General features: G+C 48.2%; 31 protein-coding genes and 7 pseudogenes across 33 annotated transcripts; 21 read left to right on the top strand and 17 right to left on the bottom strand.

Annotated features, from left to right (window-relative positions):
* The first annotated feature begins 5708 nt into the window (after window positions 1-5708).
* Window positions 5709-7208, top strand: LOC125684387 (feather keratin Cos1-2-like). The gene is made up of 3 exons (XM_048926516.1): window positions 5709-5754; window positions 6343-6443; window positions 6888-7208. Exons 1-3 carry the CDS (start codon window positions 5709-5711, stop codon window positions 7206-7208), a joined length of 468 nt encoding a protein of 155 aa, XP_048782473.1.
* Window positions 7209-32792: 25584 nt separating this feature from the next.
* On the top strand, window positions 32793-33537 carry LOC125684543 (feather beta keratin-like). The gene is made up of 2 exons (XM_048926743.1): window positions 32793-32871; window positions 33233-33537. Exons 1-2 carry the CDS (start codon window positions 32793-32795, stop codon window positions 33535-33537), a joined length of 384 nt encoding a protein of 127 aa, XP_048782700.1.
* Window positions 33538-61783: 28246 nt separating this feature from the next.
* Window positions 61784-63160, top strand: LOC125684386 (feather keratin 1-like; annotated as a pseudogene).
* An 8102-nt stretch (window positions 63161-71262) lies between these two features.
* On the top strand, window positions 71263-72461 carry LOC125684385 (feather keratin 3-like). The gene is made up of 3 exons (XM_048926515.1): window positions 71263-71338; window positions 71671-71768; window positions 72126-72461. The coding sequence occupies exons 1-3, from the start codon at window positions 71263-71265 to the stop codon at window positions 72459-72461; spliced, it is 510 nt and encodes a 169-aa protein (XP_048782472.1).
* A 3962-nt stretch (window positions 72462-76423) lies between these two features.
* On the bottom strand, window positions 76424-76738 carry LOC125684618 (feather keratin 3-like). Its single transcript, XM_048926889.1, has one exon. The coding sequence runs from the start codon at window positions 76736-76738 to the stop codon at window positions 76424-76426; it is 315 nt and encodes a 104-aa protein (XP_048782846.1).
* Window positions 76739-77103: 365 nt separating this feature from the next.
* Window positions 77104-80192, top strand: LOC125684384 (feather keratin 3-like). The gene is made up of 3 exons (XM_048926514.1): window positions 77104-77155; window positions 79402-79499; window positions 79857-80192. Exons 1-3 carry the CDS (start codon window positions 77104-77106, stop codon window positions 80190-80192), a joined length of 486 nt encoding a protein of 161 aa, XP_048782471.1.
* A 3756-nt stretch (window positions 80193-83948) lies between these two features.
* LOC125684600 (feather keratin 3-like) lies at window positions 83949-84263 on the bottom strand. The gene has a single exon (XM_048926853.1). It carries the CDS (start codon window positions 84261-84263, stop codon window positions 83949-83951), a length of 315 nt encoding a protein of 104 aa, XP_048782810.1.
* Window positions 84264-86098: 1835 nt separating this feature from the next.
* On the top strand, window positions 86099-87717 carry LOC125684383 (feather keratin 3-like). The gene is made up of 3 exons (XM_048926513.1): window positions 86099-86189; window positions 86927-87024; window positions 87382-87717. Exons 1-3 carry the CDS (start codon window positions 86099-86101, stop codon window positions 87715-87717), a joined length of 525 nt encoding a protein of 174 aa, XP_048782470.1.
* Window positions 87718-91472: 3755 nt separating this feature from the next.
* On the bottom strand, window positions 91473-91787 carry LOC125684630 (feather keratin 3-like). The gene has a single exon (XM_048926903.1). The coding sequence runs from the start codon at window positions 91785-91787 to the stop codon at window positions 91473-91475; it is 315 nt and encodes a 104-aa protein (XP_048782860.1).
* A 365-nt stretch (window positions 91788-92152) lies between these two features.
* Window positions 92153-95241, top strand: LOC125684382 (feather keratin 3-like). The gene is made up of 3 exons (XM_048926512.1): window positions 92153-92204; window positions 94451-94548; window positions 94906-95241. The coding sequence occupies exons 1-3, from the start codon at window positions 92153-92155 to the stop codon at window positions 95239-95241; spliced, it is 486 nt and encodes a 161-aa protein (XP_048782469.1).
* A 3756-nt stretch (window positions 95242-98997) lies between these two features.
* LOC125684631 (feather keratin 3-like) lies at window positions 98998-99312 on the bottom strand. The gene has a single exon (XM_048926904.1). It carries the CDS (start codon window positions 99310-99312, stop codon window positions 98998-99000), a length of 315 nt encoding a protein of 104 aa, XP_048782861.1.
* A 365-nt stretch (window positions 99313-99677) lies between these two features.
* LOC125684381 (feather keratin 3-like) lies at window positions 99678-102766 on the top strand. The gene is made up of 3 exons (XM_048926510.1): window positions 99678-99729; window positions 101976-102073; window positions 102431-102766. Exons 1-3 carry the CDS (start codon window positions 99678-99680, stop codon window positions 102764-102766), a joined length of 486 nt encoding a protein of 161 aa, XP_048782467.1.
* Window positions 102767-106522: 3756 nt separating this feature from the next.
* LOC125684632 (feather keratin 3-like) lies at window positions 106523-106837 on the bottom strand. The gene has a single exon (XM_048926905.1). It carries the CDS (start codon window positions 106835-106837, stop codon window positions 106523-106525), a length of 315 nt encoding a protein of 104 aa, XP_048782862.1.
* A 365-nt stretch (window positions 106838-107202) lies between these two features.
* Window positions 107203-110291, top strand: LOC125684380 (feather keratin 3-like). The gene is made up of 3 exons (XM_048926509.1): window positions 107203-107254; window positions 109501-109598; window positions 109956-110291. Exons 1-3 carry the CDS (start codon window positions 107203-107205, stop codon window positions 110289-110291), a joined length of 486 nt encoding a protein of 161 aa, XP_048782466.1.
* A 3758-nt stretch (window positions 110292-114049) lies between these two features.
* On the bottom strand, window positions 114050-114364 carry LOC125684633 (feather keratin 3-like). The gene has a single exon (XM_048926906.1). The coding sequence runs from the start codon at window positions 114362-114364 to the stop codon at window positions 114050-114052; it is 315 nt and encodes a 104-aa protein (XP_048782863.1).
* A 365-nt stretch (window positions 114365-114729) lies between these two features.
* Window positions 114730-117818, top strand: LOC125684379 (feather keratin 3-like). The gene is made up of 3 exons (XM_048926508.1): window positions 114730-114781; window positions 117028-117125; window positions 117483-117818. The coding sequence occupies exons 1-3, from the start codon at window positions 114730-114732 to the stop codon at window positions 117816-117818; spliced, it is 486 nt and encodes a 161-aa protein (XP_048782465.1).
* A 3759-nt stretch (window positions 117819-121577) lies between these two features.
* LOC125684622 (feather keratin 3-like) lies at window positions 121578-121892 on the bottom strand. The gene has a single exon (XM_048926896.1). The coding sequence runs from the start codon at window positions 121890-121892 to the stop codon at window positions 121578-121580; it is 315 nt and encodes a 104-aa protein (XP_048782853.1).
* Window positions 121893-122257: 365 nt separating this feature from the next.
* LOC125684378 (feather keratin 3-like) lies at window positions 122258-125346 on the top strand. Its single transcript, XM_048926507.1, has 3 exons — window positions 122258-122309; window positions 124556-124653; window positions 125011-125346. The coding sequence occupies exons 1-3, from the start codon at window positions 122258-122260 to the stop codon at window positions 125344-125346; spliced, it is 486 nt and encodes a 161-aa protein (XP_048782464.1).
* A 3756-nt stretch (window positions 125347-129102) lies between these two features.
* LOC125684621 (feather keratin 3-like) lies at window positions 129103-129417 on the bottom strand. Its single transcript, XM_048926895.1, has one exon. It carries the CDS (start codon window positions 129415-129417, stop codon window positions 129103-129105), a length of 315 nt encoding a protein of 104 aa, XP_048782852.1.
* Window positions 129418-129782: 365 nt separating this feature from the next.
* Window positions 129783-132871, top strand: LOC125684377 (feather keratin 3-like). Its single transcript, XM_048926506.1, has 3 exons — window positions 129783-129834; window positions 132081-132178; window positions 132536-132871. The coding sequence occupies exons 1-3, from the start codon at window positions 129783-129785 to the stop codon at window positions 132869-132871; spliced, it is 486 nt and encodes a 161-aa protein (XP_048782463.1).
* Window positions 132872-137311: 4440 nt separating this feature from the next.
* LOC125684376 (feather keratin 3-like) lies at window positions 137312-140400 on the top strand. The gene is made up of 3 exons (XM_048926505.1): window positions 137312-137363; window positions 139610-139707; window positions 140065-140400. The coding sequence occupies exons 1-3, from the start codon at window positions 137312-137314 to the stop codon at window positions 140398-140400; spliced, it is 486 nt and encodes a 161-aa protein (XP_048782462.1).
* Window positions 140401-145673: 5273 nt separating this feature from the next.
* LOC125684374 (uncharacterized) lies at window positions 145674-148865 on the bottom strand. Its single transcript, XM_048926504.1, has 3 exons — window positions 148608-148865; window positions 146374-146526; window positions 145674-146009 (listed from the first exon to the last, which is right to left on the bottom strand). The coding sequence occupies exons 1-3, from the start codon at window positions 148863-148865 to the stop codon at window positions 145674-145676; spliced, it is 747 nt and encodes a 248-aa protein (XP_048782461.1).
* A 106-nt stretch (window positions 148866-148971) lies between these two features.
* On the top strand, window positions 148972-150742 carry LOC125684373 (feather keratin 1-like; annotated as a pseudogene).
* A 3866-nt stretch (window positions 150743-154608) lies between these two features.
* On the bottom strand, window positions 154609-157800 carry LOC125684372 (uncharacterized). Its single transcript, XM_048926502.1, has 3 exons — window positions 157543-157800; window positions 155309-155461; window positions 154609-154944 (listed from the first exon to the last, which is right to left on the bottom strand). Exons 1-3 carry the CDS (start codon window positions 157798-157800, stop codon window positions 154609-154611), a joined length of 747 nt encoding a protein of 248 aa, XP_048782459.1.
* A 106-nt stretch (window positions 157801-157906) lies between these two features.
* LOC125684371 (feather keratin 1-like) lies at window positions 157907-159676 on the top strand (annotated as a pseudogene).
* Window positions 159677-163542: 3866 nt separating this feature from the next.
* Window positions 163543-166734, bottom strand: LOC125684370 (uncharacterized). The gene is made up of 3 exons (XM_048926501.1): window positions 166477-166734; window positions 164243-164395; window positions 163543-163878 (listed from the first exon to the last, which is right to left on the bottom strand). The coding sequence occupies exons 1-3, from the start codon at window positions 166732-166734 to the stop codon at window positions 163543-163545; spliced, it is 747 nt and encodes a 248-aa protein (XP_048782458.1).
* Window positions 166735-166840: 106 nt separating this feature from the next.
* Window positions 166841-168610, top strand: LOC125684369 (feather keratin 1-like; annotated as a pseudogene).
* Window positions 168611-172481: 3871 nt separating this feature from the next.
* On the bottom strand, window positions 172482-175673 carry LOC125684368 (uncharacterized). The gene is made up of 3 exons (XM_048926500.1): window positions 175416-175673; window positions 173182-173334; window positions 172482-172817 (listed from the first exon to the last, which is right to left on the bottom strand). The coding sequence occupies exons 1-3, from the start codon at window positions 175671-175673 to the stop codon at window positions 172482-172484; spliced, it is 747 nt and encodes a 248-aa protein (XP_048782457.1).
* A 106-nt stretch (window positions 175674-175779) lies between these two features.
* On the top strand, window positions 175780-177978 carry LOC125684367 (feather keratin 1-like; annotated as a pseudogene).
* A 3442-nt stretch (window positions 177979-181420) lies between these two features.
* Window positions 181421-183858, bottom strand: LOC125684366 (feather keratin 1-like; annotated as a pseudogene).
* A 165-nt stretch (window positions 183859-184023) lies between these two features.
* LOC125684365 (feather keratin 1-like) lies at window positions 184024-185773 on the top strand. The gene is made up of 3 exons (XM_048926498.1): window positions 184024-184056; window positions 184507-184659; window positions 185009-185773. The coding sequence occupies exons 1-3, from the start codon at window positions 184024-184026 to the stop codon at window positions 185342-185344; spliced, it is 522 nt and encodes a 173-aa protein (XP_048782455.1). The 3' UTR covers window positions 185345-185773.
* A 3178-nt stretch (window positions 185774-188951) lies between these two features.
* LOC125684364 (uncharacterized) lies at window positions 188952-195717 on the bottom strand. Its single transcript, XM_048926497.1, is given in 5 exon segments — window positions 188952-189551; window positions 189901-189957; window positions 189959-190054; window positions 194625-194795; window positions 195670-195717. Coding segments are annotated over 5 exon segments (708 nt in total). The 3' UTR covers window positions 188952-189215.
* A 1043-nt stretch (window positions 195718-196760) lies between these two features.
* LOC125684363 (feather keratin 1-like) lies at window positions 196761-199450 on the bottom strand (annotated as a pseudogene).
* Window positions 199451-199615: 165 nt separating this feature from the next.
* LOC125684362 (uncharacterized) lies at window positions 199616-200936 on the top strand. The gene is made up of 4 exons (XM_048926496.1): window positions 199616-199680; window positions 199975-200035; window positions 200099-200251; window positions 200601-200936. The coding sequence occupies exons 1-4, from the start codon at window positions 199616-199618 to the stop codon at window positions 200934-200936; spliced, it is 615 nt and encodes a 204-aa protein (XP_048782453.1).
* Window positions 200937-204807: 3871 nt separating this feature from the next.
* On the bottom strand, window positions 204808-206459 carry LOC125684361 (uncharacterized). The gene is made up of 3 exons (XM_048926495.1): window positions 206265-206459; window positions 205493-205645; window positions 204808-205143 (listed from the first exon to the last, which is right to left on the bottom strand). Exons 1-3 carry the CDS (start codon window positions 206457-206459, stop codon window positions 204808-204810), a joined length of 684 nt encoding a protein of 227 aa, XP_048782452.1.
* An 836-nt stretch (window positions 206460-207295) lies between these two features.
* On the top strand, window positions 207296-207610 carry LOC125684735 (feather keratin 1-like). The gene has a single exon (XM_048927155.1). The coding sequence runs from the start codon at window positions 207296-207298 to the stop codon at window positions 207608-207610; it is 315 nt and encodes a 104-aa protein (XP_048783112.1).
* Window positions 207611-212860: 5250 nt separating this feature from the next.
* On the top strand, window positions 212861-223930 carry GTSF1 (gametocyte specific factor 1). 2 transcript variants are annotated; one of them, XM_048926666.1, is made up of 7 exons: window positions 212887-213067; window positions 217988-218079; window positions 219445-219571; window positions 220498-220584; window positions 221009-221069; window positions 221961-222049; window positions 223324-223930. In XM_048926666.1, coding segments are annotated over exons 1-7 (480 nt in total). In that variant the 5' UTR covers window positions 212887-213045; the 3' UTR covers window positions 223326-223930. The 2 variants fall into 2 exon arrangements, with proteins under 2 accessions (XP_048782622.1, XP_048782623.1); XM_048926665.1 differs by lacking the exon at window positions 217988-218079 and having other exon boundaries at window positions 212861-213067.
* Window positions 223931-229657: 5727 nt separating this feature from the next.
* Window positions 229658-243969, bottom strand: GOSR2 (golgi SNAP receptor complex member 2). 2 transcript variants are annotated; one of them, XM_048926876.1, is made up of 6 exons: window positions 243874-243969; window positions 241351-241415; window positions 238237-238345; window positions 237028-237160; window positions 234836-234976; window positions 229658-232844 (listed from the first exon to the last, which is right to left on the bottom strand). In XM_048926876.1, the coding sequence occupies exons 1-6, from the start codon at window positions 243900-243902 to the stop codon at window positions 232683-232685; spliced, it is 639 nt and encodes a 212-aa protein (XP_048782833.1). In that variant the 5' UTR covers window positions 243903-243969; the 3' UTR covers window positions 229658-232682. The 2 variants fall into 2 exon arrangements, with proteins under 2 accessions (XP_048782833.1, XP_048782834.1); XM_048926877.1 differs by lacking the exon at window positions 234836-234976 and having other exon boundaries at window positions 243874-243942.
* Window positions 243970-267740: the final 23771 nt, after the last annotated feature.

The raw sequence follows: 267740 nt of genomic DNA, 5'->3' as shown, positions 1-267740 counted from the left end.
ACAGGGCCGGCATGGCACACACGGGTTGCAGCAGGACATGACTTGGGTCTGGATGTGCACCTGTTGGGAGAGAGGGTTGGGCAGAGAACCTGGAGAGTGTAAAGCAATCTGCTATCCCACAGTGAGAGAACCAAGGCACATGCAATGCAGGGAGCTGGAGCCATTCTGGAGAGGGCCAAGGCTATCTTGGCCTCCTTCTGTCACGATCCAGATAGAGCCTCTCCACTGCCTATTCAGCTACTCGGTTGGACTGGATGATCTTATAGGTCGTTTCCAACCTTGTGATTCTATGATTCTATGATTCTACTCCTGAGACCCTAGCCCAGAAAGCCCGTGAGTGCAGGCCCAGGCACCCTCCCAGAAAAACTTTCTCCCCTCTTCCCTCTTCATTGACAAGCAGCTCCAAGATTCAGCATGGAAGAGAGTTGACAGCAGATGAGAGGTTCACGGGGCTCAGGCTGCCTTCTGGAGAGTGAGAGAGACAAGAAGGGGACTCGCACTCACCTGGTTCTGAAGAAGAAGGTGGCTGGAGTAATGGATGAGGGAGCAAGGACCTGGGCTGCCTTTTATAATGGTCCTACACTGCCCCATATCCAGAGGCAGTGCTTATAATAGTGATTATTTTCTGACAAGTTCTTCTTTAATGCAGATCATCTTGCCTAATGATATGGGCCGTGTGTTTTCTTCCTGCGCTGCTGTGTTTCATTACCAGCTTTAGATCATGCCCATCCCACACTGAAGGCATCCACTGAGTAGCAAGAAGGGAGGCCCAAGCATTTCCGCTCAACACAAGTCTATGTGGTTAACAGCCTCAGTGAACATGCTGGTAGAGTCCAGCAAAGGCAAATGATGTCAGCCTGGGCCACTCCTTAGGGATTCTTAGTTTCCTTTCTGGTAAGACATGTGCCTCCTCCTGAGGGTGACTCTATCCCACCCGCTCTATGGAATATTCTGCTTTCCTCTTTTTGTCTCCTCTCTTTTTGCCTCTGTGCTCTTGCTATGAGGCAAGAGGACTTGCAGTATCCTTTGCATTTTTCTAGAAATGCCCAACAAGAAATGGTGTAACACATGGCCCCCTTCAATGTGAAAGAGTTAGAGGAGCCACACATCCACTGAGTGAATCTTCTGTCCTTTCTGAGGATGGGAACGCTGATTTTGTGTCATTGTATAGAACAAAATCGATTTTTCTGAAATTACACTGCGTAGATCCTCTCCTTGAAGAGCTCTTTCTTTCTTTCCACATCATAGTGCCTTTTGTTTTTTCTACAAGTATATATTATATATATTTTCCTTAAGTGTTAAATGCATATTTCTGTGATTATTCCCAGCAGTTCTCAGCACAGGTTAGTACAGCTCAACTAATGATGTTTGCTCTGTTGGTTGCCCAACAGAGCAAACATCAACATCAGTGTATTCTTCAGGTCAGTCAGTGTGCCCTTCCTCTCTGTGCTGTCTCTCTGAGTATTATGCAATCTCATTAACAGATAGAGGGCCATTAGCATACACTTGTGCCTTCTCTGTGTTGGATTTGTGCAGATGTCTGTGAATGCCGAAATGTGCATGATTCCCTTCTTGTAGGCATGAGCAAGTGCCCTGTGTCCCAGGCTGCAGCCCATGACCTATTGCCACAGCTGATTTTCCAGTTTTTCAGTAGTGCCGAGTGACCTGCATGGCAGCTCATCATATTCTCACCCACATCAGGCACAGCCGAGGGACCAGGGTTCAGCAACACCACCTCATCCCATCTTATCCTGTTTCTCTGCTGTCCTTCCAATCCCTCTTGATGGGGATGCTGCAGGTGCTCAGCTGCTTTCTCCTCTTCCAAAGGTGTTTTGCAACAGTTCCCCATCCACGCCCAAAATATGCTGCATGGTGGGAAGAGCACAGGTCACAGCAAAGCACTGGATGTGTAGATTTGCCCAGCAGTCACATTTCAATCCAACTTCATTAAGAAATTGAGTAAAAATGGCAGGAGATCTGCATAGATGAGAAAGAAGTTCATGGAGAAACACCAGGAGAACGTGCAAGTTTATGCAGTGTGGAAAAAGAGTCTGGCAACCTGGGAGGAATGTATGAATGGTGTCAGGGACTGCAAGGATACAATGATGAAGGTTAAGGTCCACTTAGAATTAAATCTGGTGAGGGAGATGAAACACAATATGAAAGGCTTATTTAAGACTGCTAACAGCAAAAGAAAGATGAGAGAAAATGCGGGTTTTCTGCTTAACAGGGAGAGTGCCCTGGTAACAGGGGATGCTGAGAAGGGGGAGATGATGAATATTGACCTTGCTTCAGTCTTCACTTCTAAAACTGCCTCTTGGACATTCCAGACCATGGAGGTAAGAGAGAGAGTCTGGAGAAAGGATGCTTTCCCCATGGTTGAGGAAGGCTCAGAAATCATCTAGGCAAAATCAATGCACACAGATCCATGGGCCCCAATAGGACTCACCTTTGAGGGATTAGAGGAATAGCAGGAGTGATTGCCAAACTGCTCTTTATCACCTTCAAAAGATCTTGGAGAATGGGATAGGTGCCTAAACTTTGGAGGATAGCCAATATCACTCTAGTCACACAGGCACATTAACATTTGTAGGGTCATCAGCATGCACTCGCATCTTCTGTGCGTTGGATTTGTGTAAATGTCTGTGGGTGCCGGTTTATGAATTCCCTTCATGAGTGCGTGAGAAGGTGCACAGTGTCATGGGCCACAACATAGAACTTATTCCTGTGACTGAGTTTTTGTAGTTACAGTAGTGCTGGGCAACCTATATCATCCTACATCATCCTGCTCTGACCCATGTCAGGTGCACCCAGGGGTACAGAGCACTACACCACTGCTCGTTATTACCTAAGAAAGGGTGTTAGAAGGAAGCAGGGCAGATGGTTATGTGTAGAGCAGCCTGGAAATTCTTTCCTAAGGGAGCCATGGCATCTCCTAAAGAAGGAGACATTAAGTCATACCCTTTTGTTGTGCTAGGACCTTACAAGGAACATTCATTTCTTCTCAGCAGTGGCTGTGAGCAAAGACCAAGTGCAGCGGGAGCTGTGAGTCAAGACCAGTCAGGGCAGTGGCATCAGTATCACCTACTCACTTCCCAACAGACAGGCCAGTGATTGCATCCACTGGTACTGTCATCTCTGGGGCCAAGGCCTTGCATTCCTCATGAGCAACCCTAAAGGCCCCAAGGAGGTGACAGTTCCAGTAGAGTGGCTGTCAGTGGCAGAACAGTCCTGTCTGAGCCTGCAGAAGAGTGCTACATCCAACGCAGCCAAACTCCATCCTGACTAGGGTGCACCTCCCTGAATTCTCTAGCAAAAAGTCTGCAGTACTCATAGCAACCATTGACTTAGGCCAATGTAAGTAAAACCGTTAGGTCTGAGGTAGGCAAGATGGTATGCAACACGATATCCGAGTCCTGAAAAATCCTTGGAAAATGGGAACTGTGGAAAATGGAAGCAACAGTCAGAGAATGCCTTCTGGTGAGTGAAAAAAGAGACAGAACAAGGAGAATTTTGGAAATGATACATGTGTAGGAAACTACATGAAAGAATACTCAGATGATGAGAACAGAAACCATAAGGTCAAGGATTTCAGTGGATAATTTGCCCCAGCATGCCAGGCTCAGAAGAGGCTCAGTATCACAATAGAAATGGACAATGATGTACATGGTTCGCAATAAATACTTTGAGATAATTTGGTGCTGGTACCTTCCCACAGTTACGAAGGTGAGGAGGTTTCCATCAAGATTAGGAGAAACCTGGGGAAAGGAATGACGAACAGGACCATGTGCCACCTGGAATGGTCTATTAAGACCAAGAGTATGAATTCAATCACAAATATCTTGTTCATCTTTGCCATGGCTCTAAGATTTCAGAAAGAAATGATATCAGAGCAAGGATTCATGCTGCAGTGAGGGCACCAGTAAACTTTAAAATTGAAGCCTTTGTCTGTCCTGTATCGCTCTTCTCATGGCCTCTGTTGACAACTGCCCACCTCATTTTCCATCTATCTCCTCTCATTCTCTCTCTCTTCTTTCATACAGACAGGAATGCAAATATTCATCCTTCCTTCTCCAAGTATCCATTCACCCACTCTTAATTTCATGACTGTCCCTGGAGGTGAGATATGAATTAATTGATCAAGTCTGGAGAACAGGGTGTTCACACTAACACACAAGAAAGAACTTCTTTACAGTTAGAGTGACAGAGGACTAGAACAGGCTGTTAATCTTTGTGGGTTTTTTTGTCTGTTAGATTTTCCAACATAAATTGCAGTATTCTGCTCCTCAAAAGGAAATGTTAATGTACCCTGATTAGGCCCAGCCATGTTCCTAGTTCTCTCACTCAGCATCTCCATGCTTTACTATGCCTGTGTCATGGTTTTATGATTTTTGGTCATCAGTATTCCACACCATAACATCATGTAATGCATTGGGGGTGGGGTTTGATATCTGCCGAATGTTCGTCCGTCGGAGAAGAACTACTTTTCCCCAGGAGACTTTGCGGTCAGCAAGGGGATATAACTCCAAGCAAGGTCACCTGATCTTTCTTCTTCGCCTGCTCTTCGCTGTCTGCGCTTCGCTATCTGCGCTTCGCCGCCTGCGCTTCGCCGCCTGCGCTTCGCCGTCTGTACTTCAGTCACTCAACTGGACTGCACTTCTCACCCCAGCATTGTGGTGAGGTCTATACAATTCAAACAGACTCTCTCTCTCTCTCTCTCTCATTGTATTTTACTAATACTATATTTAGTAAAATCATTTGTTTCACCTCAGATCAGTGCTGTTGTTTTCAAGTATTTTGGGGTCCCCTGCTTCCCCTTTCCCAGAGGCGCGGATCCGCAGATCCCTCCGCCCTGCTGGTCACGGAACTGGGCCGGACCAGCCCATAAACCGTTGACAGCCTGTATTACTAAAAGGGCAAAATACTGTCTTGCCTAGAATAGCTTGGTAATGTCTAGAAGGAATCAAGCATTGAAGAGCTTAGGAAAGTAAATCCTGCTGAGAACACAATCCACAAAACTGAGTGAGCAGATTGCTTCAAGAGGGAAAGGAAGAAAATAAGAGCTGCTGGGATAGTGGCATGGGTGGCCCCACAAAGTTGAGCCAAAACTTTGCATGTCCAGGACATCAAGTGCTTGACAGCAGAGCAGGGGTAGAAGGACAGCAGATGAGAGATTCACACACAATGCTCCCAAGCAATACCAATAATGTTAGAGTCTGCCCACAGAACACCAGCTCAGACTTTCCTGTGCAAGGATGTTGTGGGAAACACTATCAGTTGCTTTGCTGAAATCAATATCCACTGATCTCCTTTCATCTTGACAGCTAGCTATCAGGTTAATCAAACATGATTTCCACTTGTGAATCCATGCTGACAACACCTGATAGCCTTCTTTTCTTTCAATTGCTCAGATATGGCATCCAGAACAAGTTGCTCCATCACATGGATGGAGCATCTCAAGGATGGAGATGAGACTAATTGATCCATAGTATACTGAATTGTCCTTCTTGACTTGATGTCTGGAGTACCACTGGCTATTTTCCTGTTCTCAGTCACCTCTTCCATTCTCCAAAACCTTTCAAGGATGATAGAGAGTAGTTTTGCAATCTACCAGCTCTCTAATCAATCATGGATGAATTCCATTGGGACCCATGGACTTGTGCACAATAATTTTGCCTAGATGATCTCTGACCAGCTCTTCCTCAAACATGAGGAAATCATCTTTCCACCTGACTCTCTCTTACCCACAGGAATGTAAGACACGATGGTTGTCTATGAGGATATTCTTGCTCTTTCTCAATCAGAAATGATCAACCTTGAATGAAACAGTGCTGACAGGCACAGATCAGCTTTCTTATTAAAACAACCCTTTTGTTACACAATTTATTTGTTGGGCATTTCTTTTAAGATGTGGAAAGCACTCTCCAAAACTTCTTGCCTCATATTAAGAACATTGAAGCAAAATGAGTAGAAACAAAGTAGGGCAGCAAAATATTCCACAGAGCAGTGTCAAGTAGGAGAGGGTCAGACTCAATAGCTGCTACAACTCTTGCCAGAAAGGAAACTAAGAATCCCTAAGGAGTGGCCCAGGCTGACATCATTTGCCTTTGCTGGACTCTACCAGCATGTTCACTGAGGCTGTTAACCACACAGACTTGTGTTGAGCGGAAATGCTTGGGCCTCCCTTCTTGCTACTCAGTGGATGCCTTCAGTGTGGGATGGGCATGATCTAAAGCTGGTAATGAAACACAGCAGCGCAGGAAGAAAACACATGGCCCATATCATTAGGCAAGATGATCTGCATTAAAGAAGAACTTGTCAGAAAATAATCACTATTATAAGCACTGCCTCTGGATATGGGGCAGTGTAGGACCATTATAAAAGGCAGCCCAGGTCCTTGCTCCCTCATCCATTACTCCAGCCACCTTCTTCTTCGGAACCAGGTGAGTGCGAGTCCCCTTCTTGTCTCTCTCACTCTCCAGAAGGCAGCCTGAGCCCCGTGAACCTCTCATCTGCTGTCAACTCTCTTCCATGCCGAATCTTGGAGCTGCTTGTCAATGAAGAGGGAAGAGGGGAGAAAGTTTTTCTGGGAGGGTGCCTGGGCCTACACTCGCGGGCTTTCTGGGCTAGGGTCTCAGGAGTAGAATCATAGAATCATAGAATCACAAGGTTGGAAACGACCTATAAGATCATCCAGTCCAACCGAGTAGCTGAATAGGCAGTGGAGAGGCTCTATCTGGATCGTGACAGAAGGAGGCCAAGATAGCCTTGGCCCTCTCCAGAATGGCTCCAGCTCCCTGCATTGCATGTGCCTTGGTTCTCTCACTGTGGGATAGCAGATTGCTTTACACTCTCCAGGTTCTCTGCCCAACCCTCTCTCCCAACAGGTGCACATCCAGACCCAAGTCATGTCCTGCTGCAACCCGTGTGTGCCATGCCGGCCCTGCGGCCCCACTCCTCTGGCCAGCAGCTGCAATGAGCCCTGTGTCAGGCAGTGCCAGGACTCCATCATTGCCATTGAGCCCTCTCCTGTGGTGGTAATCCTGCCCGGACCCATCCTCAGCTCCTTCCCTCAGAACACCGTTGTGGGCTCCTCCACCTCCGCTGCTGTTGGCAGCATCCTCAGCTGTGAGGGCGTGCCCATCACCTCGGGGGGCTTTGACCTCTCCTGCATTTCCAACCGCTACTGTGGCAGAAGGTGCAACTAAAGATGCTGGGCATGGCCCCACACAAGGAACCCCACGATCTCAGGACACGGTGCTGGACAGGAGAACTGACTTTGTGCTGCTGTTTTCAGTGTAGATGACCATGTCTGGCTTGCTCTGTCAGGACAGACAGCAGGGGCCTGGCTGGCTTCTCTGACAGCACGGCCAATGTCTACCAATATTCCCTTCCACTCATTCTTTCTCGCTCTCCTCTTTGTTGTCTTCTGCTCTCCCTAAAACTGTCTGTGATGGTCCCAGAAACCAACCGAGTGAACTGCCAGCCTCTCTCATTCATGAGCACTTAGATAGCTGTCCCGTGGCGACTCTGGCATAGGAAAAGGGGATCAGATTCTTGTCTGCTCCTGCTGCTCCCCACACTCGGGGCCTCCACTTGGAGTGACGTCATTTCCCTCCTTAGACTCAATAAACTTTTTCTGCATCCTTCGTTGTGTCCCTCTGTGATTTTTTTCTACTTCTGCTTACTATGGTCAGATGCGAGAACTCTTGCTCTGATGGGAATTAGCACAAATCCATCACTCCCTTGAGCACTGGAGGGTGGGGCACACTGTAGACATTCATCCTTCATTCACGTCTAGAACTACGTCTAGGGCAGCCTTGCCTATTGTTCACAAGGTCTCGTCAGGCTCTTTGTTAGTCTAGGACAGATGCTGAATGGAGCATCTAGCTGGGTTACTTCCGAGTTTGCCCTTGGTTTGAGCCCCATTCAACCTGGGCCTGAGAGCAGCAGATCACAGGTTTGTGTAAAAGAGATTTTCTGCAACTCTGCTCATTTATACCTTTCAAAGAGAATCTGAAATTCTTCTAAGCACTCCTAGGGATCCTGATTGATGTTTGTAGAATTCTGTGGTATACAGGATATTCTATGGTGGATGGCAATTTTGCAACTCTGGCAAAAGCTCACTGGATTTAGTAGTGGTTCACACTGGATACAGTACGTGCAATGTTTCCAAAGGAAATCTTAAATCTGGCAAATGCCAAACCTTTTTTTTTTTTTTTTTTTTTTTTTTTTTTTTTTTTTTTTTAATTTTTTTTAATGAAAACTTTTCAAAGCATAGCATACGTATGTTTTTCCCTGCAGGGTGATGCAAATTGATACTGAAATTCCTCTGTTTTCCCTTGGGCAAAGGGAAGCTGCAGTCAAACTTCTTGCTCTTCACCCAAGCCAGAACAGTGGGGAAAGCCTTCTCCTGGGGAGTCTCTTTTGAGGTTGCATTTGAGGGATGGTGGTAGTACTGGGTTTGGATGGTTTTCAGATAGGGGTGTCTAGGGACATTTACAGTGTCACTGCTATTATGTTGAAGCCATCGATCCCAGATGCAGTGTCACCAGCTCCCTCCTGTTGGTCTCTCTAGGTATTCCTTCCTCTCCTAATTGCTGCATCCCCTGACAAAGAGCCTCTGAAACTCAAAGTTACTGCACCCCAAGGAGTCAGCAGTCTCATAGAAAAATCCTTTTAGATGTGCCAGGAATTGGGGTTGCCTCATGGAAACAGATTAGCTTTTGAAAACTGCTGGAATGCACCGGAGAAAGGATAGATGAAATCCAAACACTCCAACTTTTCTTCCATCCCATCAAACTAAGAGTGGCTAAGCTTGCACCAGCACCTGACACCAACACAGAGAGGTGACACTGCATGTTCTGGGTCTTGCTGGAACTGGGCATAGGATCAAGATAATTCTGTGCACATGTGCATTAGCATCATGTGTGCACACACACTGCACACTCAGATACATAGGCAGGACAAAATATACCTGCTCCTGCATGTAGGTGTAGTTACATCAATGCACTCACAAATGCATATGCAAACAGTGCGTGCACAGAAACATGACCTCGTGCATGCACACCTACACATATAAGGTACACATGTGCACTCACTCACTGGAATGGACAGAGGTCATGGGGAGCTGGCTGAGTAGACACAGGGGACCTTTCTGGTAGGGCAAATCTGCAATGCTCTGAGAAGGACAAGCCTCCAGATGAGTTGACAGTATAGTTTGTGAAAGTGTAGGGACTGCTCAGAGGAGTGCAGGGATGTCAAGCAATTTCTCCAGAGAGCAGATGGGTGAGGAAGAGAAATGAATGCCACTGGGAAGCCAACCACAGGTCCACAGGTGACTCCTAGAGCAAGTTGGGAGGGAGGTGAAAACAAAGATATGGCACAATGTCATGCAGGGAAGCTCTTGTGTGTTCAGTCAAGGATTGCAGGGCTGGGAGCTGCTGGGCCCTTGCTGTCATTGTGGCCAGAAACAATGCCTTCAGAGTGCCCCAGGCAAACATTATTTGTTTTTGCTCGAACCATCTGACACTGCTCAGTTCTCTGCCATCACTGACTCATTCCTTGACCAGAATTCCTGGGGCTTCTCAATCCCAGCACTCAGAAGAAGCTTCCATGAGGGAATGAGTGCAGCATAAGCCAGGAAATGAAGCAGCAGTGTAAGGGAAAAGAACCACATATTCTATGTAATTAGCTGAGATATTTTCCATTCATCATGAGCTGCCTGGAAAATTGTCACTTCTGTAGAGGTACCTCTGGGCTGGGGCAGATCACAGTCACTATAAAATCCACAATCTCTCTGGGCAGCCCATTCCACTGCTCCGTTCACCCTCACCGTGAAGAAGTTCTTATACATATTGGTGTCGAACTTCTTATGTTCGAGTTTATGGTCTTTTCCCCTTACCCTGTCCCCACAGACTACTGAGAAGAGGTTGACCATGTCCCTTTGATATTTATAAACATTAATAAGATCCCCTCTGAGTCTTCTTTTCTCAAGGCTGAACAGATCCAGGTCATCCAGCTTTTTCTCATAGGAGAGATGCTCCATGCCCTTTCTCACCTTTGTCATCCTCCACTGGACTGTTTCCAGGAGATCCTGTCTGTTTTGTACTGGGGAGCCCAGAACTGGATGCAGTACTCCAGGTGAGGCCTGATCAGGGCAGAGTAGGGGGGGGGAATGTTGACTTCTCTTGACCTGCTGGCCGCGTTCCTTGTAATGCACCCCATTCACCTTCTTGGCCACAAGGGCACACTGCTGGCTCATGGCCAACTTGTCATCCACCAGATCCCCCTGTTCTTTTCCACAGAGCTCCTCTCCGGTAGGTCATCCCCAACCTGTACTGATACATGTGCTTAGGAAGGTCTTTCTTACACTAACACTACAAGTGATAGTCCAGATAAGGAACCCCAGGAACTGAGAAGCTCATGCTGGACTGAGGACTGAGCTCCTGGTCATTGATATCAGAAAGACAGAGCTTCCAGTGTTCCCCTTCCAAAGGAGGGAAGAATGGATTCCCTGTAATCTTGGCCTAAGCTTGTCTTTATATCTGCTACTAGCTCCAGTCTCTTCTATGCCTTCTGTTCTTCCAGACTGTAAGGTACCCAAATGGCAAACTGGGAGATCTGCTGGCCCCTCTCTTTCTGTTGAGCAGGAAGATGGATGCTTTGTGGCATCTCCATTGTGTGTGGTTGGTGCAGTTTTGTCATCTCTAAGTGCTACATGGACAGACAGACACCCATAAGCGAGCTCATTTCCTTTCTCATAGTCAGTAAAATTTTCTATGTCCCAGCCTCAGCCTTCATGTAATTCCTTTAATCTCAAGTTGCTAGGAATGGAAGATTCTTTCTGGCAGGGGGTGAGGACACAAGGGGGCCTTTTGTGCTGTGCAAAGTATTTGTGTCTCACACATCATCCTCATCTCTAAATTGAAGGGATTTGTATTTAACAGAAGAGCCACTCAGTGGATAAAGAACTGGCTAGATGGTTGCACTCAAAATGTTATGGTAAACAACTTGATGTCCAGGTAGAGAGAAGTGACAAGTAGTGTTCCATTCTGGGATTGGCATTATTTAACAACTTGTCAGTGGGATTGGATCATGGGATTGAAGGCAGCCTCAGCAGGTTTGCTGACAACACCAAGCTGTGTAGTATTACTGACATGCTGGAGAGAAAGGATGCCACTCAGAAGAACCTTGACTGGCTTAAAAGAGCAGCTTGATCTAGTGAAAGGCATCCCTACCCATGGTAGTGTGCTTTCTTTCCAACACAAACTATTCTATAGTTGTATCATTCCTGGAGGTATACAGTAGTAGGACACAGGCTGTAAAACCCTTTCAGTTACTGCCCTTTGGAGCTCAGGAAGAGTTCTCCAACTCCACCAGAGCCAGCACATCAAAGCTTGTGCAGAAGGGAATTCTGCTCTAAACAGCAGTGTCCTGGGGAAAGAGACTCGGGCATAAGATAGCACCAAATGATCCAGGAGTGTAGAAGGCATGTTAAACACTCTCTACAACAGCCCCTAACTCCTCCTCATCCTCCCATATCTATGCAGAATCTGAAGGCATGGTTTGAGAGCAAAGAAGGAAGGGACAGTGTCAGAGGGTAGTGAAACACTGCAACAGATTTCCCAGAGAAACTGTGGTTGTTCCATCTTTAGCAGTGCTCAAGACCAAGTTCACTGGGGTCCTGGGCAATCTTATCTAGTGGGTAGTGACCCTGCCCATGGCAGGAGGATTAGAACTAGATAATATTTAAGGTTTATTCCAACTCAAGCTATTCTATGGTTCTACATGATTTTATAATTCTATGTACCCTCCAAACTCCAGAGTACCCTGCACAGCCCAGAATTCAAACAGTGTTGTAAAGCTGAAAGGACTCACAGATAATTAATTGAAATTAGCCAGATCACACACAAGAGCCTTCACTCCCCTTGCACACACCCAGCTCCTATCAGACAGGGCCGTCCAAGACAGTATCCAAGGCTATAGCCACACAAGGAAGAATTTCCTTACTATGAGAGTGACAGAGCACTGGAACAGGCTGCCCAGAGAGGCTGCAGAGTCTCCTTTTCTGGAGACATCCAAAACTTGTCTGGACACTTTCCCATGTGACCTACTGTAGGGAACATGCTTTGTCAGTAGGGTTGGACCTGATGATCTCTAGAGGACTTTTCCAATCCCTACAATTTTGTTATTCTGTGATTCTCGGAACTCCACCACGGATGCTCTGTGGTGCCTATTGCTTTTCCCAGGCATAAAGCATTTTCCCTGAATCCAGCTCTTTTCTTGTGTGGACCTTTGGCCAATCTCTGCCAGGTGATCTGATCCCCCACTGAGATCTTTGATAGAGTCATACAGATTGGTGTCACTGCAGAAGAAGTGAGGCAGAGCTGGGGGAACCCCAGAAGGCAGCGCTGGAGGAAAACTCCAGAGTTGGACAGAGTGCACTGAGGATAGTGCACTCTCCCAGCACATAGCCATGCAGTGACAGTCCACATGTTGATACAGAGAATTAACCCAAGTTTTGGTAATCAGGTAATTTCAGGGAAGAATATTGCAAGTTATTTATGATTTTTATCTTCCTGTTAAGTGTCACCTCTGAGTGGCATCATGGAGCAGATACTCCAGCAGACACACCAGTAGGAACAGGTGCAAAAACACTGCATCAGGGAAAGTCAGAAAGTTACAAGAAGCATAAAGTAATCATTGCATATATGACCCCTAACTCCTGCATTGCCCATTGCCTCCCAGAGCTACTGAGCTGAAGTTAGCCACATAATCCATGGTGTTAACAAAGGCCCTTGAGGCAAGAGAAGGGTGAAAATGGGGGCTTCAGTGGGAGAAGAGCTAAGCCCCTCTGCAGACAGTACATGGGAGCAGTTCCTTCCTGGGGATATTCGAGGGTCAGATAGCAAGTTCCCTGGCAGCTTGAAGGACCAGCATGGGAGTAAGTGAAGGAAGGTGCCTTCCTGGAAACTTGCCTCCATGCACAGAATACTCTACAATCCTCTTTTGCTCCTCATCCAGACATGCTGTCCTCCACATCTCTTCTGAGCTGTCAGCAAAATTTCCATGGTAACAAAAGCCCTGCTCAACTAAGATCTGTCCCTGAGAGAAGAGGTGCTCCCCAAACACTTCAGTCAAGTCTGGTGTGCTCACACACAGTCAGGATTAAAATACCAATGTATGACAAGCATTTGTCCTTTGCACACCTGCAAATATCCCAAAGTAGGTTATTACAAACTGTTCATTCAAATTGCAGGATATATTGGAGGCCTTTAGAGCAAACCATTGAAGTTAGAAAGCTGGAAGGTACAGACGCTATGAAAGGTCCCTCTCCTCTATTATAATTTGTCCTTCTTGATGGGCGGTGATGTTCTCCTCCTTGGCACCTTGAAAAAAAAGCAAAGTTCAACACCTGTGCAGGGAAATCAAGAGGACATACAAGGTGGTGGAAGGGAAAGATCCTGGACCTTTGGTTTACAACAAGAGTCCCAGGAATGAAAACAGCAAAGCAGTGGGACTCTTTAGACAGGAAGTCTGAGTCTACAGATTAGCATGGATCCATGATAAAATGATGTCCATTACCTCCCACAGGAATACTTCCCAAGGAGTGCTGTCTTCAGTTCCTGTTCTCCTGCTGCCCGAAGCAGCTGTCAACATTACATTAAGATGAAAGGTACCCATACCCAAAGGAAATCATGTCTCTTAAGTCAGGCCTTCAGAGGATAACACTGTGTTGAGCAGCTTCCCACTTTCTTCAAAACCATATGTTGACAGGAATTCTAGCCATTGACCTCTGGTCAGCAATTTTCGCTGTTAAACTGTCAAAATAATCCATTCATGGCAACAGGCTGTGGCAGAAGTCACATTCATGGGCACATAAAGAACTCATCTTTGAGTTTCCTTCAGCCACAAGATTCTTCCAGCTCTCCAGCCCCATCTGTGGCAAAGAAAACAGAAACAATGAGCATGTTAACTGAGCAGGTTCTTTCAATATCTTTTTCCCACAGTACTTCATTACTGAAAAGCTATTGAATAGTCTCCCACTAAAATCTGCAGGAGGACTAAGGCATTCATTTTTTTAGGAAGTTATAAGGGTCAATGAATAGGGAAAGATGAATATCTTCCACAATTATCTTATCACAGGTACTCTCAGTACAAGAAGCATTGGAACTATATAAAGTATCGTTATGCTGAGGATTAGTACTGCCCACATATTCCAGTCTATTTACTGTTGAAGTGGCTTTTCTTGGAGAACTCCAAATGTCAAATGTCTTGCTGTCTCCTTGTGTTTCCCAAGCACAAGAAGAGAATCAAAATTAACCTCCCACTAAGATACAAATGTTCACTTTCTTAATTTGCCCACCTTCCCATCCCCCATAGGCACAGACCCTCTTTCTTCTTCTCATGCTTTGCCTGCTTCTGTATCTGAATGTCTCATCTCTCCTGACATTTTTTCTCCAATACCCACCACCATCTTCAGCACAAAGAGATGTACCTCAACTCAGAATGTCTCACTGAAAATGCCTTCATGTTTATTCCCTCAGAGAAAAAAAAATTTCAGGGACCATATTTGGATTTCTCAGCTTCCATCACAGCTGCTCCCCAGGGCTAGATCTTATGTTCCCAAAGCAGGCACTACAACACGGGAGCTGAGTGGAGAGAGAAAAAAAATGGCCCCCTGGGCAGCCAGCTGTTTTCTCTTGAGCAGAAAGCAAGAACACAGGGAATCTTCCCACAAAGAAATGGTGCTCAGAGCTGGAGAAGAGATATGAAAAGCCACAGAATAGCTCCAGGGTTTGAACAGGGAATCTTCTCAACTGTTTGGCTCATAGGTCTTACTCATCTGCTGAGGATTTAGTTCATCCTCACATGCAGGTCCAGGAAGCCATTTCCCCTCCGTGGGTTGTGTTGAGCAGGATGGAATATACAGGATGGAAAGTGCAAACACCATCTCCTACCAAGCATCCCATTCTCCAGTACTAATCATCAGTTTCTCCAAATTCAGCCTCCTTTTGAGCCATGACAGTTTTTCTGGACCATTTTGCTCATTTCCCCAGACTTCAAGTCTGATTTCAACTGTAAAAGTCACATGGGGTATTCTTAATGATCTCTCTGCTGCATAGAATGGGGAGGCAGAGACCCAGATTCACCAGAGATCTAACCAGTCAAGCAGAGACATAATCACCCCCAAGGCACCCTTGCGTTACATGCTACAGGCAATTACGTGGGCTCAGCTTACAGAAATGGACTGTTAACTTGGAGCCTGGCATCCTCCACATAGAAAAGTAACAGGGTGTTCTCTGCAGACAGTGCAAAGAAGAACTTCACCAAGTCTGCCCTAGATTTGAATCTGGATTGGTGGCTATCCACCAGCAATAGCACTTAAGGGGCCCAGGTACCTGTGGGACTCATCGTGTATAAGAACATGTGCCATTAGAACAGGGATTGGAGCTGTTGCTGGAGAAGTTTAATTGCATCATCATGCAGTCTCACACCAAGGTGTGGGGAATGGGACCACCATGATATGAGAACTCACATTTATACTGCCTGACCATACATCCCTCTATCTGTCACTTTATCAACTCTTTCCTTTCCCTACCATCAGTCTCCCTTTTTATAAACTAAAAAAATTTAATAAATCTCATCTATGCCATGTATTGTAGGCTTGTGTCAAAACTCATACAACAGTCTGCCAGTTTATACTGCTTTCAGCAGTATCTCATGAAGCACTGAAGACTCCATCAGTTGTCCCTATATCTGCTACTGACCTGTAGTAGCAGCCAGTTTTTCACTTGAAGGAGAGGTAAGTTTTCCTGCTTCTCCTTCTTTTTATACTTCTTAGCAAATATTTTCTCCATAATTCCTTCCTGAGTCTCTGCAGTATTTCATCTATCTTTGCGTTGACCTAGACTTTCTTGTGTGGCTTAGAAGGCCTCCTCCTACCTATCTAAACCTCATTTAATTATTTTGGGAGATAAGGTCTGAATGCAGTATGCTCTCTTCCATAGAAGCTGTGTCTTTCTCTAAAGACTGGTGTAAAAATCATGCATGAAAGAAGTATTTGAAACCATAAAAAGTAATGCACAAAATGTTATTTCTCCTTTTATGCTCTATGATTCTGATTTGGACCCAGTGTCATTTCTCATGTGACCAAATGAGCATTGCAGGGCTGGGAACATCTGGTCCTCTTACTGTGAACTGCATAGCAAATCGCCCTACCAGAGACCAGATATCTGTGGACCCCTTTGGTGTTTAATCCATGTCTTCTGACTATGCTGACGCATCCATATCCTGGAAATCCTGGTGCCTCTCATTGCAGCATTCAAAAAAAGCGTGCGTGAAGGAATGGGCATGACATAAACCAGGAAATGCAAAAGCAGCATAGAGGGAAACAGCAGCACATTCCATGTCATTAACTGAGAAGTTTTCCGTTCATTATGAGTATATTACAAAATTGTCACTTAGCAAAGGTTGCCTTTAGGCCTGAGGCAGTGAGGACCAGTATAAAAGCCAGCCCAACTCTTTGTTCCCTCAACCACTTCTCTCACCTCCTTCTCCTTCAAACCAGGTGAGTTGGAATCTCCTTTGTCCTTCACCTTCTTCTGTAGCCTTCAAGGACATCTTAGGCAATAGCTGAACCTTGGACTTCTGTTTGTGCTCTGAGATCCTTGTCAGGGGAGAGGAAACACAAGGGATCATCTGTATAGTAAAAAGGCAGATTCTGGGCAGAAACATTCCTGGGGCTCATTGCTATTTGAAGGGCTGTGGTGGGCTCAAAGTAACCCTCATGCCATGCTGCAGTCTTCACTTTTCCTCTCTGACTGGCGTAGGTTGCAATCTGTTCCTCAAGTAATCCTGTGCTCTGTTTCTTCCCTTCCCTTGTTCCCAGGTGTACCTCTGGTCCAAGGACATGTCCTGCTCTGACAAGTGCATGCCGTGTGAGCCCTGTCAGCCATGTCTGTGCTGTGGCCCAACCTCTCTTGCCAGCAGCTGCAATGAGCCCTGTGTCAGGCAGTGCCAATCTTCTACTGTTGTTCTCGAGCCCCCTACTGTGGTGGTGATTTTCCCTGGCCCCATTCTCACCTCCTTCCCACAGAACACCGCTGTGGGATCCTCCACCTCTGCTGCTGTAGGCAGCATCCTCAGCTGTGATGGAGTCCCCATCAACTCTGGGTGCTGTGACCTTTCCTGTATTACCAGCTGCTACTGTGGTAGAAGGTGCCCTCCCTGCTAGAGCTGTAAGTGACAGCTCGGAGAAGGATGCCTACATACAAGGAACTCAGAAGATGATGCTGGATTGATGACTGAGATCTTGCTCATTGCTTTCAAGAGAGGCTGATCATCCCCCGCTCCTTCTACAAATGGTGGTTGCTCATTAAGAACGAGCCTGGACTCTCTGAAAATACGTCCAATGCCTGTCTTTCCCTTACTCTACTCTCTCTTTTCCCTCCTTTTTCTTTATTGTTCACTGCTCCTCAGGGCCATGAGGTTCCCCACAGTCAGCATAAGGGGGCATTTCCTAGTTCCTCTCTTTCTGCAGGGAAGCCAGTTGGCTATCCTCTGGGAACTCCCTTTTCATTATGGAGCACTGACTCTCTCAACTGCCTATGGTGATCTTTGCCCTGAGGCCGCCCCTTGCAGCTATCTCTTTTCCCACTAGACTAATTAAACTCTGCTGCATCACAGCCTGTGGCTCTGTGTGGTCCTTGCATCTGTGGGCACTCTCTGAAGGTGTCCAAGTAGAAAGGAATTACTTTGGGAGAGGTGAAAAAAGGGGCAAAAGGGCACTCCTTCATCATTCCTAGAGGAGAATGGTGGGACTCAGTGCATTTGATCCCTTTAACGCACTGTTTCTTACAGCTGAGGATGACACTTAAGGCTACTTATTGCCAGTGACAATCACCTATCCCTTGCTGCACTTGGGCCCAGAAATATTTCCCCGAACTCAGAGCATGATGTGTAGATGAGGAGCCCAAGGACTGGAAAATAATCTTATTGCTATCAGAGAAACAGGGTTGAATGACTCACATAACTGGAATACCATTGTTCAGGGCTATAAGGTTTAGAAGGGATAGGCAAGATAGGAGAGATGAAGGAGTTGCCCTCTTTGTTAAGGTGACAAATAGCAGTCTCTGAAAAATAGTCGTGAATAAGTTGAGAGCTTATAGGTTAAAATTAGGGCCTGGACCAATAAAGAACATCTGATGGACGGGGGCTTTGCTACAGGTTGCCTGATCAAGGGAAGCCTGTTGATGCTTGAGATTCAACAGTTCTCATGCTCACAGGCTCTCATCCTGATGGGAAATTTCAGACACCTAGATATTTGTTGGGAAAACAACATGGTGAGCTACAAGCAATTCAGAAGACTCCTGGAACCCACTGATGACAACATTCTGGTCCACATACTGGACAGAATGACAAGAGGTGAATTGTTGCAGGACCTGGTACTCATCAGTGTGGAAGAGATCATTAAAGAAGTTAAGATCTGAGGCATTCTGGGTGCAGCGACCATGCCCTGATCGAGTTTGTGATCTTGAGGAACACAGGCCTGGCCCTGAACTTCAAGATTTGCAGGGAGTCTTGTCCTCCAAATCTGACAGGGTTACCCAGCCCTTTTTATAGGCATGTGAGAATAGGCCAGGACAAATGGATCAGGTGGAAATCACTGCAAGAATTCCCCCAGTATATCTGAGGATGCTTTCTTCATGAGCTAGATTATATTCATTGTGTACAATTTGGCTGACAAGCCTGAAGGCCGTGCTGCCATTCAGCAAGACCTGGACAGGCTGAAGAAAAAAAAACGAATGAGGTTTAACAAAAGCAAGTGTAGAGTCTTGCATTTGGGGAGGAATAATTGCATGTACCAGTACAGGTTGGGGGATGAGCTGCTGGAGGGGAGCTCTGCTTAGAGGGACCTGGGTGTCCTGGTGGACGACAGGTTGGCCATGAGCCAGCAGTGTGCCCTTGTGGCCAAAAGGCCAATGGCATCCTGGGGTGCATTAAAAAGAGCGTGGCCAGCAGGTCGAGGGAGGTGACCCTCCCCCTCTACTCTGCCCTGGTAAGGCCTCATCTGGAGTACTGCGTCCAGTTCTGGGCTCCCCAGTACAAAACAGACAGGGATCTCTTGGAAAGAGTCCAGCGGAGGGCCACAAAGATGGTGAGGGGCCTGGAGCATCTCTCCTATGAAGAAAGGCTGAGTGAACTGGGTCTGTTCAGCCTTGAGAAAGAAGACTGAGAGGGGACCTGATCCAGGTCTATAAATATCTAAGGTGTGGGAAGCTGAATGGCGAGGCCAGACTCTTTTCAGTGGTGAGTGGAGACAGGACAAGGGGAAATGGCCGGAAACTACAGCATAGGAAGTTCTGCACCAATGTGCGCAAGAACTTCTTTACAGTGAGGTGACGGAGCACTGGAACAGGCTGCCCAGGGAGGTGGTGGAGTCTCCTTCTCTGGAGATGTTCCAGACCTGCCTGGATGCCTACCTGTGCGACCTGGTGTAGGGAACCTGCTTTGGCAGGGGGGTTGGACTCGATGATCTCTGGAGGTCCCTTCCAACCCCTACAATTCTGTGATTCTGTGATTCTCTTTCTAGAAATTCCAGAGTCCTTGTCTGTCTTCTTTTTCTGTTCTGATCAGGTGATTGTAGAAGCCAAGATTTGCCCTCAGCCTTCTCTTTCTCAGGGTAAGCAGGCCTCATCAACCTGCCTGCATTTCATGTTCTTCAGCCCTGAACCACTCACAATGGCCACTGCTAGATTCGCTGCAATATGTCAAAAATATTCTTGTACGGGAAAGCCCTCAAATTAATGCAGTACTCCAGACGCAGTGCCATAAGTCCCAGACAAAAGGACAAGATTGTTTCTCTCAGCATTCTGGCTACACTCTGACTAATATAACTCATGACATAGTATGTCTTCTGTGCTGCAAGGGCACATTCCTTACTCCAGTTCAGCTTGTCCACTAGGACTCCACATATTTTTCTGTTGACCTGCTTCCTAGTTGGTCCTCAACCAGCACTGGTGCACAGATTTGTTCCTCCCAAGCTCCAAGATCTCAACACTGCATTTGTTGAACTTCTTGAGGTTCTGATCAGCCCATTTCTTCAGTTTATTTAGGTCCCTCTGACTAACAGACCTGTCCCAAAACATATTGACTCCTCCCCTCAATTTGGTATTCTCCACTAATTTGCCAGAAGTGCATTGCATTCCATTTTTCTGAGTGTTAATATAAATGTTAAACAGCAGTAATCCCATTATTGATCACTGAAGTGCCACACTAATTATTATCTACCAGGTAAAATTTGCGTCACTTGTGATGACTCTTTGAGCATGGCAGTCTCCAGCATATCATTCACTTAGCCAGCCATATCTTGATAATTTGGCAATAAAAAGGTCCGGGAGATGGTATTGAAGATCTTGCTAAAATTAAGGTACACGACACTCACTGTCTTCCCACTGCTCACAGTGATAGTCAATTCATCACAGGAGGCAATGAAGTTGATCAGGAATGATTTGACCTCATTAAACCCTTGCTGACTGCTCCTAATTACTTTCTTGTCCTTTATGCATTCTTGGAGTCGTTTACCCCTTAGCATTTCCAGGAAATGAGGGGTGGATGACTGGCCAACACTTAGCCTCTTCTCTGCCCTTACAAAAATGGATGCAATTTTACAATCTTCAGAAACTTATTCCTTTTATTTTTCAAAGAGAATAGAGTAGCCATGCAATGACAGGATGCCATCTGCCTGGTTCTATGGACTCATGTGTCTCTACAGTTTGTTAAGGTTTCCTTAGTTCTTTCTTTCTCTCTTGTGAGCGCGGCTTTATTTCCACACACTCTGTTGGCAGGCTCAGGGACTGTGGAGGTTTGAGAACAAGCTTTTGCTAATGAAAACCAAGAAAAAAGATAAGCTTTGAATATGCCAGCCTTTTCTCAATCCCTTGCTACTTGGTGCCCTGCACCATGGAGCAATGTGTCCACGCTCTCCTTAGCTTTCTTACTGCTGCCAAAGACATCTCTGTTTCTGTCTCTCAATTCTCTTGATAGCTTCAATGCCAACAGATCACTGGCATTTCTTATTCAATTCCCATACATGCACGTAGTGTCACTGTATTACTCCCAGACAACCTGCTCCTTATTCCGCCTCCCTTGTTCTTTCTTTTGTTCTTCATGATCAGCTGGGAGCTCCATATTCACGTATTCCAGTCCTATGCTGTGTTTGCTCAACTGAGTCACTTGGGGAAGCTGGCAACATCTCTGACACAATCAGAGTTTGTGGAGACACTGAGAAAAGATATTTGTGAAAGAATCATAAATAGAGAGAAGAAACAACAAAGACAGAGTTATCAGTAGAGAGAGATTGATAGTGTAGCTGGTGACAGTCCCCAGAGGACTGTGGGCCACAAGTAACCAATCACTGGAGGATGTACTTCCTTGAAAGGACTGCATTCTGTGCAGGACTCATGCTAGAGAAACAAGAAGGAAGGAACTGAAGAATAAAAGAGTAAGGAACAAACAGAGTAAAATATAATCTGTAATGGCTGGAACCCAGCCTCTTGTATTGTCTGTTCCCTCACCAAAGGGATTGAGTATAACCTGTTGTGATAACAAGGGCAATGGAGACTAGCCAGGTGGAAGTGAAGTTGTTTCTGGCAAGAATGCAAGATGTTTTTTTCTTGAGTGTATAAATGTTTGTCATCATTGTTTCCCAATGCCCAAATCAGTATTTAAATATTTAATATTAAATCTCCCAAGTCAAGTCTATTCTGCCTGCAGCAATAACTGCTGATTTCCCCGACTTTGAGCCTACAAGTTTTCTTGCTCTTGTGCTAATTTTTTTCTCTCCTATCCCACTGAGTGAGTAAGGGGCTGTGTGGGCGCGTAGCTGCTAGCCAGGGCCAGCCCAACACAAGAACTGAAGCAGCCCTGGAAGAACAAACTTGGCCCCAGAGCTGTAACTCCAGTACGTATACTTTGAGTCTTCTGAGCAGATGCCACAGATGTTATCTGATGTTATCTGAAGTCTTTCGATCACTTCTCTGAAGCCAGTAGAGTTATACTTGCAACAAATTTTCTTTCCAGACCAATACAAAATCTGAATATCCTGTGGTGTGGTGGCTAATATCAACTTCACAAACTATGTGTCCTACATATTTCAGGGACCAATCACAATTGGTTTCACACAAACAGAAGAAGGAAGGAGTGATTTCATGGAGTAAGAAGAAAGAAAAGGATTTTTGGTCAAGAAAAGATGATGAATTGACATGATGGAGAAGCATACGTTGCAGATGTGAACAGAGATCCAGTCCGTCAGTCAAGTCACTCCTGGTGATTGCAAAACACTGTATGCAAGTATTCCATGTAAGAATGGAGGGAGCTTCAACTGCACAGCATCATGTCTATTTTCTCAGTCTCAGTGACTGCAGCAATTGGGAGTCTACTTTTTGCAGAAGCTTCCTGTGTAGCCATGGGTGTAAGTCACTGAGGTACTGACAAGGTCACAAGGGAGTTGTAAGGATTCACATAATTATTACTCACCAATTAGAGTACATCCACAGCAATTAAAAAGTTGTCAAATGCATTCTAAAGATGGACATGTGGCTCCTGAATAAGAAGGGGCTGTTCATACCACTGTGGCTGCAGACATGATATTTTGGCTACACTTTATCCAAGTTCCCTTCCTTACAGCTGAGGTGGAGAGTAAAGAAAATATTAAGGTGGACTTACAGAAAAAAAAAAAATAAAAAAAAAATAAAAATTGGAGAAAGAGCAATGGGAGGTTCTCTTTGCCACCAAGGGAGATCAAATCTAAGAAATATCAGGATAAGGACAATGGGAAGTTCCTAGGAAATGAACAAAAATAAAAATCACCTTCAACAAAAAGGGGACAAGCGTGTTGTCAGTACACATGGGTATGCTCAAAGCTCATGTTCCAAATCTTCTAACAGCAGTGGGGACCAGCTCAGCAGTGACAGCAACATGGATACTCAGTAGCCTCCTGCCATTCCACATCCTTTTTCTGCTCCTCATTCAGTCCCACTCTCAGGGTGCAGATCACAGGTCTTCTGAGCTAGCAACAAAGTCTCCTTGGCTGTACACACCTGTCTGTGACCTGTTTCTGAGGACAGAGGAAACGGGAAGTATCAAGAAATTCAGTGGAATAAAGTCTGTGCAATTTATTGTGAACTTGGCAAAAAAAACCCACAACTGTTCTCAAGTTTAGTGAGCTTGAGTAACCCATGTCTATTCTGTTAGACTATATGATTAAAGGCTGAGAAGCTCCTACAGATTGCATGAGTATCACTGTAAGGGAATTGATGGAATACTGGAGCAGCCTTTACTGGCTTATGCTGCATGTCAGTGGATGTTATTACAGAGATAACATTCCAGCTAGGCTGGAATAGAGTTAATTTTCTTCATAGTGGCTGGTATGGTGTTATTTTAGATTTTCAAGGAAAATAATGTTGATAATTGTCATGTTACAAGTATAGTTTGTCTTTACCTGACAGAGCTCCCCAAACACAAGGGCTTTCACTGGACAGATTAAAAAATGGCTGTCAGAGTCCCTCCAGGATTTTCACTGGACAGTTTCATAAACATTCAAAAAGAAAGACGATTTACTGAAGCAATAGACATGATTGGTTTGGGATTGTTGCTGATAAATGCACTAGATGCAGTAGTGCTAATATATGACAATAGCACCAGCACTATGGTTGGTTTTTCCCCTACAAGTGTTAAAACATGACACTGTGCTAATATAAAGTGAAAAGGGGTGTCTATGGCATACAGTATTACATGAGCTAGGCAGGATAGAGATTGGGCAGTTTACTTTAAAAATCCTGTGTTTTAGGCTTGCAAAGGCTGAAAACAGCCAGTATTTTCTTTGGCAATTTACCAGTGAAGCTCTGGGGATTGTCAGAATATGAAAGAGATCTAAGGTTATCCTTGCTTATTTGAGGCTATGGCAGAAGTTTGGGCTGTGCTCTGCCCATGGCTATAAGTGCGCTACTAGTTCCCAGGTAAAAAAGCTCTGAAGGGAACAGCTTTGAGAGAAAGAGGCTTAGTCCTGATAGCACAGATACAAAACAGAGTAAAGCATTTAAGTCAAGATTACCCATGGAATTTTTATTTATCATAGTCATTGCGAAAACAAAGAGAAACAGAGATGTCACTGTGGTGATCTGACCTTGTGTGACTGCCATATGTCCACCCAGCTACTTTCTCACTAAACCCCTTCAACAGGACAGAAAGGGAAAATAAGGCAACCAAGGATTCAGGAGTTCAGGTAATTTTCTACTCAGTCCTGCCAGTAAGTGGGAAAGATGGGAGGAGGAGAAGTATTTTCCAAGTTAACCAATGGTTGTTGGTATTTGTTTTATGTTGGCAACAAAAGGTGTTGGCAAACAGGATTTTGGTTTCTATGAGAAGAGGGCCCTGTTGGAAGATTGACACCTGATGGAGAGAGATGAGATCTACCTTTCTAAGCAGAGCACATGTGTCTTAACGAACAGGTTGGCCAGCCTGTAAAGAAAAGCTGTACTAGGAAAGGTGGGGGAAGTGAATATAGAGTAGTCAGCAAAATACAGCTTAAATTGGGATGCTTCCAGCAGGTGCAAGCAGACAAAGAAGTGCATACAGGACACAGCTGTAGAGGATCTCCTTGCATTTCTACAGGCAAACTTGCATGTTCAGTTACATCTGTGAAATGCCTGCACGTCAACACACGCAGCATGGGGAATAAACAGGAAGAATTAGAGATCTTTGTGCAGTCACAGGTCTATGATCTCATTTGCAATTACAGAGACATGATGGGATAGCTTACATGACTGGAATGCTGTCAGGGATGGCTATGTGCTTTTCAGGAAAGACAAGCCTGGAAGGCAAGGGGATTAAGTTGTTTTCATGAGACAGAGCAACTGTAATATATTGAAATCTGCCTAGGGGTGGATGAAGAGTGAATCAAAAGCTTGTGGGTAAGGATTTAGGACAGGCTGACATAGGTGACAGTGTTACAGGTGTTTACTATAGGCCACCTAATCAAGAAGGGGGAGTCAATGATGCCTTCTGTAGACAGATGAAAATAGCCTCATGATCACAGTCTGTGGTTCCCAGGAGGGACTTCAGATACCCCAGTATCTGCCAGATACCAGCAGTGTGTCTGTTTGAAATTGGTTGGAACTAGTTTTGTCTGAAATGGGAGCAAGCCTCTGGACTCTTCTCACAGAGGCCACCCTTGCAGCTGCCACTGAAAACTTACAATATGAACCCAGTATAGCTGTTCAGTGGATTAGGAAGCAAAACTAGATAGATTTTAAAAACAAACAAACAAACAAACAAACAAAAACAGACATAAAAGAAACAGTTCAGGCTTCAGTAAGGAATTCCAAAAGAAAATTCTGAATGACATTAGAAGAAATAGCATAATTATTGACAATTAAAAATGTAGAAAAAGTGCTCCAAACATGCAGTCATCTAATGCTCCCTGCTGAATTTTTTACAGTAAATTTAGCAATTTAGCATTGAGAGGATGGAGCTGGCCACTATCTCTGTAATTTTGTTATCATCAGCACTTGAGCTGCCTGCACTGATGTGCTTCTCTGCCAGAAGTCCTTAGGACTTTTCTCTTTCATTTAAAAAAGTCTTCTTATGTGAAAGCATTTGGCATAAGCTAGAAAATGAAAAGGTAACAATGCTGGAAACCAAAACTCAACCCATATCATTAGCATACTTGGCATTTGACATGAGACTCAGAAAATAATTACCTCTACAAAGAGTGACTCTGCCTAGGGCAGTGCAGGACTACTATAAAAGCTGGCTCCTCTCTACTCTCATCCACTTCTCTTGCCTCCTTCTCATTGGAGATGAGGCTTGTGTGATGCTATTTCTCCTCCTCCTTCAAGATCACCACTCTGCTAATAAACGTCTGAGCTAATACCAGCTGTCCTACCTGGGGAATGGCAGCTTCCTCACATGGAACAAGGAGGAGGAGAGAAGGTATTCTACAGAATGAGGCTAGGGCTTACTGAGGTGGATCCTGGGCTTTGAGCTAGGCAGTGTATGCTAAACCAGTAGGTGCCATCTCTTCTTCCATGGCTTGGCACAGTGCTGCTTCTCATACACTTCCCCCTTCTTTTTTCCAGGTGCACCTCCAGCACCCAGACATGTCCTGCTCAAACAACTGGCAGCTACACTATGAGCTTTGCTACTGTCTCTCCTGCTTTGGTAGCTGCTACTGTAGCAGAAAATGCCTCCCCTGCTAAAACTGCTGGAGGAGATCCCAGAGAACATCAGGAACCCAGAAAGTGATCATTGACAGAAGATAGAGCTTTAGTCCATTGTATTTAGAACAGACATTCATTCTTGGATTCACCTGCAAAGGACTGCAGAAACTGACCATTCTGGGCTCTCTGAAAACACGGGCAGCATCAAGTTTTTTTCTGCTTGTTTCTCTCTCTTTCCTCTGCCATTTCCACCTCCCAACACCACCCTAGAAGGGGAACTGATGGCCTCCCTCCCTGTGTGAGGCAGACAGATGGACACCATGCAGGGATACCACCACATTAGCAGCTGCCCACCAGTGCATCTTCTTTCCATATGTAGACTCATTAAAGTTGTCTTTCTTCAGACTCCTCTCCCCTCTGTCCTAATCTCCTATGTGGCAAATCTGCTCAGAAAAATAATGCAACTTTTTAGAGAATAATAGTTTTGGTGGATAGGGGGACTCTTCATTATTCCCAAAGTAAGGAACTTGCTGCAGTGGACTGTCTTTTGTGCCCTGTTCTTTTAAGCCCAGAAGAACATCCCTGGCTACTCCCCAGTCAATAGTCAATAGACAAAATGGTCTTTGCCTTTGCTGAGCTGTTTCTCTGCCTGCATAAACCCCCTCTGTGTCCTGGAGCATGCTTTGTGAATGTAAGTCTAGGCACAGCTGCTTTTAAATGAGGAAAGAGTACATGGCTGTAGGAAATCATGGATTTGATTATCAGCCCCATAGGTAATGGGGTTCTTGATGCAGGAATCCAGCCCATGGCAAGGAGGACAGAACTAGATGATCTTCAACTCCTTTCCAACCTAAGTCATTCTGACTCTGAATTGTCTCTTGGTCTGGGTAGAGCTGCTCAAGGATAGGAGGCTTAGACAGAGGATGGCACCGAAGGATAGCAAGAGTGAGTGAGGATAGGGAGATCATAGTCCTGCGGACAGTCCAGGGGACAGCCCATAGCCTTATCTTCTTCCCCTCCATCACCCAATATAAGATTAATGGCTAGAACACATGGGCACAGACAGGTGGAATAGGTATTTCATACAGTGTAACAGTACTGTCATGGCCCAACTGCTGCCCAGACATGCAGAGTTGGGGGGTAATTCACAAGTTGGTACTGATAACAGCCACACCCAGGCTACAAAATGGACTTGTCACTTCCTGTGAACCCAACAGCTCCATGAGGCCTAGGAAAGCCACCAGTGCCCAAAGACCCACAGCTGCTGTACAGCACTTTGTCTCCCTAAGACTGTAACAGCTTTCTTGGTCCCCTGAGGTCCCCTGAGGGCACCCCATTGACAAATTCAGTCTCTAAAGAGTTTCTGTGCAGGAGTAGTTATTAGCTTGAGTCTCGCTGTGCCATTTGGATGATAGTGGAACAAGCTTTTGCCCTCAGCCCCTGCCCTATGCTGGGTCATTTTTGCAATGGGCATCATCTGGGCCAAATCCTGGGCACATCAGAGGCTTTGGCTAGGAGCAACCACTGAGGCAGATACACGCATTGAGATCTCTGGGACTGCATTCACTAGAGGAAAAGACAAAAACCATTTTTATGAGTTGATTGCACAGCTTGAGCATGGACTGCACATGCAACAACAGAATGCAGTCTGGAGAAGTGCAGTGCAGAATTAATTCCTTTTGCACTCACCACAAACACTCAGTCAAATCAAAATCAATGTGTATTATATGTTATGTGCTTTTGTGCCACTTAGTGAGTAAAATACAGTGATAATAATATTTCAACATACCTACAAGCGCCTGTGAAGACACGTTTTTGTTATTAAGCAGATGTGCAGGTTTTCTCATTTTATTATTAAACATGAGCTGTGTTATTTCATGAAATAATTGAATAAGTTAACATATTCACTGCCAAAGAAATATCCAGAATACTCACACAATGCTGACAAATTCATAAATTTTCAATATTTGTAGCGTATTCTCATTAGTTTTACAATTAGTACTTCATTAGTGTTTCTGCTATTCCGAACACATGGGGGCAATTTACAAGTAATAATTGCATAACTTTCCACTTTGGTAAAGGAATTTGTGAATAGGTTTCAAGACAGCCAAAAAAATAATCATTTTTTCTTATGTATTTGCAACTCCATCTTCAGATGACATAAATATGCAAATTTTCAAATGGAGTGTTCAGAGTTACAATCAGATATTCAACTCAAAAATTTGATTATGTCTCTTCACTAGACTTTTATAAGCCCTATCTTAAGAGAGAGAAATATCCCTTGCTTCACAATCACGCCTTTTAATGTCATCACTTTTTGGCAGTGCATATATTTGTGAACAACTATTGTCAAGGATGGAGGACAGGAAGAGTAAAATTAGATAAAAAATCTCTGATGAGCAGCTTGAGAACTCACTAAGAACTGCAACCATCTCCATAGAACCAGATATTTATGCAACAGTTTCACAAGAACAAGATCAAGTTCCCACTGGTTTTATGCTTTTATTGCCTTCATTTTTGTTTTAATAAAGACTATGTAAAAATAAAAATTGTGTTAATTATATACATTAACTCTATTATGTCTTCTATATGTGGCCCAAGACAATTCCTCTTCACTCAGTGTAGCCCAGGCAAGTTAAAAGGTTGGACACCCATGATCTACACCTCGACCTTGCTAAACCTGCCTTGTGAACTGCGGGTGACCTCAGATTGCACAGTGGTGAAGCAGGGTAATGAAGAAGTCAAGGCACTGAACCCATATTCCCTAGAGTACCACAATTTCAGGATCTATTACAGCTCTGCACATCCTAGGTTGCACAAAGCACCTGTTCCTTATACATTCCTGCGGGAAATCCCCACTTATTGGTCAGTTTACATGTTGTTGTTCACTGGGAGAATGGTACCCCAAAACAACTCACTGCTTTCTGCAGCCTCATGACCTCTGTGTTCTCAGTTTCATCTTCCCTGAATTTGTATGAAAGACATGCAGCTTCATTATTATCAGCAACATTTAAGTACTCTCTTCAATCATACTACAATTTTCTTTCAAGGTAGTGATTAAAACGTTTGTCATCCTGAGGAAACCACCATTTCCTGTGCAGAGAAAGAACTCCTGAAGGCACTGCTGAATTTGAAATAAGAGCTCTTGCATGCAAGATCCCATGCACTAGGCAATGCTCTCCTCACAGTCCTCCTGCTATGGTTCAGATCAGAGCCACTATTTCTACTCAACTTTCTAGGCCCTCAGCACCTTTTTTCTGTTCTCAGAGACCAAGACTTGACTGAGACCTGCAGAAATGTTACTAGGGAATTTGCCAGTGTGAGAAAATCTCTATCTCCTCACTTTTTCTGGGACACTAGAGCTTTGTTCCATGGGGAATTTGTCCTCCAGTGGAACTCACGCTCACGGGATCTGTGTTAAGATAATAGAGAGTAAATCTGTGCCACTAATGGAGGAAACATCTCCCCACAATAAGCTTTGCTGGTGAAAACACTAGGCTATACAAAAGGTAGTAAGAGCCCCAAAGCGTGCATTCAGGGACAAAGGAACTATCTGGGATGACAGAGAAGTGAATGTGGATTGTTACTTTCTTATAGAGTCCCTCATGCCTCTGGACCTGTCTTGATTCCAGCTTGTGAGGTCCAAACACTACAAGCTGTTTTGGGGGGCTTTGAGCAGTGGTAAAATACAGAATTGGGATTGAGTCCATAGCACAGTTCCCTTCTAACATGATGGATGGACTCAACAATGATCTGAGGTGAAGGCTGAGACCAATTCAGCTGTTGGTATATGAGAATCAGAAATCCACCTTCCTCAAGAGCAGAGTTGCTCGAAATGAATTAGCAAAGAGGGTAAAGAAAGTGGGAAAGATAAAAGGAATGTTCTCATACCTCAGACACTCCCTCTCTGGTTCTGCCTGCTCTGGCAGTGACTCATTTTGGTTGCTCAGTCAACAACACTATGGACTTCTTTATGGAAGATGCCCTGGAATTCTGGGAACCTGCAGATGGCTGTGTGGAAAAACCATCTCCTGACTTCTTTGCAGACACTATGTATATCCAACTTCCCAATTGTGAGAGTAGACATGGAAGCACAGAAGATGTGAGACTGTTAACAGAGAATGATAATGTAGACCCTCTGTCTGCACCCTTAGTGACAACTAAGCCTTCAATGGGTCTCCCAGTCTTTGGCAACCTAAGTAATGGCATTTGTTCTTCAGGACACCTGGGAAGTAACAAATGTGAAGGAAATGGTAAAGATTAATCTCCTAGACAGTCATTATCAGTATGTAGCAGCTAAGTTAGACTCTCATTTTGGAATGACTTAGTAGTGTACCCACAAACCAACAAATCTATTTTTTTGTCTACTAGATTTCCTGCTTTTCTCAAATCTTTGAACCTTCTCTCACCCATCTGGTACTTTCCAAGCATGAGGACAGAACTAAAATCCTCCTCCCAGTGGCCTTCAAAACAGCTTGATCCTTTCTTGAAGCTACTTTTCTACCTCCCCATTCCTCTCAGGAACAGGAAATCTCCTTTCTTCAATCTCTTTTCCTTCTGATTTTCCCTTGTTCTGTCCCTTTTTCTGACACATCTTCACTATGATAGAATCATAGAATCATAGAATCATAGGATGGCCTGGGTTGAAAAGGACCACAATGATCATCCAGTTTCAACCCCCCTGGTATGTGCAGGATTGCCAACCACCAGATCAGGCTGCTCAGAGTCACATCCAGCCTGGCCTTGAATGCCTCCAGGGATGGGGCATCAACAGCCTCCTTGGGCAACCTGTTCCAGTGCCTCACCACCCTCTATGTGAAGAACTTCCTTCTAATATCCAATCTAAACCTCCCCTGTTTCTGTTTAAGACCATTCCCCCTTGTCCTATCACTATCCACCCTCGTAAACAGCCATCCCTCTCCTTTTTATATGCTCCCTTCAAATATTGGAAGGCCACAAAGAGATCTCCCTGGAGCCTTCCCTTCTCTAAGCTAAATAATCCCACCAGTTCCCTCAACCGTTCCTCATAAGAGAGGTGCTCCAGCCCTCTGACCATCTTAGTGGCCCTCCTCTGGATTCATTTCAAGAGCTATGCATCTTTCCTGTGCTGGGAGCCCCAGGTATGGACACAGTACTCCAGATGGGGCTTCACAACAGCTGAGACGAGGGAGACAATCACCTCCCTCTTCCCTGCTGGCCATTGAAGAGCACCAGTTGCAAGACTGACCCCTGAGGGACACCGCTTGTGACAGAACTCCACCCTGACACAGAACCATTAATCACAACACTTTGGCTGCATCCAGTCAATCAATTCTTAATCCTCAGAACATTCCATCCTTCAAATCCATACCTCTCCAATAAATGTTTGTTCCAACAGAAAGAAAAACTCAGCTAAAATTTCTTAGAAGCCATCATGGCTAACATAGTCAGCTTCCAGAACAGCTGTTTCCAGAGCCAACTCTTTGCTGCACCAGTAAGATTCAGTATGACAAGAGCACTGTTCACAGAGTATGTGTGTGGATGTATGTGTGTGGATGTATGTGTGTGTTTAACCCTACCCTCTATGTAGTAAATAAATGTGTGTCCAGCCATCTCGAATCTCATTAACTTGAGCCTTAGTTACAATAAAGATTTGTTAAATCTATATATATATAAAACTATATATTATCTACATTATATCAATAAATATATTCTAGCCTCTCTCCTACAAGTGCAGTATAGTCATTTTCTGTCTAAACAACTCTTTATCAGTGAGTGTAATGATAGGAGAAGGTATAATGTCTTTAAAGTGAAAAAGAGTAGATTCAGGTTAGATACTAGGAATACATTCTTCAATTACACAGGTTGCCCAGAGTAGTTGTGTATGCCCCATCCCTGGCAACATTCAGAGTCATGCTGGACAGGACTCTGAACCACCCGATTTAGTGGAAAGTATCCCTGCTTATAGAGGTGGATGGAACTAGAGATCTTTCAGATCCCTTCCAATCAAAACTATGCTATGATTCTATGACATTTTCTGTGAACTCACAGATAGCATGGAGAGGAGACAAGTCAAAGAATCAAGAACTTTTTTCCAGAGTGTTACATGGGATGTGGGGTTAAAAACCAGCAGGGAACCTGCACCTACGGGAAGGCCAAAAAAAAAAATGGCCATCAAAGCAAGATGAGGAGACAGGGGAAAAAAAGGACATGGCACATTCTCACGCACAGGAAGACTTGGGTATTCAGATGATACTTGCTGGAAATTACCCTGAGGATGGCACTTCAAAGAGCCCCACTGTAGTGAACCAAGCTGATGACATTTACCTGCTCAGGACCGGTCCAACACTTGAGCTGAGTTTTCTGTCTCATCAGTGCAATCCTGCCCTAAAAATCCTTGGGCCTTTCATCTCAGCACTCAAAAAAAGCCTTCATTAGAGGATGGGCATGGCATAAATCTGGAAATGAAAAGGCAACACTGCAGGAAACTAAAGCACAGCTCATATCATTAGCAAGGATGGCTTGCATTTAAGGTGAGCTTGTCAGAAAATTATTACCTCTGCTAAGAGTACCTCGGGGTCTGCAGCAATGAAGGACCAGTATAAAAGGCAGCCCAATTCCCAGCTCTCCTATCCACTTCTCTTGCCTCTTTCTCCTTGGGAACCAGGTAAGTGTAAAGCCCTCTGTCCTCTTGCAAAGCGAGATTTTGCCTCAGTGACCTTCTTATCAAATAGTTATTCTGCCCTATGCTGGGGATTGGACCCTCTTGCTGTGGGAGAAGGATAAGTCTGCTGAGAGTGACTGGGACACTGCTTATATGGCTTGTGATTTATGCACTCTGTGAGCCTCCCTGGGCCAGGCTACTCTTTGTAGGGCTCTGGCATGATAAAGGGATGTGACATGATGTCTTCATCTCCATTCATAGTAGCTGCCTGGGCTCCTTTGTGAGAGGGTATCCACTTGCTCTTCACATAGTCATGTACTGTGCTTCCTCATAATTCTCTCCTAGGTTTACTTCCAATCCCAAGACATGTCCTGCTACACCCAGTGTGTGCCATGCCGGCCCTGCGGCCCGACCCCTCTGGCCAGCAGCTGCAATGAGCCCTGTGTCAGGCAGTGCCAGAACTCCAACGTTGTCATTGAGCCCTCTCCCGTGGTGGTGACCCTGCCCGGACCCATCCTCAGCTCCTTCCCACAGAACACCGTTGTGGGATCCTCCACCTCTGCTGCTGTTGGCAGCATCCTCAGCTCTGAGGGTGTGCCCATCACCTCAGGGGGCTTTGACCTCTCTGGTTTTGGAAGCCGCATCTGTGGCAGAAGGTGCTACCCCTGACAAAGCTGCTGACCATGATTCTGGGGAAGTTCTTCCAAAAACTACCAGATAAAGGAGGAATCTTCAGGCCACTGCTTTCAGAATACCTGACCATCCTCAATTATTCTAGAAAATGCTGACAGGAAGAAGGAAGACTGGCCTTTCTAAAAGCCTGGCTCATGTCTCTTCTTCTATTCCACCACCTACCTCTTTCCATTTTCATTTTTTTCTCCTGTCTGTGCTTCTCTGTGTGTTGGGACTACCCTGAGCCAGCCTATCCTCTGCTGGAAAGCCAGGCACATGCCCTGCATGAAGTCTACCACAGGATCAGGTGAATCCTGCACTGCAGAACCTCTGTTCAGATTGACCTCATTTTCTTCTTTAAACATTCATTAAAGATTTCTGCATATCACTTTGGGCTTTTGGTGTTTCTTTCCACTGTATGTAGCCTCCAGAGCTGTCCAGGGAGAATGTCTTTGCTCTTGGTGGGTGTCAGATGAGTGTTTAAATAGACCCTTTTCTATTCCCAGAATAGGTCTTCTGCAACCAACAGCCATCCTGTTGATGTAGTTTCAACCAGTTTTGTGTCTTGGACAACTGGTGCTGTCAACTGGGGTGGTCAGACCAGGGATGGATGGTACAAATGGATAGTAAACAAAGTAATGTTGGGATGTGAGCAGGTGGTGTTAATGCTGGGCGTCCTCACTGATCTCTGCCAACAGCTTCTGCTGCACCTGGGCTCTGCTCACAGCCATTGTCTAGTATACAAAAACTTCTTTTTACCCACCTCTGCCTATTGTTTATGATGACAAATCTTGGAGAAATGGTGAGGAGCATACAAAGATTGTAAGAGATTTCAAAGGATGACAGCAACACATGCACTAAATGATGTGTGTATTAATGGTGAAGAGATTAGTGCATATATCACAGATAGAAAGGTGAAATTGTTGAAGAAGAGCTTGAAAGAAGCAAAATGTAAGGAATGATTGCATGAATTACAGAGTTACAGAAAGGAATGAAAAAAAAAAAAACAAAAAAAAAAAAACCAGGAAGAGTTGGATGAAGATTGGATTGATGAATTCAAGGTGGGGTAGGAGCAAAGGGAGGGATGGTGCAAGGAACCTGGAGTACGGAGTGATCAGGAGCCACCACTCAACCATGGGCCTGAAGACACACCTGTGGGAGTCAGCAATGGGAGCAGAACCATCTGCAGTGATATTGGGAGCAGGGGAGTGTGAGAGGGGCTGTCTCCAACATGGACAACTTGGTCACAGGGCACTGGTGAAGGAAGGGAGGCTGAGGCTGTGAGAGCAGGGAACAGGTAAAGGAAGAGAAGCTGAACATGCAGTATGCAATGGCAGATGGAGAAGAGGGCCTTGGAGAAATATGTGCCCAACTAAGAAAAGATGACAATGTCTTTTCCTGGCTTGCTTTTTCTTCTTAGAGGCTAACAGAATGGTTGGAGACACTACATGTAGGAGCTTAAGTAAAATGTTGACTTTCTCTTTATCAGAGAAATTAGCAAAGCAATTTGTGTTGGAATGTGAGCTTGTCCTTAAGGCAAGTATGACACAGTTTTCCTGACTATGATATCCTTGACTGGGTGTTGTATTCCTTTAATCATACACATTACCACTGAGAAAATCACTCAGACCTTAACACTGGTTTCACTTTTATTCAGTGGAGATCCCTGGCTGAACACAGCTTCCTGCATGACTGGGAGTGCATCATTTATTTTGAGATGACATTGACTATCCCAGACATCCAGATGTTCCTGGCAGTTAGATCTGGGAATATGTGCTGCGGTCTACAAGGGTAGGGAGTAAATGTATGCAGAAATAGTAAAGAGTAAGTGGATGCAGAAAGAAAGATGGTGGTGAAGTGAACTGCATAGAATCAACAGCAATATTAGACACAAGGGAAGAATGAGTAAACAGATTAGTAGCAAATTCCATTGATTTTTTACTTTTATTTGGGATCAGTTTCTACTCACACTCATTTTAGCCAAGACCTGGCTTTATCCCAACTGGAGAGATGCATTTAGATGAAGCAATAACTTTCGGACTGTAATTTGCCTTCTACAAACTGTTCAATCTGGGCGAATCATCAAGGGTTGATGAAGTCAGATGAGCTGAATCAACTTTTTTAGCTTCTCACATTCCCTTTATTTTTTCTACAGGTTTTCAATGGTTTGATCCATATCCAGGGTCCTATAGCATTTGCTCCAACAGTATTCACACATTTCCATCCACATTCAACCTACGGAAAGAAAGAAGGGTGCACTGAATCCCCACAGACATTATAAATAAAGATACTAAACAAGTCTGACTCCAGTCATAACCCCTGGGGAACACCACTTCTGACAAGTCATCAGATAGATTTAACTTAATTCACCACCACACCTAGATGCAACCAGTAGCTAGGCTAGGGATATATTCCTAGTAATTACACACATATATTAGAAGCACATGTGTTTACTATACATATAGCATACATATACATATATATGTAGCACACCAATTAAATCAACACAGGCAGATATACTTAGCATTCCTGTAAAAATAGAATAGCACTAAGATCATCATCCTGTTCCTCCCTTAGGCTGATCAGAAGGTAATGTGGGAGGAAACACGTGTATAATGTGAATCACTGGAGAAGCTTAGCTAAAAATGTAGTCTACCCTGGAGCTGGCCCTTGCATCCACCTAAAAGCACCAAGTGCTGCTCACAAGGTATAAGGCACCTCTCACACAAGGTCACACACCAGTTGCTGGTACTTATTTACGTATTTACATGGAGTGTAGATTTCCTCATATTTGGGAACAAATGGGAATGAAATAAGATAGGACATAGATAGGACATGGTCAGGCAAGTTTTTTGATCATCCATTTACATGAGACCAGTCCTTTTTTCCCCTTACGTCTGTATTTTTCTCCATTTTTTTCCTCCCCTAAATACCTCATAGTAAGTCCTGAGAAATCCCAGAATGCTTTTACTCGGCATCCTATAATGTGCCCAGTACTGCTAAAATATAATCCCTCTCAATCTGAGCCAACTCATCTTGATGGGTCTCATATCCAAACCACATAAAACTGCACTGAGGACAAGGGTGTCCATTCCACCCACTACTTATTTCAGTTTCCCTTGACTGCTTTTTATGTGTGAAAATGTGCCTTTGGTGGGTTGACCAGTCTCCTGTGATGTCTGGGATTAGCTGGCTGAGGGCATTATTTGGGTTCCCCACCTGCCATTGTTTCTCTGTATTTCTTTGTATGTGTGCAGCCTGGGATTTTACCATGTAATATAATACCTCCCATTTTTCACACCATATCCTAACCCCCAGTCCTTCAACAGCTGATGGAAGAAAAGGCAAGGGAAGAGAACAAAATTGCAGAAGAAGAATCCAGGATATGCTAATGAACTGAGAACAGGCATTCCAGCCATTGCTTTCAGAGGGGTTGAGCATACACAACTCCATCTGTAAAGGAAGGCAAGGGGAGGTCAACCTCCTCCTTCAAAGAGGAGCTCTCTGAAAACAAGGCCCATGCCTAATTCCCTCTTCTCTCTCTCTCTTCTCCCTTTTTTTCTGCTCTCCTGGACTGTGAGCTCCTGCTAAGCCAGTCTTAGAAGGACCAGCTTCCTTTCTCCCTCCAGGGTGTGGGCTGTTAGATGCCCAATGCAAAGCCCCCTCTGATCAATGATTCCTACCTACCCCTGATGTTCCCCATATCACGGCACCCTCTCAGAAGTCCTTGTTCCCCTTGTTCAAATCCTTAAAGTTCTTCTGCATCCTAGTCTGGATCTCTGTGGTACTTTCCTCTCTGGACACTCTCCCAGGCTGCCAGAAATCTATTGCTTCGAGAAGATCATGTAGGGTCAGAGGAGACCCATGTCCATTGCCAGACAGTGAGACACAGGCAGTGAGCTTGTTTCAAACACTGTTCTTGAAACTAAGAAAAATTTCCCTGGCTCCCACATCCAGGGCCTGCCTTGCTGGGTCTCTGCACAGAATGCTCTCCCCAGCCTTCGAGCACATCCAGCAGATTGAGAACTCAACCAATATCCTACAGAGGAGATGATCTTCCCAGCCACAGTGAGAGGTAGAATGGCACTGGGACATGCTTCTGTATCTGGAAGCTTCTGCATGTCCTCCATGGCAAGTGACTTCCAAGTGGCTCATCTAGGCAGAAAGGAAAGGCATCATGGCCTTTTAAAATCCTCTTGGTCACTGAGGGCTCTGATCTGCTCCTCACAGGCACTCATACCCTTGTGTGAAACAGTCATCTCTAAAAGCATTGTGGGAGATGTGGTAGTATGTGGCTGTCTTGTGTTGGCAGAATTGACAGTGATCATGACTTTTCTGGTGTCAAAATTTCCTGTTGCAGTGAGAGAAAAATGTCGGCACTGATTGATGCTTTTTCTTTTCCTCTTTTAGTTGTTTCTACTCCACCTTGAATGTTCCTTTTCATAGACGGGGCAGGTGGCTCAAGGATTTATGGGACAGCTCACCAGTGCCACTGGGAGATGAGTCCTCCAGCTGGAGGGGTCGAATGCAGACTGAGGACATCGGTCTGGTGCTGTGGTGTGCAGATTTTTTGCAGGCCCAGTGTTCTCTATCAGCAGGGATCACTTGACCTTTTTCATATTCCACACTTCTGAAAGGTATGAGTGCTTGTGAGAATGTTCAGAGCTCTTATGAGTTTTGAAGGGCTTTGACCATTATACAGACCTGGATGAACTTGGGATATTGCAAAGGCTCATCTTTATACTATTGCTTTGGATAAGCAAATATATTTAACCTCTACTGGTCTTTCTAGAGAGCCTCATGGCTAAAGGCCTGGGATCATAGAATTAGAGAATATACTGAGTTGGAAGAGGCTCACAAGAAATATCAATTCCAACTCCTGGTTCCATTCAGAATCACACTAAAATCAAACCAAATATCTCTGACTGCTGTGCAAACATAGCATTCTTGCCACTGTGACCACTTCCCTGGGGAGCCAGTGCCTGAAAACCTTTTCAGTGAAGAACCTTTTCCTAATATCCAGCCTGAATCTCCCCAGTACAGGTTTACATTGTTCTCTTAGATCCTATTGCTGGTCACAGGAGAAAAGAGACCAGAAACTCCATGATAATTTGCCCTCATGAGGAAGCTGTAGACTGAAATGAAGTCATGTCTCAGCTTTCTCATCTAATCTGGATAAGCCAAGTGACCTCAGTCACTCCTCATACATCTTCTCCTGTAGACCTTTCACTACCTTGCCCAAAATTGCACACAGCATTTGAGGTGAGGTTGCATCAGCACAGAGTAGAATGGTCCTAGGAGCTCTGCCTGAGTAGCAGGAAGATGGTTTTGTTCTACCTTTTAGATTGAGGTTTGGAAGTTGACTGGTAGAAGTGATGGAAGATGGAAACATGCAGGCTTTACTTCCTCTTTTTGGAAGATTGCTTGGCACCCTCTAGAGGCAAAATTGGAATGTGGCTCTTCTGGGCAACACCTGTGGGACTGGAAAACTTTGATGAGTCATGGGCAGGCAGACTAGATGATCCCAGTCTGAATATTTTTTTTCTCTGTTTTAACTTTAATTTTCTCTTTTAACTGTATAAGTTTCAATAGATCCAAGTATTGGGTCCTGCATTTTGGTCACAACAACCCCAGGCGACCATACAGGCCTGGGGGAGAGTGGCTGGAAAGCTGCCTGTTGGAAAGGGACTTTGATGTACTGATGCACAGCCAACTGAATATGAACCAACAGTGTGCCCAGGTGGCCAAGAAGGCTAATGACATCCTGGCTTGTATCAGGAATGGTGTGGTGAGCAGGACTAAGGAAGTTATCCTGCCCCTGTACTCAGCATTGGTGAGGCCTCACCTCAGGTACTGTGTTCAGATTTTTCAGTTCAGCACCTCAGTACAAAAGGGACATTGAGATGCTGGGGCAGGTCCAAAGAAGGGACCTTCACAAGAAGGCTTGTGAAGGACTTGGAGAATATGGCATACGAGGAGAGACTGAAGGAACTGAGGAAAAGGAGGCTAAGGGGAGACCTTACTGCTCTCTTCAAATACCTGAAAGGTGCTTACAGCAGGAGTAGGGTTGGTCTTTTCTCACTGGTGACAGGACAAGGGGAAATGGCCTCAAGTTGCACCGGGGGAGGTTTAGGTTGGATATCAGGAAACACTTCTTTATAGAAAGGGTTGTTAAGCACTGGAATGGGCTCCCCAGGGAGGTGGTTGAGTCACCATCTGTGGATGTGTTTAAAAACACATTTGGATGTGGTGCTCAGGGACATGATTTAGCAGAGGGTTGTTAGGGTTGTTTGATTAGGTCGTAGTTGGACTTGATGATTTTTAACGTCTTTTCCAATCTGAACAATTCTACGATTCTATGATTCTATGATTGATGTCTGAAATAGCCTTATCTGAGAAGCAAGTATTATATCAGTATAAAGAAGGTTAGGCAGAATTTTGGAGAATATTGCCTCTTAGTTTTGACCTTTGCCACACAACATCAGGCTCCCATTGCATCTAGAAATCTAGAAATCCCTGAATTCATTCTTTTCCAAGTTCCCTACCTGTCTACATCCTTGAAGAGGCACACTTTCAATAAATAATGCATACATTTCATGCCTTAAAGCTGTAATGCAAAGTCTTGGATGGAGATCTCTGAATGTCTGGTTTAGAAGATGAGGGAACACTAGATAATAGCTGCCAATGTGTTCACAATTCACAGAGGAGCTAAGCTGCAATGAGACATCTGCTAAACTGAGCATTACTCAGGAGTATAAATAGTCAGTTCATCAGAGGCACCAGAGACCTTTTATCAGCTTGATGTGGGCTGGCTTATAGCTCTTGAGGAACAAAGATACTACTAGAAAGCTTCCCTTAGTGATACAAGAAGTACCTCACTGTTTGAGGAGCTGTTTGGGATTTAACATCTATCTGCCAAGCGGTGTCTGTGAAATACTTCTCTCTTTCAAAGCCCAGTCACCTCTTCACAAACATACAAGGCTTTCTCTCAAATTCTGTCCTGGATATTTTCCTCCTCACTCCCCTCCCTTTTCCACTCTCACTGGAAAGGCAAAATAACTGATCTTCCTGAATTTTTCCTCTGTTATGAAAACCAGAATGGGAGTATCCTATGACTCTCCCCTCCCAGCTCAGGAGGTCATCTGGAAAGCAAGCGTAAGCCAGCTCTGCAGTGAGATCTAAGGACAGAACTTCTTTGCTTGGCCAAAGTTTACCTCACCTCATCTGATGTGCGTAGCAATTGCATAGCTTCAAGTTGTGATGGCAAGCAAAACACCACCACACTGTTCTCTCACTCTCCCTTCCAATTCCCCCCTTATTGAGATAAAGACATTTTAATTAAATGAAAATAAAAACAAGCAAGCAGAACAAAATAGAATAAGTAAAAGAAGAAAGAAGTTATTTTTTACTTCCTTTTAAAGGAGCAACTCTCCTACAAATAAAGGCTGAAATAGCTGTGGTTGTTCAGTATGGAGAAGTCTCCAGAAAGATGTCATTGCAACTATCCAACACTTCAAGAGAGCTTATAAATAGGAAAGACATTGATTTCTTTCATGGTCTGAAAGTAATGAGACAACAGAATTTTTAAATAGAAGAGGGAAGATTTAGATCAGATATCAGGAGGAAATTCTTTAGTCACAGGGTGATGAAACACTGGAATAGGTTGCTCAGAGAAGATGTGAATGACCCATCCCTTGGAGATGTTCAAGACCAAGTTAGCTGGTGTTCTGAGAAACATGTTCTAGTCGTTAGCAACTGTGCCCATGGCAGGCAGATTAGAACTGCATGATCTTTAAGGTACCTTGCAACTCAAATCATGTGATTCTATGTGAGGAAAGTATCTATGAGTTCTGTACTGTCAGTGGACTTTGGTCCCAGTTTTGCTGCCTCTCTGTCCTGATACTGCTTTTAGACATCACTGCACAGCAGAAGGTTGCCACTGCTGCCCCTGAATGAGGAGCCAGAACTTCCCTGAGAGGGCAGCAGGCACATAAGATCACGGAAGAGGATAGAAGTGGAGAAGGAGAGTGGGGAAAACAGAGGTGAGAATTCCTCCTCCTGAACTGGGAGGCCCATGTAGAAAATGGAGGGAGAGTGGGTGAGCTGGGTCTCACTTCAGTTTGCTTCACATGGAGGGTGGGAAGTAAGGAAGGAACTGATGGATACCAAGGTCCTTCAGTGGTCAACACACTACACAAATTCACAGGCAGTACATATTCCTTCCCTTTTCCTTCTGTTTCTATCCAAGTTTCCTGAGGAAAAGAATTTCGGCAGAAAATGGCAGGGAGAGACTGAAGGCAGGAGGAGATGCATCACATGCTCCACAATCACAAGCAGAAAAGGCTGGAGAGGTGCCTGTGAAGACACAGCTGGGCATGGTGAAACAGGTTCACAGAGCCCTGATTGGCAGCAGGATTGCAGCCACCCATGTCTGCATAAAGATAGTTAGCAAATAAAACAACAACAAAAACAACAACAACAACAACAAAAAAAAGAATGAATTGCCCACATGGCTCAGTGGTGTTTTGACTAAAAAGAAAACCCACATGAGCACCCACAAGTTGCATGCTCACTCACAATCATCAGGGGAGATAAAAGTAAAAACAAAGGTAAGAAAAACAATACGTCTGCATAAAGATAGCTTTAAAAAAAAACAAAAAAACAAAAAAACAAACAAAAAAAAAAACTGGAAGGGTAAACAAAAAGAAAAAACAGTGATGTCAAATCAGGGTTTCCCTACCACCTACCAGAAGGAAGATTAGTGCCCAATCAGACTCTAAAGAACCGTTACTTGGGAATGACTGCTCCCTGTTTTATAGACGAACATGATGTGATGTGGCACACAATATTCCCGTGGTCAATTTGGGTCACCCTCCACACTGTATGTCCTTTTAGTCTCTTTCTGACTCCTAGTCAGTTCTGTGCAGGTGCAGAATGGGAAACTGAAAAGACCTTGATGTTGTGCTAAAATCTTGTTGCACTACCTCTGCTGTTTAGCAACACCTTCAGAACACAACATCATATGGGCTGTGGTGAAGAAAAATGTCTCCGTCTTAGCCAGTCCCAATACTGTTTTCTGCTCAGTACCACTGTGTCAAGAGCAGAAGGAATTGCTGCTCCTGCTCTGCCCTCTCTCTCTTCAACAAGCTTGTGGAGCTCATGCCCTCGCAGGGCTTCCTGAAGCTCTGGCTCTGCAGTCAAGACCAAGAGTGAACATCTTCTGCATGGTGTACATCGAGGCCAAGGAGGCACGTCAGGACAGAGAAGCAAAAGGGTAGGTCTGAACGCCAGGGACACTGCAGGACTCAGGGGCGCCCCCCTCATGCATGAGTGACAGTGATTTCTAAGAGAGCCAACAGCGGTGTCACCACCTTTAGGAAAGGTGTAGTGTTCCAATGTGCAAAGACACCTATTGAAATCCATAGAGCAGCACATTTCCTCCTGGCAGGTGTTGTCTGGAGTGTCCCCTGGGGAAGGACAAAGCAGAGGCACAAGCTGGAATGCAATAAAACTTTAATGTGGGAGAAAAAGGAAATGAGGTCACTCTGAGGGGAGGTCCTGGTGCAGGAGGCAGCAGGGGCAGATGACAGTCTGCACTGTGTGGCATGCTGAACACGCTGACTGCTATCCATCTACCTGTTCCACACAGACAGAAGGACCAGCAGGTCCTTTTCGAAACACTACTCGGCCCTTTTTTACAAGATCCCAATGCTCGGTTCCCAGGATGTTACCATCTCAGTCTCTGGGAATCTTCCTCCAGGACCATCACCAGCAGCTTTAGCACACACGCCTGCCACAGATGCGGCTGCCAATGCCAGAGAGGCCAAAGCCTCCAGAGGTGATGGGCACGCCCTCAGAGCTGAGGATGCTGCCAACGGCAGCGGAGGTGGAGGATCCCACGGCGGTGTTCTGCGGGAAGGAGCTGAGGATGGGTCCGGGCAGGGTCACCACCACGGGAGAGGGCTGGATGACCACGTTGGAGTCCTGGCACTGCCTGACGCAGGGCTCGTTGCAGCTGCTGCCCAGCGGGGTGGGGCCGCAGGGCTGGCAGGGCAGGCGTGGCAGGCACTGGTTGTAGCAGGACATGACTTGTGTCTGGAGGGGCACCTGTTGGCACAGAGGGGTTCGGGGGAAGAATCGAGCTGAATGAGGAGCAGTCTGCCAGCCCTCACTGAGAGAGTTAAGGCACATGCTACCTGTGGAGCTGGAGGCCATGTAAGGATGCCAGCAGGTCTTCTCCTACACTTTGGTCCTCAAGGGCCTGGCCACTACCTGTCACTTTCAGTTAGGTCTCCTTCCAGACCATAGGTCAGGAAACACCCCAGCTAAGATCCAGCATCTCTCTGTTACACACCTGCTGCCCCACTCCTTCCCCTGTATTTAGCTGTCACCCCAATACCCAAAGTAAGATCGAGGCACAAGCACGTGCTGAGAAATCCCCAAGGATGGTGGTGAGTAGAATGAGGAGGAGTGTGGCCTTCAGACTCACCTTGTTCCCAGATCAGTGGAGGCAAGAGGAGTGGATGTGAGAGGGAGAAGAAGGGCCTGCTTTTATACTGTTCTGATGCAGCCTCAGGCCTAAAGTCACTTTAACGTGGGTAGTAATTTGCCAACAGACTCACCTCAAATGCAAATTCGCCTTCCTAATGGCATAATCTTTGCTTTGTTTTTTTTCTCAGTCTGCTAAGGCATTTCATTTCCTCATTTCTGACCTACTCATTTGCACACAGAGAGTCCTTTAAGTTCTGGGATGAAAAGTGCATAGATTTACCAGGCAGCAACACTACAGTCCTGGCAGATATCATAACCCAAGCCCTTTGATGGCAAGCAGGTATGAGAGGTCAGTGGAAGTATCTTGTTCTTCTTTGCAACTTTGTTGCAAAAGTGTACATATCCTCTGATCTGTTTTGGATATTCCAGGGCTCCTTTTCCAGTGAATGCATTCTGTCCTTCTCCCTCCATGCCTACCTTCATACCCGCTCCATCTGCCATTGTTGTTTCCCTTCATAGGCAGCTGGAGTGTTCTGCTGCTTGCAAATGCCCTCCCCAAAATTTTCTCCTTCTGGTTAGATATTTGCTTATTTTTTCACCTTTTTGAACTCCTGGTACAGTCTCTGCTAGTTACTCCAGTTTCCAGGCACATCTTCCAACTCCTGCAGTTGAATAAAGGTTATTAATAGTTGTCTTGCAATTACATCTGTCAGTTCCCTCAGCATTTACTGATCCATCCCATCAAGATCCATGGACTTACAAATGTCCATTTTGCTCAAATATTCCATGACCTAATCCTCTTCCACCAAATGTACATTTTGCTACATCCAACCATTCACCCTGGTCTCTGGGCCCTGGGATTCCTTAAGGTCAGTCTTTCTGGATAAGAGACAAAGAAGGCATTCAGTAATTAACCTTTTTTACTGTCCCAAGTAACCAGGTCTGCTGTTTCATTCAAGAGAGCATCTGTATATTCTCTAGCTTTTCTTTTGCCACTGAATTACTTGTAGAAGCCCTTCTAGTTGCCCTTGATGGCCTTTCTCTATCAGAAGAGAAGTCTATCAGGCTTTTCTCTTTCCTTACTTGATCCCTATCTGCCTGGACATTGTGGCTGTACTCTTCCCAGGTTACCTGACACTACTTCCATCCTTTGGAATCTTCATACTTCTGTGTTTGAGTTTGACTGACAGTTGTAAGACTGTGAGGCAGTCCAGGCCTGGCTTCCTCTTCCTAAATCCATGTTGACCACTCACTATTACCTGCTTGTATACTCTTTGCTTTTCATGACTTTGAAAGTCAGTTAAGAGCAGCCTTGCAGTGACATCTGCCAATCACTTGTGTGCGTGCTATTAGGTGTAATAGATTCATTAAACTCCAGTTAAACTCCAGTCTGTTGATCCTCTACTAAAAGAAAGTCAAACTTTGCCTAGATCAAATCTTCACATTAAAACCATGGCCAAGAATCTTTTGAGCACCTCCACTTCTTCCTTGTGCCTTGTCCCTTAGTAAGACACCCCTTCAGTACTGCAGCTCCCTTTGCCTTAACCTTGATTTTATTACTTATCTGCCAAGAAGTTCTTCTATGCTTTTCTTGTCTTTTGCCTGACTCAACTCCAGTAGGGCACTGGCTTTCCGAACACCAAGACTGCATTCTCAGACAGACTGGCAAGCTTTCTCCCTAGAGCTAACAAGACCAAGAGTAGGACATCCATTGGGAGAGCCTGGATGCCAGTGAAGGCAATGGCCAGTGAATGTCAGAGTGAGCCAAGAGAGAGGCAAAAGGAAGATCCAAGTGGTATGTCTGTGGGAATGAAGTGCAGTGTTTTTTTCTGGTTCAGACTCTGTGACAACACTATACAGAATGTAACACTATGAATTCTTGCTGATTGGTTAAGAGATGGACTTGCATCTAACTGTTGTCTAGAGACAAAAGTAACAATCTTGTGGAGGCCTCAGAATGAAAACTATACTGTAACACTCTTGCGAGAGGAAACCAAGAGTTAGTTGTTTTGCTTAAGGTGGTCTTGGGTTGTTTGTTGCCCCCATACACAACCAAGGCCCTCCACAACCACCATGCAAAGTGAGAAGCAGCATGTGCATGGCACATGATACTGGATACTCTCTGCCTGGCAATAACTCCTGGCCCAATTGTAAGGGATCTTCATATGACATCAAAAGCATTGACAACCCCACTGCCTGTGGTGCTCATCCTACCAAATCCTCAACCACCTCTAGAAGAACAAGAAGGAGGATGGATCTTCAGGACTTCAAGGGATCTGCAGCGATGACTTGCTTTTCTCTCATTTCCATTTTTTTTCTCTATTTCCTCTCTATAGTTTTTTTCTCTCTTTCTCACCCATATTTTAATAAATAAAAACAAAGCCTTGCTCAGCCAACACCTCAACTGTGTCCCAAATCTTAATACAGAGAGATGGAGACCAATATAATGAACCACAAGCCTCTTTGGCTTACCACACATGTCCTTAAGGAATAGAAACTTGAAGTGTTCTTTTGAGTACAGTAACACTTAAGAATGATGGACATCATCAATGATTAACATTGTTAATCATTCCCCCATGGTGTCACAAGCCATGCCCTGTCCCCAGAGAGGGGGGAATGACCATTCCAACACATGGGGCTCCTTTTCTGCCTATGCAAATGTGACTTTACTTGCTTAATTGTTGAGTCTCTCAGAACAACACCTGAAAAAAGTCAACATGACAGTATAGGCATGTCAGAAATGAGGAATGTAATTACAGAGTTCACAGCAAGCAAAACAAAACCTGTGTGATTAGGAAGGTGAATTTGAGAAAAAAAACGAGATCAGAGGATATGTACACTTTTGCAACAAAGTTGCAAAGAAGAACAAGATACTTCCACTGACCTCTCATACCTGCTTGCCATCAAAGGGCTTGGGTTATGATATCTGCCAGGACTGTAGTGTTGCTGCCTGGTAAATCTATGCACTTTTCATCCCAGAACTTAAAGGACTCTCTGTGTGCAAATGAGTAGGTCAGAAATGAGGAAATGAAATGCCTTAGCAGACTGAGAAAAAAAACAAAGCAAAGATTATGCCATTAGGAAGGCGAATTTGCATTTGAGGTGAGTCTGTTGGCAAATTACTACCCACGTTAAAGTGACTTTAGGCCTGAGGCTGCATCAGAACAGTATAAAAGCAGGCCCTTCTTCTCCCTCTCACATCCACTCCTCTTGCCTCCACTGATCTGGGAACAAGGTGAGTCTGAAGGCCACACTCCTCCTCATTCTACTCACCACCATCCTTGGGGATTTCTCAGCACGTGCTTGTGCCTCGATCTTACTTTGGGTATTGGGGTGACAGCTAAATACAGGGGAAGGAGTGGGGCAGCAGGTGTGTAACAGAGAGATGCTGGATCTTAGCTGGGGTGTTTCCTGACCTATGGTCTGGAAGGAGACCTAACTGAAAGTGACAGGTAGTGGCCAGGCCCTTGAGGACCAAAGTGTAGGAGAAGACCTGCTGGCATCCTTACATGGCCTCCAGCTCCACAGGTAGCATGTGCCTTAACTCTCTCAGTGAGGGCTGGCAGACTGCTCCTCATTCAGCTCGATTCTTCCCCCGAACCCCTCTGTGCCAACAGGTGCCCCTCCAGACACAAGTCATGTCCTGCTACAACCAGTGCCTGCCACGCCTGCCCTGCCAGCCCTGCGGCCCCACCCCGCTGGGCAGCAGCTGCAACGAGCCCTGCGTCAGGCAGTGCCAGGACTCCAACGTGGTCATCCAGCCCTCTCCCGTGGTGGTGACCCTGCCCGGACCCATCCTCAGCTCCTTCCCGCAGAACACCGCCGTGGGATCCTCCACCTCCGCTGCCGTTGGCAGCATCCTCAGCTCTGAGGGTGTGCCCATCACCTCTGGAGGCTTTGGCCTCTCTGGCATTGGCAGCCGCATCTGTGGCAGGCGTGTGTGCTAAAGCTGCTGGTGATGGTCCTGGAGGAAGATTCCCAGAGACCGAGATGGTAACATCCTGGGAACCGAGCATTGGGATCTTGTAAAAAAGGGCCGAGTAGTGTTTCGAAAAGGACCTGCTGGTCCTTCTGTCTGTGTGGAACAGGTAGATGGATAGCAGTCAGCGTGTTCAGCATGCCACACAGTGCAGACTGTCATCTGCCCCTGCTGCCTCCTGCACCAGGACCTCCCCTCAGAGTGACCTCATTTCCTTTTTCTCCCACATTAAAGTTTTATTGCATTCCAGCTTGTGCCTCTGCTTTGTCCTTCCCCAGGGGACACTCCAGACAACACCTGCCAGGAGGAAATGTGCTGCTCTATGGATTTCAATAGGTGTCTTTGCACATTGGAACACTACACCTTTCCTAAAGGTGGTGACACCGCTGTTGGCTCTCTTAGAAATCACTGTCACTCATGCATGAGGGGGGCGCCCCTGAGTCCTGCAGTGTCCCTGGCGTTCAGACCTACCCTTTTGCTTCTCTGTCCTGACGTGCCTCCTTGGCCTCGATGCACTACACAAATTCACAGGCAGTACATATTCCTTCCCTTTTCCTTCTGTTTCTATCCAAGTTTCCTGAGGAAAAGAATTTCAGCAGAAAATGGCAGGGAGAGACTGAAGGCAGGAGGAGATGCATCACATGCTCCACAATCACAAGCAGAAAAGGCTGGAGAGGTGCCTGTGAAGACACAGCTGGGCATGGTGAAACAGGTTCACAGAGCCCTGATTGGCAGCAGGATTGCAGCCACCCATGTCTGCATAAAGATAGTTAGCAAATAAAACAACAACAAAAACAACAACAACAACAACAAAAAAAAGAATGAATTGCCCACATGGCTCAGTGGTGTTTTGACTAAAAAGAAAACCCACATGAGCACCCACAAGTTGCATGCTCACTCACAATCATCAGGGGAGATAAAAGTAAAAACAAAGGTAAGAAAAACAATACGTCTGCATAAAGATAGCTTTAAAAAAAAAACAAAAACAAAAAAAAACAAAAAAAAATGGAAGGGTAAACAAAAAGAAAAAACAGTGATGTCAAATCAGGGTTTCCCTACCACCTGCCAGAAGGAAGATGAATGCCCAATCAGACTCTAAAGAACCATTACTTGGGAATGACTGCTCCCTGTTTTATGGACGAACATGATGTGATGTGGCACACAATATTCCCGTGGTCAATTTGGGTCACCCTCCACACTGTATGTCCTTTTAGTCTCTTTCTGACTCCTAGTCAGTTCTGTGCAGGTGCAGAATGGGAAACTGAAAAGACCTTGATGTTGTGCTAAAACCTTTTTGCGCTACCTCTGCTGTTTAGCAACACCTTCAGAACACAACATCATATGGGCTGTGGTGAAGAAAAATGTCTCCGTCTTAGCCAGTCCCAATACTGTTTTCTGCTCAGTACCACTGTGTCAAGAGCAGAAGGAATTGCTGCTCCTGCTCTGCCCTCTCTCTCTTCAACAAGCTTGTGGAGCTCATGCCCTCGCAGGGCTTCCTGAAGCTCTGGCTCTGCAGTCAAGACCAAGAGTGAACATCTTCTGCATGGTGTACATCGAGGCCAAGGAGGCACGTCAGGACAGAGAAGCAAAAGGGTAGGTCTGAACGCCAGGGACACTGCAGGACTCAGGGGCGCCCCCCTCATGCATGAGTGACAGTGATTTCTAAGAGAGCCAACAGCGGTGTCACCACCTTTAGGAAAGGTGTAGTGTTCCAATGTGCAAAGACACCTATTGAAATCCATAGAGCAGCACATTTCCTCCTGGCAGGTGTTGTCTGGAGTGTCCCCTGGGGAAGGACAAAGCAGAGGCACAAGCTGGAATGCAATAAAACTTTAATGTGGGAGAAAAAGGAAATGAGGTCACTCTGAGGGGAGGTCCTGGTGCAGGAGGCAGCAGGGGCAGATGACAGTCTGCACTGTGTGGCATGCTGAACACGCTGACTGCTATCCATCTACCTGTTCCACACAGACAGAAGGACCAGCAGGTCCTTTTCGAAACACTACTCGGCCCTTTTTTACAAGATCCCAATGCTCGGTTCCCAGGATGTTACCATCTCGGTCTCTGGGAATCTTCCTCCAGGACCATCACCAGCAGCTTTAGCACACACGCCTGCCACAGATGCGGCTGCCAATGCCAGAGAGGCCAAAGCCTCCAGAGGTGATGGGCACACCCTCAGAGCTGAGGATGCTGCCAACGGCAGCGGAGGTGGAGGATCCCACGGCGGTGTTCTGCGGGAAGGAGCTGAGGATGGGTCCGGGCAGGGTCACCACCACGGGAGAGGGCTGGATGACCACGTTGGAGTCCTGGCACTGCCTGACGCAGGGCTCGTTGCAGCTGCTGCCCAGCGGGGTGGGGCCGCAGGGCTGGCAGGGCAGGCGTGGCAGGCACTGGTTGTAGCAGGACATGACTTGTGTCTGGAGGGGCACCTGTTGGCACAGAGGGGTTCGGGGGAAGAATCGAGCTGAATGAGGAGCAGTCTGCCAGCCCTCACTGAGAGAGTTAAGGCACATGCTACCTGTGGAGCTGGAGGCCATGTAAGGATGCCAGCAGGTCTTCTCCTACACTTTGGTCCTCAAGGGCCTGGCCACTACCTGTCACTTTCAGTTAGGTCTCCTTCCAGACCATAGGTCAGGAAACACCCCAGCTAAGATCCAGCATCTCTCTGTTACACACCTGCTGCCCCACTCCTTCCCCTGTATTTAGCTGTCACCCCAATACCCAAAGTAAGATCGAGGCACAAGCACGTGCTGAGAAATCCCCAAGGATGGTGGTGAGTAGAATGAGGAGGAGTGTGGCCTTCAGACTCACCTTGTTCCCAGATCAGTGGAGGCAAGAGGAGTGGATGTGAGAGGGAGAAGAAGGGCCTGCTTTTATACTGTTCTGATGCAGCCTCAGGCCTAAAGTCACTTTAACGTGGGTAGTAATTTGCCAACAGACTCACCTCAAATGCAAATTCGCCTTCCTAATGGCATAATCTTTGCTTTGTTTTTTTTCTCAGTCTGCTAAGGCATTTCATTTCCTCATTTCTGACCTACTCATTTGCACACAGAGAGTCCTTTAAGTTCTGGGATGAAAAGTGCATAGATTTACCAGGCAGCAACACTACAGTCCTGGCAGATATCATAACCCAAGCCCTTTGATGGCAAGCAGGTATGAGAGGTCAGTGGAAGTATCTTGTTCTTCTTTGCAACTTTGTTGCAAAAGTGTACATATCCTCTGATCTGTTTTGGATATTCCAGGGCTCCTTTTCCAGTGAATGCATTCTGTCCTTCTCCCTCCATGCCTACCTTCATACCCGCTCCATCTGCCATTGTTGTTTCCCTTCATAGGCAGCTGGAGTGTTCTGCTGCTTGCAAATGCCCTCCCCAAAATTTTCTCCTTCTGGTTAGATATTTGCTTATTTTTTCACCTTTTTGAACTCCTGGTACAGTCTCTGCTAGTTACTCCAGTTTCCAGGCACATCTTCCAACTCCTGCAGTTGAATAAAGGTTATTAATAGTTGTCTTGCAATTACATCTGTCAGTTCCCTCAGCATTTACTGATCCATCCCATCAAGATCCATGGACTTACAAATGTCCATTTTGCTCAAATATTCCATGACCTAATCCTCTTCCACCAAATGTACATTTTGCTACATCCAACCATTCACCCTGGTCTCTGGGCCCTGGGATTCCTTAAGGTCAGTCTTTCTGGATAAGAGACAAAGAAGGCATTCAGTAATTAACCTTTTTTACTGTCCCAAGTAACCAGGTCTGCTGTTTCATTCAAGAGAGCATCTGTATATTCTCTAGCTTTTCTTTTGCCACTGAATTACTTGTAGAAGCCCTTCTAGTTGCCCTTGATGGCCTTTCTCTATCAGAAGAGAAGTCTATCAGGCTTTTCTCTTTCCTTACTTGATCCCTATCTGCCTGGACATTGTGGCTGTACTCTTCCCAGGTTACCTGACACTACTTCCATCCTTTGGAATCTTCATACTTCTGTGTTTGAGTTTGACTGACAGTTGTAAGACTGTGAGGCAGTCCAGGCCTGGCTTCCTCTTCCTAAATCCATGTTGACCACTCACTATTACCTGCTTGTATACTCTTTGCTTTTCATGACTTTGAAAGTCAGTTAAGAGCAGCCTTGCAGTGACATCTGCCAATCACTTGTGTGCGTGCTATTAGGTGTAATAGATTCATTAAACTCCAGTTAAACTCCAGTCTGTTGATCCTCTACTAAAAGAAAGTCAAACTTTGCCTAGATCAAATCTTCACATTAAAACCATGGCCAAGAATCTTTTGAGCACCTCCACTTCTTCCTTGTGCCTTGTCCCTTAGTAAGACACCCCTTCAGTACTGCAGCTCCCTTTGCCTTAACCTTGATTTTATTACTTATCTGCCAAGAAGTTCTTCTATGCTTTTCTTGTCTTTTGCCTGACTCAACTCCAGTAGGGCACTGGCTTTCCGAACACCAAGACTGCATTCTCAGACAGACTGGCAAGCTTTCTCCCTAGAGCTAACAAGACCAAGAGTAGGACATCCATTGGGAGAGCCTGGATGCCAGTGAAGGCAATGGCCAGTGAATGTCAGAGTGAGCCAAGAGAGAGGCAAAAGGAAGATCCAAGTGGTATGTCTGTGGGAATGAAGTGCAGTGTTTTTTTCTGGTTCAGACTCTGTGACAACACTATACAGAATGTAACACTATGAATTCTTGCTGATTGGTTAAGAGATGGACTTGCATCTAACTGTTGTCTAGAGACAAAAGTAACAATCTTGTGGAGGCCTCAGAATGAAAACTATACTGTAACACTCTTGCGAGAGGAAACCAAGAGTTAGTTGTTTTGCTTAAGGTGGTCTTGGGTTGTTTGTTGCCCCCATACACAACCAAGGCCCTCCACAACCACCATGCAAAGTGAGAAGCAGCATGTGCATGGCACATGATACTGGATACTCTCTGCCTGGCAATAACTCCTGGCCCAATTGTAAGGGATCTTCATATGACATCAAAAGCATTGACAACCCCACTGCCTGTGGTGCTCATCCTACCAAATCCTCAACCACCTCTAGAAGAACAAGAAGGAGGATGGATCTTCAGGACTTCAAGGGATCTGCAGCGATGACTTGCTTTTCTCTCATTTCCATTTTTTTTCTCTATTTCCTCTCTATAGTTTTTTTCTCTCTTTCTCACCCATATTTTAATAAATAAAAACAAAGCCTTGCTCAGCCAACACCTCAACTGTGTCCCAAATCTTAATACAGAGAGATGGAGACCAATATAATGAACCACAAGCCTCTTTGGCTTACCACACATGTCCTTAAGGAATAGAAACTTGAAGTGTTCTTTTGAGTACAGTAACACTTAAGAATGATGGACATCATCAATGATTAACATTGTTAATCATTCCCCCATGGTGTCACAAGCCATGCCCTGTCCCCAGAGAGGGGGGAATGACCATTCCAACACATGGGGCTCCTTTTCTGCCTATGCAAATGTGACTTTACTTGCTTAATTGTTGAGTCTCTCAAAACAACACCTGAAAAAAGTCAACATGACAGTATAGGCATGTCAGAAATGAGGAATGTAATTACAGAGTTCACAGCAAGCAAAACAAAACCTGTGTGATTAGGAAGGTGAATTTGAGAAAAAAAACGAGATCAGAGGATATGTACACTTTTGCAACAAAGTTGCAAAGAAGAACAAGATACTTCCACTGACCTCTCATACCTGCTTGCCATCAAAGGGCTTGGGTTATGATATCTGCCAGGACTGTAGTGTTGCTGCCTGGTAAATCTATGCACTTTTCATCCCAGAACTTAAAGGACTCTCTGTGTGCAAATGAGTAGGTCAGAAATGAGGAAATGAAATGCCTTAGCAGACTGAGAAAAAAAACAAAGCAAAGATTATGCCATTAGGAAGGCGAATTTGCATTTGAGGTGAGTCTGTTGGCAAATTACTACCCACGTTAAAGTGACTTTAGGCCTGAGGCTGCATCAGAACAGTATAAAAGCAGGCCCTTCTTCTCCCTCTCACATCCACTCCTCTTGCCTCCACTGATCTGGGAACAAGGTGAGTCTGAAGGCCACACTCCTCCTCATTCTACTCACCACCATCCTTGGGGATTTCTCAGCACGTGCTTGTGCCTCGATCTTACTTTGGGTATTGGGGTGACAGCTAAATACAGGGGAAGGAGTGGGGCAGCAGGTGTGTAACAGAGAGATGCTGGATCTTAGCTGGGGTGTTTCCTGACCTATGGTCTGGAAGGAGACCTAACTGAAAGTGACAGGTAGTGGCCAGGCCCTTGAGGACCAAAGTGTAGGAGAAGACCTGCTGGCATCCTTACATGGCCTCCAGCTCCACAGGTAGCATGTGCCTTAACTCTCTCAGTGAGGGCTGGCAGACTGCTCCTCATTCAGCTCGATTCTTCCCCCGAACCCCTCTGTGCCAACAGGTGCCCCTCCAGACACAAGTCATGTCCTGCTACAACCAGTGCCTGCCACGCCTGCCCTGCCAGCCCTGCGGCCCCACCCCGCTGGGCAGCAGCTGCAACGAGCCCTGCGTCAGGCAGTGCCAGGACTCCAACGTGGTCATCCAGCCCTCTCCCGTGGTGGTGACCCTGCCCGGACCCATCCTCAGCTCCTTCCCGCAGAACACCGCCGTGGGATCCTCCACCTCCGCTGCCGTTGGCAGCATCCTCAGCTCTGAGGGTGTGCCCATCACCTCTGGAGGCTTTGGCCTCTCTGGCATTGGCAGCCGCATCTGTGGCAGGCGTGTGTGCTAAAGCTGCTGGTGATGGTCCTGGAGGAAGATTCCCAGAGACCGAGATGGTAACATCCTGGGAACCGAGCATTGGGATCTTGTAAAAAAGGGCCGAGTAGTGTTTCGAAAAGGACCTGCTGGTCCTTCTGTCTGTGTGGAACAGGTAGATGGATAGCAGTCAGCGTGTTCAGCATGCCACACAGTGCAGACTGTCATCTGCCCCTGCTGCCTCCTGCACCAGGACCTCCCCTCAGAGTGACCTCATTTCCTTTTTCTCCCACATTAAAGTTTTATTGCATTCCAGCTTGTGCCTCTGCTTTGTCCTTCCCCAGGGGACACTCCAGACAACACCTGCCAGGAGGAAATGTGCTGCTCTATGGATTTCAATAGGTGTCTTTGCACATTGGAACACTACACCTTTCCTAAAGGTGGTGACACCGCTGTTGGCTCTCTTAGAAATCACTGTCACTCATGCATGAGGGGGGCGCCCCTGAGTCCTGCAGTGTCCCTGGCGTTCAGACCTACCCTTTTGCTTCTCTGTCCTGACGTGCCTCCTTGGCCTCGATGTACACCATGCAGAAGATGTTCACTCTTGGTCTTGACTGCAGAGCCAGAGCTTCAGGAAGCCCTGCGAGGGCATGAGCTCCACAAGCTTGTTGAAGAGAGAGAGGGCAGAGCAGGAGCAGCAATTCCTTCTGCTCTTGACACAGTGGTACTGAGCAGAAAACAGTATTGGGACTGGCTAAGACGGAGACATTTTTCTTCACCACAGCCCATATGATGTTGTGTTCTGAAGGTGTTGCTAAACAGCAGAGGTAGCGCAAAAAGGTTTTAGCACAACATCAAGGTCTTTTCAGTTTCCCATTCTGCACCTGCACAGAACTGACTAGGAGTCAGAAAGAGACTAAAAGGACATACAGTGTGGAGGGTGACCCAAATTGACCACGGGAATATTGTGTGCCACATCACATCATGTTCGTCCATAAAACAGGGAGCAGTCATTCCCAAGTAATGGTTCTTTAGAGTCTGATTGGGCATTCATCTTCCTTCTGGCAGGTGGTAGGGAAACCCTGATTTGACATCACTGTTTTTTCTTTTTGTTTACCCTTCCATTTTTTTTTGTTTTTTTTTTGTTTTTGTTTTTTTTTAAAGCTATCTTTATGCAGACGTATTGTTTTTCTTACCTTTGTTTTTACTTTTATCTCCCCTGATGATTGTGAGTGAGCATGCAACTTGTGGGTGCTCATGTGGGTTTTCTTTTTAGTCAAAACACCACTGAGCCATGTGGGCAATTCATTCTTTTTTTTTGTTGTTGTTGTTGTTGTTTTTGTTGTTGTTTTATTTGCTAACTATCTTTATGCAGACATGGGTGGCTGCAATCCTGCTGCCAATCAGGGCTCTGTGAACCTGTTTCACCATGCCCAGCTGTGTCTTCACAGGCACCTCTCCAGCCTTTTCTGCTTGTGATTGTGGAGCATGTGATGCATCTCCTCCTGCCTTCAGTCTCTCCCTGCCATTTTCTGCTGAAATTCTTTTCCTCAGGAAACTTGGATAGAAACAGAAGGAAAAGGGAAGGAATATGTACTGCCTGTGAATTTGTGTAGTGCATCGAGGCCAAGGAGGCACGTCAGGACAGAGAAGCAAAAGGGTAGGTCTGAACGCCAGGGACACTGCAGGACTCAGGGGCGCCCCCCTCATGCATGAGTGACAGTGATTTCTAAGAGAGCCAACAGCGGTGTCACCACCTTTAGGAAAGGTGTAGTGTTCCAATGTGCAAAGACACCTATTGAAATCCATAGAGCAGCACATTTCCTCCTGGCAGGTGTTGTCTGGAGTGTCCCCTGGGGAAGGACAAAGCAGAGGCACAAGCTGGAATGCAATAAAACTTTAATGTGGGAGAAAAAGGAAATGAGGTCACTCATGCATGAGGGGGGCGCCCCTGAGTCCTGCAGTGTCCCTGGCGTTCAGACCTACCCTTTTGCTTCTCTGTCCTGACGTGCCTCCTTGGCCTCGATGTACACCATGCAGAAGATGTTCACTCTTGGTCTTGACTGCAGAGCCAGAGCTTCAGGAAGCCCTGCGAGGGCATGAGCTCCACAAGCTTGTTGAAGAGAGAGAGGGCAGAGCAGGAGCAGCAATTCCTTCTGCTCTTGACACAGTGGTACTGAGCAGAAAACAGTATTGGGACTGGCTAAGACGGAGACATTTTTCTTCACCACAGCCCATATGATGTTGTGTTCTGAAGGTGTTGCTAAACAGCAGAGGTAGCGCAAAAAGGTTTTAGCACAACATCAAGGTCTTTTCAGTTTCCCATTCTGCACCTGCACAGAACTGACTAGGAGTCAGAAAGAGACTAAAAGGACATACAGTGTGGAGGGTGACCCAAATTGACCACGGGAATATTGTGTGCCACATCACATCATGTTCGTCTATAAAACAGGGAGCAGTCATTCCCAAGTAACGGTTCTTTAGAGTCTGATTGGGCACTAATCTTCCTTCTGGCAGGTGGTAGGGAAACCCTGATTTGACATCACTGTTTTTTCTTTTTGTTTACCCTTCCAGTTTTTTTTTTTTTTTTTTTTTTTTTTTTTTTTTTTTTTTAAAGCTATCTTTATGCAGACGTATTGTTTTTCTTACCTTTGTTTTTACTTTTATCTCCCCTGATGATTGTGAGTGAGCATGCAACTTGTGGGTGCTCATGTGGGTTTTCTTTTTAGTCAAAACACCACTGAGCCATGTGGGCAATTCATTCTTTTTTTTGTTGTTGTTGTTGTTGTTTTTGTTGTTGTTTTATTTGCTAACTATCTTTATGCAGACATGGGTGGCTGCAATCCTGCTGCCAATCAGGGCTCTGTGAACCTGTTTCACCATGCCCAGCTGTGTCTTCACAGGCACCTCTCCAGCCTTTTCTGCTTGTGATTGTGGAGCATGTGATGCATCTCCTCCTGCCTTCAGTCTCTCCCTGCCATTTTCTGCCGAAATTCTTTTCCTCAGGAAACTTGGATAGAAACAGAAGGAAAAGGGAAGGAATATGTACTGCCTGTGAATTTGTGTAGTGCATCGAGGCCAAGGAGGCACGTCAGGACAGAGAAGCAAAAGGGTAGGTCTGAACGCCAGGACTCAGGGGCGCCCCCCTCATGCATGAGTGACAGTGATTTCTAAGAGAGCCAACAGCGGTGTCACCACCTTTAGGAAAGGTGTAGTGTTCCAATGTGCAAAGACACCTATTGAAATCCATAGAGCAGCACATTTCCTCCTGGCAGGTGTTGTCTGGAGTGTCCCCTGGGGAAGGACAAAGCAGAGGCACAAGCTGGAATGCAATAAAACTTTAATGTGGGAGAAAAAGGAAATGAGGTCACTCTGAGGGGAGGTCCTGGTGCAGGAGGCAGCAGGGGCAGATGACAGTCTGCACTGTGTGGCATGCTGAACACGCTGACTGCTATCCATCTACCTGTTCCACACAGACAGAAGGACCAGCAGGTCCTTTTCGAAACACTACTCGGCCCTTTTTTACAAGATCCCAATGCTCGGTTCCCAGGATGTTACCATCTCGGTCTCTGGGAATCTTCCTCCAGGACCATCACCAGCAGCTTTAGCACACACGCCTGCCACAGATGCGGCTGCCAATGCCAGAGAGGCCAAAGCCTCCAGAGGTGATGGGCACACCCTCAGAGCTGAGGATGCTGCCAACGGCAGCGGAGGTGGAGGATCCCACGGCGGTGTTCTGCGGGAAGGAGCTGAGGATGGGTCCGGGCAGGGTCACCACCACGGGAGAGGGCTGGATGACCACGTTGGAGTCCTGGCACTGCCTGACGCAGGGCTCGTTGCAGCTGCTGCCCAGCGGGGTGGGGCCGCAGGGCTGGCAGGGCAGGCGTGGCAGGCACTGGTTGTAGCAGGACATGACTTGTGTCTGGAGGGGCACCTGTTGGCACAGAGGGGTTCGGGGGAAGAATCGAGCTGAATGAGGAGCAGTCTGCCAGCCCTCACTGAGAGAGTTAAGGCACATGCTACCTGTGGAGCTGGAGGCCATGTAAGGATGCCAGCAGGTCTTCTCCTACACTTTGGTCCTCAAGGGCCTGGCCACTACCTGTCACTTTCAGTTAGGTCTCCTTCCAGACCATAGGTCAGGAAACACCCCAGCTAAGATCCAGCATCTCTCTGTTACACACCTGCTGCCCCACTCCTTCCCCTGTATTTAGCTGTCACCCCAATACCCAAAGTAAGATCGAGGCACAAGCACGTGCTGAGAAATCCCCAAGGATGGTGGTGAGTAGAATGAGGAGGAGTGTGGCCTTCAGACTCACCTTGTTCCCAGATCAGTGGAGGCAAGAGGAGTGGATGTGAGAGGGAGAAGAAGGGCCTGCTTTTATACTGTTCTGATGCAGCCTCAGGCCTAAAGTCACTTTAACGTGGGTAGTAATTTGCCAACAGACTCACCTCAAATGCAAATTCGCCTTCCTAATGGCATAATCTTTGCTTTGTTTTTTTTCTCAGTCTGCTAAGGCATTTCATTTCCTCATTTCTGACCTACTCATTTGCACACAGAGAGTCCTTTAAGTTCTGGGATGAAAAGTGCATAGATTTACCAGGCAGCAACACTACAGTCCTGGCAGATATCATAACCCAAGCCCTTTGATGGCAAGCAGGTATGAGAGGTCAGTGGAAGTATCTTGTTCTTCTTTGCAACTTTGTTGCAAAAGTGTACATATCCTCTGATCTCGTTTTTTTTCTCAAATTCACCTTCCTAATCACACAGGTTTTGTTTTGCTTGCTGTGAACTCTGTAATTACATTCCTCATTTCTGACATGCCTATACTGTCATGTTGACTTTTTTCAGGTGTTGTTCTGAGAGACTCAACAATTAAGCAAGTAAAGTCACATTTGCATAGGCAGAAAAGGAGCCCCATGTGTTGGAATGGTCATTCCCCCCTCTCTGGGGACAGGGCATGGCTTGTGACACCATGGGGGAATGATTAACAATGTTAATCATTGATGATGTCCATCATTCTTAAGTGTTACTGTACTCAAAAGAACACTTCAAGTTTCTATTCCTTAAGGACATGTGTGGTAAGCCAAAGAGGCTTGTGGTTCATTATATTGGTCTCCATCTCTCTGTATTAAGATTTGGGACACAGTTGAGGTGTTGGCTGAGCAAGGCTTTGTTTTTATTTATTAAAATATGGGTGAGAAAGAGAGAAAAAAACTACAGAGAGGAAATAGAGAAAAAAAATGGAAATGAGAGAAAAGCAAGTCATCGCTGCAGATCCCTTGAAGTCCTGAAGATCCATCCTCCTTCTTGTTCTTCTAGAGGTGGTTGAGGATTTGGTAGGATGAGCACCACAGGCAGTGGGGTTGTCAATGCTTTTGATGTCATATGAAGATCCCTTACAATTGGGCCAGGAGTTATTGCCAGGCAGAGAGTATCCAGTATCATGTGCCATGCACATGCTGCTTCTCACTTTGCATGGTGGTTGTGGAGGGCCTTGGTTGTGTATGGGGGCAACAAACAACCCAAGACCACCTTAAGCAAAACAACTAACTCTTGGTTTCCTCTCGCAAGAGTGTTACAGTATAGTTTTCATTCTGAGGCCTCCACAAGATTGTTACTTTTGTCTCTAGACAACAGTTAGATGCAAGTCCATCTCTTAACCAATCAGCAAGAATTCATAGTGTTACATTCTGTATAGTGTTGTCACAGAGTCTGAACCAGAAAAAAACACTGCACTTCATTCCCACAGACATACCACTTGGATCTTCCTTTTGCCTCTCTCTTGGCTCACTCTGACATTCACTGGCCATTGCCTTCACTGGCATCCAGGCTCTCCCAATGGATGTCCTACTCTTGGTCTTGTTAGCTCTAGGGAGAAAGCTTGCCAGTCTGTCTGAGAATGCAGTCTTGGTGTTCGGAAAGCCAGTGCCCTACTGGAGTTGAGTCAGGCAAAAGACAAGAAAAGCATAGAAGAACTTCTTGGCAGATAAGTAATAAAATCAAGGTTAAGGCAAAGGGAGCTGCAGTACTGAAGGGGTGTCTTACTAAGGGACAAGGCACAAGGAAGAAGTGGAGGTGCTCAAAAGATTCTTGGCCATGGTTTTAATGTGAAGATTTGATCTAGGCAAAGTTTGACTTTCTTTTAGTAGAGGATCAACAGACTGGAGTTTAACTGGAGTTTAATGAATCTATTACACCTAATAGCACGCACACAAGTGATTGGCAGATGTCACTGCAAGGCTGCTCTTAACTGACTTTCAAAGTCATGAAAAGCAAAGAGTATACAAGCAGGTAATAGTGAGTGGTCAACATGGATTTAGGAAGAGGAAGCCAGGCCTGGACTGCCTCACAGTCTTACAACTGTCAGTCAAACTCAAACACAGAAGTATGAAGATTCCAAAGGATGGAAGTAGTGTCAGGTAACCTGGGAAGAGTACAGCCACAATGTCCAGGCAGATAGGGATCAAGTAAGGAAAGAGAAAAGCCTGATAGACTTCTCTTCTGATAGAGAAAGGCCATCAAGGGCAACTAGAAGGGCTTCTACAAGTAATTCAGTGGCAAAAGAAAAGCTAGAGAATATACAGATGCTCTCTTGAATGAAACAGCAGACCTGGTTACTTGGGACAGTAAAAAAGGTTAATTACTGAATGCCTTCTTTGTCTCTTATCCAGAAAGACTGACCTTAAGGAATCCCAGGGCCCAGAGACCAGGGTGAATGGTTGGATGTAGCAAAATGTACATTTGGTGGAAGAGGATTAGGTCATGGAATATTTGAGCAAAATGGACATTTGTAAGTCCATGGATCTTGATGGGATGGATCAGTAAATGCTGAGGGAACTGACAGATGTAATTGCAAGACAACTATTAATAACCTTTATTCAACTGCAGGAGTTGGAAGATGTGCCTGGAAACTGGAGTAACTAGCAGAGACTGTACCAGGAGTTCAAAAAGGTGAAAAAATAAGCAAATATCTAACCAGAAGGAGAAAATTTTGGGGAGGGCATTTGCAAGCAGCAGAACACTCCAGCTGCCTATGAAGGGAAACAACAATGGCAGATGGAGCGGGTATGAAGGTAGGCATGGAGGGAGAAGGACAGAATGCATTCACTGGAAAAGGAGCCCTGGAATATCCAAAACAGATCAGAGGATATGTACACTTTTGCAACAAAGTTGCAAAGAAGAACAAGATACTTCCACTGACCTCTCATACCTGCTTGCCATCAAAGGGCTTGGGTTATGATATCTGCCAGGACTGTAGTGTTGCTGCCTGGTAAATCTATGCACTTTTCATCCCAGAACTTAAAGGACTCTCTGTGTGCAAATGAGTAGGTCAGAAATGAGGAAATGAAATGCCTTAGCAGACTGAGAAAAAAAACAAAGCAAAGATTATGCCATTAGGAAGGCGAATTTGCATTTGAGGTGAGTCTGTTGGCAAATTACTACCCACGTTAAAGTGACTTTAGGCCTGAGGCTGCATCAGAACAGTATAAAAGCAGGCCCTTCTTCTCCCTCTCACATCCACTCCTCTTGCCTCCACTGATCTGGGAACAAGGTGAGTCTGAAGGCCACACTCCTCCTCATTCTACTCACCACCATCCTTGGGGATTTCTCAGCACGTGCTTGTGCCTCGATCTTACTTTGGGTATTGGGGTGACAGCTAAATACAGGGGAAGGAGTGGGGCAGCAGGTGTGTAACAGAGAGATGCTGGATCTTAGCTGGGGTGTTTCCTGACCTATGGTCTGGAAGGAGACCTAACTGAAAGTGACAGGTAGTGGCCAGGCCCTTGAGGACCAAAGTGTAGGAGAAGACCTGCTGGCATCCTTACATGGCCTCCAGCTCCACAGGTAGCATGTGCCTTAACTCTCTCAGTGAGGGCTGGCAGACTGCTCCTCATTCAGCTCGATTCTTCCCCCGAACCCCTCTGTGCCAACAGGTGCCCCTCCAGACACAAGTCATGTCCTGCTACAACCAGTGCCTGCCACGCCTGCCCTGCCAGCCCTGCGGCCCCACCCCGCTGGGCAGCAGCTGCAACGAGCCCTGCGTCAGGCAGTGCCAGGACTCCAACGTGGTCATCCAGCCCTCTCCCGTGGTGGTGACCCTGCCCGGACCCATCCTCAGCTCCTTCCCGCAGAACACCGCCGTGGGATCCTCCACCTCCGCTGCCGTTGGCAGCATCCTCAGCTCTGAGGGTGTGCCCATCACCTCTGGAGGCTTTGGCCTCTCTGGCATTGGCAGCCGCATCTGTGGCAGGCGTGTGTGCTAAAGCTGCTGGTGATGGTCCTGGAGGAAGATTCCCAGAGACCGAGATGGTAACATCCTGGGAACCGAGCATTGGGATCTTGTAAAAAAGGGCCGAGTAGTGTTTCGAAAAGGACCTGCTGGTCCTTCTGTCTGTGTGGAACAGGTAGATGGATAGCAGTCAGCGTGTTCAGCATGCCACACAGTGCAGACTGTCATCTGCCCCTGCTGCCTCCTGCACCAGGACCTCCCCTCAGAGTGACCTCATTTCCTTTTTCTCCCACATTAAAGTTTTATTGCATTCCAGCTTGTGCCTCTGCTTTGTCCTTCCCCAGGGGACACTCCAGACAACACCTGCCAGGAGGAAATGTGCTGCTCTATGGATTTCAATAGGTGTCTTTGCACATTGGAACACTACACCTTTCCTAAAGGTGGTGACACCGCTGTTGGCTCTCTTAGAAATCACTGTCACTCATGCATGAGGGGGGCGCCCCTGAGTCCTGCAGTGTCCCTGGCGTTCAGACCTACCCTTTTGCTTCTCTGTCCTGACGTGCCTCCTTGGCCTCGATGTACACCATGCAGAAGATGTTCACTCTTGGTCTTGACTGCAGAGCCAGAGCTTCAGGAAGCCCTGCGAGGGCATGAGCTCCACAAGCTTGTTGAAGAGAGAGAGGGCAGAGCAGGAGCAGCAATTCCTTCTGCTCTTGACACAGTGGTACTGAGCAGAAAACAGTATTGGGACTGGCTAAGACGGAGACATTTTTCTTCACCACAACCCATATGATGTTGTGTTCTGAAGGTGTTGCTAAACAGCAGAGGTAGCGCAAAAAGGTTTTAGCACAACATCAAGGTCTTTTCAGTTTCCCATTCTGCACCTGCACAGAACTGACTAGGAGTCAGAAAGAGACTAAAAGGACATACAGTGTGGAGGGTGACCCAAATTGACCACGGGAATATTGTGTGCCACATCACATCATGTTCGTCCATAAAACAGGGAGCAGTCATTCCCAAGTAATGGTTCTTTAGAGTCTGATTGGGCATTCATCTTCCTTCTGGTAGGTGGTAGGGAAACACTGATTTGACATCACTGTTTTTTCTTTTTGTTTACCCTTCCAGTTTTTTTTCTTTCTTTTCTGTTTTTTTTTTTTTTTTTTTTTTTTAAGCTATCTTTATGCAGACATAAAGTCATAGTGTTTTTCTTACCTTTGCTTTTACTTTTATCTCCCCTGCTGATTGTGAGTGAGCATGCAACTTGTGGATGCTCATATGTTTTTTATTTCAGTCAGAACAGCACTGAGCCATGTGGGCAATTCATGTCCTGCTACTTCCACCTCTGCCTTGGGCATCCTCGTAAAATCTATGGGCAGGGGAGGTCAGGAAGAGAATATGGGCAGGCGGAGATGCAGGGAAGCATTCTGAATGCTTCAAAGGGGCATCCAGATGGTCTCCCAATTTGTTCAGTTGCCAGCAACAAAGGTTACAGAGAGGTTTGCATCTATGGATTTGGAGCTACTGAATTGCTCACCCCTGTGTGTCCTTACTGGCAGTTTTCCTGCTGTACCCCAGCCTTCACGTCTCTTTGTGAAGCATTGGAACAAGTTGAAGTTATTTGAAAGATGTGTAGATGTGGTGCTTCTGGTCATGATCTAGTGGTAGATTTGGCAATACTAGGTTAATACTAGGTTAGTCATGGTCATCTTAGAGGTCTTTTCCAGCCTTAACGATTCAGCAATTCTACATATTTCAAGCCCTCTATAACAGCAGATCAAAGGAAAGGCCAGAAAGAACTGCTTTTGTGGCAACTCACCAAAAAAGATGTGATTCCCAACAGTTTCTCCAGACACCAACATCAAGAGAATCTTGGGCTACATGACCTCATGCATAACCACAAACTTTTAGGAAGTGATAAACCCAGTATATTCAGCTCTTATCTGACATCATCTTGAATACTAAGCCCAGCTTGGGGCTGTGCTGAAAGAAAGACATTCACTAGGCAGAGCAAGTTCTACTCAGCTTAGGCAGAGTAGTCAAGGGCCTCAAGCACTTAACCAGTGAGAAGTGGCTGTGGGATTGCTCTGCATGGGAAAGAGCAGGCTTTGATGGCAGATCTAAGAGCACATTTGGAGTAGATGCAGTGAGGACTTCCAGAAGACAGAACAAGGCTCAGTGCTGTGACAGTACTGGAAGACAAGACACAGTAGACTTAAGGTTTGCACAGAATAGGAGGAAAAGGGACACAAGAACTGTCAAGCAATGGCACACTTGGAGCAAGCGGTTGGACATATAGACTTCCAGGCGTTCTTTCTACCCTGATTTATGCTATGACCTTATGGCTATTGGACCTTCTTTGTGTGACTGTCAGCTAGGGACAGGACTAGACAAATGGCTCAGCTTCACAGCCAAGGAACTAGGCACTTCTCTGGATAAGTCTTGGAAGCTCTGTAGAAGGGCAGAAGAGGTCACAAAATGCAAGATAACAAGATCTGTGATCCTTATTGTTATCAAGCTTTTGTTTTGGAGCTGGTCTTCTCATTGCCCTGCATATCTGATCTGCTTAGTTCTTAGAATGAGTTTTCCTGTGTTCTCCTAGCAATTTCTGGACTCCTGCCTTCTCTATGACACAATCTTCCCCCTTGCCTTACTTCTTGCTTCACAATGTTGAGCTTATTAGAGTAAAAGAAGCAACATGTACAGCAAAGTGAATAGTAGTGGTGGAGTTACATTGGATAGTTCTGTCCAGTCCTAAAAAGAATAATAGAATCCAGCATAGTTTGGACTGGGAGGGACCTTAAAAATCATATAGTTCCAAACCCCTTCCGAGAGCACAGACACCTCCTACTAGATCCAGTTGTCCAAAATCCCATCCAATCTGAACACTCATAAAGTGGGAGCATCCATAACTTCTCTTTGCAGTCTGTTCCAGCACCTCAACAACTTCTTCTTTGTGAAAAAAAAAACATGTTTCTTATATATTATTTAAACTCTTTTTCTTTTTTTTTTTTTTTTTTTTTTTTTTTTTTAGTTTAAGACCATTACCCCTCATCCTGTCCTCCTGTCCTGTCATTACAGCATTACAGTCCCTGATAGAGTCTCTCATCTGTCCTGTGGTCCTCCTTTAAGTATTGAAAGTCTGATATAAGGTCTCTTCAGGGTCTTCTATAATCAAAGTAACCCCAAATTTCTCAACCTGATCCAGTCCTCTGACCATCCTCATGCCCCTCCTCTGGACACTCCAAAAGCTCCAAAACTTCCTTGTGCTGCTGGCCCCAGGCCTGAACACAATATTCCAAGATGGAGCCTCACAAGAACAAAGTAGAGGGGGACAATCACCCTCTTCACCCTGGTGGCCATCCCTCTTTTGGTGTAGCCAATACTGTTGGCTTTCTGGGCTGCAAATACATATTTATGGCTCATCTCAAGTATTCTATCCACAAGTAGTCCCTAGTACTTCTCGGCAGAGCTACTTTTCATACACTCATCACTCAGCCTGTATTGATGTTTGGAGTTGCCATGATCCGGGTGTTGACCTTGAAGTTGGTCTTGTTGAACTGCATGAGATCCACATATGACACCTCTTGAGCTTTGCAAAATCTTTCTGGATGGCATTCCCATTCCTTCCCTCCAACAAGTTGACAGCACCATGTAGCTTGGTGTCATCTGCAAAATTCAGAAATGCATGCTCAATCCAACTATGTCACTGACAAAGGTGATAAAATTTAGTGATCTTAGTACTGACACCCAAGATATCTGCATTGAAAGTCATTTCTTAGGGAAAAAAAAAAAAAAGGAGAGAGAAGAGAGAGAGTAAAATGTACATGCAACTAAACATAATGCAAGTCTGTGTTAACTATTGCTCATCAAAACCAGTGCCATCAACACACTTCCGGAACTACTGAAGAATAATGTGTTTCTCTCCAGGCTTAAGTAGGAGAGTGTCTTTAAAGGGAAAAATAAGTATATAGAGGCCCGGGATAGTATGAAGCAGAACTTTAATTAACTTAAAGAAGTAAAAATTTTCCTGTGACTGGAGGCCACAGTGGAAGAGGCACCACAGAAAGATGAGAGTCTCTGCTATACAGCCAGCTATTCACCTGCTCACTCCACAAAAGGAGAAGGGCTAGTAGCTTGTTCCTAGCCAAGGCTAGACCTACCCTTTTCCTATTGCAAGGGGTGCTAATATATCATCAAACCCATGGAAAACAAGATCCCAAAACTTTGTCTCCAGTTCTCTACCAACTTCAGGGTCCATTGGGAAACATTATTGAGAGCAGTGGCCAACAGCTTTAGCAGGGGAGGCACCTCCTGCCACAGTTGAGGCTGATGAACCTAGAGAAGCCAAAGCCAGAGAGGCCAAAGCCTCCAGAAGAAATAGGTACACCCTCAGAACTGAGGATGCTGCCAACAGCAGCAGAGGTGGAGGATCCCATGGTGGTGTTCCTTTTAAAAGAGCTGAAGATGGGTCCGGGCAGGGTCACCACCACGGGAGAGGGCTGGATGAAGATGTTGGAGTCCTGGCAATGCCTGACGCAAGGCTTGTTGCAGCTGTTGGCCAGCGGAGTCAAGCCACAGGACACATGGAAGGCATGGTGGGCACTGGTTGTAGCAAGACATGTCTTGTGTCTGGTGGGGCACCTGTTGGGACAGAAGGCCATGCAAAGGAAGGAGAGAGAGGGGAGCATCCTGCCATCCCAGCAGGAGAGAGCCAAGGCTCAGTGCTGACTGAGGATATGGAGGCTTTCTAAGGAAGCCCACGGTCTTCTCCTTCCCTTTGGCCCCATTGACCCTGCCAAGAGCAATCAGGCACAGACAGGTTGCTGCCTATCTTGTGGCAGAGGAAACAGCTCATGCAAGACCCAGCATCACTTGATGCCACACAACAGCTGCCCCCTTCCCTCTAACAAGGCAGCTGTCATTCCAAGACTATTTGTAGGGTTTCATATGTGCAGAGAAATCTTATAGGAAGAGGAGTTGTTGAAAGGGCTTCACTCACCTTGTTCCCAGGGAGATGAAGGCAAAAGCAGTGGGTGAAAGAATAAGGAGATATACCCATGTTCATACCACTCCAGCACCACCCCAGGCCTACAGTGACTTCTCACAAGAAGCAATTTTCCGGAAGAATTATCTCAAATGCAAGCTGTCCTTCCTAATGGCACAAGTTCATTTTTTAGTTTCTGTCAATTCTGCCATTTCATTTCCTTATTTCTGACCTTCCCAGTTTGGCCATGATGACTCATTTCAAGTTTCAGAATGAGAGGTGCAAGGAATTTCCTTGCAGAAACACGTCAGTATGGGTAGAAGACATTTTCAAAGTGCTGGAGGGGTTCTGTGTTGCAGGCAGGAGACATTTGCCTGGGGAAATGTCATGACCTTATTCTTAACCACCTCTGTCATCTTTACCACTCTGGCACCACCCCAGGCCCAGAGTCACTCTACATTGGCATTAGTTTTCCAGCATACCTCAGCTCCAATTATTTTTTTTTTCTGTTTTTCATCACTCCTGCCATTTCATTTCCTCATTTCTAACATGCCTATCTGACTATGCTATTTTCTTTCAAGTGCTGTTATGAGAAACCTAGGAAGTAAAGATCACAGTGAGCTCAAAAAGGATCATCAGGTACTGGGATGGTTGCATTAAAGCAGGGAACAGGGAAAGACTCAATGGGCTGTAGGGTAATAACTGGTGACTTCTTTTGTAGGAAGAAGCCAAGCTCCTCACAACATTGCAAGTCTGTAGCAAGGAAAGCTGTTCTAGGTAGAGCAGGATCAGGCATGGAAATGGTTAAACAAACTAAGCTGATACAAGTCCGTGGGACCTGATGGAATGAACATGAGGTAGGTGAGTAATGTCAGTGCAAGGCTGCTCTTAACTGCTTTTCAAAGTCATGGAATCCAGGAAGCTTATCCTGTACTATCCATAGTCCTCTTAGTCTTTGACTACAAGGTCTCATCAGACTCTGTGCCCTGTGAAACAGTTCAAGAAGGAAATGAACTCTAGAATTACGGGGAACAGATGAAAGACAGTCAAAGAAATAACAATCCAGATGAATACATGGTGCAGCAGCCAAGGGAGTGGAAGGAGATGCCCAACATCCTTGCAAGGCCTCTCTCTATCTCCTTTACAAGTCTGTGGGAGAAAGGTAGATGTCTCAACCGTCTTCAGAACAGAGCCAGAGGACTTCCTAGGTAAGAACAAGCTGGTCAGCACCTCTTCAGTTTTTCAGTGCTGTCTCTTGCAAGAGTCTCATATCCAACTGCAGATATGATGGTGTAAATAGCTGTATTACTGGATGAGTAGAATGACTTGGGGGTGGTGGCAGAATCGGCTTCCATCAAGTTGGTAGAGGGCAGCAATAGGAAACCAGCTCTGGGGCAATGCTGCCAAACAGAGAGACCTTAACATGCTGGAGGAATGAAGAAAACTCATGGCATTTTAGCAGATGGCGGATGACAGATAGAAGGCAGATGACAGTTCCTACAACTAGGAAGGAACAATCTCTTGAATCACCACAGTCTAGGGACTGAACTACGCTACGGTCCTAAACTCACTGGACTTCCTCTGAGAAGGTCTACATACAGGGTAGACATCAAGAATAGAAGTTTATGGATACACAGGCCTCACTTTGTGGCCAAAGAGATGGAGCTGTGTTTAGAAAGTTACATGAATGCTTTGTGAAAGGAAAGAAATGGGTTGAAGAAAATATCTCCACACTGCCTTATCACCTGGAAAACAGAGAAGGGTCTAAGTTGTCTCCCAGCATTAGAGTGCCTGCACATCTCCCCTGTCATATTCCAAAGCCCTCCTTAGCCCAGAGAAAAATCCAACACTACTGGGGAAGCAAGGAAACTCCTGACCAAGGAGCAAGGGCTGACAGGACCTCACACTTGCACATATCTGAAGCGTTCATGAAGCTAGTGTGCTCAGGAGGACCCTTGGCATAAAAGCATCTCCCAGACTCCATCGGGGAGGCTGCATGAACAATGCACTTCCATGCCCTGAAGACATGGAAGGAGCAGGGATATGCTCCAAGAGTGCAAGTTTCCTGAAGATACTCTCCCTGTATATGGCAAGTCACAGTCTAATTTTGGAGTGGCCATGACCAGCCTTTTGACATTGAGCAGTCAAACCAGAGTTTGTGCTGTCTGCAAGCCTGAGTATATTATAGGGGGAATTCCTCCACCAACCAGGACAACTTCATCTTTTCCCAGGGAAAACCAGTACTGAGAACCACGTCGTGCCTTGACACATAGCACCAGGCAGCCCCAGTGGCTATCCCCTTCCACCGTGACCTTCTTGCCAACACTCCAGCAGTTCAGGCAGCTCAGAGAATGGTCAGCATGTTTTTCACAAGTGGTCAGGACTTTGGATTTGCTGCTTGTCAATATAGCACTCTTTAACTGTATGGAAGGATCAGACTCCATATAACTTTCTGAGTAATGCTTGAGAGCAGCCCTGAGGAGAAGGATTTGGAGGGTGCCAGTTGATGAAAGATTCAACATGAGCCAGCAGTGTTTTTCCAGTCCAGAAAGCCAAATGTGTTCTGGGTTGCACCACGAGAAGCGTGATTAGGAGGTCAAGGGAGGTGATTCTGCTGCTCTACTCCACTCCTGTGAGACCCTGCCTGGACTACTGCATCCTGTTCTCGGATCCCCAACACAAGAAGGACATGGATTTGTTGGAGCAGGTCCAGAAAAGGGCCACAAAGATGATCAGAGGGCTGGAGAATCTCCCCTATGAGGCAAGATGAGAGAGTCGGAGCTCTTCAGGCTGGAGAAGAGAATTTTCTGGGAGAACTTTATAGCAACCCTTCAGTACCTGAAGCATTCCTACAGGAAATCTGTGGAGGGACTTCTTATGGGGGAAAATAGAGACAGGATGAGAGGAAATGGTTGTAAACTGGAAGAGGGTTGATTTAGACTAAATATTAGGAAGAATTTCTTTCCTGTGAGGGTGATGAGACACTGGAACAACCCCTGTGAGGTTGTGGATGCCCCATCCCTGGAGGCATTCAAGGCCAGGCTATATGGGGCTTTGAGTGACTTTGTCTACAGGGAGGAATCCTTGTCTATAGCAGGGGGTTGGAACTAGATGATCTAAAAGATGCCTTCCAACACAGACCTTTCTATGATTCTATGATTCTATGATTAATCACTGGAACTGGAATGGCAATGTTATCCTTTTGAAAAACAGCTCACAGTATGGATTCTCATATGAAATCAGGGCTGCAACAAAATGGGATGAGGTCAAACAAACAAGCAAATTTCCCCTAAAAGGGAAAGCCCTGAGTGAACATGTATGAACACAGCTGCAAATCTGCCAACACAGGCAATAAGCAGTGTCTGGTGAAGCAGGTTGAAGACAATCGGGGCAAGAAAGTGTACTGTTCAGAGCAAAGGAGCTCTTAAGCATATAGATTGGAAGTACAGAAGCAGAAAGCTATGCATTCCATCGTTCATGGAAGCTGCAAAGGAAGTTTACATACCATGACCAACCCGAATCAACAGAAACTTCCGGGACCAAGCAGAACTTGCTTGTTTGTGTGAGTTCTTCAACTGAGCATCTTCATGTTCACTAACACCTGAAAGAGGTCAGCCTGGAAGAATGGGCATTTCAGAAATGAGGAATGGAAATGAGGGAAACAAACCACAACCTGCACCACTGGCAAGCATAATTTGCATGTGAGGTGAGTCTCCTGTGAGTGACTGTAGGCCTGGGGCGGTGCCTGTGCAGTATAAAAGCGGGTCCATCTTCTCTCTCTCTCATCCGCTCCTCTTGCCTCCATCACCCCAGGAACAAGGTGAGTCTGAAGCCCTTTCCTCACTCTGTCCTCCTCCGGAATTTCTCTGCACATGCAAGTGCCTTCATCCTCTGTTGGGTCTTGGGAAGGCAACTAGTGCAGGGAGACAGAAAAGGGCAGCTGGTGACGTGTCAAAAGACGCTAGGTCTTGCCGGAGGTGTCTCCTGAGCTATGGGTCAGGCAGCAGCCTGAATGTGCCCGGTCACTCTTGGCAGGGCCAAATGTAAGGAGAAGGCCACGGGTTTCCTTGCACAGACTCCATATCTCCAGTCAGCACTGAGCCTTGGAACACGTGTGCTGGGAAGGCAGGCTGCTTCTTACTCTCCCCTGCTTTTGCTCCGCCCTTTCTGCCAACAGGTGTCCCTCCAGACGCAAGACATGTCCTGCTACAACCAGTGCCTGCCACGCCTGCAGTGTCGGCCCTGCGGCCCCACCCCGCTGGCCGACAGCTGCACCGAGTCCTGCGTCAGGCAGTGCCAGGACTCCAACGTGGTCATCCAGCCCTCTCCCGTGGTGGTGACCCTGCCCGGACCCATCCTCAGCTCCTTCCCGCAGAGTACCGCCGTGGGCTCCTCCACCTCCGCTGCCGTTGGCAGCATCCTCAGCTCTGAGGGTGTGCCCATCTCCTCTGGAGGCTTTGGCCTCTCTGGCATTGGCAGCGGCATCTGTGGCAGGCGGTGCTTCCCCTGCTAAAGCTGCTGGTGATGGTCCTGGAGGATTACCTCTTGGGACGCAGAATTCATAGCGGCCCTGAGAGAGAGCACTGAGATCTTCCTTTCCAAGGGACCACGCAACACCTCTTGCAAAACGTCGGGGCAAGCATGAACTCTCAGAATGCGCTGCCTGTGTCTGCCTTTCCCCTCTTCCACTCCCGCCTTTACCTCCTGACTTCATAATTGTCACCTCTGCTCCTTTCGTCTGTCAAACCCAGAAGACCAGACAAGGGGGGAGCTGTTGGTACTTCTCGCACTATTGAAGAATGGGAGACGGACGCCTGGCGGGGTATCCACCATGTCCATTAGTGCAGACTCTGTCCCTGCTGCTTCCTGCTTGATGTCCTCCCCTTGACGCAACTTTCTTTCCCTCTTCTGACTCAATAAAGTTGTGGTGCATCTCAGTCTGTGCCTCTGCATCACTCACTCTACTCTGCAAACACTCCATGTGTCTGCAGGATGTCTGCCGCTCTGAAGACTTCAGCAAATGTGGGTGACGGCTGGGGACCCGTCACCTCTTCCCCATCAGGCCCAGCCTGGAAAAGCGTGCTGTTGGCTTTGACAGTCACTGCTGTGGCAAAAGGGTCCTTCCTGCTAAATCTGCTGGCAATGGCCCCGTAGAAAGACCTCCAAAGGCTGTGAAGTTTGTAGCAGTCCTGAGAGAGAGCACTGGGGCCCGCTTGGTCGTTCAGAAAATATGACCCATTTCTACCATTCCCCTCTCTTACTCTCTCTTTTCCATCCCCAGTCCTCACTGATCAGCATGTCTCCCCTGGACTGCGTGCCCCACCCAGTCAGCCTAGGGAGGACCCACTGGCCCTATGCTGTCTGTGGATAAGGCAGAAGGACAGCTGGAGGCATGGCTGCCGTGGTCACGCAGCGCAGGCTCCCTGGTCCTTTGGGCAGCAGGGCCTCCCCTTGCAATGAGCTTGTCTCCAAATATTCACCCACCAAACATCTCCTGCATCCCAATCAGCATGTCTGTCTTACTCCTTCCCTTCCAATGAAGGCTGGGAAGAGAGATGTTTCTCAGCAGTGATCCTGGCAGGTGCTTCTCAAAGGGTTTCTGAACAAATGGGAAGAAATCTCAGCGGTCTCTATTCTCAACACTGCTTTTTAGCAAGTTTCTCGGAGCCATGAACAGCGAGATTGGCTGTACCCTCATGAGTCAAATTAGGGCTGCATAAAAGGATCCAGTACAGTTCAGTGGGTGCTATCCACTTTCCTGTTCACACTACTTCTTTTTTATCAATAAGCTCAGCAATGTGAAGCAAGTAGTAAGGAAGGTGGAGGAAAAGCCCTACTACCAATAGCACCACACAGCTCACCCCACTCACCCTGTGTCTTCCTTGCAACAGAGTCCAGTTGGGGGCTGCATGGTAGCGTAGAAAGAGAAAGGAAGCACTCTCTACTTCCCATCAACTAGTGATATTCTATCACGCTATGGGATGCAGGGAGTCCATAAGCACAGGAGTTGTTAGAAAAGACAGAAGTTTTCATAACGAGACACTCCCTTCCTCCTTCCCCTTCTCCACCTTCATTGTTGGTGTGATGTCACATGGTGTGTAGTACCCCTCATGTGGGAAACACTCTCAGTCAATAATTTCGACTCCAGAAAGGAACACAGGGAAGCAGTGTATTTCCTTCCCAATTGCAGTGGTAGACACACACTCTCGAGACAAAGGAGAAACTGCACGCCGTCTCAGCAAAACACACCCCGCAATTTACCTTTCTAAAAATGCATGCTACCATTTCTCCTAGTTCCTCACTGCTTGAGTATCCCAGGCTCACAATCTTCTCCACGCAGTCACTAAGGAATATTTCAATCAATAGATTGAATAATAATTCAATAGATTGAATAATAATTCAATTTGAATAATACTTGAATAATAATTTAATAATTATTTTTTAATAATTTATAATTATATTTAATAATTATTAATTGAATTATTTATAAAATTAATTGAATTAATTGAATTAATTATTAATTGAATAATTGAATAATAATTCAATAGATTGAATAATTCAATCAATAGATCCGCTTCCAATCTGTTGTTTTTACGTATATGTTGTATTTCTCCATAGAGGTAGAAGGACAATAATTCTTAAGGTTACTGCGTTCATTTGACAGGTTAAGTTTATATAATCTTTGTTCTGCCCTGTGCTAAGGATTAAAATAATCCTTGTCATTCGGCCCTCTCCTACGTCTACCCTGCAGATTTGCCTTCTCTTGGGTTACTCAGAACACTCCAGTTTCTGCTTTTGAGCATGCAATTTGACATAGCTTCTGCTAGTCTATGCCGCAGACGCTTTCTGGAAAAGCATCCTATGCTGCATTTCATAAGAAGGCTTAGGAAAGGGCAAACTTTGCTCTTAGAAGCTTCTAGTCCAAAACCACAATCCACCTCTCAGCCTTGAGTCTCTTGAGGTCAGCTGCCCCCCTGAGGCCTCCTCCCCACAGCTTGCCTTCCCCAAGCATACAGCCTTTTGTTGGAGAGAGTTTGGAGAAAGCCTCGATGCTGTGCCTGCACTGCTCTGCAAGGGACAAAAAAATGGTATGATATCAATCCCAGAATGACAGAGCACAGGGGTTGGAAGGGACCACTGGAGATCATCCACTCCACTCGGAGTCCAAGTCCCTTGCTGAAGAAGGTTTCCTACACTAGGCTGCAGAGGAAAGAATCCAAGAGACTTCTGCATATCTCCAGAAAAGGAGACTTCACCACCTCTCTGGGCAGCCTGTTCCAATGCTCCATCAGTCAGTGCTGCACTAGTTTCTCCTGGGCTTTCTTCCAGAGGCTCCAGGTGAGGCCATTCTCCACAGTGGTGCTAGAAAGCTCACTTTGCAGAGCTGGTGCTGCACGGACAGGCCCAACAACAACTGCACAAATGTTTCCTCATGTTTAATCTGTTCAAAGGCTTGATGATGCTCAGGACCCCGGTCAAAGGAGGCCCTCTTTGAACTCCCTCCATACGGAGGGCACTCAAGCTGACTACGGGCTGAAAGGTGCATTGTCCAGGACCCCACAGGAAATACCATGGGAAGGCTTGCCTTTCTTTCCTAAAAGCTGCTGGGGACATAGTTGCTACCTTCTTGCTCTCATCCACAGCGATGTGGACAGTGCTACCTCAAGTTCTCTTCTGAAGAAACGGACCTCTTCCTTGGAACCACTGACTTCCCCTCGCTTTACGTCAAAACTGACCATTAGAAGAATTTGCACTGTTTTCTTACCTTTCTCAAAAACTTCCTCTGCTGTGTTACCCCAGACAAACACATCTCTGAAAAGTTGTTAGAGAGTGCTGGTCCAAGTAAAGACCCTTGAGACCGCTACATGAGCCAGAATGCTTAGAAACCGGAGGGTAAAGTGATTACACCCCAGCCGTGCCTACGATAATAGAAGCCAGCCTGTAGTACCAGTTGTTCAAAGGAGAAGGAAGAACCCTTTCCCAGAACCAGCACTTGCAAACATCTCTCCCCTACCCTCCACTGGGCAGCCTTTGCAAGGGAAAGGATAACACACAGGTGCAGATTCAAATGCATTAAAGCTTTAATGAGTGAAAATTTGAAAACTAGGTGCATGCAAGGGGAGGCCCTGCTGCCAGAAGCACCGGGGGCAGAGGAGAGTCTGAACGGCATGGCCATGGCAGCCATGCCTCCAGCTGTGCATCTGCCCTTTGTGTGGATGGCACAGGGCCCGTCAGACATTCCGCGGCTGATTCAATGGCAGTCACAGTCCAGGAAAGTTGACAGTGAGCACAGAGGACACAGGAAAAAAAAAAAAAAAAAAAGAAGAAGAAAAACAAAAACAAGGATGGACGAAGGGAAAAGAACTCGTGGAGCATGTTTTCTGAGAGATGAGATTTGCCCCGGTGCTCTCTCTCAGGTCTTCTCCAAACTTCATGGGCTATGGAGGTCTTTCTCCAGGGCCATGGCCAGCAGCTTTAGCAGGGGAAGCACCGCCTGCCACAGATGCCGCTGCCAATGCCAGAGAGGCCAAAGCCTCCAGAGGAGATGGGCACACCCTCAGAGCTGAGGATGCTGCCAACGGCAGCGGAGGTGGAGGAGCCCACGGCGGTGCTCTGCGGGAAGGAGCTGAGGATGGGTCCGGGCAGGGTCACCACCACGGGAGAGGGCTGGATGACCACGTTGGAGTCCTGGCACTGCCTGACGCAGGACTCGGTGCAGCTGTCGGCCAGCGGGGTGGGGCCGCAGGGCCGACACTGCAGGCGTGGCAGGCACTGGTTGTAGCAGGACATGTCTTGCGTCTGGAGGGGCACCTGTTGGCACAGAGGGTCAGGAGGAGCTCAGAAGTGAGTGAGAAGCTGCCTGCCATCTCAGGAAGGGAGAGAGCCAAGGCACAGTGCTGCCTAGGGATACGGTGGATGTGTCACGAAGCCCATGGGCTTCTCCTTCCCTTTTGACCTCAGTGTTCTGGCCAAGAGCAGACAGGCACAGCTTGGTCCTTGACTAGCTCATAGCTAAGGAGACATCTCAGGTAATGCCCAACATCTTGCCACACTGGCTGCCCCCTTCCCTCTCTCAGGGCAACCTGCTTCCCCAAGATCCAACCTTGGGGGATAAAGGCACTTATACGCGCAAACAAATCCCTGAGAAGCAGACGATGGTAAAAGGGATTCAGACTCACCTCGTTCCCAGGGAGATGAAGGCGAGAGGTATGGATGACTGAGAGAGAGGAGATGGGCCTTCTTTTATACAGCTCGTGCCCTGCCGCAGGGCCAAAGTCACTGTACTCTGGCAGTAATTGTTCAAGAGACTCTCCTCAAATGCAAATTATCCTTTCTAATGGCACAGGTTGTGGGTTTGGTTTTGTCAACCCTGTCATTTCATTCTCTTGTTTCTGACCTTCCCAATTGGTCCACGGAGCCACCTTTCAAGTTCCAGGATGAAAGGCACAAGGAGTTTCCTTGTAGAAACACGTCAATGCGGGTAGAAGACGTATTCTGTGCTTCAGGCACAGAATGGCATGTGTGTCTTGGGAAATGTCAGGACCTCATTTGTAACCACCTTTGTAGCAAGGCAGGCACATCCTCATGTCAATGCGGCCCACTTCTGAATACCCTGGACCTGCTTTGCCCGAGGACTCATTTTGCTGTCTCTCAGACTACTCCACAAGCCTCTGTTCGTTCCCTCAGAAGCCAGCTGGGATGTTCTGCTGCTTGCAAATGTCTTCTCCCACAGCTTACTCTTCTCAAGAGACATTTCTGTGTTTATTTCGCATCGTACACTCTCATCGCAGTCTCCAGGCACAGAAACGATATCACACCATCAGTTCTTCTGTGGAAGGGGACTATTGCCTTCCAGAGCCCTGCTGTTACCTAAAAAGCACCACGGAATAAGGTCCGTCCTTTTGAGTTGACGGCTGTGCTGGTTTCCTTTGCAGTTCCTTGCTCCTCCTCCTCTCGGGGGAGGGATTGCCTGGTGCGAGTGATGCTCAGGCCTGCAGACAGCGTGCACGGATAGGGAGGACCCATACCAAAAGGGTCACCCGTGGCCAATGCAAAAGTAGATTGTAAATTGCCTTGCACAGGGATAGTCTCTTCAGAAAGTGTTCCATAGGAACAAAAACATTAGCTGGCACTTCTGCACCAGAACACATCTCCTCTATGTCAGCAGGGCAGAGATGTGTTTTGCTCATGCAGCAACAATGCATTCCTTCTTTGATTGAGTCTAGGAGAGACTTGTGAACATATGCTCATCACTTCCGTTCCACGACCATCCCCAGCCACCTGACGCTTCTGGGATCCAGCAGCCCTGGCTCATTTGTGCAAACTTGCTTGCCTCTTCAACTGAGCTGTTTTTTTCTCCGTGCTCAGGAGCACTCATTTAGTCCATTCTTCCACAGCTTCACTAGGACCATCTCATGGAGGACAATGTCAAAAGCCTTTCTGAGCTCCAGCAAGAAAGTACACAGTCCTCTTCCCACATCCTTCAGGCTTGTTGTTTCTTTCTGATGAATCACCTCCATCAATCCATGACTTCTCCATCGTGAATCCACGCTGTGTGTGACACTGCAGGTATTTTCATCCTGCATGAGCACGGAAATGGCTTCCAAGCTCCAAGTTTTTCCAGAATGCACTGTTCCGCCTCCTACCAAGAGACTGACCTGACGGCCCTGGGCCCCTATCTCCGTGCTTCCACCCTCTTGGTCTTCTTTAACAGGAGTAACACATACTTTTGCCCAGGATTTGGGACACTTCTCCCAGTCACCAGCCTACATTGATCAAGTGGTGGGGACAGCTCCCTCAGCACTCATGGGTACATTCTACTATGGAGCAAATAAGCCTAATGTGTTCCACAGATCCAGATTCTTCGAGGTTTGCCTGACCCAAAGCCACATCTCGATTGCTCCAGCTTTTCAGCGTGGCCTCTGAGCCATGGAATTCCTGAAAGCCACGCTTGCTGGATAAGAAAGAAACAAAGACGACAATCAGGACCCCAGCATTTTTGCTGTCCACACTAAACAGGTCCCCTGCTCCCATGAGGACAACACCCACCTTATTTTCCTTTCACCACTGAGATCGGTGTAGGAACCCTCTTTGTTGCCCTTCACGTCCCTTGACAGACTGAATTCTATCAGGTCTATGGCTTTCCTCACTTGATTCCTGACTGCACACACTATGGCTGCATTCCTCTCACATTACTGAACTGTGCTTTCTTCCCCACGAAGCTTCGCATTGCTGCGTTTGTGTTTGGCAAGCAGCATTTTCTTCATCCAGTTCTGCTCATTTTGGTGTTGTTGTTGTCCTGGCGTAATCCTTAGGTCTCTCACACCAACACCTGAAAGAGGTCAGCCTGGAAGAATGGGCATTTCAGAAATGAGGAATGGAAATGAGGGAAACAAACCACAACCTGCACCACTGGCAAGCATAATTTGCATGTGAGGTGAGTCTTCTGTGAGTGACTGTAGGCCTGGGGCGGTGCCTGTGCAGTATAAAAGCGGGTCCATCTTCTCTCTCTCTCATCCGCTCCTCTTGCCTCCATCACCCCAGGAACAAGGTGAGTCTGAAGCCCTTTCCTCACTCTGTCCTCCTCCGGAATTTCTCTGCACATGCAAGTGCCTTCATCCTCTGTTGGGTCTTGGGAAGGCAACTAGTGCAGGGAGACAGAAAAGGGCAGCTGGTGACGTGTCAAAAGACGCTAGGTCTTGCCGGAGGTGTCTCCTGAGCTATGGGTCAGGCAGCAGCCTGAATGTGCCCGGTCACTCTTGGCAGGGCCAAATGTAAGGAGAAGGCCACGGGTTTCCTTGCACAGACTCCATATCTCCAGTCAGCACTGAGCCTTGGAACACGTGTGCTGGGAAGGCAGGCTGCTTCTTACTCTCCCCTGCTTTTGCTCCGCCCTTTCTGCCAACAGGTGTCCCTCCAGACGCAAGACATGTCCTGCTACAACCAGTGCCTGCCACGCCTGCAGTGTCGGCCCTGCGGCCCCACCCCGCTGGCCGACAGCTGCACCGAGTCCTGCGTCAGGCAGTGCCAGGACTCCAACGTGGTCATCCAGCCCTCTCCCGTGGTGGTGACCCTGCCCGGACCCATCCTCAGCTCCTTCCCGCAGAGTACCGCCGTGGGCTCCTCCACCTCCGCTGCCGTTGGCAGCATCCTCAGCTCTGAGGGTGTGCCCATCTCCTCTGGAGGCTTTGGCCTCTCTGGCATTGGCAGCCGCATCTGTGGCAGGCGGTGCTTCCCCTGCTAAAGCTGCTGGTGATGGTCCTGGAGGATTACCTCTTGGGACGCAGAATTCATAGCGGCCCTGAGAGAGAGCACTGAGATCTTCCTTTCCAAGGGACCACGCAACACCTCTTGCAAAACGTCGGGGCAAGCATGAACTCTCAGAATGCGCTGCCTGTGTCTGCCTTTCCCCTCTTCCACTCCCGCCTTTACCTCCTGACTTCATAATTGTCACCTCTGCTCCTTTCGTCTGTCAAACCCAGAAGACCAGACAAGGGGGGAGCTGTTGGTACTTCTCGCACTATTGAAGAATGGGAGACGGACGCCTGGCAGGGTATCCACCATGTCCATTAGTGCAGACTCTGTCCCTGCTGCTTCCTGCTTGATGTCCTCCCCTTGACGCAACTTTCTTTCCCTCTTCTGACTCAATAAAGTTGTGGTGCATCTCAGTCTGTGCCTCTGCATCACTCACTCTACTCTGCAAACACTCCATGTGTCTGCAGGATGTCTGCCGCTCTGAAGACTTCAGCAAATGTGGGTGACGGCTGGGGACCCGTCACCTTTTCCCCATCAGGCCCAGCCTGGAAAAGCGTGCTGTTGGCTTTGACAGTCACCGCTGTGGCAAAAGGGTCCTTCCTGCTAAATCTGCTGGCAATGGCCCCGTAGAAAGACCTCCAAAGGCTGTGAAGTTTGTAGCAGTCCTGAGAGAGAGCACTGGGGCCCGCTTGGTCGTTCAGAAAATATGACCCATTTCTACCATTCCCCTCTCTTACTCTCTCTTTTCCATCCCCAGTCCTCACTGATCAGCATGTCTCCCCTGGACTGCGTGCCCCACCCAGTCAGCCTAGGGAGGACCCACTGGCCCTATGCTGTCTGTGGATAAGGCAGAAGGACAGCTGGAGGCATGGCTGCCGTGGTCACGCAGCGCAGGCTCCCTGGTCCTTTGGGCAGCAGGGCCTCCCCTTGCAATGAGCTTGTCTCCAAATATTCACCCACCAAACATCTCCTGCATCCCAATCAGCATGTCTGTCTTACTCCTTCCCTTCCAATGAAGGCTGGGAAGAGAGATGTTTCTCAGCAGTGATCCTGGCAGGTGCTTCTCAAAGGGTTTCTGAACAAATGGGAAGAAATCTCAGCGGTCTCTATTCTCAACACTGCTTTTTAGCAAGTTTCTCGGAGCCATGAACAGCGAGATTGGCTGTACCCTCATGAGTCAAATTAGGGCTGCATAAAAGGATCCAGTACAGTTCAGTGGGTGCTATCCACTTTCCTGTTCACACTACTTCTTTTTTATCAATAAGCTCAGCAATGTGAAGCAAGTAGTAAGGAAGGTGGAGGAAAAGCCCTACTACCAATAGCACCACACAGCTCACCCCACTCGCCCTGTGTCTTCCTTGCAACAGAGTCCAGTTGGGGGCTGCATGGTAGCGTAGAAAGAGAAAGGAAGCACTCTCTACTTCCCATCAACTAGTGATATTCTATCACGCTATGGGATGCAGGGAGTCCATAAGCACAGGAGTTGTTAGAAAAGACAGAAGTTTTCATAACGAGACACTCCCTTCCTCCTTCCCCTTCTCCACCTTCATTGTTGGTGTGATGTCACATGGTGTGTAGTACCCCTCATGTGGGAAACACTCTCAGTCAATAATTTTGACTCCAGAAAGGAACACAGGGAAGCAGTGTATTTCCTTCCCAATTGCAGTGGTAGACACACACTCTCGAGACAAAAGAGAAACTGCACGCCTTCTCAGCAAAACACACCCCGCAATTTACCTTTCTAAAAATGCATGCTACCATTTCTCCTAGTTCCTCACTGCTTGAGTATCCCAGGCTCACAATCTTCTCCACGCAGTCACTAAGGAATATTTCAATATTAGATCCGCTTCCAATCTGTTGTTTTTACGTATATGTTGTATTTCTCCATAGAGGTAGAAGGACAATAATTCTTAAGGTTACTGCGTTCATTTGACAGGTTAAGTTTATATAATCTTTGTTCTGCCCTGTGCTAAGGATTAAAATAATCCTTGTCATTCGGCCCTCTCCTACGTCTACCCTGCAGATTTGCCTTCTCTTGGGTTACTCAGAACACTCCAGTTTCTGCTTTTGAGCATGCAATTTGACATAGCTTCTGCTAGTCTATGCCGCAGACGCTTTCTGGAAAAGCATCCTATGCTGCATTTCATAAGAAGGCTTAGGAAAGGGCAAACTTTGCTCTTAGAAGCTTCTAGTCCAAAACCACAATCCACCTCTCAGCCTTGAGTCTCTTGAGGTCAGCTGCCCCCTTCAGGCCTCCTCCCCACAGCTTGCCTTCCCCAAGCATACAGCCTTTTGTTGGAGAGAGTTTGGAGAAAGCCTCAATGCTGTGCCTGCACTGCTCTGCAAGGGACAAAAAAATGGTATGATATCAATCCCAGAATGACAGAGCACAGGGGTTGGAAGGGACCACTGGAGATCATCCACTCCACTCGGAGTCCAAGTCCCTTGCTGAAGAAGGTTTCCTACACTAGGCTGCAGAGGAAAGAATCCAAGAGACTTCTGCATATCTCCAGAAAAGGAGACTTCACCACCTCTCTGGGCAGCCTGTTCCAATGCTCCATCAGTCAGTGCTGCACTAGTTTCTCCTGGGCTTTCTTCCAGAGGCTCCAGGTGAGGCCATTCTCCACAGTGGTGCTAGAAAGCTCACTTTGCAGAGCTGGTGCTGCACGGACAGGCCCAACAACAACTGCACAAATGTTTCCTCATGTTTAATCTGTTCAAAGGCTTGATGATGCTCAGGACCCCGGTCAAAGGAGGCCCTCTTTGAACTCCCTCCATACGGAGGGCACTCAAGCTGACTACGGGCTGAAAGGTGCATTGTCCAGGACCCCACAGGAAATACCATGGGAAGGCTTGCCTTTCTTTCCTAAAAGCTGCTGGGGACATAGTTGCTACCTTCTTGCTCTCATCCACAGCGATGTGGACAGTGCTACCTCAAGTTCTCTTCTGAAGAAACGGACCTCTTCCTTGGAACCACTGACTTCCCCTCGCTTTACGTCAAAACTGACCATTAGAAGAATTTGCACTGTTTTCTTACCTTTCTCAAAAACTTCCTCTGCTGTGTTACCCCAGACAAACACATCTCTGAAAAGTTGTTAGAGAGTGCTGGTCCAAGTAAAGACCCTTGAGACCGCTACATGAGCCAGAATGCTTAGAAACCGGAGGGTAAAGTGATTACACCCCAGCCGTGCCTACGATAATAGAAGCCAGCCTGTAGTACCAGTTGTTCAAAGGAGAAGGAAGAACCCTTTCCCAGAACCAGCACTTGCAAACATCTCTCCCCTACCCTCCACTGGGCAGCCTTTGCAAGGGAAAGGATAACACACAGGTGCAGATTCAAATGCATTAAAGCTTTAATGAGTGAAAATTTGAAAACTAGGTGCATGCAAGGGGAGGCCCTGCTGCCAGAAGCACCGGGGGCAGAGGAGAGTCTGAACGGCATGGCCATGGCAGCCATGCCTCCAGCTGTGCATCTGCCTTTTGTGTGGATGGCACAGGGCCCGTCAGACATTCCGAGGCTGATTCAATGGCAGTCACAGTCCAGGAAAGTTGACAGTGAGCACAGAGGACACAGGAAAAAAAAAAAAAAAAAGAAGAAGAAAAACAAAAAAAAGGATGGACGAAGGGAAAAGAACTCATGGAGCATGTTTTCTGAGAGATGAGATTTGCCCCGGTGCTCTCTCTCAGGTCTTCTCCAAACTTCATGGGCTATGGAGGTCTTTCTCCAGGGCCATGGCCAGCAGCTTTAGCAGGGGAAGCACCGCCTGCCACAGATGCCGCTGCCAATGCCAGAGAGGCCAAAGCCTCCAGAGGAGATGGGCACACCCTCAGAGCTGAGGATGCTGCCAACGGCAGCGGAGGTGGAGGAGCCCACGGCGGTGCTCTGCGGGAAGGAGCTGAGGATGGGTCCGGGCAGGGTCACCACCACGGGAGAGGGCTGGATGACCACGTTGGAGTCCTGGCACTGCCTGACACAGGACTCGGTGCAGCTGTCGGCCAGCGGGGTGGGGCCGCAGGGCCGACACTGCAGGCGTGGCAGGCACTGGTTGTAGCAGGACATGTCTTGTGTCTGGAGGGGCACCTGTTGGCACAGAGGGTCAGGAGGAGCTCAGAAGTGAGTGAGAAGCTGCCTGCCATCTCAGGAAGGGAGAGAGCCAAGGCACAGTGCTGCCTAGGGATACGGTGGATGTGTCACGAAGCCCATGGGCTTCTCCTTCCCTTTTGACCTCAGTGTTCTGGCCAAGAGCAGACAGGCACAGCTTGGTCCTTGACTAGCTCATAGCTAAGGAGACATCTCAGGTAATGCCCAACATCTTGCCACACTGGCTGCCCCCTTCCCTCTCTCAGGGCAACCTGCTTCCCCAAGATCCAACCTTGGGGGATAAAGGCACTTATACGCGCAAACAAATCCCTGAGAAGCAGACGATGGTAAAAGGGATTCAGACTCACCTCGTTCCCAGGGAGATGAAGGCGAGAGGTGTGGATGACTGAGAGAGAGGAGATGGGCCTTCTTTTATACAGCTCGTGCCCTGCCGCAGGGCCAAAGTCACTGTACTCTGGCAGTAATTGTTCAAGAGACTCTCCTCAAATGCAAATTATCCTTTCTAATGGCACAGGTTGTGGGTTTGGTTTTGTCAACCCTGTCATTTCATTCTCTTGTTTCTGACCTTCCCAATTGGTCCACGGAGCCACCTTTCAAGTTCCAGGATGAAAGGCACAAGGAGTTTCCTTGTAGAAACACGTCAATGCGGGTAGAAGACGTATTCTGTGCTTCAGGCACAGAATGGCATGTGTGTCTTGGGAAATGTCAGGACCTCATTTGTAACCGCCTTTGTAGCAAGGCAGGCACATCCTCATGTCAATGCGGCCCACTTCTGAATACCCTGGACCTGCTTTGCCCGAGGACTCATTTTGCTGTCTCTCAGACTACTCCACAAGCCTCTGTTCGTTCCCTCAGAAGCCAGCTGGGATGTTCTGCTGCTTGCAAATGTCTTCTCCCACAGCTTACTCTTCTCAAGAGACATTTCTGTGTTTATTTCGCATCGTACACTCTCATCGCAGTCTCCAGGCACAGAAACGATATCACACCATCAGTTCTTCTGTGGAAGGGGACTATTGCCTTCCAGAGCCCTGCTGTTACCTAAAAAGCACCACGGAATAAGGTCCGTCCTTTTGAGTTGACGGCTGTGCTGGTTTCCTTTGCAGTTCCTTGCTCCTCCTCCTCTCGGGGGAGGGATTGCCTGGTGCGAGTGATGCTCAGGCCTGCAGACAGCGTGCACGGATAGGGAGGACCCATGCCAAAAGGGTCACCCGTGGCCAATGCAAAAGTAGATTGTAAATTGCCTTGCACAGGGATAGTCTCTTCAGAAAGTGTTCCATAGGAACAAAAACATTAGCTGGCACTTCTGCACCAGAACACATCTCCTCTATGTCAGCAGGGCAGAGATGTGTTTTGCTCATGCAGCAACAATGCATTCCTTCTTTGATTGAGTCTAGGAGAGACTTGTGAACATATGCTCATCACTTCCGTTCCACGACCATCCCCAGCCACCTGACGCTTCTGGGATCCAGCAGCCCTGGCTCATTTGTGCAAACTTGCTTGCCTCTTCAACTGAGCTGTTTTTTTCTCCGTGCTCAGGAGCACTCATTTAGTCCATTCTTCCACAGCTTCACTAGGACCATCTCATGGAGGACAATGTCAAAAGCCTTTCTGAGCTCCAGCAAGAAAGTACACAGTCCTCTTCCCACATCCTTCAGGCTTGTTGTTTCTTTCTGATGAATCACCTCCATCAATCCATGACTTCTCCATCGTGAATCCACGCTGTGTGTGACACTGCAGGTATTTTCATCCTGCATGAGCACGGAAATGGCTTCCAAGCTCCAAGTTTTTCCAGAATGCACTGTTCCGCCTCCTACCAAGAGACTGACCTGACGGCCCTGGGCCCCTATCTCCGTGCTTCCACCCTCTTGGTCTTCTTTAACAGGAGTAACACATACTTTTGCCCAGGATTTGGGACACTTCTCCCAGTCACCAGCCTACATTGATCAAGTGGTGGGGACAGCTCCCTCAGCACTCATGGGTACATTCTACTATGGAGCAAATAAGCCTAATGTGTTCCACAGATCCAGATTCTTCGAGGTTTGCCTGACCCAAAGCCACATCTCGATTGCTCCAGCTTTTCAGCGTGGCCTCTGAGCCATGGAATTCCTGAAAGCCACGCTTGCTGGATAAGAAAGAAACAAAGACGACAATCAGGACCCCAGCATTTTTGCTGTCCACACTAAACAGGTCCCCTGCTCCCATGAGGACAACACCCACCTTATTTTCCTTTCACCACTGAGATCGGTGTAGGAACCCTCTTTGTTGCCCTTCACGTCCCTTGACAGACTGAATTCTATCAGGTCTATGGCTTTCCTCACTTGATTCCTGACTGCACACACTATGGCTGCATTCCTCTCACATTACTGAACTGTGCTTTCTTCCCCACGAAGCTTCGCATTGCTGCGTTTGTGTTTGGCAAGCAGCATTTTCTTCATCCAGTTCTGCTCATTTTGGTGTTGTTGTTGTCCTGGCGTAATCCTTAGGTCTCTCACACCAACACCTGAAAGAGGTCAGCCTGGAAGAATGGGCATTTCAGAAATGAGGAATGGAAATGAGGGAAACAAACCACAACCTGCACCACTGGCAAGCATAATTTGCATGTGAGGTGAGTCTCCTGTGAGTGACTGTAGGCCTGGGGCGGTGCCTGTGCAGTATAAAAGCGGGTCCATCTTCTCTCTCTCTCATCCACTCCTCTTGCCTCCATCACCCCAGGAACAAGGTGAGTCTGAAGCCCTTTCCTCACTCTGTCCTCCTCCGGAATTTCTCTGCACATGCAAGTGCCTTCATCCTCTGTTGGGTCTTGGGAAGGCAACTAGTGCAGGGAGACAGAAAAGGGCAGCTGGTGACGTGTCAAAAGACGCTAGGTCTTGCCGGAGGTGTCTCCTGAGCTATGGGTCAGGCAGCAGCCTGAATGTGCCCGGTCACTCTTGGCAGGGCCAAATGTAAGGAGAAGGCCACGGGTTTCCTTGCACAGACTCCATATCTCCAGTCAGCACTGAGCCTTGGAACACGTGTGCTGGGAAGGCAGGCTGCTTCTTACTCTCCCCTGCTTTTGCTCCGCCCTTTCTGCCAACAGGTGTCCCTCCAGACGCAAGACATGTCCTGCTACAACCAGTGCCTGCCACGCCTGCAGTGTCGGCCCTGCGGCCCCACCCCACTGGCCGACAGCTGCACCGAGTCCTGCGTCAGGCAGTGCCAGGACTCCAACGTGGTCATCCAGCCCTCTCCCGTGGTGGTGACCCTGCCTGGACCCATCCTCAGCTCCTTCCCGCAGAGCACCGCCGTGGGCTCCTCCACCTCCGCTGCCGTTGGCAGCATCCTCAGCTCTGAGGGTGTGCCCATCTCCTCTGGAGGCTTTGGCCTCTCTGGCATTGGCAGCGGCATCTGTGGCAGGCGGTGCTTCCCCTGCTAAAGCTGCTGGTGTTGGTCCTGGAGGATTACCTCTTGGGACGCAGAATTCATAGCGGCCCTGAGAGAGAGCACTGAGATCTTCCTTTCCAAGGGACCACGCAACACCTCTTGCAAAACGTCGGGGCAAGCATGAACTCTCAGAATGCGCTGCCTGTGTCTGCCTTTCCCCTCTTCCACTCCCGCCTTTACCTCCTGACTTTATAATTGTCACCTCTGCTCCTTTCGTCTGTCAAACCCAGAAGACCAGACGAGGGGGGAGCTGTTGGTACTTCTCGCACTATTGAAGAATGGGAGACGGACGCCTGGCGGGGTATCCACCATGTCCATTAGTGCAGACTCTGTCCCTGCTGCTTCCTGCTTGATGTCCTCCCCTTGACGCAACTTTCTTTCCCTCTTCTGACTCAATAAAGTTGTGGTGCATCTCAGTCTGTGCCTCTGCATCACTCACTCTACTCTGCAAACACTCCATGTGTCTGCAGGATGTCTGCCGCTCTGAAGACTTCAGCAAATGTGGGTGACGGCTGGGGACCCGTCACCTTTTCCCCATCAGGCCCAGCCTGGAAAAGCGTGCTGTTGGCTTTGACAGTCACCGCTGTGGCAAAAGGGTCCTTCCTGCTAAATCTGCTGGCAATGGCCCCGTAGAAAGACCTCCAAAGGCTGTGAAGTTTGTAGCAGTCCTGAGAGAGAGCACTGGGGCCCGCTTGGTCGTTCAGAAAATATGACCCATTTCTACCATTCCCCTCTCTTACTCTCTCTTTTCCATCCCCAGTCCTCACTGATCAGCATGTCTCCCCTGGACTGCGTGCCCCACCCAGTCAGCCTAGGGAGGACCCACTGGCCCTATGCTGTCTGTGGATAAGGCAGAAGGACAGCTGGAGGCATGGCTGCCGTGGTCACGCAGCGCAGGCTCCCTGGTCCTTTGGGCAGCAGGGCCTCCCCTTGCAATGAGCTTGTCTCCAAATATTCACCCACCAAACATCTCCTGCATCCCAATCAGCATGTCTGTCTTACTCCTTCCCTTCCAATGAAGGCTGGGAAGAGAGATGTTTCTCAGCAGTGATCCTGGCAGGTGCTTCTCAAAGGGTTTCTGAACAAATGGGAAGAAATCTCAGCGGTCTCTATTCTCAACACTGCTTTTTAGCAAGTTTCTCGGAGCCATGAACAGCGGGATTGGCTGTACCCTCATGAGTCAAATTAGGGCTGCATAAAAGGATCCAGTACAGTTCAGTGGGTGCTATCCACTTTCCTGTTCACACTACTTCTTTTTTATCAATAAGCTCAGCAATGTGAAGCAAGTAGTAAGGAAGGTGGAGGAAAAGCCCTACTACCAATAGCACCACACAGCTCACCCCACTCGCCCTGTGTCTTCCTTGCAACAGAGTCCAGTTGGGGGCTGCATGGTAGCGTAGAAAGAGAAAGGAAGCACTCTCTACTTCCCATCAACTAGTGATATTCTATCACGCTATGGGATGCAGGGAGTCCATAAGCACAGGAGTTGTTAGAAAAGACAGAAGTTTTCATAACGAGACACTCCCTTCCTCCTTCCCCTTCTCCACCTTCATTGTTGGTGTGATGTCACATGGTGTGTAGTACCCCTCATGTGGGAAACACTCTCAGTCAATAATTTCGACTCCAGAAAGGAACACAGGGAAGCAGTGTATTTCCTTCCCAGTTGCAGTGGTAGACACACACTCTCGAGACAAAAGAGAAACTGCACGCCTTCTCAGCAAAACACACCCCGCAATTTACCTTTCTAAAAATGCATGCTACCATTTCTCCTAGTTCCTCACTGCTTGAGTATCCCAGGCTCACAATCTTCTCCACGCAGTCACTAAGGAATATTTCAATATTAGATCCGCTTCCAATCTGTTGTTTTTACGTATATGTTGTATTTCTCCATAGAGGTAGAAGGACAATAATTCTTAAGGTTACTGCGTTCATTTGACAGGTTAAGTTTATATAATCTTTGTTCTGCCCTGTGCTAAGGATTAAAATAATCCTTGTCATTCGGCCCTCTCCTACGTCTACCCTGCAGATTTGCCTTCTCTTGGGTTACTCAGAACACTCCAGTTTCTGCTTTTGAGCATGCAATTTGACATAGCTTCTGCTAGTCTATGCCGCAGACGCTTTCTGGAAAAGCATCCTATGCTGCATTTCATAAGAAGGCTTAGGAAAGGGCAAACTTTGCTCTTAGAAGCTTCTAGTCCAAAACCACAATCCACCTCTCAGCCTTGAGTCTCTTGAGGTCAGCTGCCCCCCTGAGGCCTCCTCCCCACAGCTTGCCTTCCCCAAGCATACAGCCTTTTGTTGGAGAGAGTTTGGAGAAAGCCTCGATGCTGTGCCTGCACTGCTCTGCAAGGGACAAAAAAATGGTATGATATCAATCCCAGAATGACAGAGCACAGGGGTTGGAAGGGACCACTGGAGATCATCCACTCCACTCGGAGTCCAAGTCCCTTGCTGAAGAAGGTTTCCTACACTAGGCTGCAGAGGAAAGAATCCAAGAGACTTCTGCATATCTCCAGAAAAGGAGACTTCACCACCTCTCTGGGCAGCCTGTTCCAATGCTCCATCAGTCAGTGCTGCACTAGTTTCTCCTGGGCTTTCTTCCAGAGGCTCCAGGTGAGGCCATTCTCCGCAGTGGTGCTAGAAAGCTCACTTTGCAGAGCTGGTGCTGCACGGACAGGCCCAACAACAACTGCACAAATGTTTCCTCATGTTTAATCTGTTCAAAGGCTTGATGATGCTCAGGACCCCGGTCAAAGGAGGCCCTCTTTGAACTCCCTCCATACGGAGGGCACTCAAGCTGACTACGGGCTGAAAGGTGCATTGTCCAGGACCCCACAGGAAATACCATGGGAAGGCTTGCCTTTCTTTCCTAAAAGCTGCTGGGGACAGAGTTGCTACCTTCTTGCTCTCATCCACAGCGATGTGGACAGTGCTACCTCAAGTTCTCTTCTGAAGAAACGGACCTCTTCCTTGGAACCACTGACTTCCCCTCGCTTTACGTCAAAACTGACCATTAGAAGAATTTGCACTGTTTTCTTACCTTTCTCAAAAACTTCCTCTGCTGTGTTACCCCAGACAAACACATCTCTGAAAAGTTGTTAGAGAGTGCTGGTCCAAGTAAAGACCCTTGAGACCGCTACATGAGCCAGAATGCTTAGAAACTGGAGGGTAAAGTGATTACACCCCAGCCGTGCCTACGATAATAGAAGCCAGCCTGTAGTACCAGTTGTTCAAAGGAGAAGGAAGAACCCTTTCCCAGAACCAGCACTTGCAAACATCTCTCCCCTACCCTCCACTGGGCAGCCTTTGCAAGGGAAAGGATAACACACAGGTGCAGATTCAAATGCATTAAAGCTTTAATGAGTGAAAATTTGAAAACTAGGTGCATGCAAGGGGAGGCCCTGCTGCCAGAAGCACCGGGGGCAGAGGAGAGTCTGAACGGCATGGCCATGGCAGCCATGCCTCCAGCTGTGCATCTGCCCTTTGTGTGGATGGCACAGGGCCCGTCAGACGTTCCGCGGCTGATTCAATGGCAGTCACAGTCCAGGAAAGTTGACAGTGAGCACAGAGGACACAGGAAAAAAAAAAAAAAAAGAAGAAGAAAAACAAAAACAAGGATGGACGAAGGGAAAAGAACTCGTGGAGCATGTTTTCTGAGAGATGAGATTTGCCCCGGTGCTCTCTCTCAGGTCTTCTCCAAACTTCATGGGCTATGGAGGTCTTTCTCCAGGGCCATGGCCAGCAGCTTTAGCAGGGGAAGCACCGCCTGCCACAGATGCCGCTGCCAATGCCAGAGAGGCCAAAGCCTCCAGAGGAGATGGGCACACCCTCAGAGCTGAGGATGCTGCCAACGGCAGCGGAGGTGGAGGAGCCCACGGCGGTGCTCTGCGGGAAGGAGCTGAGGATGGGTCCGGGCAGGGTCACCACCACGGGAGAGGGCTGGATGACCACGTTGGAGTCCTGGCACTGCCTGACGCAGGACTCGGTGCAGCTGTCGGCCAGCGGGGTGGGGCCGCAGGGCCGACACTGCAGGCGTGGCAGGCACTGGTTGTAGCAGGACATGTCTTGTGTCTGGAGGGGCACCTGTTGGCACAGAGGGTCAGGAGGAGCTCAGAAGTGAGTGAGAAGCTGCCTGCCATCTCAGGAAGGGAGAGAGCCAAGGCACGGTGCTGCCTAGGGATACGGTGGATGTGTCACGAAGCCCATGGGCTTCTCCTTCCCTTTTGACCTCAGTGTTCTGGCCAAGAGCAGACAGGCACAGCTTGGTCCTTGACTAGCTCATAGCTAAGGAGACATCTCAGGTAATGCCCAACATCTTGCCACACTGGCTGCCCCCTTCCCTCTCTCAGGGCAACCTGCTTCCCCAAGATCCAACCTTGGGGGATAAAGGCACTTATACGCGCAAACAAATCCCTGAGAAGCAGACGATGGTAAAAGGGATTCAGACTCACCTCGTTCCCAGGGAGATGAAGGCGAGAGGTATGGATGACTGAGAGAGAGGAGATGGGCCTTCTTTTATACAGCTCGTGCCCTGCCGCAGGGCCAAAGTCACTGTACTCTGGCAGTAATTGTTCAAGAGACTCTCCTCAAATGCAAATTATCCTTTCTAATGGCACAGGTTGTGGGTTTGGTTTTGTCAACCCTGTCATTTCATTCTCTTGTTTCTGACCTTCCCAATTGGTCCACGGAGCCACCTTTCAAGTTCCAGGATGAAAGGCACAAGGAGCTTCCTTGCAGAAACACGTCAATGCGGGTAGAAGACGTATTCTGTGCTTCAGGCACAGAATGGCATGTGTGTCTTGGGAAATGTCAGGACCTCATTTGTAACCGCCTTTGTAGCAAGGCAGGCACATCCTCATGTCAATGCGGCCCACTTCTGAATACCCTGGACCTGCTTTGCCCGAGGACTCATTTTGCTGTCTCTCAGACTACTCCACAAGCCTCTGTTCGTTCCCTCAGAAGCCAGCTGGGATGTTCTGCTGCTTGCAAATGTCTTCTCCCACAGCTTACTCTTCTCAAGAGACATTTCTGTGTTTATTTCGCATCGTACACTCTCATCGCAGTCTCCAGGCACAGAAACGATATCACACCATCAGTTCTTCTGTGGAAGGGGACTATTGCCTTCCAGAGCCCTGCTGTTACCTAAAAAGCACCACGGAATAAGGTCCGTCCTTTTGAGTTGACGGCTGTGCTGGTTTCCTTTGCAGTTCCTTGCTCCTCCTCCTCTCGGGGGAGGGATTGCCTGGTGCGAGTGATGCTCAGGCCTGCAGACAGCGTGCACAGATAGGGAGGACCCATGCCAAAAGGGTCACCCGTGGCCAATGCAAAAGTAGATTGTAAATTGCCTTGCACAGGGATAGTCTCTTCAGAAAGTGTTCCATAGGAACAAAAACATTAGCTGGCACTTCTGCACCAGAACACATCTCCTCTATGTCAGCAGGGCAGAGATGTGTTTTGCTCATGCAGCAACAATGCATTCCTTCTTTGATTGAGTCTAGGAGAGACTTGTGAACATATGCTCATCACTTCCGTTCCACGACCATCCCCAGCCACCTGACGCTTCTGGGATCCAGCAGCCCTGGCTCATTTGTGCAAACTTGCTTGCCTCTTCAACTGAGCTGTTTTTTTCTCCGTGCTCAGGAGCACTCATTTAGTCCATTCTTCCACAGCTTCACTAGGACCATCTCATGGAGGACAATGTCAAAAGCCTTTCTGAGCTCCAGCAAGAAAGTACACAGTCCTCTTCCCACATCCTTCAGGCTTGTTGTTTCTTTCTGATGAATCACCTCCATCAATCCATGACTTCTCCATCGTGAATCCACGCTGTGTGTGACACTGCAGGTATTTTCATCCTGCATGAGCACGGAAATGGCTTCCAAGCTCCAAGTTTTTCCAGAATGCACTGTTCCGCCTCCTACCAAGAGACTGACCTGACGGCCCTGGGCCCCTATCTCCCTGCTTCCACCCTCTTGGTCTTCTTTAACAGGAGTAACACATACTTTTGCCCAGGATTTGGGACACTTCTCCCAGTCACCAGCCTACATTGATCAAGTGGTGGGGACAGCTCCCTCAGCACTCATGGGTACATTCTACTATGGAGCAAATAAGCCTAATGTGTTCCACAGATCCAGATTCTTCGAGGTTTGCCTGACCCAAAGCCACATCTCGATTGCTCCAGCTTTTCAGCGTGGCCTCTGAGCCATGGAATTCCTGAAAGCCACGCTTGCTGGATAAGAAAGAAACAAAGACGACAATCAGGACCCCAGCATTTTTGCTGTCCACACTAAACAGGTCCCCTGCTCCCATGAGGACAACACCCACCTTATTTTCCTTTCACCACTGAGATCGGTGTAGGAACCCTCTTTGTTGCCCTTCACGTCCCTTGACAGACTGAATTCTATCAGGTCTATGGCTTTCCTCACTTGATTCCTGACTGCACACACTATGGCTGCATTCCTCTCACATTACTGAACTGTGCTTTCTTCCCCACGAAGCTTCGCATTGCTGCGTTTGTGTTTGGCAAGCAGCATTTTCTTCATCCAGTTCTGCTCATTTTGGTGTTGTTGTTGTCCTGGCGTAATCCTTAGGTCTCTCACACCAACACCTGAAAGAGGTCAGCCTGGAAGAATGGGCATTTCAGAAATGAGGAATGGAAATGAGGGAAACAAACCACAACCTGCACCACTGGCAAGCATAATTTGCATGTGAGGTGAGTCTCCTGTGAGTGACTGTAGGCCTGGGGCGGTGCCTGTGCAGTATAAAAGCGGGTCCATCTTCTCTCTCTCTCATCCGCTCCTCTTGCCTCCATCACCCCAGGAACAAGGTGAGTCTGAAGCCCTTTCCTCACCCTGTCCTCCTCCGGAATTTCTCTGCACATGCAAGTGCCTTCATCCTCTGTTGGGTCTTGGGAAGGCAACTAGTGCAGGGAGACAGAAAAGGGCAGCTGGTGACGTGTCAAAAGACGCTAGGTCTTGCCGGAGGTGTCTCCTGAGCTATGGGTCAGGCAGCAGCCTGAATGTGCCCGGTCACTCTTGGCAGGGCCAAATGTAAGGAGAAGGCCACGGGTTTCCTTGCACAGACTCCATATCACCAGTCAGCACTGAGCCTTGGAACACGTGTGCTGGGAAGGCAGGCTGCTTCTTACTCTCCCCTGCTTTTGCTCCGCCCTTTCTGCCAACAGGTGTCCCTCCAGACGCAAGACATGTCCTGCTACAACCAGTGCCTGCCACGCCTGCAGTGTCGGCCCTGCGGCCCCACCCCGCTGGCCGACAGCTGCACCGAGTCCTGCGTCAGGCAGTGCCAGGACTCCAACGTGGTCATCCAGCCCTCTCCCGTGGTGGTGACCCTGCCCGGACCCATCCTCAGCTCCTTCCCGCAGAGTACCGCCGTGGGCTCCTCCACCTCCGCTGCCGTTGGCAGCATCCTCAGCTCTGAGGGTGTGCCCATCTCCTCTGGAGGCTTTGGCCTCTCTGGCATTGGCAGCGGCATCTGTGGCAGGCGGTGCTTCCCCTGCTAAAGCTGCTGGTGTTGGTCCTGGAGGATTACCTCTTGGGACGCAGAATTCATAGCGGCCCTGAGAGAGAGCACTGAGATCTTCCTTTCCAAGGGACCACGCAACACCTCTTGCAAAACGTCGGGGCAAGCATGAACTCTCAGAATGCGCTGCCCGTGTCTGCCTTTCCCCTCTTCCACTCCCGCCTTTACCTCCTGACTTCATAATTGTCACCTCTGCTCCTTTCGTCTGTCAAACCCAGAAGACCAGACGAGGGGGGAGCTGTTGGTACTTCTCGCACTATTGAAGAATGGGAGACGGACGCCTGGCGGGGTATCCACCATGTCCATTAGTGCAGACTCTGTCCCTGCTGCTTCCTGCTTGATGTCCTCCCCTTGACGCAACTTTCTTTCCCCCTTCTGACTCAATAAAGTTGTGGTGCATCTCAGTCTGTGCCTCTGCATCACTCACTCTACTCTGCAAACACTCCATGTGTCTGCAGGATGTCTGCCGCTCTGAAGACTTCAGCAAATGTGGGTGACGGCTGGGGACCCGTCACCTTTTCCCCATCAGGCCCAGCCTGGAAAAGCGTGCTGTTGGCTTTGACAGTCACCGCTGTGGCAAAAGGGTCCTTCCTGCTAAATCTGCTGGCAATGGCCCCGTAGAAAGACCTCCAAAGGCTGTGAAGTTTGTAGCAGTCCTGAGAGAGAGCACTGGGGCCCGCTTGGTCGTTCAGAAAATATGACCCATTTCTACCATTCCCCTCTCTTACTCTCTCTTTTCCATCCCCAGTCCTCACTGATCAGCATGTCTCCCCTGGACTGCGTGCCCCACCCAGTCAGCCTAGGGAGGACCCACTGGCCCTATGCTGTCTGTGGATAAGGCAGAAGGACAGCTGGAGGCATGGCTGCCGTGGTCACGCAGCGCAGGCTCCCTGGTCCTTTGGGCAGCAGGGCCTCCCCTTGCAATGAGCTTGTCTCCAAATATTCACCCACCAAACATCTCCTGCATCCCAATCAGCATGTCTGTCTTACTCCTTCCCTTCCAATGAAGGCTGGGAAGAGAGATGTTTCTCAGCAGTGATCCTGGCAGGTGCTTCTCAAAGGGTTTCTGAACAAATGGGAAGAAATCTCAGCGGTCTCTATTCTCAACACTGCTTTTTAGCAAGTTTCTCGGAGCCATGAACAGCGGGATTGGCTGTACCCTCATGAGTCAAATTAGGGCTGCATAAAAGGATCCAGTACAGTTCAGTGGGTGCTATCCACTTTCCTGTTCACACTACTTCTTTTTTATCAATAAGCTCAGCAATGTGAAGCAAGTAGTAAGGAAGGTGGAGGAAAAGCCCTACTACCAATAGCACCACACAGCTCACCCCACTCGCCCTGTGTCTTCCTTGCAACAGAGTCCAGTTGGGGGCTGCATGGTAGCGTAAAAAGAGAAAGGAAGCACTCTCTACTTCCCATCAACTAGTGATATTCTATCACGCTATGGGATGCAGGGAGTCCATAAGCACAGGAGTTGTTAGAAAAGACAGAAGTTTTCATAACGAGACACTCCCTTCCTCCTTCCCCTTCTCCACCTTCATTGTTGGTGTGATGTCACATGGTGTGTAGTACCCCTCATGTGGGAAACACTCTCAGTCAATAATTTTGACTCCAGAAAGGAACACAGGGAAGCAGTGTATTTCCTTCCCAATTGCAGTGGTAGACACACACTCTCGAGACAAATGAGAAACTGCACGCCTTCTCAGCAAAACACACCCCGCAATTTACCTTTCTAAAAATGCATGCTACCATTTCTCCTAGTTCCTCACTGCTTGAGTATCCCAGGCTCACAATCTTCTCCACGCAGTCACTAAGGAATATTTCAATATTAGATCCGCTTCCAATCTGTTGTTTTTACGTATATGTTGTATTTCTCCATAGAGGTAGAAGGACAATAATTCTTAAGGTTACTGCGTTCATTTGACAGGTTAAGTTTATATAATCTTTGTTCTGCCCTGTGCTAAGGATTAAAATAATCCTTGTCATTCGGCCCTCTCCTACGTCTACCCTGCAGATTTGCCTTCTCTTGGGTTACTCAGAACACTCCAGTTTCTGCTTTTGAGCATGCAATTTGACATAGCTTCTGCTAGTCTATGCCGCAGACGCTTTCTGGAAAAGCATCCTATGCTGCATTTCATAAGAAGGCTTAGGAAAGGGCAAACTTTGCTCTTAGAAGCTTCTAGTCCAAAACCACAATCCACCTCTCAGCCTTGAGTCTCTTGAGGTCAGCTGCCCCCCTGAGGCCTCCTCCCCACAGCTTGCCTTCCCCAAGCATACAGCCTTTTGTTGGAGAGAGTTTGGAGAAAGCCTCGATGCTGTGCCTGCACTGCTCTGCAAGGGACAAAAAAATGGTATGATATCAATCCCAGAATGACAGAGCACAGGGGTTGGAAGGGACCACTGGAGATCATCCACTCCACTCGGAGTCCAAGTCCCTTGCTGAAGAAGGTTTCCTACACTAGGCTGCAGAGGAAAGAATCCAAGAGACTTCTGCATATCTCCAGAAAAGGAGACTTCACCACCTCTCTGGGCAGCCTGTTCCAATGCTCCATCAGTCAGTGCTGCACTAGTTTCTCCTGGGCTTTCTTCCAGAGGCTCCAGGTGAGGCCATTCTCCACAGTGGTGCTAGAAAGCTCACTTTGCAGAGCTGGTGCTGCACGGACAGGCCCAACAACAACTGCACGAATGTTTCCTCATGTTTAATCTGTTCAAAGGCTTGATGATGCTCAGGACCCCGGTCAAAGGAGGCCCTCTTTGAACTCCCTCCATACGGAGGGCACTCAAGCTGACTACGGGCTGAAAGGTGCATTGTCCAGGACCCCACAGGAAATACCATGGGAAGGCTTGCCTTTCTTTCCTAAAAGCTGCTGGGGACAGAGTTGCTACCTTCTTGCTCTCATCCACAGCGATGTGGACAGTGCTACCTCAAGTTCTCTTCTGAAGAAACGGACCTCTTCCTTGGAACCACTGACTTCCCCTCGCTTTACGTCAAAACTGACCATTAGAAGAATTTGCACTGTTTTCTTACCTTTCTCAAAAACTTCCTCTGCTGTGTTACCCCAGACAAACACATCTCTGAAAAGTTGTTAGAGAGTGCTGGTCCAAGTAAAGACCCTTGAGACCGCTACATGAGCCAGAATGCTTAGAAACCGGAGGGTAAAGTGATTACACCCCAGCCGTGCCTACGATAATAGAAGCCAGCCTGTAGTACCAGTTGTTCAAAGGAGAAGGAAGAACCCTTTCCCAGAACCAGCACTTGCAAACATCTCTCCCCTACCCTCCACTGGGCAGCCTTTGCAAGGGAAAGGATAACACACAGGTGCAGATTCAAATGCATTAAAGCTTTAATGAGTGAAAATTTGAAAACTAGGTGCATGCAAGGGGAGGCCCTGCTGCCAGAAGCACCGGGGGCAGAGGAGAGTCTGAACGGCATGGCCATGGCAGCCATGCCTCCAGCTGTGCATCTGCCCTTTGTGTGGATGGCACAGGGCCCGTCAGACGTTCCGCGGCTGATTCAATGGCAGTCACAGTCCAGGAAAGTTGACAGTGAGCACAGAGGACACAGGAAAAAAAAAAAAAAAAAGAAGAAGAAAAACAAAAACAAGGATGGACGAAGGGAAAAGAACTCGTGGAGCATGTTTTCTGAGAGATGAGATTTGCCCCGGTGCTCTCTCTCAGGTCTTCTCCAAACTTCATGGGCTATGGAGGTCTTTCTCCAGGGCCATGGCCAGCAGCTTTAGCAGGGGAAGCACCGCCTGCCACAGATGCCGCTGCCAATGCCAGAGAGGCCAAAGCCTCCAGAGGAGATGGGCACACCCTCAGAGCTGAGGATGCTGCCAACGGCAGCGGAGGTGGAGGAGCCCACGGCGGTGCTCTGCGGGAAGGAGCTGAGGATGGGTCCGGGCAGGGTCACCACCACGGGAGAGGGCTGGATGACCACGTTGGAGTCCTGGCACTGCCTGACGCAGGACTCGGTGCAGCTGTCGGCCAGCGGGGTGGGGCCGCAGGGCCGACACTGCAGGCGTGGCAGGCACTGGTTGTAGCAGGACATGTCTTGTGTCTGGAGGGGCACCTGTTGGCACAGAGGGTCAGGAGGAGCTCAGAAGTGAGTGAGAAGCTGCCTGCCATCTCAGGAAGGGAGAGAGCCAAGGCACGGTGCTGCCTAGGGATACGGTGGATGTGTCACGAAGCCCATGGGCTTCTCCTTCCCTTTTGACCTCAGTGTTCTGGCCAAGAGCAGACAGGCACAGCTTGGTCCTTGACTAGCTCATAGCTAAGGAGACATCTCAGGTAATGCCCAACATCTTGCCACACTGGCTGCCCCCTTCCCTCTCTCAGGGCAACCTGCTTCCCCAAGATCCAACCTTGGGGGATAAAGGCACTTATACGCGCAAACAAATCCCTGAGAAGCAGACGATGGTAAAAGGGATTCAGACTCACCTCGTTCCCAGGGAGATGAAGGCGAGAGGTATGGATGACTGAGAGAGAGGAGATGGGCCTTCTTTTATACAGCTCGTGCCCTGCCGCAGGGCCAAAGTCACTGTACTCTGGCAGTAATTGTTCAAGAGACTCTCCTCAAATGCAAATTATCCTTTCTAATGGCACAGGTTGTGGGTTTGGTTTTGTCAACCCTGTCATTTCATTCTCTTGTTTCTGACCTTCCCAATTGGTCCACGGAGCCACCTTTCAAGTTCCAGGATGAAAGGCACAAGGAGCTTCCTTGCAGAAACACGTCAATGCGGGTAGAAGACGTATTCTGTGCTTCAGGCACAGAATGGCATGTGTGTCTTGGGAAATGTCAGGACCTCATTTGTAACCGCCTTTGTAGCAAGGCAGGCACATCCTCATGTCAATGCGGCCCACTTCTGAATACCCTGGACCTGCTTTGCCCGAGGACTCATTTTGCTGTCTCTCAGACTACTCCACAAGCCTCTGTTCGTTCCCTCAGAAGCCAGCTGGGATGTTCTGCTGCTTGCAAATGTCTTCTCCCACAGCTTACTCTTCTCAAGAGACATTTCTGTGTTTATTTCGCATCGTACACTCTCATCGCAGTCTCCAGGCACAGAAACGATATCACACCATCAGTTCTTCTGTGGAAGGGGACTATTGCCTTCCAGAGCCCTGCTGTTACCTAAAAAGCACCACGGAATAAGGTCCGTCCTTTTGAGTTGACGGCTGTGCTGGCTTCCTTTGCAGTTCCTTGCTCCTCCTCCTCTCGGGGGAGGGATTGCCTGGTGCGAGTGATGCTCAGGCCTGCAGACAGCGTGCACGGATAGGGAGGACCCATGCCAAAAGGGTCACCCGTGGCCAATGCAAAAGTAGATTGTAAATTGCCTTGCACAGGGATAGTCTCTTCAGAAAGTGTTCCATAGGAACAAAAACATTAGCTGGCACTTCTGCACCAGAACACATCTCCTCTATGTCAGCAGGGCAGAGATGTGTTTTGCTCATGCAGCAACAATGCATTCCTTCTTTGATTGAGTCTAGGAGAGACTTGTGAACATATGCTCATCACTTCCGTTCCACGACCATCCCCAGCCACCTGACGCTTCTGGGATCCAGCAGCCCTGGCTCATTTGTGCAAACTTGCTTGCCTCTTCAACTGAGCTGTTTTTTTCTCCGTGCTCAGGAGCACTCATTTAGTCCATTCTTCCACAGCTTCACTAGGACCATCTCATGGAGGACAATGTCAAAAGCCTTTCTGAGCTCCAGCAAGAAAGTACACAGTCCTCTTCCCACATCCTTCAGGCTTGTTGTTTCTTTCTGATGAATCACCTCCATCAATCCATGACTTCTCCATCGTGAATCCACGCTGTGTGTGACACTGCAGGTATTTTCATCCTGCATGAGCACGGAAATGGCTTCCAAGCTCCAAGTTTTTCCAGAATGCACTGTTCCGCCTCCTACCAAGAGACTGACCTGACGGCCCTGGGCCCCTATCTCCCTGCTTCCACCCTCTTGGTCTTCTTTAACAGGAGTAACACATACTTTTGCCCAGGATTTGGGACACTTCTCCCAGTCACCAGCCTACATTGATCAAGTGGTGGGGACAGCTCCCTCAGCACTCATGGGTACATTCTACTATGGAGCAAATAAGCCTAATGTGTTCCACAGATCCAGATTCTTCGAGGTTTGCCTGACCCAAAGCCACATCTCGATTGCTCCAGCTTTTCAGCGTGGCCTCTGAGCCATGGAATTCCTGAAAGCCACGCTTGCTGGATAAGAAAGAAACAAAGACGACAATCAGGACCCCAGCATTTTTGCTGTCCACACTAAACAGGTCCCCTGCTCCCATGAGGACAACACCCACCTTATTTTCCTTTCACCACTGAGATCGGTGTAGGAACCCTCTTTGTTGCCCTTCACGTCCCTTGACAGACTGAATTCTATCAGGTCTATGGCTTTCCTCACTTGATTCCTGACTGCACACACTATGGCTGCATTCCTCTCACATTACTGAACTGTGCTTTCTTCCCCACGAAGCTTCGCATTGCTGCGTTTGTGTTTGGCAAGCAGCATTTTCTTCATCCAGTTCTGCTCATTTTGGTGTTGTTGTTGTCCTGGCGTAATCCTTAGGTCTCTCACACCAACACCTGAAAGAGGTCAGCCTGGAAGAATGGGCATTTCAGAAATGAGGAATGGAAATGAGGGAAACAAACCACAACCTGCACCACTGGCAAGCATAATTTGCATGTGAGGTGAGTCTCCTGTGAGTGACTGTAGGCCTGGGGCGGTGCCTGTGCAGTATAAAAGCGGGTCCATCTTCTCTCTCTCTCATCCGCTCCTCTTGCCTCCATCACCCCAGGAACAAGGTGAGTCTGAAGCCCTTTCCTCACCCTGTCCTCCTCCGGAATTTCTCTGCACATGCAAGTGCCTTCATCCTCTGTTGGGTCTTGGGAAGGCAACTAGTGCAGGGAGACAGAAAAGGGCAGCTGGTGACGTGTCAAAAGACGCTAGGTCTTGCCGGAGGTGTCTCCTGAGCTATGGGCCAGGCAGCAGCCTGAATGTGCCCGGTCACTCTTGGCAGGGCCAAATGTAAGGAGAAGGCCACGGGTTTCCTTGCACAGACTCCATATCACCAGTCAGCACTGAGCCTTGGAACACGTGTGCTGGGAAGGCAGGCTGCTTCTTACTCTCCCCTGCTTTTGCTCCGCCCTTTCTGCCAACAGGTGTCCCTCCAGACGCAAGACATGTCCTGCTACAACCAGTGCCTGCCACGCCTGCAGTGTCGGCCCTGCGGCCCCACCCCGCTGGCCGACAGCTGCACCGAGTCCTGCGTCAGGCAGTGCCAGGACTCCAACGTGGTCATCCAGCCCTCTCCCGTGGTGGTGACCCTGCCCGGACCCATCCTCAGCTCCTTCCCGCAGAGTACCGCCGTGGGCTCCTCCACCTCCGCTGCCGTTGGCAGCATCCTCAGCTCTGAGGGTGTGCCCATCTCCTCTGGAGGCTTTGGCCTCTCTGGCATTGGCAGCGGCATCTGTGGCAGGCGGTGCTTCCCCTGCTAAAGCTGCTGGTGTTGGTCCTGGAGGATTACCTCTTGGGACGCAGAATTCATAGCGGCCCTGAGAGAGAGCACTGAGATCTTCCTTTCCAAGGGACCACGCAACACCTCTTGCAAAACGTCGGGGCAAGCATGAACTCTCAGAATGCGCTGCCCGTGTCTGCCTTTCCCCTCTTCCACTCCCGCCTTTACCTCCTGACTTCATAATTGTCACCTCTGCTCCTTTCGTCTGTCAAACCCAGAAGACCAGACGAGGGGGGAGCTGTTGGTACTTCTCGCACTATTGAAGAATGGGAGACGGACGCCTGGCGGGGTATCCACCATGTCCATTAGTGCAGACTCTGTCCCTGCTGCTTCCTGCTTGATGTCCTCCCCTTGACGCAACTTTCTTTCCCTCTTCTGACTCAATAAAGTTGTGGTGCATCTCAGTCTGTGCCTCTGCATCACTCACTCTACTCTGCAAACACTCCATGTGTCTGCAGGATGTCTGCCGCTCTGAAGACTTCAGCAAATGTGGGTGACGGCTGGGGACCCGTCACCTTTTCCCCATCAGGCCCAGCCTGGAAAAGCGTGCTGTTGGCTTTGACAGTCACCGCTGTGGCAAAAGGGTCCTTCCTGCTAAATCTGCTGGCAATGGCCCCGTAGAAAGACCTCCAAAGGCTGTGAAGTTTGTAGCAGTCCTGAGAGAGAGCACTGGGGCCCGCTTGGTCGTTCAGAAAATATGACCCATTTCTACCATTCCCCTCTCTTACTCTCTCTTTTCCATCCCCAGTCCTCACTGATCAGCATGTCTCCCCTGGACTGCGTGCCCCACCCAGTCAGCCTAGGGAGGACCCACTGGCCCTATGCTGTCTGTGGATAAGGCAGAAGGACAGCTGGAGGCATGGCTGCCGTGGTCACGCAGCGCAGGCTCCCTGGTCCTTTGGGCAGCAGGGCCTCCCCTTGCAATGAGCTTGTCTCCAAATATTCACCCACCAAACATCTCCTGCATCCCAATCAGCATGTCTGTCTTACTCCTTCCCTTCCAATGAAGGCTGGGAAGAGAGATGTTTCTCAGCAGTGATCCTGGCAGGTGCTTCTCAAAGGGTTTCTGAACAAATGGGAAGAAATCTCAGCGGTCTCTATTCTCAACACTGCTTTTTAGCAAGTTTCTCGGAGCCATGAACAGCGGGATTGGCTGTACCCTCATGAGTCAAATTAGGGCTGCATAAAAGGATCCAGTACAGTTCAGTGGGTGCTATCCACTTTCCTGTTCACACTACTTCTTTTTTATCAATAAGCTCAGCAATGTGAAGCAAGTAGTAAGGAAGGTGGAGGAAAAGCCCTACTACCAATAGCACCACACAGCTCACCCCACTCGCCCTGTGTCTTCCTTGCAACAGAGTCCAGTTGGGGGCTGCATGGTAGCGTAAAAAGAGAAAGGAAGCACTCTCTACTTCCCATCAACTAGTGATATTCTATCACGCTATGGGATGCAGGGAGTCCATAAGCACAGGAGTTGTTAGAAAAGACAGAAGTTTTCATAACGAGACACTCCCTTCCTCCTTCCCCTTCTCCACCTTCATTGTTGGTGTGATGTCACATGGTGTGTAGTACCCCTCATGTGGGAAACACTCTCAGTCAATAATTTTGACTCCAGAAAGGAACACAGGGAAGCAGTGTATTTCCTTCCCAATTGCAGTGGTAGACACACACTCTCGAGACAAATGAGAAACTGCACGCCTTCTCAGCAAAACACACCCCGCAATTTACCTTTCTAAAAATGCATGCTACCATTTCTCCTAGTTCCTCACTGCTTGAGTATCCCAGGCTCACAATCTTCTCCACGCAGTCACTAAGGAATATTTCAATATTAGATCCGCTTCCAATCTGTTGTTTTTACGTATATGTTGTATTTCTCCATAGAGGTAGAAGGACAATAATTCTTAAGGTTACTGCGTTCATTTGACAGGTTAAGTTTATATAATCTTTGTTCTGCCCTGTGCTAAGGATTAAAATAATCCTTGTCATTCGGCCCTCTCCTACGTCTACCCTGCAGATTTGCCTTCTCTTGGGTTACTCAGAACACTCCAGTTTCTGCTTTTGAGCATGCAATTTGACATAGCTTCTGCTAGTCTATGCCGCAGACGCTTTCTGGAAAAGCATCCTATGCTGCATTTCATAAGAAGGCTTAGGAAAGGGCAAACTTTGCTCTTAGAAGCTTCTAGTCCAAAACCACAATCCACCTCTCAGCCTTGAGTCTCTTGAGGTCAGCTGCCCCCCTGAGGCCTCCTCCCCACAGCTTGCCTTCCCCAAGCATACAGCCTTTTGTTGGAGAGAGTTTGGAGAAAGCCTCGATGCTGTGCCTGCACTGCTCTGCAAGGGACAAAAAAATGGTATGATATCAATCCCAGAATGACAGAGCACAGGGGTTGGAAGGGACCACTGGAGATCATCCACTCCACTCGGAGTCCAAGTCCCTTGCTGAAGAAGGTTTCCTACACTAGGCTGCAGAGGAAAGAATCCAAGAGACTTCTGCATATCTCCAGAAAAGGAGACTTCACCACCTCTCTGGGCAGCCTGTTCCAATGCTCCATCAGTCAGTGCTGCACTAGTTTCTCCTGGGCTTTCTTCCAGAGGCTCCAGGTGAGGCCATTCTCCACAGTGGTGCTAGAAAGCTCACTTTGCAGAGCTGGTGCTGCACGGACAGGCCCAACAACAACTGCACAAATGTTTCCTCATGTTTAATCTGTTCAAAGGCTTGATGATGCTCAGGACCCCGGTCAAAGGAGGCCCTCTTTGAACTCCCTCCATACGGAGGGCACTCAAGCTGACTACGGGCTGAAAGGTGCATTGTCCAGGACCCCACAGGAAATACCATGGGAAGGCTTGCCTTTCTTTCCTAAAAGCTGCTGGGGACAGAGTTGCTACCTTCTTGCTCTCATCCACAGCGATGTGGACAGTGCTACCTCAAGTTCTCTTCTGAAGAAACGGACCTCTTCCTTGGAACCACTGACTTCCCCTCGCTTTACGTCAAAACTGACCATTAGAAGAATTTGCACTGTTTTCTTACCTTTCTCAAAAACTTCCTCTGCTGTGTTACCCCAGACAAACACATCTCTGAAAAGTTGTTAGAGAGTGCTGGTCCAAGTAAAGACCCTTGAGACCGCTACATGAGCCAGAATGCTTAGAAACCGGAGGGTAAAGTGATTACACCCCAGCCGTGCCTACGATAATAGAAGCCAGCCTGTAGTACCAGTTGTTCAAAGGAGAAGGAAGAACCCTTTCCCAGAACCAGCACTTGCAAACATCTCTCCCCTACCCTCCACTGGGCAGCCTTTGCAAGGGAAAGGATAACACACAGGTGCAGATTCAAATGCATTAAAGCTTTAATGAGTGAAAATTTGAAAACTAGGTGCATGCAAGGGGAGGCCCTGCTGCCAGAAGCACCGGGGGCAGAGGAGAGTCTGAACGGCATGGCCATGGCAGCCATGCCTCCAGCTGTGCATCTGCCCTTTGTGTGGATGGCACAGGGCCCGTCAGACGTTCCGCGGCTGATTCAATGGCAGTCACAGTCCAGGAAAGTTGACAGTGAGCACAGAGGACACAGGAAAAAAAAAAAAAAAAAGAAGAAGAAAAACAAAAACAAGGATGGACGAAGGGAAAAGAACTCGTGGAGCATGTTTTCTGAGAGATGAGATTTGCCCCGGTGCTCTCTCTCAGGTCTTCTCCAAACTTCATGGGCTATGGAGGTCTTTCTCCAGGGCCATGGCCAGCAGCTTTAGCAGGGGAAGCACCGCCTGCCACAGATGCCGCTGCCAATGCCAGAGAGGCCAAAGCCTCCAGAGGAGATGGGCACACCCTCAGAGCTGAGGATGCTGCCAACGGCAGCGGAGGTGGAGGAGCCCACGGCGGTGCTCTGCGGGAAGGAGCTGAGGATGGGTCCGGGCAGGGTCACCACCACGGGAGAGGGCTGGATGACCACGTTGGAGTCCTGGCACTGCCTGACGCAGGACTCGGTGCAGCTGTCGGCCAGCGGGGTGGGGCCGCAGGGCCGACACTGCAGGCGTGGCAGGCACTGGTTGTAGCAGGACATGTCTTGTGTCTGGAGGGGCACCTGTTGGCACAGAGGGTCAGGAGGAGCTCAGAAGTGAGTGAGAAGCTGCCTGCCATCTCAGGAAGGGAGAGAGCCAAGGCACGGTGCTGCCTAGGGATACGGTGGATGTGTCACGAAGCCCATGGGCTTCTCCTTCCCTTTTGACCTCAGTGTTCTGGCCAAGAGCAGACAGGCACAGCTTGGTCCTTGACTAGCTCATAGCTAAGGAGACATCTCAGGTAATGCCCAACATCTTGCCACACTGGCTGCCCCCTTCCCTCTCTCAGGGCAACCTGCTTCCCCAAGATCCAACCTTGGGGGATAAAGGCACTTATACGCGCAAACAAATCCCTGAGAAGCAGACGATGGTAAAAGGGATTCAGACTCACCTCGTTCCCAGGGAGATGAAGGCGAGAGGTGTGGATGACTGAGAGAGAGGAGATGGGCCTTCTTTTATACAGCTCGTGCCCTGCCGCAGGGCCAAAGTCACTGTACTCTGGCAGTAATTGTTCAAGAGACTCTCCTCAAATGCAAATTATCCTTTCTAATGGCACAGGTTGTGGGTTTGGTTTTGTCAACCCTGTCATTTCATTCTCTTGTTTCTGACCTTCCCAATTGGTCCACGGAGCCACCTTTCAAGTTCCAGGATGAAAGGCACAAGGAGCTTCCTTGCAGAAACACGTCAATGCGGGTAGAAGACGTATTCTGTGCTTCAGGCACAGAATGGCATGTGTGTCTTGGGAAATGTCAGGACCTCATTTGTAACCGCCTTTGTAGCAAGGCAGGCACATCCTCATGTCAATGCGGCCCACTTCTGAATACCCTGGACCTGCTTTGCCCGAGGACTCATTTTGCTGTCTCTCAGACTACTCCACAAGCCTCTGTTCGTTCCCTCAGAAGCCAGCTGGGATGTTCTGCTGCTTGCAAATGTCTTCTCCCACAGCTTACTCTTCTCAAGAGACATTTCTGTGTTTATTTCGCATCGTACACTCTCATCGCAGTCTCCAGGCACAGAAACGATATCACACCATCAGTTCTTCTGTGGAAGGGGACTATTGCCTTCCAGAGCCCTGCTGTTACCTAAAAAGCACCACGGAATAAGGTCCGTCCTTTTGAGTTGACGGCTGTGCTGGTTTCCTTTGCAGTTCCTTGCTCCTCCTCCTCTCGGGGGAGGGATTGCCTGGTGCGAGTGATGCTCAGGCCTGCAGACAGCGTGCACGGATAGGGAGGACCCATACCAAAAGGGTCACCCGTGGCCAATGCAAAAGTAGATTGTAAATTGCCTTGCACAGGGATAGTCTCTTCAGAAAGTGTTCCATAGGAACAAAAACATTAGCTGGCACTTCTGCACCAGAACACATCTCCTCTATGTCAGCAGGGCAGAGATGTGTTTTGCTCATGCAGCAACAATGCATTCCTTCTTTGATTGAGTCTAGGAGAGACTTGTGAACATATGCTCATCACTTCCGTTCCACGACCATCCCCAGCCACCTGACGCTTCTGGGATCCAGCAGCCCTGGCTCATTTGTGCAAACTTGCTTGCCTCTTCAACTGAGCTGTTTTTTTCTCCGTGCTCAGGAGCACTCATTTAGTCCATTCTTCCACAGCTTCACTAGGACCATCTCATGGAGGACAATGTCAAAAGCCTTTCTGAGCTCCAGCAAGAAAGTACACAGTCCTCTTCCCACATCCTTCAGGCTTGTTGTTTCTTTCTGATGAATCACCTCCATCAATCCATGACTTCTCCATCGTGAATCCACGCTGTGTGTGACACTGCAGGTATTTTCATCCTGCATGAGCACGGAAATGGCTTCCAAGCTCCAAGTTTTTCCAGAATGCACTGTTCCGCCTCCTACCAAGAGACTGACCTGACGGCCCTGGGCCCCTATCTCCCTGCTTCCACCCTCTTGGTCTTCTTTAACAGGAGTAACACATACTTTTGCCCAGGATTTGGGACACTTCTCCCAGTCACCAGCCTACATTGATCAAGTGGTGGGGACAGCTCCCTCAGCACTCATGGGTACATTCTACTATGGAGCAAATAAGCCTAATGTGTTCCACAGATCCAGATTCTTCGAGGTTTGCCTGACCCAAAGCCACATCTCGATTGCTCCAGCTTTTCAGCGTGGCCTCTGAGCCATGGAATTCCTGAAAGCCACGCTTGCTGGATAAGAAAGAAACAAAGACGACAATCAGGACCCCAGCATTTTTGCTGTCCACACTAAACAGGTCCCCTGCTCCCATGAGGACAACACCCACCTTATTTTCCTTTCACCACTGAGATCGGTGTAGGAACCCTCTTTGTTGCCCTTCACGTCCCTTGACAGACTGAATTCTATCAGGTCTATGGCTTTCCTCACTTGATTCCTGACTGCACACACTATGGCTGCATTCCTCTCACATTACTGAACTGTGCTTTCTTCCCCACGAAGCTTCGCATTGCTGCGTTTGTGTTTGGCAAGCAGCATTTTCTTCATCCAGTTCTGCTCATTTTGGTGTTGTTGTTGTCCTGGCGTAATCCTTAGGTCTCTCACACCAACACCTGAAAGAGGTCAGCCTGGAAGAATGGGCATTTCAGAAATGAGGAATGGAAATGAGGGAAACAAACCACAACCTGCACCACTGGCAAGCATAATTTGCATGTGAGGTGAGTCTCCTGTGAGTGACTGTAGGCCTGGGGCGGTGCCTGTGCAGTATAAAAGCGGGTCCATCTTCTCTCTCTCTCATCCGCTCCTCTTGCCTCCATCACCCCAGGAACAAGGTGAGTCTGAAGCCCTTTCCTCACCCTGTCCTCCTCCGGAATTTCTCTGCACATGCAAGTGCCTTCATCCTCTGTTGGGTCTTGGGAAGGCAACTAGTGCAGGGAGACAGAAAAGGGCAGCTGGTGACGTGTCAAAAGACGCTAGGTCTTGCCGGAGGTGTCTCCTGAGCTATGGGCCAGGCAGCAGCCTGAATGTGCCCGGTCACTCTTGGCAGGGCCAAATGTAAGGAGAAGGCCACGGGTTTCCTTGCACAGACTCCATATCACCAGTCAGCACTGAGCCTTGGAACACATGTGCTGGGAAGGCAGGCTGCTTCTTACTCTCCCCTGCTTTTGCTCCGCCCTTTCTGCCAACAGGTGTCCCTCCAGACGCAAGACATGTCCTGCTACAACCAGTGCCTGCCACGCCTGCAGTGTCGGCCCTGCGGCCCCACCCCGCTGGCCGACAGCTGCACCGAGTCCTGCGTCAGGCAGTGCCAGGACTCCAACGTGGTCATCCAGCCCTCTCCCGTGGTGGTGACCCTGCCCGGACCCATCCTCAGCTCCTTCCCGCAGAGCACCGCCGTGGGCTCCTCCACCTCCGCTGCCGTTGGCAGCATCCTCAGCTCTGAGGGTGTGCCCATCTCCTCTGGAGGCTTTGGCCTCTCTGGCATTGGCAGCGGCATCTGTGGCAGGCGGTGCTTCCCCTGCTAAAGCTGCTGGTGTTGGTCCTGGAGGATTACCTCTTGGGACGCAGAATTCATAGCGGCCCTGAGAGAGAGCACTGAGATCTTCCTTTCCAAGGGACCACGCAACACCTCTTGCAAAACGTCGGGGCAAGCATGAACTCTCAGAATGCGCTGCCCGTGTCTGCCTTTCCCCTCTTCCACTCCCGCCTTTACCTCCTGACTTCATAATTGTCACCTCTGCTCCTTTCGTCTGTCAAACCCAGAAGACCAGACGAGGGGGGAGCTGTTGGTACTTCTCGCACTATTGAAGAATGGGAGACGGACGCCTGGCGGGGTATCCACCATGTCCATTAGTGCAGACTCTGTCCCTGCTGCTTCCTGCTTGATGTCCTCCCCTTGACGCAACTTTCTTTCCCTCTTCTGACTCAATAAAGTTGTGGTGCATCTCAGTCTGTGCCTCTGCATCACTCACTCTACTCTGCAAACACTCCATGTGTCTGCAGGATGTCTGCCGCTCTGAAGACTTCAGCAAATGTGGGTGACGGCTGGGGACCCGTCACCTTTTCCCCATCAGGCCCAGCCTGGAAAAGCGTGCTGTTGGCTTTGACAGTCACCGCTGTGGCAAAAGGGTCCTTCCTGCTAAATCTGCTGGCAATGGCCCCGTAGAAAGACCTCCAAAGGCTGTGAAGTTTGTAGCAGTCCTGAGAGAGAGCACTGGGGCCCGCTTGGTCGTTCAGAAAATATGACCCATTTCTACCATTCCCTTCTCTTACTCTCTCTTTTCCATCCCCAGTCCTCACTGATCAGCATGTCTCCCCTGGACTGCGTGCCCCACCCAGTCAGCCTAGGGAGGACCCACTGGCCCTATGCTGTCTGTGGATAAGGCAGAAGGACAGCTGGAGGCATGGCTGCCGTGGTCACGCAGCGCAGGCTCCCTGGTCCTTTGGGCAGCAGGGCCTCCCCTTGCAATGAGCTTGTCTCCAAATATTCACCCACCAAACATCTCCTGCATCCCAATCAGCATGTCTGTCTTACTCCTTCCCTTCCAATGAAGGCTGGGAAGAGAGATGTTTCTCAGCAGTGATCCTGGCAGGTGCTTCTCAAAGGGTTTCTGAACAAATGGGAAGAAATCTCAGCGGTCTCTATTCTCAACACTGCTTTTTAGCAAGTTTCTCGGAGCCATGAACAGCGAGATTGGCTGTACCCTCATGAGTCAAATTAGGGCTGCATAAAAGGATCCAGTACAGTTCAGTGGGTGCTATCCACTTTCCTGTTCACACTACTTCTTTTTTATCAATAAGCTCAGCAATGTGAAGCAAGTAGTAAGGAAGGTGGAGGAAAAGCCCTACTACCAATAGCACCACACAGCTCACCCCACTCGCCCTGTGTCTTCCTTGCAACAGAGTCCAGTTGGGGGCTGCATGGTAGCGTAGAAAGAGAAAGGAAGCACTCTCTACTTCCCATCAACTAGTGATATTCTATCACGCTATGGCATGCAGGGAGTCCATAAGCACAGGAGTTGTTAGAAAAGACAGAAGTTTTCATAACGAGACACTCCCTTCCTCCTTCCCCTTCTCCACCTTCATTGTTGGTGTGATGTCACATGGTGTGTAGTACCCCTCATGTGGGAAACACTCTCAGTCAATAATTTTGACTCCAGAAAGGAACACAGGGAAGCAGTGTATTTCCTTCCCAATTGCAGTGGTAGACACACACTCTCGAGACAAAAGAGAAACTGCACGCCTTCTCAGCAAAACACACCCCGCAATTTACCTTTCTAAAAATGCATGCTACCATTTCTCCTAGTTCCTCACTGCTTGAGTATCCCAGGCTCACAATCTTCTCCACGCAGTCACTAAGGAATATTTCAATATTAGATCCGCTTCCAATCTGTTGTTTTTACGTATATGTTGTATTTCTCCATAGAGGTAGAAGGACAATAATTCTTAAGGTTACTGCGTTCATTTGACAGGTTAAGTTTATATAATCTTTGTTCTGCCCTGTGCTAAGGATTAAAATAATCCTTGTCATTCGGCCCTCTCCTACGTCTACCCTGCAGATTTGCCTTCTCTTGGGTTACTCAGAACACTCCAGTTTCTGCTTTTGAGCATGCAATTTGACATAGCTTCTGCTAGTCTATGCCGCAGACGCTTTCTGGAAAAGCATCCTATGCTGCATTTCATAAGAAGGCTTAGGAAAGGGCAAACTTTGCTCTTAGAAGCTTCTAGTCCAAAACCACAATCCACCTCTCAGCCTTGAGTCTCTTGAGGTCAGCTGCCCCCCTGAGGCCTCCTCCCCACAGCTTGCCTTCCCCAAGCATACAGCCTTTTGTTGGAGAGAGTTTGGAGAAAGCCTCGATGCTGTGCCTGCACTGCTCTGCAAGGGACAAAAAAATGGTATGATATCAATCCCAGAATGACAGAGCACAGGGGTTGGAAGGGACCACTGGAGATCATCCACTCCACTCGGAGTCCAAGTCCCTTGCTGAAGAAGGTTTCCTACACTAGGCTGCAGAGGAAAGAATCCAAGAGACTTCTGCATATCTCCAGAAAAGGAGACTTCACCACCTCTCTGGGCAGCCTGTTCCAATGCTCCATCAGTCAGTGCTGCACTAGTTTCTCCTGGGCTTTCTTCCAGAGGCTCCAGGTGAGGCCATTCTCCACAGTGGTGCTAGAAAGCTCACTTTGCAGAGCTGGTGCTGCACGGACAGGCCCAACAACAACTGCACAAATGTTTCCTCATGTTTAATCTGTTCAAAGGCTTGATGATGCTCAGGACCCCGGTCAAAGGAGGCCCTCTTTGAACTCCCTCCATACGGAGGGCACTCAAGCTGACTACGGGCTGAAAGGTGCATTGTCCAGGACCCCACAGGAAATACCATGGGAAGGCTTGCCTTTCTTTCCTAAAAGCTGCTGGGGACAGAGTTGCTACCTTCTTGCTCTCATCCACAGCGATGTGGACAGTGCTACCTCAAGTTCTCTTCTGAAGAAACGGACCTCTTCCTTGGAACCACTGACTTCCCCTCGCTTTACGTCAAAACTGACCATTAGAAGAATTTGCACTGTTTTCTTACCTTTCTCAAAAACTTCCTCTGCTGTGTTACCCCAGACAAACACATCTCTGAAAAGTTGTTAGAGAGTGCTGGTCCAAGTAAAGACCCTTGAGACCGCTACATGAGCCAGAATGCTTAGAAACCGGAGGGTAAAGTGATTACACCCCAGCCGTGCCTACGATAATAGAAGCCAGCCTGTAGTACCAGTTGTTCAAAGGAGAAGGAAGAACCCTTTCCCAGAACCAGCACTTGCAAACATCTCTCCCCTACCCTCCACTGGGCAGCCTTTGCAAGGGAAAGGATAACACACAGGTGCAGATTCAAATGCATTAAAGCTTTAATGAGTGAAAATTTGAAAACTAGGTGCATGCAAGGGGAGGCCCTGCTGCCAGAAGCACCGGGGGCAGAGGAGAGTCTGAACGGCATGGCCATGGCAGCCATGCCTCCAGCTGTGCATCTGCCCTTTGTGTGGATGGCACAGGGCCCGTCAGACGTTCCGCGGCTGATTCAATGGCAGTCACAGTCCAGGAAAGTTGACAGTGAGCACAGAGGACACAGGAAAAAAAAAAAAAAAAAAAGAAGAAGAAAAACAAAAACAAGGATGGACGAAGGGAAAAGAACTCGTGGAGCATGTTTTCTGAGAGATGAGATTTGCCCCGGTGCTCTCTCTCAGGTCTTCTCCAAACTTCATGGGCTATGGAGGTCTTTCTCCAGGGCCATGGCCAGCAGCTTTAGCAGGGGAAGCACCGCCTGCCACAGATGCCGCTGCCAATGCCAGAGAGGCCAAAGCCTCCAGAGGAGATGGGCACACCCTCAGAGCTGAGGATGCTGCCAACGGCAGCGGAGGTGGAGGAGCCCACGGCGGTGCTCTGCGGGAAGGAGCTGAGGATGGGTCCGGGCAGGGTCACCACCACGGGAGAGGGCTGGATGACCACGTTGGAGTCCTGGCACTGCCTGACGCAGGACTCGGTGCAGCTGTCGGCCAGCGGGGTGGGGCCGCAGGGCCGACACTGCAGGCGTGGCAGGCACTGGTTGTAGCAGGACATGTCTTGTGTCTGGAGGGGCACCTGTTGGCACAGAGGGTCAGGAGGAGCTCAGAAGTGAGTGAGAAGCTGCCTGCCATCTCAGGAAGGGAGAGAGCCAAGGCACGGTGCTGCCTAGGGATACGGTGGATGTGTCACGAAGCCCATGGGCTTCTCCTTCCCTTTTGACCTCAGTGTTCTGGCCAAGAGCAGACAGGCACAGCTTGGTCCTTGACTAGCTCATAGCTAAGGAGACATCTCAGGTAATGCCCAACATCTTGCCACACTGGCTGCCCCCTTCCCTCTCTCAGGGCAACCTGCTTCCCCAAGATCCAACCTTGGGGGATAAAGGCACTTATACGCGCAAACAAATCCCTGAGAAGCAGACGATGGTAAAAGGGATTCAGACTCACCTCGTTCCCAGGGAGATGAAGGCGAGAGGTATGGATGACTGAGAGAGAGGAGATGGGCCTTCTTTTATACAGCTCGTGCCCTGCCGCAGGGCCAAAGTCACTGTACTCTGGCAGTAATTGTTCAAGAGACTCTCCTCAAATGCAAATTATCCTTTCTAATGGCACAGGTTGTGGGTTTGGTTTTGTCAACCCTGTCATTTCATTCTCTTGTTTCTGACCTTCCCAATTGATCCACGGAGCCACCTTTCAAGTTCCAGGATGAAAGGCACAAGGAGCTTCCTTGCAGAAACACGTCAATGCGGGTAGAAGACGTATTCTGTGCTTCAGGCACAGAATGGCATGTGTGTCTTGGGAAATGTCAGGACCTCATTTGTAACCGCCTTTGTAGCAAGGCAGGCACATCCTCATGTCAATGCGGCCCACTTCTGAATACCCTGGACCTGCTTTGCCCGAGGACTCATTTTGCTGTCTCTCAGACTACTCCACAAGCCTCTGTTCGTTCCCTCAGAAGCCAGCTGGGATGTTCTGCTGCTTGCAAATGTCTTCTCCCACAGCTTACTCTTCTCAAGAGACATTTCTGTGTTTATTTCGCATCGTACACTCTCATCGCAGTCTCCAGGCACAGAAACGATATCACACCATCAGTTCTTCTGTGGAAGGGGACTATTGCCTTCCAGAGCCCTGCTGTTACCTAAAAAGCACCACGGAATAAGGTCCGTCCTTTTGAGTTGACGGCTGTGCTGGTTTCCTTTGCAGTTCCTTGCTCCTCCTCCTCTCGGGGGAGGGATTGCCTGGTGCGAGTGATGCTCAGGCCTGCAGACAGCGTGCACGGATAGGGAGGACCCATACCAAAAGGGTCACCCGTGGCCAATGCAAAAGTAGATTGTAAATTGCCTTGCACAGGGATAGTCTCTTCAGAAAGTGTTCCATAGGAACAAAAACATTAGCTGGCACTTCTGCACCAGAACACATCTCCTCTATGTCAGCAGGGCAGAGATGTGTTTTGCTCATGCAGCAACAATGCATTCCTTCTTTGATTGAGTCTAGGAGAGACTTGTGAACATATGCTCATCACTTCCGTTCCACGACCATCCCCAGCCACCTGACGCTTCTGGGATCCAGCAGCCCTGGCTCATTTGTGCAAACTTGCTTGCCTCTTCAACTGAGCTGTTTTTTTCTCCGTGCTCAGGAGCACTCATTTAGTCCATTCTTCCACAGCTTCACTAGGACCATCTCATGGAGGACAATGTCAAAAGCCTTTCTGAGCTCCAGCAAGAAAGTACACAGTCCTCTTCCCACATCCTTCAGGCTTGTTGTTTCTTTCTGATGAATCACCTCCATCAATCCATGACTTCTCCATCGTGAATCCACGCTGTGTGTGACACTGCAGGTATTTTCATCCTGCATGAGCACGGAAATGGCTTCCAAGCTCCAAGTTTTTCCAGAATGCACTGTTCCGCCTCCTACCAAGAGACTGACCTGACGGCCCTGGGCCCCTATCTCCCTGCTTCCACCCTCTTGGTCTTCTTTAACAGGAGTAACACATACTTTTGCCCAGGATTTGGGACACTTCTCCCAGTCACCAGCCTACATTGATCAAGTGGTGGGGACAGCTCCCTCAGCACTCATGGGTACATTCTACTATGGAGCAAATAAGCCTAATGTGTTCCACAGATCCAGATTCTTCGAGGTTTGCCTGACCCAAAGCCACATCTCGATTGCTCCAGCTTTTCAGCGTGGCCTCTGAGCCATGGAATTCCTGAAAGCCACGCTTGCTGGATAAGAAAGAAACAAAGACGACAATCAGGACCCCAGCATTTTTGCTGTCCACACTAAACAGGTCCCCTGCTCCCATGAGGACAACACCCACCTTATTTTCCTTTCACCACTGAGATCGGTGTAGGAACCCTCTTTGTTGCCCTTCACGTCCCTTGACAGACTGAATTCTATCAGGTCTATGGCTTTCCTCACTTGATTCCTGACTGCACACACTATGGCTGCATTCCTCTCACATTACTGAACTGTGCTTTCTTCCCCACGAAGCTTCGCATTGCTGCGTTTGTGTTTGGCAAGCAGCATTTTCTTCATCCAGTTCTGCTCATTTTGGTGTTGTTGTTGTCCTGGCGTAATCCTTAGGTCTCTCACACCAACACCTGAAAGAGGTCAGCCTGGAAGAATGGGCATTTCAGAAATGAGGAATGGAAATGAGGGAAACAAACCACAACCTGCACCACTGGCAAGCATAATTTGCATGTGAGGTGAGTCTCCTGTGAGTGACTGTAGGCCTGGGGCGGTGCCTGTGCAGTATAAAAGCGGGTCCATCTTCTCTCTCTCTCATCCGCTCCTCTTGCCTCCATCACCCCAGGAACAAGGTGAGTCTGAAGCCCTTTCCTCACTCTGTCCTCCTCCGGAATTTCTCTGCACATGCAAGTGCCTTCATCCTCTGTTGGGTCTTGGGAAGGCAACTAGTGCAGGGAGACAGAAAAGGGCAGCTGGTGATGTGTCAAAAGACGCTAGGTCTTGCCGGAGGTGTCTCCTGAGCTATGGGCCAGGCAGCAGCCTGAATGTGCCCGGTCACTCTTGGCAGGGCCAAATGTAAGGAGAAGGCCACGGGTTTCCTTGCACAGACTCCATATCTCCAGTCAGCACTGAGCCTTGGAACACGTGTGCTGGGAAGGCAGGCTGCTTCTTACTCTCCCCTGCTTTTGCTCCGCCCTTTCTGCCAACAGGTGTCCCTCCAGACGCAAGACATGTCCTGCTACAACCAGTGCCTGCCACGCCTGCAGTGTCGGCCCTGCGGCCCCACCCCGCTGGCCGACAGCTGCACCGAGTCCTGCGTCAGGCAGTGCCAGGACTCCAACGTGGTCATCCAGCCCTCTCCCGTGGTGGTGACCCTGCCCGGACCCATCCTCAGCTCCTTCCCGCAGAGCACCGCCGTGGGCTCCTCCACCTCCGCTGCCGTTGGCAGCATCCTCAGCTCTGAGGGTGTGCCCATCTCCTCTGGAGGCTTTGGCCTCTCTGGCATTGGCAGCGGCATCTGTGGCAGGCGGTGCTTCCCCTGCTAAAGCTGCTGGTGTTGGTCCTGGAGGATTACCTCTTGGGACGCAGAATTCATAGCGGCCCTGAGAGAGAGCACTGAGATCTTCCTTTCCAAGGGACCACGCAACACCTCTTGCAAAACGTCGGGGCAAGCATGAACTCTCAGAATGGGCTGCCCGTGTCTGCCTTTCCCCTCTTCCACTCCCGCCTTTACCTCCTGACTTCATAATTGTCACCTCTGCTCCTTTCGTCTGTCAAACCCAGAAGACCAGACGAGGGGGGAGCTGTTGGTACTTCTCGCACTATTGAAGAATGGGAGACGGACGCCTGGCGGGGTATCCACCATGTCCATTAGTGCAGACTCTGTCCCTGCTGCTTCCTGCTTGATGTCCTCCCCTTGACGCAACTTTCTTTCCCTCTTCTGACTCAATAAAGTTGTGGTGCATCTCAGTCTGTGCCTCTGCATCACTCACTCTACTCTGCAAACACTCCATGTGTCTGCAGGATGTCTGCCGCTCTGAAGACTTCAGCAAATGTGGGTGACGGCTGGGGACCCGTCACCTTTTCCCCATCAGGCCCAGCCTGGAAAAGCGTGCTGTTGGCTTTGACAGTCACCGCTGTGGCAAAAGGGTCCTTCCTGCTAAATCTGCTGGCAATGGCCCCGTAGAAAGACCTCCAAAGGCTGTGAAGTTTGTAGCAGTCCTGAGAGAGAGCACTGGGGCCCGCTTGGTCGTTCAGAAAATATGACCCATTTCTACCATTCCCCTCTCTTACTCTCTCTTTTCCATCCCCAGTCCTCACTGATCAGCATGTCTCCCCTGGACTGCGTGCCCCACCCAGTCAGCCTAGGGAGGACCCACTGGCCCTATGCTGTCTGTGGATAAGGCAGAAGGACAGCTGGAGGCATGGCTGCCGTGGTCACGCAGCGCAGGCTCCCTGGTCCTTTGGGCAGCAGGGCCTCCCCTTGCAATGAGCTTGTCTCCAAATATTCACCCACCAAACATCTCCTGCATCCCAATCAGCATGTCTGTCTTACTCCTTCCCTTCCAATGAAGGCTGGGAAGAGAGATGTTTCTCAGCAGTGATCCTGGCAGGTGCTTCTCAAAGGGTTTCTGAACAAATGGGAAGAAATCTCAGCGGTCTCTATTCTCAACACTGCTTTTTAGCAAGTTTCTCGGAGCCATGAACAGCGAGATTGGCTGTACCCTCATGAGTCAAATTAGGGCTGCATAAAAGGATCCAGTACAGTTCAGTGGGTGCTATCCACTTTCCTGTTCACACTACTTCTTTTTTATCAATAAGCTCAGCAATGTGAAGCAAGTAGTAAGGAAGGTGGAGGAAAAGCCCTACTACCAATAGCACCACACAGCTCACCCCACTCGCCCTGTGTCTTCCTTGCAACAGAGTCCAGTTGGGGGCTGCATGGTAGCGTAGAAAGAGAAAGGAAGCACTCTCTACTTCCCATCAACTAGTGATATTCTATCACGCTATGGGATGCAGGGAGTCCATAAGCACAGGAGTTGTTAGAAAAGACAGAAGTTTTCATAACGAGACACTCCCTTCCTCCTTCCCCTTCTCCACCTTCATTGTTGGTGTGATGTCACATGGTGTGTAGTACCCCTCATGTGGGAAACACTCTCAGTCAATAATTTTGACTCCAGAAAGGAACACAGGGAAGCAGTGTATTTCCTTCCCAATTGCAGTGGTAGACACACACTCTCGAGACAAAAGAGAAACTGCACGCCTTCTCAGCAAAACACACCCCGCAATTTACCTTTCTAAAAATGCATGCTACCATTTCTCCTAGTTCCTCACTGCTTGAGTATCCCAGGCTCACAATCTTCTCCACGCAGTCACTAAGGAATATTTCAATATTAGATCCGCTTCCAATCTGTTGTTTTTACGTATATGTTGTATTTCTCCATAGAGGTAGAAGGACAATAATTCTTAAGGTTACTGCGTTCATTTGACAGGTTAAGTTTATATAATCTTTGTTCTGCCCTGTGCTAAGGATTAAAATAATCCTTGTCATTCGGCCCTCTCCTACGTCTACCCTGCAGATTTGCCTTCTCTTGGGTTACTCAGAACACTCCAGTTTCTGCTTTTGAGCATGCAATTTGACATAGCTTCTGCTAGTCTATGCCGCAGACGCTTTCTGGAAAAGCATCCTATGCTGCATTTCATAAGAAGGCTTAGGAAAGGGCAAACTTTGCTCTTAGAAGCTTCTAGTCCAAAACCACAATCCACCTCTCAGCCTTGAGTCTCTTGAGGTCAGCTGCCCCCCTGAGGCCTCCTCCCCACAGCTTGCCTTCCCCAAGCATACAGCCTTTTGTTGGAGAGAGTTTGGAGAAAGCCTCGATGCTGTGCCTGCACTGCTCTGCAAGGGACAAAAAAATGGTATGATATCAATCCCAGAATGACAGAGCACAGGGGTTGGAAGGGACCACTGGAGATCATCCACTCCACTCGGAGTCCAAGTCCCTTGCTGAAGAAGGTTTCCTACACTAGGCTGCAGAGGAAAGAATCCAAGAGACTTCTGCATATCTCCAGAAAAGGAGACTTCACCACCTCTCTGGGCAGCCTGTTCCAATGCTCCATCAGTCAGTGCTGCACTAGTTTCTCCTGGGCTTTCTTCCAGAGGCTCCAGGTGAGGCCATTCTCCACAGTGGTGCTAGAAAGCTCACTTTGCAGAGCTGGTGCTGCACGGACAGGCCCAACAACAACTGCACAAATGTTTCCTCATGTTTAATCTGTTCAAAGGCTTGATGATGCTCAGGACCCCGGTCAAAGGAGGCCCTCTTTGAACTCCCTCCATACGGAGGGCACTCAAGCTGACTACGGGCTGAAAGGTGCATTGTCCAGGACCCCACAGGAAATACCATGGGAAGGCTTGCCTTTCTTTCCTAAAAGCTGCTGGGGACATAGTTGCTACCTTCTTGCTCTCATCCACAGCGATGTGGACAGTGCTACCTCAAGTTCTCTTCTGAAGAAACGGACCTCTTCCTTGGAACCACTGACTTCCCCTCGCTTTACGTCAAAACTGACCATTAGAAGAATTTGCACTGTTTTCTTACCTTTCTCAAAAACTTCCTCTGCTGTGTTACCCCAGACAAACACATCTCTGAAAAGTTGTTAGAGAGTGCTGGTCCAAGTAAAGACCCTTGAGACCGCTACATGAGCCAGAATGCTTAGAAACCGGAGGGTAAAGTGATTACACCCCAGCCGTGCCTACGATAATAGAAGCCAGCCTGTAGTACCAGTTGTTCAAAGGAGAAGGAAGAACCCTTTCCCAGAACCAGCACTTGCAAACATCTCTCCCCTACCCTCCACTGGGCAGCCTTTGCAAGGGAAAGGATAACACACAGGTGCAGATTCAAATGCATTAAAGCTTTAATGAGTGAAAATTTGAAAACTAGGTGCATGCAAGGGGAGGCCCTGCTGCCAGAAGCACCGGGGGCAGAGGAGAGTCTGAACGGCATGGCCATGGCAGCCATGCCTCCAGCTGTGCATCTGCCCTTTGTGTGGATGGCACAGGGCCCGTCAGACGTTCCGCGGCTGATTCAATGGCAGTCACAGTCCAGGAAAGTTGACAGTGAGCACAGAGGACACAGGAAAAAAAAAAAAAAAAAAAAAAAGAAGAAAAACAAAAACAAGGATGGACGAAGGGAAAAGAACTCGTGGAGCATGTTTTCTGAGAGATGAGATTCGCCCCGGTGCTCTCTCTCAGGTCTTCTCCAAACTTCATGGGCTATGGAGGTCTTTCTCCAGGGCCATGGCCAGCAGCTTTAGCAGGGGAAGCACCGCCTGCCACAGATGCCGCTGCCAATGCCAGAGAGGCCAAAGCCTCCAGAGGAGATGGGCACACCCTCAGAGCTGAGGATGCTGCCAACGGCAGCGGAGGTGGAGGAGCCCACGGCGGTGCTCTGCGGGAAGGAGCTGAGGATGGGTCCGGGCAGGGTCACCACCACGGGAGAGGGCTGGATGACCACGTTGGAGTCCTGGCACTGCCTGACGCAGGACTCGGTGCAGCTGTCGGCCAGCGGGGTGGGGCCGCAGGGCCGACACTGCAGGCGTGGCAGGCACTGGTTGTAGCAGGACATGTCTTGTGTCTGGAGGGGCACCTGTTGGCACAGAGGGTCAGGAGGAGCTCAGAAGTGAGTGAGAAGCTGCCTGCCATCTCAGGAAGGGAGAGAGCCAAGGCACGGTGCTGCCTAGGGATACGGTGGATGTGTCACGAAGCCCATGGGCTTCTCCTTCCCTTTTGACCTCAGTGTTCTGGCCAAGAGCAGACAGGCACAGCTTGGTCCTTGACTAGCTCATAGCTAAGGAGACATCTCAGGTAATGCCCAACATCTTGCCACACTGGCTGCCCCCTTCCCTCTCTCAGGGCAACCTGCTTCCCCAAGATCCAACCTTGGGGGATAAAGGCACTTATACGCGCAAACAAATCCCTGAGAAGCAGACGATGGTAAAAGGGATTCAGACTCACCTCGTTCCCAGGGAGATGAAGGCGAGAGGTGTGGATGACTGAGAGAGAGGAGATGGGCCTTCTTTTATACAGCTCGTGCCCTGCCGCAGGGCCAAAGTCACTGTACTCTGGCAGTAATTGTTCAAGAGACTCTCCTCAAATGCAAATTATCCTTTCTAATGGCACAGGTTGTGGGTTTGGTTTTGTCAACCCTGTCATTTCATTCTCTTGTTTCTGACCTTCCCAATTGGTCCATGGAGCCACCTTTCAAGTTCCAGGATGAAAGGCACAAGGAGCTTCCTTGCAGAAACACGTCAATGCGGGTAGAAGACGTATTCTGTGCTTCAGGCACAGAATGGCATGTGTGTCTTGGGAAATGTCAGGACCTCATTTGTAACCGCCTTTGTAGCAAGGCAGGCACATCCTCATGTCAGTGCGGCCCACTTCTGAATACCCTGGACCTGCTTTGCCCGAGGACTCATTTTGCTGTCTCTCAGACTACTCCACAAGCCTCTGTTCGTTCCCTCAGAAGCCAGCTGGGATGTTCTGCTGCTTGCAAATGTCTTCTCCCACAGCTTACTCTTCTCAAGAGACATTTCTGTGTTTATTTCGCATCGTACACTCTCATCGCAGTCTCCAGGCACAGAAACGATATCACACAATCAGTTCTTCTGTGGAAGGGGACTATTGCCTTCCAGAGCCCTGCTGTTACCTAAAAAGCACCACGGAATAAGGTCCGTCCTTTTGAGTTGACGGCTGTGCTGGTTTCCTTTGCAGTTCCTTGCTCCTCCTCCTCTCGGGGGAGGGATTGCCTGGTGCGAGTGATGCTCAGGCCTGCAGACAGCGTGCACGGATAGGGAGGACCCATGCCAAAAGGGTCACCCGTGGCCAATGCAAAAGTAGATTGTAAATTGCCTTGCACAGGGATAGTCTCTTCAGAAAGTGTTCCATAGGAACAAAAACATTAGCTGGCACTTCTGCACCAGAACACATCTCCTCTATGTCAGCAGGGCAGAGATGTGTTTTGCTCATGCAGCAACAATGCATTCCTTCTTTGACTGAGTCTAGGAGAGACTTGTGAACATATGCTCATCACTTCCGTTCCACGACCATCCCCAGCCACCTGACGCTTCTGGGATCCAGCAGCCCTGGCTCATTTGTGCAAACTTGCTTGCCTCTTCAACTGAGCTGTTTTTTTCTCCGTGCTCAGGAGCACTCATTTAGTCCATTCTTCCACAGCTTCACTAGGACCATCTCATGGAGGACAATGTCAAAAGCCTTTCTGAGCTCCAGCAAGAAAGTACACAGTCCTCTTCCCACATCCTTCAGGCTTGTTGTTTCTTTCTGATGAATCACCTCCATCAATCCATGACTTCTCCATCGTGAATCCACGCTGTGTGTGACACTGCAGGTATTTTCATCCTGCATGAGCACGGAAATGGCTTCCAAGCTCCAAGTTTTTCCAGAATGCACTGTTCCGCCTCCTACCAAGAGACTGACCTGACGGCCCTGGGCCCCTATCTCCCTGCTTCCACCCTCTTGGTCTTCTTTAACAGGAGTAACACATACTTTTGCCCAGGATTTGGGACACTTCTCCCAGTCACCAGCCTACATTGATCAAGTGGTGGGGACAGCTCCCTCAGCACTCATGGGTACATTCTACTATGGAGCAAATAAGCCTAATGTGTTCCACAGATCCAGATTCTTCGAGGTTTGCCTGACCCAAAGCCACATCTCGATTGCTCCAGCTTTTCAGCGTGGCCTCTGAGCCATGGAATTCCTGAAAGCCACACTTGCTGGATAAGAAAGAAACAAAGACGACAATCAGGACCCCAGCATTTTTGCTGTCCACACTAAACAGGTCCCCTGCTCCCATGAGGACAACACCCACCTTATTTTCCTTTCACCACTGAGATCGGTGTAGGAACCCTCTTTGTTGCCCTTCACGTCCCTTGACAGACTGAATTCTATCAGGTCTATGGCTTTCCTCACTTGATTCCTGACTGCACACACTATGGCTGCATTCCTCTCACATTACTGAACTGTGCTTTCTTCCCCACGAAGCTTCGCATTGCTGCGTTTGTGTTTGGCAAGCAGCATTTTCTTCATCCAGTTCTGCTCATTTTGGTGTTGTTGTTGTCCTGGCGTAATCCTTAGGTCTCTCACACCAACACCTGAAAGAGGTCAGCCTGGAAGAATGGGCATTTCAGAAATGAGGAATGGAAATGAGGGAAACAAACCACAACCTGCACCACTGGCAAGCATAATTTGCATGTGAGGTGAGTCTCCTGTGAGTGACTGTAGGCCTGGGGCGGTGCCTGTGCAGTATAAAAGCGGGTCCATCTTCTCTCTCTCTCATCCGCTCCTCTTGCCTCCATCACCCCAGGAACAAGGTGAGTCTGAAGCCCTTTCCTCACCCTGTCCTCCTCCGGAATTTCTCTGCACATGCAAGTGCCTTCATCCTCTGTTGGGTCTTGGGAAGGCAACTAGTGCAGGGAGACAGAAAAGGGCAGCTGGTGACGTGTCAAAAGACGCTAGGTCTTGCCGGAGGTGTCTCCTGAGCTATGGGCCAGGCAGCAGCCTGAATGTGCCCGGTCACTCTTGGCAGGGCCAAATGTAAGGAGAAGGCCACGGGTTTCCTTGCACAGACTCCATATCACCAGTCAGCACTGAGCCTTGGAACACGTGTGCTGGGAAGGCAGGCTGCTTCTTACTCTCCCCTGCTTTTGCTCCGCCCTTTCTGCCAACAGGTGTCCCTCCAGACGCAAGACATGTCCTGCTACAACCAGTGCCTGCCACGCCTGCAGTGTCGGCCCTGCGGCCCCACCCCGCTGGCCGACAGCTGCACCGAGTCCTGCGTCAGGCAGTGCCAGGACTCCAACGTGGTCATCCAGCCCTCTCCCGTGGTGGTGACCCTGCCCGGACCCATCCTCAGCTCCTTCCCGCAGAGCACCGCCGTGGGCTCCTCCACCTCCGCTGCCGTTGGCAGCATCCTCAGCTCTGAGGGTGTGCCCATCTCCTCTGGAGGCTTTGGCCTCTCTGGCATTGGCAGCGGCATCTGTGGCAGGCGGTGCTTCCCCTGCTAAAGCTGCTGGTGATGGTCCTGGAGGATTACCTCTTGGGACGCAGAATTCATAGCGGCCCTGAGAGAGAGCACTGAGATCTTCCTTTCCAAGGGACCACGCAACACCTCTTGCAAAACGTCGGGGCAAGCATGAACTCTCAGAATGCGCTGCCCGTGTCTGCCTTTCCCCTCTTCCACTCCCGCCTTTACCTCCTGACTTCATAATTGTCACCTCTGCTCCTTTCGTCTGTCAAACCCAGAAGACCAGACGAGGGGGGAGCTGTTGGTACTTCTCGCACTATTGAAGAATGGGAGACGGACGCCTGGCGGGGTATCCACCATGTCCATTAGTGCAGACTCTGTCCCTGCTGCTTCCTGCTTGATGTCCTCCCCTTGACGCAACTTTCTTTCCCTCTTCTGACTCAATAAAGTTGTGGTGCATCTCAGTCTGTGCCTCTGCATCACTCACTCTACTCTGCAAACACTCCATGTGTCTGCAGGATGTCTGCCGCTCTGAAGACTTCAGCAAATGTGGGTGACGGCTGGGGACCCGTCACCTTTTCCCCATCAGGCCCAGCCTGGAAAAGCGTGCTGTTGGCTTTGACAGTCACCGCTGTGGCAAAAGGGTCCTTCCTGCTAAATCTGCTGGCAATGGCCCCGTAGAAAGACCTCCAAAGGCTGTGAAGTTTGTAGCAGTCCTGAGAGAGAGCACTGGGGCCCGCTTGGTCGTTCAGAAAATATGACCCATTTCTACCATTCCCCTCTCTTACTCTCTCTTTTCCATCCCCAGTCCTCACTGATCAGCATGTCTCCCCTGGACTGCGTGCCCCACCCAGTCAGCCTAGGGAGGACCCACTGGCCCTATGCTGTCTGTGGATAAGGCAGAAGGACAGCTGGAGGCATGGCTGCCGTGGTCACGCAGCGCAGGCTCCCTGGTCCTTTGGGCAGCAGGGCCTCCCCTTGCAATGAGCTTGTCTCCAAATATTCACCCACCAAACATCTCCTGCATCCCAATCAGCATGTCTGTCTTACTCCTTCCCTTCCAATGAAGGCTGGGAAGAGAGATGTTTCTCAGCAGTGATCCTGGCAGGTGCTTCTCAAAGGGTTTCTGAACAAATGGGAAGAAATCTCAGCGGTCTCTATTCTCAACACTGCTTTTTAGCAAGTTTCTCGGAGCCATGAACAGCGGGATTGGCTGTACCCTCATGAGTCAAATTAGGGCTGCATAAAAGGATCCAGTACAGTTCAGTGGGTGCTATCCACTTTCCTGTTCACACTACTTCTTTTTTATCAATAAGCTCAGCAATGTGAAGCAAGTAGTAAGGAAGGTGGAGGAAAAGCCCTACTACCAATAGCACCACACAGCTCACCCCACTCGCCCTGTGTCTTCCTTGCAACAGAGTCCAGTTGGGGGCTGCATGGTAGCGTAGAAAGAGAAAGGAAGCACTCTCTACTTCCCATCAACTAGTGATATTCTATCACGCTATGGCATGCAGGGAGTCCATAAGCACAGGAGTTGTTAGAAAAGACAGAAGTTTTCATAACGAGACACTCCCTTCCTCCTTCCCCTTCTCCACCTTCATTGTTGGTGTGATGTCACATGGTGTGTAGTACCCCTCATGTGGGAAACACTCTCAGTCAATAATTTTGACTCCAGAAAGGAACACAGGGAAGCAGTGTATTTCCTTCCCAATTGCAGTGGTAGACACACACTCTCGAGACAAATGAGAAACTGCACGCCTTCTCAGCAAAACACACCCCGCAATTTACCTTTCTAAAAATGCATGCTACCATTTCTCCTAGTTCCTCACTGCTTGAGTATCCCAGGCTCACAATCTTCTCCACGCAGTCACTAAGGAATATTTCAATATTAGATCCGCTTCCAATCTGTTGTTTTTACGTATATGTTGTATTTCTCCATAGAGGTAGAAGGACAATAATTCTTAAGGTTACTGCGTTCATTTGACAGGTTAAGTTTATATAATCTTTGTTCTGCCCTGTGCTAAGGATTAAAATAATCCTTGTCATTCGGCCCTCTCCTACGTCTACCCTGCAGATTTGCCTTCTCTTGGGTTACTCAGAACACTCCAGTTTCTGCTTTTGAGCATGCAATTTGACATAGCTTCTGCTAGTCTATGCCGCAGACGCTTTCTGGAAAAGCATCCTATGCTGCATTTCATAAGAAGGCTTAGGAAAGGGCAAACTTTGCTCTTAGAAGCTTCTAGTCCAAAACCACAATCCACCTCTCAGCCTTGAGTCTCTTGAGGTCAGCTGCCCCCCTGAGGCCTCCTCCCCACAGCTTGCCTTCCCCAAGCATACAGCCTTTTGTTGGAGAGAGTTTGGAGAAAGCCTCAATGCTGTGCCTGCACTGCTCTGCAAGGGACAAAAAAATGGTATGATATCAATCCCAGAATGACAGAGCACAGGGGTTGGAAGGGACCACTGGAGATCATCCACTCCACTCGGAGTCCAAGTCCCTTGCTGAAGAAGGTTTCCTACACTAGGCTGCAGAGGAAAGAATCCAAGAGACTTCTGCATATCTCCAGAAAAGGAGACTTCACCACCTCTCTGGGCAGCCTGTTCCAATGCTCCATCAGTCAGTGCTGCACTAGTTTCTCCTGGGCTTTCTTCCAGAGGCTCCAGGTGAGGCCATTCTCCACAGTGGTGCTAGAAAGCTCACTTTGCAGAGCTGGTGCTGCATGGACAGGCCCAACAACAACTGCACAAATGTTTCCTCATGTTTAATCTGTTCAAAGGCTTGATGATGCTCAGGACCCCGGTCAAAGGAGGCCCTCTTTGAACTCCCTCCATACGGAGGGCACTCAAGCTGACTACGGGCTGAAAGGTGCATTGTCCAGGACCCCACAGGAAATACCATGGGAAGGCTTGCCTTTCTTTCCTAAAAGCTGCTGGGGACAGAGTTGCTACCTTCTTGCTCTCATCCACAGCGATGTGGACAGTGCTACCTCAAGTTCTCTTCTGAAGAAACGGACCTCTTCCTTGGAACCACTGACTTCCCCTCGCTTTACGTCAAAACTGACCATTAGAAGAATTTGCACTGTTTTCTTACCTTTCTCAAAAACTTCCTCTGCTGTGTTACCCCAGACAAACACATCTCTGAAAAGTTGTTAGAGAGTGCTGGTCCAAGTAAAGACCCTTGAGACCGCTACATGAGCCAGAATGCTTAGAAACCGGAGGGTAAAGTGATTACACCCCAGCCGTGCCTACGATAATAGAAGCCAGCCTGTAGTACCAGTTGTTCAAAGGAGAAGGAAGAACCCTTTCCCAGAACCAGCACTTGCAAACATCTCTCCCCTACCCTCCACTGGGCAGCCTTTGCAAGGGAAAGGATAACACACAGGTGCAGATTCAAATGCATTAAAGCTTTAATGAGTGAAAATTTGAAAACTAGGTGCATGCAAGGGGAGGCCCTGCTGCCAGAAGCACCGGGGGCAGAGGAGAGTCTGAACGGCATGGCCATGGCAGCCATGCCTCCAGCTGTGCATCTGCCCTTTGTGTGGATGGCACAGGGCCCGTCAGACGTTCCGCGGCTGATTCAATGGCAGTCACAGTCCAGGAAAGTTGACAGTGAGCACAGAGGACACAGGAAAAAAAAAAAAAAAAAAAAGAAGAAAAACAAAAACAAGGATGGACGAAGGGAAAAGAACTCGTGGAGCATGTTTTCTGAGAGATGAGATTCGCCCCGGTGCTCTCTCTCAGGTCTTCTCCAAACTTCATGGGCTATGGAGGTCTTTCTCCAGGGCCATGGCCAGCAGCTTTAGCAGGGGAAGCACCGCCTGCCACAGATGCGGCTGCCAATGCCAGAGAGGCCAAAGCCTCCAGAGGAGATGGGCACACCCTCAGAGCTGAGGATGCTGCCAACGGCAGCGGAGGTGGAGGAGCCCACGGCGGTGCTCTGCGGGAAGGAGCTGAGGATGGGTCCGGGCAGGGTCACCACCACGGGAGAGGGCTGGATGACCACGTTGGAGTCCTGGCACTGCCTGACGCAGGACTCGGTGCAGCTGTCAGCCAGCGGGGTGGGGCCGCAGGGCCGACACTGCAGGCGTGGCAGGCACTGGTTGTAGCAGGACATGTCTTGTGTCTGGAGGGGCACCTGTTGGCACAGAGGGTCAGGAGGAGCTCAGAAGTGAGTGAGAAGCTGCCTGCCATCTCAGGAAGGGAGAGAGCCAAGGCACAGTGCTGCCTAGGGATACGGTGGATGTGTCACGAAGCCCATGGGCTTCTCCTTCCCTTTTGACCTCAGTGTTCTGGCCAAGAGCAGACAGGCACAGCTTGGTCCTTGACTAGCTCATAGCTAAGGAGACATCTCAGGTAATGCCCAACATCTTGCCACACTGGCTGCCCCCTTCCCTCTCTCAGGGCAACCTGCTTCCCCAAGATCCAACCTTGGGGGATAAAGGCACTTATACGCGCAAACAAATCCCTGAGAAGCAGACGATGGTAAAAGGGATTCAGACTCACCTCGTTCCCAGGGAGATGAAGGCGAGAGGTATGGATGACTGAGAGAGAGGAGATGGGCCTTCTTTTATACAGCTCGTGCCCTGCCGCAGGGCCAAAGTCACTGTACTCTGGCAGTAATTGTTCAAGAGACTCTCCTCAAATGCAAATTATCCTTTCTAATGGCACAGGTTGTGGGTTTGGTTTTGTCAACCCTGTCATTTCATTCTCTTGTTTCTGACCTTCCCAATTGGTCCATGGAGCCACCTTTCAAGTTCCAGGATGAAAGGCACAAGGAGCTTCCTTGCAGAAACACGTCAATGCGGGTAGAAGACGTATTCTGTGCTTCAGGCACAGAATGGCATGTGTGTCTTGGGAAATGTCAGGACCTCATTTGTAACCGCCTTTGTAGCAAGGCAGGCACATCCTCATGTCAGTGCGGCCCACTTCTGAATACCCTGGACCTGCTTTGCCCGAGGACTCATTTTGCTGTCTCTCAGACTACTCCACAAGCCTCTGTTCGTTCCCTCAGAAGCCAGCTGGGATGTTCTGCTGCTTGCAAATGTCTTCTCCCACAGCTTACTCTTCTCAAGAGACATTTCTGTGTTTATTTCGCATCGTACACTCTCATCGCAGTCTCCAGGCACAGAAACGATATCACACCATCAGTTCTTCTGTGGAAGGGGACTATTGCCTTCCAGAGCCCTGCTGTTATCTAAAAAGCACCACGGAATAAGGTCCGTCCTTTTGAGTTGACGGCTGTGCTGGTTTCCTTTGCAGTTCCTTGCTCCTCCTCCTCTCGGGGGAGGGATTGCCTGGTGCGAGTGATGCTCAGGCCTGCAGACAGCGTGCACGGATAGGGAGGACCCATGCCAAAAGGGTCACCCGTGGCCAATGCAAAAGTAGATTGTAAATTGCCTTGCACAGGGATAGTCTCTTCAGAAAGTGTTCCATAGGAACAAAAACATTAGCTGGCACTTCTGCACCAGAACACATCTCCTCTATGTCAGCAGGGCAGAGATGTGTTTTGCTCATGCAGCAACAATGCATTCCTTCTTTGACTGAGTCTAGGAGAGACTTGTGTACATATGCTCATCACTTCCGTTCCACGACCATCCCCAGCCACCTGACGCTTCTGGGATCCAGCAGCCCTGGCTCATTTGTGCAAACTTGCTTGCCTCTTCAACTGAGCTGTTTTTTTCTCCGTGCTCAGGAGCACTCATTTAGTCCATTCTTCCACAGCTTCACTAGGACCATCTCATGGAGGACAATGTCAAAAGCCTTTCTGAGCTCCAGCAAGAAAGTACACAGTCCTCTTCCCACATCCTTCAGGCTTGTTGTTTCTTTCTGATGAATCACCTCCATCAATCCATGACTTCTCCATCGTGAATCCACGCTGTGTGTGACACTGCAGGTATTTTCATCCTGCATGAGCACGGAAATGGCTTCCAAGCTCCAAGTTTTTCCAGAATGCACTGTTCCGCCTCCTACCAAGAGACTGACCTGACGGCCCTGGGCCCCTATCTCCGTGCTTCCACCCTCTTGGTCTTCTTTAACAGGAGTAACACATACTTTTGCCCAGGATTTGGGACACTTCTCCCAGTCACCAGCCTACATTGATCAAGTGGTGGGGACAGCTCCCTCAGCACTCATGGGTACATTCTACTATGGAGCAAATAAGCCTAATGTGTTCCACAGATCCAGATTCTTCGAGGTTTGCCTGACCCAAAGCCACATCTCGATTGCTCCAGCTTTTCAGCGTGGCCTCTGAGCCATGGAATTCCTGAAAGCCACACTTGCTGGATAAGAAAGAAACAAAGACGACAATCAGGACCCCAGCATTTTTGCTGTCCACACTAAACAGGTCCCCTGCTCCCATGAGGACAACACCCACCTTATTTTCCTTTCACCACTGAGATCGGTGTAGGAACCCTCTTTGTTGCCCTTCACGTCCCTTGACAGACTGAATTCTATCAGGTCTATGGCTTTCCTCACTTGATTCCTGACTGCACACACTATGGCTGCATTCCTCTCACATTACTGAACTGTGCTTTCTTCCCCACGAAGCTTCGCATTGCTGCGTTTGTGTTTGGCAAGCAGCATTTTCTTCATCCAGTTCTGCTCATTTTGGTGTTGTTGTTGTCCTGGCGTAATCCTTAGGTCTCTCACACCAACACCTGAAAGAGGTCAGCCTGGAAGAATGGGCATTTCAGAAATGAGGAATGGAAATGAGGGAAACAAACCACAACCTGCACCACTGGCAAGCATAATTTGCATGTGAGGTGAGTCTCCTGTGAGTGACTGTAGGCCTGGGGCGGTGCCTGTGCAGTATAAAAGCGGGTCCATCTTCTCTCTCTCTCATCCGCTCCTCTTGCCTCCATCACCCCAGGAACAAGGTGAGTCTGAAGCCCTTTCCTCACTCTGTCCTCCTCCGGAATTTCTCTGCACATGCAAGTGCCTTCATCCTCTGTTGGGTCTTGGGAAGGCAACTAGTGCAGGGAGACAGAAAAGGGCAGCTGGTGACGTGTCAAAAGACGCTAGGTCTTGCCGGAGGTGTCTCCTGAGCTATGGGTCAGGCAGCAGCCTGAATGTGCCCGGTCACTCTTGGCAGGGCCAAATGTAAGGAGAAGGCCACGGGTTTCCTTGCACAGACTCCATATCTCCAGTCAGCACTGAGCCTTGGAACACGTGTGCTGGGAAGGCAGGCTGCTTCTTACTCTCCCCTGCTTTTGCTCCGCCCTTTCTGCCAACAGGTGTCCCTCCAGGCACAAGACATGTCCTGCTACAACCAGTGCCTGCCACGCCTGCAGTGTCGGCCCTGCGGCCCCACCCCGCTGGCCGACAGCTGCACCGAGTCCTGCGTCAGGCAGTGCCAGGACTCCAACGTGGTCATCCAGCCCTCTCCCGTGGTGGTGACCCTGCCCGGACCCATCCTCAGCTCCTTCCCGCAGAGCACCGCCGTGGGCTCCTCCACCTCCGCTGCCGTTGGCAGCATCCTCAGCTCTGAGGGTGTGCCCATCTCCTCTGGAGGCTTTGGCCTCTCTGGCATTGGCAGCCGCATCTGTGGCAGGCGGTGCTTCCCCTGCTAAAGCTGCTGGTGTTGGTCCTGGAGGATTACCTCTTGGGACGCAGAATTCATAGCGGCCCTGAGAGAGAGCACTGAGATCTTCCTTTCCAAGGGACCACGCAACACCTCTTGCAAAACGTCGGGGCAAGCATGAACTCTCAGAATGCGCTGCCCGTGTCTGCCTTTCCCCTCTTCCACTCCCGCCTTTACCTCCTGACTTCATAATTGTCACCTCTGCTCCTTTCGTCTGTCAAACCCAGAAGACCAGACGAGGGGGGAGCTGTTGGTACTTCTCGCACTATTGAAGAATGGGAGACGGACGCCTGGCGGGGTATCCACCATGTCCATTAGTGCAGACTCTGTCCCTGCTGCTTCCTGCTTGATGTCCTCCCCTTGACGCAACTTTCTTTCCCTCTTCTGACTCAATAAAGTTGTGGTGCATCTCAGTCTGTGCCTCTGCATCACTCACTCTACTCTGCAAACACTCCATGTGTCTGCAGGATGTCTGCCGCTCTGAAGACTTCAGCAAATGTGGGTGACGGCTGGGGACCCGTCACCTTTTCCCCATCAGGCCCAGCCTGGAAAAGCGTGCTGTTGGCTTTGACAGTCACCGCTGTGGCAAAAGGGTCCTTCCTGCTAAATCTGCTGGCAATGGCCCCGTAGAAAGACCTCCAAAGGCTGTGAAGTTTGTAGCAGTCCTGAGAGAGAGCACTGGGGCCCGCTTGGTCGTTCAGAAAATATGACCCATTTCTACCATTCCCTTCTCTTACTCTCTCTTTTCCATCCCCAGTCCTCACTGATCAGCATGTCTCCCCTGGACTGCGTGCCCCACCCAGTCAGCCTAGGGAGGACCCACTGGCCCTATGCTGTCTGTGGATAAGGCAGAAGGACAGCTGGAGGCATGGCTGCCGTGGTCACGCAGCGCAGGCTCCCTGGTCCTTTGGGCAGCAGGGCCTCCCCTTGCAATGAGCTTGTCTCCAAATATTCACCCACCAAACATCTCCTGCATCCCAATCAGCATGTCTGTCTTACTCCTTCCCTTCCAATGAAGGCTGGGAAGAGAGATGTTTCTCAGCAGTGATCCTGGCAGGTGCTTCTCAAAGGGTTTCTGAACAAATGGGAAGAAATCTCAGCGGTCTCTATTCTCAACACTGCTTTTTAGCAAGTTTCTCGGAGCCATGAACAGCGGGATTGGCTGTACCCTCATGAGTCAAATTAGGGCTGCATAAAAGGATCCAGTACAGTTCAGTGGGTGCTATCCACTTTCCTGTTCACACTACTTCTTTTTTATCAATAAGCTCAGCAATGTGAAGCAAGTAGTAAGGAAGGTGGAGGAAAAGCCCTACTACCAATAGCACCACACAGCTCACCCCACTCGCCCTGTGTCTTCCTTGCAACAGAGTCCAGTTGGGGGCTGCATGGTAGCGTAGAAAGAGAAAGGAAGCACTCTCTACTTCCCATCAACTAGTGATATTCTATCACGCTATGGCATGCAGGGAGTCCATAAGCACAGGAGTTGTTAGAAAAGACAGAAGTTTTCATAACGAGACACTCCCTTCCTCCTTCCCCTTCTCCACCTTCATTGTTGGTGTGATGTCACATGGTGTGTAGTACCCCTCATGTGGGAAACACTCTCAGTCAATAATTTTGACTCCAGAAAGGAACACAGGGAAGCAGTGTATTTCCTTCCCAATTGCAGTGGTAGACACACACTCTCGAGACAAAAGAGAAACTGCACGCCTTCTCAGCAAAACACACCCCGCAATTTACCTTTCTAAAAATGCATGCTACCATTTCTCCTAGTTCCTCACTGCTTGAGTATCCCAGGCTCACAATCTTCTCCACGCAGTCACTAAGGAATATTTCAATATTAGATCCGCTTCCAATCTGTTGTTTTTACGTATATGTTGTATTTCTCCATAGAGGTAGAAGGACAATAATTCTTAAGGTTACTGCGTTCATTTGACAGGTTAAGTTTATATAATCTTTGTTCTGCCCTGTGCTAAGGATTAAAATAATCCTTGTCATTCGGCCCTCTCCTACGTCTACCCTGCAGATTTGCCTTCTCTTGGGTTACTCAGAACACTCCAGTTTCTGCTTTTGAGCATGCAATTTGACATAGCTTCTGCTAGTCTATGCCGCAGACGCTTTCTGGAAAAGCATCCTATGCTGCATTTCATAAGAAGGCTTAGGAAAGGGCAAACTTTGCTCTTAGAAGCTTCTAGTCCAAAACCACAATCCACCTCTCAGCCTTGAGTCTCTTGAGGTCAGCTGCCCCCCTGAGGCCTCCTCCCCACAGCTTGCCTTCCCCAAGCATACAGCCTTTTGTTGGAGAGAGTTTGGAGAAAGCCTCGATGCTGTGCCTGCACTGCTCTGCAAGGGACAAAAAAATGGTATGATATCAATCCCAGAATGACAGAGCACAGGGGTTGGAAGGGACCACTGGAGATCATCCACTCCACTCGGAGTCCAAGTCCCTTGCTGAAGAAGGTTTCCTACACTAGGCTGCAGAGGAAAGAATCCAAGAGACTTCTGCATATCTCCAGAAAAGGAGACTTCACCACCTCTCTGGGCAGCCTGTTCCAATGCTCCATCAGTCAGTGCTGCACTAGTTTCTCCTGGGCTTTCTTCCAGAGGCTCCAGGTGAGGCCATTCTCCGCAGTGGTGCTAGAAAGCTCACTTTGCAGAGCTGGTGCTGCACGGACAGGCCCAACAACAACTGCACAAATGTTTCCTCATGTTTAATCTGTTCAAAGGCTTGATGATGCTCAGGACCCCGGTCAAAGGAGGCCCTCTTTGAACTCCCTCCATACGGAGGGCACTCAAGCTGACTACGGGCTGAAAGGTGCATTGTCCAGGACCCCACAGGAAATACCATGGGAAGGCTTGCCTTTCTTTCCTAAAAGCTGCTGGGGACAGAGTTGCTACCTTCTTGCTCTCATCCACAGCGATGTGGACAGTGCTACCTCAAGTTTTCTTCTGAAGAAACGGACCTCTTCCTTGGAACCACTGACTTCCCCTCGCTTTACGTCAAAACTGACCATTAGAAGAATTTGCACTGTTTTCTTACCTTTCTCAAAAACTTCCTCTGCTGTGTTACCCCAGACAAACACATCTCTGAAAAGTTGTTAGAGAGTGCTGGTCCAAGTAAAGACCCTTGAGACCGCTACATGAGCCAGAATGCTTAGAAACCGGAGGGTAAAGTGATTACACCCCAGCCGTGCCTACGATAATAGAAGCCAGCCTGTAGTACCAGTTGTTCAAAGGAGAAGGAAGAACCCTTTCCCAGAACCAGCACTTGCAAACATCTCTCCCCTACCCTCCACTGGGCAGCCTTTGCAAGGGAAAGGATAACACACAGGTGCAGATTCAAATGCATTAAAGCTTTAATGAGTGAAAATTTGAAAACTAGGTGCATGCAAGGGGAGGCCCTGCTGCCAGAAGCACCGGGGGCAGAGGAGAGTCTGAACGGCATGGCCATGGCAGCCATGCCTCCAGCTGTGCATCTGCCCTTTGTGTGGATGGCACAGGGCCCGTCAGACATTCCGAGGCTGATTCAATGGCAGTCACAGTCCAGGAAAGTTGACAGTGAGCACAGAGGACACAGGAAAAAAAAAAAAAAAAAAAAGAAGAAGAAAAACAAAAAAAAAGGATGGACGAGGGGAAAAGAACTCATGGAGCATGTTTTCTGAGAGGTGAGATTCGCCCCGGTGCTCTCTCTCAGGTCTTCTCCAAACTTCATGGGCTATGGAGGTCTTTCTCCAGGGCCATGGCCAGCAGCTTTAGCAGGGGAAGCACCGCCTGCCACAGATGCGGCTGCCAATGCCAGAGAGGCCAAAGCCTCCAGAGGAGATGGGCACACCCTCAGAGCTGAGGATGCTGCCAACGGCAGCGGAGGTGGAGGAGCCCACGGCGGTGCTCTGCGGGAAGGAGCTGAGGATGGGTCCGGGCAGGGTCACCACCACGGGAGAGGGCTGGATGACCACGTTGGAGTCCTGGCACTGCCTGACGCAGGACTCGGTGCAGCTGTCAGCCAGCGGGGTGGGGCCGCAGGGCCGACACTGCAGGTGTGGCAGGCACTGGTTGTAGCAGGACATGTCTTGTGTCTGGAGGGGCACCTGTTGGCACAGAGGGTCAGGAGGAGCTCAGAAGTGAGTGAGAAGCTGCCTGCCATCTCAGGAAGGGAGAGAGCCAAGGCACAGTGCTGCCTAGGGATACGGTGGATGTGTCACGAAGCCCATGGGCTTCTCCTTCCCTTTTGACCTCAGTGTTCTGGCCAAGAGCAGACAGGCACAGCTTGGTCCTTGACTAGCTCATAGCTAAGGAGACATCTCAGGTAATGCCCAACATCTTGCCACACTGGCTGCCCCCTTCCCTCTCTCAGGGCAACCTGCTTCCCCAAGATCCAACCTTGGGGGATAAAGGCACGTATACGCGCAAACAAATCCCTGAGAAGCAGACGATGGTAAAAGGGATTCAGACTCACCTCGTTCCCAGGGAGATGAAGGCGAGAGGTATGGATGACTGAGAGAGAGGAGATGGGCCTTCTTTTATACAGCTCGTGCCCTGCTGCAGGGCCAAAGTCACTGTACTCTGGCAGTAATTTTTCAAGAGACTCTCCTCAAATGCAAATTATCCTTTCTAATGGCACAGGTTGTGGGTTTGGTTTTGTCAACCCTGTCATTTCATTCTCTTGTTTCTGACCTTCCCAATTGGTCCACGGAGCCACCTTTCAAGTTCCAGGATGAAAGGCACAAGGAGTTTCCTTGTAGAAACACGTCAATGCGGGTAGAAGACGTATTCTGTGCTTCAGGCACAGAATGGCATGTGTGTCTTGGGAAATGTCAGGACCTCATTTGTAACCGCCTTTGTAGCAAGGCAGGCACATCCTCATGTCAGTGCGGCCCACTTCTGAATACCCTGGACCTGCTTTGCCCGAGGACTCATTTTGCTGTCTCTCAGACTACTCCACAAGCCTCTGTTCGTTCCCTCAGAAGCCAGCTGGGATGTTCTGCTGCTTGCAAATGTCTTCTCCCACAGCTTACTCTTCTCAAGAGACATTTCTGTGTTTATTTCGCATCGTACACTCTCATCGCAGTCTCCAGGCACAGAAACGATATCACACCATCAGTTCTTCTGTGGAAGGGGACTATTGCCTTCCAGAGCCCTGCTGTTACCTAAAAAGCACCACGGAATAAGGTCCGTCCTTTTGAGTTGACGGCTGTGCTGGCTTCCTTTGCAGTTCCTTGCTCCTCCTCCTCTCGGGGGAGGGATTGCCTGGTGCGAGTGATGCTCAGGCCTGCAGACAGCGTGCACGGATAGGGAGGACCCATGCCAAAAGGGTCACCCGTGGCCAATGCAAAAGTAGATTGTAAATTGCCTTGCACAGGGATAGTCTCTTCAGAAAGTGTTCCATAGGAACAAAAACATTAGCTGGCACTTCTGCACCAGAACACATCTCCTCTATGTCAGCAGGGCAGAGATGTGTTTTGCTCATGCAGCAACAATGCATTCCTTCTTTGACTGAGTCTAGGAGAGACTTGTGAACATATGCTCATCACTTCCGTTCCACGACCATCCCCAGCCACCTGACACTTCTGGGATCCAGCAGCCCTGGCTCATTTGTGCAAACTTGCTTGCCTCTTCAACTGAGCTGTTTTTTTCTCCGTGCTCAGGAGCACTCATTTAGTCCATTCTTCCACAGCTTCACTAGGACCATCTCATGGAGGACAATGTCAAAAGCCTTTCTGAGCTCCAGCAAGAAAGTACACAGTCCTCTTCCCACATCCTTCAGGCTTGTTGTTTCTTTCTGATGAATCACCTCCATCAATCCATGACTTCTCCATCGTGAATCCACGCTGTGTGTGACACTGCAGGTATTTTCATCCTGCATGAGCACGGAAATGGCTTCCAAGCTCCAAGTTTTTCCAGAATGCACTGTTCCGCCTCCTACCAAGAGACTGACCTGACGGCCCTGGGCCCCTATCTCCGTGCTTCCACCCTCTTGGTCTTCTTTAACAGGAGTAACACATACTTTTGCCCAGGATTTGGGACACTTCTCCCAGTCACCAGCCTACATTGATCAAGTGGTGGGGACAGCTCCCTCAGCACTCATGGGTACATTCTACTATGGAGCAAATAAGCCTAATGTGTTCCACAGATCCAGATTCTTCGAGGTTTGCCTGACCCAAAGCCACATCTCGATTGCTCCAGCTTTTCAGCGTGGCCTCTGAGCCATGGAATTCCTGAAAGCCACACTTGCTGGATAAGAAAGAAACAAAGACGACAATCAGGACCCCAGCATTTTTGCTGTCCACACTAAACAGGTCCCCTGCTCCCATGAGGACAACACCCACCTTATTTTCCTTTCACCACTGAGATCGGTGTAGGAACCCTCTTTGTTGCCCTTCACGTCCCTTGACAGACTGAATTCTATCAGGTCTATGGCTTTCCTCACTTGATTCCTGACTGCACACACTATGGCTGCATTCCTCTCACATTACTGAACTGTGCTTTCTTCCCCACGAAGCTTCGCATTGCTGCGTTTGTGTTTGGCAAGCAGCATTTTCTTCATCCAGTTCTGCTCATTTTGGTGTTGTTGTTGTCCTGGCGTAATCCTTAGGTCTCTCACACCAACACCTGAAAGAGGTCAGCCTGGAAGAATGGGCATTTCAGAAATGAGGAATGGAAATGAGGGAAACAAACCACAACCTGCACCACTGGCAAGCATAATTTGCATGTGAGGTGAGTCTCCTGTGAGTGACTGTAGGCCTGGGGCGGTGCCTGTGCAGTATAAAAGCGGGTCCATCTTCTCTCTCTCTCATCCGCTCCTCTTGCCTCCATCACCCCAGGAACAAGGTGAGTCTGAAGCCCTTTCCTCACTCTGTCCTCCTCCGGAATTTCTCTGCACATGCAAGTGCCTTCATCCTCTGTTGGGTCTTGGGAAGGCAACTAGTGCAGGGAGACAGAAAAGGGCAGCTGGTGACGTGTCAAAAGACGCTAGGTCTTGCCGGAGGTGTCTCCTGAGCTATGGGCCAGGCAGCAGCCTGAATGTGCCCGGTCACTCTTGGCAGGGCCAAATGTAAGGAGAAGGCCACGGGTTTCCTTGCACAGACTCCATATCTCCAGTCAGCACTGAGCCTTGGAACACGTGTGCTGGGAAGGCAGGCTGCTTCTTACTCTCCCCTGCTTTTGCTCCGCCCTTTCTGCCAACAGGTGTCCCTCCAGGCACAAGACATGTCCTGCTACAACCAGTGCCTGCCACGCCTGCAGTGTCGGCCCTGCGGCCCCACCCCGCTGGCCGACAGCTGCACCGAGTCCTGCGTCAGGCAGTGCCAGGACTCCAACGTGGTCATCCAGCCCTCTCCCGTGGTGGTGACCCTGCCCGGACCCATCCTCAGCTCCTTCCCGCAGAGCACCGCCGTGGGCTCCTCCACCTCCGCTGCCGTTGGCAGCATCCTCAGCTCTGAGGGTGTGCCCATCTCCTCTGGAGGCTTTGGCCTCTCTGGCATTGGCAGCCGCATCTGTGGCAGGCGGTGCTTCCCCTGCTAAAGCTGCTGACAGCAGCCCTATCGCAAGACCTCTCTGGACCCAGGAGTTGGTAGGAGGCTTGATGTGGAGTACTGGGATCTTCCTTTCAGAGAGGCCAAGCAGTGCCAAAACCTCTTTTGAAATGACAGGTCCAGCATGGACTTTCAGAATGCACTGCGCATATCTGTCTTTCCCCTCTTCCACTTTCTCCTTTTCCTCCTGACGCCTTTTTTGTCACCTATGCTCTTCTGGTCTATCAACCCCAGGAATCCAGCCCACAAGGACACGACTGTTTTTCTCCCTGAGAGGAGAAGGCAGATGGGCAATTAGTGGGACATCCATCATCGCCTCGCAGTGTTATCTCTGTTCCTGGTGCTTCCTGAATGAGGCCCTCCACTTGGAGCAACTTCCTCTCCCTCTTTTGATTCAATAAAGTTGTGCTGCATCTCAGTCTGTGCCTATGCATCACTCTACTCTGTAAACATTCCAGGTACCAGCAGGATATCTATTGCTCTGGAGACTGCAGCAAGGGTGTGCAACACACGGGGAATCAGCACATTTTCCCCACGAGTTGTAGCCTGGAACATTTTGCATGTGGCTCACTATGGAGAGCATTGTTAATCATCATAGAATCGTAGAATCATAGAATGGCATGGATTGCAAGGGACAGAATCACAGAATCACGGGATTGGAAGGAACCTCGGGGATCTTGTATCTCCAACACGCTGCCACAGGCAGGGCCACCATCCTATCAATTTAATACTAGGCCAGGCTGCCCAGAGCCCTATCCAACCTGGCCTTGAACACCTCCAGGGATGGACGGGGCATCCACAACCTCTCTGGGCAGCCTGTTCCAGCCCCTTACCACTCTCATAGTAAAGAACTTCCCCCTGACATTCAACCTAATTCTTCCTTCCCTCAACTTAAAACCATTTCCACTTGTCCTGCTGTTATCTACCTTTTCAAAGAGTTGACTCTCCTCCCGTTTATAGACTTCCTTTACATTACGTACTGAAAGGCTGCAGTGAGGTCAATCTGCATCCTTCTCTTCTCCAGGCTGAACAAGCCCTGTTCCCTCAGCCTGTCTTTGTAGTGGAGGTGCTCAACTACGTCATCTTTGTGATCACCTTCATGGCTCCCCTCTGCACCCTCTCCAGCAGCTCTCTGTCTTTCCTATATTGGAAGCCCCAGACCTGGACACGGTACTCCATATGGGGCTTCACATGGGCAGAGTAGAGGGACAAGCGCTTCCCTCCCCCTGATGGCTACTCCTCTTCTGATTTAGCACAGTGTACCATTTGCTTTCTGAGCTGCAAGAGCACACTGCTAGCTCATGTTAAGTTTTTCATCCATCAGGACTCCTAGGTCCTTCTCTGCAGGGCTACTCTCAAAGTAGAGAGAAATGTCTGTATATATGCCTAGGATTCCTCTGGCCAAGTAGAAAATGTTGCACTTTGCCATGCTGAACCTCATTAGCTTCACCTGGGCCCACTTTGCAAATCTGTTGAGGTCCCTCTGAATGGCTTCCCTTCCTTCCACTGTGTCAACCGCACCACTCAGCTTGGTGTCAACAGCAAACTTGCTGAGAGCACACTCAATTCCATCACTAATGTCATTGATAAAGATATTAAAGATCACTGGTCCCAAGACAGACCCCTGGTCATGTCGTTCATTACCAGCCTTCACCTGGACACAGAACCATTAATCACCACCCTCTGTCAGTGGCCTTTCAATCAATTCCTTATCCATTGGGTGGTCAACCCATCAAATCCACATCCCTCCAATTTGGAGGTAAGGATGTGGTGAGGGACCTTGTCAAAGGCCTTGCTCAAGTACAGGTAAATGACATCGGTCACCTTGCCTTTGTCCACCAATGCCATCACTCCGTCACAGAAGGCCACCAGATTTGTCCAGCATGAACTTTCCCTGGATAAGCCTTGTTGGCTGTCTCAGATCACACGCTCATTCCTCATGTGATCAAGCATGTTGTCCAGGAGGATCTGTTCCATGATCTTCCCAGGTGAGGTACAGAGGTGAGAGTCACTGGCCAGTAGTTCCTTGGATCCTCCTTACTCCCTTTCTTATCAGTGGGAGTGGCATGACCCTTTTTCCCATTCACATGGTACCTCAACTGACAGCCACAACTTTTCAATTATGGTGGAGGGCAGCTCAGAATCCATCTCAGCCTGCTCTTTCAGAACCCTGAGATGCATACCATCTGGCCCCATGGACTTATACACATTTGGTCTCATGAGGTTGCATTTGGACTTGCTGTGCCCTTACACTGGGGGAGGATTTACTCCCCTAGGTCCCCACCTAGAGCTTTATGGATGCACAGTTCAGGGACGTGAGAAACATTTGAGTCCTGGCTGCCACTGAAGACCGAGTGAGACAGGTGTCCATCTGTCCCACAGTATCCTTGGCTTTAGGTCCAGCTTCACTGCCTCTCTGTCCTGACGTGCCCTCAAGGCATCAGTGCACGTTCTGCAGGAGATGGCCATTATGGACCTGAGTGAGAAGCCTGGAGTTGCAGGAGGCTTATGCTGAAAATGGCCCCAGAGCAAGGCAGGAAAGAGAGTTAGAGAACTAGGATGCACTCCGTATAGCTGCAATGGAGCTAATTTTCTTCACCGCAGCCCATATTGTGCAGTCTATCAAAGGTGTGGCTGAAACAGCAGGCATAGCACATCACAAGCACACTTCTAGCACAGCATCAGTTCCTGCTCTGTTTGCCCCTCTGCACCTCCACACAGCAGGCCCCACAACAGCCCAGTTTCTCCTGTGGGTTGAGATAGCTACAGATTTTATCACAGCACCAGAGGGGTAAACTACAATTATCATACTCCTTTAATGATTGCTGATCATAGTCTTTCCTGGTTTGCTCCTGAGATTGTTCTCTACCATCCTGTTTTCTGTGATCTGTGCCACATTCTCTTGTTTGTTATACATCAGATCTGAGACTTTGTGTCTGTCTTTCTCAGCATCAGTCTTGAATCTAATCTGGTATTCATGCCCTACATTTATACCATCTCTGAGATTAAGAAACATTGAACATTAAGTAACACAGTCTTGTTATTTTCCTGTGGCAGTCAATTGGTAGAAGATATCAGAAGTGGTACCTCCCCCTCTGTTCTCTGTGGGCAACTGCAATTGCTTTGGACTATTGTGAACATCCTTGGGCAACATTCTCCTATTGCCTGTTCTCCAGAAGGCATTGTTTTGTTTTTCTAGGGTTAAAGAGTTAGTTATGAGCACTACCCCAGAATCATCCCCAGTGCAATGTGAAAGAGGATGGCAAGTCTGTGGGGGATATGGACAGGTGTGTGCCGCTGCTGTCTCCTCCCATGATTTTGAACTTCACCCCAAACAAGTATGGAATCCTTAAATATTAACAGCATGGTTGAAAGAAGACCTGGGTTGCTTCCACATGGGGATATTCACTGAATTGGAAGGCCTCTCTAGAGAGCACTGAGACCAACCACCCAGTTTAAGTATTTTCCCCACAGCAGGTCATACAGGTAGACATCTGGATAGGTCTTGAATATATCCAGAAAATGTGACTCCACAGCCTCTCTGAATTGCCTGATCCAGTGCTCCCTCACTCCTATTCTCATATTCTTATTTCTGTAGTTCCACTGCAATGCCAGAATGTTACAGTTTCCTACCTAGTTTCCCCTTTAGTGAAGGGACTTCTGCTTCGCATTTGGAAGAAATACGTGATGGATACTCCAATCAGGAACAAGGGGTGCCTGCTTCCAGCCAGGAAGAGGAAATGGACAACTGAATTTGTTGGACTACACTGATTTGATGAATTGGTACCTAAGACTCTCAGGTGTGTAGAAGCTTCTGGTGAGCACAAGCGCACCGTGTACCCTGATGCTATCATGTCACCAAAGCAGAGAACTCAGCAGTCTACCTGCAGTAATAGGGGTATTTCAACAGCTGTCTGTAAACCTGGAATCGACTACCCGAGGGGTGGAGCATACCCTACCATTTGCCACTGCTTGATCAAGACTGCACAGGAATAGCTGGGAATCTCCTGAACACCTGCACATTGATGACATCTTCCTGTAGGGTAACACATCAGAGGATGATTTTGAGAAATGGACAAAAGTCATCCATTCATCTTCTGAAGGTTGGTTTTGACATAAAATTCATTTCTAGGGTGAATTCACATTGCTGTATCACCATGGATTTGACTAAGAAGGTAGCATCTATTCCCCCTCTTGCTATTAAGGAAGAAAGCTATCCATGGCCCTGTGGGATTCTGGAGAATGCACCATCCAGTCCACAGTCAGCTTGAGAGCTCTCTGGGTCAAGAGACTCAAAAGGCAAAATACTTTGAGTGGATTGCTGCACAACAAGCCTTTGGACAGAGTCAAAAGGAAATACAAACTTTCTCCAAACTGGAAAGATATAGATTTGGTTGGTGGACTGTTCAGTGAAGAAAAGCTGGCTGCAGGATTGAGTCCAGAGAGTGGTGGTCAGTGGCTCAATGTCTGCATTGGGTTTGGTGATGAGTGGTGTCCCCCATGGGCTGGTGCTGGGGCTGATACTTTTTAATATCTTCATCAGTGACATTGGAAGTATGGTCAAGTGCACCCTCAGCAATCTGCAACAGTTTGCTGTGTCTTGCAGTTGACACACTAATGCTACAAGATGCCATCCCAGAGACCTAGACAGTCTTGAACTGTGAGTTCAAGTGAACATAATGGGATTTAACAAATCCAAATGCAAGGTCTTGCACCTGGGTTGTGGCCACCCCCACTAGCAATACAATATCAGAGATGAAAGCACTGAGAATTGCCCTGTCAAAAAAAAACTGTGGACAGAACCCCTTCACAGAATAATCACTGAGAAACATCCCTGTTCCAAGCTATCATGACACAAACTTCAAAGGAGAATGGGTAACAACAAAGGCAGTGATTAGGATGCAGTCAAATTTAATGAGACAAGAGAAACAACGTCAAACGTGCTAGAAGTACTAGGAACAGACAACAGTCTGCAGGACATGAAACTGGTAGATGTACTGCCATCCAACCATCCGCCCTTTCCACAGAGGGAGAAGGGCCATCCTGTCCCCCCCTACGCTGGTATTGTGGGTTCGACTGTCCAGAGGAGCAGATGGTGATCACTAATGGCACAGGAAGGAAATGAGAGAGAGAAAAGGGGGAAGGAAGGAAGACATGGATCACATTTGTGGTGCAATCGAACTAGCTCCATTCCTTGGTCTCAAGTCCCACAAAGATTTTGTGCACCCTGGGGATCTTCCTCCAGGGCCATCAGCAACAGATTTAGCAGGGGAAGAACCGCCTGCCACTGAAGCGGCTGCCAATGCCAGAGAGGCCAAAGCCTCCAGAGGAGATGGGCACGCCCTCAGAGCTGAGGATGCTGCCAACGGCAGCGGAGGTGGAGGATCCCACGGCGGTGTTCTGCGGGAAGGAGCTGAGGATGGGTCCGGGCAGGGTCACCACCACGGGAGAGGGCTGGATGAAGACGTTGGAGTCCTGGCACTGCCTGACGCAGGGCTCGTTGCAGCTGCTGCCCAGAGGGGTGGGGCCGCAGGGCTGGCAGGGCAGGCGTGGCACGCACTGGTCGTAGCAGGACATGTCTTGTGTCTGGAGGGGCACCTGTTGGCACAGAGGGTCAGGAGGACACAGAAGAGAGAGAGGAGCATCCCGCCATCCCAGCAGGAGAGAGCCGAGGCACTGTGCTGGCTGGGCATATGGAGGCTGTGTAAAGAAGCCTATGGTCTTCTCTCTCCCCATAGCTCCATAGAAACAGACAAGAGTGGTCAGACTCAGGCATCTCAATGCCTATCCCGCTCCTCAAGAGACACATCTGGCAAGACCCAGCATCTCCCCATGTTGCATGTGCAGCCCCATTCCCTGTAACAGAGCAGCTGCTCTCCGAAGCACAACATTATGTGGAGACACTTGTATGTCCAGAGAAATCCCCAAAGAAGAAGAGGTTGTGAAAGGGCTTTGCACTCACCTCGTTCCCTGGGAGATGGAGGCAAGAGAAGCGAATGACTGAGAGAGGAGTTGGGCCCGCTTTTATACCACTCCAGCACTGCCCCAGGCCCACTGTCACTCTACGCACACTGTAATTTTCCACAAGACTCACCTCAAATGTAAATTCTCCCTCCTAATGGCACAGGTTGGGTTTTTGTTTCTGTCAACCCTGACATTTCATTTCCTTCTTTCCGACCTTCACAAATTGGCTGCGCGGACACCTTTCAAGTTCCAGGATGACAGGCACAAGGAGTTTCCTTGCAGAAACACGTCACTAGGGGTGACAGATGCATCCCAAGTGCCCGAGGCATTCTGTGCTACAGGCACAGTACGTGTCTCAGGGGAAATGTCGTGACTTATTTGTAACCACTTTATCAGCAAGCAAGGCATATCCTCCTGTCAGTGCAGCCCTGTCTAGGACATTCTGAGCCTTCTTTGTCTGGGAACTCATTCTGCCCTTTTCCCTCCTTGCTCATCTCTCTGGAAAGGCAATTGGGCAGTTTTGCTGCCTTGCAAATTCTTTTCCACACAAAGGTGTTTGTTCTGGGAACATGTTTGCTTGACTGATAATTCCGCTCTCATGACTGTGTCTGGGGTCATCAGCCAACCCATGCCATCAGCTATTTGATGTAAGGAGAACACTGCCTTCCTGAGCCCTGTTATTACCTAAAAAGCCCTGTGGAATCTGGTCTCTAGAGTAGATGGCTGTGCTGCTTTTCAGGACAGGGCGCAGGTTCCCCTCTTCTCAAGAATGGATTTTCCACGTTTGAGTAGGATTCTTCCCAGTGTGGTGTTCAGGCCTGCAAACAACACGCCTGCTGGGGAGGCCTCATGCCAAAAGGGTGGCTCATGGCCAATCCAAAATTAGATTCAAAATTGCTTTCTCTCAGGAGACACTCTTCAGGAAGCCTGGTTTCTATACATATTCCCTTGCACTTTTGGAGCACGTCCCATCTCCCCTCATGTCTGCAGGGCAGGAAAGTGTTTTCTTCATGCAGCAATTATACCTTCCCTGTTTCATGGTGTTGGGGAGAGTTTTGTAACAATGACCTTCTTGATCACAACGCATTCCACAAACATCCCCAGCTACCCAACAGCACCAGGACCCAGCAGTCCTTGCTCATTAGAGGAGAGCACACATGTTGCCCCAACAAAGGTGTTTTTTGGTCTGGCTCAGGAGGGCTCATTCAGACCACTCATCAATAGCTTCAGTATGACCATCTTATTGAGGACAATGTTAAAAGCCTTACTGAACTCCAGCAAGAATATGTCCTGTTCTCTTTCCCGTCTACGAGGTCATTGTAGACACTTATCAGGTATATCAGACCATGACTTCTCCACAGTAAATCCATGCTGATTGCTGCATCTGATACATTCACCCTTCATGTGCTGTGAAACAATTCTCAGGATGCACTGCTCCAGCAGCTCCATAGGACTGAGTCGTAGAGTCCTTGTAGCTCCCTCGCATCTGCTTCTTGGTCTTCTTAAACAGGAGTGATATCCATGTTCCCCCAGTCTTTGGGACACTTCTCCCACTCACCAACCTACATTGGTGATAAAGAATGGACAGCTCCCTCAGCACTCATGGTCACATCTTACCATGGAGCAAATAAGCCTACCGCATTAAAAATATCCAGTTTTCTCAAGCTTTCCTTGCCCCAAAGGTACATCTTGAAAGCTCCCGTTTTTCAGCCTGGCCCCTGAGCCAGGGGATTCCTGAAAGCCACACTTGCTGGACGAGTAAGAAACAAGAAGACAATCATTGTCTCAATATTTTCAATGCCCGATTTACAGGTCACCCATTTCCATGAGGAGAACACTCACACATTCTTTTATTTTCCCTTTTCCATTAAGATCTTTTTTGAAGTCTTTTTTGCTGCCCCTGATGTCCTTTGCCAGACTGAATTCTATCAGGTCCTTAGCTTCCCTCTCTTGACCTCTGGCTGGACAGACATTATGGCTGTATTCCCCTCAGACTACACATCTTTGCTGCCATCCTCCAGAAGCTTCATAATCTTCAGATTGCATTTGGCCAACAGTTTTTTGTTCCACAATGCAAGTATCTTTCTTGGGATACTTCACTCATGAGCTTCCAGGAGGTGATCTTGGAATATTAACCAGCTTCCTTGGGCTCCTCTTCTCTCCAGGATCTTATCTCAGAATATTCTACCAAGTAAATTCCTGAAAAGGCCAAAGTCTGCTCTCCAGAATTACAGGTTTGTGATCTTGCTGTGTCCTCTTGGCTTCCTTTAGGACACTGAACACCAGCATTTCATAAACAATGAAGCCAGTGCTGCTTTTCACATTCACATTCAACATAAGCCCGTCATACTCAGTGAGGATGGGGTCCTGAAAAACACCCCTTCTCAGATGGAGCTCCTCTGTCCTGGAGAAGGAAGCTAGTGTCAAATCAGATGACAAATCTCCTGGTTTGCGAATGCCCTGATGAGTTGACTGTCCAGCAGATACCATGGTGGCTGGACACGTGGAGCCTGCTGCACAATGGCCAGTGACTGTGGGATTGGAGAGGATGGTGTCTCACTCCAATTTATAGGAGGGAGAAGAAGCTCCTTATAATATGTACCCAATGGTGAGATTAAGATAGAACAGGTCAAACATTAGCCAAACCAGTTTATTACAAATCCTAGTTGCTTAGGGATATGGGGAAGGGAAGACAGGTGATAGGAAAGAGATATGAAATAAAAACAAGGAGTTTTTGTAGAAAGCAAGAGTGAGACAGTCACCACTGAGGGACCAGCAAGTTTTGCAGTAGGTACACTGATCTCAGGAACTCGTCTGGTCACTGTGGGGGTTGGGAGAAAGCCAGGAAACTTCACGGCAAGTAGACCCTGGCAGGAAATCGAAAGAGGATTTCCCCTCAGGGAATTCTCTGTCAAAGGTTTCTTTGGGAGTTCTCCAAAGTCCTTAGCTTAGTGAGGTCCTTTTATCCCCCATCTCTGGGTTTTTTCAGTCTTCCTTTCTCCCTGTTAGTGTGACATACCTGGCCCAACAGATAAACCAGCAGGAAGTGGTGCCTTCCTTGCCACGTGCAAGCATTACCACCTTTTCAGCAGTAAGCTCCTTCAAGCTGCTCCCTGAAAAAGACAGCTTGTCCCACTTCTGCTTATCTTTGCAACCATAAGCAGAGGTGCTGTGGCACTGTGACACCCAGCACTCACCCCCCTAGATAATTCAGTTGTCAGTCTTATCACCAGAAAAACCTCACAAAGCAAGATTTGAGACAAAACAGAAAAATGTTTTTTTTTCTTTCACAGATGGGAGTAGAGAGAACCATGTAGCACGTATGTAAGGAAGAGAAACCTTAGGCGTGGCTTCAGATTTTAGTAGCATGAGGAGATGTTTCTCTTTCTACAAAGGCAATTGCCAACCATTCCTTGGGTCCCTCACACGAAAACATGAAAGAATTAACCTGGCAAAATAGTCATGACAGAAATGAGGAAATGAAATGACAGACTTGACGGAAACGAAAAGCAGAACCTGTGCCAATATGAAGGATTATTTGCATTTGAGGTGAGTCTCTGGGAAAATTACTGCTTGCTTAGAGTGTCTGCTGGCCTCAGGCAGCACACAAGCAGTATAAAAGTGGGGCCCAACTCCTCTCTCAGTCATTCGCTCCTCTTGCCTCCATCTCCCAGGGAACCAGGTGAGTGCAAAGCCCTTTCACAACCTCTTCTTCTTTGGGGATTTCTCTGGACATACAAGTGTCTCCACGTAAGGTTGCGTTTTGGGAAAGCAGCCTACTGTGCTATGGGGAATGGGGCAGCACGTGCGAGCTGGAGGGATGCTGGGTCTTGCACGAGCTGTGCTACGGGCTAGGCATAAACTCGGTAGCGATTGGCTGTACCATTGGAGCTTTAGGGAAGAACTGGAAAACAGATTTCCTTACACAGCCTCCATATCCCCGGCCAGCACAGTGCCTCGGCTCTCTCCTGCTGGGATGGCGGGATGCTCCTCTCTCTCTTCTGTGTCCTCCTGACCCTCTGTGCCAACAGGTGCCCCTCCAGACACAAGACATGTCCTGCTACGACCAGTGCGTGCCACGCCTGCCCTGCCAGCCCTGCGGCCCCACCCCTCTGGGCAGCAGCTGCAACGAGCCCTGCGTCAGGCAGTGCCAGGACTCCAACGTCTTCATCCAGCCCTCTCCCGTGGTGGTGACCCTGCCCGGACCCATCCTCAGCTCCTTCCCGCAGAATACCGCCGTGGGATCCTCCACCTCCGCTGCCGTTGGCAGCATCCTCAGCTCTGAGGGCGTGCCCATCTCCTCTGGAGGCTTTGGCCTCTCTGGCATTGGCAGCCGCTTCAGTGGCAGGCGGTTCTTCCCCTGCTAAATCTGTTGCTGATGGCCCTGGAGGAAGACCTCCCAGGACCCAGAATTTGTTCTCAGATCTGCACTGGACCATCAGGATCTTGTTTTCGTAGGCTACAAGCAATGCTAACACTCTTGCAAATGAACAGATCCACCATGGACGCTCCGGAAGCATTGTCCATGTTTGCCTTTCCCCTCTTCCACTCTCTCCTTTGCCTCCTGATGCCTTGTTTGGCACTTACGCCCCTCTGGTCTGTCAACCCCAGGAATCAAGCTTGGGGAGGACAGGATGGCCCTTCTTCCTCTGCCAAAAAGGCAGATGGACAGCAGGTGGGACATCCACCATGGCCACACAGTGCCGACTCTGTCCCTGCTTATTCCTGAATGTTGGCCACCCCTTGGAGCAATTTTGTTCCCCTCTTTTCTCTCAATAAAATTGTGCCGCATCTCAGGCTGTGCCTCTGCATCATCACTCTCCTCTGCAAACACTCCAGGTGACAGCAGGACATCATCAGCTGCTCTGGAGACTTCCGAGATCGTGTGAGGCACATGGCGACCCTTTCCCCACCACGACTAAGCTGGAACAGTGAGCAGTTGGCTCCCATGGGAGAGAACTGCCACTACCACTTGACAAAAGCGTCCACAAGTCCCACACTTTCCCTGGCCTTCAGGTCAAGCTTTGCTGCCTCTCTGTCACAGAATCATAGAATCACAGAATGGCTTGGGTCACAAGGATCCACACAGATCAGCGCGTTCTGCAGCCCTGCCCCAGGCAGGGCCACCAACCTCCAGATCTGGGACTAGAAGAGGTTGCCCATGGGCCCATCCAACCTGGTCTTGAGCACCTTCAGGAATGGAGCATCCTCTGGCAACCTGTTACAGCACCTCATCACTCTCTCGGAAAGAGAGAACTTCCCCCTGACATCCAATGAAAGCCTTCCCTCCTTGAGCTTATAACTATTCCCCCTTTTCCTATCACAGTCTACCCTTGTAAAAAGGTGATTCCCCTCCTGTTTATAATTCCCCTTTTTAAATACTGGAAGACTGCAATGAGGTCTTCTCACTGCCTTTTCCTCTTCAGGCTGAACAAGCCCAGCATCCTCAGCCTGTCTTGGAGTTGCTCCAGTCCTCTAATCATCTTTGGGGCCCTCCTCTGGGTCCTCTCACAGAAGGGAGCTCCACACCTTTCCTGTATTGGGAGCCCCAGCACTGGACACAGGCCTCCACGTGGGGTCTTACAAGGGCGGCGTAGAGAGGAACAACCATCTCACCATCCAGGCTGGCCACCCCTCTTCTGATGGAGTCTAGGATACCATTGGCCTTCCAAGCTGCAAGAGCACACTCACGGTTCATCTTTACATTTTCATCCACCAGGACACCCAGGACCTTCTCCACAGGGCTACTCTCAAAGAGTTCTTCTCCCACTCTCTACACGTATTTGGGGTTACCCTGACCCACACGCAAGACCTTGCACTCTGCTGTGTTGAACCTCATTATGTTCACACGGGCAACCTGCTGAGTTTGTCAAAATCCCTCTGCAGGGCTTCCCTTCCTTCTATCACGTCAGCTACACCACTCAGCTTTGTGTCATTGGCAAACTTGCTGAGGGTACACTCGCGCCCATCGTCCAGGTCATCGATGAAGATGTTGAGGAGTGCCAGAACCAACACAGGCCCCTGGGGAACACTGCTCATAATCAGCCTCCCCCTGGATATAGTGCCATTCACCACACCCCTCTGTCTTTGGCCTACCAACCAATTACCTTACCCACTGAATAGTCCACCCCACAAGACCGTATCTCTCCCATTCAGGCACAACGATATGGAGGGGGGACCACGTCAAAGGCCTTGCCCAAACCCACGTAGATGGCATTGGCCACTCTCCCTTTCTTCACCAACGACATCACTCCATCACAGAAGGCCATCAGAATGGTCAGACAAAACCTTCTTCCGGCAAAGCCATGATGGCTATCTGCCATCACCCACTCTTCCCTCATGTGCCTTCTTCATGTTCACGTCTTCTAGGAGGATCTGTTCCATGATCTTCCCAGGCACAGCGGTGACACTCACCGGCCTTTAGTTCCTCGGGTCCTCCTTCCTCCCATTCTTGTGAGTCAGAGTCTTGGACACTTTCCTCAGCAACCTTCTGTCTGGAATCTGCTTTAGCAAGGGGCTTGGAACGGATGATTTCCAGATGTAGTACCAACCTCTGAAAATCTGTGAATCTCTGACCGATATCATACCACTGCATCTTGCAGAGCATTGCAGGCACAGCATCAAGGTTCTCTCCAATCTCAAAGCCCGTATGCTGGGGGATGGCAAGCAGTGGGGAGGAGGCCTCAACAGGGCAGCTGGCACCAAAAGATCCAAGGCCAATTCCAGGCCATGGCACATTACACTGAGCAAGAAAGGCTGAGCAAAGAGGAGGAGGACAGGAGAGTCTTCTTGCAAAAACATCTGCCCTCTCCTACCACTCCTAAGGAATTGGATGCCGGGCATCCCCAGACATGTCTGAATATCACTTCCTGATGGGAAGAAGAACATACCTGTTTTCTCTCTCTTTGCTTCCATGCAGCCTCTGCATGCTTCCCCATTTCGCTTGCCTTTAATTATCTTCATCTTATCTCAACCCGTGAGCCTTCTCTTCCCATTCAGGTTTCTCACTCCCCTATTTCTTTCAGGACGGCGAGTGAGAGAGTGGTCCCATCAACCTCTGTTGGCTATCAGTCAGAAACCATCACAATGGATAGAAGATTATGATAGGACAGCACATTAGGGGATGGCCCAAATTGACCCTTGGGATATTGCATGACACATCAAATTGTGCACAGCAATTAAACCGGGGAGAGTAATTCCCAGAGGAGCCACTCCTCAGAAGTGGGCTGTACTGCTAGGATCTGACAAGTGGCCGTTTTCACACCCCTTCCTTTCCCGCTTTAGTTTTTCCTTCGCTTCTTACCCTGTACTTATTTTGACACGTGAGTTCCTCTCATTTCTCCTACTCCTATTCCTACTGTAATCTCTGTATCACCGACAGCGAGGAGCGACCGAGACTCTGGCGGGTTCTTTTTTGCATATGTGGGACGTTGCACCGGCTTATGGGGCCATTCGGGAGCTCTCCAACAAAGTGCAGTGTCCAGCAGCAAAGGCTGCAGAGGGACTGGCAGCCAAGGAAAGGGACCTGCAGAATAGTCACAGGGCACAGCTGGCCACCATCACACAGGTTCTGTCAAAGCCCTGATTGGCTGCTGGCTTGATGCCATCCAGACTTCACTCCACGTACAACTTTTGTACTCTCAGAGCTGTCACGGACTTAACTAGATCAATCTATGCCCGTGACAAGGCAGGCAGTAGGCCTTTCAGCCCCTGGGTTCAAGTGAACATTCCTGAGATATCTTACCAATTGCTCAGATCAGCAGTCAGCACCACTTCCCAGAATGACTACAGAGAAACATCTCTCCCCAAAGACATCATGGCACAGGCTCCAGAGGAGAATGGATAACAACGCGGGCAACGATTAGGATGCAGTCAAATTTATTGAGGCAAAAGAGAGAAACAATGCCGCCCATTCAGGAAGCACCACAAACACACGACAGCCCGCAATGCATGAATCTAATGGGTGAACTGCCATCCATCCATCCGCCCTTTCCACAGCGGGAGAAGGGCCATCCTGTCCCCCCCTACGCTGGTATTGTGGGTCCGACTGTGCAGAGGAGCAGATGGTGATCACTAATGGCACAGGAAGGAAATGAGAGAGAGAAAAGGGGGAAGGAAGGAAGACATGGATCACATTTGCGGTGTAATCGAACTAGCTCCATTCCTTGGTCTCAAGTCCCACAAAGATTTTGTGCACCCTGGGGATCTTCCTCCAGGGCCATCAGCAACAGATTTAGCAGGGGAAGAACCGCCTGCCACTGAAGCGGCTGCCAATGCCAGAGAGGCCAAAGCCTCCAGAGGAGATGGGCACGCCCTCAGAGCTGAGGATGCTGCCAACGGCAGCGGAGGTGGAGGATCCCACGGCGGTGTTCTGTGGGAAGGAGCTGAGGATGGGTCCGGGCAGGGTCACCACCACGGGAGAGGGCTGGATGAAGACGTTGGAGTCCTGGCACTGCCTGACGCAGGGCTCGTTGCAGCTGCTGCCCAGAGGGGTGGGGCCGCAGGGCTGGCAGGGCAGGCGTGGCACGCACTGGTCGTAGCAGGACATGTCTTGTGTCTGGAGGGGCACCTGTTGGCACAGAGGGTCAGGAGGACACAGAAGAGAGAGAGGAGCATCCCGCCATCCCAGCAGGAGAGAGCCGAGGCACTGTGCTGGCTGGGCATATGGAGGCTGTGTAAAGAAGCCTATGGTCTTCTCTCTCCCCATAGCTCCATAGAAACAGACAAGAGTGGTCAGACTCAGGCATCTCAATGCCTATCCCGCTCCTCAAGAGACACATCTGGCAAGACCCAGCATCTCCCCATGTTGCATATGCAGCCCCATTCCCTGTAACAGAGCAGCTGCTCTCCGAAGCACAACCTTACGTGGAGACACTTGTATGTCCAGAGAAATCCCCAAAGAAGAAGAGGTTGTGAAAGGGCTTTGCACTCACCTCGTTCCCTGGGAGATGGAGGCAAGAGAAGCGAATGACTGAGAGAGGAGTTGGGCCCGCTTTTATACCACTCCAGCACTGCCCCAGGCCCACTGTCACTCTACGCACACTGTAATTTTCCACAAGACTCACCTCAAATGTAAATTCTCCCTCCTAATGGCACAGGTTGGGTTTTTGTTTCTGTCAACCCTGACATTTCATTTCCTTCTTTCCGACCTTCACAAATTGGCTGCGCGGACACCTTTCAAGTTCCAGGATGACAGGCACAAGGAGTTTCCTTGCAGAAACACGTCACTAGGGGTGACAGATGCATCCCAAGTGCCCGAGGCATTCTGTGCTACAGGCACAGTACGTGTCTCAGGGGAAATGTCGTGACTTATTTGTAACCACTTTATCAGCAAGCAAGGCATATCCTCCTGTCAGTGCAGCCCTGTCTAGGACATTCTGAGCCTTCTTTGTCTGGGAACTCATTCTGCCCTTTTCCCTCCTTGCTCATCTCTCTGGAAAGGCAATTGGGCAGTTTTGCTGCCTTGCAAATTCTTTTCCACACAAAGGTGTTTGTTCTGGGAACATGTTTGCTTGACTGATAATTCCGCTCTCATGACTGTGTCTGGGGTCATCAGCCAACCCATGCCATCAGCTATTTGATGTAAGGAGAACACTGCCTTCCTGAGCCCTGTTATTACCTAAAAAGCCCTGTGGAATCTGGTCTCTAGAGTAGATGGCTGTGCTGCTTTTCAGGACAGGGCGCAGGTTCCCCTCTTCTCAAGAATGGATTTTCCACGTTTGAGTAGGATTCTTCCCAGTGTGGTGTTCAGGCCTGCAAACAACACGCCTGCTGGGGAGGCCTCATGCCAAAAGGGTGGCTCATGGCCAATCCAAAATTAGATTCAAAATTGCTTTCTCTCAGGAGACACTCTTCAGGAAGCCTGGTTTCTATACATATTCCCTTGCACTTTTGGAGCACGTCCCATCTCCCCTCATGTCTGCAGGGCAGGAAAGTGTTTTCTTCATGCAGCAATTATACCTTCCCTGTTTCATGGTGTTGGGGAGAGTTTTGTAACAATGACCTTCTTGATCACAACGCATTCCACAAACATCCCCAGCTACCCAACAGCACCAGGACCCAGCAGTCCTTGCTCATTAGAGGAGAGCACACATGTTGCCCCAACAAAGGTGTTTTTTGGTCTGGCTCAGGAGGGCTCATTCAGACCACTCATCAATAGCTTCAGTATGACCATCTTATTGAGGACAATGTTAAAAGCCTTACTGAACTCCAGCAAGAATATGTCCTGTTCTCTTTCCCGTCTACGAGGTCATTGTAGACACTTATCAGGTATATCAGACCATGACTTCTCCACAGTAAATCCATGCTGATTGCTGCATCTGATACATTCACCCTTCATGTGCTGTGAAACAATTCTCAGGATGCACTGCTCCAGCAGCTCCATAGGACTGAGTCGTAGAGTCCTTGTAGCTCCCTCGCATCTGCTTCTTGGTCTTCTTAAACAGGAGTGATATCCATGTTCCCCCAGTCTTTGGGACACTTCTCCCACTCACCAACCTACATTGGTGATAAAGAATGGACAGCTCCCTCAGCACTCATGGTCACATCTTACCATGGAGCAAATAAGCCTACCGCATTAAAAATATCCAGTTTTCTCAAGCTTTCCTTGCCCCAAAGGTACATCTTGAAAGCTCCCGTTTTTCAGCCTGGCCCCTGAGCCAGGGGATTCCTGAAAGCCACACTTGCTGGACGAGTAAGAAACAAGAAGACAATCATTGTCTCAATATTTTCAATGCCCGATTTACAGGTCACCCATTTCCATGAGGAGAACACTCACACATTCTTTTATTTTCCCTTTTCCATTAAGATCTTTTTTGAAGTCTTTTTTGCTGCCCCTGATGTCCTTTGCCAGACTGAATTCTATCAGGTCCTTAGCTTCCCTCTCTTGACCTCTGGCTGGACAGACATTATGGCTGTATTCCCCTCAGACTACACATCTTTGCTGCCATCCTCCAGAAGCTTCATAATCTTCAGATTGCATTTGGCCAACAGTTTTTTGTTCCACAATGCAAGTATCTTTCTTGGGATACTTCACTCATGAGCTTCCAGGAGGTGATCTTGGAATATTAACCAGCTTCCTTGGGCTCCTCTTCTCTCCAGGATCTTATCTCAGAATATTCTACCAAGTAAATTCCTGAAAAGGCCAAAGTCTGCTCTCCAGAATTACAGGTTTGTGATCTTGCTGTGTCCTCTTGGCTTCCTTTAGGACACTGAACACCAGCATTTCATAAACAATGAAGCCAGTGCTGCTTTTCACATTCACATTCAACATAAGCCCGTCATACTCAGTGAGGATGGGGTCCTGAAAAACACCCCTTCTCAGATGGAGCTCCTCTGTCCTGGAGAAGGAAGCTAGTGTCAAATCAGATGACAAATCTCCTGGTTTGCGAATGCCCTGATGAGTTGACTGTCCAGCAGATACCATGGTGGCTGGACACGTGGAGCCTGCTGCACAATGGCCAGTGACTGTGGGATTGGAGAGGATGGTGTCTCACTCCAATTTATAGGAGGGAGAAGAAGCTCCTTATAATATGTACCCAATGGTGAGATTAAGATAGAACAGGTCAAACATTAGCCAAACCAGTTTATTACAAATCCTAGTTGCTTAGGGATATGGGGAAGGGAAGACAGGTGATAGGAAAGAGATATGAAATAAAAACAAGGAGTTTTTGTAGAAAGCAAGAGTGAGACAGTCACCACTGAGGGACCAGCAAGTTTTGCAGTAGGTACACTGATCTCAGGAACTCGTCTGGTCACTGTGGGGGTTGGGAGAAAGCCAGGAAACTTCACGGCAAGTAGACCCTGGCAGGAAATCGAAAGAGGATTTCCCCTCAGGGAATTCTCTGTCAAAGGTTTCTTTGGGAGTTCTCCAAAGTCCTTAGCTTAGTGAGGTCCTTTTATCCCCCATCTCTGGGTTTTTTCAGTCTTCCTTTCTCCCTGTTAGTGTGACATACCTGGCCCAACAGATAAACCAGCAGGAAGTGGTGCCTTCCTTGCCACGTGCAAGCATTACCACCTTTTCAGCAGTAAGCTCCTTCAAGCTGCTCCCTGAAAAAGACAGCTTGTCCCACTTCTGCTTATCTTTGCAACCATAAGCAGAGGTGCTGTGGCACTGTGACACCCAGCACTCACCCCCCTAGATAATTCAGTTGTCAGTCTTATCACCAGAAAAACCTCACAAAGCAAGATTTGAGACAAAACAGAAAAATGTTTTTTTTCTTTCACAGATGGGAGTAGAGAGAACCATGTAGCACGTATGTAAGGAAGAGAAACCTTAGGCGTGGCTTCAGATTTTAGTAGCATGAGGAGATGTTTCTCTTTCTACAAAGGCAATTGCCAACCATTCCTTGGGTCCCTCACACGAAAACATGAAAGAATTAACCTGGCAAAATAGTCATGACAGAAATGAGGAAATGAAATGACAGGCTTGACGGAAACGAAAAGCAGAACCTGTGCCAATATGAAGGATTATTTGCATTTGAGGTGAGTCTCTGGGAAAATTACTGCTTGCTTAGAGTGTCTGCTGGCCTCAGGCAGCACACAAGCAGTATAAAAGTGGGGCCCAACTCCTCTCTCAGTCATTCGCTCCTCTTGCCTCCATCTCCCAGGGAACCAGGTGAGTGCAAAGCCCTTTCACAACCTCTTCTTCTTTGGGGATTTCTCTGGACATACAAGTGTCTCCACGTAAGGTTGCGTTTTGGGAAAGCAGCCTACTGTGCTATGGGGAATGGGGCAGCACGTGCGAGCTGGAGGGATGCTGGGTCTTGCACGAGCTGTGCTACGGGCTAGGCATAAACTCGGTAGCGATTGGCTGTACCATTGGAGCTTTAGGGAAGAACTGGAAAACAGATTTCCTTACACAGCCTCCATATGCCCAGCCAGCACAGTGCCTCGGCTCTCTCCTGCTGGGATGGCGGGATGCTCCTCTCTCTCTTCTGTGTCCTCCTGACCCTCTGTGCCAACAGGTGCCCCTCCAGACACAAGACATGTCCTGCTACGACCAGTGCGTGCCACGCCTGCCCTGCCAGCCCTGCGGCCCCACCCCTCTGGGCAGCAGCTGCAACGAGCCCTGCGTCAGGCAGTGCCAGGACTCCAACGTCTTCATCCAGCCCTCTCCCGTGGTGGTGACCCTGCCCGGACCCATCCTCAGCTCCTTCCCGCAGAACACCGCCGTGGGATCCTCCACCTCCGCTGCCGTTGGCAGCATCCTCAGCTCTGAGGGCGTGCCCATCTCCTCTGGAGGCTTTGGCCTCTCTGGCATTGGCAGCCGCTTCAGTGGCAGGCGGTTCTTCCCCTGCTAATGCTGCTGGCAGAGGCCCTGGAGAAAGACCTCCCAGGACCCAGAATTTGTTCTCAGATCTGCACTGGACCATCAGGATCTTGTTTTCGTAGGCTACAAGCAATGCTAACACTCTTGCAAATGAACAGATCCACCATGGACGCTCCGGAAGCATTGTCCATGTTTGCCTTTCCCCTCTTCCACTCTCTCCTTTGCCTCCTGATGCCTTGTTTGGCACTTACGCCCCTCTGGTCTGTCAACCCCAGGAATCAAGCTTGGGGAGGACAGGATGGCCCTTCTTCCTCTGCCAAAAAGGCAGATGGACAGCAGGTGGGACATCCACCATGGCCACACAGTGCCGACTCTGTCCCTGCTTATTCCTGAATGTTGGCCACCCCTTGGAGCAATTTTGTTCCCCTCTTTTCTCTCAATAAAATTGTGCCGCATCTCAGGCTGTGCCTCTGCATCATCACTCTCCTCTGCAAACACTCCAGGTGACAGCAGGACATCATCAGCTGCTCTGGAGACTTCCGAGATCGTGTGAGGCACGTGGCGACCCTTTCCCCACCACGACTAAGCTGGAACAGTGAGCAGTTGGCTCCCATGGGAGAGAACTGCCACTACCACCTGACAAAAGCGTCCACAAGTCCAACACTTTCCCTGGCCTTCAGGTCAAGCTTTGCTGCCTCTCTGTCACAGAATCATAGAATCACAGAATGGCTTGGGTCACAAGGATCCACACAGATCAGCGCGTTCTGCAGCCCTGCCCCAGGCAGGGCCACCAACCTCCAGATCTGGGACTAGAAGAGGTTGCCCATGGGCCCATCCAACCTGGTCTTGAGCACCTTCAGGAATGGAGCATCCTCTGGCAACCTGTTACAGCACCTCATCACTCTCTCGGAAAGAGAGAACTTCCCCCTGACATCCAATGAAAGCCTTCCCTCCTTGAGCTTATAACTATTCCCCCTTTTCCTATCACAGTCTACCCTTGTAAAAAGGTGATTCCCCTCCTGTTTATAATTCCCCTTTTTAAATACTGGAAGACTGCAATGAGGTCTTCTCACTGCCTTTTCCTCTTCAGGCTGAACAAGCCCAGCATCCTCAGCCTGTCTTGGAGTTGCTCCAGTCCTCTAATCATCTTTGGGGCCCTCCTCTGGGTCCTCTCACAGAAGGGAGCTCCACACCTTTCCTGTATTGGGAGCCCCAGCACTGGACACAGGCCTCCACGTGGGGTCTTACAAGGGCGGCGTAGAGAGGAACAACCATCTCACCATCCAGGCTGGCCACCCCTCTTCTGATGGAGTCTAGGATACCATTGGCCTTCCAAGCTGCAAGAGCACACTCACGGTTCATCTTTACATTTTCATCCACCAGGACACCCAGGACCTTCTCCACAGGGCTACTCTCAAAGAGTTCTTCTCCCACTCTCTACACGTATTTGGGGTTACCCTGACCCACACGCAAGACCTTGCACTCTGCTGTGTTGAACCTCATTATGTTCACACGGGCAACCTGCTGAGTTTGTCAAAATCCCTCTGCAGGGCTTCCCTTCCTTCTATCACGTCAGCTACACCACTCAGCTTTGTGTCATTGGCAAACTTGCTGAGGGTACACTCGCGCCCATCGTCCAGGTCATCGATGAAGATGTTGAGGAGTGCCAGAACCAACACAGGCCCCTGGGGAACACTGCTCATAATCAGCCTCCCCCTGGATATAGTGCCATTCACCACACCCCTCTGTCTTTGGCCTACCAACCAATTACCTTACCCACTGAATAGTCCACCCCACAAGACCGTATCTCTCCCATTCAGGCACAACGATATGGAGGGGGGACCACGTCAAAGGCCTTGCCCAAACCCACGTAGATGGCATTGGCCACTCTCCCTTTCTTCACCAACGACATCACTCCATCACAGAAGGCCATCAGAATGGTCAGACAAAACCTTCTTCCGGCAAAGCCATGATGGCTATCTGCCATCACCCACTCTTCCCTCATGTGCCTTCTTCATGTTCACGTCTTCTAGGAGGATCTGTTCCATGATCTTCCCAGGCACAGCGGTGACACTCACCGGCCTTTAGTTCCTCGGGTCCTCCTTCCTCCCATTCTTGTGAGTCAGAGTCTTGGACACTTTCCTCAGCAACCTTCTGTGGGGAATCTGCTTTAGCAAGGGGCTTGGAACGGATGATTTCCAGATGTAGTACCAACCTCTGAAAATCTGTGAATCTCTGATCGATATCATACCACTGCATCTTGCAGAGCATTGCAGGCACAGCATCAAGGTTCTCTCCAATCTCAAAGCCCGTATGCTGGGGGATGGCAAGCAGTGGGGAGGAGGCCTCAACAGGGCAGCTGGCACCAAAAGATCCAAGGCCAATTCCAGGCCATGGCACATTACACTGAGCAAGAAAGGCTGAGCAAAGAGGAGGAGGACAGGAGAGTCTTCTTGCAAAAACATCTGCCCTCTCCTACCACTCCTAAGGAATTGGATGCCGGGCATCCCCAGACATGTCTGAATATCACTTCCTGATGGGAAGAAGAACATACCTGTTTTCTCTCTCTTTGCTTCCATGCAGCCTCTGCATGCTTCCCCATTTCGCTTGCCTTTAATTATCTTCATCTTATCTCAACCCGTGAGCCTTCTCTTCCCATTCAGGTTTCTCACTCCCCTATTTCTTTCAGGACGGCAAGTGAGAGAGTGGTCCCATCAACCTCTGTTGGCTATCAGTCAGAAGCCACCACAATGGATAGAAGATTATGATAGGACAGCACATTAGGGGATGGCCCAAATTGACCCTTGGGATATTGCATGACACATCAAATTGTGCACAGCAATTAAACCGGGGAGAGTAATTCCCAGAGGAGCCACTCCTCAGAAGTGGGCTGTACTGCTAGGATCTGACAAGTGGCCGTCTTCACACCCCTTCCTTTCCCGCTTTAGTTTTTCCTTCGCTTCTTACCCTGTACTTATTTTGACACGTGAGTTCCTCTCATTTCTCCTACTCCTATTCCTATTGTAATCTCTCTATCACCGACAGCGAGGAGCGACCGAGACTCTGGCGGGTTCTTTTTTGCATATGTGGGACGTTGCACCGGCTTATGGGGCCATTCGGGAGCTCTCCAACAAAGTGCAGTGTCCAGCAGCAAAGGCTGCAGAGGGACTGGCAGCCAAGGAAAGGGACCTGCAGAATAGTCACAGGGCACAGCTGGCCACCATCACACAGGTTCTGTCAAAGCCCTGATTGGCTGCTGGCTTGATGCCATCCAGACTTCACTCCACGTACAACTTTCGTACTCTCAGAGCTGTCACGGACTTAACTAGATCAATCTATGCCCGTGACAAGGCAGGCAGTAGGCCTTTCAGCCCCTGGGTTCAAGTGAACATTCCTGAGATATCTTACCAATTGCTCAGATCAGCAGTCAGCACCACTTCCCAGAATGACTACAGAGAAACATCTCTCCCCAAAGACATCATGGCACAGGCTCCAGAGGAGAATGGATAACAACGCGGGCAACGATTAGGATGCAGTCAAATTTATTGAGGCAAAAGAGAGAAACAATGCCACCCATTCAGGAAGCACCACAAACACACGACAGCCCGCAATGCATGAATCTAATGGGTGAACTGCCATCCATCCATCCGCCCTTTCCACAGCGGGAGAAGGGCCATCCTGTCCCCCCCTACGCTGGTATTGTGGGTCTGACTGTGCAGAGGAGCAGATGGTGATCACTAATGGCACAGGAAGGAAATGAGAGAGAGAAAAGGGGGAAGGAAGGAAGACATGGATCACATTTGCGGTGTAATCGAACTAGCTCCATTCCTTGGTCTCAAGTCCCACAAAGATTTTGTGCACCCTGGGGATCTTCCTCCAGGGCCATCAGCAACAGATTTAGCAGGGGAAGAACCGCCTGCCACTGAAGCGGCTGCCAATGCCAGAGAGGCCAAAGCCTCCAGAGGAGATGGGCACGCCCTCAGAGCTGAGGATGCTGCCAACGGCAGCGGAGGTGGAGGATCCCACGGCGGTGTTCTGCGGGAAGGAGCTGAGGATGGGTCCGGGCAGGGTCACCACCACGGGAGAGGGCTGGATGAAGACGTTGGAGTCCTGGCACTGCCTGACGCAGGGCTCGTTGCAGCTGCTGCCCAGAGGGGTGGGGCCGCAGGGCTGGCAGGGCAGGCGTGGCACGCACTGGTCGTAGCAGGACATGTCTTGTGTCTGGAGGGGCACCTGTTGGCACAGAGGGTCAGGAGGACACAGAAGAGAGAGAGGAGCATCCCGCCATCCCAGCAGGAGAGAGCCGAGGCACTGTGCTGGCCGGGCATATGGAGGCTGTGTAAAGAAGCCTATGGTCTTCTCTCTCCCCATATCTCCATAGAAACAGACAAGAGTGGTCAGACTCAGGCATCTCAATGCCTATCCCGCTCCTCAAGAGACACATCTGGCAAGACCCAGCATCTCCCCATGTTGCATGTGCAGCCCCATTCCCTGTAACAGAGCAGCTGCTCTCCGAAGCACAACATTATGTGGAGACACTTGTATGTCCAGAGAAATCCCCAAAGAAGAAGAGGTTGTGAAAGGGCTTTGCACTCACCTCGTTCCCTGGGAGATGGAGGCAAGAGAAGCGAATGACTGAGAGAGGAGTTGGGCCCGCTTTTATACCACTCCAGCACTGCCCCAGGCCCACTGTCACTCTACGCACACTGTAATTTTCCACAAGACTCACCTCAAATGTAAATTCTCCCTCCTAATGGCACAGGTTGGGTTTTTGTTTCTGTCAACCCTGACATTTCATTTCCTTCTTTCCGACCTTCACAAATTGGCTGCGCGGACACCTTTCAAGTTCCAGGATGACAGGCACAAGGAGTTTCCTTGCAGAAACACGTCACTAGGGGTGACAGATGCATCCCAAGTGCCCGAGGCATTCTGTGCTACAGGCACAGTACGTGTCTCAGGGGAAATGTCGTGACTTATTTGTAACCACTTTATCAGCAAGCAAGGCATATCCTCCTGTCAGTGCAGCCCTGTCTAGGACATTCTGAGCCTTCTTTGTCTGGGAACTCATTCTGCCCTTTTCCCTCCTTGCTCATCTCTCTGGAAAGGCAATTGGGCAGTTTTGCTGCCTTGCAAATTCTTTTCCACACAAAGGTGTTTGTTCTGGGAACATGTTTGCTTGACTGATAATTCCGCTCTCATGACTGTGTCTGGGGTCATCAGCCAACCCATGCCATCAGCTATTTGATGTAAGGAGAACACTGCCTTCCTGAGCCCTGTTATTACCTAAAAAGCCCTGTGGAATCTGGTCTCTAGAGTAGATGGCTGTGCTGCTTTTCAGGACAGGGCGCAGGTTCCCCTCTTCTCAAGAATGGATTTTCCACGTTTGAGTAGGATTCTTCCCAGTGTGGTGTTCAGGCCTGCAAACAACACGCCTGCTGGGGAGGCCTCATGCCAAAAGGGTGGCTCATGGCCAATCCAAAATTAGATTCAAAATTGCTTTCTCTCAGGAGACACTCTTCAGGAAGCCTGGTTTCTATACATATTCCCTTGCACTTTTGGAGCACGTCCCATCTCCCCTCATGTCTGCAGGGCAGGAAAGTGTTTTCTTCATGCAGCAATTATACCTTCCCTGTTTCATGGTGTTGGGGAGAGTTTTGTAACAATGACCTTCTTGATCACAACGCATTCCACAAACATCCCCAGCTACCCAACAGCACCAGGACCCAGCAGTCCTTGCTCATTAGAGGAGAGCACACATGTTGCCCCAACAAAGGTGTTTTTTGGTCTGGCTCAGGAGGGCTCATTCAGACCACTCATCAATAGCTTCAGTATGACCATCTTATTGAGGACAATGTTAAAAGCCTTACTGAACTCCAGCAAGAATATGTCCTGTTCTCTTTCCCGTCTACGAGGTCATTGTAGACACTTATCAGGTATATCAGACCATGACTTCTCCACAGTAAATCCATGCTGATTGCTGCATCTGATACATTCACCCTTCATGTGCTGTGAAACAATTCTCAGGATGCACTGCTCCAGCAGCTCCATAGGACTGAGTCGTAGAGTCCTTGTAGCTCCCTCGCATCTGCTTCTTGGTCTTCTTAAACAGGAGTGATATCCATGTTCCCCCAGTCTTTGGGACACTTCTCCCACTCACCAACCTACATTGGTGATAAAGAATGGACAGCTCCCTCAGCACTCATGGTCACATCTTACCATGGAGCAAATAAGCCTACCGCATTAAAAATATCCAGTTTTCTCAAGCTTTCCTTGCCCCAAAGGTACATCTTGAAAGCTCCCGTTTTTCAGCCTGGCCCCTGAGCCAGGGGATTCCTGAAAGCCACACTTGCTGGACGAGTAAGAAACAAGAAGACAATCATTGTCTCAATATTTTCAATGCCCGATTTACAGGTCACCCATTTCCATGAGGAGAACACTCACACATTCTTTTATTTTCCCTTTTCCATTAAGATCTTTTTTGAAGTCTTTTTTGCTGCCCCTGATGTCCTTTGCCAGACTGAATTCTATCAGGTCCTTAGCTTCCCTCTCTTGACCTCTGGCTGGACAGACATTATGGCTGTATTCCCCTCAGACTACACATCTTTGCTGCCATCCTCCAGAAGCTTCATAATCTTCAGATTGCATTTGGCCAACAGTTTTTTGTTCCACAATGCAAGTATCTTTCTTGGGATACTTCACTCATGAGCTTCCAGGAGGTGATCTTGGAATATTAACCAGCTTCCTTGGGCTCCTCTTCTCTCCAGGATCTTATCTCAGAATATTCTACCAAGTAAATTCCTGAAAAGGCCAAAGTCTGCTCTCCAGAATTACAGGTTTGTGATCTTGCTGTGTCCTCTTGGCTTCCTTTAGGACACTGAACACCAGCATTTCATAAACAATGAAGCCAGTGCTGCTTTTCACATTCACATTCAACATAAGCCCGTCATACTCAGTGAGGATGGGGTCCTGAAAAACACCCCTTCTCAGATGGAGCTCCTCTGTCCTGGAGAAGGAAGCTAGTGTCAAATCAGATGACAAATCTCCTGGTTTGCGAATGCCCTGATGAGTTGACTGTCCAGCAGATACCATGGTGGCTGGACACGTGGAGCCTGCTGCACAATGGCCAGTGACTGTGGGATTGGAGAGGATGGTGTCTCACTCCAATTTATAGGAGGGAGAAGAAGCTCCTTATAATATGTACCCAATGGTGAGATTAAGATAGAACAGGTCAAACATTAGCCAAACCAGTTTATTACAAATCCTAGTTGCTTAGGGATATGGGGAAGGGAAGACAGGTGATAGGAAAGAGATATGAAATAAAAACAAGGAGTTTTTGTAGAAAGCAAGAGTGAGACAGTCACCACTGAGGGACCAGCAAGTTTTGCAGTAGGTACACTGATCTCAGGAACTCGTCTGGTCACTGTGGGGGTTGGGAGAAAGCCAGGAAACTTCACGGCAAGTAGACCCTGGCAGGAAATCGAAAGAGGATTTCCCCTCAGGGAATTCTCTGTCAAAGGTTTCTTTGGGAGTTCTCCAAAGTCCTTAGCTTAGTGAGGTCCTTTTATCCCCCATCTCTGGGTTTTTTCAGTCTTCCTTTCTCCCTGTTAGTGTGACATACCTGGCCCAACAGATAAACCAGCAGGAAGTGGTGCCTTCCTTGCCACGTGCAAGCATTACCACCTTTTCAGCAGTAAGCTCCTTCAAGCTGCTCCCTGAAAAAGACAGCTTGTCCCACTTCTGCTTATCTTTGCAACCATAAGCAGAGGTGCTGTGGCACTGTGACACCCAGCACTCACCCCCCTAGATAATTCAGTTGTCAGTCTTATCACCAGAAAAACCTCACAAAGCAAGATTTGAGACAAAACAGAAAAATGTTTTTTTTCTTTCACAGATGGGAGTAGAGAGAACCATGTAGCACGTATGTAAGGAAGAGAAACCTTAGGCGTGGCTTCAGATTTTAGTAGCATGAGGAGATGTTTCTCTTTCTACAAAGGCAATTGCCAACCATTCCTTGGGTCCCTCACACGAAAACATGAAAGAATTAACCTGGCAAAATAGTCATGACAGAAATGAGGAAATGAAATGACAGACTTGACGGAAACGAAAAGCAGAACCTGTGCCAATATGAAGGATTATTTGCATTTGAGGTGAGTCTCTGGGAAAATTACTGCTTGCTTAGAGTGTCTGCTGGCCTCAGGCAGCACACAAGCAGTATAAAAGTGGGGCCCAACTCCTCTCTCAGTCATTCGCTCCTCTTGCCTCCATCTCCCAGGGAACCAGGTGAGTGCAAAGCCCTTTCACAACCTCTTCTTCTTTGGGGATTTCTCTGGACATACAAGTGTCTCCACGTAAGGTTGCGTTTTGGGAAAGCAGCCTACTGTGCTATGGGGAATGGGGCAGCACGTGCGAGCTGGAGGGATGCTGGGTCTTGCACGAGCTGTGCTACGGGCTAGGCATAAACTCGGTAGCGATTGGCTGTACCATTGGAGCTTTAGGGAAGAACTGGAAAACAGATTTCCTTACACAGCCTCCATATCCCCGGCCAGCACAGTGCCTCGGCTCTCTCCTGCTGGGATGGCGGGATGCTCCTCTCTCTCTTCTGTGTCCTCCTGACCCTCTGTGCCAACAGGTGCCCCTCCAGACACAAGACATGTCCTGCTACGACCAGTGCGTGCCACGCCTGCCCTGCCAGCCCTGCGGCCCCACCCCTCTGGGCAGCAGCTGCAACGAGCCCTGCGTCAGGCAGTGCCAGGACTCCAACGTCTTCATCCAGCCCTCTCCCGTGGTGGTGACCCTGCCCGGACCCATCCTCAGCTCCTTCCCGCAGAACACCGCCGTGGGATCCTCCACCTCCGCTGCCGTTGGCAGCATCCTCAGCTCTGAGGGCGTGCCCATCTCCTCTGGAGGCTTTGGCCTCTCTGGCATTGGCAGCCGCTTCAGTGGCAGGCGGTTCTTCCCCTGCTAATGCTGCTGGCAGCGGCCCTGGAGAAAGACCTCCCAGGACCCAGAATTTGTTCACAGATCTGCACTGGACCATCAGGATCTTGTTTTCGTAGGCTACAAGCAATGCTAACACTCTTGCAAATGAACAGATCCACCATGGACGCTCCGGAAGCATTGTCCATGTTTGCCTTTCCCCTCTTCCACTCTCTCCTTTGCCTCCTGATGCCTTGTTTGTCACTTACGCCCCTCTGGTCTGTCAACCCCAGGAATCAAGCTTGGGGAGGACAGGATGGCCCTTCTTCCTCTGCCAAAAAGGCAGATGGACAGCAGGTGGGACATCCACCATGGCCACACAGTGCCGACTCTGTCCCTGCTTATTCCTGAATGTTGGCCACCCCTTGGAGCAATTTTGTTCCCCTCTTTTCTCTCAATAAAATTGTGCCGCATCTCAGGCTGTGCCTCTGCATCATCACTCTCCTCTGCAAACACTCCAGGTGACAGCAGGACATCATCAGCTGCTCTGGAGACTTCCGAGATCGTGTGAGGCACGTGGCGACCCTTTCCCCACCACGACTAAGCTGGAACAGTGAGCAGTTGGCTCCCATGGGAGAGAACTGCCACTACCACCTGACAAAAGCGTCCACAAGTCCCACACTTTCCCTGGCCTTCAGGTCAAGCTTTGCTGCCTCTCTGTCACAGAATCATAGAATCACAGAATGGCTTGGGTCACAAGGATCCACACAGATCAGCGCGTTCTGCAGCCCTGCCCCAGGCAGGGCCACCAACCTCCAGATCTGGGACTAGAAGAGGTTGCCCATGGGCCCATCCAACCTGGTCTTGAGCACCTCCAGGAATGGAGCATCCTCTGGCAACCTGTTACAGCACCTCATCACTCTCTCGGAAAGAGAGAACTTCCCCCTGACATCCAATGAAAGCCTTCCCTCCTTGAGCTTATAACTATTCCCCCTTTTCCTATCACAGTCTACCCTTGTAAAAAGGTGATTCCCCTCCTGTTTATAATTCCCCTTTTTAAATACTGGAAGACTGCAATGAGGTCTTCTCACTGTCTTTTCCTCTTCAGGCTGAACAAGCCCAGCATCCTCAGCCTGTCTTGGAGTTGCTCCAGTCCTCTAATCATCTTTGGGGCCCTCCTCTGGGTCCTCTCACAGAAGGGAGCTCCACACCTTTCCTGTATTGGGAGCCCCAGCACTGGACACAGGCCTCCACGTGGGGTCTTACAAGGGCGGCGTAGAGAGGAACAACCATCTCACCATCCAGGCTGGCCACCCCTCTTCTGATGGAGTCTAGGATACCATTGGCCTTCCAAGCTGCAAGAGCACACTCACGGTTCATGTTTACATTTTCATCCACCAGGACACCCAGGACCTTCTCCACAGGGCTACTCTCAAAGAGTTCTTCTCCCACTCTCTACACGTATTTGGGGTTACCCTGACCCACACGCAAGACCTTGCACTCTGCTGTGTTGAACCTCATTATGTTCACACGGGCAACCTGCTGAGTTTGTCAAAATCCCTCTGCAGGGCTTCCCTTCCTTCTATCACGTCAGCTACACCACTCAGCTTTGTGTCATTGGCAAACTTGCTGAGGGTACACTCGCGCCCATCGTCCAGGTCATCGATGAAGATGTTGAGGAGTGCCAGAACCAACACAGGCCCCTGGGGAACACTGCTCATAATCAGCCTCCCCCTGGATATAGTGCCATTCACCACACCCCTCTGTCTTTGGCCTACCAACCAATTACCTTACCCACTGAATAGTCCACCCCACAAGACCGTATCTCTCCCATTCAGGCACAACGATATGGAGGGGGGACCACGTCAAAGGCCTTGCCCAAACCCACGTAGATGGCATTGGCCACTCTCCCTTTCTTCACCAACGACATCACTCCATCACAGAAGGCCATCAGAATGGTCAGACAAAACCTTCTTCCGGCAAAGCCATGATGGCTATCTGCCATCACCCACTCTTCCCTCATGTGCCTTCTTCATGTTCACGTCTTCTAGGAGGATCTGTTCCATGATCTTCCCAGGCACAGCGGTGACACTCACCGGCCTTTAGTTCCTCGGGTCCTCCTTCCTCCCATTCTTGTGAGTCAGAGTCTTGGACACTTTCCTCAGCAACCTTCTGTCTGGAATCTGCTTTAGCAAGGGGCTTGGAACGGATGATTTCCAGATGTAGTACCAACCTCTGAAAATCTGTGAATCTCTGACCGATATCATACCACTGCATCTTGCAGAGCATTGCAGGCACAGCATCAAGGTTCTCTCCAATCTCAGATCAAAGCCCGTATGCTGGGGGATGGCAAGCAGTGGGGAGGAGGCCTCAACAGGGCAGCTGGCACCAAAAGATCCAAGGCCAATTCCAGGCCATGGCACATTACACTGAGCAAGAAAGGCTGAGCAAAGAGGAGGAGGACAGGAGAGTCTTCTTGCAAAAACATCTGCCCTCTCCTACCACTCCTAAGGAATTGGATGCCGGGCATCCCCAGACATGTCTGAATATCACTTCCTGATGGGAAGAAGAACATACCTGTTTTCTCTCTCTTTGCTTCCATGCAGCCTCTGCATGCTTCCCCATTTCGCTTGCCTTTAATTATCTTCATCTTATCTCAACCCGTGAGCCTTCTCTTCCCATTCAGGTTTCTCACTCCCCTATTTCTTTCAGGACGGCAAGTGAGAGAGTGGTCCCATCAACCTCTGTTGGCTATCAGTCAGAAGCCACCACAATGGATAGAAGATTATGATAGGACAGCACATTAGGGGATGGCCCAAATTGACCCTTGGGATATTGCATGACACATCAAATTGTGCACAGCAATTAAACCGGGGAGAGTAATTCCCAGAGGAGCCACTCCTCAGAAGTGGGCTGTACTGCTAGGATCTGACAAGTGGCCGTCTTCACACCCCTTCCTTTCCCGCTTTAGTTTTTCCTTCGCTTCTTACCCTGTACTTATTTTGACACGTGAGTTCCTCTCATTTCTCCTACTCCTATTCCTATTGTAATCTCTCTATCACCGACAGCGAGGAGCGACCGAGACTCTGGCGGGTTCTTTTTTGCATATGTGGGACGTTGCACCGGCTTATGGGGCCATTCGGGAGCTCTCCAACAAAGTGCAGTGTCCAGCAGCAAAGGCTGCAGAGGGACTGGCAGCCAAGGAAAGGGACCTGCAGAATAGTCACAGGGCACAGCTGGCCACCATCACACAGGTTCTGTCAAAGCCCTGATTGGCTGCTGGCTTGATGCCATCCAGACTTCACTCCACGTACAACTTTCGTACTCTCAGAGCTGTCACGGACTTAACTAGATCAATCTATGCCCGTGACAAGGCAGGCAGTAGGCCTTTCAGCCCCTGGGTTCAAGTGAACATTCCTGAGATATCTTACCAATTGCTCAGATCAGCAGTCAGCACCACTTCCCAGAATGACTACAGAGAAACATCTCTCCCCAAAGACATCATGGCACAGGCTCCAGAGGAGAATGGATAACAACGCGGGCAACGATTAGGATGCAGTCAAATTTATTGAGGCAAAAGAGAGAAACAATGCCACCCATTCAGGAAGCACCACAAACACACGACAGCCCGCAATGCATGAATCTAATGGGTGAACTGCCATCCATCCATCCGCCCTTTCCACAGCGGGAGAAGGGCCATCCTGTCCCCCCCTACGCTGGTATTGTGGGTCTGACTGTGCAGAGGAGCAGATGGTGATCACTAATGGCACAGGAAGGAAATGAGAGAGAGAAAAGGGGGAAGGAAGGAAGACATGGATCACATTTGCAGTGTAATCGAACTAGCTCCATTCCTTGGTCTCAAGTCCCACAAAGATTTTGTGCACCCTGGGGATCTTCCTCCAGGGCCATCAGCAACAGATTTAGCAGGGGAAGAACCGCCTGCCACTGAAGCGGCTGCCAATGCCAGAGAGGCCAAAGCCTCCAGAGGAGATGGGCACGCCCTCAGAGCTGAGGATGCTGCCAACGGCAGCGGAGGTGGAGGATCCCACGGCGGTGTTCTGCGGGAAGGAGCTGAGGATGGGTCCGGGCAGGGTCACCACCACGGGAGAGGGCTGGATGAAGACGTTGGAGTCCTGGCACTGCCTGACGCAGGGCTCGTTGCAGCTGCTGCCCAGAGGGGTGGGGCCGCAGGGCTGGCAGGGCAGGCGTGGCACGCACTGGTCGTAGCAGGACATGTCTTGTGTCTGGAGGGGCACCTGTTGGCACAGAGGGTCAGGAGGACACAGAAGAGAGAGAGGAGCATCCCGCCATCCCAGCAGGAGAGAGCCGAGGCACTGTGCTGGCCGGGCATATGGAGGCTGTGTAAAGAAGCCTATGGTCTTCTCTCTCCCCATAGCTCCATAGAAACAGACAAGAGTGGTCAGACTCAGGCATCTCAATGCCTATCCCGCTCCTCCAGAGACACATCTGGCAAGACCCAGCATCTCCCCATGTTGCATGTGCAGCCCCATTCCCTGTAACAGAGCAGCTGCTCTCCGAAGCACAACATTATGTGGAGACACTTGTATGTCCAGAGAAATCCCCAAAGAAGAAGAGGTTGTGAAAGGGCTTTGCACTCACCTCGTTCCCTGGGAGATGGAGGCAAGAGAAGCGAATGACTGAGAGAGGAGTTGGGCCCGCTTTTATACCACTCCAGCACTGCCCCAGGCCCACTGTCACTCTACGCACACTGTAATTTTCCACAAGACTCACCTCAAATGTAAATTCTCCCTCCTAATGGCACAGGTTGGGTTTTTGTTTCTGTCAACCCTGACATTTCATTTCCTTCTTTCCGACCTTCACAAATTGGCTGCGCGGACACCTTTCAAGTTCCAGGATGACAGGCACAAGGAGTTTCCTTGCAGAAACACGTCACTAGGGGTGACAGATGCATCCCAAGTGCCCGAGGCATTCTGTGCTACAGGCACAGTACGTGTCTCAGGGGAAATGTCGTGACTTATTTGTAACCACTTTATCAGCAAGCAAGGCATATCCTCCTGTCAGTGCAGCCCTGTCTAGGACATTCTGAGTCTTCTTTGTCTGGGAACTCATTCTGCCCTTTTCCCTCCTTGCTCATCTCTCTGGAAAGGCAATTGGGCAGTTTTGCTGCCTTGCAAATTCTTTTCCACACAAAGGTGTTTGTTCTGGGAACATGTTTGCTTGACTGATAATTCCGCTCTCATGACTGTGTCTGGGGTCATCAGCCAACCCATGCCATCAGCTATTTGTTGTAAGGAGAACACTGCCTTCCTGAGCCCTGTTATTACCTAAAAAGCCCTGTGGAATCTGGTCTCTAGAGTAGATGGCTGTGCTGCTTTTCAGGACAGGGCGCAGGTTCCCCTCTTCTCAAGAATGGATTTTCCACGTTTGAGTAGGATTCTTCCCAGTGTGGTGTTCAGGCCTGCAAACAACACGCCTGCTGGGGAGGCCTCATGCCAAAAGGGTGGCTCATGGCCAATCCAAAATTAGATTCAAAATTGCTTTCTCTCAGGAGACACTCTTCAGGAAGCCTGGTTTCTATACATATTCCCTTGCACTTTTGGAGCACGTCCCATCTCCCCTCATGTCTGCAGGGCAGGAAAGTGTTTTCTTCATGCAGCAATTATACCTTCCCTGTTTCATGGTGCTGGGGAGAGTTTTGTAACAATGACCTTCTTGATCACAACGCATTCCACAAACATCCCCAGCTACCCAACAGCACCAGGACCCAGCAGTCCTTGCTCATTAGAGGAGAGCACACATGTTGCCCCAACAAAGGTGTTTTTTGGTCTGGCTCAGGAGGGCTCATTCAGACCACTCATCAATAGCTTCAGTATGACCGTCTTATTGAGGACAATGTTAAAAGCCTTACTGAACTCCAGCAAGAATATGTCCTGTTCTCTTTCCCGTCTACGAGGTCATTGTAGACACTTATCAGGTATATCAGACCATGACTTCTCCACAGTAAATCCATGCTGATTGCTGCATCTGATACATTCACCCTTCATGTGCTGTGAAACAATTCTCAGGATGCACTGCTCCAGCAGCTCCATAGGACTGAGTCGTAGAGTCCTTGTAGCTCCCTCGCATCTGCTTCTTGGTCTTCTTAAACAGGAGTGATATCCATGTTCCCCCAGTCTTTGGGACACTTCTCCCACTCACCAACCTACATTGGTGATAAAGAATGGACAGCTCCCTCAGCACTCATGGTCACATCTTACCATGGAGCAAATAAGCCTACCGCATTAAAAATATCCAGTTTTCTCAAGCTTTCCTTGCCCCAAAGGTACATCTTGAAAGCTCCCGTTTTTCAGCCTGGCCCCTGAGCCAGGGGATTCCTGAAAGCCACACTTGCTGGACGAGTAAGAAACAAGAAGACAATCATTGTCTCAATATTTTCAATGCCCGATTTACAGGTCACCCATTTCCATGAGGAGAACACTCACACATTCTTTTATTTTCCCTTTTCCATTAAGATCTTTTTTGAAGTCTTTTTTGCTCCCCCTGATGTCCTTTGCCAGACTGAATTCTATCAGGTCCTTAGCTTCCCTCTCTTGACCTCTGGCTGGACAGACATTATGGCTGTATTCCCCTCAGACTACACATCTTTGCTGCCATCCTCCAGAAGCTTCATAATCTTCAGATTGCATTTGGCCAACAGTTTTTTGTTCCACAATGCAAGTATCTTTCTTGGGATACTTCACTCATGAGCTTCCAGGAGGTGATCCTGGAATATTAACCAGCTTCCTTGGGCTCCTCTTCTCTCCAGGATCTTATCTCAGAATATTCTACCAAGTAAATTCCTGAAAAGGCCAAAGTCTGCTCTCCAGAATTACAGGTTTGTGATCTTGCTGTGTCCTCTTGGCTTCCTTTAGGACACTGAACACCAGCATTTCATAAACAATGAAGCCAGTGCTGCTTTTCACATTCACATTCAACATAAGCCCGTCATACTCAGTGAGGATGGGGTCCTGAAAAACACCCCTTCTCAGATGGAGCTCCTCTGTCCTGGAGAAGGAAGCTAGTGTCAAATCAGATGACAAATCTCCTGGTTTGCGAATGCCCTGATGAGTTGACTGTCCAGCAGATACCATGGTGGCTGGACACGTGGAGCCTGCTGCACAATGGCCAGTGACTGTGGGATTGGAGAGGATGGTGTCTCACTCCAATTTATAGGAGGGAGAAGAAGCTCCTTATAATATGTACCCAATGGTGAGATTAAGATAGAACAGGTCAAACATTAGCCAAACCAGTTTATTACAAATCCTAGTTGCTTAGGGATATGGGGAAGGGAAGACAGGTGATAGGAAAGAGATATGAAATAAAAACAAGGAGTTTTTGTAGAAAGCAAGAGTGAGACAGTCACCACTGAGGGACCAGCAAGTTTTGCAGTAGGTACACTGATCTCAGGAACTCGTCTGGTCACTGTGGGGGTTGGGAGAAAGCCAGGAAACTTCACGGCAAGTAGACCCTGGCAGGAAATCGAAAGAGGATTTCCCCTCAGGGAATTCTCTGTCAAAGGTTTCTTTGGGAGTTCTCCAAAGTCCTTAGCTTAGTGAGGTCCTTTTATCCCCCATCTCTGGGTTTTTTCAGTCTTCCTTTCTCTCTGTTAGTGTGACATACCTGGCCCAACAGATAAACCAGCAGGAAGTGGTGCCTTCCTTGCCACGTGCAAGCATTACCACCTTTTCAGCAGTAAGCTCCTTCAAGCTGCTCCCTGAAAAAGACAGCTTGTCCCACTTCTGCTTATCTTTGCAACCATAAGCAGAGGTGCTGTGGCACTGTGACACCCAGCACTCACCCCCCTAGATAATTCAGTTGTCAGTCTTATCACCAGAAAAACCTCACAAAGCAAGATTTGAGACAAAACAGAAAAATGTTTTTTTTCTTTCACAGATGGGAGTAGAGAGAACCATGTAGCACGTATGTAAGGAAGAGAAACCTTAGGCGTGGCTTCAGATTTTAGTAGCATGAGGAGATGTTTCTCTTTCTACAAAGGCAATTGCCAACCATTCCTTGGGTCCCTCACACGAAAACATGAAAGAATTAACCTGGCAAAATAGTCATGACAGAAATGAGGAAATGAAATGACAGACTTGATGGAAATGAAAAGCAGAACCTGTGCCAATATGAAGGATTATTTGCATTTGAGGTGAGTCTCTGGGAAAATTACTGCTTGCTTAGAGTGTCTGCTGGCCTCAGGCAGCACACAAGCAGTATAAAAGTGGGGCCCAACTCCTCTCTCAGTCATTCGCTCCTCTTGCCTCCATCTCCCAGGGAACCAGGTGAGTGCAAAGCCCTTTCACAACCTCTTCTTCTTTGGGGATTTCTCTGGACATACAAGTGTCTCCACGTAAGGTTGCGTTTTGGGAAAGCAGCCTACTGTGCTATGGGGAATGGGGCAGCACGTGCGAGCTGGAGGGATGCTGGGTCTTGCACGAGCTGTGCTACGGGCTTGGCATAAACTCGGTAGCGATTGGCTGTACCATTGGAGCTTTAGGGAAGAACTGGAAAACAGATTTCCTTACACAGCCTCCATATCCCCGGCCAGCACAGTGCCTCGGCTCTCTCCTGCTGGGATGGCGGGATGCTCCTCTCTCTCTTCTGTGTCCTCCTGACCCTCTGTGCCAACAGGTGCCCCTCCAGACACAAGACATGTCCTGCTACGACCAGTGCGTGCCACGCCTGCCCTGCCAGCCCTGCGGCCCCACCCCTCTGGGCAGCAGCTGCAACGAGCCCTGCGTCAGGCAGTGCCAGGACTCCAACGTCTTCATCCAGCCCTCTCCCGTGGTGGTGACCCTGCCCGGACCCATCCTCAGCTCCTTCCCGCAGAACACCGCCGTGGGATCCTCCACCTCCGCTGCCGTTGGCAGCATCCTCAGCTCTGAGGGCGTGCCCATCTCCTCTGGAGGCTTTGGCCTCTCTGGCATTGGCAGCCGCTTCAGTGGCAGGCGGTTCTTCCCCTGCTAAAGCTGCTGGCAGCGGCCCTGGAGAAAGACCTCCCAGGACCCAGAATTTGTTCACAGATCTGCACTGGACCATCAGGATCTTGTTTTCGTAGGCTACAAGCAATGCTAACACTCTTGCAAATGAACAGATCCACCATGGACGCTCCGGAAGCATTGTCCATGTTTGCCTTTCCCCTCTTCCACTCTCTCCTTTGCCTCCTGATGCCTTGTTTGTCACTTACGCCCCTCTGGTCTGTCAACCCCAGGAATCAAGCTTGGGGAGGACAGGATGGCCCTTCTTCCTCTGCCAAAAAGGCAGATGGACAGCAGGTGGGACATCCACCATGGCCACACAGTGCCGACTCTGTCCCTGCTTATTCCTGAATGTTGGCCACCCCTTGGAGCAATTTTGTTCCCCTCTTTTCTCTCAATAAAATTGTGCCGCATCTCAGGCTGTGCCTCTGCATCATCACTCTCCTCTGCAAACACTCCAGGTGACAGCAGGACATCATCAGCTGCTCTGGAGACTTCCGAGATCGTGTGAGGCACGTGGCGACCCTTTCCCCACCACGACTAAGCTGGAACAGTGAGCAGTTGGCTCCCATGGGAGAGAACTGCCACTACCACCTGACAAAAGCGTCCACAAGTCCCACACTTTCCCTGGCCTTCAGGTCAAGCTTTGCTGCCTCTCTGTCACAGAATCATAGAATCACAGAATGGCTTGGGTCACAAGGATCCACACAGATCAGCGCGTTCTGCAGCCCTGCCCCAGGCAGGGCCACCAACCTCCAGATCTGGGACTAGAAGAGGTTGCCCATGGGCCCATCCAACCTGGTCTTGAGCACCTCCAGGAATGGAGCATCCTCTGGCAACCTGTTACAGCACCTCATCACTCTCTCGGAAAGAGAGAACTTCCCCCTGACATCCAATGAAAGCCTTCCCTCCTTGAGCTTATAACTATTCCCCCTTTTTCTATCACAGTCTACCCTTGTAAAAAGGTGATTCCCCTCCTGTTTATAATTCCCCTTTTTAAATACTGGAAGACTGCAATGAGGTCTTCTCACTGCCTTTTCCTCTTCAGGCTGAACAAGCCCAGCATCCTCAGCCTGTCTTGGAGTTGCTCCAGTCCTCTAATCATCTTTGGGGCCCTCCTCTGGGTCCTCTCACAGAAGGGAGCTCCACACCTTTCCTGTATTGGGAGCCCCAGCACTGGACACAGGCCTCCACGTGGGGTCTTACAAGGGCGGAGTAGAGAGGAACAACCATCTCACCATCCAGGCTGGCCACCCCTCTTCTGATGGAGTCTAGGATACCATTGGCCTTCCAAGCTGCAAGAGCACACTCACGGTTCATGTTTACATTTTCATCCACCAGGACACCCAGGACCTTCTCCACAGGGCTACTCTCAAAGAGTTCTTCTCCCACTCTCTACACGTATTTGGGGTTACCCTGACCCACACGCAAGACCTTGCACTCTGCTGTGTTGAACCTCATTGTGTTCACACGGGCAACCTGCTGAGTTTGTCAAAATCCCTCTGCAGGGCTTCCCTTCCTTCTATCACGTCAGCTACACCACTCAGCTTTGTGTCATTGGCAAACTTGCTGAGGGTACACTCGAGCCCATCGTCCAGGTCATCGATGAAGATGTTGAGGAGTGCCAGAGCCAACACAGGCCCCTGGGGAACACTGCTCATAATCAGCCTCCCCCTGGATATAGTGCCATTCACCACACCCCTCTGTCTTTGGCCTACCAACCAATTACCTTACCCACTGAATAGTCCACCCCACAAGACCGTATCTCTCCCATTCAGGCACAACGATATGGAGGGGGGACCACGTCAAAGGCCTTGCCCAAACCCACGTAGATGGCATTGGCCACTCTCCCTTTCTTCACCAACGACATCACTCCATCACAGAAGGCCATCAGAATGGTCAGACAAAACCTTCTTCCGGCAAAGCCATGATGGCTATCTGCCATCACCCACTCTTCCCTCATGTGCCTTCTTCATGTTCACGTCTTCTAGGAGGATCTGTTCCATGATCTTCCCAGGCACAGCGGTGACACTCACCGGCCTTTAGTTCCTCGGGTCCTCCTTCCTCCCATTCTTGTGAGTCAGAGTCTTGGACACTTTCCTCAGCAACCTTCTGTCTGGAATCTGCTTTAGCAAGGGGCTTGGAACGGATGATTTCCAGATGTAGTACCAACCTCTGAAAATCTGTGAATCTCTGACCGATATCATACCACTGCATCTTGCAGAGCATTGCAGGCACAGCATCAAGGTTCTCTCCAATCTCAGATCAAAGCCCGTATGCTGGGGGATGGCAAGCAGTGGGGAGGAGGCCTCAACAGGGCAGCTGGCACCAAAAGATCCAAGGCCAATTCCAGGCCATGGCACATTACACTGAGCAAGAAAGGCTGAGCAAAGAGGAGGAGGACAGGAGAGTCTTCTTGCAAAAACATCTGCCCTCTCCTACCACTGTTAAGAAATTGGATGCCGGGCATCCTCAGACATGTCTGAATATCACTTCCTGATGGGAAGAAGAACATACCTGTTTTCTCTCTCTTTGCTTCCATGCAGCCTCTGCATGCTTCCCCATTTCGCTTGCCTTTAATTATCTTCATCTTATCTCAACCCGTGAGCCTTCTCTTCCCATTCAGGTTTCTCACTCCCCTATTTCTTTCAGGACGGCGAGTGAGAGAGTGGTCCCATCAACCTCTGTTGGCTATCAGTCAGAAGCCACCACAATGGATAGAAGATTATGATAGGACAGCACATTAGGGGATGGCCCAAATTGACCCTTGGGATATTGCATGACACATCAAATTGTGCACAGCAATTAAACCGGGGAGAGTAATTCCCAGAGGAGCCACTCCTCAGAAGTGGGCTGTACTGCTAGGATCTGACAAGTGGCCGTCTTCACACCCCTTCCTTTCCCGCTTTAGTTTTTCCTTCGCTTCTTACCCTGTACTGATTTTGACACGTGAGTTCCTCTCATTTCTCCTACTCCTATTCCTATTGTAATCTCTATATCACCGACAGCGAGGAGCGACCGAGACTCTGGCGGGTTCTTTTTTGCATATGTGGGACGTTGCACCGGCTTATGGGGCCATTCGGGAGCTCTCCAACAAAGTGCAGTGTCCAGCAGCAAAGGCTGCAGAGGGACTGGCAGCCAAGGAAAGGGACCTGCAGAATAGTCACAGGGCACAGCTGGCCACCATCACACAGGTTCTGTCAAAGCCCTGATTGGCTGCTGGCTTGATGCCATCCAGACTTCACTCCACGTACAACTTTCGTACTCTCAGAGCTGTCACGGACTTAACTAGATCAATCTATGCCCGTGACAAGGCAGGCAGTAGGCCTTTCAGCCCCTGGGTTCAAGTGAACATTCCTGAGATATCTTACCAATTGCTCAGATCAGCAGTCAGCACCACTTCCCAGAATGACTACAGAGAAACATCTCTCCCCAAAGACATCATGGCACAGGCTCCAGAGGAGAATGGATAACAACACGGGCAACGATTAGGATGCAGTCACATTTATTGAGGCAAAAGAGAGAAACAATGCCACCCATTCAGGAAGCACCACAAACACACGACAGCCCGCAATGCATGAATCTAATGGGTGAACTGCCATCCATCCATCCGCCCTTTGCACAGCGGGAGAAGGGCCATCCTGTCCCCCCCTACGCTGGTATTGTGGGTCTGACTGTGCAGAGGAGCAGATGGTGATCACTAATGGCACAGGAAGGAAATGAGAGAGAGAAAAGGGGGAAGGAAGGAAGACATGGATCACATTTGCAGTGTAATCGAACTAGCTCCATTCCTTGGTCTCAAGTCCCACAAAGATTTTGTGCACCCTGGGGATCTTCCTCCAGGGCCATCAGCAACAGATTTAGCAGGGGAAGAACCGCCTGCCACTGAAGCGGCTGCCAATGCCAGAGAGGCCAAAGCCTCCAGAGGAGATGGGCACGCCCTCAGAGCTGAGGATGCTGCCAACGGCAGCGGAGGTGGAGGATCCCACGGCGGTGTTCTGCGGGAAGGAGCTGAGGATGGGTCCGGGCAGGGTCACCACCACGGGAGAGGGCTGGATGAAGACGTTGGAGTCCTGGCACTGCCTGACGCAGGGCTCGTTGCAGCTGCTGCCCAGAGGGGTGGGGCCGCAGGGCTGGCAGGGCAGGCGTGGCACGCACTGGTCGTAGCAGGACATGTCTTGTGTCTGGAGGGGCACCTGTTGGCACAGAGGGTCAGGAGGACACAGAAGAGAGAGAGGAGCATCCCGCCATCCCAGCAGGAGAGAGCCGAGGCACTGTGCTGGCCGGGCATATGGAGGCTGTGTAAGGAAATCTGTTTTCCAGTTCTTCTCTAAAGCTCCAATGGTACAGCCAATCGCTACCGAGTTTATGCCTAGCCCGTAGCACAGCTCGTGCAAGACCCAGCATCCCTCCAGCTCGCACGTGCTGCCCCATTCCCCATAGCACAGTAGGCTGCTTTCCCAAAACGCAACCTTACGTGGAGACACTTGTATGTCCAGAGAAATCCCCAAAGAAGAAGAGGTTGTGAAAGGGCTTTGCACTCACCTGGTTCCCTGGGAGATGGAGGCAAGAGGAGCGAATGACTGAGAGAGGAGTTGGGCCCCACTTTTATACTGCTTGTGTGCTGCCTGAGGCCAGCAGACACTCTAAGCAAGCAGTAATTTTCCCAGAGACTCACCTCAAATGCAAATAATCCTTCCTAATGGCAGACTTGGTGGTTTTTATTCCCCTGACTCTGCCATTTGATTTCCCCATTCCTGTCATGACTATTTTGCCAAGATAGCTTCTTTCAAGTGCTCCGGTGAGAGACCCAAGGAATGGTTGGCAACTGCCTGAGTAGAAAGAGAGCCATCTCCTCACCGCACTATCATCTGCAGCTTAGCACCTTCTCATCCTTGCAGACATGCTACCTGGTTCTCTCAACTCCCCTCCTCTCACTGAAGTCTGACAGTCACAGGCAATAGTGCAGCAAGCTCAGAACCTCCAGCCACCAAGATTTCTGCCAGGTAAAAGTGTCAGGTGGCCTACACGGGGGAAAGCAAAGCTGCTGGAAATACTCAAAAACAAAAATATGAAGAAATACGAAGCATGTGGAGGATGGAAGCAAGGATGGCAACCTGGGCGGAATAAAGCCATAGTGTCCATGCAGCCAGTGATCAGGTGGGGAATGCCTAAGGGCTGATAGAATACAGTCTGGCAAAGGACATCAAGGGCAACAAAAGAGGCTTCAACTGGGGTCTCCGTGCTTACAGGAAAATAAGAGAACATGTGAGTGTTCTCCTGAAGTAAGTAGGAGACCTGGCTTCTCGGGGCAGCAAAAATGCTGAGGTCCTGATTGCCTTCTTTCTTTCTTTCTTATCCAGCAAGCGTGGTTTTTAGGAATCGCATGGCTCAGAGGCCAGGCTGAAAAACGGGAGCTATCGAGATGTAATTTTGGGTCAAGGAAAACCTGAGCAAACTGCATATTTCTAACACCTTCAGCTCATTTGTCCCCTGATGAGATGCACTCATGAGTGCTGAGGGAGCTGTCCACTCTTCATCACCAACGTAGGTTGGTGACTGGGAGAAGTGCCTCCAAGAATGGGGGAAGGTGCATATCAGTCCTGTTTAAGAAGACCAAGAAGCAGATGCGAGGGAGCTACTGGACTGTACGTTTCAGTCGTATGGAGCTGCTGGAGCAGTGCACCCTGAAAACTGTTTCCTGGCACACGTAGTTAGAAGGTATCGGATGCTGTAATCTGCATGGATTCACCATGGAGAAGTCAAGGTCAGATCCAGCTGATATGTGTCTGCAATGAAACAGAAAGCCTGGTGGACAGGGAAGAGAACAGGATATATTCTTGCTGGAGTTCAGTAAGGCTTCTGGAACTGTCCTCAATAAGATGGCCATAGTGAGGCTGTTGAAGAATAGTGAACAGTGTTCTGAAAGAGGCCTTCTCTGCCTCGTGAAAAAACAGCTCTGTTGGAGAGGCATGTGTCCTCTCGTCAAACAAGTGAAACCTGGTAGATGCCAGAACTGTCAGATGGCTGGGGATGTTTGTGGAATGGATGTGATCAAAAAGGCCATCACCACAAAAGATCTCCCACACAAAGTACTTCCCTGCCCTGCGGGCATGGAGGGAGCTGGGATGCGCTCCAAGAGTACCAAGAGAATACCTTGAGATGCCAAGCTACTGAAGAGACTTTCCTGACACTTGGCAATTCTGAATCTGATTTTGGATGGGCTATGAGCCACCCATTTGGCACCCTGTGTGTGCTGTCTGCCAACCTGAGCACCATGGGGGGATCCTCCGCGCATAGAGTAACTCCATTCCTAGAGGAGACGGAGCAAGGCGCTGACAAGAAAACCAGCACAGCCATCTACTCTAGAGGAGTGGCCAGATTCCATGGGACTTTTTGTGAAAGAACAAGGCTCGGGAAGGAAATGTTGTTCCACAAAAAAGCTTATGGCATGGGTAGACCGATGACCAAGAAACTGCCACGGGAGTGCATGATGGCCAGTGAACATTCGATTGTGTTCCTAGAAGAGTAAGCTGTGTGCAAAGGCATTTGCAAGCAGCAGAACTGCGCACCTGCCTTTCGAGGGAATGAGCAGCCTGAGGGACAGGCAGGGAGGGAGAAGGACCAAATGGGAATGCAGGCAACAAAGGCTCTGGGTGTCTTGAAAGGGGCTGCACTGGTAGGAGCACATGCCTTCCTTGCTGATAAGGTGGTTACAAATAAGTCACGACATTTCCCCTGAGACACGTACTGTGCCTGTAGCACAGAATGCCTCGGGCACTTGGGATGCATCTGTCACCCCTAGTGACGTGTTTCTGCAAGGAAACTCCTTGTGCCTGTCATCCTGGAACTTGAAAGGTGACCGCGCAGCCAATTTGTGAAGGTCGGAAAGAAGGAAATGAAATGTCAGGGTTGACAGAAACAAAAACCCAACCTGTGCCATTAGGAGGGAGAATTTACATTTGAGGTGAGTCTTGTGGAAAATTACAGTGTGCGTAAAGAGACGGTGGGCCTGGGGCAGTGCTGGAGTGGTATAAAAGCGGGCCCAACTCCTCTCTCAGTCATTCGCTCCTCTTGCCTCCATCTCCCAGGGAACCAGGTGAGTGCAAAGCCCTTTCACAACCTCTTCTTCTTTGGGGATTTCTCTGGACATACAAGTGTCTCCACGTAAGGTTGCGTTTTGGGAAAGCAGCCTACTGTGCTATGGGGAATGGGGCAGCACGTGCAAGCTGGAGGGATGCTGGGTCTTGCACGAGCTGTGCTACGGGCTTGGCATAAACTCGGTAGCGATTGGCTGTACCATTGGAGCTTTAGGGAAGAACTGGAAAACAGATTTCCTTACACAGCCTCCATATGCCCAGCCAGCACAGTGCCTCGGCTCTCTCCTGCTGGGATGGCGGGATGCTCCTCTCTCTCTTCTGTGTCCTCCTGACCCTCTGTGCCAACAGGTGCCCCTCCAGACACAAGACATGTCCTGCTACGACCAGTGCGTGCCACGCCTGCCCTGCCAGCCCTGCGGCCCCACCCCTCTGGGCAGCAGCTGCAACGAGCCCTGCGTCAGGCAGTGCCAGGACTCCAACGTCTTCATCCAGCCCTCTCCCGTGGTGGTGACCCTGCCCGGACCCATCCTCAGCTCCTTCCCGCAGAACACCGCCGTGGGATCCTCCACCTCCGCTGCCGTTGGCAGCATCCTCAGCTCTGAGGGCGTGCCCATCTCCTCTGGAGGCTTTGGCCTCTCTGGCATTGGCAGCCGCTTCAGTGGCAGGCGGTTCTTCCCCTGCTAAAGCTGCTGGCAGCGGCCCTGGAGAAAGACCTCCCAGGACCCAGAATTTGTTCACAGATCTGCACTGGACCATCAGGATCTTGTTTTCGTAGGCTACAAGCAATGCTAACACTCTTGCAAATGAACAGATCCACCATGGACGCTCCGGAAGCATTGTCCATGTTTGCCTTTCCCCTCTTCCACTCTCTCCTTTGCCTCCTGATGCCTTGTTTGTCACTTACGCCCCTCTGGTCTGTCAACCCCAGGAATCAAGCTTGGGGAGGACAGGATGGCCCTTCTTCCTCTGCCAAAAAGGCAGATGGACAGCAGGTGGGACATCCACCATGGCCACACAGTGCCGACTCTGTCCCTGCTTATTCCTGAATGTTGGCCACCCCTTGGAGCAATTTTGTTCCCCTCTTTTCTCTCAATAAAATTGTGCCGCATCTCAGGCTGTGCCTCTGCATCATCACTCTCCTCTGCAAACACTCCAGGTGACAGCAGGACATCATCAGCTGCTCTGGAGACTTCCGAGATCGTGTGAGGCACGTGGCGACCCTTTCCCCACCACGACTAAGCTGGAACAGTGAGCAGTTGGCTCCCATGGGAGAGAACTGCCACTACCACCTGACAAAAGCGTCCACAAGTCCCACACTTTCCCTGGCCTTCAGGTCAAGCTTTGCTGCCTCTCTGTCACAGAATCATAGAATCACAGAATGGCTTGGGTCACAAGGATCCACACAGATCAGCGCGTTCTGCAGCCCTGCCCCAGGCAGGGCCACCAACCTCCAGATCTGGGACTAGAAGAGGTTGCCCATGGGCCCATCCAACCTGGTCTTGAGCACCTCCAGGAATGGAGCATCCTCTGGCAACCTGTTACAGCACCTCATCACTCTCTCGGAAAGAGAGAACTTCCCCCTGACATCCAATGAAAGCCTTCCCTCCTTGAGCTTATAACTATTCCCCCTTTTCCTATCACAGTCTACCCTTGTAAAAAGGTGATTCCCCTCCTGTTTATAATTCCCCTTTTTAAATACTGGAAGACTGCAATGAGGTCTTCTCACTGCCTTTTCCTCTTCAGGCTGAACAAGCCCAGCATCCTCAGCCTGTCTTGGAGTTGCTCCAGTCCTCTAATCATCTTTGGGGCCCTCCTCTGGGTCCTCTCACAGAAGGGAGCTCCACACCTTTCCTGTATTGGGAGCCCCAGCACTGGACACAGGCCTCCACGTGGGGTCTTACAAGGGCGGAGTAGAGAGGAACAACCATCTCACCATCCAGGCTGGCCACCCCTCTTCTGATGGAGTCTAGGATACCATTGGCCTTCCAAGCTGCAAGAGCACGCTCACGGTTCATGTTTACATTTTCATCCACCAGGACACCCAGGACCTTCTCCACAGGGCTACTCTCAAAGAGTTCTTCTCCCACTCTCTACACGTATTTGGGGTTACCCTGACCCACACGCAAGACCTTGCACTCTGCTGTGTTGAACCTCATTGTGTTCACACGGGCAACCTGCTGAGTTTGTCAAAATCCCTCTGCAGGGCTTCCCTTCCTTCTATCACGTCAGCTACACCACTCAGCTTTGTGTCATTGGCAAACTTGCTGAGGGTACACTCGAGCCCATCGTCCAGGTCATCGATGAAGATGTTGAGGAGTGCCAGAACCAACACAGGCCCCTGGGGAACACTGCTCATAATCAGCCTCCCCCTGGATATAGTGCCATTCACCACACCCCTCTGTCTTTGGCCTACCAACCAATTACCTTACCCACTGAATAGTCCACCCCACAAGACCGTATCTCTCCCATTCAGGCACAACGATATGGAGGGGGGACCACGTCAAAGGCCTTGCCCAAACCCACGTAGATGGCATTGGCCACTCTCCCTTTCTTCACCAACGACATCACTCCATCACAGAAGGCCATCAGAATGGTCAGACAAAACCTTCTTCCGGCAAAGCCATGATGGCTATCTGCCATCACCCACTCTTCCCTCATGTGCCTTCTTCATGTTCACGTCTTCTAGGAGGATCTGTTCCATGATCTTCCCAGGCACAGCGGTGACACTCACCGGCCTTTAGTTCCTCGGGTCCTCCTTCCTCCCATTCTTGTGAGTCAGAGTCTTGGACACTTTCCTCAGCAACCTTCTGTCTGGAATCTGCTTTAGCAAGGGGCTTGGAACGGATGATTTCCAGATGTAGTACCAACCTCTGAAAATCTGTGAATCTCTGACCGATATCATACCACTGCATCTTGCAGAGCATTGCAGGCACAGCATCAAGGTTCTCTCCAATCTCAGATCAAAGCCCGTATGCTGGGGGATGGCAAGCAGTGGGGAGGAGGCCTCAACAGGGCAGCTGGCACCAAAAGATCCAAGGCCAATTCCAGGCCATGGCACATTACACTGAGCAAGAAAGGCTGAGCAAAGAGGAGGAGGACAGGAGAGTCTTCTTGCAAAAACATCTGCCCTCTCCTACCACTCCTAAGGAATTGGATGCCGGGCATCCTCAGACATGTCTGAATATCACTTCCTGATGGGAAGAAGAACATACCTGTTTTCTCTCTCTTTGCTTCCATGCAGCCTCTGCATGCTTCCCCATTTCGCTTGCCTTTAATTATCTTCATCTTATCTCAACCCGTGAGCCTTCTCTTCCCATTCAGGTTTCTCACTCCCCTATTTCTTTCAGGACGGCGAGTGAGAGAGTGGTCCCATCAACCTCTGTTGGCTATCAGTCAGAAGCCACCACAATGGATAGAAGATTATGATAGGACAGCACATTAGGGGATGGCCCAAATTGACCCTTGGGATATTGCATGACACATCAAATTGTGCACAGCAATTAAACCGGGGAGAGTAATTCCCAGAGGAGCCACTCCTCAGAAGTGGGCTGTACTGCTAGGATCTGACAAGTGGCCGTCTTCACACCCCTTCCTTTCCCGCTTTAGTTTTTCCTTCGCTTCTTACCCTGTACTGATTTTGACACGTGAGTTCCTCTCATTTCTCCTACTCCTATTCCTATTGTAATCTCTATATCACCGACAGCGAGGAGCGACCGAGACTCTGGCGGGTTCTTTTTTGCATATGTGGGACGTTGCACCGGCTTATGGGGCCATTCGGGAGCTCTCCAACAAAGTGCAGTGTCCAGCAGCAAAGGCTGCAGAGGGACTGGCAGCCAAGGAAAGGGACCTGCAGAATAGTCACAGGGCACAGCTGGCCACCATCACACAGGTTCTGTCAAAGCCCTGATTGGCTGCTGGCTTGATGCCATCCAGACTTCACTCCACGTACAACTTTCGTACTCTCAGAGCTGTCACGGACTTAACTAGATCAATCTATGCCCGTGACAAGGCAGGCAGTAGGCCTTTCAGCCCCTGGGTTCAAGTGAACATTCCTGAGATATCTTACCAATTGCTCAGATCAGCAGTCAGCACCACTTCCCAGAATGACTACAGAGAAACATCTCTCCCCAAAGACATCATGGCACAGGCTCCAGAGGAGAATGGATAACAACACGGGCAACGATTAGGATGCAGTCACATTTATTGAGGCAAAAGAGAGAAACAATGCCACCCATTCAGGAAGCACCACAAACACACGACAGCCCGCAATGCATGAATCTAATGGGTGAACTGCCATCCATCCATCCGCCCTTTGCACAGCGGGAGAAGGGCCATCCTGTCCCCCCCTACGCTGGTATTGTGGGTCTGACTGTGCAGAGGAGCAGATGGTGATCACTAATGGCACAGGAAGGAAATGAGAGAGAGAAAAGGGGGAAGGAAGGAAGACATGGATCACATTTGCAGTGTAATCGAACTAGCTCCATTCCTTGGTCTCAAGTCCCACAAAGATTTTGTGCACCCTGGGGATCTTCCTCCAGGGCCATCAGCAACAGATTTAGCAGGGGAAGAACCGCCTGCCACTGAAGCGGCTGCCAATGCCAGAGAGGCCAAAGCCTCCAGAGGAGATGGGCACGCCCTCAGAGCTGAGGATGCTGCCAACGGCAGCGGAGGTGGAGGATCCCACGGCGGTGTTCTGCGGGAAGGAGCTGAGGATGGGTCCGGGCAGGGTCACCACCACGGGAGAGGGCTGGATGAAGACGTTGGAGTCCTGGCACTGCCTGACGCAGGGCTCGTTGCAGCTGCTGCCCAGAGGGGTGGGGCCGCAGGGCTGGCAGGGCAGGCGTGGCACGCACTGGTCGTAGCAGGACATGTCTTGTGTCTGGAGGGGCACCTGTTGGCACAGAGGGTCAGGAGGACACAGAAGAGAGAGAGGAGCATCCCGCCATCCCAGCAGGAGAGAGCCGAGGCACTGTGCTGGCCGGGCATATGGAGGCTGTGTAAGGAAATCTGTTTTCCAGTTCTTCTCTAAAGCTCCAATGGTACAGCCAATCGCTACCGAGTTTATGCCTAGCCCGTAGCACAGCTCGTGCAAGACCCAGCATCCCTCCAGCTCGCACGTGCTGCCCCATTCCCCATAGCACAGTAGGCTGCTTTCCCAAAACGCAACCTTACGTGGAGACACTTGTATGTCCAGAGAAATCCCCAAAGAAGAAGAGGTTGTGAAAGGGCTTTGCACTCACCTGGTTCCCTGGGAGATGGAGGCAAGAGGAGCGAATGACTGAGAGAGGAGTTGGGCCCCACTTTTATACTGCTTGTGTGCTGCCTGAGGCCAGCAGACACTCTAAGCAAGCAGTAATTTTCCCAGAGACTCACCTCAAATGCAAATAATCCTTCCTAATGGCAGACTTGGTGGTTTTTATTCCCCTGACTCTGCCATTTGATTTCCCCATTCCTGTCATGACTATTTTGCCAAGATAGCTTCTTTCAAGTGCTCCGGTGAGAGACCCAAGGAATGGTTGGCAACTGCCTGAGTAGAAAGAGAGCCATCTCCTCACCGCACTATCATCTGCAGCTTAGCACCTTCTCATCCTTGCAGACATGCTACCTGGTTCTCTCAACTCCCCTCCTCTCACTGAAGTCTGACAGTCACAGGCAATAGTGCAGCAAGCTCAGAACCTCCAGCCACCAAGATTTCTGCCAGGTAAAAGTGTCAGGTGGCCTACACGGGGGAAAGCAAAGCTGCTGGAAATACTCAAAAACAAAAATATGAAGAAATACGAAGCATGTGGAGGATGGAAGCAAGGATGGCAACCTGGGCGGAATAAAGCCATAGTGTCCATGCAGCCAGTGATCAGGTGGGGAATGCCTAAGGGCTGATAGAATACAGTCTGGCAAAGGACATCAAGGGCAACAAAAGAGGCTTCAACTGGGGTCTCCGTGCTTACAGGAAAATAAGAGAACATGTGAGTGTTCTCCTGAAGTAAGTAGGAGACCTGGCTTCTCGGGGCAGCAAAAATGCTGAGGTCCTGATTGCCTTCTTTCTTTCTTTCTTATCCAGCAAGCGTGGTTTTTAGGAATCGCATGGCTCAGAGGCCAGGCTGAAAAACGGGAGCTATCGAGATGTAATTTTGGGTCAAGGAAAACCTGAGCAAACTGCATATTTCTAACACCTTCAGCTCATTTGTCCCCTGATGAGATGCACTCATGAGTGCTGAGGGAGCTGTCCACTCTTCATCACCAACGTAGGTTGGTGACTGGAAGAAGTGCCTCCAAGAATGGGGGAAGGTGCATATCAGTCCTGTTTAAGAAGACCAAGAAGCAGATGCGAGGGAGCTACTGGACTGTACGTTTCAGTCGTATGGAGCTGCTGGAGCAGTGCACCCTGAAAACTGTTTCCTGGCACACGTAGTTAGAAGGTATCGGATGCTGTAATCTGCATGGATTCACCATGGAGAAGTCAAGGTCAGATCCAGCTGATATGTGTCTGCAATGAAACAGAAAGCCTGGTGGACAGGGAAGAGAACAGGATATATTCTTGCTGGAGTTCAGTAAGGCTTCTGGAACTGTCCTCAATAAGATGGCCATAGTGAGGCTGTTGAAGAATAGTGAACAGTGTTCTGAAAGAGGCCTTCTCTGCCTCGTGAAAAAACAGCTCTGTTGGAGAGGCATGTGTCCTCTCGTCAAACAAGTGAAACCTGGTAGATGCCAGAACTGTCAGATGGCTGGGGATGTTTGTGGAATGGATGTGATCAAAAAGGCCATCACCACAAAAGATCTCCCACACAAAGTACTTCCCTGCCCTGCGGGCATGGAGGGAGCTGGGATGCGCTCCAAGAGTACCAAGAGAATACCTTGAGATGCCAAGCTACTGAAGAGACTTTCCTGACACTTGGCAATTCTGAATCTGATTTTGGATGGGCTATGAGCCACCCATTTGGCACCCTGTGTGTGCTGTCTGCCGACCTGAGCACCATGGGGGGATCCTCCGCGCATAGAGTAACTCCATTCCTAGAGGAGACGGAGCAAGGCGCTGACAAGAAAACCAGCACAGCCATCTACTCTAGAGGAGTGGCCAGATTCCATGGGACTTTTTGTGAAAGAACAAGGCTCGGGAAGGAAATGTTGTTCCACAAAAAAGCTTATGGCATGGGTAGACCGATGACCAAGAAACTGCCACGGGAGTGCATGATGGCCAGTGAACATTCGATTGTGTTCCTAGAAGAGTAAGCTGTGTGCAAAGGCATTTGCAAGCAGCAGAACTGCGCACCTGCCTTTCGAGGGAATGAGCAGCCTGAGGGACAGGCAGGGAGGGAGAAGGACCAAATGGGAATGCAGGCAACAAAGGCTCTGGGTGTCTTGAAAGGGGCTGCACTGGTAGGAGCACATGCCTTCCTTGCTGATAAGGTGGTTACAAATAAGTCACGACATTTCCCCTGAGACACGTACTGTGCCTGTAGCACAGAATGCCTCGGGCACTTGGGATGCATCTGTCACCCCTAGTGACGTGTTTCTGCAAGGAAACTCCTTGTGCCTGTCATCCTGGAACTTGAAAGGTGACCGCGCAGCCAATTTGTGAAGGTCGGAAAGAAGGAAATGAAATGTCAGGGTTGACAGAAACAAAAACCCAACCTGTGCCATTAGGAGGGAGAATTTACATTTGAGGTGAGTCTTGTGGAAAATTACAGTGTGCGTAAAGAGACAGTGGGCCTGGGGCAGTGCTGGAGTGGTATAAAAGCGGGCCCAACTCCTCTCTCAGTCATTCGCTCCTCTTGCCTCCATCTCCCAGGGAACCAGGTGAGTGCAAAGCCCTTTCACAACCTCTTCTTCTTTGGGGATTTCTCTGGACATACAAGTGTCTCCACGTAAGGTTGCGTTTTGGGAAAGCAGCCTACTGTGCTATGGGGAATGGGGCAGCACGTGCGAGCTGGAGGGATGCTGGGTCTTGCACGAGCTGTGCTACGGGCTAGGCATAAACTCGGTAGCGATTGGCTGTACCATTGGAGCTTTAGAGAAGAACTGGAAAACAGATTTCCTTACACAGCCTCCATATGCCCAGCCAGCACAGTGCCTCGGCTCTCTCCTGCTGGGATGGCGGGATGCTCCTCTCTCTCTTCTGTGTCCTCCTGACCCTCTGTGCCAACAGGTGCCCCTCCAGACACAAGACATGTCCTGCTACGACCAGTGCGTGCCACGCCTGCCCTGCCAGCCCTGCGGCCCCACCCCCTCTGGGCAGCAGCTGCAACGAGCCCTGCGTCAGGCAGTGCCAGGACTCCAACGTCTTCATCCAGCCCTCTCCCGTGGTGGTGACCCTGCCCGGACCCATCCTCAGCTCCTTCCCGCAGAACACCGCCGTGGGATCCTCCACCTCCGCTGCCGTTGGCAGCATCCTCAGCTCTGAGGGCGTGCCCATCTCCTCTGGAGGCTTTGGCCTCTCTGGCATTGGCAGCCGCTTCAGTGGCAGGCGGTTCTTCCCCTGCTAAAGCTGCTGGCAGCGGCCCTGGAGAAAGACCTCCCAGGACCCAGAATTTGTTCACAGATCTGCACTGGACCATCAGGATCTTGTTTTCGTAGGCTACAAGCAATGCTAACACTCTTGCAAATGAACAGATCCACCATGGACGCTCCGGAAGCATTGTCCATGTTTGCCTTTCCCCTCTTCCACTCTCTCCTTTGCCTCCTGATGCCTTGTTTGTCACTTACGCCCCTCTGGTCTGTCAACCCCAGGAATCAAGCTTGGGGAGGACAGGATGGCCCTTCTTCCTCTGCCAAAAAGGCAGATGGACAGCAGGTGGGACATCCACCATGGCCACACAGTGCCGACTCTGTCCCTGCTTATTCCTGAATGTTGGCCACCCCTTGGAGCAATTTTGTTCCCCTCTTTTCTCTCAATAAAATTGTGCCGCATCTCAGGCTGTGCCTCTGCATCATCACTCTCCTCTGCAAACACTCCAGGTGACAGCAGGACATCATCAGCTGCTCTGGAGACTTCCGAGATCGTGTGAGGCACGTGGCGACCCTTTCCCCACCACGACTAAGCTGGAACAGTGAGCAGTTGGCTCCCATGGGAGAGAACTGCCACTACCACCTGACAAAAGCGTCCACAAGTCCCACACTTTCCCTGGCCTTCAGGTCAAGCTTTGCTGCCTCTCTGTCACAGAATCATAGAATCACAGAATGGCTTGGGTCACAAGGATCCACACAGATCAGCGCGTTCTGCAGCCCTGCCCCAGGCAGGGCCACCAACCTCCAGATCTGGGACTAGAAGAGGTTGCCCATGGGCCCATCCAACCTGGTCTTGAGCACCTCCAGGAATGGAGCATCCTCTGGCAACCTGTTACAGCACCTCATCACTCTCTCGGAAAGAGAGAACTTCCCCCTGACATCCAATGAAAGCCTTCCCTCCTTGAGCTTATAACTATTCCCCCCTTTTCCTATCACAGTCTACCCTTGTAAAAAGGTGATTCCCCTCCTGTTTATAATTCCCCTTTTTAAATACTGGAAGACTGCAATGAGGTCTTCTCACTGCCTTTTCCTCTTCAGGCTGAACAAGCCCAGCATCCTCAGCCTGTCTTGGAGTTGCTCCAGTCCTCTAATCATCTTTGGGGCCCTCCTCTGGGTCCTCTCACAGAAGGGAGCTCCACACCTTTCCTGTATTGGGAGCCCCAGCACTGGACACAGGCCTCCACGTGGGGTCTTACAAGGGCGGAGTAGAGAGGAACAACCATCTCACCATCCAGGCTGGCCACCCCTCTTCTGATGGAGTCTAGGATACCATTGGCCTTCCAAGCTGCAAGAGCACACTCACGGTTCATGTTTACATTTTCATCCACCAGGACACCCAGGACCTTCTCCACAGGGCTACTCTCAAAGAGTTCTTCTCCCACTCTCTACACGTATTTGGGGTTACCCTGACCCACACGCAAGACCTTGCACTCTGCTGTGTTGAACCTCATTGTGTTCACACGGGCAACCTGCTGAGTTTGTCAAAATCCCTCTGCAGGGCTTCCCTTCCTTCTATCACGTCAGCTACACCACTCAGCTTTGTGTCATTGGCAAACTTGCTGAGGGTACACTCGAGCCCATCGTCCAGGTCATCGATGAAGATGTTGAGGAGTGCCAGAACCAACACAGGCCCCTGGGGAACACTGCTCATAATCAGCCTCCCCCTGGATATAGTGCCATTCACCACACCCCTCTGTCTTTGGCCTACCAACCAATTACCTTACCCACTGAATAGTCCACCCCACAAGACCGTATCTCTCCCATTCAGGCACAACGATATGGAGGGGGGACCACGTCAAAGGCCTTGCCCAAACCCACGTAGATGGCATTGGCCACTCTCCCTTTCTTCACCAACGACATCACTCCATCACAGAAGGCCATCAGAATGGTCAGACAAAACCTTCTTCCGGCAAAGCCATGATGGCTATCTGCCATCACCCACTCTTCCCTCATGTGCCTTCTTCATGTTCACGTCTTCTAGGAGGATCTGTTCCATGATCTTCCCAGGCACAGCGGTGACACTCACCGGCCTTTAGTTCCTCGGGTCCTCCTTCCTCCCATTCTTGTGAGTCAGAGTCTTGGACACTTTCCTCAGCAACCTTCTGTCTGGAATCTGCTTTAGCAAGGGGCTTGGAACGGATGATTTCCAGATGTAGTACCAACCTCTGAAAATCTGTGAATCTCTGACCGATATCATACCACTGCATCTTGCAGAGCATTGCAGGCACAGCATCAAGGTTCTCTCCAATCTCAGATCAAAGCCCGTATGCTGGGGGATGGCAAGCAGTGGGGAGGAGGCCTCAACAGGGCAGCTGGCACCAAAAGATCCAAGGCCAATTCCAGGCCATGGCACATTACACTGAGCAAGAAAGGCTGAGCAAAGAGGAGGAGGACAGGAGAGTCTTCTTGCAAAAACATCTGCCCTCTCCTACCACTCCTAAGGAATTGGATGCCGGGCATCCTCAGACATGTCTGAATATCACTTCCTGATGGGAAGAAGAACATACCTGTTTTCTCTCTCTTTGCTTCCATGCAGCCTCTGCATGCTTCCCCATTTCGCTTGCCTTTAATTATCTTCATCTTATCTCAACCCGTGAGCCTTCTCTTCCCATTCAGGTTTCTCACTCCCCTATTTCTTTCAGGACGGCGAGTGAGAGAGTGGTCCCATCAACCTCTGTTGGCTATCAGTCAGAAGCCACCACAATGGATAGAAGATTATGATAGGACAGCACATTAGGGGATGGCCCAAATTGACCCTTGGGATATTGCATGACACATCAAATTGTGCACAGCAATTAAACCGGGGAGAGTAATTCCCAGAGGAGCCACTCCTCAGAAGTGGGCTGTACTGCTAGGATCTGACAAGTGGCCGTCTTCACACCCCTTCCTTTCCCGCTTTAGTTTTTCCTTCGCTTCTTACCCTGTACTGATTTTGACACGTGAGTTCCTCTCATTTCTCCTACTCCTATTCCTATTGTAATCTCTATATCACCGACAGCGAGGAGCGACCGAGACTCTGGCGGGTTCTTTTTTGCATATGTGGGACGTTGCACCGGCTTATGGGGCCATTCGGGAGCTCTCCAACAAAGTGCAGTGTCCAGCAGCAAAGGCTGCAGAGGGACTGGCAGCCAAGGAAAGGGACCTGCAGAATAGTCACAGGGCACAGCTGGCCACCATCACACAGGTTCTGTCAAAGCCCTGATTGGCTGCTGGCTTGATGCCATCCAGACTTCACTCCACGTACAACTTTCGTACTCTCAGAGCTGTCACGGACTTAACTAGATCAATCTATGCCCGTGACAAGGCAGGCAGTAGGCCTTTCAGCCCCTGAGTTCAAGTGAACATTCCTGAGATATCTTACCAATTGCTCAGATCAGCAGTCAGCACCACTTCCCAGAATGACTACAGAGAAACATCTCTCCCCAAAGACATCATGGCACAGGCTCCAGAGGAGAATGGATAACAACGCGGGCAACGATTAGGATGCAGTCACATTTATTGAGGCAAAAGAGAGAAACAATGCCACCCATTCAGGAAGCACCACAAACACACGACAGCCCGCAATGCATGAATCTAATGGGTGAACTGCCATCCATCCATCCGCCCTTTGCACAGCGGGAGAAGGGCCATCCTGTCCCCCCCTACGCTGGTATTGTGGGTCTGACTGTGCAGAGGAGCAGATGGTGATCACTAATGGCACAGGAAGGAAATGAGAGAGAGAAAAGGGGGAAGGAAGGAAGACATGGATCACATTTGCAGTGTAATCGAACTAGCTCCATTCCTTGGTCTCAAGTCCCACAAAGATTTTGTGCACCCTGGGGATCTTCCTCCAGGGCCATCAGCAACAGATTTAGCAGGGGAAGAACCGCCTGCCACTGAAGCGGCTGCCAATGCCAGAGAGGCCAAAGCCTCCAGAGGAGATGGGCACGCCCTCAGAGCTGAGGATGCTGCCAACGGCAGCGGAGGTGGAGGATCCCACGGCGGTGTTCTGCGGGAAGGAGCTGAGGATGGGTCCGGGCAGGGTCACCACCACGGGAGAGGGCTGGATGAAGACGTTGGAGTCCTGGCACTGCCTGACGCAGGGCTCGTTGCAGCTGCTGCCCAGAGGGGTGGGGCCGCAGGGCTGGCAGGGCAGGCGTGGCACGCACTGGTCGTAGCAGGACATGTCTTGTGTCTGGAGGGGCACCTGTTGGCACAGAGGGTCAGGAGGACACAGAAGAGAGAGAGGAGCATCCCGCCATCCCAGCAGGAGAGAGCCGAGGCACTGTGCTGGCTGGGCATATGGAGGCTGTGTAAGGAAATCTGTTTTCCAGTTCTTCTCTAAAGCTCCAATGGTACAGCCAATCGCTACCGAGTTTATGCCTAGCCCGTAGCACAGCTCGTGCAAGACCCAGCATCCCTCCAGCTCGCACGTGCTGCCCCATTCCCCATAGCACAGTAGGCTGCTTTCCCAAAACGCAACCTTACGTGGAGACACTTGTATGTCCAGAGAAATCCCCAAAGAAGAAGAGGTTGTGAAAGGGCTTTGCACTCACCTGGTTCCCTGGGAGATGGAGGCAAGAGGAGCGAATGACTGAGAGAGGAGTTGGGCCCCACTTTTATACTGCTTGTGTGCTGCCTGAGGCCAGCAGACACTCTAAGCAAGCAGTAATTTTCCCAGAGACTCACCTCAAATGCAAATAATCCTTCCTAATGGCAGACTTGGTGGTTTTTATTCCCCTGACTCTGCCATTTGATTTCCCCATTCCTGTCATGACTATTTTGCCAAGATAGCTTCTTTCAAGTGCTCCGGTGAGAGACCCAAGGAATGGTTGGCAACTGCCTGAGTAGAAAGAGAGCCATCTCCTCACCGCACTATCATCTGCAGCTTAGCACCTTCTCATCCTTGCAGACATGCTACCTGGTTCTCTCAACTCCCCTCCTCTCACTGAAGTCTGACAGTCACAGGCAATAGTGCAGCAAGCTCAGAACCTCCAGCCACCAAGATTTCTGCCAGGTAAAAGTGTCAGGTGGCCTACACGGGGGAAAGCAAAGCTGCTGGAAATACTAAAGAACAAAAATATGAAGAAATACGAAGCATGTGGAGGATGGAAGCAAGGATGGCAACCTGGGCGGAATAAAGCCATAGTGTCCATGCAGCCAGTGATCAGGTGGGGAATGCCTAAGGGCTGATAGAATACAATCTGGCAAAGGACATCAAGGGCAACAAAAGAGGCTTCAACTGGGGTCTCCGTGCTTACAGGAAAATAAGAGAACATGTGAGTGTTCTCCTGAAGTAAGTAGGAGACCTGGCTTCTCGGGGCAGCAAAAATGCTGAGGTCCTGATTGCCTTCTTTCTTTCTTTCTTATCCAGCAAGCGTGGTTTTTAGGAATCGCATGGCTCAGAGGCCAGGCTGAAAAACGGGAGCTATCGAGATGTAATTTTGGGTCAAGGAAAACCTGAGCAAACTGCATATTTCTAACACCTTCAGCTCATTTGTCCCCTGATGAGATGCACTCATGAGTGCTGAGGGAGCTGTCCACTCTTCATCACCAACGTAGGTTGGTGACTGGGAGAAGTGCCTCCAAGAATGGGGGAAGGTGCATATCAGTCCTGTTTAAGAAGACCAAGAAGCAGATGCGAGGGAGCTACTGGACTGTACGTTTCAGTCGTATGGAGCTGCTGGAGCAGTGCACCCTGAAAACTGTTTCCTGGCACACGTAGTTAGAAGGTATCGGATGCTGTAATCTGCATGGATTCACCATGGAGAAGTCAAGGTCAGATCCAGCTGATATGTGTCTGCAATGAAACAGAAAGCCTGGTGGACAGGGAAGAGAACAGGATATATTCTTGCTGGAGTTCAGTAAGGCTTCTGGAACTGTCCTCAATAAGATGGCCATAGTGAGGCTGTTGAAGAATAGTGAACAGTGTTCTGAAAGAGGCCTTCTCTGCCTCGTGAAAAAACAGCTCTGTTGGAGAGGCATGTGTCCTCTCGTCAAACAAGTGAAACCTGGTAGATGCCAGAACTGTCAGATGGCTGGGGATGTTTGTGGAATGGATGTGATCAAAAAGGCCATCACCACAAAAGATCTCCCACACAAAGTACTTCCCTGCCCTGCGGGCATGGAGGGAGCTGGGATGCGCTCCAAGAGTACCAAGAGAATACCTTGAGATGCCAAGCTACTGAAGAGACTTTCCTGACACTTGGCAATTCTGAATCTGATTTTGGATGGGCTATGAGCCACCCATTTGGCACCCTGTGTGTGCTGTCTGCCAACCTGAGCACCATGGGGGGATCCTCCGCGCATAGAGTAACTCCATTCCTAGAGGAGACGGAGCAAGGCGCTGACAAGAAAACCAGCACAGCCATCTACTCTAGAGGAGTGGCCAGATTCCATGGGACTTTTTGTGAAAGAACAAGGCTCGGGAAGGAAATGTTGTTCCACAAAAAAGCTTATGGCATGGGTAGACCGATGACCAAGAAACTGCCACGGGAGTGCATGATGGCCAGTGAACATTCGATTGTGTTCCTAGAAGAGTAAGCTGTGTGCAAAGGCATTTGCAAGCAGCAGAACTGCGCACCTGCCTTTCGAGGGAATGAGCAGCCTGAGGGACAGGCAGGGAGGGAGAAGGACCAAATGGGAATGCAGGCAACAAAGGCTCTGGGTGTCTTGAAAGGGGCTGCACTGGTAGGAGCACATGCCTTCCTTGCTGATAAGGTGGTTACAAATAAGTCACGACATTTCCCCTGAGACACGTACTGTGCCTGTAGCACAGAATGCCTCGGGCACTTGGGATGCATCTGTCACCCCTAGTGACGTGTTTCTGCAAGGAAACTCCTTGTGCCTGTCATCCTGGAACTTGAAAGGTGTCCGCGCAGCCAATTTGTGAAGGTCGGAAAGAAGGAAATGAAATGTCAGGGTTGACAGAAACAAAAACCCAACCTGTGCCATTAGGAGGGAGAATTTACATTTGAGGTGAGTCTTGTGGAAAATTACAGTGTGCGTAAAGAGACGGTGGGCCTGGGGCAGTGCTGGAGTGGTATAAAAGCGGGCCCAAATCCTCTCTCAGTCATTCGCTCCTCTTGCCTCCATCTCCCAGGGAACCAGGTGAGTGCAAAGCCCTTTCACAACCTCTTCTTCTTTGGGGATTTCTCTGGACATACAAGTGTCTCCACGTAAGGTTGCGTTTTGGGAAAGCAGCCTACTGTGCTATGGGGAATGGGGCAGCACGTGCGAGCTGGAGGGATGCTGGGTCTTGCACGAGCTGTGCTACGGGCTTGGCATAAACTCGGTAGCGATTGGCTGTACCATTGGAGCTTTAGGGAAGAACTGGAAAACAGATTTCCTTACACAGCCTCCATATGCCCAGCCAGCACAGTGCCTCGGCTCTCTCCTGCTGGGATGGCGGGATGCTCCTCTCTCTCTTCTGTGTCCTCCTGACCCTCTGTGCCAACAGGTGCCCCTCCAGACACAAGACATGTCCTGCTACGACCAGTGCGTGCCACGCCTGCCCTGCCAGCCCTGCGGCCCCACCCCTCTGGGCAGCAGCTGCAACGAGCCCTGCGTCAGGCAGTGCCAGGACTCCAACGTCTTCATCCAGCCCTCTCCCGTGGTGGTGACCCTGCCCGGACCCATCCTCAGCTCCTTCCCGCAGAACACCGCCGTGGGATCCTCCACCTCCGCTGCCGTTGGCAGCATCCTCAGCTCTGAGGGCGTGCCCATCTCCTCTGGAGGCTTTGGCCTCTCTGGCATTGGCAGCCGCTTCAGTGGCAGGCGGTTCTTCCCCTGCTAAAGCTGCTGGCAGCGGCCCTGGAGAAAGACCTCCCAGGACCCAGAATTTGTTCACAGATCTGCACTGGACCATCAGGATCTTGTTTTCGTAGGCTACAAGCAATGCTAACACTCTTGCAAATGAACAGATCCACCATGGACGCTCCGGAAGCATTGTCCATGTTTGCCTTTCCCCTCTTCCACTCTCTCCTTTGCCTCCTGATGCCTTGTTTGTCACTTACGCCCCTCTGGTCTGTCAACCCCAGGAATCAAGCTTGGGGAGGACAGGATGGCCCTTCTTCCTCTGCCAAAAAGGCAGATGGACAGCAGGTGGGACATCCACCATGGCCACACAGTGCCGACTCTGTCCCTGCTTATTCCTGAATGTTGGCCACCCCTTGGAGCAATTTTGTTCCCCTCTTTTCTCTCAATAAAATTGTGCCGCATCTCAGGCTGTGCCTCTGCATCATCACTCTCCTCTGCAAACACTCCAGGTGACAGCAGGACATCATCAGCTGCTCTGGAGACTTCCGAGATCGTGTGAGGCACGTGGCGACCCTTTCCCCACCACGACTAAGCTGGAACAGTGAGCAGTTGGCTCCCATGGGAGAGAACTGCCACTACCACCTGACAAAAGCGTCCACAAGTCCCACACTTTCCCTGGCCTTCAGGTCAAGCTTTGCTGCCTCTCTGTCACAGAATCATAGAATCACAGAATGGCTTGGGTCACAAGGATCCACACAGATCAGCGCGTTCTGCAGCCCTGCCCCAGGCAGGGCCACCAACCTCCAGATCTGGGACTAGAAGAGGTTGCCCATGGGCCCATCCAACCTGGTCTTGAGCACCTCCAGGAATGGAGCATCCTCTGGCAACCTGTTACAGCACCTCATCACTCTCTCGGAAAGAGAGAACTTCCCCCTGACATCCAATGAAAGCCTTCCCTCCTTGAGCTTATAACTATTCCCCCTTTTCCTATCACAGTCTACCCTTGTAAAAAGGTGATTCCCCTCCTGTTTATAATTCCCCTTTTTAAATACTGGAAGACTGCAATGAGGTCTTCTCACTGCCTTTTCCTCTTCAGGCTGAACAAGCCCAGCATCCTCAGCCTGTCTTGGAGTTGCTCCAGTCCTCTAATCATCTTTGGGGCCCTCCTCTGGGTCCTCTCACAGAAGGGAGCTCCACACCTTTCCTGTATTGGGAGCCCCAGCACTGGACACAGGCCTCCACGTGGGGTCTTACAAGGGCGGAGTAGAGAGGAACAACCATCTCACCATCCAGGCTGGCCACCCCTCTTCTGATGGAGTCTAGGATACCATTGGCCTTCCAAGCTGCAAGAGCACACTCACGGTTCATGTTTACATTTTCATCCACCAGGACACCCAGGACCTTCTCCACAGGGCTACTCTCAAAGAGTTCTTCTCCCACTCTCTACACATATTTGGGGTTACCCTGACCCACACGCAAGACCTTGCACTCTGCTGTGTTGAACCTCATTGTGTTCACACGGGCAACCTGCTGAGTTTGTCAAAATCCCTCTGCAGGGCTTCCCTTCCTTCTATCACGTCAGCTACACCACTCAGCTTTGTGTCATTGGCAAACTTGCTGAGGGTACACTCGAGCCCATCGTCCAGGTCATCGATGAAGATGTTGAGGAGTGCCAGAGCCAACACAGGCCCCTGGGGAACACTGCTCATAATCAGCCTCCCCCTGGATATAGTGCCATTCACCACACCCCTCTGTCTTTGGCCTACCAACCAATTACCTTACCCACTGAATAGTCCACCCCACAAGACCGTATCTCTCCCATTCAGGCACAACGATATGGAGGGGGGACCACGTCAAAGGCCTTGCCCAAACCCACGTAGATGGCATTGGCCACTCTCCCTTTCTTCACCAACGACATCACTCCATCACAGAAGGCCATCAGAATGGTCAGACAAAACCTTCTTCCGGCAAAGCCATGATGGCTATCTGCCATCACCCACTCTTCCCTCATGTGCCTTCTTCATGTTCACGTCTTCTAGGAGGATCTGTTCCATGATCTTCCCAGGCACAGCGGTGACACTCACCGGCCTTTAGTTCCTCGGGTCCTCCTTCCTCCCATTCTTGTGAGTCAGAGTCTTGGACACTTTCCTCAGCAACCTTCTGTCTGGAATCTGCTTTAGCAAGGGGCTTGGAACGGATGATTTCCAGATGTAGTACCAACCTCTGAAAATCTGTGAATCTCTGACCGATATCATACCACTGCATCTTGCAGAGCATTGCAGGCACAGCATCAAGGTTCTCTCCAATCTCAGATCAAAGCCCGTATGCTGGGGGATGGCAAGCAGTGGGGAGGAGGCCTCAACAGGGCAGCTGGCACCAAAAGATCCAAGGCCAATTCCAGGCCATGGCACATTACACTGAGCAAGAAAGGCTGAGCAAAGAGGAGGAGGACAGGAGAGTCTTCTTGCAAAAACATCTGCCCTCTCCTACCACTCCTAAGGAATTGGATGCCGGGCATCCTCAGACATGTCTGAATATCACTTCCTGATGGGAAGAAGAACATACCTGTTTTCTCTCTCTTTGCTTCCATGCAGCCTCTGCATGCTTCCCCATTTCGCTTGCCTTTAATTATCTTCATCTTATCTCAACCCGTGAGCCTTCTCTTCCCATTCAGGTTTCTCACTCCCCTATTTCTTTCAGGACGGCGAGTGAGAGAGTGGTCCCATCAACCTCTGTTGGCTATCAGTCAGAAGCCACCACAATGGATAGAAGATTATGATAGGACAGCACATTAGGGGATGGCCCAAATTGACCCTTGGGATATTGCATGACACATCAAATTGTGCACAGCAATTAAACCGGGGAGAGTAATTCCCAGAGGAGCCACTCCTCAGAAGTGGGCTGTACTGCTAGGATCTGACAAGTGGCCGTCTTCACACCCCTTCCTTTCCCGCTTTAGTTTTTCCTTCGCTTCTTACCCTGTACTGATTTTGACACATGAGTTCCTCTCATTTCTCCTACTCCTATTCCTATTGTAATCTCTATATCACCGACAGCGAGGAGCGACCGAGACTCTGGCGGGTTCTTTTTTGCATATGTGGGACGTTGCACCGGCTTATGGGGCCATTCGGGAGCTCTCCAACAAAGTGCAGTGTCCAGCAGCAAAGGCTGCAGAGGGACTGGCAGCCAAGGAAAGGGACCTGCAGAATAGTCACAGGGCACAGCTGGCCACCATCACACAGGTTCTGTCAAAGCCCTGATTGGCTGCTGGCTTGATGCCATCCAGACTTCACTCCACGTACAACTTTCGTACTCTCAGAGCTGTCACGGACTTAACTAGATCAATCTATGCCCGTGACAAGGCAGGCAGTAGGCCTTTCAGCCCCTGGGTTCAAGTGAACATTCCTGAGATATCTTACCAATTGCTCAGATCAGCAGTCAGCACCACTTCCCAGAATGACTACAGAGAAACATCTCTCCCCAAAGACATCATGGCACAGGCTCCAGAGGAGAATGGATAACAACGCGGGCAACGATTAGGATGCAGTCACATTTATTGAGGCAAAAGAGAGAAACAATGCCACCCATTCAGGAAGCACCACAAACACACGACAGCCCGCAATGCATGAATCTAATGGGTGAACTGCCATCCATCCATCCGCCCTTTGCACAGCGGGAGAAGGGCCATCCTGTCCCCCCCTACGCTGGTATTGTGGGTCTGACTGTGCAGAGGAGCAGATGGTGATCACTAATGGCACAGGAAGGAAATGAGAGAGAGAAAAGGGGGAAGGAAGGAAGACATGGATCACATTTGCAGTGTAATCGAACTAGCTCCATTCCTTGGTCTCAAGTCCCACAAAGATTTTGTGCACCCTGGGGATCTTCCTCCAGGGCCATCAGCAACAGATTTAGCAGGGGAAGAACCGCCTGCCACTGAAGCGGCTGCCAATGCCAGAGAGGCCAAAGCCTCCAGAGGAGATGGGCACGCCCTCAGAGCTGAGGATGCTGCCAACGGCAGCGGAGGTGGAGGATCCCACAGCGGTGTTCTGCGGGAAGGAGCTGAGGATGGGTCCGGGCAGGGTCACCACCACGGGAGAGGGCTGGATGAAGACGTTGGAGTCCTGGCACTGCCTGACGCAGGGCTCGTTGCAGCTGCTGCCCAGAGGGGTGGGGCCGCAGGGCTGGCAGGGCAGGCGTGGCACGCACTGGTCGTAGCAGGACATGTCTTGTGTCTGGAGGGGCACCTGTTGGCACAGAGGGTCAGGAGGACACAGAAGAGAGAGAGGAGCATCCCGCCATCCCAGCAGGAGAGAGCCGAGGCACTGTGCTGGCTGGGCATATGGAGGCTGTGTAAGGAAATCTGTTTTCCAGTTCTTCCCTAAAGCTCCAATGGTACAGCCAATCGCTACCGAGTTTATGCCTAGCCCGTAGCACAGCTCGTGCAAGACCCAGCATCCCTCCAGCTCGCACGTGCTGCCCCATTCCCCATAGCACAGTAGGCTGCTTTCCCAAAACGCAACCTTACGTGGAGACACTTGTATGTCCAGAGAAATCCCCAAAGAAGAAGAGGTTGTGAAAGGGCTTTGCACTCACCTGGTTCCCTGGGAGATGGAGGCAAGAGGAGCGAATGACTGAGAGAGGATTTGGGCCCGCTTTTATACCACTCCAGCACTGCCCCAGGCCCACCGTCTCTTTACGCACACTGTAATTTTCCACAAGACTCACCTCAAATGTAAATTCTCCCTCCTAATGGCACAGGTTGGGTTTTTGTTTCTGTCAACCCTGACATTTCATTTCCTTCTTTCCGACCTTCACAAATTGGCTGCGCGGACACCTTTCAAGTTCCAGGTTGACAGGCACAAGGAGTTTCCTTGCAGAAACACGTCACTAGGGGTGACAGATGCATCGCAAGTGCATTGTTCATGTGCCAGGAAAGGATTCTCAAGATGCACTGCTCCATCAGGTCCATAGGACTTTGGCCTACACTCCTGCAGCTCCTTTGCTCCTTCTTGTTGATCTTCTTAAAAAGGAGTGACATGATCTTTCCTCCAGTCTTTGGGACACTTCTCCCAATCACCAACTTTTGCTTCGTATTTTTGTGTTTGTGTTTGGCCAAGTATTTTTTGTCTCCCCATGCAGGCCTCCCTGCACTTACCTTATGAACTCTTTTTTTTGTTGCGTCTCTCCTGAGTTTCCAGGAGGTTATCCTTGTGTATTAACCAGCTTCCATGGGCTTCTCTTTCTTCTGGGGTCTTACGATAATCTACCCTCTGGTTTCTTGAAATGGCCTCTTTCAGCTCTCCAGAAGTCCACAATTGTGATATTGTTGTGACCACTTTCCTGCCTTTAGGATATTCATCGCTACCATCTCATGGACACTGATGCCAATGCTTCCTTTCACATTCACATTCAACATGACACCATCCTTTTCAGTGAGGATGGGGTGCAATACAGCACCTCTCCTCAGAGCTTCTCTGTCATTTAGGGAAGGAAGCTCCACAGAAAAGAAATCTCCTGGTTTGTTTATATCCTGCTGAGTTGCTCCTCCTGCAGATACCATGATGGCTGGAGGTTTTGATCTTGCTGCACAATGGCTAGTGACTGTCAGATTAAAGGGAGAGGGAGTAGAATGAACCATTTCGCATATCCGTAAAGGAAGAGAAGACTTAGGTGCATGACTGCAGATTGTAGTGCTTTGAGGAGTTGGTTCTATTCTTATTAAGGGAGTTACCAACCATTCCTCCTCCAGAAACTCCCAAGCCATGCCCTGTCCACTGACTGAACACACCTGCTCCTTCACTCTCTGCTCCTATTCTGTTGATTGTGATGTTGCTGTACTGGAGTAATCCTTAGATCACTCACGCAACACTTGAAGGAAGTTATCTTGACAAAGTAGACATGTCAAAAATGAGGAAATGAAATTGCAGAGTTGAGGGAGACAAAACCACAACCTGCACCATTAGGAAGGATTATTTGCATTTGAGGTGAGTCTCATGGAAAATTACTGCCTGAGTGGAGCGATTATGGGCCTGAGGCAGTGGAGGAACAGTATAAAAGTATATTCATCTCCTCATTCCCTCATCCATTCCTTGCTTCCATCTCTCTGCGAACAAGGTGAGTCCAAATCCCTTCCACCACCCCCTCATCTTCTGGGATTTCTCTATGCATGCAAGTGCCTTCATCGTAGGCAGGGCATAGGCAGACAGCTGTTGCACATTAGGCAGTACCATTGGTATCAAAGGGAAGTAAAAAAACATGAGGTTCCTTACACGGCATTCATTTCCTCAGCGAGCACAGTGCCTTGGCTCTCTCCTGCTGGGATGGCGGGATGCTCCTCTCTCTCTTCTGTGTCCTCCTGACCCTCTGTGCCAACAGGTGCCCCTCCAGACACAAGACATGTCCTGCTACGACCAGTGCGTGCCACGCCTGCCCTGCCAGCCCTGCGGCCCCACCCCTCTGGGCAGCAGCTGCAACGAGCCCTGCGTCAGGCAGTGCCAGGACTCCAACGTCTTCATCCAGCCCTCTCCCGTGGTGGTGACCCTGCCTGGACCCATCCTCAGCTCCTTCCCGCAGAACACCGCCGTGGGATCCTCCACCTCCGCTGCAGTTGGCAGCATCCTCAGCTCTGAGGGCGTGCCCATCACCTCTGGAGGCTTTGGCCTCTCTGGCATTGGCAGCGGCATCTGTGGCAGGCGGTGCCTCCCCTGCTAAAGCTGCTGGCAGCGGCCCTGGAGAAAGACTCCAGGGACCCAGGAGTTTGAAGCAGAACTGAGACAGAGCATTGGCGTTCAGCCTGCGCTCTCAAAAGACATGGTCCATTTCTGCCTTTCCCACTCCCTTTTTTTCTCCTTGTACCATTGCTGCTCACTATTGTGGTCCCCTGGACAGTCTGTCCCACAAAGCCAGCATAGGGAGGATCTGATCGGATGGCCTTCTGTGGAAAGGGCAGACGGACAGCTGGCAACGTGTCCACTGTGATCATGCAGCGCAGACTATCAACTGTCCCTAATGCTTTCTGCACCAGAGTCTTTCCTCCCCATGATCTCATTTCCCTCCTTTGCTTCATTAAATTTTTGCTGCATCCTAGCCTTTGCCTCTGTGTTATCCTTCCTTGGTGGACACTTCAGGTTCCAGCTGCCAGTAGGAAAGCAGTTGCTCTATCGATGTCAGTGGGTATGTTGGTCACGCCAGAACCATTCCACTTTTCCAGAGGGTGGGCACAGTGAAACATTGTACTGTGGGTCCCCTTGGGAAAGCACTACCACTCCCATATGCAGATGTTGTTCAACAGTCCCACAGTGTCTCTCGCTTTCAGTCCCATCTTTGCTGCCTCTCTGTTCTGATGTGTCCTCTCAGACACAATGTACATCTTGCTTGGTCACTGCTGGCCTTGATTAAGCAGTCAGTTCTGCTGGATGCACCAGAGGTTTGCAGACCCACATTCACTTGGAGAGGGGAGGAAATGGAATTTGTCTTCCTCCAGATGCTGTTCTGCTTTTCAGGTACACATGGTTTGGTTTTCTTGTCAAAGAACCTGGAAGTGTTCATGAATTCTCTTAAAATTCACAACTACACATAACCCTGATTCGGGGGCAACTCGTCACTATCCCTATGTTTGGAGAGCAGTACATGCTATTTAACATTTAGGGCTTGTCAGTATACACTGCCAGCAAGGGAGGAGCTGCTTTTCCTTCTGTTTGTCTATTCTTCAAGAAAAAAGAAGATGTCTAGATAAATCAATTCAAGTTAACACTGGCTAGCACAGTCTCAGACAGCAAAAAAGACTTTTTCAGGTATGCCAACAGCAAGAATATGCTGAAGAAAAACACTGTACAGATACTTGTTGCATACAGTCACCTAACAAGTAAAGATGAGGAAAAGACAGAGGCATTTAATGCTTTTTTTATTGTCTCAATTTTTAATAGCAGTGACAGACCTTGGGCTGCCCAGACCTCAGAGTTAGAGCACTATGATTGGAGGAGCAATGACTTCCCATCTGTACTCACCAGAATTGCAAGGAAGCAGTCACATCAGCTCAACATTTGTAAGCCAATGGATCCTGACATGCTTTACCCTAGAGTACTGAAGGAATTAGCAGATGTTACAGCTGAATCCCTCTCAACAATTTATCAAAGGTTGTAGGAGTCTGGGGAGGTCTCTCATGACAGGAAGCCAATTCATGACCCAAGAAAAGATGCAGACCTGTAAAAGACGCAAGAAAATGCAGATCTCTCACTCCAACCTCAGGCTCTAGAAAAGTCATAGAAAAGATTATCCTGAGGGTTACTGAATGACAGTTAAAGAACAAAGTTATTATCAAACACAGTCAATATGGGTTCACAAATATACATACTTCAAATATACATGCTTCTGAAAAGCAATGAGGAAAATAAGGTGTGATTGCAAAGCGAATGATATTTTTTTCTGCAAAATAGCTCTTATAAAAGCCTAGTTAAGAGATATGATCATTTTTTTTTAGTTGAATATCTGATTGTAACTCCATAATTTCCATTTGAAAACTCACAGGTAATTTATTCATTAAGTCAACTGAAAAGAGTCGCAAATATACCCAAAATTTGATGATATTCGTTTTGCGGTCTTGAAACCTGTTCTCAAACTCCTTTATCAAAATGGAAAGCAAGGTTGCATATTTTCACTGTTCACAGGACTGTGTTTAGCTAGTGCATCAAAATGCATACAATTATTCGCTTTATCTTGAGTTAGCTCTGCTCTCTGCCCTCCTCATGTCACAGTTTCAGTCCAGACAGCACTGACAGAATGTGGGAACAACACAAAGCTACAGCAGGGAAGGTTCAGACTGGACATTAAAAAAAAAAAAAAATTAATGACAGGGTGGTCAAACACTGGAACTGGCTTTCTAGAGAGGTTGTTGATGCTCCAGATTCGTCAGCGTTCAAGAGGCATTTGGATAATGCCTTCAGTAACACGCTTTAACTTTTGGATACTCCTGAAGCGGTCAAGTAGTTCGACTGGATGATTGCTGAATGTCCTATCCAAATGAACTATTTTATTCTAAATATGAGAACAAGAAGGGGGCAAGGCAAGGCTCACTGTTGCCCAGGGTGAGTTTTGCAGAAGTCAAGCATGCTCTGTCATGAATGACCTGGGACCCTGAAGAAAGGTTCCTGTCATTTCTCCCAGTTGCTATGAGAAGGGAGCAAATGGTTGTTGAAGAAATGGTTGATTCAGGTTCTGCTTAAGATTCTGCAGCTTAGGACAGGCATACAAGTAATCTATCAATGATTCCCTCTTCTGGTATATTTTCCTCCCCTAAAGGAAATTAGCAGACTAAAGGCTAGTTCCTTTTCCTAAAACATACGAGTCTCTTCATTCAAAGTCAGTCCTACAAGGAGAGAACACTTGAAGAACTGTGAGTTGCAAGCATACATTGCCCTTGGTGGATAGAAGTAGAGACAGAATGAAGAACGCGGAGAAAAAAAGAGAACATTTTTAGCTCTACAGGAAATAGTTACAAAAATGTTATTTAGAGGGAGAGTCTAAATGACATTTGTTTTCATTGCAGAAAATTGCCAGGGCTCCAGAGGCCCATCTGTAGCCTCATGCTGTGATGTTCTTGACCTGTTTTTACCAAGAAACTTTGCCATGGAGCTATACACAAACCATGATCATGATATACACCGAGCATTCCAAAGTGCAGCAAACTCTTTTCAGGTGTGTGTTCTTGGAGGGAGGACTGCAGAGAGAACCAGAGACCATGCTGCAGTGTAAAACAGACCCCTCTTGAATTTTCAGCTTTCTCTCCCTCACCTCTGGGCACACTGCTGGCTTTTGTTCAGGCAGCTGTCATCTAATGTCCCCAGATCCTCTTCAGCCACTCTGCCTCAAGCCTGTAGCACTGCAAAGGAATTAGCAACCAAAGTGCAGACCTGGCACTTGGTCCTGTTGAAGCTCACTCCATTGGCTTCAGACCATCAACCCAGCCTATCCAGATCCCTCTGTAGGGCCTTCCTACCCTCAGGCAGATCAACACTTCCTCCCAGCTTGGTGTCATCTGCAAACTTACAGATAGGGTATGCTTAAGTCCTCTCATCCAGATAATCAATTAAGGTACTAAACAGAGTTGGCCCTTATACTAACCCCTGCAGACATTAGTAGTGACAGTAGTGACCAGTTGCCAGCTGGATTTAACTCCATTCTCCACTACTCTCTGGGCCTGGCCCTCCATCCAGTTCTTTACCCAGCAAATAGTGTACCTGCCCAAGCAGCTTCTCTGGGAGAATACTGTGGGAAACAGTGCCAAATTATTGACTAAAGTCTAAGCAAATTACAGTGACAGCCTTTCCCTCATCACCTAGGCTTAGAAAGAGATGAGGATAGTCAAGCATAATGCATTTCCTCTACTTTCTCCTTTCTTTGTTTTTTGGTATGTGGACTCATTAAGTATGTATGTAGCTTTTCTTCATTAGCTGCTGTTGTGCTATGCACATGTATTTTTTTATTCTGAAGTGAAATCATACCTGAACTAGGACTATTTGCTAACACACCTGGAGCAGATTGGAGATTCGATGCTTTTTTTCCTTCTAGTTCTTTAAACATGTACTGTGAAAACTGTGGAATATTCTACAAATTTCTCTAAACACAACAAAAATTCTATGAATAGCTAATAACTGTTAACTACATTAAATATGGGCACAAGTCTGCAAATGCCATCTGGTGAGAAAGAAAATAGCTGTTGAAATTGTGGGCATGCCCATGCTCCTTTCCTGATTTTATGTTTATTAACATTAAAGGCTTCAGAATTTTGACCTGGAAAGGCATCACACAAGTTGGTGACATCCGCAGACTTGCTGAAGTTGTATTCAACCACACCATCGATGTAACTGATGAAGATATCAAAGAGCATCTGCCCCTTTACTGACCCCTGAGGGACATCATTTGTCACTGATCTCTATCTGAATATTGAACCATTGATTTCTGCTCTCTAGGCACAATCTTGCAACCAGATCTTCATCCCATGAACCTGTCAAATCAGTATCTTTCCAAATTAGAGAGAAGGATGTTATGGGGGACCACGTCAAAGGTCTTGCTGAAGTTTAAACAGATGACACCAGTCTTTCTTTCCTTGACTACTGATAGTTACAAGATCATAAAAAGCCACAAGGTTGGTCAGGCAAGACCTGTCCTTGGTGAAGTCATGCTGGTTCTTCTGTATCACTTCCCTCTCTTCTGTGTGCCTTAGCACAAATGCCAAGAGCATCTGCTCTATGATCCCTCCCCCAGTACAGAGATGAAGCTGACAGGTCAGCAGTTCCCTGGGTCATTACTCTTCCTAAAAATGGATATGATATTGCCTTTCTTCCACTAGGGATTTCACCTGACCACCAGGACTTTTCAAATATCATTGACAGTAGCTTGGCTACTACGCTGGCCAGTTCCCTCAGGGATACATCTCATCAGGCCCCATAGACTTGTGGAAGCTCAGCTTTCTCAGGTGGTTGCAAACCTGATCTTTGCTCACAGCAGGAGGGACATCGCTGCCCCAGTTCCTACCTTCCAAACCACCCATTAGCAAAGGCTGTCTGTAGAGCAGCCACTAGCAAAAATTGAGGCAAAAAAGTTGAGTGCTTCAGCTATCTCCTTATCTGTTGTTACCAGCCTGCCTGTATTTCTCACTAGGTGCAGAACACCCTCCTACACTTTCCTTTTCCAGTTAATGTACCTGCAGAAGCTTTTCTTATTCTTTCTGCCTCTTGCCGTGTTCAGGTCCAGCTAAGCCTCCTAACCCTATCCCCATATACCTCCCACAATACCCACCCCCACTTCCACTGCCTGTGCATTTCCTTTTTGTTCTCTACTTTGATCAGTAGGTTCTGGTTCAGTCACGCCGATCTCTTACCTTCAATACCTTGAATTAATTGCCTAGAACTCAATTTATTGAGATCACCGCAGATGCGCAGAGGGCAGTGTTGCCAGGAGACACCGCGCATGCGCAGAGAGAAGAGGTTGCTAGGAGACACCGCGCATGCGCACGGGGTAGCGGGGGTAGCACGGCAGGTATTTTCCGGCCGAGGCGCCGAGGAGAGGCAGTGCCCTTCGACTCCGCTCCGCTTTTCTCTCGACGCCCTGAGGGCCTTCCCGGCCCGGTACCGCAGCCCTTCCCCACTATGGAGGCAGAGGATGACTTGGGTGAGGCTCGAGGCGGGGTCGGTGGATGGCAGGGGAAGGTGGTCCCTCGGCGCTGCAGGCTGGGCCCGGTCCGGCCTACCCCGCCCTGCTCCCCTGCCCCTCCTCGTCCAGTCCTGAATCCTAAAGCAGAGAAAGCCGGACGGGAGCTAAGCACGCTGTGAGCTGGCAGGGGGTGTTGCAGGCTGGTTCTGTCTTTGTGTAACCGAGCTGATGCTGTGAATCGAGCAGAGGGAAATCTGCAGCTTCTGTAGTGTTTTCCAGATGTTTTGTGTGCGTGAGCTGCGTTTGCTGCTGCAGGTAATTCAGGGTGTTTGGGGTGCTGACGTTCTGATGGGGGAAGGTTGCTTTTCCTACATCAGCAGGAGCCTAAAAGCAGAGCCTCAGCATCTTGCTGGGATTGGTAACACTGCTATCTGGTGGCCCGCCTTTTGCCTTGCCTGGGCCGCATATACATAGCTTGCACTGAAAGTATTGCCTCTTATTTATTTCTGTGGAAACTACGGTGGCTACAGAGAGCTGTTTAATAGTGCACCTTCACAGTTATATTTTAAAAAAAAAAAAAAACCCACTAATTTTTGACATAATCAGTGCCATTAACAGTGGATTTTCGCCACTAAAGAACACAGTGCATGTGTGCTCCTCAAAAATCTGTGCCAGCAGAGGTGACGTGCTCTTACTGCCACCATTGCTTTCAATGTAAAGACTCACATTACCAATTGCATCACTTGTATCAGAAGTAGTGTTGCCAGCAGGAGTAGAGAGGTAAGCAATTATTCCTCTACTTCAGCTCTGGTGAGGCAGCACCTCAAGTACTGTGCTCTGTTCTGGCCCCTCACTACAGGAATCACACTGAGGCCCTGGAGCGTGTCCAGAGAAAGGCAGCAGAATTTTGAGGGGGCTGGAGCACAAGTGTTGTGTGGAGCGGCTCAGGGAGCTGGGATTGTTTAGTCTAGAGAAAAACTTCCTGAAAGGAGGTTACGCTGAGGTGGGGGTTGGTGTCTTCTCCCACATAACTAGCAGTAGGATAGAGGGAATGGTCTCAAGTTGCAGCTGGCAAGATTCAGGTTGGGCATAAGGAAAAATTTCTTCTCTGAAAAAGTGGTCAGGCGCTGGAATGGGCTGCCCAGGGAGGTGGTAGAGTCACCATCCCTGGAGCTGTTGAAGAAACATCAGATTTTGTACTGAGGGACATGATTTAGTGGGAAAATATCGGTGTTAGGTGGCCAGTTGAACTAGGTGATCTTGGAAATCTTTTCCAGCCCTGGTGATTCTGTGGTTCAATGGAACGTACCACCCATCACCTTGCTGTGCTCACATCCACTGTTTGGTCTCCTTTAATGTTCAGCGAGTGTGTGTGAATGTCGGTGGGTGCCATTTTTTTTTTTGCGTGGAGGAGCTCAATTCCACATCTTTGCTTCATGCACATGTCAGTGCCGGGTGCCATTTTGTTAGCTTGTGCCTCTCTGCCATCTGCCACATGGCAACAAATGTAATGGATATTGGTGGGAAGGTGCCGCCTCTGCTGCTGCAAGTTAGACGTGCCTGCTGTGGGCACAAGAGCAAGGCCAGTGTGTTAATTAGAAACTTAGTCAGCAGCCAGTTATTTTTGTAAACAATTTCTTGACCAAACACAGCCACTGACCTACTTAGCACATCACCTTTTGGCCAGCTAGCACCTCCCAATGGAATCCCACAACTAACAACGACTCCCTTGCAAGACTGCCATGTTAATGCAGCATGCATGATGTGAGGTTTTAATGTGTAGCAATGCTCAGAACAAGTGGGCACTTTGAATTGTATTCAGCATGTCTGAATACTCACACAGTCTTTGTGCTTCAGCTCATGTGTATGCACATTAGGTGGAGCAACCCATGTTCACCCAGCTCTGCAATAAAGTTATGTTGGCTTTCTAACCTGACATTCAGGTTGGTGACATTCAATTTCCAGATTTTGGTGAAACCTCCTGACCTCACAGCGCTTCAGGCGATGCCATTATGGACCTTTCTCATCATCAGTGCCCAAAACAGGTCCAAAACTCCTGGAAGGAGAGTGTGTCCCAGCCCTGAAAGCTTTGCAGAAAGCAGGTGGCAAAATGGAGCAGGAAGGTGGGAGAGGGCACAGCAGGGTTGCACACCATGCTGTTCTGGTGAGTGAGTGGCAGCTGCAAACCAAAGCCATGTTTTTACACCCTGCTCTTCTGTGTCAGGAAAGAGGACTCATTTTTTACTGCCAAATTAAATTAGTGTCCTGCTGCTTCCTGTCACCACTTTGGGCTCAAAACCACTCACCTCACTGCTTCGTATTGCAACTGAAATGTAAATGATTACTGGGATGTACAGACTAGTGGAAAGATACTTTTGCAACATGAGACACCTTTTAAAAAAAAAAAAAAAAAAAATTCTCTGTTTTTTCATCTGCAGGATGGGAGTGCAGCCCAGTGACAGAGCAGGTCTCTGAAGTTGTAGGACAAACAGTCCTCGAGGTGTGGGTGTATGTATGGAAGATGTCTGGTTATAGGGATCATGAGCTTCCCAGTGACACAGGCATGCTTTGTTCTGTGATGGGTTCCCTACCCTGATATTATGAGACAGTTAATACGTACAGCAATTCTTAGGTGGGCACTTCATGGAAATTGTTGAATATTCACACATGTTGTGTATATAATCTGTGTGCTTAGCTGCTGGGTTTGCGTCTGGGTAGGGCAGCCCCCAGTTCACGTGTAATGGAGAATGCCTGCTTCCTAATACCGTGTTGGTCTTAAGGAGTTTTATTCCGACAGATCTTGTCCAGTGACAGAGCCAAGGAGCATCCCAGTAGCTCGTTGCTGACCAGGGCAGCATTGTGGTTTCCATGCTTTTGTGCCCCAGAGCCTTTGCTTGCTGCAGTCTTTGGATTAATAACTGCATCTTTTTAGCTGGCCAGGCCAGCTCTGTGACTTTTGTGGTTGCAGTTTGATGTAGTAGTAAAGGCTCCCTTTCTTCTCCATCGTGTACTCATTCTTGCTTTCTTTTTTGTGCTGATAATGCCCATGTAAACCTAATGAGATTCAAGAACACCAAGAGTAAGGTGCTGGGCTGGGGCAATCCCAGGTGTGTATATAGACTGGGAGACCTCCTTGCAAGCAGCCCTGCAAAGAAGGACTTGGGGATGCTGGTAGCTGAAAAAAGCTTAATATGAGCCAGCAGTGTGCACTTGCAGCCCAGAATGCCAACAGTACCCTGGGCTGCCCTGGCAGGTGGCAGCTGGGTGAGGGAGGTGATTGTCCTCCTCTACTCAGCTCTTGTGAGACCCCATATGCAGTACTGCTTCCAGACCTGTGGCCAGCAGCACAGGAATGATGTGGAGCTTTTGGAGAGGGTCCAAAGAAGGGCCATGAGGATACACAGGGCTGGAGCACCTATCCTGTGAAGACAGGCTGAGGGAGCTGGTCTGGGAGAAGAGAAGGCTGAAGGGAGACCTTCCAGCATTTAAAGGGGGATTATACATCGGAGGGAAATCAACTTTTTCTATGGGTAGGTAGTAAAAGGACAAGGGGAAATTGTTTTAAACTAAAGGAGGGGGGATTTAGATGAGGTATCCGGGAAGTTTTATATGAAGAGTGTGGTAAGGTGCTGGAACAGACTGCCCAGAGAAGGTGTGGATGCTCCATCCCTGGAGATGTTTAAGCCAGGCTGGATGGGGCCCTAGGCAACGTGATGTGGTGATTGGCAACCAGCCTGCAGCAGAGGGGTTGGAACTAGATGTTCTTTCAGGTCGCTTCCAACCCAAGCCATTCTTTAATTCCAGTGAAAGCTGAACCTGTACAAAGCTTGTCAGAGCATCTTAATAATGAAGTCTTTGATTTTCAGCATTTCTAGTGACCCTTAAGTAAATGGTTAATGGCAGTGAGGTGCTGACAGCAGCAGTGTTGCACAGCTGGAGTGCAAAGAAGGATTAGGTTCTTCTTTCCTAGTGGCTCAGAACATGAAGTCAGCTCAGTGTGACTTGGGAAAAGCATCTCGATGAGCTGCCAGCCTGTGGGCTGCGACAGCTCCCTGACCTGGCTCTTGAGACAGCTGAACACCAATTGTGTGAGGGAAGAGGATGCGATGGCAGGAGAGAGGCTCAGCAGCAGCAGCCGATGCTTAGATCTATTTAAGGTATTTTGTAATCTGTCTTAAGTGCACCAAAAGCCTGTGCACAAAGGCAGAAATGAGGAAAGAAATCTAATCTGGCCTCCTGTGAGTGCACAACAAACACCCCCACAGGTAGCAACAGGTAGTGGGGCATCCTGTGCCTCCTCCTGGATGCTGCTCTTTTCCTCACTGAGGATATGGGAACGTTTATATGACATCTGTGTATGCACTTCTTCTGCTTCCCTGTTCGTTGCCTGTGTTTCTAGGTGTTTTGATAACTCCTTAGCTCCTAAATAATTGCTTGATTTGGAAGAAGTTTCACTTGAAAGCTTCATGCATCCTGCTGCTTCCTCAGAAATTAAACTAAATTGTCTGGCGTCCTTCCTCCAGCCAATCTAGCTGTTCATCAAAAAAGACTTGGCTGAGAAGTTCCTGAGGGCCCTGGTGGGTGTATCATCATCCCAGAGATTCCCACCTAAGATAGCTGGAGAAGTACTGTGTCTCATTAGTTTTGAGTACCTGTGGTTACCCGTCTAGTGTGGTATCTTAAGGAGCTGCTATTCACTGTACTGCTGACCTCTCTTTTTTTTGACGCCCCAAACTTGTAAATCGATTTGTTTAATTATACAAAACAGGCGACTGCCTTAACGAGTTTCAAAGAAAGAGTGACTCTTCTAACTTCCTGAGATGACATCCCTGATGTGGTGGTGTGTTTTTTCCACTTCACTCTATTAGTAATGTTACATCCTGTCTTTCTTACTAGTTTGTTTTGTTTTTTTCTCTCTCTTTTCTCCAAATCTTTTAGATGATCCAGAGAGATTAATACAGTGTCCATATGATAAACAACATCAAATCAGAGCCTGTCGTTTTCCCTATCATCTTGTAAAGTGCAGGAAGGTAAGCTGAATTGCTGAGCACCAGATGGGGGTTGTGTGTGTGTATAAAAAGTATATATATAATAAAATACAAAGTTTTTATATAAAAAAGTGTGCATATTCTTATTCTGTTGTCTGGATGACTCGAGTAAGTTCTTTACAAATGATCCCATTTAGTATTTACTTCATATATATATATTTTAGAAATAGCTTCAAGCACATTGACTCACCTAAAACCAGTGTGGCTCTTCATGGTCAGGTCAGGGAAGAATTCATGGTCTCTTTGAGATCAGATAAGTTTTCCCATGTGAAGTTCTAGAGACAATTCAGGCTGAGTTATGTGCACCTAATCTGTCTCATCGGAGTAGAAGTTGGATGTTGCAGTTTACTGAGTGATAGAAATGCTTCAGTACAGCTTTTGTGTTTGATGTTGCTTAAAAGTATTTGATGTGCACATGTGCAGAACCTGCACATCCTGCCTTCAGCACATTTGGGAGAGAGTTTTGCTTGGTTTTGTTTTTTGTTTGTTTTTTTTTTTAACCTCTCCATCTGTTATCTAGAATTTGAATACAAGTGGTGTAATTGGAAGCATTCCATCCTCTATTCTCATCTGTACCCTCAAGGTTTGTTTTATTTAACCTATCATATGCTACTATCTGAGTGTTGGTTTCTGCTGAGAGTTGTTCCTCTACCAGTAAGTTTACCAAATATATTTGTTTCAAAACAGTTTAGCAGTGCTGTGCCCTCCAGTGAAAATGCAGCTGTAGGTGAACGTTCTGTTCTCAGCATTTTGGGTAATCTTATGTGGTGCCAGGAGCTGAACTTAATTCCTCTGGGTCCCTTCCAATTACGGATATTCTGTGATTCTATTAATACTTGTTTTGAAAAGATTATTGAATTTCTGTGGCTTTGTGCTGACTTGCTTTACAGTATCTGAATGGTTTAGATTTACCTAACATCTCCTTTCTGTTGTTTTTGAAATAGCTTCATCTTTGCCTTAAACCATGAGGCCACGTTGCCAGCATTGCAGCAGATTGTAGGCTGTGTAGCTGAGGGTGTGTTTCATTTGAACCAACTCCTTTGTTTTTTTTCTAATGAACTGTGTTTTAAATAAGTCTGTCAGACAGCTTCATCTTGCAGTTGTAGTAAGTATGGGCAATATTTTGCCATTCCTTGTTCAGTCTCTTTTAAAGCAACGTCACCAGTTACTGTAAAATCATAGAATGACTCAAATTGGAAGGGATTGTAAGGATCATGTAGTTCCAACCCGCCTGCCAGGCACAGGGTTGCCACCCACCAGATCATTTTCTCTTGCTCATCTGTAGAAAACACAAGGAAAAGTGAACTTGGTTGATGTGGTGCATGATTTCTGTGTTCCCTTTTCCAGAGTCACCCTGAAGTTGCAAAGTTATTGGCCACGTGTCCCTTCAACGCTCGCCATCTTGTTCCTCGAGCCGACCTCGTCGATCACATAGCGAAGTGCCGGGACAAAGGGTTCATTGAGCATGATATAGGTAAGAGAGCTTTGGAGATGCAGGTTCACCTTAGGGACTGAAGGTCTCCTGTTTGTCCAGATAGTTCACACGGTAAACAAAACTGGAAGTCATTTATTGTCTGCAGTTTTGCAAGGCACAGCAGCCTTCAGAAACCTGAGCCTTGCTTCAGTTTATTGGATAGGTTCATTGCAACACTGCAGGTGTGCAAGATGGGCCTTGCATGTAATTTGTTCCCAGGCTTTCTGAATAAAATGGTTGTATCTAAGACTGCATATTGACATACCACTGCCAGGAGCTGTGATGCTTTACTTACTAGAAGGACAGTACAGATTATCTCCTCTCATTGAGGCTTGAGTACTGGTGCCACATGAAAAGTTGATTTGCATCAAATAGATGCTGTGAAAATCCCAGCAGCTGGGGCAACCTGAGTCATATATTCCCCCCAAGAGGTGGGTCTGCTCCTCTTCCAGGGTTTTCTGTTGTTGATTTGCTTTGTCTATCATACCATTCCTGTCTCCTACCCAGTGAAACAGCGTGGGTGGGTCTGTCCCAAATTATTTAGAGGGGCTTCCTGTGCTATATACAGTCTTTTCAGTTCTCTGCAGTGGCTCTTCAACTGCTGCCACACTAAAGAGCAGATGGATTTCCACCTTCTGTAGAGTTGCTGTGAGGCTAATAGTCATGCCAGCATTCATGTTAACAGGTTTTCTCTCCACTTAAGCATTCCTGCTGCCAACTCCCAGGGAATGCAGCCATCTCCTGTTCTCTGAAAAAGCTATTTATGATTTCAGAGCAGTGTTTGGCTCCTGGGTGTGTCTAACCTGTTCAAATTACATGAAGTTTCCTCTAAAGCAAAGAACTGTTTTACAGTTTGATCCAAGTACTTAATGCTTCTGAAGCAGAACAGACTACAGGCACTGATTTTTTTTTCTTTCTTCCTGAAGCACATTGTTCTTCTGGCTTCCAAAGAGATGAGGTGAATGCTGTAAGCACATGGCAGGCACCTCCATGTGATGAAGACTGGGAAACAGGTGGGGAACTTCTTCCTTCTGTGCTCTGCTGCCTTCTCCTGGGTTCTGTCCTCCATCTCTACACCATAAGTTCAGAGATGCCATTCACTTAGGTGCTGCATGTAAGACACTCTGCTTGTGCTCTGTACTGCTAAATGTCCATCTCTTGGCTTAGCAGGCTTTTCTTGGCATAGAGGCATGCCTGCTGTGATTGACGTGGAGGTACACTTCCAAACATCCACCTTTCCCATAAAAGCTATTCTCAGCAGGGATAAAAATGGAGACATGATAACTTTTATTTTCCTCATTTAAATAACAGTGAAACAGACACTTTTCAATATCAACTACTGTTTCCTTTTGAACACGTCAAAATAATGATGAACATGCTCAGATATCTTACTAGAGTTTCTTAATGCTGAGCCTCATCATCTGTTTACTTTTGCAGAGTTGCTAGAGGAGCCAAATTCCCCTTTTATTTGGGGCATGACCAACTCTGGCATAAACAGGTAAGGAGTGCAAATTTCATAACTTACAACAGTGTTCTTTGTACAGAAAAATATTGCAACCTACTTCCAGTCCAGCCTTGATTGCTGGACATTTGCTGGCTTTGCTGATGTACAGACCCAGGGAAGAGGGGAAACATTAACAGTGAATGTTTTAATGCTTCTGGTTCATTGTTACCTTCTTCCTTTTGGCTGGCCCTTACAAGAGAAGGGCACTTTGAGGGGCTGGCAGCGTGCAGTTCTGCTGGATATCTGGCCAGCGTATGAGAGATGAGCCAATATGTTGACTTGGAGATGTGGCCTGATGCCTCCCTTTGGAGGAATTTGTTCAAACAGTTACTCCTCTCCTCTTGAACTAATTTTTAGCTAGCAGTCCTTCATGACCACTTGTTGCTTTATATGTGGCAGATATGCTGGCGTAAGGGCCCTGTGTTAGCAGAAATCCCCTCCTGCCCTTTGTGAAGTGTAGTCACAGTATGGGTTTAGATGGAGGGCAGTTGTGCATTTGATGGAGCTGCCTTGCCAGGCGTCGCTGAGCCAACAGTAGATCACCATTGCAGGCTGTGTATGAGGTGTGAAAGTGTGTTTTAAGATTTGTCTAAGCCAGTGTGCAGAAACAGTTTTCCAGCTGGCAGCCCTGCAGTTATATGTGGGCTGAAGCATGATGCAGTCCTCCTGTAAAAGGTTTAACAGTGTTGTCTAGCTTCACTCATTACAATCTCTGGAAGACTTTATAGTGTTTAGAGCATATATAGGCATTCTAAATATCACCACTGTCAGGCAGCAGAGTACCATCTCCTTGTGTCCCTGTCCATCTGTTGTGTCCCTGCTCCATACTATAGTAAAGTGCATAAATTTGAGTAATTACATTAGTTAAGAACTAAATTCTTTCAGTTGCAGTGTTACCTCTGGACAAAAGAATTACCTTCCTTCAAGTGTACGTGCGCCTGAGTCCTCCCCATATGCTGCATCATGGAAGGATTGTAAGTAGAGTGCATGTGGTTTGGGTGCTGTAACTTCTGTAACAGTGACAGTTTATGAAATTTCTGGCTGTAGCAGTGCTTTGTGGGAGCTACATGGGCAGGAGAGATACTATATAATATTCTTCTTGAGGTTTTCCTAAGGAATCTGATGTTTGGGTTATCTTCTGTATCTTTTCTCTAAAATAAAATATACAAATAATGTTCCATGTTCCTGACAGACTTCTTTAGAGTGGTGCCAATTTAAGTACCCTGCTACCCAGTCACTTCAGCCTCATCTCTAAACAAGTCAATCCTTGCTACCCTCTGCTCACGCACACCCTCCCCACTTAGGCCACATGATTTTCCTGCTTTGTGTAGCTGTGCTCACTGTCAGGCCTAGTGAGCTCAGAGTAGGGGTAAAACTGGGACTGCTTAAACCAGCACTGCTAGGGAGAAAAAATATCTGAGTGCATCTGGAGGTGGGAGGAAGAGAGCTTCATGATGAAGTGACAGGTGCTGAAATCACAGAATTCCTCTCAGAAGAGGAAAAGTAAGAAGCAACAACATGGGGGGTTGTAAATCGTGCTGAAATGTGGTACCTTGGGCTGATACTTCAAAACAAGCTTATACATTTGCAAAAGAGGTGCATTCAGAGTTATGTGCTTAGGATGATCATGGTTTGGTGTTAGCTATAAGCGAGCAGATGTAGTTGTGCTGAGAGCAAGGAAATGCCCTGCATAAACCACAGTTTTGCATGAATCCAGATCTTGGTGTAGAGGGAACGTGTGTAGTCCCATTTCAATGGAAGCTGGGAACCACACGACAGAGGAATTTCCAGGTATTTCTGCTGTGCACCTTAAAGTACGCCCTGCACCTGCAAAGCAGCACTGTGTGTTCCTCTCTTCAGAGCTGTAGGTGTCTCAAATGGTTTATGTGGATGCTGTAATGGATTTCTGGGGAAATACTAGGCTTTTTGCTGAGGAGATATAGAAAATTTTTCTCAGTGGTAACCAGTGGTCATAAGATCTATGGTTAGTGAAGTCATATTTGAGGGTCTTTTATAGCCTGCAGAGCATAAAATATGTTGTGAGAGTTTCTTCAGCCTTGAAGGAGGCTGAGACTTCTTATTGCATCTCTGCATAAAGATTGGTAAAGATCATTTTGAGCAAACCTAGAAGTATATTTCTGTGTATGCACTTTCTGCTTTTTATCTTGTCAGCATCTGAGTGTGTCCATTAAGGATAAATCAGGGTTTTATAGCATATTTTCATTTATGCTCTTCTGTCTTCTTTCAGAAAGCATCGTGATGGTGTCATCGCAGCTTCCAGCCATTGCAGCTTCATTGTGTGGATGTGTGGTGTTTCAATTCATACAGCAATGGTGAATCCTCTGTGAACTCCTCACGACACAGTTATAGCATGCAACCCTTACAACGTGCAATTATGCAGTCCTCACGATATTCACGTACACAGCTGAAATCTAGACCTAAGTATTTGTCAGATTTCCACTGGAGTTTTGCTGTTCGTTCTTAGAGAAAAGTTTTCCAATGCTTAGAGCATGTTTGAAAGCTCAAACACAACTGTTCTTTCCTGAGGGTGGGAAAAAGTTCAGTTTACTATCAGCACATCTAGGACTGTGGAATTGTTTGGATTAAACAGTATGCTTCCTAAAAAAAGATCTAAATTACAGGCACGAAAAACTAAGAAACAACACAAGGTATTTGTCTAGAATAAACTTAATGCCACTGATGTTTGGAAAAGAGTTCTCAAAATACTGACTTCTTACCATTAGTGTTACTGCCAGTGTAAAATAATGTAGCATAATGTGCAGAATTAGGATTGGTTCTGTCAGGACTCTTGTTGTTCAGAATGACAGTTCATAATAAAAAGATTTTGAATCACATGGCCTTGAACCTGTTTTATGTTTCTAAAAGGCACCTGTAGCGATTCGTTATACTCTTGTTCTGTTGAGTAAGCAAATGCTTACTCAGGAAGCCCTCTAATTTTACAGACAGATGCCCTAGTTCATCCCCATTAATGTGCGTTCTGTTTGATAAAGGAGCTCGTTTAATTGTCATTTGGGGGAAGGCTGGCAGTACTTAGTGCAGTAGCTCCCTTACCCTAAACCACAGCAAGCAGGAAAGCTGTCATTTTGCTGCTCCCTATAATGATTTGGGAAGGGAAGATTAACTGGCTTTTTAAGGGCATAAAACAGCATGATGACCTTTCCTCCAGCATTAAGATTATTTAAAATCCAAGTATCTTTTGTGGTTGGATTGTTGGGATGAAGCTCCCTCTGATTACTTTGTGTTCACCACAGGGCAAGGAATATTTTTAAAAGTGAGTTAAAGGAAGCCTATTCCAAAGTGGCAGAGCCAAGGGCTTTCGTGTGACTGTCACTGTGGCTGCACCTCTTTTCTAGTTCTTTGTTCTTTGAACTTTTCTAGTTCTAGTTCTTTGTTAAATTTTTATTTTAAGAAATATTAAGAAATATATTTATAATATATATATATTAAGAAATAAAAATAAAAATTTTTATTTTAAGAAATAAATAATTTCTTTGTTAAATCCTTGGTGTCTCTTGTGATGGACAGGCTGTGCAGTGCTGGAGCCTTCACCCCTTTCTAGCCCCTGCTGGATGCCTCATTTTCACAGGGGAATCTGATGGTGCATAAATAGAAGATAGAATTAAATCTATTCAGGGATATAAAGGGGAACGTTAAGAAATTCTGCCGTTGTATCAGCGACAAAAGGTAGGCCAGGGAATGTGCGGGCCCTTTCAGGAAGAAACTGGAGACCTGGTCACAAGAGATATGGAGAAAGATACGATGCTCAGTGACTTCTTTGTTTCAGTCTTCGCTGGCAAGGGCTCTAGCAATACTGCCCAAGCTGCAGAAAGCAAAAGAACTGGGAGAAGGAAGATCTGCCCCTTTTAAGTGAAGATTAGATTTGAGACCATCTACAGAACCTGAAGGCGCTGGTGGTCCATGGGACTCGATGAGATCCATCCACAGCTTCTGAGGGAAATGGCAGATGAATTTGCTAAGTTTGTTATCCATCATATTTGAAAAGTCATGGCAGTCTGGTGAAGTTCCCACTGACTGGAAAAGTGGGAACAAAACTCCCATTTTCAAGGAGGAAAAAAGATCCAGGGAACTACAAGCCAGTCAGTCTCACCTGTGTGCATGGCAAGATCACAGAGCAGATCTTCCTGAAGGCCCTAATAAGGCACATTGAAAATAAAGGTGAGGGTCATTAGTGGTAACCAACGTGGCTTCATCAAGAGCAAATAATGTTTGGCAAACTTGGTGGCTTTTTGCTACGGTTACAGCGTCAGTGAATAAAGAAAGAGCAACTGACATCATCTACCCAGACCTGTGCAAAGCATTTGACACTGCCCTGCATGACATCCTGATTCCAAAATTGAACAAAAAATGATTTGATGGATGGACCACCTGGATAAGGAATTAGATGGATGGCTGCACTCAGAGATTTGTGTGCAGCGCAGTGGAGAATGATGACAAGTGGCATTCCTCAGGGATTGGTGTTGGGACTGGTGCCAATTAACATAGGCAACATGGACAGTGGGATTGAGTGCAGCCTCTGCAGGTTTGCAGGTGACACCAAGCTGAGTGATGAAGTTGACACAGTGGAGGGAAGGGGTGCCATCCAGAGGAACATAGACTGGCTTCAGAGTTGGGTCCATGCCAACCTCATGAAGGCCAAGTGCAAGGTCCTGCACCTGGGTTGGGAAAATTCCAAGCATAGATACAAGCTGGATGGGGAATGGCTTGAGAGCAGCCCTGAGGAGAAGGATTTGGGGCTGTCAGTTGATGAAAGACTCAACGTGAGCCAGCAGTGTGGGCTTGCAGCCCAGAAGACCAATCATGTCCTGGGTTGCATCAGGAGAATTTGACCAGCAGGACAAGGGAGGTGATTCTGCCTTCTGCTCTGCTCTTGTGAGACCCCACCTGCAGTTCTGGGGCCCCCAACACAAGAAGGACATGGAGCTGTTGGAGCAGGTCCAGAGGAGGACCACAAAGATGATCAGAGGGCTGCAGCAGCTCCCCTGTGAGGACAGGCTGAGAGAGCTGGGGCTTTTCAGCCTGGAGGGGAGGAGGCTCCAGGGAGACCTTTTAGTGGCCTTGCAGTACGTGAAGTGGCCTACAGGAAAGCTGGGGAGGGACTTTTTAGAAAGGTATGTGACAGGATGAGGGGAAATGGCTTTAAACGGAGAGAGAGTAGATTTAGCCTACGAAGAAATTCTTTACTGTGAGGGCGGTGAGACTCTGGAACAGGTTGCCCAGTGAGGTTGTGGATGCTCCCCTCCCTGGAGGTGTTCAAGGAGCAACCTTGGGAGGTGTCCCTGCCTTTAGGGGGGTTGGAGCTGAAAGTCCCTTCCAATCCAAACTATTCTGTGATCCTGTGACTCTTCCACCAGCTTGAGTTTTGTGGTGGCACAAGTTCTGTTAAACCCGCTCTGTGAGCACTCATGGCTGCACCCTGCCTGCTGGGCCATTTCTGCCTTGTGTGTCTACCAGCTTAATGGCAACAGGACTGGTCTGACTAGAAATCTGTATGGAAATTTGGGATATAAACGGTTGTTTGTGTCTGCAGTTGTGATGGGTGACTCAGGAGGGAAGAGAAGAGGTATTTACATTTAGGCACAGATTCTTCTCTGTTGTGGAGCTCACACGATTTAGCACATGCTTTCCATCAGCAGAATCACACTAGCCCAGGAAGAACATCCTTTCTCCAGCTTTCCCCCTCACTTCACCAGCCACAGAGCGCTGAGAAAGGGATTAACCGCTTTCTTCTCCAATCCTGTGACCAAAGGCAGATTGCAGTCATTCATTTAATTTTTTCACTGTGCTGGAGTAAGAATGCTGGGGGGAGGGCCTCTTTATGTGCACTTCTTTTCAGAATCGAGGTCTTGGTAAGAGTGACTTGGATTCTTACAGCCTGCTCTTCTGGCACTCAGTGCTTTGCACTGCCTAGATCTCTGGGCCTTTTATTGCTGGCACCAGGAAGACCAATACAAGTCCATGCAATCCTTGTTCACAGTCTCTTTTGTGCCCTTCCACTTTTTCTACAGTTAAGATGAACATAACCTATAATTCCGGTTGTGAGGATTGTACTCACACCTACAGCGCCCATATACATGATTTCACATCCAGGCTGATGTTCACCAGACCTGGAAAACTCCCACACTTCAGACCAGGTTCTCTTTCCACAGTGTTGCCTTCAGCTAATGGGAAGTTGGGGTAGTTGCATTTGTTCCCAATTGACATCCAGGAGAACAGCACTGACCAGTGCCCATTCCACCCCATCAAAGGAAGAAGGTTCCTTACTACTGTGAAAAAGCAGCTTTAAATCTGATCAGTTAAATCCTGCCTAGCTGTAACATAATCGCATAAATTCAGTCTTGAATTACATCGTCTCCCCCCCAGTGCAAAAGGCAAGAGGGTGAGAAAATGAGAGGAAATAAGGAAGGCTTTCTGTCAAGGGCTTCTCATGAGCAAGCATAAAGTGCTGGAGATAGAAGAAAGGAACAGATCTGCCTGGTGAGGCTGGGAAATACAAGTTAGAAAAGTGTCCCTCCTTCTATGTGCTGGAAAGTGAACAAGTTCCCAGTTTTGTTTTGCCTTCTGAGTTCTGCACCCAGCACTTTTGTCAGCACTGTGGTCATGAAGGCTGGCAGTAGAGGGCTGGTGGAGGGGACCAGGCTGACAAGGGGGGGGGGGGGTTCCTCTCACATTCCAGGGTTACATTGATTTGTTGGATTTGGTGTTTCCTTTACCTGCACAGAGAACTGCCACCTGCTTCTGAGCTTCAAATTCCAGCAGGCAAATGTGCCTGGGGTTCCTGAAGGCAGCACTAAATCTCCTTTTTCTGGTAGATTAGGCTCTGGCTGCAGATCTCAACTGCACAACCAAACCACATTCAAGAAGCCATTTCCCCTTGCCTGGCTTTTAATCAAGGTTCTAACTTAAAAAACAAAAGCATGGGTTCAGCCTGGAGGTTTCTTTAAAGTGCCTACTCAGCAATAGGCTGGAAATCAAAGCAGTGACTGCCCGGGGTTGCCCACACGTTGGCTGCACTCACAGAGTTCAGATGTTTCTTTTGAAGCATTAGCCAAACCATGCAGACGAGGTGGCCCTTTGTGCAGGTCTGACGTGCACATTCCAGAGCACAGAGAAGATTAAAACAGCCCATCGACCTCTTACCAAGTAACTGGGAAGGGCCTTATTACGTGGGGCTCCCACATACCTCAATGGTCAAGGGCAGCAGCACTCTTTTACCATGGCCAGCACAAGCTGTATGTGTGTGACAAGAACTGCCCTGCATTTTGCCAGTCTGAAATACAACACGATTGTCACCTCTACAGCCCATTTCCACAGTGCTCATATCGCTGTGTCTGCTCTGGTTCCCTTTCCCTTTTGTATTCCCTTCTGCACCCTCTCTTTTGCTCTTAGTTCTTCACCTTCACAAATCAAGAGACACAACAGTTGTGAAAAAACAGGAGCCCTCTGCTGGGTCCAGGGAAAACTGGCAGTGGACTGAGGGTCTGAAAGGACAGCATGAGCTCAGCTGCAAAAGCACTGACAAGAGCATTAACTAGATAAATAATAATAGATAAACAGGCAATCTATGCCTGTTAGGACCATCCTGTCCGCACCAAGAACGCGTGCAGCAGATGGGGAGGACTGCAGACAGGTAAACAGGTAAGTTTCGAGGTGGGTCTTGGCTTCACATCAATGCAAAGCAAGAAGGCAGGGGTGGGGAACAAGGAACTGCTTCAAAACCACAGGCCTCAGGCGAGACAGAGTAAAGCAACGCAAGAGCACCCTCTGTATGCTGCTCCATTTGCTACATTCACAGTGCTACTGTCACAGCATGGTAACATTGGGACTATACAACTCACAAAGGCGTTTCTTCCTTTCGTGAGGCACTCAGTATTGTTACAATGGTCACGCAATGTTACCGTTTGTCCTGCGCTACTTTAAAGCAGCTGCTGCTTTCTAACACACCAGCTGTAATGCACAGGGTTAACCTTCAGAAACAGCACAAGCACACAGGCGCAGCGCTCAGGCTTTGGTTACTTGACAAGTAAAAACCACCTCTAGTGCTTATCTGTACTATCTTCCTTATTAATTAATTCTATCCTATCCAATCATGAAGTCTGGTATTTATTATCTCCCCTTCGATCTGCACATCTCTTATCCACAGTTTGCTCTCAACCTGACTGCACTCGGCGTCTTTGTTTCAAAACCTTTCCCTGTTTTTTATCTTCCTGGATTTCTTACCACCTTGAAGTGTACTGATGAACCAAAAATACTACTTCTGATAAGCTTCCTCTTATTGTGTTGGAGCCCTCGAGGGGACCACCCTGGAAGAAAAACCATGAAAGCCCATCTCAGCAGTTGATTTTGAAGTGCATTTTTTAAAATTCTTTCTCCAAAGCTTTAGCAAGAGATTGCCAAAGGGCTCTCTGATCTACTTATCCAGTTTATGGAGACATAACTGGAAGAAACTTTTAACTTTTTCCATTCTTTGCTGGATATTTTCTGATTTAATGAGTGTTTCGTAGATATGGGGAACTTCAATTACTGCAAAACAAAACACGCAATTGCAAGAAAAAGTGATTTAATCCTTAATCAGTTTGATCTCTCGTTATAAATACACTCTATCAACAGACACATTTTGCCCTCCAAGCTCCTCCTGTACCATCCTTAATTTGAATGTCTCACCCTCGTCCCATTACATATAAAATACTGATCCAAAGGAGTATTTTTCCAAGTTAGTTCCCACAATGTCCTCTCAGCAGAGAGCAGTCCATTCAACTGCTGGACGCCTTCTGTTGCACAGAGGTTCAGAAGCAAAAGAAATGTCTTCAGTAGGAAAGGAAACTTCACACCTGTCACAGCACCACTGGTAGTGCCAGCAGTTTCAGTTCTGTCATTTCACAGCAGCAGCAATGTCGATCCTACCCTTGCTGTTGCTGTGGCACAATGTAATGACAGCAGTTCTGAAAGGTTTACACGAACCGTCTGAGATGGCAGAGATCTCCTGTAAGCCATTTTGTACTTAACATCGAGTACAAATTTGCTTGACGTTACACATCATCAAACCCATTTACTGAAGTGATTTCTTCAAGCTCTACATCTCAACAGTGAATAGCAAAGACACTACATGCAGCAGCGAGGTCAGCCTACATGAGGAGACTCTAAGAGAGGAAAAATAAACGAAGAGGCAAGTATCAAAATGTTAATCTCAAAACAGAAAAAATAAAATAAAATCCCGTTCCATCTGAAAAGGAAACCAAATTGACTGGAGTCCTCGGCTTGGTAGGAGACAAATCCTGCTGCAGCAAGGCACAGCTGTACAGACACTGCACTGCACAGTTGTAAAATAGAGGTGGAAATGGACCTGTTTATCAGGAACAAAAGACTGGCAAGCAATCTCTTTACAGGGTGCCCAACTGGTGTAAGAGAAAATGATCTAATGAGTGTGTTACAGTAACAAATTTCAGATTCAAATAAACTTAAGGTAATTTATAAAGTACACCAAGACAGATGGTCTCTCACTGCAGACATCCTCTTTAAATTCCTTAGTCCTGGCTTACACATAAACTGATCCTGCATACTGCCTGCTGGTGTGTTTTCTTGAGGAAGTGCAGCAGACTGAGAAGACAAAGAGCACAAAGCACTGCAAAACCATCCACAGAACAGCAGCCAGAAGGTGTGCAGCACACAGGATGACCAACGAGCTTCTAAGCTTGTCTGCTTCCTTCTGCTGAACCATCTGATGAGATCGTCTAGGCACTGATGGCACCTTGGCCTCCTCCACTGTTGGGTCTGCACTGACATGTTGCGTTTCCTGGAGTCCAAATATGAAGCTGATTGGTTGGAGATGGCTGATCAAATTGGACAGTCTCTTCTGGACTTAAAAGACACGTCACAGCTCAGTCTATACTTAAGCAATGGTAAACAAGCACTGCTGAAGCCTGCTTCACTTGGCCTTACTAGCAGAATTTGAAGAAATTGTATTAATAACTGTTAAAAAAATCTGGTTTGCAATAAGCTACATAATTATGAAAGCAAAGCTTATTGGAACAAATACAACACTGTGAAGCGTTATTAATTAAAAGACCTACAACCCTTCCAGACAGAAACGATGGAGGAATTCCCAGCAGAATGCCACATCCAGACGTGAAACTTCTGAACCTCTGTCAAACATCTGGAAATGCTCCTGACTTGTATTCAAAATAAGAACATATCTGGAGACTGTCTGAAATGGAAGGCTGTGCGAGATCCCAGGATAATCATTCCAACAGTCTGCAGGGCACTGAGTACCGTAATTAAACTACGAGGCATTTCCTACCTGTCCATGTTTAAATGTGGATAAATGTCTATTCAGCCAAGGAATACAAAGTCTAAGTTGGATCATCACAGAGATGATATTTTGTAAAAATGTCCTTCACAGTAAGTCTGCAGGTACAAAGAATGATGCAAAGACCACCCTTCCCAGGGAGGCAGAGGAAATGTTTACCATCCAAGGACAAGTCGGTTCAGGAAACTCTTCTGATGACATTTGGTTTTAAATGAGAGGTTTGTTGCCCTGATCCCACTGCTACTCTGAATTAAAAACAAACAAATGAAAACAGCAGGGAGCCCATTCTGGCTGTGTGAACACAAAAATGACAGATCTCAATTTGAACGCAGCAAAAACTTACCTGCTTCACCAAATCCAAAAATACTGGCTACAGATCACACAACCTTAAACATCTCGGGTAACAAACTCAAAACAAGATGTCCGTTAGCACCAAAAATGTCAAGTGTTGCAGTTTTGGAGGTTGGATTTGGTACTGGGCACACTGAGGTGACTCAGTGATCTGCAGCCGTCAGGAAGCAGGATGAGCACAGCATTCAGCTTCAACGAGGAAGCAGCAGATCAAAGCTACCAAAGCATACTTCATTTCAGCCTAAACCAAGAAGTCTGCACTGGTTGGAGTTGTACGGGTACACAAAAAATGTCAGTGGAAGTTATTACCATGCTTCCAGAGTCAGAACCTCTCCTTACAAGTCCTTCCTCCCTTTAAGCAAAAGAAAGATGGGAATCCTTTGCTTTCCACCACTTTTTGCACTCTTAGAATGCAAGAGTGCACCCACAAATAATGCAGAAGTGTCTTTAGTGAGAGAATTCCTTTAACAGACAACACGCTCACCAGGGTCAATTCTAGCTTGCAAAGGAAAGGCTCACGTCCTCTCATGTCTGCTTTTGCATCCTCTTCTCCCTGTCTAACAAAAAAAAAAAAAACAACAACAACAACAATAACAAAAAAAAACATTCCTACCTTGCAAAACGCCTGGACAAAATTTTCACTTCTCCTTCCTACTTAATCAATTCTTAAACTTAAAGACAGTAAGGCGAAAGTGGTAATGGACACAGACATTTTCACAGGGCCATTCTGATCTATGCTGTCCCCAGACAAATTTGATCCCCTAGGCGCTTTCCACGTGTCTGAGTGTGATTTGTAAACTCTGAAGCTCTCAGGAAGGGCTCATCCGAAGCAGCGCTCAGAGGAAAGTACATTTTGGAGGGCAGTCCATCTTGCTCCAAAAGACAACATCCTCTGGCAATAGTTGAGTGGCTCATGTCAGATACTGCACGACCAGAAACATGATTACACAAGTCACAATCATTCCCCCAATCATCAAGTATTTATCTTGAAAGGCTCGCTTCTCAATCAGCCGCATCACTGTATTGGATAAGCCCAACGTGTTGGCAACATCCAGGATCTTCTTTTGAGTTCCCTACGAATACAAAGACAACAAAGAATCAATTACCTTAATGGCACAATCTTTATTCTATGAAATATTTTATCACAGATGGCACGTGAGTAATTCTTATCCCTCAGAAAACAATGTAACTTGCTCTAAGTCAACAGTGTAAGAGATGGCCGTGGGACCCTGGCAATGATGGTATGACTAATTCACAGACAAGAACAGGAAAGAGGTTAAAGATAGAAAGCAGTGCATCCAGACAGAAGCATCACAGACAGCAGCTCAGAGAAAATCACTCTGGAGCAATTAGACATTTTTCTGGTCTACTTTCAGACAGTCTACAAGCTTGAAGCTTCCTGACAACCTTTCTTGAAGAACTCCCCCCCTGCTAACGTACAGTTTATCAGCAAGTTTGAAAGGAGGTCCAGAAGCTTGTAACGCCAGCGGTGACGTGCAATGTAAAGGTGTATAAAAGTGCAATGAATGCAATTTCAAGAGATCCCTGCAGAGAAAAGCACTGCACAAGACTGCTAGCAGGCATGCTGCAGACAGGTCCACACCTCAGCTCCGCTTCCCTGATGAAGCAGTTGGTATTACTAAGAATGCCTGTGGATCCCAAGAGTCACCGGATCAGCGCTAAGCACGTAGCAGAGCTGCTCAACTGGAAGCAGCAGGAAATGCCCCAAGAGTCACCATGCAGAGCTGCACTAACACTGCCACTTTATTTAAGGGAAACTGTCCAAAGAAACCTGTACAGAACACAGGCCCACAGATGTACACAGCTCAGAGCTGGACATCATCCTGTCTGGGAAGAAGGGAAAGAACTCATGGCTGCAGTCACAGTGGTGCAGGTAGGTGAAAAGCACCATCCCAGATAAGCTAGACAAGGGGAAGTTAATTCTTCCAGGAGAGCCTTCACAACCCTCCCAGCACTAGTAACCTTATCCTTCTCTGCCTTTTCTTTCACCTCTGCTTCATGAGATGGTAACAGAACCCCTCTATCCACTACTCCTATGGCAGATGCAGCTACAATAAAACCTCTTGAATGGTTGATATACTTAATAATGTACTTAATACTTAACCCATCAAGTTTTTCTAGTAATTGACTTTGTATAAAAACAAATATCTATTCCATATGTCAGTCAACAAACAACCTTAACCACGAAGCTATCCTTCATCTCTGAAAGACCCGAACTGTACCTACAGTTCAGTACCTGCTTTTATCTGGCAAGACTGCCTTTAAAGCCAGTGGAACATCAGTCCATACAGTGTTATGAGGTGTGATTTGTCTGATGACAAGGATTTGTGTTGGCAATCAAAACTGCCTAAATCCTCTGGGAAATACATCCCAAAACAAAGCAAAAAAGCAGCAGTCATTGTTACCCCCATCATCAGATGAATACAACAGCGACAGGGATTCCCCTTCTCACAAATCCAGCTCTGTCCTCCTCAACACACACTTCTTATTATAAAGTTCCTTTTATACTTCTGAACTCTTAACCCAAAACTTAACATTGCTTCATTCTTCAAAGGAGAAGTTATTAGAAGACTTAAAGCAGTACAGCTTTCTTGAACAGTATTTGGGGGAAGACTTGCTGCTGATGTGCACCAGACTTACTATCTTCATTAGTAATTTTAAACACTTTCTCCCAGCACTGCAGTTGTTCTAAGTGATGTTTACCTGCAGCAAAAGATGAACTACCTGTGAGCTGAACATTGCTTTCCATTCTTCACTTGGGAAAAAATAAAACAAATAACAGAAGAAAAGACAACATTCAGTGCTCCAGATACTGCCTGTGTGATGATTGCTACCCCACCAGGTCACAAAAACAGATTTTGAGTATGTTCCTAGTAAAATGACAACATATCAAGATTTTAAACTTAGCTGAATTGGAGTTTAGGTCTTTACCAGTGTTCTCAGCTTGAAGCAATGCACTGAAACAGATTTATTTCTTTTACTTAGCCAGATCACCACAAATGCAGAAACGTGGGGTCTTTTTGGTAAAAAATGATGCCCCCACCTTTAATGTCACTCTCTGGTCCCTCAGCCCCTGAAGAATGTTGGTCCCACTGCCAATAAGATCATCCATGCCACGATGGGCATTCTGCAGGGATTCATTAAACTGTAATGTTTCGTCGATCGGTATGGTGGTGTCAGAGTCCTGTAGGGGAAATGCAGGGTCTTGGTTACCTGGCCTACTCACACTCACAGATCCAGAAAGAGAACAAACAGAAACAAACAGCCCTTGACAGGACTGGAGGGATTATGTTTTAAACAGTTTTTTATAGGGATGTTAAAGCAATATTAGTATTTGAGTGAGAAAATGTGGTTTATAGAAGCCTACAGGAATCCAGTCAAAAGACAATTCGCTGTTCAACTAAAATTAGATTCCAGAAGATTAAAGAACAAATTAAAAATAGTGTTCATGATCTCTTTGTGACACAAACAAAAACGGGTATTACAACAGAGAACATAAAAACTATCAGAAGGGATTAAACAAAGGAGTCGTTTGATCATCACAAGTGGAAGATTTTCGAAAGACAGCAGCACATTTCTCATGACAAAAGGCCTGTAAAACAAAGCCTGGGAGATGGCATTCCATCAACTTGTATCTATAAGATGCAATCTCTGATACTAAGGGCAAACAGAGTCATCAGCCCAGTTCCCTGAAGGCCGAACTCGCTCACCAAGGAAGGCCTTATCTAAACAAAATAAAACATCCAGAGAAGACGCATTATCTCAAGCATTTAAAGATTTAAGTATAAATCTTTAAATGGAAGTAACTGGAATAAAATTGTATAGTCTGGGTTGCACAAGAGATCAGAAGATGTCATTGCTTTTCTGTCTTCCAAAGCCTTTTGGTTTATCCTTCTTTGGGTACCACCCCACTGAGAGTCAAGATAAAAGTTCACAACTCCCACACTGCTTCACGAACAGGAATCATGGCACTGGCGAGAGTTCAGTGTGGAAACACTGTTTTACCTGCTTACATGAACGCAGAGCAGCAAGAACTGCTTAAATATGTAATTAATGTTTGGGGGCAGAAGACAGCTAATGCTCTACATCTGACAGTCAGCTGTAGGTTATACGCATGTGAAAACACCGAACTTGCAGTGATTATTGTAGGGAAAAAAATTAACACAGGAATGACAGGCATAATCCAGAGCTGGATGTCTGCTCCAGTGTGTGTTCTGCTTATAAAGTCTGAAAGAACGAAGGATAAAAGAGCTGTTCACAGCTGCAAGGTCAAAATTACTGGATGAAGAAGACTCCAGATGGCAGACACAACTCTGAGCAAAAGCTAATAAGGCACAAAGGATAAAAAAAATAGGTTATCTTGCAGGAATCTGCGAGGCAGAAACACTTGGATTTGCATGTGAATGGCTGTTCCTTCAGATATTTATTAAACTTCAAATCAGATGAGTTTCATTTCCTGTGCAGGGAGTTTGCAGTTGATTTTCATTTACACACAAGGCAGCAAGAAAACTGTCTAGGTAGATTTTTGTTCACAGAACCGTAGGATGGTTTGGGTTAGAAGGGCTCTTAACAATCACCTCATTCCTGCCCTGGGACACAAACCTCTGCATCAGGTTGCCCAAAGCACCATCCAGCCTGGCCTCCTGTTTGCTGCTCGTAGGGACACAAGATGGCAGCATATTTTTCATTTGCTGTTTGTGTTTTTCTCCAGAACTGTTCAAGGAAAGGCTTTAAAGGTAAAGCCCAAATCTATCTTTGAATCAAGCAAAACATTCAGAACACTGTTAGAGCTTTCAAAAGCCATTATGCATTTTGCAGTGCATTTAGGATGCTTTCACACTCAGCTGACATATAAATAGCTGGTAAATGTCTAACCAAAATAGGTAGGCCAATAGCTCACAGACAAATCATTTTCTTATCACAGGGACATTTGACACAAATCCAAGGAAAATGTATACTTTGGTACCTACCTCACTCCAGCTTCTGGAATTGCTATAGAAAACCAGGTAGAGCTGCACTGGAGCAGCAATTTCTGCACTCTTTCACAACTGCCTCTCATCAGGCCAACTTCCTTCATCAAAGACTTGTACTTTCTCATGAATTTTTACTCTTTTCTATATTCCATTTACACCACCACACAGCAGTCATCCAACAGTCAAGCCCAGGCCTTGTCTGAAACTTCTCTGAAAGAAAACGGCCTTCAGGACAGAGAGATCCAAAATACAGAATATTTACATTAGTGGTGAATGTTCGTGCCAGCAGCTCCTCCCGCTGCCGTTCTTGCTGCTCCCGGATGTAACGACGATGCTGGAAGTTCCTCAGCGCTGTCTGCAGGTGCTGAACATCATACTTCAGCTGGTCGACTCGGCTACACGAGATCAACAACAGGAAGACATTCCCAGGGATAAAAACACCAACCTCACGCTGCGTATTTTAATGAAGCATCATAAATTAACAGCAACAAATACTAAAAATGATGGACTCTAAAAGATAAAGGATGTTTGATGTAAGGCTTCTCTTCCAAACTTAGATCTTCTGTGCCTCATTGTTTTTTATTTTAGTGAAAAGGTGATTATTTAACTGCAGGCTACAGATAGAAAGTGAAGCAGAATTCTTGAGCTATTTTATACATCTTCTCCTACACTAAGCCTCTTCAAACTGATTATACATACATGCATATGTATATACTGTTCATTTAACAAAGATTTGAACAGTTTCTATTTTGTGACCCATTCATATAAAAGATTTAGCTTTCAAGTTTCCTTAATTAACGCCGTGTTCTTAAGTTTCAGTTTTTACAAAAGGAACCTAAAAGCCAGAGGGCAACACAGCAGACATCTCCACTGGGGTAAAACAAATCATGTCCAGAGCTCCACTGCTTCCAATTAAATGTTCAATGACTACAAGGAAAACACAGATGACTGTTTCAGATACCAACCTTTATCATAAAGGTGATAGGAAATCCCCTCCTAGTACCTACAGAGGTATTCTGGGACTAAACATTAACAGAACATTCTGAATGGAAAGCTGTCTAATAGCCTGTGGTCCAATTGCCTGCACAAACCAGTGCTCATTTCAGAAACCTTATTTTAGTCACCAACATCTTGGAAAAGGGTCCAGAACAACAGCAACTTAAGTAATTTTAGTCCTTACCTCCACAAATACCATTAAAACAAATGCTATACAGAGTAGAAATGCCTTTAAGAATCCAAGTGTGATGTTCAACTCATCTCAGAACAGAGCCATGAGTCTGGCTCCATCACCAGACTGCAGTTAGGTGCAGGAAAGTGATTTTGCCTCTGTCCTTCAGTTCTGTTACAGCTGAGCAGAGATTTAAGTTGCACAGCAGAGACGTTTCACTCAAATGAAAAAGTGAAGGGCTTCAATAAACTTAATGAAAATAATTAGACTACTCCATTACTGTAGCAAAGAAAGTGAACTCACAGTTTAGCATTCTGTCGTTTATTGGGAGGTTCTTTGCTGGACAGGATTTCCAAACGTTCCAAGTTGTTGAATACTTTGTCTATTCTTGCCTGAATCTCATTTTCTACTACTGCAAAGAAATAAAAGAAGATTAACTAAAAGCTCGACAAGTCATGAAAAGCCACTTCTTTAGGTTGAGATTCCTGCCTTCCACCCCTCCCCTGCGAAGGGAACAGGGAAAACCCCTGCTCTTCTCAAATATGCAACCATATTTCCCTATCACCTCTGTATATTAGGATTTACACGTTGCTACACTCCCCTCTGTGGCCCCTTCCTGTTCTCTTACCAGGGTTTGCTCACAAGAGCTAACAGCCAAGATGGCTTTCAAAAAAATTAAAGTTATGAAAAACATTAACAAAGAATTGCATTATCCACACCTACAGCAGCAGAGTTTGACCAGCATGGGAAGAAGAAAGACAGAAAATGGCAGACCGGACAAACAGCCCTGAAAAACAGGCCCAAATCAGGGCTGGGGAGCCCTTACAGGTGGGACAATAAGACTTAATAACAATTGTCTCTGTAATCATCTGCTTTGCCATTGCTTCTGACAATCAGTGCGTAGAAATAGCAGAGAGATGAGAGATCAAAATGCAGACTCAAATACTTGAACTGCTGCAAGGTGGGAAAGGCAAACAAGGAAAAAGAAGACTCACAGTTACTGTCATCACTGTAAAGCTTGAGCCAAGACTGCCTTTGTTTTAAAACCACTTTTTCTACCAGTGTCACAATCCAGCATTCTACAATTTATGGGGAGGCCTCAAATCATCTGATGTTCCTGTGCGTAATAATGGAGAACTGAAAGGCTGAGAGTGTGCAGCCTCCAGAGAACGTCTGCACACAGAGCATCAGAGGACACTGAGGCACCATCCTGTCTGTGCAGCCAGTTCAAAGCTCAGAACGCCATGCTCAGTCCTAGAATACATAATTTTCAAATTCCACAGGCACCATTTGTTCTTAGTTTACATTTAGGCTAAGTCTTAAGAGCCACTGCTTATTCTTATTTTTTGGTTTTAGACTAAAAAGGTATAGAGAAAAGCATTATGTATCTACTGCTACTTACTCCACAGCATCTCAGGACTTTCAAAAGAGTTCCAGTCAGCAGAACCAGAAAGGAAACTGCACATTAAACCCCTTCTGTTTGCATTTTGATCTCACACAATCAAAGCGGAACAAAGGCAAGTATATAAACATTACTCAACCAAATTGTCCAAATTCATATTTCCATCATTTACTACAGCTAAACTTAACAAAAGGAAAAAAAAAAAAAAAAAAAAAAAAACAGGAAAGATCAGAAATTGCTTTAGCTAGTCCAAACAACTATTTTACTTTAGTTCATATTACTTGGTCATCTTATGTTTTTTCAGAGCAAGAAGGGATTCTTTGCCCAAAGCTGAGGAAGAAAAGCTGCAACAGAAGCTTTGATCACCCGGCTCTTTTTCCACCTCTTCAGACAAGAGATAATTCCTTAACCCAATAAATTATCAAATATACAATAATACCGAAAGCATATATCTGTATTTTTCTATAGTAAACAGTATGTTTACTTATAGACTGTGTAAGATGATACACAATCCTATTTCTTGAAATCTTATCTCTTGCCTCAAGTATTCTGGACCTGATGCAAGTCTCTACAGGACACTGATGCAAGGAGTTCGTATCAGAGAGTCACAGAGTGGTTTTGGTTGGAAGAGACCCCTAGGATCATCTAGTTCCAACCCCTGCCATAGGCAGGGACCTCCCTCTAGACCAGGCTGCTCAAAGCCCACCCAGCCTGGCTTTGAATGCTTTGAGGAAGGGAGCATCCACAACCTCACTGGGCAACCTGTTCCAGAGTCTCACCGCCCTCACAGTAAAGAATTTCTTCGTAGGCTAAATCTACTCTCTCTCCGTTTAAAGCCATTTCCCCTCATCCTGTCACATACTTTTCTAAAAAGTCCCTCCCCCACTTTCCTGTAGGCCACTTCACGTACTGCAAGGCCACTAAAAGGTCCCCCTGGAGCCTCCTCCCCTCCAGGCTGAAAAGTCCCAGCTCTCTCAGCCTGTCCTCACAGGGGAGCTGCTGCAGCCCTCTGATCATCTTTGTGGTCCTCCTCTGGACCTGCTCCAACAGCTCCATGTCCTTCTTGTGTTGGGGGCCCCAGAACTGGATGCAGTACTGCAGGTGGGGTCTCACAAGAGCAGAGCAGAAGGCAGAATCACCTCCCTTGTCCTGCTGGTCAAATTCTCCTGATGCAACCCAGGACACGATTGGTCTTCTGGGCTGCAAACCCACACTGCTGGCTCACGTTGAGTCTTTCATCAACTGACAGCCCCAAATCCTTCTCCTCAGGGCTGCTTTCAAGCCACTCTCCATCCAGCTTGTATCTACGCTTGGGATTTTCCCAACCCAGGTGCAGGACCTTGCACTTGGCCTTCATGAGGTTGGCATGGACCCAAGCCTTACTCATACTGCTTAAATTCCTGCATATCAAATGATAATATTTTTCCAGAAAAACTGGACTAAAAATCTTTCTGAGATGTCTGCCAATTAATGGATGCTTAAGGAACAGAAAAATAACAGGGCTGATATACAGTGTGATTATTCAGCTTCTCAGCTAACAAAATAGCTTTATGATGGCTGAATTTGCAACTCTTTCCACATGATATGCTTATTATACTTCCCTATATGCACCAATTTGATTCTTTTCATCTATTTTTATTGTATGCCTGTACAGCACACTTTGACAAGGAGTTCCAAAACCTCTCAGAAAGAAAAACATTCAGCATTGCCACATTAAGACACTTGTAGAAGCATTTACAGTAAACACTACTTCTCTATTCAAGAATTACCAAAGGAATTTGAAGACAATTATTGTTCTGTATTCTCCACCCTTTCCTACAAAGCATCACCTTAATCAAGTCACACAGTGATACAGTTTTAATGCATTCCACATCATCAGTTGATCAGAGTGACTGAAATAGCAAATTAGTTCCAATAATGATTGTATCTTTAATCGCAGAGCACATGAGGTCAGAAGTGCACATGGCATCAAATCAGCACCAGAGTGGGACTTTTCTCTCTTATTAAATACTTACAGTGTACAGAATCTTTGTCTGAAGTCTCCAGACGTCCCATGTATGACTGGACCTCATGGACTTGTCTATGAAAAGACAGAGTAAAGAAAGAGAAGTCAGTTAATACCCATAAAATGAAATAATTTCTCAATACCTCAATCTTCAGATTTTATTACTATCAGAACATAACAGGAATTGGATACATGTTACTCAGTGCAGACAATCCATGACTATAAAAACCCAACAAATTTCTTCAGTTTGAAGACAGCTGTGCCTTCACTTATCACGTACCTACAACTTTCAGTTTAAAACTAAAATCATGGTGAAAGGGCTTCTTTTCTTTCAAGAATCCCAATCCAACTACAGCTCCCTTTTTTTATTCAGAACCCAAAATGAGATTCTCTCTTATGACACACACCTGGCCCACTGAAAGCCTTGTAAGGCCTCCACCTGCCCCAATAATCAAGAAGAAAAGTTATCAGATTCAAAGGAGGAGCTCACAAATATCGAGTACAGCAGAAGGAAGGTCAGACTGGTAGAAAAGTTGGTACAGAGGAAACCACTGCAGTGTATGTAAGTCTATGTGTGCACCTACATACATCATCTTTAGGGCTCTGCAAGTACCCATCTTGTACACAGGCAGTGTCACTCCTTAAAGAAAACAGCAGCACTGCTGAAGGATCAGAGCAGAACTACACAGATTATGGGAAGTACAGAAAAGCTTCTATGCAAAAAAAAAAAATGAGTTTTCTCTCTGGACTGATGATTATTATCTGTGAGGAGATACCCTAAAGCATAAATGACCCAAAATAAGGTGAGGAAAGAATAACTTTCACTGTCTCTTTGAATATACGAATTACAGAGGACAAAATGGAAACTGAAACAAGGCAGGATTATTGCCCTTATCAACACGGGCATTTCTAGATCAACAGGATTTTCAGCTCTTACCTATGAGGTCTCTCTAGATCATTATTTAATAAGAACTATTAACACAGATAACAGACTGGCACTTTTGGACTAACTGCATCCTCTGACCTGCTTCCCATGAGCTACTTCATACAAAATCATAGAATCATTAAGGTTGCAAAAGATCTCTAAGATATCTAGTCCAACAGTCCACATATCACCAATACTGTCCACTAAACTGCATCCCAAAGTACCACATTTCAACTTTGCTCAAACACCTCCAGAGGTGGTGACACCACCACCTCCCCAGGCACCCTGTGCATCATCACTTTTTCTGAGAAGAAATCTTTACTAATTTCCATCCTGAACCTCCACTGGCACAACTCCAGGCCATTCCCTCTCATCTGATCACTGTCATCTGGGAGTAGAGAAAGACCCTCACCTTGCCACAACCTCCTTTCAAGCACTTCTGGAAAGATATAAGGTCTCCTCTGAGCATTCTCTTCTCCAAACTGAACCAACCCACCTCCCTCAGCTGCTCCACTTCACAGCTTCACTGTCTTTCACACCAAGAATCACATTTGCTGCCTTCCTTGTGATTTGCAATTTTCACACTGCTTAAGCCTCATCCCGCAGCAAAATCATAGAATCACAGAACAGGCTGGGCTGAAAAGGACCACAATGACCATCTCGTTTCAACCCCCTGCTGTGTGCAGATCGCCAACCAGCAGCCCAGGCTGCCCAGAGCCACATCCAGCCTGGCCTTGAATGCCTGCAGGGATGGGGCATCCACAGCCTCCTTGGGCAACCTGTTCCAGTGCCTCACCACCTTGTGTGTGAAAAACTTCCTCCTAATATCCAACCTAAACCTCCCTGTCTCACTTTAAAACCATTCCCCTTTGTCCTATCACCCTCCACCCTCACAAACAGCCGTACCCCCTCCTGTTTATAAGCTCCCTTCAAGTACTGGAAGGCCGCAATGACATCTCCCCAAAGTTTCCTCCAAGCTAAACAAGCCCAGCTCCCCCAGCCTTTCCCCATAGGAGAGGTGCTCCAGCCCTCTGATCATCGTATTGCCCTCCTGTGGCCCCGCTCCAAGAGCTCCACATCCATCCTGTGCTGGGGGCCCCCGGCTTGGATGCAGTACTTTAGATATCTACAAACCCATTTCACGCCATCCATCATGCATTTTCTAAAATAGTCTAAGTGCCATCTGCTAGCCTACACGAAAGTCCCCAGCCTTAAAAATTTAAGTAAATGTATGTAAAATAAATTTAAGCACATTAAACGCGATATAATCACTTTCTCAGCGAACATCTGTGATCCCTTTCACTAAAACCTAAAGGCCTGGGGCCGGACCGACGTGGCTAAAGGGACGTCGGGACTTTGGACAGACAACCGGCCACCCCAGAGCTGCAGGATCCGCTTCGTTCTGCGACAAACCTCGCTCCTGGCGGCACAGCACCGGCCTGGCACGGCGCTCTGCCCGGACCGAGCTTTTCGCTGCTCGAAGCAGCTCTCCCCACTCCCATCAAGCAAACCACAGAGGCTGCGGTTCCTCCCCCCAGCACCACGGGCTCGAGGCAGCCTCAGCCGCTCCGCACAGCCCGGTGCACCCCGGCCCGGCGCCACACACACTTGTTGGTTTGATGGTACAGCCCTTCCATCTCCTCGACGTTCCCCGCTCCCCTCTGAGGGACACGTCGCCTCCACTTCCGCCTAACGCAACTTCCGCTTCCGCATCACGCAACTTCCGTTTACGCCGGCCGAGGCCCCACCAGGCCTCGGCACTGCGCCTGCGCCGCCGCGGGGGGGCGCGTTTCCCTCAGCTGATGAGTAGAGCGCATCTTCAGTCACAGAACGGCTCGGGTTGGAAGGGACCTCAAGGATCACGGAGCCCCAACCCCCTGCCACACGCAGGGCCACCAACCTCCACATTCAATACCAGCTCAGGCTGCCCAGGGCCCCATTCAACCCGGCCTTGAACACCTCCAGGGATGGACGGGGCATCACAGCCTCTCTGGGCAGCTGTTCCAGCCCCTCACCGCTCTCACAGCACAGAACTTCCCCTGACATCCAACCTCCATCTGCCCTCCCTCAACTTCAAACCATTTCCCCTTGTCCTGCTGTTTCCCTTTCCAAGAGTTGATTCCCCTTCTGTTTGTAGGCTCTCTTTAGGTACTGCAGGCTGCAATGAGGTCACCCCGCAGCTTTCTTTTCTCCAGGCTAAACAAGCCCAGCTCCCTCAGCCTGTCTTTGTATGGAGGTGCTCCAGCCCCCTGATCATCTCTGTGGCTCCTCTGCACCCTCTCCAACAGCTCTCTGTCTTTCTTGTCCTGGGGGCTCCAGGCCTGGACACAGTACTCCAGATAGGGCCTCACAAGAGCAGAGTAGAGGGGAACGATCACTTTCTTCCCCCTGATGGCCTCCCCTCTTCTGATGGAGCCCAGGATACCATTTGCTTTCCGAGCTGCAAGAGCACACTGCTGTCTCACTGTCTCGCATCTTTCAAGTCTGTTGAGGTCCCTCTGTATGGCATTCCTTCCTTAGAGTTGTGGGATCGTTAAGGCTGGGAGCGATCTCTAAAATCATCTGGGCCAACCCTGACCCATCCCCACCCAAGGCCACTGATCTTTAAAAGTCTGGACAAGAGAAGGCTCCAGGGAGACTTCAGTGCAGCTTGAGGGTAGCATATGAACAGGAGGAGAGCAGCTCTTTATGCAAGCAGTGATAAGAGAATGGGGAATGACTTCAGACTAAAAGAGGGAACATTTCTTACTCAGAGTGAGGTGCTGGAACAGGCTGCCCAGAGCAGTTGTGGCTGCCTTGTCCCTGGGATGATCTCTGAGGTTCCCTCCAACCTAAACCATTCTGTGACGTGCCCAAGACACGACAGCTGATGAGTTCTTGAATCTCCAAAACAACCTTCAGAGGAATTCTGTTAAAAACAACAGGGATTCCTTATCATGCTTCTGAGAATATGGAAGTCACAGATTAACAGCAGGAATTAATTGCTTTAATACAGTTAAATTCAAGTTTTAAATCTAAAATCATAATCAGTCATCAGCAATCTCAGCCCTCTTCTGTCTTTTTTCCACTTATGCAAAGCCTAATTGTCATTACAGCACAAATTCAGGGTACTGAAGGATGACAAATGTTGAAACCAGGAAAGATTTTAAGGAGCGGGAAGTTTAAGGTGGTCGCTTTCTGTGATTCTGGGCAAAACATGAAACTTTGAGACAGGAACACTCTCCAAAGTGGAGTTTCTTCTGCTGTTGCTCATTTACAGTTAAGGGGTGCACCTGAAGGATGCAATCTAATCACATGAGGACAAGTGGCTGTGCATTATACAGGTATGAGTGAGTGAAATAACAACACATCTGTAACTAATGATGAAATCATTTTCCTGTGTTCCCCCCTTTCCCATGTATCACATGTATCTTCATGCTGCAGGAAAATTTCTTTGACCATTGCACCAGCAAGGCAGGTGCCTGGCAGAAGATCATCCCACTGAGATCCTAACAATATCTCAAGCCACAGAAATCAAATGAGTATAAAAATGAACTGTCTATAAAAACATGAGCTGCTGCGGGAACAAATGCAATCAATTTTTGTTTTTTGTTTTTTTTTTTTTTGCTCTCTTTTATCTGAATCATTATGCCCTGTTTTCAAACACTTTCTGCAGACAGAGGCCTTGAATGGAGATAGATGCTGGGACTTCCCTCCTGGCCAAGACTTTGAGGAGTATCACAGGAGTTCTGATGAAGTGGCAAGCGCTGAAAAGCAGGAATGAATTCCTGTTCTTTTCTCAATAACTTTACTTTTTGACAGAGGAAAAAAAAAAGAAGACAGCAACAACAACAAAACATGCTGCAAGTCTGTTCTGTTCTCATCAGACTTGAGGTCCTTCCAGGAAGAGTCCTTCAGCAAATTGGCTCATTTAGACACAACAGCCAGAAGCACAGAGAGCAAAAAAAAAAAAAAAAAAAAAAAAGGGTTTTGTTCAAGGAAAGCCTCTGTATTGTAAACAGGATAAAAGGGGATGGAAAGAGACACTTATCACTGTCTTGATGTGTCCCCAGGTCATTCCTGGTCTACAGGAGAAAAAGAATTCCATATACACTGCTCTCTTAGAAACTCCCAACTGGGGATTTTCGCTATCAAAGAGTTTACAGACATGAGGTGTTCAAACAGCCATCGGTGCTCTCCTCACCCTGTTTGGCTTGTAGTTTGCCTTGCAGCTCCAAAAGGATGGATTCTTATACAATCCCCTTTGTTCTGCTTATAACAGTTTGCTTTCCCCTTCTCCCTCTGAAGGAAAAGCTCTGATGCTCTATTTAAAACCAGACCCTAATAACAGGTTTCTCTCTAAGCATGATTTCAAATATCCATAGAAACTCTCACCTTCCCCCTCCTCTATCCCTCCTTCCCTCTCACCAGCTCTTTGCATGCTGTCTTGATAGTAATAACTGTGGCTTTAAAAACAAAGGAGTGCCAAACCCCAGGGCATGCTGCAGGAGCAAGACATTGAGATTAATTCTTGCTGTAGACTCCTTGCTTAGCCCAGCTGCAGGCCATGGAGGCTGCATGTCCCAGCTTTGACAGCTTCTCTGACATAAGCCAGACCTCACAGCACGCCTTGCAGCATTCTGAGATGGTGGATGTGGGGAAAAAGAGAGGGGAGACATGACAAGAATGTCAGAGACTCATCTATCAAATTTCTTAAACTGTTGGGTGATGTGCTGGTTGCATATCTTCCTTTAAAGACACATTGCATGTCCTTCTATCTTTCCAAATTAAGAATATTTCTATAGAACTTCTAACACAGCTCTCAGACTGATTCATGGTGATGAATTCAGGATGTTACAGGTCCAGACATAGTGACATGAAGTCACAAATACTTGGGTCATCGTTCCCTTGTTCATAAATTTAGAATTATAGAATCTTTAAGGTTGGAAAAGACCTCTAAGATCAACCAGTGCAACTGCCCACCTACCACCAATATTGTCAAACAAGCCACGTCCCCAAGTGCCACATCTATGCAGTTCTTGAACACTTCCAGGGACGGTAACTCCACCACCTCCCTGGTGGCAGCCTTTGCCAATGCATCATCACTCTTTTGGAGAAGAAATTCTTCCTAATATATTAATATTCAGCATGGGCTGAGAACAGGAATTCTCTACCTCTACCATTGGATAGTGCTGAGAATCATTCTGGCAGGACTCTAAGCATGGAAAAGCATTACAAAAAGGAAATGCCCTTTTGTTCCTTTTGTCATGCCAACATGACCCTTGTCATTCAATTGGAAAGTGAAGCAGAATTTGTGGGAGATTCTGCAGCACAGAAGAGATGCTATACTCAGCAAAAGATGAACCTAAATGCTTGATGCGTTTGGTGAAAAAAATAATGTTTCCTAACAAAATTTTAAAGGAATTTCCATTTTCTGAAAAATTAGGGTGTTGAGAGTAAGGCAAAGAAACTTGCAAAGAGAAACAATTATTGTGGGATCAAATTATTAGTTTTTAACAACTTCAATTTCTACAGTTTGTCCTGTGACTATCTGGGCTAATCTAACTACTTTCCTAATGTTTGGAAGGCTCACAAGATTTCCAAAAATATTTTATATTAAAAATTATCCTCATTAGAACTCACAGTCTTTGAAAATACAAGTCATCCAACAGTCCATCTACCAGAAGTTATTTCATCTTACACCAAAGTATGCTATTCATTCGGTTTATGATTTGGTGCGTGATGATGTATGTGGGGTCTCCATAATGATGCCCAATGCTCACCTTTCACTGATATGGGGTACCTCAACATTTAAAAACTGCAAGAATTATTTTGATCCTTTCATAAACTGTGGATGTATCGTTCAAAAATAAACCTGTAGATTGATACTACAAACGAAGCACCCCAGGCTTTGTGTAGCATGGACAGTTTTTGCATCACTTCAGCTTTCTTGACAGCAGAAGCAGGCCAGGCGCTGGCACAGATGTCTCCTTGGAAGTGAGGCAACCCCAGCAGTGCAGTGGTATTTGCCTGCTTGCCAGGATGGCTGCAGGGAGAGGGAAGAGTTGATGCCTATTGCATCACTGTGTTGCAGATCTTATCTCCAGTGATAAGCCTGGCCCTGTTGTACTGCTCTGTTCACTATCCTGAGCTATCTGTTAGCCTGCTACTTCCATTTCAAAGTCAAAGAAGGCCTTGTTTTTCCTAAAGCTTATCTAATTCCTCTGACCACTCTTGTTCATCTAATTGAAATAAAGTCTACCTCCAGCAGCCAGCCTTGCACCTCTCCTCTTAAAATTTAGTCTTCTTTCAGTTTCAGTTCCATTTGCCCACTCCAGTCATTGACTGTATTGGCAGCAGGTTTGTATTTGCCATAGTACAAGGCAGGTTTATTTTACAACAAAAGAGATCTTCTGCAAAATGTTGTCTACCAGTCTTCCCTGTTTGGAGAAAAAAAAAAAAAAAGAGGATTTCATGGAATCATAGAATGGCTTGGGTTAGATGGTAAAAGACCACCTAGTCTTCTCTGCAGGGCTGCTCCCAAGGAGTTCTCCCAGTCTGTGGACATATCTGGGATGGCCCCAGCTCAACAACTTGCATTTGGCTTTGTTGAACCTGATTAGGATTACAGGGGCTCACTTTCTGAGTTTATCAAGGTCCCTCTGGATGGCAGCCCTCCCTTCTGTCATATCAACTGCACCATTCAGCAAACTGCCAAGGATGCACTCAATACCATCATCTGTATCACTGATAGAGATGTTAAGGAATATTTGTCCCAAGACGGAACTCCTAGGGGGCATCACTGATCACCAGCTCCACCTGGGCTTGGAGCCATCGACAACAACCCTCTGACTGTGAACATCCAACCAATTCTTTGCCCACTGAATAGTCCACCCTTCAAACCAATATCTCTCCAGTTTAGAGATAAGAATGTGGTGTGAGACCATGTCAAAGGCCTTGTACAAGGCCAAGCAGGTGACATCAACTGCCTTCCCTTTGTCCACCAATCCGCTCCATCATAGAAGTAACTTCCAGGAGTGCTGTCATGACCCAAGCATCATGATGCACGAGATGCAGCAGCTGGGGTGCATACTGGCACAAGACCACCACGATTCCTCACAGTCTTCAAGTGGACCCAGAGAGTGGTGGTAAATGGAGTCAAATCCAGCTGATAACCAGTCACTGGTGGTGTTCCCCAGAAGTAGGTATTGTGGCCCATCCTTTTAAATATCTTTATTGATGCTCTGGATGAGGGAATTGAGTGCACCTGCAGTAAGTTTGCAGATGACACCAAGCTGGGAGGAAGTGTTAATCTGTCTGAGTGTAGGATGGACCTACAGAGGGATCTGGAGAGCCTGGATTACTGGACTGAGGTGAATGATGGACCTACAGAGGGATCTGGAGAGCCTGGATCACTGGACTGAGGTGAATGATGGACCTACAGAGGGATCTGGAGAGCCTGGATCACTGGACTGAGGTGAATGGGATGAAGTTCAACAAGACCAAGTGCTAGGTCCTGCACTTTGGTCACGACAGCCTTGTGCAGTGCTACAGGCATGAGGCAAAGTGAATCACCTTAGATTGGCTTGGGTTGTAGGGGACATTAAAGATCTTCTAGTTTGAGTCCCCTACAATGAGCAGAGTTGACAACCACTAAATTGGGTTGAATAGGGCTCCATCCAGTCTGGGCTTGAATGCCTCCCATGACTGAAAGGCTGCATGGAGGAAAAGGATTTGGGTGTGTTAGTTAACAGGTCCATCTATAGGGCCTGAACATAAGCCAGTAGTGTGCCCAGGTGGCCAAGAAAGCCCATGGCATCCTGGCTCATGTCAGAAGTAGTGCAGACAGCAGGAGGTGATTGCCCCTCTGTGCTCAGCTCTGGTGAGACCACACTCCAGTGCTGTGTTCAGCTTTGGACCTCTCACCACAAGAAAGATATTGAGGCCCTAGAGCATGTCCAGAGAAGGACAGTAATGCTGTGAAAGGTCTGGGACACAGGTCTCATGGGGAGCAGCTGAAGGAATTGGGATCGTTCAGTCTGGAGAGTTTGTAGTGAGGTGGAGGTCAGCATCTTCTCCCAGGTAACAGTGGCAGGACAAAAGGGAATGGTTTCAAGTTGCACAAAGGGAGGTTCAGGCTGGAAAAACTTCTTATCCAAGAGGGTGGCTGGGGACTGGAATGGGCTGCCCATGGAGATGGTAGAGCTACCATCCCTGAGGGGGGGTTAAGAAACATGGAGATGTGGTACTTAGGGGCGCATGGTTCTGGGGACAGTATTGGTGGTGAGTGAACAGTTGAACTTGATGATCTTAGTGGTCTTTTCCAACCTTAATGATTCTGTGATTCTATGATTCTATGCTTTTGGACCGCCCATGTTGTAAGGAACACAGAAACCCCTTAGTTCCTGGTGAACAAAGAGATGAGCCAGGGTTGGTGCTGACTTCCCAGTCATGGCAGCTCTGCAGAACCACATCTTCCCTCAAAATGGCCTTTATCCATCACCCTGCAGCCCTGTGCTGGGATATTTTGCCCACTTGCAGACTGGGGAGGAGCAGCGCTGTGTCTCCTCGCAGAGAACTCAAGGTGCGGCAGTGCCTCAGGGCACCAAGTAAATGAATAAAAAACAGTCAGAACTGATTAGGGAGCTCAGATTTTGGCTCAGACTCTCTATAGCCTCCAAGGCATTGCAGAGGCTCAGAACCTCATTACTTCTATAAAGCGAATTCAGTAATTAGCTCAGGTCAAAAGTTTAAGGCTTGGAGTCTGCTGCTGGAGAAATGGTGTCTCCGTACACTCCAGCTGACAAGCAGCCGAGGCCAAAAGGAATAATTCATCCCAATGGGATAGTTTTGTCATCAGTGTAAACAGCCAATCTCTGCTAAAAATCTTCTGACTTCCCGACTTCATAGATATCCCAAAACAGCAGTTCTACATCCTCGATTTGTCCCACATACATAAGTCTTCCAGGGGTTTTTATTTTCTGTTTTCATAGTGCTGTTTATTCTTTCATCATTTCTGTTGTTTTAACAATTTATTTGTCTCCCAGACCACAGGTTTTCCTTATCATGATCAGAACTCTGGGTCTCAGCCTGTGTGATTCTGCTATGCCCATGGAACACGAAGCATGGCACCACGTGTTGTCCATCCCAGCCATTCTCTGGGATCATGCAACTTCACATCCTGCTCAGTCTGCAGAGGTTGTGTCACACTGCCCAGCATAACACACTCCTTTCCCTTTCCTGACTACACCAGAGGGAAAGTGGGACAGGGAGGAGGGCAGGGAGGGGCTGAAGGATTAAACAAGACAGACCAGAAAGCCTTGAATTTTTCCCCTAATACTCAGCCATTTAATGACTAGTTTGATGATAAGCATGAAATCAAATAGACAAGGGAAATTCTCGCATGTCTAAGAAGTCAGCGGATAATTAGGCTTTAATGGGAACATTCTGGGTTAGTTTCTACTTATTTTGTGAGTCTGATTTAATGCTGTGGCTGCCTTGGTTGTCCCTGCAGTTGAACTCTGCTGATCTCTCCTGGCCAGATCTTGAATATATGCTGGTTTTGGCCAATGGCAAATTGGCTATTGACGCCTCCTTTATTCTGGGAGGTGCTACTTCTCTGGAAGAACCTTCATCATTGTGGAAAAGCTTCCTGTTCCTTGCAGCTTCCATTTGCAAAGGTGCAAAAGTATTATTTTAAACACGTGGTAGCTGACTTCATCCAGAGCAAAATCAACATAAAGAATTTGGTATGCATATTTATCTCCTCTCCATGTGGAGGTAAAACTGATAAAAGCAGAGAGAGGAATGGTTTGAAATTCAAACACTTTGTACCCATGCAAATGCTGTAAGTCCAAAATTTTTGAAAGGTAGAAATAATGAATCAACTCAAAGACCCCAAACCAGGAGCTTCAAGGTCTGAGAACTGCCAAGATGAGGAAATCATTGAACACCAGATGGTGTGTGAATTCACAGTGCCCTACACTAATTGTGCCAGGAAAAGATCTCTTTTCTAACATGTAAGTACTCCTAAGTATGTACTGTATGTTATTTTCAGGCAAACTCTAGTTCATTATGCCCACCTGAACCCTAACCCTAACTCATCAAATGTAAGCTAGCTCCAAACTAGAGACCATGTAAACCCAGGTGGTGCTGCAAAGTACAGAACAGTAGCTGTTTGCCAGAAGCATATTTAAAACCTTGGGATAGGAAAGATGTGACTAAATGTGGAAGAATCAGGGCGTATGAAGGAAGTGAGAGGAAGAAGGAGATCACATTTGTAAAGCACAATATATGATGGAGAAAAAAATCCGAATCTTGACCAAATGCCCTGGGAAGGAAAGAAAACCATTTCCAACAAAGCTCTAATCTCAAAAACATTTGCTGTTTATTTTTGGAAGGAGAAGACCAGCAAACTTGACAGTGCTCAGAAGGAATGCCCAGCTGCCAGTGAGCTGTTCACAGCTCTTGGCCTCCTGGAGGAGTGATGGGAGGGAGAGTCCACTTCAGGAATGCTGCTGGGGTGTTTGGGAAGGGTGAGCTGTGTTTGACAGTGTAATAGACCCCCAGAGAAGCACTGAGCCTTATGCATAGCCTGCAGCTATTTGAGAACTCGAAGCTCAAATATACACACAGAAAGGTTAGCTTTTAATGGAGGGTAAATGTTTGGAGAAACCTTTGACCAGCTTTAATACTGCAGCTGACCATTCAAAAAGTCAGTAATGAATGAGCTCACATTAGGCTTGGCTGCTCGCTTTGCTGGACAATAACTGTCAGCCCTTTTGCTTAACCCCTAATGAGTTCTCCTGCCTGTCAAGTGCTAACTGAGTTTATGTCAGTAGGGGTTACACCTGGTTTTGGAGCGCACTCATTCCATACAAAGTTGTCCTGAGCATCTTGCTGAGTTGGAGAAGATGCCATATCTCTGTGCACCTTCAAAAATATTTTCCTTTCCTTATTTTTCAAAGGAAACAAAATTGCTTCGGCCCTAGTCATTGTCAATATCTCCATCTATTAAGGAAGCAAACAAGTGTCTGGGGCTTGGATCCTGACTTGGTCTTGCCAATGAAGCTTGAAAGGAGACAGTTTGCTTTCTGCGTCCTTAAGATACACTTTGGGGTTTATACTCCTTTGAAGTTCAGCATAGATGTATGTGCTGATTCACTTAAGATTTTAACTGCATGTAGATAAATTCACAGAGGTGTACGTGGTAGGGAGCACAGGAAAAATGCTGTAAACAACTGCTTCTCATTAATGCCACTTATCACATGTTGCTGAAGATCAAGCACCCCAAATGCTCCCCCAAGACCTGAAACAGGTTCTACTCAATACATCCCCCTGAGTCAACTGATCAACCTGTAGATGTCCCTGTTCACTGGAGGAGAGCTGAACTAGAATGGTCTTTAAGGGTGTTTTCCAACTCAGATGATTCTGTGGTTCTATAATTCTGTAAGTGAACTAGCAACCAGAATAATTGATGGCAGTCATTCTTTGTCAGATTTAATGTTGCCCCTGCTTTTATTATCCTAGTAGGGTTTGTCTGCACATAACAGTGGGAGCAAAGAGAACTTTTAGTGGAAGAAATAGGATTAGGTTCTGGGAGGTGAGCTGAAACCACCACTAACTGCAGAAGTACATCCATGTACTCAGGGGTCCAGCCGTAGGTATCATAGCTCTTGAGCAAGAAAAAGAAGCAGTTGCTTGTTTATTCACAGCTTGGAAAGTGACTCTTTCCTCTAGGGAACTAAAATTTTCCTGATCATGATCTTTGCACTGTCCATCAGCTATGCTGGTAATAGGAAAAGGACAAATGAAGGTTAAACTCTTGTTGGATTTTCATATGGAGGTTGGGATCCATTTGATCCTATTATACCAACTGGGGTGAAAATAGACAATGATGAGGGAATAAATTATCACTGTAACAACACACGTGTGCACCTTTGGGTGTGCATGTGTGCATGTTGGGGCAGGGGATACATAAACCACAGAATCACAGAATCATAAAATGGATTAGATTGGAGGGAACATTAAAGGTCATCTAGTGCCAACCCTCTATCTTGGGCAGGGCTGCCAACCACTAGATCAGGCTGCCCAGGCTCCCATCCAACCTGCCCTTGCATTTGTAGATGTTTATATACAGCTGTGCTTTCACACATGTGCATCTATGTGTGTATGTTCATACGTGAGTTTGTTCAGATAGGAGAAATGTGTTGTCTTGGCCAGATGTTAGCGATCTTTATCCTTTGCATAAAGCCTTGTTTATCCTGCTCTGCCCTAGAGATCATCCTGCTTCAGGGATTGTAGATTTGGAGAATTCCAAGGGTCCCTTCCCAGCAGCACTATTGTCATTCTTCTAGTTCAATTTCTTGAAGAGTTTTTCCTATGGAACTTCCCTCTATGGGGAGGATGCTAAACTGTAGTAACAAAATGTCAATAATACCAGAACAATGAAGCATGATGCAGAGGCAGTGAGCAAGACAAAGTCCATGGGAATGTCCATGACAAGGGCAGAACAAAGATGCTGAATGTCCACAGTGAAAGAAACATTGAAGGTCCTAAGCTACGTATGGAGCACTCTTGGAACGAACCTGAACTGGTACAGAAAGTTTGTTCCAGATCAGCACTTTGAGTCATGAGGCTGTGGCTTTTCTACAGTAGCATTAAAAGCCCTCAAGTTAGATGCAACATATCACTGAATTGCAGCTTTGAATCTCAGCTTCCCTATGTACTCTTTCAGGAAAAGGCAAGCGTCAAGGGATTCTATTAGCAACTTGCCCTCCTACTCCTTCCATATCCATTTTTCCATCTGAGGAGATATACTGTATGTTAATTTCAGCTCCCTTCTCTCACTTTCCCTCTTAGTTTGGCTGATGCCTTTGGATACCATCCCAGTGACAGTGCATATGCAAATGCCATCTTGTTTGGTTTGCCTTGGGACAGCAAAGTCTTTGAAATGTAGATGTGGGAGCCGCAATTTATCTCCCTGTCTCCTTCATTTAACTCTTAATTTTTGATACAATTCAACAGAAAGGCTTTTCTCTTGTCTTGCCAACTAACCATTCTCTCTCATTTAGACAAAATTGGATATATTTTGTCTGGTTTTATATGAATTGTGTCCATGTTCCATTTGGCACAGCAATGTTCCCTCAGTAGCAATCAGTAGAAATCTGTAAGGAAAGTGGACAAGAGCAGGATGAGTGGAGAATGAAACCAGTCAATGAAGCAGCAAGACACAGCATAGCGACTGGGACCTCCATTAATGCAGTAAATCCAGATTTGAGAAATGACCAACACAGAAAAGGGTCGCAGAATCACAGAATCACAGAACTGTAGGGGTTGAAAGGGACCTCCAGAGATCATCGAGTCCAACCCCCTGCCAAAGCAGTTCCCTACACCAGGTCGCACAGGCAGGCATCCAGGCAGGTCTTGAACATCTCCAGAGAAGGAGACTCCACCACCTCCCTGGGCAGCCTGTTCCAGTGCTCCGTCACCTCACTGTAAAGAAGTTCTTGCGCACATTGGTGCAGAACTTCCTATGCTGCAGTTTCTGGCTGTTTCCCCTTGTCCTGTCTCCACACCCATCCCTCGCTATAGGATATCTAGATCAGCGCGCTAGGTACGTCTGGTTCATCGTAGAATAGTTGTGTAAATACAAGCTCTGTTTCACCTTTCATTGACAAACTGCTAGGGTAGTTCATCTCCTCTTCTGGGCCAATGAATTATGTATGGAAATCACCTGACATCTTGTATGGTAAAACTCCAGGAGATGTTGAGGTGGTGCTATTTTTCCAATAAAGCCATTATGTCCTGTCGTTATTAACTTGCATGACAAAGAGGCTCCTGAAGGATGCCAGAAATATTCAGAAGACAAATGTCCTCACAGAGCACCAAATACCTATGAAGCATTTCAAGCTTACAAGTCCAGATTCGGGCCAGGTCTATTTGTGCCTAGTCTGCACTTGGATAAGTTTCACTTTGGTTTATCAACCAGCCACCAAACACAGTAAAACATCATAAATGTCTTATACCATCCTGATAACCCACCTTCCACTGACCCAACACTCACATACTGCTTGCTCTGCTTCTACCACTTCAGCATGGTGGCTGGTCAACTTGGTACCAATCATCTCCACTTTGCCCTTCTCCACAGCCACCCCAAACACAGAAAATTATGTATTTAGTTCTTAGCATCAACTTTCACTGCCAATTTCATCCCATCTACTCATGTCTAATCTTTTAACTAAAGCAATCTATTTTTTTCTCTTTATTTAGGAGGTTTCAGTCACTCCAAGACGTCTTCTTCCTTCAGCCCTTGGATTTCTGTCACCATACAACATTGTGGTAGACCACCAACTGAAAAACTGCAGCTCATAGATTAAGATCTGACAGAATTCTACCATCCACCTCAAGAATACAGTGCTCTACACTACACAGTGTGCAGCAAAACATGTTTTTGTTTCAAATATAATTTTCACCTGCTAGTTCAAATATTCTTAAAACTTGTATTTTTGGGCTCAGTTAATCTAGTGCAGTATTTTATGGGATTGAAAGGGAATTCAAGACATAAGTCAAGAAAAATTGCAGAAAATAGATAGGTGAAGATCCACAGGATGTACCTATTAGTTATGGCTTGGCTGCTAGAACTAAATCCACTCACAGTCTCCGACATTTTGCTCTCCACATGTTGGTCAATCATCTTAGTCTTCTAGCTTACAAACGAACGTCATCCTGTCTTCTTGCTCCATGAAGTTATATCAGTTGTGGGACAAAAAATACCTTAGAGACATGGTTTAGTGGGCAACACTGTAAATAGATGAGTAGCTGGACCAGAGGATCTTAGAGGCCCTTCCCAACACTGATGATTCTAGCAATAATTTCACCCATTTTTTAAAACCTGACCCAATAATCTTTTGTCTGCTGATTCCTGTCCTGACTTGGCTCATATGTTCTGTACCGTCCCCATGGTTTGCCTATGGCTCTCATTCCCAAAGGAGAGGCAGAGTGAGCTTTACTTCTTTGCTCTAGCATTGCCTTTGTATTCCACAGTAAAATTGCTAAACCTCCTGAATATATTTTCAAGAATAGAAACAACCTTGTTAAAAGAATGAACTGCCAGTGCAATGAAGGGTGAAATGCAATAGGAAACTGACTTGATAAAAGGATAATTCCAGTAAATGAATAACACTTCCTTGTATCACACGAGGTACATAATGCTCAGTTCATATTAACAGCAACTGTAGCCCATATTCTGAATTACTTTTCTGACAGTGGGTCTTTTGCCAATTACACAGTGATGACTGTGAATTTGAGGCTCAAAGAAGACCTGATATTTTCGGAAACCAAATTGCAGAGTCTACATGATGACTGTCAGTCACCACAGCATGCTCAGCCCATGTAGTTCCAGACAGTATTGCGTGCCATTTTCCTACTTCCCTTTGATGCCAAGCTTTGCAGCCATCCTCTAAGTGTATAGCTGCTGGTGACTGCATACATACCCAAGTCTGATAGGAATGTACTCCCCTTGCAGTGTACTGATTTTAGAGATTGGAGGCACTAGAAATGAGTTTGTCGAGCAAGGTGATAATTTAGTCTTCCCACCTTAGAAGACAGGTCCTGCAATACATGATGCTCTATTGTAAATGGTACAGTGTTGGTAAGTGACACTTTGCCGAGGCAGCACTGGGGCCATGCTGTGTTCACACTAATGTAAAGTAGACTTCTGTTTCAGCATGGCCGGCATCTTTAACATTCTTCTTCTTGCTGCTATGTTGGTGGCAGAAACAGCTGGAGCACTTCTGAGGTCAGATAGTGGAATTTTAGCTGGAGGCATTCTTTGTCTCAACAGAGATGCCGCCAGTTTGTTCGGCTGAAAGATCTAAGGTAGGGGCCGCTGCAGCAGAAATGCACTTCTTGGACCAACCACTGCCCACCCACCCTGGAATCACTCCAACACACTCACTGGACCCCCCACCTCTTGTTTAATCTTTAATGCACCTCTAATTGCCGTAGGCTGGACACCACAGTGGGGCAGGCGAGATAGGAGTGATGATTAGCTCCCTGACCCTGTGTGCTATGCTGGGCATTGGGAAATGTACATCTAATGGCTGACCCTCCATCGATCCCAACCGTGTCCTCCGGGCAGAAGGAATCATTAGCAGCAGCTTATGATGGAGGCGCATGCAATACCTCTCATTCTCGTGGCTGTAGGCACATGAAAAAGCCACAGGCACAGCAGACCTGCCCTACCTGTTCTTGCTCCTCTGACTCAGTTGGGCTATTCTTAGGTATCTAGTGCAATAAGGAATGGGGGAGGGATGGATACGAATGTGTCCTGAACATGGCCCCTTAGTGCTTCCCAAGATCCTCACTGAAGAGAAACTTCTCCAAATCCGGAGCTGCCAACAGAAGGCAGTTGCCAGCAACCGAGCACTACCAGTAGTGAGGGAACTCAGGCCAGGAAAGACAACAGAAGATGTCGTTAATTACCACCACCCCAAATGAGCATTTTGAGTGAACAAAAGGAAGGATTGGGAACTGTGGAGGAAGAAATCAGAAAGGAAATTTCAGAGACGTGGGGACCTCAGAAGAGAAGGAGATAGATCCATTGCTATCATGTCTCATGGGCTAGATTAACAGTGATAAAGCTCCCTAGAGGGTAGAACAAAGATAAATTCCCCTAAGGGGAAGAATTTCTGAAAGAGAAAGCAATTGCACGAGCAATATTGAAAATGTGTTCTGTCCAGGTTTGATCCGAAGTCAAAAAAAAAAAGTGATCAAAATCCAGTCAGCCATTCTGGATTAAAAATATTACTACTTCCTAGTGTCAAGTATAAATCTACCCTTACTGTGGTGATGTAACTTGTTATTATTATTTATGCCCACTATTTTATGCTCTTTTATCTGACTTTCTCCTTCACCTATGGAGTTCACTCATGTCTCCTCTAACTTTCTCCTCCATTTCTTAGTTATTACAGCCTTAAGCTCAAAAGGATTCCCTTCAGCTGGATTTACCTACTAAAGAGAAATTATTTTCAGGAAATGCACCCTGAGATTGAAACAACAAAAACATTTGCACATCTCCAATTCTGAAATGAACTTATTAGCTACTGACCTTGACTTTACTGTCATGACTTGCCTTTCCTCCCAGAACTGGAAACAATTCTGTTTATGACCACCTCTGTTGATCTTAGGTTATGCTCCAGTTTGGTAAGAACATCTTCAATCCATCCCAGCACTGCAAATAAAAGTGATGGATAATGTTTAAGTCAGTATCAAAACCTTGGACTCCAAAATCAGTGGAATAACTGTTTCTGTTAGCAAGGTAAACAGAAATTCACTTCAGCAGTGAAGACCAGCATTCCTCATTTACAAGAACCGAGGTCTAGAAGAGTAGAAGATATAATGAAAGATAGCACTTGTCCTTCAATAATTCCTGGGAATCCAATAAAGACTCCTGTAGGAATCCAATAAAGACTCCTGTAGCAATCCAAAACAACACATTATTTTCCCATCATTTGCAGTTGAGCACAGCCCTTCTCTAATATGTCTCTTTGGAGAGAACATGAAGCTGCAAGTGTTTTAGGCTGGAGTAAAGAAAGTAGAGGGTTGTAATCCAAGCTGACAGGAACATTATTAATCAGGGAAGAAGAGGCAAAGCAGAACAGAGATGGAAGCAACTCAGAGATGGAAGAAACAGCTTGACATTTAGAGGGGAGTGTATGAAGCCTGTGCTGCCCCAAAAGTAATGCCTCCTATTTTATGATGTCAGCCCACGACATCAGAGGTAGATGTTGGTGGGATGTCAGTAGAGGTTGAACCTTCTCATCAATATTCAATTAAATTTTGTTGCTGTGTGACAGATGGTAGCAGAGGGGCTGTCTGGCAAAATAGCATCTGACACAGAAGTGCATATGAAGCAAAGGTATGGAATTGAATTACTTCACGTGGAAAAAATTGCACCACCATTGATGCTTGCTGAATGTTTATGGAGACCAAACAGTGGATGTGAGCACAGTGTGGGGTGGGTGGTGCATTTCTGCAGTGGCAACGGCAACAGTAAATCACCTCTGCTGGTACAGATTATAACGAGCACAACATGAAGGCTCTTGTTCTCTAACAATTGCATAGCTAGTGGTGACTATGTTGAAAAATAGTGTTTTATAGCTGAGAATTTGCTCTATCAAATAGCTGTGCTCTTTGTATCTGTTGTAGTTTCCATGTAAATAAATAGGAGGCGTTGCTTTTGAGGCAACTACATAGTAACCCGACTAGCCACAAATTTTTAAGCAGTTCTGTCACAGGCTGTATCTTCTCGGAGGTCACCTTGCAGAATCAAAAGCAGATGGCATGGTGGATCTTGCAAAGATTTTTGAAAGAATTGTTATCACCAGTGATGAAAAAAACTGATATGGTTGGAAGGCAGCTCTGCAACAAATGGTCCTTGCCCTTTCCTTACCCCTCCCAAGCTGCAGGAAGCTTGTAGGTCCACTGGAACAACATCATGTGGAATAAAGCAGTTGGAAGAGAGGATGGCAGCGCTGCTCCATCCCCCTGAAAACCTTTACTTGGATGCTGGGAGCTGTGGGCTGGGAGGGCATTGGGTTATCGCTGTAAAAACAACCTAACACAACATGCCGCTGTCTGTCTTGCAGAAATCTCATATGACCTTGGGCTATGAGCCACAGACTGAACCTCCTGTTCAAACCTGACCCAGCTCTTTGCACAACCTGAGCAGGAGGAAATGTGAGACGTAACATTGGCAGCTCTGGTTCCTGATGTGTGTCACCCGCTCCCCTTCAGCAATTTCCCCATCTTTTCCAAAGCTGAGGTGGGAGAAGAGCCCCTGTACCCGCAACACCTGCATGGGCCTCTGGGCACGCAGGTTGAGAGCAGCGAAGAGGAAGGGAAAGCTCATTTAAAGAGATTTTTAAAATAAAAATGTACTGGTTTTAGGTGACCTCAGGGTGTTTTGGGATAGCAGAGAAGGGATCATTCTCCTCCTCTCACAGGTTAATGACACAACAGTCACATCCTGGATCAAAGTGGCCACAGGCATGGTTTGCTGGTTGGACTTGGTGATCTTATTGGTATTTCCATCCTTAATGATTCTATGAATGTGCAAGAAGATAATAGGTTCGTGTTGGACTTGGTGATCTTATTGATCTTTGCAACCTTAATGAGTCTATGACTCTATGAAAGCAAATTGATAATCTTTATTTCTCTGTATTCCATTCTACTGGGCATCTCCATGCAAACACACCAGCATCTGCTGGCAAATATCACTGAGAAAGGGTTTTCCACCTCACAGAACCATTAATATTGGAAATGACCACTAAGATTATAAAGTCCAACCCTCTACACCAATATTGCCCACTAAACCATGACCCTAAGTACCACATTTCCATGTTTCTTGAACACCTCCAGGGATGATGACTCCACCACCTCCCTGGGCAGCCTCTGCCACTGCATCACCACACTTTCTGAGAATTTTCTCCTAGTATTCCCTGGTGCAACTTGAGGTCATGCCTTCTTGTCCTATTAATAATACCTGGGAGCAGAGGCCAATCCCATCTCTCCAAAACCTCCTTTCAGGGCATTATAGAGGGCAATGAAATCTTCCCTGAGGAGAATACTGGGGGAGACAGCATCAAGGGTGTTTTACTAAAATTGAAGTAGGTTGCATGCACAGTCTTTCCCTCATCACCTAGTCATAGAAGGAGATGAGATTGGTCAGGCATAAAGCATTTCTTCTACTTTCCCCACTCTGTTTTTTGGTATTTGGACTTACATTTCTTGTTTTGTTGTTGTTTTTGTTGTTTGTTTTGTTTTGTTTTGCCAGCTTCTGTATTTGTCTCCTAACATTTGTGCTCCTGTGGGTCATTTGTGGCCATGGTGGTTCTCCAGGTTTTACACATTTTCTTTTTGAGAGAAAAGCTTGAACACTAGGAGAACTTGTTCCAACACTGAAAGAGGGGAAAGTCAAAGCAAATGTAGATTTTGGACTTTAACTGAGGTGTAAAGAAAGGACAAAAATCTTCTCATATCTTCCATCTCTAATATACAAGGAATTGCAGCAACCATACAAGTACTCAAATTTCCACTCTGCTGACAGTTCTTCTCAAGACGAGAACCTTGGGAGAATTATCTGCAGATGAGCATAAATCAAGTGGAGATCTGGGAGACCAACAACTGTTCTTCTTTTCTTCATATAATATATCTTTACCTGCATGGTTGAGCAGCCTGCTCACAAGGTTTGTCTGGATTTGGCCCAACTAATCCTGATCACCCAGCCATGCCTTCATGCTCTCAAGGTATTTTTGCACTCGATGTTGCCTGGGGCACTGCAATGCCATGAATAACTTTCTTCCTCAAAGGAAGAGGGATGGAGATATGGAGGAGGCATGTGAGTTTGGGCCAGACCAGTACAGGAGGAAGGCTGTTAGGCAGAATTTTGTATGGACATCTAAAATTTCTTTACATAAGCAATGGTCTGTGGAGGTGCAAAGAGCTGAAACATGAGAACAAACATGTCAACTAAAAATGATTTTGCAGCTGGCACTAAAGTAAATGTCATCTGGCTCAATATGTGTGGTGCTACACCCAGAATCTAAAATCAATTCCCATCTGCCTCCAGTAGAGTAGGAAAATACTTAGCAGATAGAATCACCAAGGTTGGAAAAGTTCTTCAAGATTATCCAGTCCAATCGTCCACCTACCACCAACATTTCCCCATTAACCATATCTCTTATTACAACATCTAAACATTTATTGAACACTTCCAGGAACAGTGACTCCACCACCTCCTTGGCAGCCCATTTCAGTGCCTGACTTTTCTTTTGGAGAAAAAGAATTACCTAATATCCAACCTGAACCTCCCTTGGTGCAACTTGAGGTCGTCACCTCTTGACCTATCACTGGTTACAGGGGAGCAGAGGCTGACACCCACCTCACCATGACCTCCTTTCAGGCAGTTGTTGAGAGTAATAAGGTCTCCCTTGGAGCCTCTTCTCCTCTAGGCTGAAACATCCCAGGTCCCTCAGCTGCACCCTGTTCCAGACCCATCACAGCTCCATTGCTATTCTCTGGACGTGCTCCAATGCCTCAATGTCTTTCTGGTAGTGAGGAGCCCAAAACTGGACTCAATACTTGAGATGTGGCCTCACCAGAACAGAATACGAGGGACGATCACCTCCTGCTCCTGCTGGCTACACTCTGCTGATACAAACCAGGATGCCATCAGCCTTCTTGGCCACCTGGGCACACTGCTGGCTCATTTTTAGCCAAGCATCAAACCAGCACCCCCAGGTCCATTTCTTCCATACAGTCTTCCAACCATTCTGCCCCATGTCTGTAACGTTGCCTGGGGTTGTTGCAGCCATAGTGTAGGACCCTACACTTAGTCTTGTTGAATTTAACAGATAACACAAAGAGCAAAGCTGGCAAAATCCATGTGCAACGCTGTGCATTCAATCAAAGGCATTACTGTAAGAGGTATATCTTTGTTCTGCAACGGCTTTAAAGCAGGGCTGAGCAGTTATAATATTGAAAGGGATCTTTCCTATGTAGTCTTAGGGCTTATTTCTGCATGCAAATTGTTCCACCCACAGATACTGACCACATCATCTACATCTGTTAGATCCAAGGCATCCGAAGTTTCACATTCGAAGGGTAGTTTCTATCAAGTTTGGCTGCCAAAATGTCTTACCTAAAGGGTCTAACATTTAAAATGTGCTGTATAACATGGGATGCTGACAAGAACAGGGAGTTTTGTTAACAGCTGACAGAGATAATACCGTCCAACACTGCCAACTCAGGTTTCTAATCAAAGTCTTTGAGCAACATTTGTCTATGGAACTAAGAAACTCATACTTGGTCCAGGAAAGTTTGCAAAGGGCATCATGACTTTTACATTTCAAAAATGAGTCCTGCAGAAAGTTTTCACAAAATTTTGTCCCCTTAACAGGAAGCAAGAGCTGATTCTTTTTATAAATTGCTTGCATTGAGCTGCTTGATTCCCCAAAGCAATGGGACATTGACCATCCATAATTCTACACTGAGAGACAATCTGACATAGAAGACACCAGTCTATGAAGAAAAGTTCTGCCTGGCCATGATGGTCCAGCTTTTCTTCATCCTGTAAGGTGGGGATTTTCAGCATGGTTGCACAAATAAGCAGGCATCCTACATGCTTCCTTTGCCAGGAACTCTTTCCCATGACATTTTAATCCCACTGGTGTTTGTGGCAGATGGACATTCCTAACACAAGGATTGTGCTAGGTTTGCTCTTTCTTGACTCATTCAGTTCCCAAGAAAAATGCACCTGAGCTCATGAAGCCTGTCTATAGAGAGGGATTGCTTTTCGTCAAATCATAGAATGACTAAGGTTGGAAAGATCACTAAGATCATCTAACCCAACCATCAGCCCATGCCTGTGATAGGTTCAGACCATGTTCCTCATTGCCACATCCACCCTTTTCTTGAAAACTTCCAGAGATGGTGACTCCACTTCCTATGGCAGCTGGTTCTGATGCATCACCTTTCTTTCTGAAAATATTTTTTTCCCAATATCCAATCTAACTTTACAGAACTTCATCACTTCAGTGTACCTTTGCCTATGGAAGATTGTAGGAGACAACAGGAGCTGCCACAGGAGAAGGTTAGGAGTGGATCCATGAGTGTTTTGAATTATTCATCTTCCCCAGTACCCAGGAGAATCCAGCTGCTCTGAAATGCATTTCTGGCACACCTTTAGGTCAGAAGGTGCCATGCATCAGACCCAGCCTGTGGCCATGGCTCTTCCTCTGATCTTCTGTGGTCACTGTTGAGATCATTGCAATGAGGTGCCACCATGCTGTAGTAACCTGATGCTAGATCAAGGTCAGGGGGAGCTATTTGGGATCTGCTGGTAAACCCACTCTCAGCCATTACTGGAGCCAGAGCTCCCATGCTGAGCCTATGCTGAAGGGAAGGAAGAGTCACTAGGCATAATTCTGAAGGGATCTGGCTCACTAAAGTCTTCAACATATACATACCTGAGCTCAGCCCGGCAGCCTTTTGGGTGGGCAGAAATGGGCACTTTCAGTTATCTTCTGGAGATGGTATAGGTAAAGAGGATGTAGGTAAAGGAGAACTAAGGGGATATAATCAATGTGCCAAAGGAGGAATGGAGGTCTTTGAAGCTATTTCCTAGTTATTTTCCTTGAAAGACAGAAACATACACTGTTAGAAATCAACTGGTATTTATTTACTGACAGGAACACCAGCAGAGCAGACATGAGTGCAATACTGGACAACAGAGCCAGCTACAAAGATATACACATTAAAGTCAAAAGGAAATCACTTACAGATTACATAAAAATTAGGACAAGGTACAAGCAGGACTGTAATGCAACTTTAAATGCATAGCACCAATATTTGCCTAGAAGATACAAAAGAAATATAAATAACAACTATACTTCTCATCGCATAAGTTGTACATCTTGAGGTAGTCGAACATTTTATTTCCCTTAAGTACAGCCTCTTCTTGTTTGTTTTTTGTTCCCGTAGGACATTACAGTATTGCAAATTGCCCTTCCAGTCTTACACAACGTGTCTATGTTTTGTCCACGTTTTTCTGCTAAAAAGATTTCCAGTGAACCCTTAGTATTTCCATCCTACCACTCTAGTAGCTTCTTTGCATATAAAACCAAAGGGCAGCTGAGCTCCTGGAGCTGTTGCACATTCTAAGGTATGCAGCATCATTTAAAAACTCCCACACACATCAAATGAAGACCCAACTCTTCATATCCCAAATCTCCAGGAGGTGGCGGAAGAGCTTTGCTCAGGGTGATGTAGTTTGGGTTTGTTCTTCACTACATTTCAAACACAGAATACTGAACAGCTAACAAATCCAAGCTTTGCTTCCTGGTAACACAAAGGTTCTCATTAGTGTGAAGCATGTTTCTGAGCGTCAACCCAGAAACATCAACATAAGAAACCAGCAGTCTACTGGTCTCTTATGTCTACTGAATTGTCTACTGAAGTGTCTTATTGACCAGTTCTTATTCAACACTTTGTTGTGGGTGCCTTCCAGGTACAACCTCACCTGTCATTTTCCTTTATTTATGTTATCCTTTGACTCAAAAAATGCAAACTTCCATGTGAGATCCCTATGAGACTGCGTCAACCCAACACTCAAGAGAAGAGGCCATTCCATCTTATGCCTAAGACTGGATTACAGCACGACTGGACAAAAACACTGCATCGCATAGATGCTGCTGGTCACAACTACTCAAATGATAAAACAGATCACTGCTAAAATCCTCCATAACTAGAGGCAATCCCTACGCATTTCAAAGGATGAAGCATTTTCAATGACAAGGGACTCGTGGACACCATTTCAAAAGGATGTATGTCTGTATGACAGGGGCTATACGAGAAAAAGCAAGATCCTTTCCCAGTACAGTAATGCAGTAGATAGTCCTGTCTTAAATAAATCTAAATATACCCTGCCAAAGGACCAACTCGGTCCAAAATATCCACATTGATATTGCCTAAAAATGGGCATCTAGCCCTCTTGCCACAAACCTCTCCTTTGTTTTCCACTAACATCAGTGTTTCGGCCACAAAAGACACAAATAACCAATGCTGCAGTTCTACTGGTCTGACTGTATTCCTCTCTGCCTACATCTTACCATCTTTCTGGTCCTCCTTTTCAGTCAGCTGTGCAAAACACCTAACATGTCCCTGAAATGCATTCATCTCCAGCCTAAATCATCACAACAGCTGGAGCCTGAAAAGAGATATTACTAAAATAACACAATAACACTTTTCACTTTCTGAAAGCCAGACATGCCTTTGGGGTGGGAAGAAGAAACCTACCAATTTGAAATGCTCTTGTCAGGAAAATGAAAGGTGATAGTATTTCCTTCCATGCTGACAGTGTAGCAGGACCATATCATTGGAGAAGACTTACATGTATTTCTGTTCTTGTATGGTTTTCTCTTATAGTAGAGGGAAAAAAAATCACTTGGAAATGACCACACTACTTAGGTACATGGAAATGACTCCAAGGGCCTACAAAGACCAATAAAAAGGACTGAGCTCATCAAGAACACTTTCCATTTAGGAACATCTTATCTGCCTTCAAGTTATGAGATCTGGGTGTGGAGAATGGATTGTGCAGTTGGCCAACGGGCATCTGGGAAACTTCAGTAAGGCAAGAAGATAGAATGGTGTGTTCTCCCCTTGCTTCCCAAAGAATGATATCCCTAAGAATGCTTCCAGCCTCCACCCACCAAGTCCCAGACACTGTTTAAATGAGAATGTTCCCTGCAGTGACGTGGGATCCAGTGACATGGTACTGCCATTCTCTCAGCTGCTTACAAGCGGGGCAGGCTGGAATCAGTGCAGATCAAAGTCAGTTCCTTTGTTCCTTCACCTATTATTCCCGTTCCTAATAATTTAGCTCACTGGTATGCTTGTTCATTGAGAACATTGAGACTCGTGGGAAGTTTTCA

The sequence above is a fragment of the Lagopus muta genome, chromosome 25 (assembly GCF_023343835.1).
Source record: "Lagopus muta isolate bLagMut1 chromosome 25, bLagMut1 primary, whole genome shotgun sequence".
Classification (NCBI taxonomy): domain Eukaryota; kingdom Metazoa; phylum Chordata; class Aves; order Galliformes; family Phasianidae; genus Lagopus; species Lagopus muta.
Note: the sequence above shows the minus strand (reverse complement) of the source record. Positions and strands in the feature narration are given on the sequence as shown.

Bases quoted from the DNA above. Each gene is read 5' to 3' on its own strand.
- LOC125684387 (XM_048926516.1), top strand. From the start codon at position 5,709: ATGAGGAAATCATCTTTCCACCTGACTCTCTCTTACCCACAGGAAT. The intron at 5,755-6,342 runs GTAAGACACGAT...CACTATTATAAG, and splicing joins TCTCTCTTACCCACAGGAAT to CACTGCCTCTGGATATGGGG. The intron at 6,444-6,887 runs GTGAGTGCGAGT...CTCTCCCAACAG, and splicing joins ACCTTCTTCTTCGGAACCAG to GTGCACATCCAGACCCAAGT.
- LOC125684543 (XM_048926743.1), top strand. From the start codon at position 32,793: ATGAAGGACCAGTATAAAAGGCAGCCCAATTCCCAGCTCTCCTATCCA. The intron at 32,872-33,232 runs GTAAGTGTAAAG...TCCAATCCCAAG, and splicing joins TCTTTCTCCTTGGGAACCAG to ACATGTCCTGCTACACCCAG.
- LOC125684385 (XM_048926515.1), top strand. From the start codon at position 71,263: ATGTATGAACACAGCTGCAAATCTGCCAACACAGGCAATAAGCAGTGT. The intron at 71,339-71,670 runs GCAAGAAAGTGT...GTCTCCTGTGAG, and splicing joins GCAGGTTGAAGACAATCGGG to TGACTGTAGGCCTGGGGCGG. The intron at 71,769-72,125 runs GTGAGTCTGAAG...TTCTGCCAACAG, and splicing joins TCCATCACCCCAGGAACAAG to GTGTCCCTCCAGACGCAAGA.
- LOC125684618 (XM_048926889.1), bottom strand. From the start codon at position 76,738: ATGTCCTGCTACAACCAGTGCCTGCCACGCCTGCAGTGTCGGCCCTGC.
- LOC125684384 (XM_048926514.1), top strand. From the start codon at position 77,104: ATGGTAAAAGGGATTCAGACTCACCTCGTTCCCAGGGAGATGAAGGCG. The intron at 77,156-79,401 runs GTATGGATGACT...GTCTTCTGTGAG, and splicing joins CAGGGAGATGAAGGCGAGAG to TGACTGTAGGCCTGGGGCGG. The intron at 79,500-79,856 runs GTGAGTCTGAAG...TTCTGCCAACAG, and splicing joins TCCATCACCCCAGGAACAAG to GTGTCCCTCCAGACGCAAGA.
- LOC125684600 (XM_048926853.1), bottom strand. From the start codon at position 84,263: ATGTCCTGCTACAACCAGTGCCTGCCACGCCTGCAGTGTCGGCCCTGC.
- LOC125684383 (XM_048926513.1), top strand. From the start codon at position 86,099: ATGCACTGTTCCGCCTCCTACCAAGAGACTGACCTGACGGCCCTGGGC. The intron at 86,190-86,926 runs GTAACACATACT...GTCTCCTGTGAG, and splicing joins CTTGGTCTTCTTTAACAGGA to TGACTGTAGGCCTGGGGCGG. The intron at 87,025-87,381 runs GTGAGTCTGAAG...TTCTGCCAACAG, and splicing joins TCCATCACCCCAGGAACAAG to GTGTCCCTCCAGACGCAAGA.
- LOC125684630 (XM_048926903.1), bottom strand. From the start codon at position 91,787: ATGTCCTGCTACAACCAGTGCCTGCCACGCCTGCAGTGTCGGCCCTGC.
- LOC125684382 (XM_048926512.1), top strand. From the start codon at position 92,153: ATGGTAAAAGGGATTCAGACTCACCTCGTTCCCAGGGAGATGAAGGCG. The intron at 92,205-94,450 runs GTATGGATGACT...GTCTCCTGTGAG, and splicing joins CAGGGAGATGAAGGCGAGAG to TGACTGTAGGCCTGGGGCGG. The intron at 94,549-94,905 runs GTGAGTCTGAAG...TTCTGCCAACAG, and splicing joins TCCATCACCCCAGGAACAAG to GTGTCCCTCCAGACGCAAGA.
- LOC125684631 (XM_048926904.1), bottom strand. From the start codon at position 99,312: ATGTCCTGCTACAACCAGTGCCTGCCACGCCTGCAGTGTCGGCCCTGC.
- LOC125684381 (XM_048926510.1), top strand. From the start codon at position 99,678: ATGGTAAAAGGGATTCAGACTCACCTCGTTCCCAGGGAGATGAAGGCG. The intron at 99,730-101,975 runs GTATGGATGACT...GTCTCCTGTGAG, and splicing joins CAGGGAGATGAAGGCGAGAG to TGACTGTAGGCCTGGGGCGG. The intron at 102,074-102,430 runs GTGAGTCTGAAG...TTCTGCCAACAG, and splicing joins TCCATCACCCCAGGAACAAG to GTGTCCCTCCAGACGCAAGA.
- LOC125684632 (XM_048926905.1), bottom strand. From the start codon at position 106,837: ATGTCCTGCTACAACCAGTGCCTGCCACGCCTGCAGTGTCGGCCCTGC.
- LOC125684380 (XM_048926509.1), top strand. From the start codon at position 107,203: ATGGTAAAAGGGATTCAGACTCACCTCGTTCCCAGGGAGATGAAGGCG. The intron at 107,255-109,500 runs GTGTGGATGACT...GTCTCCTGTGAG, and splicing joins CAGGGAGATGAAGGCGAGAG to TGACTGTAGGCCTGGGGCGG. The intron at 109,599-109,955 runs GTGAGTCTGAAG...TTCTGCCAACAG, and splicing joins TCCATCACCCCAGGAACAAG to GTGTCCCTCCAGACGCAAGA.
- LOC125684633 (XM_048926906.1), bottom strand. From the start codon at position 114,364: ATGTCCTGCTACAACCAGTGCCTGCCACGCCTGCAGTGTCGGCCCTGC.
- LOC125684379 (XM_048926508.1), top strand. From the start codon at position 114,730: ATGGTAAAAGGGATTCAGACTCACCTCGTTCCCAGGGAGATGAAGGCG. The intron at 114,782-117,027 runs GTATGGATGACT...GTCTCCTGTGAG, and splicing joins CAGGGAGATGAAGGCGAGAG to TGACTGTAGGCCTGGGGCGG. The intron at 117,126-117,482 runs GTGAGTCTGAAG...TTCTGCCAACAG, and splicing joins TCCATCACCCCAGGAACAAG to GTGTCCCTCCAGACGCAAGA.
- LOC125684622 (XM_048926896.1), bottom strand. From the start codon at position 121,892: ATGTCCTGCTACAACCAGTGCCTGCCACGCCTGCAGTGTCGGCCCTGC.
- LOC125684378 (XM_048926507.1), top strand. From the start codon at position 122,258: ATGGTAAAAGGGATTCAGACTCACCTCGTTCCCAGGGAGATGAAGGCG. The intron at 122,310-124,555 runs GTGTGGATGACT...GTCTCCTGTGAG, and splicing joins CAGGGAGATGAAGGCGAGAG to TGACTGTAGGCCTGGGGCGG. The intron at 124,654-125,010 runs GTGAGTCTGAAG...TTCTGCCAACAG, and splicing joins TCCATCACCCCAGGAACAAG to GTGTCCCTCCAGACGCAAGA.
- LOC125684621 (XM_048926895.1), bottom strand. From the start codon at position 129,417: ATGTCCTGCTACAACCAGTGCCTGCCACGCCTGCAGTGTCGGCCCTGC.
- LOC125684377 (XM_048926506.1), top strand. From the start codon at position 129,783: ATGGTAAAAGGGATTCAGACTCACCTCGTTCCCAGGGAGATGAAGGCG. The intron at 129,835-132,080 runs GTATGGATGACT...GTCTCCTGTGAG, and splicing joins CAGGGAGATGAAGGCGAGAG to TGACTGTAGGCCTGGGGCGG. The intron at 132,179-132,535 runs GTGAGTCTGAAG...TTCTGCCAACAG, and splicing joins TCCATCACCCCAGGAACAAG to GTGTCCCTCCAGGCACAAGA.
- LOC125684376 (XM_048926505.1), top strand. From the start codon at position 137,312: ATGGTAAAAGGGATTCAGACTCACCTCGTTCCCAGGGAGATGAAGGCG. The intron at 137,364-139,609 runs GTATGGATGACT...GTCTCCTGTGAG, and splicing joins CAGGGAGATGAAGGCGAGAG to TGACTGTAGGCCTGGGGCGG. The intron at 139,708-140,064 runs GTGAGTCTGAAG...TTCTGCCAACAG, and splicing joins TCCATCACCCCAGGAACAAG to GTGTCCCTCCAGGCACAAGA.
- LOC125684374 (XM_048926504.1), bottom strand. From the start codon at position 148,865: ATGGTATCTGCTGGACAGTCAACTCATCAGGGCATTCGCAAACCAGGA. The intron at 146,527-148,607 runs GTAATTCTGGAG...CTGTGCCATTAG, and splicing joins CACAGCAAGATCACAAACCT to GAGGGAGAATTTACATTTGA. The intron at 146,010-146,373 runs GTGAGTGCAAAG...CTGTGCCAACAG, and splicing joins TCCATCTCCCAGGGAACGAG to GTGCCCCTCCAGACACAAGA.
- LOC125684372 (XM_048926502.1), bottom strand. From the start codon at position 157,800: ATGGTATCTGCTGGACAGTCAACTCATCAGGGCATTCGCAAACCAGGA. The intron at 155,462-157,542 runs GTAATTCTGGAG...CTGTGCCATTAG, and splicing joins CACAGCAAGATCACAAACCT to GAGGGAGAATTTACATTTGA. The intron at 154,945-155,308 runs GTGAGTGCAAAG...CTGTGCCAACAG, and splicing joins TCCATCTCCCAGGGAACGAG to GTGCCCCTCCAGACACAAGA.
- LOC125684370 (XM_048926501.1), bottom strand. From the start codon at position 166,734: ATGGTATCTGCTGGACAGTCAACTCATCAGGGCATTCGCAAACCAGGA. The intron at 164,396-166,476 runs GTAATTCTGGAG...CTGTGCCATTAG, and splicing joins CACAGCAAGATCACAAACCT to GAGGGAGAATTTACATTTGA. The intron at 163,879-164,242 runs GTGAGTGCAAAG...CTGTGCCAACAG, and splicing joins TCCATCTCCCAGGGAACGAG to GTGCCCCTCCAGACACAAGA.
- LOC125684368 (XM_048926500.1), bottom strand. From the start codon at position 175,673: ATGGTATCTGCTGGACAGTCAACTCATCAGGGCATTCGCAAACCAGGA. The intron at 173,335-175,415 runs GTAATTCTGGAG...CTGTGCCATTAG, and splicing joins CACAGCAAGATCACAAACCT to GAGGGAGAATTTACATTTGA. The intron at 172,818-173,181 runs GTGAGTGCAAAG...CTGTGCCAACAG, and splicing joins TCCATCTCCCAGGGAACGAG to GTGCCCCTCCAGACACAAGA.
- LOC125684365 (XM_048926498.1), top strand. From the start codon at position 184,024: ATGACCAAGAAACTGCCACGGGAGTGCATGATG. The intron at 184,057-184,506 runs GCCAGTGAACAT...CTGTGCCATTAG, and splicing joins TGCCACGGGAGTGCATGATG to GAGGGAGAATTTACATTTGA. The intron at 184,660-185,008 runs GTGAGTGCAAAG...CTGTGCCAACAG, and splicing joins TCCATCTCCCAGGGAACCAG to GTGCCCCTCCAGACACAAGA.
- LOC125684362 (XM_048926496.1), top strand. From the start codon at position 199,616: ATGACCAAGAAACTGCCACGGGAGTGCATGATGGCCAGTGAACATTCG. The intron at 199,681-199,974 runs GTAAGCTGTGTG...TGTTTCTGCAAG, and splicing joins TCGATTGTGTTCCTAGAAGA to GAAACTCCTTGTGCCTGTCA. The intron at 200,252-200,600 runs GTGAGTGCAAAG...CTGTGCCAACAG, and splicing joins TCCATCTCCCAGGGAACCAG to GTGCCCCTCCAGACACAAGA.
- LOC125684361 (XM_048926495.1), bottom strand. From the start codon at position 206,459: ATGGTATCTGCAGGAGGAGCAACTCAGCAGGATATAAACAAACCAGGA. The intron at 205,646-206,264 runs GTAGCGATGAAT...CTGTGCCATTAG, and splicing joins GCATCAGTGTCCATGAGATG to GAGGGAGAATTTACATTTGA. The intron at 205,144-205,492 runs GTGAGTGCAAAG...CTGTGCCAACAG, and splicing joins TCCATCTCCCAGGGAACCAG to GTGCCCCTCCAGACACAAGA.
- LOC125684735 (XM_048927155.1), top strand. From the start codon at position 207,296: ATGTCCTGCTACGACCAGTGCGTGCCACGCCTGCCCTGCCAGCCCTGC.
- GTSF1 (XM_048926665.1), top strand. From the start codon at position 212,867: ATGCGCAGAGAGAAGAGGTTGCTAGGAGACACCGCGCATGCGCACGGG. The intron at 220,585-221,008 runs GTGGGGAACTTC...TTACTTTTGCAG, and splicing joins TGATGAAGACTGGGAAACAG to AGTTGCTAGAGGAGCCAAAT. The intron at 221,070-221,960 runs GTAAGGAGTGCA...AAATTCTTTCAG, and splicing joins ACCAACTCTGGCATAAACAG to TTGCAGTGTTACCTCTGGAC.
- GOSR2 (XM_048926876.1), bottom strand. From the start codon at position 243,902: ATGGAAGGGCTGTACCATCAAACCAACAA. The intron at 237,161-238,236 runs GTGAGTTCACTT...GATCTCGTGTAG, and splicing joins AAACGACAGAATGCTAAACT to CCGAGTCGACCAGCTGAAGT. The intron at 232,845-234,835 runs GTGGGGGCATCA...TTGTATTCGTAG, and splicing joins ACCAGAGAGTGACATTAAAG to GGAACTCAAAAGAAGATCCT.